This window comes from Salvelinus alpinus, chromosome 12 (assembly GCF_045679555.1).
Source record: "Salvelinus alpinus chromosome 12, SLU_Salpinus.1, whole genome shotgun sequence".
NCBI classification, from domain to species: Eukaryota; Metazoa; Chordata; class Actinopteri; order Salmoniformes; family Salmonidae; genus Salvelinus; species Salvelinus alpinus.
The window spans coordinates 33506505-33794862 of record NC_092097.1 but is presented as its reverse complement, the minus strand read 5'-3'; the positions used below and the strand labels follow the sequence as shown (position 1 = coordinate 33794862).

The following is a 288358-nucleotide window of genomic DNA, read 5'->3' as shown; positions in this document are numbered from 1 at the left end:
AACTAGCCTACCTGGTTAAATAAAGGTGAAATAAAAAAATAAAAATGGCCTGTATACTCACCAGACATGTCACCCATTAAGCATGTTTGGGATGCTCTGGATTGACGTGTACGACAGCGTGTTCCAGTTCCCACCAAAATATACAACAACTTCGCACAGCCATTGAAGAGGAGTGGGACAACATTCCACAGGCCACAATCAACCGCCTGATCAACTCTACGGGAAGCAGTTGTGTTGCGCTGCATGAGGCAAAATGATGGTCACACCAGATACTGACTGGTTTTCTGATCCACGCCCCAACCTTTTATTTTTAAGGTATCTGTGACCACCTGACTGTATTTCCAGTCATGTGAAATCTATAGATTAGGGCCTAATTCATTTATTTCAATCTACTGATTTCCTTATATGAACTGTAACTCAGTAAAACCTTTGAAATTGTTGCTTGTTGCATTTCTATCTTGTTCAGTATATACAGTGCATTCTGAAAGTATTCAGACTCCTTCCCTTTTTACACATTTTGTTATGTTACAGCATTATTCTACAATGGATTAAATAAAATGAAAAATCCTCATCAATCTACACACAATAGCCCATAATGACAGAAATCTTTGCAAATTTATTAAAAATTGAAAACAGAAATACCTTATTTACATAAGTATTCTTACCCTTTGCTATGAGACTCAAAATTGAGCTCAGGTGCCTCCTGTTTCCATTGATCATACTTGAGATGTTTCTACAATTTGACTGGAGTCCACCTGTGGTAAATTCAGTTGATTGGACATGATTTGGAAAGGCACGCACCTGTCTACATAAGGTTTACAGTGCATGTCAGAGCAAAAACCAAGCCATGAGGTCGAAAGAATTGTGCCAAAGCAAAGATCTGGGGAAGGGTACCAAAACATTTCTGCAGCATTGAAGGTCCCCAAGAACACAGTGGCCTCCATCTTTCTTAAATGGAAAAAGTTTGGAACCACCAAGATTGTTGCTAGAGCTGGCTGCCCAGCCAAACTGCGCAATCGGGGGAGAAGGATCTTGTTCAGCGAGGTGACCAAGAACCCTATGGTCACTCTGACAGAGCTCTAGAGTTCCTCTGTGGAGATGGGAGAACCTTCCAGAAGGACAACCATCTCTGCAGCACTCCACCTGTAATGGTCTGGGTGTAGCTGGTGCAGAGGAGTCAGGTGCAGGACAGCAGAGATGAGTAACACAAGTAACTTTACTCAAATATTCCAATAACATGTCGTAATACCGAGCCCACAATAACGGACTGAACATACATAAAACAATCACGCACAAAAACCATGGGGAAAACAGAGGGTTAAATAATGAACATGTAATTGGGGAATTGAAACCAGGTGTGTAAAACAAAGACAAAACAAATGGAAAATAAAAAGTGGATCGGCGATGGCTAGAAGGCCGGTGACGTCGATCGCCGAACACCGCCCGAACAAGGAGAGGGACCGACTTCGGCGGAAGTCATGACACCACCAATCAGGTCTTTATGGTAGAGTGGCCAGACGGAAGCCACTCCTCAGTAAAAGTCTCACGACAGCCCGCTTGGAGTTTGCCAAAAGGCACCTGAAACACTCTCAGATCATGAGAAACAAAATTCTCTGGTCTGATAAAACCAAGATTGAACTCTTTGGCCTGAATGCCAACCGTCACATCGGGAGGAAACCTGGCACCATCCCTACAGTGAAGCATGGTGGTGGCAACATCATGCTGTGGGGATGTTTTTCAGCGGCAGGGACTGGGAGACTAGTCACGATTGAGGGAAAGATGAATGGAGAAAAGTACAAAGATTCTTGATGAAAACCTTCTCCAGAGCACTCAGAACCTCAGACTGGAGCGACGGTTCAACTTCCAACAGGACAATATCCCTAAGCACACAGACAAGACAACTCAGAAGTGGCTTCGGGACAAGTCTCTGAATATCCTTGAGTGGTCCAGCCAGAGTCCAGACTTGAACCATATTGAACATCTCTGGAGAGACCTGAAAATAGCTGTGCAGCAACGCTCCCTATCCAACCTGACAGCTTGAGGGGATCTGCAGAGAAGAATGGGATAAACTCCCCAAATACAGGTGTGCCAAGCTTGTAGTGTCATACCCAAGAAGACTCAAGGCTGTAATTGCTGCCAAAGGTGCTTCAACGAAGTACTGAGTAAAGGGTCTGAATACTTATATGAATTTAATATTTCCATTTTTTATTTTTAATACATAATTGCAAAAATGTCTAAGTGTTTTTGCTTTGTCATTATGGGGTATTGTGTGTAGATTGATGGGGGGGGGGGGACTATTTAATCCATTTTAGAATAAGGCTGTAAAGTAACAAAATGTGGAAAATGTCAAGGGTTCTGAATACCTTCCCAATGCACTGTATATATATCCATCTATGTTTAGGATTTCTGATGGTAGGTAAACTCCTAACAGTGACAGCAATTTCCATGTTGGTGCACTAATCTTACCATGTGAAATGTCTCCTACAGTGGAAAACCCGCACTGCAAGCTTTGACAGCCAAGACTCCTGTCCCTCTCCAAGACTTCTGTCTAGTCCATGAGGGAGGAGCCAGAATGTATTCTACACTACTCTACGAAGCCTGCCCTGCAGCAAGGCCTGAAATATTGGAGTGTCCCAGACCCTGTGCCTCAAAAAAAGTAAAGTGCAGTAAGTTATTCTGGAATAACAGTCGGTTTACACTGGACATTATCTCCCCAGCACACAGACACAGAAATACAGACAAACACACACACACATTTCTCTTGTTCCCTCTTGGACAGCCACTTTGTCATGGAATGTATAGTGTGTACTGGGTCTGGTGGGATCAGTATTATTGCAACAATATTTTTGCAGTTGAGCTCAGCCTGGTGTGTTTATACATCTGAGGTTAACATCTATGTGTATCTGTCTGAGGTGTGGTCAGGGCGTTATGGCAGTCTTGTGAACATACAGTACAACATCATATTAAATAGGTAAAATGTTATAGTTGCTGCTGTTGAGTGCAGGATGTTCTTGAAGTACCCTATGACCCTCTTACAGCAAGTCCAAAACAATCAACAGGGTATTATGAAGTGAACCATTTTATACACATTTGTATTGTTACTTAAATAATTGTTGGTTTACTACAGTGGATGTTCCAGGATGATAAGTGTTTCATCCCTCTACTTTATTTTTATTTGTTTTATGTACACAACATACACCATACCTGGCCATCATATATTTTTGACGTCTTAAGTGTAGCTGCATTACGTGCTAAATACGTAGCTAGCATCATTACAAATAATGTGGTTTGGTTTGTGGCGGTACTGTTAAAATTACACTGTAGGTATGGACTTAATGTACAACAGTATATGTATATAATGCCCTTTGATACTGACATCAATAATAGCACTGTATTTAGAATCACATATTTCTTATATTATCCACATGATTATCCCCCTGAACTTACTTTTCTGTTTCAATTTCACAGTGACTACAACTTCACTGCTCACCTGTGAAATGTTTGCCAATAGTCTCCTGTTCAGGCAATGTCATGTACTTTGTTGAGGGACTTGGCTTGATCCTTGACTCATTTGCATCATCAGCCTTGTGATAAGAGTTTAAAATAAGGACTCCTGTTTTTTCCAAGCAATTTAGAGTAACTTTCCACTTTTGTATTGAACATTTGTATTTGTAACAACTGTTTCCAGGCATCCCTTGTATTTTAAAGAAATTATAATAAAGTTGTTGATTCTGGTTCTAACATTCCAAATTGAGTGCAGAGGTTTCTGTACCAAATATTAAGTTCTGCTTTTCTGATGTATCAAATACTTATGTCATGCAATAAAATGCAAATGAATTACTTAAAAATAATACAATGTGATTTTCTGGATTTTTGTTTTAGATTTTGTCTATCACAGTTGATGTGTACCTATGATAAAAACTACAGACCTTTACATGCTTTGTAAGTAGGAAAACCTGCAAAATCGGCAGTGTATTAAATACTTGTTCTCCCCACTGTATATCTCACTAGGTCAGGGTATTTAAGTCTCCATATATCCACTAATTCCAATATATCCATAACATTGATGATTTCCTTAAGTGCCTGAGGGTGATAGTTTGTAGTGTGATTTCCTTTCCGGTCCATAGAGGTATTTAAGACCGTATTAAAATCTCCCACTATAATAATACAGTCTAGTGTTGCTTGTAGAGTTGATAAATTCTTATATATATTTTCAAAGAAGCTTGGATCATCATTATTCGGACCGTATAGGTTAATAAGCCATATCTGTTTATTGTCCAATAACATATTTAAAATAATCCATCTACCTTGAGGATTTGTTTGGACAATTTGCACATTTGGATCAAAATTATTGTTAATTAAAACCATCACCCCTTTTGAATTTCCTTGCCCATATTTCGCCCCCCCCCCCAGTTCTTTTTCCACAAAACTTCATCTAAAAGTGTTGAATGGGTTTCCTGTAAACAATAGATATTATAATCCTTCTCTTTTAGCCAGGTAAATGATGATCGTCTTTTCTTATTATCTGCTAAGCCATTACAATTGTAACTGGCTATACTTATTTCACCACTTACCATAATGAGACACAACTTTCAATTATTTTTATCAAAATATATAAAATAAAATATTTAGATTCCGTCTCTCACAGTTGATAAACCTACGTCTCTAACCTATGATAAAAATTACAGACCTCTACATGCTTTGTAAGTAGGAAAACCTGCAAAATCGGCAGTGTATCAAATACTTGTTCTCCCCACTGTATGTTCCTCTTTTTCTGTAATATGGAAGAAAAATAACTTACACACTTTCATCCAAGTATGTTTTTATTCAACATCAAGGCATAGCCAGTGAAGTTAAAATGTTGTTTTAGAAAGTGCTAAACAGAAAACAAAAATATTATACAACTGTACTGTTTTTACTTCAGATTCTCCGTCCACACTCTCCTAGATCTTTATTATCATATAAATATTTAATAACAAGCAATATCTAAAGTAAATGGATGGTTTTGTCACTGAACTGTTTTTCTGTTAGTAAGACAGGAAGGACTATGACAATGATCTGATTACATTTAGGACTGTTCAAAATCATAACTGCAGATGTAGGATCTTAATTTGAGCCAGTTTGCTACAGCATAAAAATTATTCTGCAGCAACTGGACATGTGGATTATAATAAATTGACAAATTTGTAGGGGTTGATAAATGTGTTCGGGCAAATCAAGTTTAAAGTGGAAATTGGAAGCCTTTCTAACCTCAGATACACTACAAGATTGCATTTCCTGTAGTGCAGGCAAATTCCTGCAACAGCATGATCAAATGCAGACACGGCATCTGTAGTTGAACAAATCTGAATATGACAGTGAAAATGTTTTATTTTCATCTACACAGACATTTCTGGGCTTTTACTCAGTACCGATGAAATCTCAACACTAGGTGGTGCTGCTGAGCTCATACATCCAGTTTCTTCTTCATGGCCAGCTTGTAAAGGATCTGGTAGCCCTCCCAGGCGTAGATCTGCAGCTCCAGTAGATTGTACTTGGGAAAGTACACTAGCGGTGCGTCGTCGTTGGTCACCATATTACTGACATCAAATACACACTGGACACGCGAGGGTCTGGGCTCCGCACTGTTGTAGACCATGTACACCGTGCCTCAGATGAAGGCTCCCTCGGACACGGCGTGTCCCACATCTGTTCGATGTCGAGCGTGTTGTCATCCATTTTGTCCAGAGAGATGTGCCTCTCAGTCTCCTTGGTGGCATACACTTAGATGGCCCAGAGGCCCTCCTCGTCTGCCTCCAGGTCAATGACCGTCTCCAGGCTTAGGCCATATACGGGGACGTGGTCCTGGACAGGGAAGACAGTGTTGTCCGCCACAGGTCGTACTTGATCAGCCGCAGCTCCTTGCTCTCCTTCAGGTAGTACGCGTGGTTGTTGTAAACGGTGTGGCCGCTACCTCGCCAAGGGGATGGCAGCTTCATGGTCTTGGCCATAGATGTGCCCAAGGAGACGGTGAAGTCCCTGATGGAGCCAAACTCATAGAGGGTGTCCTCATCTGTGCCGTTGAAGACGTAGACCTTGCCTGAGCTGCTGCCCACGTCTTTGGACCTCCAACTCACTTAAAAATCTTCATGGATTTGATGCTGGATATCATGTCCCTGCAGTCTGGGAGAGGAGAAGAGAGGTACATGACCCTTCCTGGTCCCACTTTAAATTTAGTTGGACTAATATGTTTTTTACATGGTAGTTAACATTACACAGCGGGTTCAGTGTAATTACAATGTAGACATTGTTACAGTCCCACTGTGATATCTGTTATACCAATATCATGAGACAAACTACAACATACCATATAAAAAAAATTTTTTTAGCTTATTTTCACTCCTTTCACATGATCTGAAGTATGTTCAGATGTTCAACCTGATTGTGTCAGAAGAACCTGCCCACTTAGTCGGCAACAGCACTCATCTGATTTCATTACTGGCTAAATTAAAAAACTATTTAATTACAAGTGTGTGGCAATGTTTATTAAGATCACAGGCTATTAAATCTAATTAGTCACTGCCTACTCATTTTTGCTCTAGTGCAACTGAAACCAGATATTACAATTAAATTGGTGCATAATTTAGAGAATGATATTTGAATCAGCATCCCATCTTCACCTTCATCTATGTGCTTCATCAGCATGCTCTCATACAGGAACTCAGTAACTGTCCTCCCACTTCCTGTACTTCAACAACCAAGTGTAAATAGTTTCCTGAATACCTGCTCTAGATTTATAATTATGCCTGCCAAGAAAACCAGATGGTGTTCTATATGTTATCAACCCTAACCTTAATGTTTTACAGCAGAACAAGACGTGTTAAGCACAACATTGAATGAAAGCCACTTAAATTATTTAGTAAGGGCCTCTGAGAGTAGAATCCTGATATGAGGGTAGATTGATTTTCTAATTTAGTTACATGACAGTACAGCAGCTGAGACACTTGGCCTGCATACACGTTTATAGACATCTCATACCTGTGGCCCACTATATCTCCACTCATCATGTAGAAGAAGACTTGTTAAGGAAACAAGGCCTCGCATTACCGCTACTGCTGAGTTTACTTCATATATTTGTCCTTTCAGTAGGCCTATGCCAGGCAAATTCAAATATGGACCTCGAAGCTAGTTCCACTGCTGATTTTTATCAATTAATTCTTCCCCTCTAGGGATTTAGACCTGGGAAGCCAGGTGGGTGCAATTAATTACCAGGCTTGCTATGATCCTCTTAGTAAGTAATCATGTGTCTTTGTCCCCTCAGTATGTCTGCCACATCTCACCTGTGGCCTTGTCGCACTTGGCCTTGCTCTTCTCCTTCACCACGGTCACCTGTTGCTCCACCAGCTTGTCGTCAAGGTCCACGCAGGGCTGCGCCCCGTTCTGTGTCTCCAGGTAGTCCATCTCGAGCTCCACGCGCGTCCCCACACGGTTCAGGTCTGTCCTCAGTGTCTCCTTGTCCAGGGTCTCAATCCGGGCAACCATCTGCTGCTTGAACTCCGGCAGCTCTGTGGCATAGCAATTGGTCTGCTCGTACCACACCGAGATATGGTCCTGGTGGGAGAGGTGAGGTGAGAAGAAGACAGTTAGAGCAAGTAGTCCTGGAGGCATATGGGTGCTGTCCCTATTTCACAGGATTAATTAACACCCTGTTCTCTGGGGCCACTGCCACAGTCATCACCAATGGTATGGCTTCTAAAGAACCAATGGTATGGCTTCAGGCTCCACAGGGGGACGAGGCAGGGATGTTTCTCTCCCTTGCTGTTCATTCTGGGCCTGGAACCTTTGGCCATCCCATTAAAGGAGAACAGAGACATTAAAGATGGAATCTGCAGTTTGGGGAAACAGTGCCACTGTCTACCCCACAGCCGGTGTTTTGCTTTGTTGGCAAAGCTAGGAGGGTGTGCAGAAAAGTCAGGATTATAGTTGTATTCAAGAGCCGCTGGTGTGGCTAGGAACTAGGAAAAGACAGCTACCAACACCACAGAGAGGGAAGACCAGTGGATATAACACACTGTGTGACAGCGTTGAAGTGATATGCAGCAATGTTTTTCAATTAAAAAATATTCCAAGTCCACAGTATACTGAATTATCACCTGATATATTATTTCAGGTGGATGTATCACATGGGATTGTGTGAAACTTACTCCTCAGCCGGACATGTCCCCACTTGCGCCAGCTAATATCTAGCTTTTCGAGTGGTGCTGGTAAGATGCTTCCATAGGGTGGTCACATGTGCTAGCAAAGCATAGGTCCCGAGTTCGTGCCAGGTATAGGCCAAATCGGGGGAAATGGTATTTGCTAAGCAAGCAGTGTGACCTCCTTTGCACAGACAGCTGCAGGATGATTAAGGAGTCTCACTAAAACAACATTAATACTCATTGTGTATTTAGTTTTCAATTATTTTTCCATTTTCTCTCTGCATTGTTGGGAAGGGCCCATAAGCATTTCATTGTTAGTCTACACATGTTGTTTACGAAGCATGTGACAAATAACCTTTTATTTTATTTGATCAACCTGAATTGGCAAGTGTTTTACCCTTTTTTTTTAGAATGACTCACTGGCTGGAAATGAACCGAGAGGTTTCTCTGAGTAGTTACAGTCTCTCAATAAGCAACTTGTTTGGGAGGTATTATTCATGCAGTCAGAGCACAGAGAGGGAGAAGCCAACTATTTTCCATCTGAGAAAGCAAGAGGGAGAATGGGATGTGGGTACAAGATATTTGGCAGTGAAGCAGTGGAGTTGTGTTATTGCACATCAACACCTTGAAGTGAGCCAGCTGGTCAGTCTTTTGCAGAGAAATTGTCCAAATAACTCCATGTATAAGGCTTATACCACATTAGGGATGAATATAGGTTACTTTAGGTTGGGAGGCGCTTTTTATTTTGTTATTATTCGTTTTCTATGTTTTGTAGAGACTGAAATCCATTGAAACATATGGTTGATGACTCGTATCACACTAAAATGCAATGTTTAGGCAAGTTAAAGCAAAATATTGTTTGCACAGTTGTCACTATGTATTAGAAGTTGTCACTCTTGACTAGAAGTTGTCTCTCTTGACTAGAAGTTGTCACTCTTGATTAAAAACTAGTTGTTCACTCCTGTTAGTATTTGATTTAGTTTAATGTGTTTCGAAGTAAACTCTTAAGCATTGATGGGAACCAAATGCTTGTGCAACGCTGAGAGTGGAGGAAAACCTTTTTGCCAAATAGAAGATCCTTTCTCCCCTCATGTTTTTATTGGAACAGTAACCTTCTCTTACATAACCAACATTCAACTAGCTCAGGCTGAACCTTTTGTCATTGGTTCCCTTTCCTTTTCCTCTAACATAGTATTATATAACTATAGTATTATATACCTATAGTATTATATAATTAGTTTCACTCTGTTCTACAACTGTTCATATGATGATTTACATTTCTGACAGAGCCCATTGTCCATTGTTCATGTTCACACACTACTATCAGTCAAAATGAGAAGTGGTTGGTTAAATTAAGCTGTCATTCCACGTATGGTTTTCACAGCTTTTCACATCAAGTTCTCATCAAGTTCACATTACAGTAAGTTTTATCTATAATATGACTCATCTGATGAGACGTCTGATTTATTCATGTGCACGATCATATAGGGTCTGGCAAGTCCCATTTTGATTTCCACATGCAAGCATTTTCGCATAATGTACAGCAGAGGGTGGTACGGGCGGCCCAATACATCACTGGGGCCGACCTCCCTGCCATCCAGGACCTCTATATCAGGTGATGTCAGAGGAAGGCCTGTTCACTCTGCTACCGTCCGGAAAACGGTACCGGAGCATCGGCTCTCTCACCAACAGGCTCCGAGACAGCTTCTACCCCCAAGACTGCTAAATAGCCATAAGACTGCTAAATTGTTAATTAAATGGTTACACGAACTATCTTGCACTGACTATGCACACTCACAAGACTATATACACACTCACACTACACTGACACTCTCACACACAACCCACCCCCACGCACACACACACTTTCACACTTTCACACTCATTATTTGCTGCTGCTACTCTGTTCTTAATTTTACTCTTATTATTATCTATTCTGATGCCAGGTCCTTTGACCCTGCCTTTATGTACATATCTACCTCAAATACCTCATACCCCTGCACATTGATCTGGTACTGGTACTTCCTGTATATAGCTTCATTCTTGTGTATTTTATTTTTTATTTTGTATTATTATTTTTAACTCTGCATCGTTGGGAAGGGCTCGTAAGAAAGCATTTCCCTGTAAAGTCCACACCGGTTGTATTCGGCGCATGTGACAAATGCAATTTGATAACAGTGTTTGCTGTTTTCACACCTTTCACACAAGAGACTATGAGTAATACGAGTGGCGCAGTGGTCTAAGGCACTGCATCTCAGTGCTAGAGGCATCACTACAGATCCTGGTTTGATTCCAGGCTGTATCACAACCGGCATTGATTGGGAGTTCCATAGGGCAGCGCATAATTGGCCCAGCGTCGTCCGGGTTTGGCCGGGGTAGGCCGTCATTATAAATAAGAATTTGTTCTTAATTGACTTGCCTAGTTTATTTTAAATAAATATATATATAAAGTTGATTTTCAATGTCATGTCTCAGTTCAATTTAATGATTGAAATTACAAATCCACTCTGTGAATGTAGGTTTTCTAATATGTACAAAATCATAATTAAAGTATGCCTACATCAATCCCTTGAATACCATAAACATCCTGTCCCTGTCAAATGCTTTTATTGTTTGATCTGCAACTATAATTCAGTCCTTGGTTGTTTTTTATTATTTTCGTTCAATGCCATTGCCCAGATTGTACATGTACTTTTTCTCTTGATATGTTTTTATGTTTCTTCTTGCTTAACTTTTTGCCTGCATGTAAGGAAGTATCTTAAGTGTTTCTATTTGAAAACTGATATGCAAATAGAGTATATTGTAAAAGATTATCATGAGAAATAGTAGTAATTTGTGTCATTTTGTGCAAGAATATGCCAGATAGAAAACATACAGAGATCATGCTAGAGATCACAGAAGAAAACCTGACAGTTTGTCTGTGGTTTTTAAGAATGTGACGCAGGATAGTATGTCTAGAAGTAATGAGCTTGCCAGCCAGACACACAGAGCGCAAGCAGCTGAGACACTTCTCTCTGACCACAGAATGGAAATGTATGATAACGACAACTACTTCTACAGCGATGACAATGACACTGACCTGCTGTACAATTACAGCTACAATCCAACCAACCTTGGGGAGCACTCCAACTCCAGTCTTCCCCATTCTCACATCTACCTGCCACTGCTTTATTTCTTCATGTTTTTCACAGGCTTCCTGGGAAACCTCTTTGTGATCATGGTCATGGGCAGCAGGGGGAAGAGGGGTGGGCGTCTAGTGGATACATTTGTGGTTAATCTGGCGCTGGCGGACCTGGTGTTTGTCCTCACCCTCCCACTGTGGGCCGTCTCCTCCAGTCAGGAGGGACACTGGCCTTTTGGGAACCTCCTCTGCAAACTCAGCAGCTACATCATCTCCGTCAACCGCTTCTCCAACATCTTCTTCCTGACCTGTATGAGCGTGGACCGTTACCTGGCCGTGGTGCGCCTCATGGACTCCCGCTTCCTGCGCAGCAGCCAGTGTGTGCGTTTCACCTGCGCCGTTGTCTGGCTGCTATCCCTGGCTCTGGGTACCCCCTCCCTGGTGTACCGTAGCGTACGTACCTCCAACGGTGAACCCTTCTGTCTGGAGGACGAAGAGTCGTCCTTCTTCCAGGGTCTGAGCCTGACCACGGTTTTCCTGACTTTCGCCCTGCCAGTGTTCATCATCCTCCTCTGCTACAGCTCCCTCCTGGCCCGCCTGCGCCGACACTGTGTTGCCACGGGCAACCCCCATGCGGAAGCCCGCCGCCGCCACTCTCTCAAAATGGTCTTCACCATCATCGTGGCCTTCGTGGTGTCTTGGCTTCCCTTCAACATCTTCAAGACCCTCCTAATTGGTTTCAGGCTGTCTGGGGCCGATCTGAGCAATGAGACCCAGTCTGTCCTGAGTCAGGGCCTCACTCTCTCCTGCTGCTTGGCCTTCCTCAACAGCTGCGTGAACCCGGCCATCTACCTGCTCCTGGACCACCACTTCAGACGGCAGGCGGAAAGCCTGTTTCTGAGCTGCGTGCGGAAGCGTGGGCTGCACCAGGGCTATGCCTCGTCCACCGACTTCTCCTACAACGGCACCTCAGAGAGCTGTGGCACAACAGCCTCCAGAACTCATTTCCAATCGTTCGACCAGAAAGTCTGATAGCAGGGTTCTGCACATTTTATAGCATTTCTGTAGTCCAAAGCCCTAAAGGTTGAAGTGAATAATTTTGTATTATGATTTTAGGTGTTACTGTATGTAATTCTAAAATTCAGTGAAAGCATCCACTATAATATATTTTATGTATAATAGTTATTTCATTATCATTAATAGTTTGAATTGATGTTTGCATTCATATTACTTATTTATTTTGCTTTCTTTTTTTAACTGAACAACCATATTTTGAATATGATTAATTCACCAGTAGCCTGTTAATTATGATTGTTAACATTTGTAAATTCATAATAATATTAAATAGCAATTTGTTAACAGTAACATTAATTTGTTAGTGGTTCATTTCTGCTGTATGAAAACTATTACAATAATATTCTAAATGGTTTTCCATGTTCATATCATTAGTAAGATGACATTTTAAGCATTATAAATACAAATAATACACATTTTTGAATAAATTGGGTGTTTATATGATTGCTAATAACTACTTTTTCCCAAACTATGTCATAGTTTACTAAGTCGTTTTGCAGTTTAACAATGGCCATTCAGCTGAAAACATTCCAAATTAGGTTAATATCAACTGTAATGCTTCGATTAGATTTGTGTGTACTTTTTACAATAAAGCAACACAGAAGAATTAAAACAAAGTTGAAATGGTTTAAGCTATATTTTAGGCATATTGAAAGAAAGCATAATAAAAAAAAAAGTCATATATAACAATTCCTCATAAGTAGTTCCTATAACTTTATTGTATCGAAATGCTTATTTTTATAACATAACTTTACCATTCATAGCTTTTATAGGCATTACATGTTCACGCTACATAGTAACATATTGAGAAGTCAAAACACTTCTCAGTTTATTTCTTCAGTGACTAGGTAACTCATCAAAACAAACTTACCAATCAAAATAGATCCAAAAGCTCAACAATGTTTTCTCTACTTCCTCAAAATGATTGGACTTGCACTCAAATCAGTGGCAAACTGCTGTATTTGCAAGTTAGAGTGCTGGTTGCTGCCCAGTGGCAACAAAATAACATCCACTTTGATTGATAAAACAGATACTCTCATAAATGATACAAAATGAAACTTCATTGAGATAAGAAGAGTTCTTCGCATGGGATTTTGTTGGCTGGTTATATGACTTGAAAGTTCAAATGTTCATTCATGCCCACATGTTTTTTCAGTTGCATTTGCACTATGAATCATCCAGTTTCAAATGATCTTGAGAAACTTGGGTTAGATGCCAGTCTGTGGGAACCTAAAGCATAACTGTACTTCAGCCGAAGTTCCCTTCAGACATGTGAAAAAACTGCATTGGATCCCAGACCTGACCTTCTGTTCCACTTAATCAGAATGATGGCAGGTTGTTGAAATGGACAATTAACTTCACAGTTTAATGCTTGCTAGTCATACCAAGTCACTGAAAACTATACTGAATAAAAATATATACGCAACATGGAACAATTTCAACAATTTTACTGAGTTACAGTTCAGATAAGGAAATCAGTTAAATAAATTCGTTAGACCCTAATCTATGGAGTTCACATGACTGGGAATACAGATACTGTAACGGCAGCCTTCCTCCTCTTCGTCTGAAGAGGAGGTGTAGCAGGGGTCGGACCAAGACGCAGCGTAGTTCGTGTTCAACATGTTTAATAAAAGACGATAACGTGAACACTACACGAATACAAAATAACAAATGTGGCAAAACCGAAACAGTCCTATCTGGTGCAGAGAACACAAAGACAGAAGACAACCACCCACAAACCCCAACACAAAACAAGCTACCTAAATATGGTTCCCAATCAGAGACAATGACTAACACCTGCCTCTGATTGAGAACCATAGCAGGTCATACATAGAAACGGACAAACTAGACACACAACATAGAATGCCCACCCAGCTCACGTCCTGACCAACACTAAAACAAAGAAAACACAAAAGAACTATGGTCAGAACGTGACAGATACGCCTCTGTTGGTCACAGATACCTTAAAAAAAAAAAGGAAGGGGCGGATCAGAAAACCAGTCAGTATCTGGTGTGACCACCATTTGTCTCATGCAGCGTGACACATCTCCTTCGCATAGAGTTGATCAGGTTGTTGATTGTGGCCTGATTGTTGCCCCACTCCTCTTCAATGGCTGTGCGAAGTTTCTCTCTATTGGTGGGAACTGGAACACGCTGTCGTACACGTCGATCCAGAGCATCCCAAACATACTCAATGGGTGACATGTCTGGTGAGTATGCAGGCCATGGAAGAACTGGGACATTTTCAGCTTCCAGGATATGTGTACAGATCCTTGAGACATGGGGCAGTGCATTATCATGCTGAAACATGAAGTGATGCAGCGGATGAATGGCACGAAAATGTGCCTCAGGATCTCGTCGCGGTATCTCTGTGCATTCAAACTGTCATCGATATAATGCAGTTGTGTTTGTTGTTCGTAGCTTAAGCTTGCCCATGCCATAACCCCACCGCCACCAAGGGGCACTCTGTTCACAACGTTGACATCAGCAAACTGCTCGCCCACACAACGCCATACATGTGGTCTGTGGTTGGGAGGCCAGTTGGACGTACTGCCAAATTCTCTAAAATGACGTTGGAGGCGGGTTATGGTAGAGAAACTAACATTCAATTCTCTGGCAACAGCTCTAGTGAACATTGCTGCAGTCAGCATGACATTTGCGTGCTCCCTCAAAACTTGAGACAACTGTGGCATGGTGTTGTGTGGCAAAACTTCACATTTTAGAGTGTGTGTAATGTGTAATGATCATGCTGTTTAATCAGCCTCTTGACATGCCACACCTGTCAGGTGGATGGATTATCTTGGCAAAGGAACAGGGATATAAACAAATTTGTGCCCAGAATGAGAGAAATAAGATTTTTTTTATTTCAGCTCATGAATCATTGGACAAACACTTTACATGTTGCATTTATATTTTTGTTCAGTGTAAGTTATTGCAAAGTATCAAGTCACAGTTATTTCAAATTAGCACATACAAAATGCATGCGTCATTGGGAAGGCCCCGTAAATAAGCATTTCACTTTTAGTCAAATACAATTTGATTTGATCACTAATGAAGATGAGATGATTTTGCCTAGCAGAATCCTTATCTTTTGACCAAGAGGTCTCTCTGGCAAGGATGTGGTTCTCTTCTCAAATGGTTCCTTTAGTAAACCCATATCACTTTATAGTAGTTGTTGTTTTTTCTGCAGGGGGTCAGGCTGAGGGCCTCACCGTTGGGACTTTCCTTCTCTGTCAATCACACCACATGAAATGAGAAGCATGGCCCATTACCCTTTAATCTCACTGCCAGGCCCTGCTTTAGGTGACAGGGTGCGAGGCATCTGTCAGTTTCCATTGGTGCTCTCTGTGCTCGCAGTGATGAGAACAAACGTCCTGTCATTTTCTCATGGCATTATCTGTACCCGCTGGCACACGGTGTACACTCAGTTGCTCAATTTGAGAATGGTTGTGAAACCTGTTTGAGTTAACCTTACTGGAGATTGACGTGTGACATGTAATCATTAGGCCTAGGTGAAGTCCTTCAACAAAACCATCACAAATTGAACATCGGATGATTGATAGGTGATATATTTTTGAGAGATAGACGTGTAGCCTATACTCAATGACAGTAGAGCAGTGGATGTGTTTACTTCAATTCTGTGGGCAGAGAGAGCAAATGAAAAAAAGAGAATAGATTTAACCTAGATAAGACGTGAGCTTATGCTCTAAAGGAGTGTGCAGAAGGTGTGAAAACAACCAGAACCTCAAAACAGTCAACACCCCACACACTGAAGTGATCACATGGCACTGGCAGACTGTGGTTTGGTTTCATTTCCTTCATTGTAAAGGAACACTGAACTACAGTTAGCATATGAAGTATTTTTACTTTATAGTGGTCAACACCTAGATAGGACATTTAAACTAATTGGCTGATCGGTTGTTCCTTTTTAAAGGGTGAAAATACAGGAAAAGTGTTTATCTGCGCTGGTTTCCTAGTGGCTCATATACACTATATATACAGTATAAGAAAGCATCAGAAATTGATATTTGGCAGCCTTACCAAACAATTTTTTAAAGGGTGAAAATGCAGGAATAGTGTTTATCTGTGCTGGTTTCCTAGTGGCTCATTTATACTATATATACAGAATAAGAAACCATCAGAAATTGATATTTGGCAGCTTTACCAAACAATGTGCCTTCAGAAAGTATTCATACCCCTTGACTTATTCCACATTTTGTTGTGTGACAGCCTGAATTAAAAATGTATTAAATCAACAAAAAATTCTCAACCATCAACACACAATAACCCATAATGACAAAATGAGAAAATGGATAACAGTTCATTTTAAGGGGTTCTTATTACAGTGTAATTACATGTGTAATTACACTGTAACAAGAGTGTAGTTGATTGTAATAACTCATAGTTACACTGTAACAACATGTAACTGGTGGTAATTGCAGTCTGTAATTACAGAGGTGTAACAACGAATGCTTGTTACCACGCTTGTTACAAATGGGTAAGTGTCCACTAAATTCACCAATTTAGTGTTTTGTTTCTTCTCAGCTGCATCCGATTCAGTAATAACTATCACAAGGTTGTAATCTCGTGGACAGATGCGCTGGGTGTCCCGAAGTTACATAGGCTCTAATAACCTACCCGTGACTGCACACTTCAACATTTCCACTCAATGTTGTTGCTAGCACTGGCCACCAAAAAGTGTACCATATGGGTTAACTTGGTTGAGTTTACAAAAATAGATAAGGTGTAGGTTAATCTCACTGACTGAGGTCTACCAAACAGGTGTCATCCTCAAGTGTGAGGATAAACACAGAGTACATGTAAAATCTGCATAAGAACAATGTAATTACTAGGTGTTTCCCAGGATTTAGCTAGTTAACTAAAGAGTACCTTGAGTATCTTGAGTGGTCCTTGCTTGTAATTAATGTGTACTTTTATAGTACATTACCCATTCTGACAACCTGGCTCTAATTTTAAAGCTTCTGGAAGGACCATCCAAGTGAGAAAATATACACAGTAGTACACCACAGAGTACATGTGAAATCTGCGTAAGTACAATGTAATTACTAGGTGTTAAACAGGATTAAGCTAGTTAAAATTAAGTGTATCTTGAGGGGTACTTGTAATTAATGTGTAGTTATACAGTACATTACCCATCCTGACAACCTGGCCCTAATTACAAAGTTTCTGGAAGCACCATCCAAGGGAGAAAATAAACACACTATTACACATGTAATATCTGCATACGTACAATGTAATTACTAGATGTTACACAGGATTTACCTAATTAAAATGAAATGTATCTTGAGGGGTTTTATATATTTATATATAAAACTTATATAAACTTATATAAAACTTGTTTTATATATTTTTTTATTTTTTTATTTCACCTTTATTTAACCAGGTAGGCCAGTTGAGAACAAGTTCTCATTTACAACTGCGACCTGGCCAAGATAAAGCAAAGCAGTGCAACAAAAACAACAACACAGTTACACATAAACAAACGTACAGTCAATAACACAATAGAAAAATCTATGTACAGTTGAAGTCGGAGGTTTACATACACCTTAGCCAAATACATTTAAACTCAGTTTTTCACAATTCCTGACATTTAATCCTAGTAAAAAGTCCCTGTCTTAGGTCAGTTAGGATCACCACTTTATTTTAAGAATGTGAAATGTCAGAATAATAGTAGAGAGAATTATTTATTTCAGCTTTTATTTCTTTCATCACATTCCCAGTAGGTCAGAAGTTTACATACACTCAATTAGTATTTGGTAGCATTGCCTTTAAATTGTTTAATTTGAGTCAAACGTTTTGGGTAGCCTTCCACAAACTTCCCACAATAAGTTGGGTGAATTTTGGCCCATTCCTCCTGACAGAGCTCGTGTAACTAAGTCAGGTTTGTTGGCCTCTTTGCTTGCACATGCTTTTTCAGTTCTGCCCACACATTTTCTATAGGATTGAGGTCAGGGCTTTGTGATGGCCACTCCAATACCTTGACTTTGTTGTCCTTAAGCCATTTTGCCACAACTTTGGAAGTATGCTTGGGGTCATTGTCCATTTGGAAGACCCATTTGCGACCAAGCTTTAACTTCCTGACTGATGTCTTGAGATGTTGCTTCAGTATATCCACATCATTTTCCTACCTCATGATGCCATCTATTTTGTGAAGTGCACCAGTCCCTCCTGCAGCAAAGCCCCCCACAACATGATGCTGCCACCCCCGTGCTTTACGTTTGGGATGATGTTCTTCGGCTTGCAAGCCGCCACCTTATTCCTCCAAACATAATGATGGTCATTATGGCTGTAACGGCAGTCTAAGTCGTCCTCCTCCTCAGACGAGGAGAGGCGAGAAGGATCGGAGGACCAATGTACAGCGTGGTAAGTTTCCATAATTTAATGACATGAAAACTAGACAAAATACAAAACAACAAACGTACTAACCGTCACAGTCCCGTGTGGCACAAACACTGACACAGGAGACAACCACCCACAAAATCCCCAACACAAAACAAGCCACCTATATATGATTCTCAATCAGGGACAACGATTGACAGCTGCCTCTGATTGAGAACCAAAATTAGGCTGAACACAGAAACAGACAAACTAGACACACAACATAGAATGCCCACCCAGCTCACGTCCTGACCAACACTAAAACAAGCAAAACACATAAGCACTATGGTCAGGACGTGACAGTACCCCCCTCCTGAGGTGCGGACTCCGAACGCACCCCTAAAACTCAAGAGGAGGGTCTGGGTGGGCATCTGTCCGCGGTGACGGCTCCGGCGCAGGACGAGGACACCACTCCACCATTGTCTTTGTCCCCCTCCTTAGCGTCCTTTGAGTGGCGACCCTCGCCCCCAACCCTGGTCTAGGAACCTTCACAAAGGTCCCCCCTAGATAGAGGAGACAGCTCAGGACAGAGAGGTAGCTCAGGACAGAGAGGTAGCTCAGAACAGAGAGGTAGCTCAGGACAGAGAGGTAGCTCAGGACAGAGAGGCAGCTCTGGACAGAGAGGCAGCTCTGGACAGAGAGGCAGCTCTGGACTGAATGGTCGCTCCGGACTAGTGGCAGCTCCGGACTGAGTGGCAGCTCCGGACTGAGTGGCAGCTCATGACTGGAGGGCAGCTCATGACTGGAGGGCAGCTCATGACTGGAGGGCAGCTCATGACTGGAGGGCAGCTCATGACTGGAGGGCAGCTCCTGACTGGCTGGCGGCTCTGGCGGCTCCTGACTGGCTGGCGGCTCTGGCGGCTCCTGACTGACGGACGGCTCTAACGGCTCGGGACAGACGGGCGGCTCTGACGGCTCGGGACAGACGGGCGGCTCTGACGGCTCGAGGCAGACGGATGGCTCAGATGGAGCTGGGCAGACGGATGGCTCAGACGGCGCTGGGCAGACGGATGGCTCAGACGGCGCTGGGCAGACGGATGGCTCAGACGGCGCTGGGCAGACGGATGGCTCAGACGGCGCTGGGCAGGCAGCTCAGACGGCGCTGGGCAGACGAGCAGTGCAGGCGGCGTTGAGCAGACGAGCAGTGCAGGCGGCGTTGAGCAGACGAGCAGTGCAGGCGGCGTTGAGCAGACGAGCAGTGCAGGCGGCGTTGGACAGACGAGCAGTGCAGGCGGCGTTGGACAGACGGCCGACTCTGACCTGCTGAGGCGCACAGTAGGCCTGGTGCGTGGTGCCGGAACCGGTGGTACCGGACTGGAGACCCGCACCTCAAGGCTAGTGCGGGGAGCAGGACCAGGGCTCTGGAGACGCACTGGAAGCCTGGTGCGTGGTGTAGGCACTGGTGGTACTGGGCTGGGGCGGGAAGGTGGCGCCGGATATACCGGACCGTGAAGGAGTACACGAGCTCGTGAACACCGAGCCTGCCCAACCTTACCAGGTTGAGTGTTCCCCGTAGCCCTGCCAGTGCGGCGAGGTGGAATAGCCCGCACTGGGCTATGCTGGCGAACCGGGGACACCCTACGTAAGGCTGGTGCCATGTACACCGGCCCGAGGAGACGTACTGGAGGCCAGATGTGTTGAGCCGGCTTCATGGCACCTGGCTCGATGCCCACTCTAGCCCGGCCAGTGCGGCGAGGTGGAATAGCCCGCACTGGGCTAAGCACGCGTACTGGGGACACCGTGCGCTCCACCGCATAACACGGTGTCTGACCAGTACGACGCCCTCTCACTCCACGGTAAGCCCGGGAAGTTGGCGCAGGTCTCCTACCTGACTTCGCCACACTCCCCTTTAGCCCCCCCCCCCCCAATACATTTTTGGGTGAGCCTCTCGGGCTTCCAGCCGCTCTGCCTTGCTAGCGCCTCATAATGCCGCCTCTCCGCTTTCGCTGCCTCCAGCTCCGCTTTGGGGCGGCGACACTCCTCTGGCTCTGCCCAGGGTCCTTTACCGTCTAGGATTTCCTCCCATGTCCATTCCTCCTTGTACCGCTGCTGCTGTCGCTGCTGCCCGTTTCCACGCTGCTTGGTCCGGGTTAGGTGGGTGGTTCTGTAACGGCAGTCTAAGTCGTCCTCCTCCTCAGACGAGGAGAGGCGAGAAGGATCGGAGGACCAATGTACAGCGTGGTAAGTTTCCATAATTTAATGACATGAAAACTAGACAAGAATACAAAACAACAAACGTACTAACCGTCACAGTCCCGTGTGGCACAAACACTGACACAGGAGACAACCACCCACAAAATCCCCAACACAAAAAAAGCCACCTATATATGATTCTCAATCAGGGACAACGATTGACAGCTGCCTCTGATTGAGAACCATATTAGGCTGAACACAGAAACAGACAAACTAGACACACAACATAGAATGCCCACCCAGCTCACGTCCTGACCAACACTAAAACAAGCAAAACACATAAGCACTATGGTCAGGACGTGACAATGGCCAAACAGTTATATTTTTGTTTCATCAGACCAGAGGACATTTCTCCAAAAAGTACGATCTTTGTCCCCATGTGCAGTTACAAACCGTAGTCTGGCTTTTTTATGGCGGTTTTGAAGCAGTGGCTTCTTCCTTGCTGAGTGGCCTTTCAGGTTATGTCGATATAGGACTTGTTTTACTGTGGATATAGATACTTTTGTACCTGTTTCCTCCAGCATCTTCACAAGGTTGATTTGCACTTTTCGAACCAAAGTATTTTAATCTCTAGGAGACAGAGCGCGTCTCCTTCCTGAGCGGTATGACGGCTGCGTGGTCCCATGGTGTTTATACTTGCGTACTATTGTTTGTACAGATGAATGTGGTACCTCAGGCGTTTGGAAATTGCTCCCAAGGATGAACCAGACTTGTGGAGGTCTACAATTTTTTTTCTGAGGTCTTGGCTGATTTCTTTTGATTTTCCTATGATGTCAAGCAAAGAGGCACTGCGTTTTAAGGTAGGCCTTGAGATACATCCACAGATACAACTCCAATTGACTCAGATTATGTCAATTAGCCTATCAGAAGCTTCCAAAGCCATGACATCATTTTCTGGAATTTTCCAAACTGTTTAAAGGCACAGTCAACTTAGTGTATGTAAACTTCTGACCCACTGGAATTGTGATACAGTGAATTATAAGTGAAATAATCTGTCTGTAAACAATTATTGGAAAAATGACTTGTTTCATGCACAAAGTACATGTCCTAACCGACTTGCCAAAACTATAGTTTGTTAACAAGAAATGTATGGAGTGGTTGAAAAACGAGTTTTAATGACTCCAACCTAAGTGTATGTAAACTTCCGACTTCAACTGTACAGTGTGTGCAAATGTAGAAGAGTAGGGAGGTACGGCAATAAATAGGCCAGAGGCGAAACAATTACAATTTAGCATTAACACTGGAGTGATAGATGTGCAGATGATGATGTGCAAGTAGAGATACTGGGGTGCAAAAGAGCAAGAGGATAAATAACAATATCGGGATGAGGTAGTTGGGTGTGCTATTTACAGATTGGCTATGTACAGGTACAGTGGTCGGTAAACTGCTCTGACAGCTGATGCTTAAAGTTAGAGCAGGAGATATAAGACTCCAGCTTCAGTGATTTTTGCAATTCGTTCCAGTCATTGGCAGCAGAGAACTGGAAGGAAATGCGGCCAAAGGAAGTGTTGTCTTTGTGGATGACCAGTGAAATACACCTGCTGGAGCGCGTGCTACGGGTAGGTGTTGCTATGGTGACTAGTGAGCTGAGATTAGGCGGGGCTTTATCTAGCAAATACTTATAGATGACCTGGAGCCAGTGGGTTTGGCGACGAATATGTAGTGAGGGCCAGCCAACGAGAGCATACAGGTCACAGTGGTGGGTAGTATATGGGGCTTTGGTGACAAAACGGATGGCACTGTGATAGACTACATCCAGTTTGCTGAGTAGAGTGTTGGAGGCTATTTTGTAAATTACATCGCCGAAGTCAAGGATCGGTAGGATAGTCATTATTGTGTACCTACAAAGTATGTAATGTTACCAATCCGGACAATCTAATTGTCAGATTCTGAACGCTACATCCAAGTGAGAAAAGAAATACACTAACACAACACAGAGAACATATCTGTAATATCTGCATTAGTACAAAATCCGTGTCACTAGTTGTAACACAGAATTTGTAACTTTAAAGTTACCGTTGAGCAATTTGTATTTATACCACAGCATTGTTGAATACTCATTTCTGATTGGTTAGAAGGGCATTCTAGAATGGACATTAAAACAAGATAACGGGACAGTTGGAAAAGATATCAGGACACTTTGCAATCATGATGCAATATGAGCTTACACATGCAGACCGTACTAGCTACAAAGTTACAGAAAGCTAAACTAACAACTACACAAACTGAAATTGGGTATATTGCAAACGCAGGTCCAATGAGGGAAAAAACCTAGCTAGCTTATTTGTTTTTGCAGAGACATCTTTTTTTGGAGCATCTGATGACCTAAGTGAGTGATGAACTTGAATTTCTCCGATCCCCTCCGCTGCTAAAGCTGTCAAATCCTCCCACATGTTTCTAGGTTGACCAGCTGTTTACAGCGACTGATATTTTTGAATTCAGTTGTCATATTGACAGGTTTGCTAGCAACAGACTGTGTTTGATATCCAATGCGATCTCCTTGTAATTAACAACTCGGACGGTCACGTCTCTAGCAACCAAAATATGAGAAAGTAAGAATTTGCTTATAAAAACGAAAATATCAACGACAAAATGTGTGCTTTCATAATTTGGTGTTAGGAACTGTGGTATAGCGTTTGAAACATGAACTCCGCAAAGGGGGCCCGCTGTGTCATCCATTATTTACAAGGTAATATACAGAATGTCGGTGTTAATCCCTTACATAATTAACTACTACTCATTACTAAATCAAAACGTGAGCTTCTCCTTTAGTCAACTTTATTGCAACATGTAAAAATACCTTACATTTCTTAGAAAATTACAAGGATTTCTATTGTTTGATTAATAATTTGATTCATTAGAATAAAACAAAGATATAGACCTAGTCAATAACATAAAAATAACTATTCTAGTGATGGTTACGAGTGGTAGTCTAGATACCTAATTTAGAATGGGATTGTCTTTTTCTTTGCTTTTTAACGTTTCAAGTAACAATGGAAATGGACAAGGGCAACTCTGTCTCTGTCTGTTTCTTTGTTGTAAGATTTTCCCCATCTTCGAGTCTGAGACCTTGTGGTAGAGAAGAAGAATCTGTGGAAGAGAAGAAAAATGTAGCTATGACAATTTATATCACCCTATACTAGTTATCATCATAATGATTTATATAGTTAAGGTCTGCTAACGTAAACTCACGTAAACTCGTACATCGCCTTGGTCCGTACAATTGCCATTATTTTAGCACCCCAAAAACGTAATTCTTCCAGATCAACTGTACTGTCAATACCATTGTAAAGTACACTTTCTCAACCCTTTCCAACAGAATCATTTACATGACATAAACGTTGCCCATTTCTGCATAATTCAAGCAGGCAATGAGCCCCGTCGGGTCTTTTTAAAAATGGCGGGTGGGGAAGCGAAACTAATGCGTGATAGTGAGAAGGAGAAATGTTGTGTGGGAGGTTTGCTTTTTTTCACTCGATCTGTCCAACTTATCACCTTATCGCCTCTAAAATGTAAATAAAACACTATAAAGAGTTTATATAATGTGTCATTACATACTTATTTGAAGGTTTGTGTCGAATATGAATCGGGTTTTTAGGGCGGTGCTAAAGTGATATTAGAAGAAAACAGCGGCTTTGAGAATGATGATCGCATGCAATGATGACACAAAAAATGACTGGGTATCCCCCCCTTACCCCCGTCACTGTCCATTTCTTGTTTTTAAACGATGAGAGAAGTGCTACACCTGGTGGAGAGAGATTGTAAGACAGAAATAGTTGCTTTATGCGTGCTGTACGTTGCGACATGACACGCCACGATGTAACGGAGGGTCCGTTTTTTCAACTTTTCTCCAATACTATAGAACCATTACCATGTCGATCAACACTTGAATAGAAACCTAGTTCACACCCCCGATTTTGAAGTCAACACAGTCGCTACAGTCCCATTAGTTTTCTTTGTAGCCTCGTTTGAATGTTGCGCTTGCGCACATTTGTACGGAATGGGGTGAGATTACGTTACCATGTGTTATCCAGCGAGCAATAATAGTTCTCGCTAACACTAATAAGTTAGCTAGTGTTTAGCTACATTGTAAAGGAACTAATGTTACTCATAGTATGTTGACACAAGTGGCTAGCTAGCTAACATTAACATGGGTGTGTCTCACGTAATACCCTTGGGGTACGGATAACATCAGAAAAAGGTTCAGGAAAGATAAGACCATCGAGCCCAACTAACATTAGTTAGTTAGCGAGTAGCATAGCTATTTGCCAGCTTTAGGTAGCTAACTAGTCAAGGTTAGAAAACTTGCTAACTAGCGTGCTACCCAGTCAACATGTTCGTTTCGGGCCTATTCCGTTTGAGACTCGGGGGACTCGGCATTGACTCAGACTTGGGGCTTCATACGGGCAGAGCTCTTCCCGAGTCCAGCAGAATCACTCATGGTACTCAGGCCGAATCCACTTCAGCATATCTGTCCCCATTAACTTTTTCAGAAGTAGGGCCATAGCTAGCTAACTATTCCCCAAAAACTCAGATTGCATGGAAAGTCTATTCTGTAGATAACTGGTAGGCCTAACAAAAATGGCAGAAAAGCTCACGTTAGTTACCTAGCTACAGTTAATTAGCTAGCCAACACTAGGCTAACTAGTGAGCAAATGTTAGCTAGCTAAACTCAGCAAAAAAAGAAACGTCCCTTTTTCAGGACCCTGTCTGTCAGAGCTTCTAGGAGTACTGGGTGGAGGAGTCAAGCGCAGAGAGCAGGTTAGTTCAGGACGTGGATTTTTATTCCTGTCGACAGTAACACCGGTCATGCCCAACACAACGGGCGCATGAAAAATCCCAGTCCAAACACACAGGACTAAACTGTCCGGAAAATAGCTTCCACTTAAATACCAACACCAAATAACAGAAAACAAGCCCGCACAAAAGCCGGCGGGCCTACTGCCCTTAAATAGCCTACCCACAAAACTAAACTCAAAACAGGTGCACCCAATCAGCCCAAACTAACAGAAACAAAAAGAAGGGAATCGATGGCAGCTAGTAGGCCGGTGACGACGACCGCCGAGCGCCGCCCGAACAGGAAGAGGCACCATCTTCGGCGGGATTCGTGACAGTACCCCCCCTCTGACGCGCGGCTCCCGCAGCGCGCCGACCCCGGCCTAGAGGACGACCCGGAGGGCGAGGCGCAGGGCAATCCGGGTGGCGGCGGTGGAAATCACTCAAAAGGGAAGGATCTAAAATGTCCCTCCCCGGTACCCAGCACCTCTCCTCCGGACCGTACCCCTCCCAGTCCACGAGGTACTGCAGGCCCCTCACCCGGCGTCTCGAGTCCAGAATCGCTCGTACTGTGTACGCCGGGGACCCCTCGATGTCCAGAGGGGGCGGAGGGACCTCCGGTACCTCACCTTCTTGTAGGGGACCAGCTACCACCGGCCTGAGGAGAGACACATGAAACGAGGGGCCTTAATGCGATAGTAAGAAGGGAGTTGCAATCTATAACACACCTCGTTTATCCTCCTCAGGACTTTAAATGGCCCCACACACTGCGGCCCCAGCGTCCGGCAGGGCAGTTGGAGGGGCAGGTTTCGGGTCGAGAGCCAGACCCTGTCCCCTGGTGCGAACACAGGGGCCTCACTGCGGTGGCGGTCAGCGCTCTTCTTCTGCCGTTCACTGGCCTGTCTGAGAGAGTCCTGGACTGCCCGCCAGGTCTCTCTAGAGCGCTGTACCCACTCCTCCACCGCAGGAGCTTCGGTCTGGCTCTGATGCCACGGAGCCAGGACCGGCTGGTACCCCAGTACGCATTCAAATGGCGACATGTTAGTTGATGAGTGGCGGAGTGAGTTCTGGGCCAACTCTGCCCACGGGACGTACCTCGCCCATTCTCCAGGCCGGTCCTGGAAATACGACCTCAGAAACCTACCCACTTCCTGGTTCACTCTCTCCACCTGCCCATTACTTTCGGGGTGATACCCAGAGGTAAGGCTGACCGAGACCCCCAGACGCTCCATAAACGCCCTCCACACCCGGGACGTGAACTGGGGACCTCGATCAGAGACGATGTCCTCCGGCACCCCGTAGTGCCGGAAGACGTGGGTAAATAGAGCCTCCGCAGTCTGTAGGGCCGTAGGGAGACCAGGCAATGGGAGGAGACGACTGGACTTAGAGAACCGATCCACAACGACCAGAACGGTAGTGTTCCCCTGAGATGGGGGAAGATCAGTCAGAAAATCTACCGATAGATGAGACCATGGCCGTTGTGGAACTGGGAGGGGTTGTAACTTCCCTCTCGGCAGGTGCCTAGGAGTCTTACTCTGTGCGCATACCGAACAGGAGGAGACATAGAGCCTCACGTCCTTAGCCAAGGTGGGCCACCAGTATTTCCCCCTAAGACCCCGCACTGTCCTCTCAATCCCCGGATGACCCGAAGAAGGTAGTGTGTGAGCCCACCGAATCAAACGATCACGGACACCAAGCGGTACGTACCTAAGGCCAGTCGGACACTGGGAAGGCGCAGGTTCTACCCTCAACGCCCGCTCGATGTCCGCGTCCACCTCCCATACCACCGGGGCCACCAGACAAGAGGCTGGAAGGATGGGAGTCGGATCGATGGGCCGGTCCTCCGTGTCATATAGACGGGACAGCGCGTCGGCCCTAGTGTTGAGGGAACCTGGTCTATAAGAGATCGTAAATCTAAAGCGTGTAAAGAACATGGCCCACCTAGCCGGATTCAGTCTCTTCGCCGCTCGGATATACTCCAGATTGCGGTGGTCAGTCCAGATGAGGAAAGGGTATTTAGCCCCCTCAAGCCAGTGTCTCCACACCTTCAGGGCTTTTACCATAGCTAGTAACTCCCGGTCCCCCACATCATAGTTCCGCTCCGCCGGACCCAACTTCTTAGAAAAGAAAGCACAGGGACGGAGCTTCGGTGGCGTGCCCGAGCGCTGTGATAGCACGGCTCCAACACCAGCCTCGGACGCATCCACCTCCACTATGAACGCTAACGAAGGGTCCGGATGCGCCAACACGGGAGCCTCAGTAAACCGTGCCTTCAACTGGTTGAAGGCTCCATCTGCCTCGGCCGACCGCCGTAGACGCACCGGCCCCCCCTTCAGCAGTGAGGTAATGGGCGCCGCCACTTGACCAAAACCCCGGATAAACCTCCGGTAGTAATTGGCAAACCCTAAAAACCGCTGCACTTCCTTTACCGTGGTCGGAGTCGGCCAATTACGCACGGCGTTAACGCGGTCACACTCCATCACCACCCCCGAGGTGGAAATGCGATAACCCAGGAAGGAAACGGCTTGTTTGGAGAACACACATTTCTCAGCCTTGACGTAGAGGTCATGCTCCAGCAGTCGCCCAAGGACCCTGCGCACCAGGGAGACATGCGCGGCGCGTGTGGCAGAATAGATCAAGATGTCATCAATATATACTACCACACCCTGCCCCTGCAAGTCCCTGAGAATCTCATCTACAAAGGATTGGAAGACGGCTGGAGCATTCTTCAACCCATACGGCATGACGAGGTACTCATAGTGGCCTGATGTGGTACTAAACGCTGTTTTCCACTCGTCTCCTCCCCGAATACGCACCAGATTATACGCGCTCCTGAGGTCCAGTTTTGTGAAAAAACGCGCTCCGTGGAATGATTCCATCGCCGTAGCGATGAGAGGTAGCGGATAACTAAATCCCACTGTGATTGAATTGAGACCTCGATAATCAATGCACGGACGCAGTCCTCCCTCCTTTTTTCTCACAAAAAAGAAACTCGAGGAGACGGGTGACATGGAGGGCCGAATGAACCCTTGTCTCAGAGCTTCCGTGACATATGTCTCCATAGCCAACGTCTCCTCCTGTGACAATGGGTACATGTGACTCCTGGGAAGTGCAGCGTTCTCCTGGAGGTTTGTCACGCAATCCCACCGTCGATGAGGTGGTAATTTGGTCGCTTTTTTCTTACTAAAAGCGATAGCCAAATCGGCATATTCTGGGGGAATGCGCACAGTGGAAACCTGGTCTGGACTCTCCACCGACGTGGCACCGATGGAAACTCCCACACACCTACCTGAACACTCATCTGACCACCCCTGAAGAGCTCCCTGTCTCCAGGAAATGAGGGGATTGTGAATGGCTAGCCAGGGAACCCCCAACACCACTGGAAACCCAGGTGAATCAATAAGGTAGAAACTGATCTGCTCCCTATGATCCCCCTGCGTTACCATGTCCAGCGGAATCGTGGCCTCCCTGACCAGCCCTGACCCTAACGGTCGGCTATCTAAGGAGTGCACGGGGAAAGGTGGGTCTATCTGCACCAGCGGAATACCCAACTTACGGGCGAGTCCGCGATCCATAAAACTCCCAGCTGCGCCTGAGTCGACTAGCGCCTTATGCTGGAGAGAGGGGAAAAACGCAGGGGAAAAAAATAACCAAAAACATGTGACCAACAGCGAGCTCTGGGTGAGTCTTGTGCCTACTCACCTGGGGTGGCCGAGAAGTATTCCGCCTGCCATCTCGACTCCCAGATGGACTCCTCCAGCACCGGTCCGAAGTGTGTCCTCTCCGGCCACAGTAGGTGCAAGAGGAGCCACCTCCTCCGGTCCCCCTAGATGCAGCTCCTCCCAACTCCATCGGAGTTGGAGCGGGAGGGCTGGAAGGTGGAATTGACAGGACCCCCTCTGAACGCCCGCGGGCAGCTAGCAGGTTATCTAGTCGGATCGACATGTCTATCAGTTCATCGAGAGAGAGTGTGGTGTCCCGACAAGCTAGCTCCCGGCGGACGTCCTCCCGGAGGCTGCAACGGTAATGGTCTATCAAGGCCCTGTCATTCCACCCCGCACCAGCAGCCAAGGTCCGGAACTCTAACGCGAAATCCTGAGCTCTCCTCGTCTCCTGTCTGAGGTGGAACAGTCGCTCACCCGCCGCTCGGCCCTCCGGTGGGTGGTCGAACACCGCTCGAAAACGGCGGGTGAACTCCGGGTAGTGGTCCCGAGCCGAGTCTGGGCTGTTCCAGCCTGCGTTGGCCCAGTCCAGGGCCCTACCCGACAAACAGGAGACGAGGAGGCTTACACTCTCCTCACCCAAGGGAGTCGGACGCACGGTAGCCAGGTAGAGCTCAAGCTGGAGCAGAAATCCCTGGCATCCAGCCGCTGCTCCATCGTACTCCCTCGGGGGGGGTGAGACGCAATGTGCTGGTCCCAGCCGATGACATTGGAGGAGTGGGTTGCGTCGTCTGCAGGGGAGCTGGGGAGGGCGTCGGGAGACCACTCCTCTCCCATCGCTCCATCCTCTCCATCATCTGGTCCATCGCTGACCCGATTCGATGGAGGACAGCTGTATGATGGTGGCCGCGCTCCTCCATTGTTGGGAGAGGGGTGGTCGCTGCTTCTGCTGACTCCATTGTTGGTGCGGGCTTCTGTCAGAGCTTCTAGGAGTACTGGGTGGAGGAGTCAAGCGCAGAGAGCAGGTTAGTTCAGGACGTGGATTTTTATTCCTGTCGACAGTAACAACGGTCATGCCCAACACAACGGGCGCATGAAAAATCCCAGTCCAAACACACAGGACTAAACTGTCCGGAAAATAGCTTCCACTTAAATACCAACACCAAATAACAGAAAACAAGCCCGCACAAAAGCCGGCGGGCCTACTGCCCTTAAATAGCCTACCCACAAAACTAAACTCAAAACAGGTGCACCCAATCAGCCCAAACTAACAGAAACAAAAAGAAGGGAATCGATGGCAGCTAGTAGGCCGGTGACGACGACCGCCGAGCGCCGCCCGAACAGGAAGAGGCACCATCTTCGGCGGGATTCGTGACACTGTCTTTCAAAGATAATTCGTAAAAATCCTAATAACTTTACAGATCTTTATTGTAAAGGGTTTAAACACTGTTTCCCATACTTGTTCAATGAACCATAAACAATTAATGAACATGCACCTGTGGAACGGTCGTTAAGACACTAACAGCTTACAGACGGTAGGCAATTAAGGTCACAGTTATGAAAACGTAGGACACTAAAGAGGTTTTTCTACTGACTCTGAAAAACACCAAAAGAAAGATGCCCAGGGTCCCTGCTCATCTGTGTGAACGTGCCTTAGGCATGCTTCAAGGAGGCATGACGACTGCAGATGTGGCCAGGGCAATAAATTGCAATGTCTGTACTGTGAGACGCCTAAGACAGCGCTACAAGGAGACAGGATGGACAGCTGATAGTCTTCGCAGTGGCAGACCACGTGCAACAACAACTGCCCGAGTTACACCAGGAACGCACAATCCTTCCATCAGTGCTCAGACTGTCTGCAATAGGCTGAGAGAGGCTGGACTGAGGGCTTGTAGGCCTATTGTAAGGCAGGTCCTCACCAGAAATCACCGGCAACAACGTCACCTATGGGCACAAACCCACCGTCGCTGGACCAGACAGGACTGGCAAAAAGTTCTCTTCACTGGCGATTAGCGGTTTTGTCTCACATGGAGTGATGGTCGGATTCGCATTTATCGTCGAAGGAATGAGCGTTACACCGAGTCCTGTACTCTGGAGCGGGATCAATTTGGAGGTGGAGGGTCCATCATGGTCTGGGGTGGTGTGTCACAGCATCATCGGACTGAGCTTGTTGTCATTGCAGGCAATCTCAACGCTGTGCGTTACAGGGAAGACATCCTCCTCCCTCATGTGGTACCCTTCCTGCAGGCTAATCCTGACATGACCCTCCAGCATGACAATGCCACCAGCCATAATAGCTCGTTCTGTGCGTGATTTCCTGTGAGACAGGAACGTCAGTGTCCTGCCATGGTCAGCGAAGAGCCCGGATCTCAATCCCATTGACCACGTCTAGGCCCTGTTGGATCCCAGAAATGTCCGGAAACTTGCAGGTGCCTTGGTGGAAGAGTGGGATTACATCTAACAGCAAGAACTGGCAAATCTGGTGTAGTCCATGAGGAGGAGATGCACTGCAGTACTTAATGCAGCTGGTGGCCACACCAGATACTGATTTTGACCACCCCTCTTTGTTCAGGGACACATTATTCCATTTCTGTTAGTCACATGTCTGTGGAACTTGTTCAGTTTATGTCTCAGTTGTTGAATCTTGTTATGTTCATACAAATATTTACACATGTTAAATTTGCTGAAAATAAACGCAGTTGACAGTGAGAGGAAGTTTCTTTTTTTGCTGAGTTTAGTTAACTACCTATGCTAAATCGCCCAGCAGATTTAATTTATACAAAAAAGCATACCAAATTGCATGTACAACTTACTTTCTGTCTCCTATGTTGACGTTTTCGTCTTGTCTACAACAGCTTGTTTCTTTCGCGGAAATCTCTCATGTCTTGATTTGCATACTGACCTTCTTGATAGTTTTTTTGCGTATTGTCACATGATGTCACTGTCAACAAATTTGAGCCCGTTCAAATTAGGGCCCGATGTTGACATGCCTTAATTACTGGGATAAATAAATAATTGCACCAATTAATAGGCTTATGTTGTCACGTTCCTGACCTTATTTCCTTTATTTTGTCTTTGTTTAGTATGGTCAGGACGTGAGCTGGGTGGGCATTCTATGTTATGTGTTTCTATGTTGGGTTCTTTTCAATTAGCCTGATATGGTTCTCAATCAGGGGCAGGTGTTTTACGTTTCCTCTGATTGAGAACCATATTAAGGTAGGCTGTTCACACTGTTTGTTTGTGGGTGATTGTTCCTGTGTCAGTGTTTGTGCCACACGGGACTGTTTCGTTTGTTAGTTTGTTCCTGTTCGTGCGTTCTTCGTTGTCTGTAAGTTCTCATGTTCTGGTCTGTTTACGTCGTTTGTTATTTTGTAATTTATCAAGTGTGCTTCGTGTTCGTCTTTCTTTAAATAAATCATTATGTCTTCAAACTACGCTGCATATTGGTCCGATCCATGCTCCCCCTCAGATGAGGAGGAGAACGAATGTTACATATGTATTGGACATTGAGAGGCTTTGAAGCCACCGGTCGACCGTATTGGCACTCCCTAGTACGAGCAGTCCTCCATAGGAATGAATGGAATTCTACAGTATTTCAATTAAATGTTTCAAGGACAAAATTACATGTATTTAAGTATTTTGTTGTTGTAGTGGGGACAGTTACATTAGTGCTCTCAAAAAAAATACTTTAAGGAAAATGTTTTATATTTTTTATTTTAATGTTTAGCTCACATAATATAATTTTTAATAAACGTGTCAAAAACGAATGTAGACATTATTAATAAATGCATTTCTATAGCTTCCAAAATATTTTTTACAATTGAGGAGGTGCCAAGATGGCTGGGCGGTGGCTTCAATTCAGTGTCATCCAGGGTTTATGCACATTATTGAATGCATCCATCCAAAAGTGAGAATGTTCCTCAACAGTGAAACCCTTGCAAGGTTACATGATGGAATAAGAGTTTGTCTTATTAACAATTTAAGTGCATTTATAAACAAACAAACAATGTATACGAAATGCTTCAGTCAGGTTTTAGACCCCATCATAGCACTGAGACTGCACTTGTGAAGGTGGTAAATGACCTTTTAATGGCATCAGACCGAGGCTCTGCATCTGTCCTCGTGCTCCTAGTGCTGCCTTTGATACCATCGATCACCACATTCTTTTGGAGAGATTGGAAACCCAAATTGGTCTACACGGACCAGTTCTGGCCTGGTTTAGATCTTATCTGTCGGAAAGATATCAGTTTGTCTCTGTGAATGGTTTGTCCTCTGACAAATCAACTGTACATTTCGGTGTTCCTCAAGGTTCCGTTTTAGGACCACTATTGTTTTCACTATATATTTTACCTCTTGGGGATGTCATTCGAAAACATAATGTTAACTTTCACTGCTATGCGAATGACACACAGCTGTACATTTCAATGAAACATGGTGAAGCCACAAAATTGCCCTCGCTAGAAGCCTGTGTTTCAGACATAAGGAAGTGGATGGCTGAAAACGTTATACTTTTAAACTCGGACAAAACAGAGATGCTTGTTCTAGGTCCCAAGAAACAAAGAGATCTTCTGTTGAATCTGACAATTAATCTTGATGGTTGTAAAGTCGTCTCAAATAAAACTGTGAAGGACCTCGGCGTTACTCTGGACCCTGATCTCTCTTTTGACGAACATATCAAGACTGTTTCAAGGACAGCTTTTTTCCATCTATGTAACATTACAAAATTCAGAAATTTTCTTTCCAAAACTGATGCAGAAAAATGAATCCATACTTCTAGGTTAGACTACTGCAATGCTCTACTTTCCGGCTACCCGGATAAAACACAAAATAAACTTCAGTTAGTGCTAAATACGGCTGCTAGAATCCTGACTAGAACCCCAAAATTTGATCATATTACTACAGTGCTAGCCTCCCTACACTGGCTTCCTGTTAAGGCAAGGGCTGATTTCAAGGTTTTACTGTTAACCTACAAAGCGTTACATGGGCTTGCTCCTACCTATCTTTCCGAGTTGGTCCTGCCGTACATACCTATACGTACGCTACGGTCACAAGACGCAGGCCTCCTAATTGTCCCTAGAATTTCTAAGCAAACAGCGGGAGGCAGGGCTTTCTCCTATAGATCTCCATTTTATGGAATGGTCTGCCTACCCATGTGAGAGACGCAGACTCGGTCTCAACGTTTAAGTCTTTACTGAAGACTTATCTCTTCAGTGGGTCATATGATTGAGTGTAGTTTGGCCCAGGAGTGTGAAGGTGAACGGAAAGGCTCTGGAGCAACGAACTGCCCTTGCTGTCTCTGCCTGGCCGGTTCCCCTCTCTCCACTGGGATTCTCTACCTCTAACCCTATTACAGGGGCTGAGTCACTGGCTTACTGGTGCTCTTTCATGCCGTCCCTAGGAGGGGTGCGTCACTTGAGTGGGTTGAGTCACTGACGTGATCTTCCTGTCTGGGTTGGCGCCCCCCCCTGGGTTGTGCCGTGTCGGAGATCTTTGTGGGCTATACTCGGCCTTGTCTCAGGATGGTAAGTTGGTGGTTGAAGATATCCCGCTAGTGGTGTGGGGGCTGTGCTTTGGCAAAGTGGGTGGGGTTATATCCTTCCTGTTTGGCCCTGTCCGGGGGTATCATCGGATGGGGCCACAGTGTCTCCTGACCCCTCCTGTCTCAGCCTCCAGTATTTATGCTGCAGTAGTTTGTGTCGGGGGGCTAGGGTCAGTTTGTTATATCTGGAGTACTTCTCCTGTCTTATCCGGTGTCCTGTGTGAATTTAAGTATGCTCTCTCTAATTCTCTCTCTCTCTTTCTTTCTCTCTCTCGGAGGACCTGAGCTCTAGGACCATGCGTCAGGACTACCTGGCATGATGACTCCTTGCTGTCCCCAGTCCATCTGGCCGTGCTGCTGCTCCAGTTTCAACTGTTTTGCCTGCGGCTATGGAACCCTGACCTGTTCACCGGACGTGCTACCTGACCCAGACCTGCTGTTTTCAACTCTCTAGAGACCGCAAGGAGCGGTAGAGATACTCTTAATGATCGGCTATGAAAAGCCAACTGACATTTACTCCTGAGGTGCTGACTTGCTGCACCCTCGACAACTACTGTGATTATTATTATTTGACCATGCTGGTCATTTATGAACATTTGAACATCTTGGCCATGTTCTGTTATAATCTCCACCCGGCACAGCCAGAAGAGGACTGGCCACCCCTCATAGCCTGGTTCTTCTTTAGGTTTCTTCCTAGGTTTTGGCCTTTCTAGGTAGTTTTTCCTAGCCACCGCGCTTCTACACCTGCATTGCTTGCTGTTTGGGGTTTTAGGCTAGGTTTCTGTACAGCACTTTGAGATATCAGCTGATGTACAAAGGGCTATATAAATAAATTTGATTTGATTTGATAAACCATTATTCAACCAAATTTAATAGGCTCACATGTTGACCATAACGCACGCGTGTGCATCCATGTGCGCGGAAGTTGATTTTGTTCACCCACACCAGGCGTTATCAGGACACGCAGGTTAAAATGGAGTAACTACAATGTTGTTGATCCGTCCTCAGTTTTCTCCTATCACAGCCATTAAACTCTGTAACTGTTTTAAAGTCACCATTTGCCTCAGGGTGAAATCCCTGAGCGGTTTCTTCCTCTCCAGCAACTGATTTAGGAAGGATGCCTGTATCTTTGTAGTGACTGGGTGTGTTGATACACCATCCAAAGTGTAATTAATAACTTCACCATGCTCAAATGATATTCAATGTCATTTTTTTTATCCTTCTACCAATCGGTGCCCTTCTTTGCGAGGCATTGGAAAACCTCCCTGGTCTTTGTGGTTGAATCTGTGTTTGAAATTCACTGCTCAAATGGGGGACCTTACAGATAATTGTATGTGTGGGGTACAGAGATGTGGTAGTCATTCAAAAATCATGTTAATTAACTTCTTATGGCTGCAGGGGCAGTATTGAGTAGCTTGGATGAAAGGTGCACAGAGGTGCCCATAGTAAACTGCCTGCTCCTCAGTCCCAGTTGCTAATATATGCATATTATTATGCGTATTAGATAGAAAACACTCTGAAGTTTCTAAAACTGTTTGAATGATGTCTGTGAGTATAACAGAACTCATACGGCAGGCAAAAACCTGAGAAAAAATCCAAACAGGAAGTGGGAATTCTGAGGCTGGTCGATTTTCAACCAAGATCCTATTGAATTCACAGCGAGATATGGATGAGTTTGCACTTCCTACGGCTTCCACTAGATGTCAACAGTCTGTAGAACCTTGTCTGATGCCTCTACTGTGAAGGGAGAGGGGAATTAGTCAGGTCTGCCATGACCTGACCATGCTCTGACCATGCACGTTCACATGAGAGGGAGCTCTGTTCCATCGCTCATCTGAAGTCAATGTAATTCTCCGGTTGGAACGTTATTCAAGATTTATGTTAAAAACATTCTAAAGATTGATTCAATACATCGTTTGACATGTTTCTACTGACTGTTACGGAACTTTTGGACATTTCGTCAGCTTTTAGTGAACGCGCTTCCTGACGTTGGATTTGTTTACCAAACACGCTAACAAAAATAGCTATTTGGACATAAATGATGGACATTACCGAACAAATCAAGCATTTCTTGTGGAAGTGGGAGTCCTGGGAGTGCATTCCAACGAAGATCAGCAAAGGTAAGTGAAGATTTATAATGCTTTTTATGAGTTTTGTTGACTGCACAATTTGGCGGGTAACTGTATGGCTTGCTTTTGTGGCTGAACACTGTTTACAGATTATTGAATATTGTGTTTTGCCGTAAAGCTTTTTTGAAATCTGACACAGCGGTTGCATTAAGAACAAGTGTATCTTTAATTCTATGTAAAACATGTATCTTTCATCAAAGTTTATGATGAGTATTTATGTTATTTGACGTGGCTCTCTGCAATTTCTCCGAATATTTTGGAAGCATTTCTGAACATGGCGCCAATGTAAACTGAGGTTTTTGGATATAAATATTAACTTTATCGAACAAAACGTATATGTATTGTGTAACATGATGTCCTATGAGTGTCATCTGATGAAGATCATCAAAGGTTAGTGATTCATTTTATCTCTATTTCTGCTTTTTGTGACTCCTGTCTTTGGCTGGAAAAATTACTGTGTTTGTCTGTGATTTTGCGGTGACCTAACATAATCGTTTGTGGTGCTTTCGCTGAAAAGCCTATTTGAAATCAGACACTTTGGTGAGATTAACAACAAGATTACCTTTAAAATGGTATAAGATACATGTATGTTTGAGGAATTTTAATTATGAGATTTCTGTTGTTTGAATTTGGCGTCCTGCACTTTCACTGGCTGTTGTCATATCGATCCCGTTAACTGGATTGCAGCCATAAGAAGTTTTAAACACAGTTATTGTACACCAAGTCAATGCAATTTATTATGTTACTTTATTTTTTTAAATACTCCTTAACTTATTTAGCGTTGCCATTATAAAGGGGTTTAAAACTTCTTGTCAATAGGGGGGCGCTGTTTTCACTTTGGAAAAAATCGTGCCCAAATTAAACTGCCTCGTACTCTATTCTAGATCGTACAATATGCATATTATTATTACTATTGGATAGAAAACACACTCAAGTTTCTAAAACTGTTTGAATTATATCTGCGAGTAAAACAGAACTCATTTTGCAGCAAACTTCCATACAGGAAGTGAAAAATCTGAAAACGATGCTCTGTTCCAGGGCCTGCCTATTCAATTGCCTAATATTTATCGATATGCATGCACTTCATGGGTGTCTAGCTTGATCTGAGGTCGAACAAGAGCTTTTGGAGTGGGAGGTCAGGAATTTCCTTTGTCTACCAAGGCGCGAGGCGGAGCTCGACATTGGCTTCTGAAAAGCGTTCGGTATACACGGCGGATATCTCCGGCTCTGTTTTTATTTGATACATATTAGAAAAACATCATAAAGTAGGTTTTTTCAACCGAGTTTCATCAGTTTATTCAACGTTTATTGGGAATTTTGGAGTTTTCCGTTCTTTGCGTCGAGAGAAACTGGGAACGTCATCAACATTGGCTAGCATTGTGGCACGAATTCGACAGGAGAAAAGTACATTCTAAAACCAAACAACGATTTATCCTCGACCTAGGACTCCTTGTACAAGATTCTGATGGAAGCTCAACAAAAGTAAGAAAACATTTATGATGTTTTTTCGTATTTCTGTGGAAAATGTTGATAACTATTCTCTGCCGTTTTGGCGGGCGCTGTCTCGCAATAACGCAAGCTGTTTGTTATGGTAAAGTTCTTTTTTTAAATCTAACACGGCGGTTGCATTAAGAACCAGTGTATCTTTCATTTGCCATACAACAAGTATTTTTATGTAAAGTTTATGATGAGTTCTTTGGTCAGATTAGGTGAGTGTCCAAAATAGCTCCGGACATTCTGGTGAATCGATGCTACATATTCACAATGTATAACCACGGTTTGCAGCTCTAAATATGCACATTTTCGAACAAAACATAAGTGTATTGTATAACCTGATGTTATAAGACTGTCATCCGATGAAGTTGGTCAAGGTTAGTGATTAATTTTATATCTTTTGCTGGTTTTTGCGAATGCTATCTATGCGGTGAATAAATGCGGTTGTGTGTTTGGCTATTGTGGTAAGCTAATATAATGCTATATTGTGTTTTCGCTGTAAAACACTTAAAAAATCTGAAATATTGGCTGGATTCACAAGATGTTTATCTTTCATTTGCTGTACACCATGTATTTTTCATAAATGTTTTATGATGAGTATTTAGGTATTTCACGTTGCTCTCTGTAATTATTCTGGCTGCTTTGGTGATATTTTTGATGGTAGCTGCAATGTAAAACTATGATTTATACCTCAAATATGCACATTTTCGAACAAAACATAAATTTATTGTATAACATGTTATAAGACTGTCATCTGATGAAGTTGTTTCTTGGTTAGTGACTAATTATATCTCTATTTTGTCTGTTTTGTGATAGCTACCTATGCGGTAGAAACATGGTGAAAATATGCGGTTGAGTCTTTGGCTATTGTGGTTAGCTAATAGAAATACATATTGTGTTTTCGCTGTAAAACATTTAAAAATCGGAAATGATGGCTGGATTCACAAGATGTTTATCTTTCATTTGCTGTATTGGACTTGTGATTTCATGATATTTATATGCTATTATTTACTTGTGGCGCTATGCTAGGCTATGCTAGTCAGCTTTTACTGATGAGGATGCTCCCGGATCCGGGATGGGTGTTAAGTAGAGGTTATTACTTATTGACTCAAGACATTTCAGCTTTTCATTTTTTATTATTTGTAAACATTTCTAAAAACATAATTCCACTTTGAAATTATGGAGTATTGTGTGTAGGCCAGTGACACAAAATCTACATTTAATTCATTTTTAATTCAGGCTTTAACACAACAAAATGTGGAAAAAGTCAAGGTGTCACGGCCGTTGTAAGGAGTAGACCAAGGCGCAGAGTGGTAAGTGTACATTCTTCTTTATTATAAGAACGAACACTGAACAAACGAACAAAATAACAAAACGAACCGTGAAGCTAATATGAGTAGTGCAGACAGGCAACTAAACATAGAACAAGAACCCACGAACACCAAAAGGAAAATGTCTACCTAAATGTGATCCCCAATCAGAGACAACGATAAACAGCTGCCTCTGATTGGGAACCATATCAGGCCACCATAGACATACAAATACCTAGACCTACAAAACCCTGGACTTACAAAAAACCCTAGACAATACAAAAACTAACGTACCCACCCTAGTCACACCCTGACCTAACCAAAATATAAAGAAAACAGAGATATCTCAGGTCAGGGCGTGACACAATGGGGAATATTTTCTAAAGGCACTGTATATCCTTTACCTTACCAAATAGGATGCCCAACCATGATTATAATGATTATGATCTTTATAGGTGCAACAGACTGAGGGAACATAGGATACAAAATAAATGGAAGAGTTGTTATAGCCTGTGTGGTGATGTATCATTTTCATTACCTGCAAAAAGTATAAACAATGCACTCTTGACACCTAGCGTTTGCAGGTTAGAGTATGCATTCTGGTAAGAAAATGCATTCACTCACTAGGGCCTCTCTCCAATATGGTGTAATTGCAGACCACAATTCATGGTGTTTCCTATGAACATTTTACGTTATCATTATATGATGTGTAAATTCTATAGTTGAATTTTGAATTTAAAAAAAATTATAGTTTCTTGATGTGGTCGTTCCTTGATATCAGGACAAGCCCATTGGTGCCTGCCATTGGTCAACTCTGGTGTTATGAAACTGATGGTTTCTGGACTCAGATTATTTGTTTACATTGAAGGTTAGGATAACTGAAGTGGCAGGTTAGATTAATTCGATTGGCAGGTTATGAGAATGAGGATAAGGTTAGGAAAAGGGTTAGGGTCGAATGCTTTGCATGGTCAATCCAACATCTGAAGTGGCAGTATAGAATTTACTGAGAAGCAGCCTCCGCAGGTGTCAGGGCTTTCATAATTCTTGCGCTTAGAGGAGCAGAGCTATTGAGAAGGAAGTTGTCAAGGAAGTGAGTTTATGTTTATACAGGACGTACCGCCCACCTACCATCAACCAATCATGTCAAGCTATACGGAGCCCTCCGCATTGTTACAAAATTTGAGAGCCGCATGGTGATGCGGTACGGAGCTTGATTTGGCCTCTACATGCCTCCGGAGGTTCCACAATTGCGTAACACCTTCCAAACGAAGCTTCCGACCACATTTTCAGATCAAGCATGAATTGGCTTTCAGGCTTAGCTACAATAGTCAACAACTGTTGTCCCAACGCGAAAGAAACGGCCACGTACCAATGGCGAGCATCAATGGGTGTAACTTGATATCCGTATATCTCCGCATTGACATGATTGGTCGAGTTTGCAGACGAAACAACAGTAGTAGACCTGATCACCAACAATGACGAGACAAACTACAGGGAGGAGGTGAGGGGCCTGGAGGAGTGGTGCCAGGAAAATAACTTCTCCCTCAACGTCAACAAAATGAAGGAGCTGATCGTGGACTTCAGGAGACAGCAGAGGGAGCACGACCCCATCCACATCGATGGGGCCGCAGTGGAGAAGGTGAAAAGCTTCAAGTTCCTCTGTGTACACATCACTAATAAATTTAACTGGTCCACCTACACAGACTGTGGTGAAGAAGGTGCAACAGTGCCTTTTCAACATCAGGAGGCTGAAGAAATTTTGCTTGGACCCTAAGACCCTCAAAATTTTACAGATGCACAATTGAGAGCATCCTGTCAGAAAAACATAAATACCTTATTTACATAAGACCCTTTTCTATGAGACTTGAAAATGAGCTCAGGTGGATCCTGTTTCAATTGATCATCCTTGAGATGTTTCTACAACTTGATTGTAGTCCACCTGTGGTAAATTCAATTGATTGGACATGATTTGGAAAGGCACACACCTGTCTATATAAGGTCCCACAGTTAACAATGCATGTCAGAGCAAAAACCAAGCCATGAGGCCAAAGGAATTGTTCGTAGAGCTCAGAGAAAGGATTGTGTCGAGTCACATACCTGGGGAAGCGTACCAAAACATTTCTGCAGCATTGAAGGTCCCCAAGAACACAGTGGCCTCCATCATTCTTAAATGGAAGAAGTTTGGAACCACCAAGGCTCTTCCTAGCCCTGCCAAACTGAGAAATCTGGGGAGAACAGCCTTGGTCAGGGAGGTGACCAAGAACTCGATGGTCACTCTTACAGAGCTCCAGAGTTCCAATGTGGAGATGGCAGAACCTTCCAGAAGGACAACCATCTCTGCAGCACTCCACCCATCAGGCATTTATGGTAGAGTGGCCAGACGGAAGCCACTCCTCAGTAAAAGGCACATGACAGCCTACTTGGAGTTTGCCAAAAGGCACCTAAAGAACTCTCAGACCATGAGAAGCAATATTCTCTGGTCTTATGAAACCAAGATCTCTTTGGGCTGAATGCCAAGAGTCACGTCTGGAGGAAACCTGGCACCATCCCTACGGTGATGCTGTGGGGATGTTTTTCAGCAGCAGGGACTGGGAGACTAGTCAGGACCGAGGGAAAAATGAACAGAGTAAAGTCCAAATCAAATCAAACTGTATTTGTCACATGCACCGAATACAACAAGTGTAGACCTTACTGTGAAATGCTTACTTACAAGCCCTTAACCAACAGTGCAGTTCAAGAAGAGTTAAGAAAATATTCACCAAATAAACGAAAGTAAAAAATTATAAAAGTAACACAATAAAATAACAATAACGAGGCTATATGCAGGGGTACCGGTACCGAGTCAGTGTGCAGGGGTACAGGTTAGTTGAGGTAATTTGTACATGTAGGTAAGGGTGAAGTGACTATGCATAGCTAATAAACAGCGAGTAGCAGCAGTGTACAAAACAAATAGGGGGGTGTCAATATAAATAGTCTGGTGACCATTTGATGAATTGTTCAGCAGTCTTATTGCTTGGGGGTAGAAGCTGTTAAGGAGCCTTTTGGTTCTAGACTTGGCACTCCGGTACCGCTTGCCGTGCGGTAGCAGAGAAAACAGTCTATGACTTGGGTGACTGGAGACTCTGACAATTTTATGGGCTTTCCTCTGACACCGCCTATTATATACGTCCTATATACATCCTGCGCCTTACGGTCAGATGCTGAGCAGTTACCATACCAGTCGGTGATGCAACCGGTCAGGATGCTCTCAGTGGTGCAGCTGTAGAACTTTTTTTGAGGATCTGGGGACCCATGCCAAATCTTTTCAGTCTCCTGAGGGGGAATAGGCTTTGTCGTGCCCTCTTCACGACTGTCTTGGTGTGTTTGGACTGGTTTGGGTTTGGCCTCGCAGTCGTGGGTGAACAGGGAGTACAAGAGGGGACTAAGCACACACCCCAGTGTTGAGGATCAGCATGGCAGACGTGTTGTTGCCTACACTGACCACCTGGGGGCAGCCCATCAGGAAGTCCAAGATCCAGTTGCAGAGGGAGGTGTTTAGTCCCAGGGTCCTTAGCTTAGTGATGATCTTCGTGGGCACCATGATGTTGAACGCTGAGCTGTAGTCAATGAACAGCATTCTCATATAGGTGTTCCTTTTGTCCAGGTGGGAAAGGGCAGTGTGGAATGCGATTGAGATTGTGTCATCTGTGAATCTGTTGGGGCGGTATGCGAATTGGAGTGGGTCTAGGGTATCCGGGAGGATGCTGTTGATGTGAGCCATGACCAGCCTTTCAAAGCACTTCATGGCTACAGACGTGAGTGCTGCAGGGCGGTCATCATTTTGGCAGGTTACCCTCGCTTCCTTGGGCACAGGGACTATGGTGGTCTGCTTGAAACATGTAGGTATTACAGACTCAGTCAGGGAGTATAACAGTATATACTTCTCGTCAAACTCGTTAAAGGAAAAAGCTTCTTCCAGTTCGAGGTGAGTAATCACTGTTCTGATGTCAGCAACATTATATAGAAAATAAGTAAAAAAATAAGTTACAAACAACGCAAAAAAAATGAACAAAATAGCACAGTTGGTTAGGAGCATGTAAAACGTCAGCAATCCTCTTCGGCAACATCTTAACAACAGATCCTGCCTCCCGAATCGCGCAGTGCTAGCAGTGCATCGCAGCTGTGCCGCTAGAGATTCTGGGTTCTAGTCCAGGCTCTTTCACAGCCGGCCGCGACCGGGAGACCCATGGTGCGGCGTACAATTAGCCCAGCACCCTCCGAGTTAGGGGAGGGTTTGGCCGGCAGGGATGTCCTTGTCCCATCGCACACTAGCAACTCCTGTGTCGGACCAGGCTCAGTTCACGCGGATACGGTCTCCCGGTGTACCGTGTTTCCTCCGAAACATTGGTGCGGCTGGCTTCCAGGTTAAATGGGCATTGTGTCAAGAAGCAGTGCCGCTTGGTTGGGTTGTGTTTCGGGGACGCACGGCTCTCGACCTTCGCCTCTCCCGAGTCTGTACGGGAGATGCAGCGATGAGGCAAGACTGTAACTACCAATTGGATACCACAAAATTGGGGAGAAAAAGGGGTTAAATTATTTAAAAAATTTAATAGATCCTTCATGAAAACCTGCTCCAGAACATCAGACTGGGGCGAAGGTTCACCTTGCAACAGAGCAACGACCCCAAGCACAAAGCCAAGACAAAGCAGGAGTGGCTTCGGGACAAGTCTCTGAATATCCTTGAGTGGCCCAGCCAGAGCCTAGACTGGAAGCCGATCGAACACCTCTGGAGAGACCTGAAAATAGCTGAGTACCACAGTGACTTCGGAAAGTATTCAGACCCCTTGACTTTTTCCACATTTTGTTAGGTTACAGCCTTATTCTAAAATGTATTATATATATTTTTTCCCCCATCATCAATCTACACATACTACCCCATAATGGCAAAGGAAAAACAGGTTTTCGCAATTTTTGGTAACTTATAAAAATAAAATAAAAACTGAAATATCACATTTACATAAGTATTCAGACCCTTTACTCAGTACTTTGTTGAAGCACCTTTGGCAGCAATTACAGCCTCAAGTCTTCTTACCCCAATCCGTAAACATGGGCACTCTCATAGATATCATCCTGACCAACTTGCCTTCTAAATACACCTCTGCTGTTTTCAATCAGGATCTCAGCGATCACTGCCTCATTGCCTGTCCGTTATGGGTCCGCGGTCAAATGACCACCCCTCATCACTGTCAAACGCTCCCTAAAACACTTCTGCGGGCAGGCCTTTCTAATCGACCTGGCCCGGGTATACTGGAAGGATATTGACCTCATTCTATCAGTAGAGGATGCCTGGTTATTCTTTAAAAGTGCTTTCCTCACCATCTTATATAAGCATGCCTTTTTCAAAAAAAATTGAACTAAGAACCGATATAGCCCTTGGTTCACTCCAGACTTGACTGCCCTTGACTAGCACAAAAACACCCTGTGGAGTTCTGCACTAGCATCGAATAGCCCCCGCGATATGCAACTTTTCAGGGAAGTCAGGAACCAATATACACAGGCAGTTAGGAAAGCAAAGGCTAGCTTTTTCAAACAGAAATTTGCATCCTGCAGGACTAATTCCCAAAAGTTTTGGGACGCTGTAAAGTCCATGGAGAATAAGAGCACCTCATTCCAGCTGCCCACTGCACTGAGACTAGGAACCACTGTCACCACTGATAAATCCACAATTATTGAGAATTTCGATAAGCATTTCTCTAAGGCTGGCCATGCTTTCTACCTGGCTACCGCAACCAACAGCTCTGCACCCCCTGCAGCAACTTGTCCAAGCCCCACCACTTCTCCTTCACCCAAATCCAGACAGCTGATGTTCTGAAAGAGCTGCAAAACCTGGATCCCTACAAATCAGCTGGGCTAGACAATCTGGACCCTCTCTTCCTGAAATTATCTGCCGCAATTGTTGCAACCCCTATTACTAGTCTGTTCAACCTCTCTTTTGTATCGTCTGAGATTCCTAAAGATTGGAAAGCTGCCGCGGTCATCCCCCTCTTCAAAGGGGGAAACAGTCTAGACCCAAACTGTTAGACCTATATCCATCCTGCCCTGCCTTTCTAAAGTCTTCGAAAGCCAAGTGAACAACCAGATCACCGACCATTTCAAATCCCACCGTACCTTCTCCGCTATGCAATCTGGTTTCCAAGCTGGTCACGGGTGCACCTCAGCCACGCTCAAGGTCCTAAACAATATCATAATCGCCATCGATAAAAGACAGTACTGTGCAGCCGTCTTCATCAACCTGGCCAAGGCTTTCGACCTTGTCTATCACCGTATTCTTATCGGCAGACTCAACAGCCTTGGTTTCTCAAATGACTGCTTCGCCTGGTTCACCAACTACTTCTCAGATAGAGTTCAGTGTGTCAAATTGGAGGGCCTGTTGTCCGGACCTCTGGCAGTCTCTATGGGGGTGCCACAGGGTTCAATTCTCGGGCGACTCTTTTCGCTATATATATCAATGATGTAGCTCTTGCTGCGGGTGATTCTCTGATCCACCTCTACGCAGACGACACCATTCTGTATACATCTGGTCCTTCTTTGGACACAACTCTCCTTCCGTGGCCTCCAACTGCTCTTAAATGCTAGTAAAATGAAATGCATGCTCTTCAACCGATTGTTGCCCGCACCCACCCGCCCGACTAGCATCACTACTCTGGACGGTTCTGACTTGAATATGAATATGTGGACAACTATAAATACCAAGGTGTCTGGTTAGACTGTAAACTCTCCTTCCAGACTCACATTAAGCCTCTCCAATCCAAAATTAAATCTAGAATCGGCTTCCTAATTTCGCAACAAAGCCGTCTTCACTCATGCTGCCAAACTTACCCTCGTAAAACTGACCATCCTACCGATCCTTGACTTCGGCGATGTCATTTACAAATTAGCCTCCAACACTCTACTCAGCAAATTGGATTCAGTCTATCACAGTGAAATCCTTTTTGTCACCAAAGCCCCATATACTACCCACCACTGCGACCTGTATGCTCTCGTTGGCTGGTCCTCGCTACATATTCGTTGCCAAACCCACTGGCTCCAGGTCATCTATAAGTCCTTGCTAGGTATAGCTCCGCCTTATCTCAGCTCACTGGTCACCATAGCAATACCCACCCGTAGCACGCGCTCCAGCAGGTATATTTCACTGGTCATTCCTAAAGCCAACACCTATTTGGCCACCTTTCCTTACAGTTCTCTGCTGCCAATGACTGGAACGAATTGCAAAAATCACTGAAGTTGGAGAATTATATCTCCCTCACTAACTATAAGCGTCAGCTGTCAAAGCAGCTTACCGATCGCTGCAGCTGTACACAGCCCATCTGTAAATAGCGCATCCAACCAACTACCTACCTCATCCCCATATTTGTTTTTGTTTTTCTGCTCTTTTGCACACCAATATTTCTACTTGCACCTCCTCATATGCACATATATCACTCCAGTGTAAATTTCTAAATTGTAATTACTTCACCACTATTGGCCTATTTATTGCCTTACTTCATTTGCACACACTGGTTACAGATTTTTCTATTGTGTTATTGACTCTACGTTTGTTTATTCCATGTGTAACTCTGTGTCGTTGTTTTTGTCGCACTGCTTTGCTTTATCTTGGCCAGGTCGCAGTTGTAAATGAGAACTTGGTTAAATAAAGGTGAAATAAATCAAAAAGTATGACGCTACAAATTAAATCAAATGACATTTTATTGGTCACATACACATACGTATTTAGCAGATGTTATTGTGGGTGTTTCGAAATACTTGTGTTCCTAGCTCCAACCGTGGAGTATTATCCAACAAATCACAACAATACACAATACACGGTAAAATAAAAGTAAAATAATGGAATTAAGAAAAATATAAAATATTAGGACGAACAATGTCGGAGCGGCATTGACTAATATACAGTAGAATAGAATACAGTATATACATATGAAATTAGTAAAGCAGAATATAAACATTATTGAAGTGACCAGTGTCAAGATGCAGGATTGAGTAACCGAGTGGTAGCCGGCTAGTGATGGCTATTTAACAGTCTGATGGCCTTGAGACAGAAGCTGTTTTTCAGACTCTCTGTCCCAGCTTTGATGCACCTGTACTGACCTCGTCTTCTGGATGGTAGTGGGGTGAACAGGCAGTGGCTCGGGTGGTTGTTGTCGATGATATTTTTGGCCTTCCTGTGACATCGGGTGCTGTAGGTGTCCTGGAGGGCAGGCAGTGTGCCCCCGGTGATGCGTTGAGCAGACTGCACAACCCTCTGGAGAGCCCTGCAGTTGTGGGCGGTGATACATCCTGACAGGATGCTCTCAATTGTGCATCTGTAGAAGTTTGTAAGGGTCTTAGGGGCCAAGCCAAATTTCTTCAGCCTCCTGAGGTTGAAGAGGCGCTGTTGCGCCTTCTTCACCACACTGTCTGTGTGGATGGACCATTTCAGATTGTCAGTGATGTGTACGCCAAGGAATTTTAAGCGTTCCACCTTCTCCACTGCTGTCCCGTCAACGTGGATAGGGGCATGTACCCTCTTCTTTTTCCTGAAGTCCACAATCAGTTTTGTTGGCATTGAGGGAGAGGTTATTTTCCTGGCACCACTCCGCCAGGGCCCTCACCTCCTCCCTGTAGGCTGTCTCATCATTGTTGGTAATCAGGCCTATTATAGCGGTGTCGTCTGCAAACTTGATGATTGAGCTGGAGGCGTGTGTAGCCACGCAGTCATGGGTGAACAGGGAGTACAGGAGGGGGCTGAGCACGCCCCCTTGTGGGGCCCCTGTGTTGAGGATCAGTGAAGTGGAGGTGTTATTTCCTACCTTCACCACCTGGGGGAGGCCCGTCAGGAAGTACAGGACCCAGTTGCACAGGATGGGGTTCAGACCCAGGGCCCTGAGCTTGATGATGAGCTTGGAGGGCACTTTGGTGTTGAAGGCTGAGCTGTAGTCAATGAACAGCATTCTTACATAGGTAATCCTCTTGTCCAGCTGGGATAGGGTAGTCTGCAGTGCAATGGCAATTGCATCGTCTGTAGATCTATTGGGGCGGTAAGCCAGTTGAAGTAGGTCTAGGCTAGGGTGTCAGGTAATGTGATATGATCCTTAACTAGCCTCTCAATGCACTTCATGTTGACAGAAGTGAGTGCTACGAGGCGATAGTAATTTAGTTCAGTTACTTTTGCTTTCTTGGGTACAGCAACAATTGTGGACATCTTAAAGCAAGTGGGGACAGCAGACTGGGCAAGGGAGAGATTGAATATGTCCGTAAACATTCCAGCCAGCTGGTCAGAGCATGCTCTGAGGATGCGGCTAGGGATGCCGTCTGGACCGGCAACCTTGTGAGGGTTAATGCGCTTAAGTCTTACGCCGGCCACGGAGAACGAGAGCCCATAGTCCTTGGGAGTGGGCCGCGTCGATGGCGCTGTGTTATTCTCAAAGCGGGCAAAGAAGGTGTTTAGCTTGTCCAGGAGCAAGACGTCGGTGTCCGCAACGTGGCTGGTTTTCCCTTTGTAATCCGTGATTGTCTGTAGAACCTGCCACATACGTCTCATGTTTGAGCCGTTGAATTGCGACCCCATTTTGTCTCTGTACTGACGTTTTGCCTATTTGATTGCCTTATGGATAATAACTACACTGTTTGTATTCGACCATATTCCCAGTCACCTTGCCATGGTTAATGCTGCCATCTATCCACGGTTTCTGTTTTGGGTTGGTTTTAATAGTCACAATGGGAACAACATCCCCTATACACTTCCTGATGAACTCAGTCACCGTGTCCGTTAATACATCAATGTTATTCTCCGAGGCTACCTGGAACATATCCCAGTCCACATGATCCAAACAATCTTGAAGCATGGATTCCGATTGATCAGACCAGCGTTGAATAGACCTTAGCACGGGTACTTCCTGTTTGAATTTCTACCTATAGGAAGGGAGGAGCAAAATGGAGTCGTGATCTGATTTGCAGAAGGGAGGGCGGGCGGGGGAGGGCCTTGTAGGCATTCCGGAAGAGAGACCACTATTTTCCCAGCACGAGTACTACAGTCAATGTGTTGATAGAACTTTGTTGTGATGTCGGCTTGAGGGGGAATATACATGACTGTGACTATAGCCGAAGAGAATTCTCTTGGGAGGTAATATGGTCGACAATTGATTGTGAAGTATTCTAGGTCGGGTGAACAAAAGGACTTGAGTTTCTGTACGTTATCACAATCACTCCATGAGTGGTTAATCATGAAACATACACCACCGTCCTTCTTCTTCCTGGAGAGTTCTTTATTTCTGTTTGCGCAATGTACTGAGAACCCAGCTGGCTGTATGGACAGGAACAGTATATCCGGAGAGAGCCATGATTCCGTGAAACAAAGTATGTTACAATCCCTGAGATCCTCACCCTGAGCTTGTCTACTTTATTGTCCAGAACATTGGTGAGTAATATACTCGGAATCGGTGGGTGGTGTACGCGCCTTCTGAGTTGGACTAGAAGTCCACTCCAAATACCTCTTCTCCACCGATGGCGTCTTGGAGCAGCTTCTGGGGTAAGTTCAATTGCCCTGGTGGGGTGCGAACAAAGGATCCAATTCGGGAAAGTTTTATTTCTGGTCATAATGCTGGTGAGTTACCGCCGCTCTGATATCCAAAAGTTATTTCTGGCTGTATGTAATAACACAAAACGTTCTGGGCTAATAATGGAAGAAATAAGACACAAAAAAACGAAATATTGCAAAGTTGCTTCGGAGCTAGAAGCAGAGCTGCCATGTCTGTCAGCGCCATCTTGCCACTGTTGGTACACTGTTTAGAGTGAGCTCATTTTATCGAAATCTATAATTTGTCATGACGATAGAAAAAAGGACAGATGTGTTCTAGACAAGTATGGCCTTCTATTGGCTAATTTGGCAATCTGGAGTGCAGGTAATTTTTTTTAAAGCGTTAGTGTGTAATCCCACATCCCCAGTGATAAGAATTAAATAACTACGACGCGTTCCTAAACGATTTCCTGATCTTCACAGGCAGACCACTTAGAAGTTAAATTATGGGGGCATTTGTTTTTTTACCCACTGATTGAACATAGGCCTTCACCAAATTGACAGGAGTTTAAGGATTTTTATTTATGGGAGTGGATTATCCCTTTAAGACTCTATAACGTTGTGCCTGTAGGTGCTACAAAGCAAATTTTGTGTCATATGAAGATTTACCACTTGCTCTCTAATACACTATATACAGTGCATTGGGAAAGTATTCAGACCCCTTGACTTTTTCCAGATTGTTACGTTACAGCCTTATTCTAAAATTGATTAAATCGTTTTTCCCCCCTCATCAATCTACACACAATACCCCATAATGACAAAGCAAAAACAGGTTTTTAGATATTTTTGCATATGTATAAAATATAAAAAACAGGTCACATTTACATAAGTATTCAGCGATTATAGCCTTAATTCTTCTTGGGTACATGCTTGGATTACCTATATTTGGGAAGTTTCTCCCATTCTTCTCTGCATATCCTCTCAAGCTCTGTCAGGTTGGATTGGGAGCGTCGCTGCACAGCTATTTTCAGGTCTCTTTAGAGATGTTTGATCGGTTTCCAGCCCGGGCTCTGGCTGGGCCACTCAAGGACATTCAGAGACTTGTTCCGAAGCCACTCCTGCGTTGTCTTGGCTGTGTGCTTAGGGTCATTGTCCTGTTGGAAGGTGAACCTTCGCCCCAGTCCTGAGCAGGTTTTCATCAAGGATCTTACTTTGCTCTGTTAATCTTTCCCTCGATCCTGACTAGTCTCCCAGTCCCTGCCGCTGAAAAACATCCCCACAGCATGATGCTGGCACCTCCACCACGCTTCACCATAAGGATGGTGCTAGGTTTCCTCCAGACGTGACGCTTGCCATTCAGGCCAAAGAGTTCAGTCTTGGTTTCATTAGACCAGAGAATCTTGTTTCTCATGGTCAGAGTCCGTTAGAGGCCTTTTGGCAAACTCCAAGCGGGCTGTCGTGTGCCTTTTACTGAGGAGTGGCTTCTGTCTGGCCACTCAACTATAAAGGCCTGATTGGTGGAGTGCTGCAGAGATGGTTGTTCTTCTGCAAGGTTCTCCCATCTCCAGAGGAACCTGGATCACTGTCAGTGACCATCAGGTTCTTGGTCACCTCCCTGACCAAGGCCCTTCTCCCACAATTGCTCAGTCTGGCCGGGCGGCCAGCTTTAGGAAGAGTCTAGGTGGTTCCCAACTTCTTCCATTTTAAGAATGATGGAGGCTACTGTGTTCTTGGGGATCTTCAAATGCTGCAGAAAGTGTCACTGTCAACTGTGGACCTTATATACAGGTGTGTGACTTTCCAAATTATGTCCAATCACTTGAATTTACCACAGGTGGACTCCAATCAAGTTGTAGAAACATCAAGGATGATCAATGGAAACAGGATGCACCTGAGCTCAACTTCGAGTCGCATAGCAAAGTGTCTGAATATTAATGTAAATAACATATCTGTTTTTATTTGTAATACATTTGCAAACATTTCTAAAAACCTGTTTTCTCTTTGTTATTATGGGATATTGTGTGTAGCTTGATGAGGAAAAAAAGAATTCAATACATTTTAGAATAAGGCTGTAACGTAACATAATGGGGATAAAGTCAAGGTGTCTGAATACTTTCCGAATGCACCCTCTACACAAAAGTATGTGGACACCCCTTCAAATTAGTTGGTTCGTCTATTTCAGCCACACCTGTATAAAATGGAGTGCACAGCTATACAGTCTCCATAGACAAACATTGGCAGTAGAATGGCCTTACCGAAGAACTCTGTAACTTTCAACGTGGCACCGTCATAGGATACCATCTTTCCAACAAGTCAGTTTGTCAAATTTCTGCCCTGCTAGAGCTGCCCCGGGCAACTGTAAGTGCTGTTATTGTGAAGTGGAAATGTCTAGGCGCAACAACGGCTTAGCCATGAAGTGGTAGGCCACACAAGCGCACACGACACAACTGCCGAGTGCTGAAGCGCTTAGCGTGTAAAAATCATGTGTCCTCGGTTGCAACACTCACTACCAAGTTCCAAACTGCCTCTGGAAGCAACATCAGCACAATAACTGTTCTTTGGGAGCTTCATGAAATGGGTATCCATGGCCGAGCAGCCGCACACAAGCTAAAGACTGGAATTGGACTCTGGAGCAGTGGAAACGCGTTCTCTGGAGTGATGACTCAAGCTTCACCGTCTGGCACTTCGACAGACAAATCTGGGTTTGGCGGATGCCATGAGAACGCTACCTGCTCCAATGCATAGTGCCAACTGTAAAGTTTGGTGAAGGAGGAATAATGGTCTGGGGCTGTTTTTCATGGTTCGGGCTAGGCCCCTTAGTGCCAGTGAAGGGATATCTTAATGCCACAACATACAATGACATTCTAGACCTGTGGTCGCCAACCGGTCGATCATGATCGACAAACTCTGCTTACCCAGCGGACCGGCAAATCTGTGACTAAATCGAGTGCACCTACTGCCGCTGCCCAATCAGATAGCTCAAATCACCATGGATACAGAGCTACCATGACCCTGGCCACAGCCAAGTTTAATAGGCTACTAGCCTGCGTAAGATTTAATCACTTTTAAAACCATGACCACAGAGAGACTATCAACGAATACAGCAAAGAGATGCTGTTTTTATGAGCGAGTTTAAGTTAATATTCAGCACTGTCACTGTTTTTATTCAACACTATTACAAAACGCGCTTCTCCGTACTTCCGCTCAGGCTGCAGCTGCAATGAATGAGTTGCCAATTATCATATTGTTTTTTAAAATTATTAGTAGCTTGTTGTGTCGACTTTAAAATTAAGGAACATTTAACTTTCTCTGGTCATAGGAACAACATGAATTTGTGCATGAGGCAGATGCAGTGTGACTCGAGTTTCGCCATCAGGTGGAAGACGGTGTCCCCTCTCTCTGGTCAGTCTCACCCGAGGAAAGGAAGGAGAGAGCAGGGACCGTGAGAGGCGGTTGGGAAAAATCTTTTGAATGGTCATCCAACTCGGAATTCCAAGTCGGAAACTCGGCCATCTTACTAGAGCTCAGACTTTTCAACCTGAAGATCACTGACGTCGTGATTTGACCTCGTTGACCATCAGATGCAGTCCAGTAAAACAAAAAAAAGCGAATTATTTCAATTCATGCTCCACAGTGCCTCAAGTGCTAAACCAACTGATCTATTTTATCAAAGCTCCAGTTTTGAAATATAATATGGTCTGATTAACAATATTGACAAGGCAATCATATAGCCAATATGCTGTGATAATATATTAGGCCTACTGCCCAAACATCATTCCTACAAAACTGGTTGTGTGATGTTAATGTAAAAAAAAATATGAGCAGTAGATCTCATCTTGCTTTTTGACTGTGAAAGTGATCTTGACTCAGAAAAGGTTGGTGCCCACTGTTCTAGACGGTTCTGTGCTTCCAACATTGTGGCAACAGAAGGCCTTTTCTTGTTTCAGCATGACAATGTCCCAGTGCACAAAGCGAGGTCCGTACAGAAATGGTTTGTCAAGATTGGTGTGGAAGAACTTGACTGGCCTGCACACAGCCCTGACCTCAACACATTTGGGATGAATTGGACCACAGACTGCAAGCCAGGCCTAATGGCCTAACATCCGTGCCCGACCGCACTAATGCTCGTGGCTGAATGAAAGCAAGTCCCGCAGCAATTTTCCAACATCTAGTGGAAAGCCTTCCCAGAAGAGTGGAGGCTGTTATAGCAGACAAGGGGTGTTCACATACTTTTAGTCATGTAGTGTATCTAGCAGGCTAACATTACATTTTGAATTCCATACTGTAGCTAGATCACCTGGCATGTGCTGCACAATACTCACAAGGCTCCGGTCTCTCATTGTTGTGTGGTTGTAAACAAACATCATGTGACTGAGGACTACCGGTAAGCTTCATAATAAAAAATGTGACAGGTGAAATGAAGAAAGCGATATTCTTTATCTCCAAGTTGACTGCAGGTATTTACTTAAAAAGCAGCTATAAAGGCCTCCCGGGTGGTGCAGTGGTCTAGGGCACTGCATAGCAGCGCTAGCTGTGCCACCAGAGTCTCTGGGTTCGCACCCAGGCTCTGTCGCAGCCGGCCGCGACCGGGAGGTCCGTGGGGCGACGCACAATTGGCCTAGCGTCGTCCGGGTTAGGGAGGGTTTGTCCGGTAGGGATATCCTTGTCTCATCGCACTCCTGTGGCAGGCCGGGCGCAGTGGGGGCTAACCAAGGGGGCCGGGTGCACGGTGTTTCCTCCGACACATTGGTGCGGCTGGCTTCCGGGTTGGAGGCGCGCTGTGTTAAGAAGCAGTGCGGCTTGGTTGGGTTGTGCTTCGGAGGACGCATGGCTTTCAACCTTCGTCTCTCCCGAGCCCGTACGGGAGTTGTAGCGATGAGACAAGATAGTAATTACTAGCGATTGGATACCACGAAAATTGGGGAGAAAAGGGGGTAAAATGTATTAAAGCTATAAATATTCACTTTTTTTTTTAAATAAATAGTTAACGGTATTGACAGTATTGAAAAATCATCCTGTATCTTTTTACAAATATCCTGGTATATGGAATATATACGGTATAATGCCCAAGCCTAATTGGAACCATCTTGGGTTTGGCTGTTGGTGTGGCAGCCGGAGAGACTGTGGGTGCATCCCAAATCGGCACCGTATGCACTACATAGGGAAAAGCCAGTGTCATTTAGGAGGTAACCTGTGCCGTCCACATCAAGGATGCTCCAGTCTCTGCTTTGGCTCATCTCAAATACATTTCCGTTGCACATCTTCATTATTGGAGCCTCACAAGGCCATACAGGCACTGACCAGAAGGGTGCGAGAGTTCAGTAGCCCTGAGAGTCTCGTTTACTTAGCGTTCTCAAAACCTCTTTCAACTGGCAATTACTTTTCAGAGCATTAGTAATCTGCAAATGACTAATTACTGATGCCAGTAAAGTTGCTAAGTGTTACTTGTTGAAAAGGTCTGACTGTTGCCTGAAGTGCTTCTCATCCTGGCAGCTTACTGAGGGTAATTCTTAGTTGCTACATATAGCCTAGCAGTGCCATTATGTTATAAAGACAAGAATATTCAGGGAATATTGTTTTGCCAGCTGCTATTTTCCCTTCAACAAAATCCAATCTGTCTCTCTGAGATTTCAAGTTGGTAAGTACGTAACATCCTCCATGTGAACCCAGGCATGGTTGGTTTTGTGCCGGACTGGAGCCTGTCTGTCTCTCTGCAGCACTGATATCAATGTCTTGGGCGTCTGTAGACCTCAGCTCTGGCTGAGACAGACTTGCCCAGAAGGAAATCACAGAGCACGAGAGAAAGGAGAGGGAGAATGCAGAGACTAGTCACCCATGAGGCTTTTGTTGCCACAGTTGAGTGAGTGGCGGTGTAAAAGCAGACTGTGCTACTCCCAGCTTTGTGCCGGGCCATGGTTCATCACCACACTCAGTACACATGAGCTCCCTGTGTGAATGTGGGCAGGACTGTGGGGGAATCACCACAACAACACCCCCCCCCCCCCCCCCCCCCCCAGAGTCGCCTGTGTACACTCAGTTCCCACCCACTGTAGACCCAGGAGGACCCACTCTATTCCCTTTTTATAGTGTGCTATATTTTTAACAGAGTCAAAGGGTGCACAGTAGTGCACTATTTAGGGAATAGGGTGCCATTTGGGATGCAGATCCAGGAAGTGTAACAATAGAAATCATCAGGGCCTCAGAGAATATGGAGATTTAATCTTATACAAGGCTTAATGAGCAGGTTCTCTCCTCAATCCCATGGAAATCCTATGGATGTCAAACAAAGCTCTGTGTGGCTGTGCAACACATGATTTCCTTTCACTTCTTGGGCCAGTTGGATTTGCCTCACATGCCGTCTTTGGACTTGCATACAGTCTTTTGATTTGACAGAGTGAATTGTGGAATGTGCCAGCCTTTAAAACATTTTTTTTAATTGAAAGTATCTACAAAATATTTTCTTCTCTAGGCCTATGCACTTAGGCAAGACCACAGATACTAGCCTACTTTTAGGTTATAACTACTTTACTACCAGGCTCATTTATAAACATGGAGCAACTGGGGTTTACACTGTGTTAATAATGGAATTGACTGAACCAGATAAAGGCCCCTTTCTTAATTGCTGCTGTCTTGGTGCTTGGTGTGTTGGTGAATTGATACCCTGCTGTCTGGGAATTGTGGGGGCTTGTTCAGGGTCCCTAAGCACCAGCATTTTTTGAGAGCCTGAGTGAATATCGGGATTCTGAGCGTATGTCAGGTGATCCAGGTGCTGTGTCCACACATTCTGATTCCCACCACTATGTTTCCCTCCCTGGTGGGCACTGTGTATTGTGGCTCCTCCGCTGGTTCACACACTCACTCATAATAGGCTATGCTTCCTTATACCAAAGATATGACTGCACTTGAGCAGTGAGTTCAACTGCAATCAGAGGATTACAAATATTACAGGAAATAGCCCAGTTATTTCCTTTATTTTATTTCCTCTCACCTTGATACTGAATACTGCATTGTTGGGAAAGAGCTTGCAAGAAAGCATTTCACTGTTCTGTTTTACATCTACTGTATACAGTGTATGTGACAAACGTTGAAACTTGAAACTCATTGAAAATGACTAATGTTGTTTGGTGGTTTACCAGGTCTACATTCTCCATGGAATAGCTCTCTGTGATGTCACAGCCAAATTATGTAAATAGTCTGTTATTGGCAGCAGGTAGCCTAGCAGTTAAGAGCATTAAGCCAGTAACCGAAAGGTCGCTTGTTCGAATCCCCGAGCTGGCAAGGTGCAAAAAATCTGCTGTTCTGCCCCTTGAGCAAGGCAATTAACATCTCTGGGATATGTGGGATGCTAACATCCCACTTGGCCAAAAGCCAGAAAAAATGCAGCGCGCCAAATTCAAATATATTACTATAAAAATCAATCTTTCATGAAATCACACATGAAAGATACCAAATTAAAGCTACACATGTTGTGAATCCAGCCAACATGTCTGATTTCAAAAAGGATTTACGGCGAAAGCACACCAAACGATTATGTTAGGTCAGTACATAGCCACAGAAAAACACAGCCATTTTCCCAGCCAAAGATAGGAGTCACAAAAAGCAGAAATAGAGATAAAATGAATCACTAACCTTTGATGATCTTCATCAGATGACACTCATAGGACATCATGTTACACAATACATGTATGTTTTGTTCGACAATGTGCATATTTATATCCAAAAATCGTAGTTTACATTGGCGCCATGTTCAGAAATGCCTCCAAAATATCCGGAGAAATTACAGAGAGCCACATCTAATAACATAAATACTCATCATATACTTTGATGAAAGATACATATTTTTACATAGAATTAAAGATACACTTGTTCTTAATGCAACCGCTGTGTCAACTTTCAAAAAAGATTTACGGAAAAAGCACACCATGCAATAATCTGAGATGGCGCTCAGATATAACAACATTTCTCCGCCATGTTGGAGTCAACAGAAATACGAAATTACATCATAAATATTCCCTTACCTTTGATGATCTTCATCAGAATGCACTCCCAGGAATCCTAGTTCCACAATAAATCGTTGTTTTGTTCGATAATGTCCATTATTTATGTCCAAGTAGCTACTTTTGCTAGCATGTTTAGTAGATATGTCCAAACGCTCACGCAGATCCAGGCGAACGTCGGACGAAAACTTCAAAAAGTAATATTACAGGTCGAATAAACTTGTCAAACTAAGTAGAGAATCAATCTTCAGGATGTTGTTATCATAAATATTAAATAATGTTCCAACCGGAGAATTCCTTTGTGTCTACAGAAGTAATGGAACGCAAGGCGATATCATTTGGAATGCGCGTGACCAAGAACTGGCACTCTGCCAGACCACTGACTGAAACACCTCCCATCCGGCCCCACAACCCAGTAGAGGCTTTATTCAACGTTCTACAGACTGTTGACATCTAGTGGAAGGCGTAGGAAGTGCAAACAGATCCATATCTTACTGGGATTTGAATAGGCGATGAGTTGAAAATCGACCAGCCTCAGAATTCTCACTTCCTGTTTGGATTTCTTCTCAGGTTTTTGCCTGCCATATGAGTTCTGTTATACTCACAGACATCATTCAAACAGTTTTAGAAACTTCAGAGTGTTTTATATCCAATAGTAGTAATAATATGCATATATTAGCATCTGGGACAGAGTAGGAGGCAGTTCACTCTGGGCACGCTATTCATCCAAAGGTGAAAATGCTGCCCCCTATCACTTAACCACCAACAACAACTGCTCCCCGGGCACCAATAACGTGGATGTCAATTTAATGCATTCAGTTGTGCAACTGAATAGGTATCCCCCCTTTCCCTGTTATTTGAGGTTCTCTAAGCTGCTGTAATTTAAAACCAAATGCATAACTAATTTGAATAGGCCTCGTTCCAAGACAATTAACTGAAACGGTCAGGAGAGGGCAGTAAATGTACATTCTAACAAATCAGTGAATGTTTCTGTTTTAAAAGTAACTACTTATTAATATTTGTGTGGCTCTCATAAACAAACCTTTAGTATGCATGCCCTACTGAGCTGTTGCCAAAGCCCAAAGTTTTTGCATTGATAACATTTCTGTGAAGATATAGGGAAAAACAGACTTAAAGCTAACGAGGATTCACTCTTATTTGTTCTGTTAAAATGGTATCAACCTATGGCATGCCGAGAACGTGGGGCGTGTCGAGAACGTGGAAAATAATGTTGAGTGTGGGTGAAGAGAGTTGATCAACAAAAAAAAGAGGGCGCAGAGGATCATGTTGAGGAGCTGAGATGGAGTTAAGAGCTCAGACAAAAATGTTGCATTCCCAGAAAATGTATTGCACTTAAAATCCAATTAAGTATCGAGCACGCAACTCCCTGCTCACGGTATACTTGCCTGTGCTCGCAAATCTACAATGACATGTTAATAAAATATGATTGGCAGCCTTGACCAATCATAGCACTGCTTTATGTTACAATGCCATTGATTGGCTAGCTAAATGTAATGCGTGACCCATACATGACGTTTACATCCCCAGATATTTTTATTTTACCTTTATTTAACCAGGTAGGCCAGTTGAGAACAAGTTCTCATTTACAACTGCGACCTGGCCAAGATAAAGCAAAGCAGTGCGACACAAACAACAACACAGAGTTACACATGGAATAAACAAACGTACAGTCAATAACACAATAGAAGAAATCTATATACAGTGTGTATAAATGAAGTAAGATTAGGGAGGTAAGGCAATAAATAGGCAGTAGTGGAGAAGTAATTACAATTTAGCAATTAAACACTGGAGTGATAGATGTGCAAGTAGAGATACTGGGCTGCATAGAAGCAACAAAACTAATAACAATATGGTGATGAGGTAGTTGGGTGGGCTATTTACAGATGGGCTATGTACAGGTGCAATGATCTGTGAGCTGCCCTGACAGCTGATGCTTATAGTTAGTGAGGGAGATATGACTCTCCAGCTTCAGTGATTTTTGCAATTTGTTCCAGTCATTGGCAGCAGAGAACTGGAAGGAAAGGCGAACAAAGGAGGAATTGGCTTTGGGGATGACCAGTGAAATATACCTGCTTTATAAACATGGAGCAACTGGGGTTTACACTGTGTTAATAATGGAATTGCGTGTGCTCCGGGTGGAGCTGCTATGGTGACCAGTGAGCTGAGATAAGGCGGGGCTTTACCTAGCAAAGACTTATAGATGACCTGGAGCCAGTGGGTTTGGCGACAAATATGAAGCGAGGGCCAGCCAACAAGAGCAAACAGGTCGCAGTGGTGGGTAGTATATGGGGCTTTGGTGACAAAACGGATGGCACTGTGATAGACTGAATCCAATTTTCTGAGTAGAGTGTTGGAGGCTATTTTGTAAATGACATCGCCGAAGTCAAGGATCGGTAGGATGGTCAGTTTTACAAGGGTATGTTTGGCAGCATGAATGAAGGATGCTTTGTTGCAAATTAGGAAGCCGATTCTAGATTTAATTTTGGATTGGAGAGGCTTAATGTGAGTCTGGAAGGAGAGTTTACAGTCTAACCAGACAACTAGGTATTTATAGTTGTCCACATATTCTAAGTCAGAACTGTCCAGAGTAGTGATGCTAGTCGGTCGGGCAGGCGGGTGTGGGCAACAATCGGTTGAAGAGCATGCATTTAGTTTTACTATCATTTAAGAGCAGTTGGAGGCCACGGAAGGAGAGTTGTATGGCATTGAAGCTTGTTTGGAGGTTAGTTAACACAGTTTCCAAAGAAGGGCTAGAAGTATACAGAATGGTGTCGTCTGCATAGAGGTGGATCAGAGAATCACCAGCAGCAAGAGCGACATCATTGATGTATACAAAGAAAAGAGTCAGCCCGAGAATTGAACCCTGTGGCACCCCCATAGAGACTGCCAGAGGTCCGGACAACAGGCCCTCCGATTTGACACACTGAACTCTGAGAAGTAGTTGGTGAACCAGGCGAGGCAGTCATTTGAGAAACCAAGGTCGAAAGTCTTGGCCAGGTTGATGAATACGGCTGCACAGTATTGTCTTTTATTGACAGCGGTTATGATATCGTTTAGGACCTTGAGCGTGGCTGAGGTGCACCCATGACCAGCTTGGAAACCAGATTGCATAGCGGAGAAGGTACGGTGGGATTCGAAATGGTCGGTGATCTGGTTGTTCACTTGGCTTTCGAAGACTTTAGAAAGGCAGGGCAGGATGGATATAGGTCTAACAGTTTGGGTCTAGACTGTTTCCCCCTTTGAAGAGGGGGATTACCGCGGCAGCTTTCCAATCTTTGGGGATCTCAGACGATACGAAAGAGAGGTTTCACAGGCTAGTAATAGGGGTTGCAACAATTGCGTCGCATAATTTAGAAAGAGAGGGTCCAGCTGATTTGTAGGGGTCCAGATTTTGCAACTCTTTCAGAACATCAGCTGTCTGGATTTGGGTGAAGGAGAAATGGGGTAGGCTTGGGCAAGTTGCTGTGGGGGGTGCAGGGCTGTTGACCGGGGTAAGGGTAGCCAGGTGGAAAGCATGGCCAGCTGTAGAAAAATGCTCATTGAAATTCTCAATTATTGTGGATTTATCGATGGTGACAGTGTTTCCTAGCCTCAGAGCAGTGGGCAGCTGGGAGGAGGTGCTCTTATTCTCCATGGACTTTACAGTTTCCCAGAACTTTTTGGAGTTTGTGCTACAGGATGCAAATTTCTGTTTGAAAAAGCTAGCCTTTGCTTTCCTAACTGCCTGTGTATATTGGTTCCAAACTTCCCTGAAAAGTTGCATATCGCGGGGGCTATACGGTGCTAATGCAGTACAACACAGGATGTTTTTGTGCTGGTCAAGGACAGTCAGGAGTGAACCAAGGGCTATATCTGTTCCTGCTTTTGAATGGGGCATGCTTACATAAGAGGGTGAGGAAAGCACTTTTAAAGAATAACCAGGCGTCCTCTACTGATGGAATGAGGTCAATATCCTTCCAGAATACCCGGGCCAGGTCGATTAGAAAGGCCTGCCAGCTGAAGTGTTTTAGGGAGCGCTTGACATTGATGAGGGGTGTTCGTTTGACCGCAGACCAATTACAGACGCAGGCAATGAGGCAGTGATTGCTGAGATCCTGGTTGAAGACAGCAGATTTGTATTTAGAGGGCAGGTTGGTCAGGATGATATCTATTTCAGGATTTTTGGTGGTCTTCCTAAGCCAGGTTACAGACATGGCTAGGACATCCGGGTTGGCAGAGTTTGCTAAAGCAGTGAATAAAACAAACTTAGGGAGGAGGCTTCAAATGTTAACATGCATGAAACCAAGGCTTTTACGGTTACAGAAGTCAACAAATGAGAGCGCCTAGGGAATGGGAGTGGAGCTAGGCGCTGCAGGGCCTGGATTAACATCTACATAACCAGAGGAACAGAGGAGGAGTAGTACAAGGGTACGGCTAAAGGCCATAAGAACTGGTCGTCCAGTGCGTTCGGAACAGAGAGTAAAAAGAGCACGTTTCTGGGCGTGGAAGAATAGATTCAAGGCATAATGTACAGACAAGGGTATGGTAGGATGTGAATACAGTGGATGTGAACCTAGACATTGAGTAGGTAGCTAGCCACATTGCAACATGGAGGACTCCCCGCAAGGTGATTCTTCTTTTAGGTAAGAAAGCTAGCTAGCTAATTCAGCCTAATGCTTTTCCAACATGTTTTTGATGATCTCATTTGTGTAAAGATTTGCCAGTGGATATCTGTAATGGTAGAATCAGTTATTTCAGTTTAGCTATAAATATTATTCTGTTGTGATGTCATTCCTTCGGATTACATCTCACTCAATTATATAATGTCGCCCATAGCTACTGTCACACATTGTATTCATCCTAGCTACTGTAATATCAACTGGCTTGCTATATTAGGCAGCTCTAGATGCAAAACTAAAATGAATATATTTATATTCATCTATAACGATTATAAAAAGGCCATTAGGTAGGTAGATAGGTAGCTAGCTAGGCTGCATCTGCTGGGGAAGAGCTAGCTAGATAGCTTAGTCCCACCATCAGCTGAGTTCATCAATGTAGCTAATGATAGGTTTCTAGAAACAAAACTATATATTTGCTAGTTATATTTAAGACTTAAGCACATAACACCCAGACAGATGTAGAACTTTAAGGACCTCCTGAGCACAAGGAAAATCTGAGGTTAATTCAGTAAGGTGTAACATGTTAGATACATATATAGGTAACTGCCAAAAATAATGGAAACACTTGAGTAAATGAAGGATACAAATCATATTGAAAGCCGATGCTTCCACAAAGGTGTGGTTCCTGAGTTAATTAAGCAATTAAAATCCCATCATGCTTAGGGTGATGTATAAAAATGCTGGGCAGGCCATTATTTTGGCTACCATGGAGATGCCCTCATAGGAAGACAATGCCCCCATCCACAGGGCACAAGTGCCTGAATGGTTTGATGAGCATGAAAACGATGTAAGCCATATGCCATGACCGTCTGTCACCAGATCTCAACTGAATTTAACACTTATGGGAGATTTTTGAGCGATGCCAGAGACAACGTTTTCCACCACCAACAAAACACCAAAGGTTGGAATTTCTTGTAGAAGAATGGTGTGGTATCCCTCCAATAGAGTTCAACACTTGTAGAATCTATGCGAAGGTGCATTGAAGCATTTCTGACTCGTGAAGACCCAATGCCCTATTAAGACACTTTGTTGGTGTTACCTTTTATTTTGGCAGTTACCTGTAGATCCACAAATGTTATTCACTATCATGCAGAATTGTCATCTCATTGTAACTTAGGGAGCTTGTTCTATAATATAGACATGGGTGATTTCTGTCCCAGGTAGTTGCAAAAAATCTGGTAACTTTCTCAGAATTACCCAGTCTTCCAGAAAACCTGGTTGGAAGTTTCCCCGAATCAGCAGGAAATCTGGAATCGTCCAACCAGGATTTCTGGATAACCAGTATTTTTGGAAAGTTACTGGATTTTTGCAAATCTAGTCCCAGGGGACTGAACTGTGCACATTTTTATTCCTGCCTCGCACGAACATCTCATTCAACCAGTCATGGTCTTCAATTTAGACCACAATTAGTTCAATGAAGTGTTGGAACAAAAACCTGTACACTCCTGCCTAAAAGAAACATTGTCTGTCTTGACTACAATTGTCTAAATACAGGAACAATTTTATTTTGCTAATCCATGCAGATGTGTCATCTGATTTCCAAGGAGCCTGGTGCAGATAGATGCAACCATACTCATCCAGGTTAAGGTCTGCTACCAGCAGGAACATGGAGCACTGTGTCAGTAAGTCATGACGGCACACATCACTAACAGTTGAGACGAGCACAGGGTCAAGCTGCAGTGCAGTGCCCCTGGATGAAGAGCATGTTGTGGCGTTAATGGCCTTGCTCAAGGGCCCAACAGTAGGAGATGGTCTATAGGATGTGAGCCCAGCAGCCCTCCAGTTGCCAGATCAGTTCCCTCCTTTTTTTCTAGCACCTGGCCCAGGCTTTGAAGCAGCCACCTTTCGGTTATAGATCCAACTCCTTAGGCACTGGGCTCCCTAATGATACTATTTGAACTAATACTCCAGGCATATGAGGAGCGGAGAATACCTATGCACCATAAACCTGTCTAGTGGAGTAACTCCGTCAGAGACACTGATTAGAGGGTTAGACAGGAGACCCTATGCCAATGAGGGTTCACTGGTGAGGGCTTAGGGGTCAGAGAGTGGGCCAGTTCATTTAAAATGGCCCAGTCCCCCGGGTGGGTAGAGTTTGCCCATTTGAGACCATTCCATTGGTTCTTAAGTGAAATCTCCACCCATCTGTGGCAAGTAAGAGCGAAGTTAGACATGAAGATGCAATTTCAAACAGAGTAAGGCTGCCTTCAAATCAAAATGCCTGAAATGCATGTCTGACGCAGCGGTGTGGTGAGGAGAAACTCTTCTATATTTTTAATGGATACATCTTTGCAACTTTTCATGGACAGTGCAATACAATGCTTGGGCTTTCCAACACACTCCTCCCATTGAAAACCATTGAGTTGCTGTGTCTCTTACACATCAATTTGTCTGATTTGAAGGCCCCTTTATATTCCTCAATAATGTAATACTTGTTACATATGAACTATTGCTCCCTTTCTTTCAAGCACACTCAGTACTTCTATCCAGCTCTCTCCAGGTGCGACAGAGACAGAATATTCCAAGGGCCTCCAGAGCCTTCTGACCAACTACCTGCGATCTCTTCTGAGTACAGAGAAGTAGGCTACGCTCGTAATAGTATATTTATGCACCTTCACTATTGCTGTATGTGATATAGCGTTTAATCAATGGTCACTGGTTATTTTTACTGTACTTAAACTCATGCTCTCTCCTCCCTCAGTCTCCCAGACTTTAATTTAAAAAACTAACATGAATCTTTCCCCCTGTCCCCAGGTGAGTCTGCTGGGCCATGGAACTCTAGAGCAGCATATCAAAACATGCCACCATGTTGTCAGCAGGTCGTTCCCTGAGGAAGGATACAACGATCAAGGCTTTCAATGGCCGGATTTAGGGGATGATTAAATGCAATAAAGCTGTGTATAAATTGTATATATTGTTAGGTTACAAAATGACTCTGCCTGTTGGTCTTCACATTTTTTTAAACTACTATGGTAACTTAAACATGCGTACTATGAATCAAGACAACACTTAGAGCTTATGATTCAAGTGTCCAGGGTGAATACATTTTTATTAATGTATGAGACATCACACAGATATGTCAACTAAAACAGCGTACAAAACATTAGGAACACCTTAATATTGAGTTACACTCCTTTTGCCCTAAGAACAGCCTCAATTCATCGGGGCATGGACAACAAGGTGTCAAGCGTTCCATAGGAATGCTGGTCCATGTTGATGCCAATGCTTCCCATAGTTATGTTTTCTGGATGTCCTTTGGGTGGTGGACCATTCTTGATACACACGGGAAACTGAGCGTGAAACCAGGCAGCGTTGCAGTTCTTGACACACTGAAACCGGTGCGCCTGGCACCTACTAGCATACCACGTTCAAAGGCACTTAAATATTTTGTCTTGTCCATTCACCCTCTGAATGGCACACATCCATGTCTCAAGGCTTTAAAAAAAGTAAAATCCTTTAACCTTTCTCCTCCCCTTCATCTGCACAGATTGAAGTGGATTTAACAGGCGATATCAATAAGGGATCATAGATTTCACTTGGTCAGTCTGTTGTGCAAAGTTCCTAATGTTTTGTACACTCAGTGTATATCAAAGACCATATTGAAGAATGGGACAATAGACAAGTCAGTTTTTGCATTTGTATGAATGATTAGTTTAAAAAAAATAAAAGGTACACCTTGCAAAACACAGAAGGGTGTTCTACACTAGCTATTGAACAATAGCTAAGTCCGAAGTGGACAAGTCCAAAAATATGAAATGTAAAAGGCCTATTTTAACAGTCCTTGAGGAGCGTTCCGTGGTCCCACCATGGCAGGCAACCTCTGAGAGATCCAAGCCATTGTTCACAGCAGGCCTCCCCTGGGTTGTGTTGAATTGAGTGAAAGACAAATATTCTGTCAGCAGATTGCGCTGAGACACAGTAGGCCAAGTCCAATAAACCTCCACAATACCTCTCCAAAAATGATTAAACAAAATAACAATAAGCCACAAAGGAATTGAGGAAATTAGTAATAATATCAAAGCAAAAACTAATTTTAATGGGGAAATGGTCAAAAGGATTACTTTATCCTATCCTAGGTATTCCTTAAAGAGGTGGGGTTTCAGGTGTCTCCGGAAGGTGGTGATTGACTCCGCTGACCTGGCGTCGTGAGGGAGTTTGTTCCACCATTGGGGTGCCAGAGCAGCGAACAGTTTTGACTGGGCTGAGCGGGAACTGTACTTCCTCAGAGGTAGGGAGGCGAGCAGGCCAGAGGTGGATGAACGCAGTGCCCTTGTTTGGGTGTAGGGCCTGATCAGAGCCTGAAGGTACGGAGGTGCCGTTCCCCTCACAGCTCCGTAGGCAAGCACCATGGTCTTGTAGCGGATGCGAGCTTCAAATGGAAGCCAGTGGAGAGAGCGGAGGAGCGGGGTGACGTGAGAGAACTTGGGAAGGTTGAACACCAGACGGGCTGCGGCGTTCTGGATGAGTTGTAGGGGTTTAATGGCACAGGTAGGGAGCCCAGCCAACAGCGAGTTGCAGTAATCCAGACGGGAGATGACAAGTGCCTGGATTAGGACCTGCGCCGCTTCCTGTGTGAGGCAGGGTCGTACTCTGCGAATGTTGTAGAGCATGAACCTACAGGAACGGGTCACCGCCTTGATGTTAGTTGAGAACGACAGGGTGTTGTCCAGGATCACGCCAAGGTTCTTAGCACTCTGGGAGGAGGACACAATGGAGTTGTCAACCGTGATGGCGAGATCATGGAACGGGCAGTCCTTCCCCGGGAGGAAGAGCAGCTCCGTCTTGCCGAGGTTCAGCTTGAGGTGGTGATCCGTCATCCACACTGATATGTCTGCCAGACATGCAGAGATGCGATTCGCCACCTGGTTATCAAAGGGGGGAAAGGAGAAGATTAATTGTGTGTCGTCTGCATAGCAATGATAGGAGAGACCATGTGAGGATATGACAGAGCCAAGTGACTTGGTGTATAGCGAGAATAGGAGAGGGCTTAGAACAGAGCCCTGGGGGACACCAGTGGTGAGAGCACGTGGTGCGGAGACAGATTCTCGCCACGCCACCTGGTAGGAGCGACCTGTCAGGTAGGACGCAATCCAAGCGTGGGCCGCGCCGGAGATGCCCAACTCGGAGAGGGTGGAGAGGAGGATCTGATGGTTCACAGTATCAAAGGCAGCCGATAGGTCTAGAAGGATGAGAGCAGAGGAGAGAGAGTTAGCTTTAGCAGTGCGGAGCGCCTCCGTGACACAGAGAAGAGCAGTCTCAGTTGAATGACTAGTCTTGAAACCTGACTGATTTGGATCAAGAAGGTCATTCTGAGAGAGATAGCAGGAGAGCTGGCCAAGGACGGCACGTTCAAGAGTTTTGGAGAGAAAAGAAAGAAGGGATACTGGTCTGTAGTTGTTGACATCGGAGGGATCGAGTGTAGGTTTTTTCAGAAGGGGTGCAACTCTCGCTCTCTTGAAGACGGAAGGGACGTAGCCAGCGGTCAAGGATGAGTTGATGAGCGAGGTGAGGTAAGGGAGAAGGTCTCCGGAAATGGTCTGGAGAAGAGAGGAGGGGATAGGGTCAAGCGGGCAGGTTGTTGGGCGGCCGGCTGTCACAAGACGCGAGATTTCATCTGGAGAGAGAGGGGAGAAAGAGGTCAAAGCACAGGGTAGGGCAGTGTGAGCAGAACCAGCGGTGTCGTTTGACTTAGCAAACGAGGATCGGATGTCGTCGACCTTCTTTTCAAAATGGTTGACGAAGTCATCCGCAGAGAGGGAGGAGGGGGGAGGAGGGGGAGGAGGATTCAGGAGGGAGGAGAAGGTGGCAAAGAGCTTCCTAGGATTAGAGGCAGATGCTTGGAATTTAGAGTGGTAGAAAGTGGCTTTAGCAGCAGAGACAGAAGAGGAGAATGTAGAGAGGAGGGAGTGGAAGGATGCCAGGTCCGCAGGGAGGCGAGTTTTCCTCCATTTCCGCTCGGCTGCCCGGAGCCCTGTTCTGTGAGCTCGCAATGAGTCGTCGAGCCACTGAGCAGGAGGGGAGGACCGAGCCGGCCTGAAGGATAGGGGACATAGAGAGTCAAAGGATGCAGAAAGGGAGGAGAGGAGGGTTGAGGAGGCAGAATCAGGAGATAGGTTGGAGAAGGTTTGAGCAGAGGGAAGAGATGATAGGATGGAAGAGGAGAGAGTAGCGGGGGAGAGAGAGCGAAGGTTGGGACGGCGCGATACCATCCGAGTAGGGGCAGTGTGGGAAGTGTTGGATGAGAGCGAGAGGGAAAAGGATACAAGGTAGTGGTCGGAGACTTGGAGGGGAGTTGCAATGAGATTAGTGGAAGAACAGCATCTAGTAAAGATGAGGTCAAGCGTATTGCCTGCCTTGTGAGGGTGAGAGGGTGAGGTCAAAAGAGGAGAGGAGTGGAAAGAAGGAGGCAGAGAGGAATGAGTCAAAGGTAGACGTGGGGAGGTTAAAGTCACCCAGAACTGTGAGAGGTGAGCCATCCTCAGGAAAGGAACTTATCAGGGCGTCAAGCTCATTGATGAACTCTCCAAGGGAACCTGGAGGGCGATAAATGATAAGGATGTTAAGCTTGAAAGGGCTGGTAACTGTGACAGCATGGAATTCAAAGGAGGCGATAGACAGATGGGTCAGGGGAGAAAGAGAGAATGTCCACTTGGGAGAGATGAGGATCCCAGTGCCACCACCCCGCTGACCAGAAGCTCTCGGGGTGTGCGAGAACACGTGGGCAGACGAGGAGAGAGCAGTAGGAGTAGCAGTGTTATCAGTGGTAATCCATGTTTCCGTCAGTGCCAAGAAGTCGAGGGACTGGAGGGAAGCATAGGCTGAGATGAACTCTGCCTTGTTGGCCGCAGATCGGCAGTTCCAGAGGCTGCCGGAGACCTGGAACTCCACGTGGGTCGTGCGCGCTGGGACCACCAGGTTAGGGTGGCAGCGGCCACGCGGTGTGAAGCGTTTGTATGGTCTGTGCAGAGAGGAGAGAAGAGGGATAGACAGACACATAGTTGGCAGGCTACAGAAGAGGCTACGCTAATGCAAAGGAGATTGGAATGACAAGTGGACTACACGTCTCGAATGTTCAGAAAGTTAAGCTTACGTTGCAAAAAATCTTATTGACTAAAATGATATAGTACTGCTGGCTGGTGAAGTAGGCTAGCTAGCAGTGGCTGCGTTGTTGACTTTGTTTGAAAGTGTAGCTGGCTAGGTAACCTCGATAATTACTCTAAACTACACAATTATCTTGGATACAGAGACAGCAAAGACAACTATGTAGCTAGCTAACACTACGCTAATCAAGTCGTTCCGTTGTAATGCATATAATGCAATGTATGCGGGTAGCTTCTACATAGTCACCTCTGTGACATACCTTTCATCACCAAAGCAGTGTTGGCATGTACAGCTCATGTTGCTGAACAATCAAACCTTTTTGTTAGTGCCAATGATATAAATAGGCAATTCACACACAATATTCAGTTCATAAGCATTGACTGTAATTCCTCTGCTGTGCAACAACAGCTTTCTTCCTGGTCTGTCAGCATGGTCCTTTCTAGTGATCTTACTCCCTATCCACCTGAAATGCAATAACAACAAAAACATTAATAACAATGTGCCTACTCAGTCAGTAATTGAGCTAAACTAATGAAACACTCATGTACAGTATACAGTGTACAGTATGTAAAGATGATTCTACGGAAATTGTAGATTTTGAAGATCCACATTTTTTTTACCAAAACTTAGATAGTTAACCCATACCATTATCAATCAACATAAATGCAAGCTTAATGTATTTTAATGCAAGTGCTGCCTTTTTGTCACTGGTGTTATCTATATTTTAGATGACAATTTAGGCTTTCCTGAATCTAATTTCACAATTAAATGTTCATATATAATCAGACATAAAATGTTAATACTAATATTAAGAAATTTTTTGATTAGTAATTTTAAAGTTCTATAAAAATAAAGTTCTATTTTTCGAAATTTTTATATTTCTACCACTTGGATTTTCTTGTAAAATCTGAAATAATTGAGGTTGAGTCATCAAAATGTGATTATCATATTCTTAAAATGCATACTAATGAATGCAGCAGCAGTTGGGTAGATACAAATAAAGATTCTATGAAAATGGGAAACTCTGATGCCAGGACACCAACACCTGTGACACAATGTGAAACGAATGACATAGGATTATTCCATACAAATTTGACTTATTTAGTAATATTTATTTTTTATTACAAATAACTTTATAACGTGTTGATTTCATATGAAGAATAAAATGGAGGTTACTGGTCAAAGATTAAGACCAAAAGATGAACCCTATTGACTAAAATGTATTTCCTAACACAACATTGTCGTACAAACATAAAACATGTCTATTGGAACTATAGAAACACAACATTGAATGTAAACTAAGACTAAGTTTTCTCAAAAGCATTGATACAAACATTTTATATGTAGTAAAACATGTTCATGGAATAGGCCTATTTCCTGTACTAACTTTTCCCGTACTAATAAATTCCCATACTAGCTTCACTTTTACTTGAGATGTGTTTGTCTTTAGAAAAGTTTGTCCATATGTTTGTCTTTGCCGTGTTATTGTGTCACATCCATCTGTTATCTCCAAGTCTCCATTGCTTTCTAGCCTCTGACGGCTTCTTCTCTGGTAGCCAGTTCGCATCTGCCATTTTCACATGTTCAGGTGCTCCTCCTAGTAAATCAAATCAAATCAAATGATATTGGTCACATACACATCGTTAGCAGATGTTAATGCGAGTGTAGTGAAATGCTTGTGCTTTGAGTTCCAACAGTGCAGTAATATTTAACAAATAATCTAACAATTCACAACAACTACCTAATACACACAAATCTAACAAGTAATCTAACAAAGTACTTCCAGATACTGTGGTCAATCTGAGCTGATATTTTGTTCAGTGGCAGCGGCTTTGGCATCAGATGCACAATCTGGTAATCCGCATACCAGTTGATATCATCTCTTGGCCTTGACCAGAAGAACTAGTTGACTCCATTTCTATGCATGCACTTAACTTCTGATCTCCGCGCTTCAGTTTGTCTATAAAACATAAAGATGTAATCTTTCAAAGATGATTCAAAGATGAAATCCTACTCTATTTCTGTCATGCCTATCCTCAAAACTATGTAGCTTGATAAAACATAAGTGATTGTGCCATTTGTCAAACATTTTGTAAGCCTAAATAAGTAAATAAAAATGCTCATCAATTGACACACAATACCCGGTATTGACAAATAGAAAACAGGTTTAGAAAAAGATGTACATTTATTAAAAATAAAAATACATTATTTACATAAGTATTCAGACCCTTTGCTATGAGACTTGAAATTGAGCCCTGGTGCATCTTGTTTCCATTGATCATCCTTTAGATGTTTCTACAACTTGATTGGAGTCCACCTGTGGTAAATTCAATTGATTAGACAGGATTGGGAAAGGCACACACCTGTCCTATATAAAAGTCCCACAGTTGACAGTGTATGTCAGAGCAAAAACCAAGCCATGAGGTCAAAGGAATTGTGATTGTGTTGAGGCACAGATCTGGGGAAGGGTACCAAAAAATGTCTGCAGCATTGAAGTTCCCCAAGAACACAGTGGCCTCTGAGCAATCAGGGGAGAGAAGGGCCTTGGTCAGGGAGGTGACCAAGAATCCGATGGTCACTGACAGAGCTCCAGAGTTCCTCTGTGGAGACTGGAGAACCTTCCAGAAAGAAAACCATCTCTGCAGCACTCCACCAATCAGGTCTTTATGGTAGAGTGGCCAGACGGAAGCCAATCCTCAGTAAAAAAAAAAAGCCACATGACAGCACGCTTGGAGTTTGTCAAACGGCACCTAAAGACTCTCAGACTCTAAACAAGATTCTCTGGTCTGATGAAACCAAGATTGAACTGTTTGGCCTGAATGCCAAGCGTCACGCTTGGAGGAAACCAGGCACCGCTCAACACCTGGCTAATACCATCCCTAAGGTGAAGCATGGTGGTGGCAGCATCATGCTGTGGGGTTATTTTTCAGCGGCAGGGACTGCGAGACTAGTCAGGATCGAGGGGAAAGATGAACAGAGCTAAGTACAGAGAGATTCTTGATGAAAACCTGCTCCAGAGCTCTCAGGACCTCAGACTGTGGTGACATTTCACCTTCCAACAGGACAACAACCCTAAGCACACAGTCAAGACAACTCTGGAGTGGCTTCGGTACAAATTGATAATTTACTGATGAATGTTACATTTGGAATTTGTTAAAATTAATTATTACATAAAATGTACAGACAAAATAATGTAAAGGGCTGCCTGCTAACCTCAGTAAATAGACAGATTTGTAGTTGAACAAGTCATTGTCTATATATATAATTTTTTTGTTTTAATTGATATTTGACTTGAACTTGTGACTGGACTCGACTTTACTTGCTCTTAGAATGCACGACTTAGTCTTGACTCGAGTCTCGACCCGTTCTACTTGGGACTGGACTTGAACCTTGTGACTCAAAAAATAGTGACTTGGTCCCACCTCTGCGGACCACTCCCCTTTTGAGTGTGAGTCGTCCTTCTTCTACCTTACTTCAAATCAAGGCAGTTCGCCTTTCAATCACTTCCATTCAAGTGGGGAATACGAGAATAGTATTAGTAAGGCAGTTTTCAAGAGTCGACTTTTGAACCAGATTGATGAAAATGTAAGTGCATGCCCTTTTAATGCGCTTTAACTTTACGCAAAATGCTTTCCGAGGTGTTCAGTTGAAATTATCAGATAGTTTAACTCTTTTTATACAGTCGAAATACTTAGGTTACGTTACATGATTTAAAAAAAAACTGGGTTGATTGTCCTTCATTCTGCTGGAATTCCCTGTCCTCTATCCTTTACTAGGAGAACCTCGTTGGGATTGAAAAGAGAGCGTTTGGTGCGTAATGCCCTTTTAATGAAAACTAAAACGAATATGTTAAGTTGACTCCGTAACCATGGCTATTGGAAGTGTGTGGGAGGTCGTGTAGACATGTTAGATTAAACAGTTTCTTGAAAGTGACGGGGGACTATTGTCTCAATTGTTATACAGTCTTTATGCTTCATGCAAGCGACCTGGGGAGATGATGGACACTTGATATGCGCGGAATCAATCGTTTCCTGATTAAAGTCTACGTCAGTATTTCGTTGAAATGTTTAGGCTTTGTCTTTAGTCTTGTATACTTTATCATTTGGCTTCATAAATATTACGGAGGTTCTAGTATTTTACTCATGAATAGCCCATTCAGTCTCGGGTAATAAATGATGCCTCTGTTCCCACGCGTCATGAGTTTTATTATAACAAAGTTTCTTCCATGTTGTATATTAAGAATTCCCTAATTATAATTATCGTGGTAACGTTTCCACAAAACCTAACGTGCCTTGCATACTATAGATATGAGATTTAAATTGAATTCCATTATAATATTTTCGCACATGCCTCATGCGCTAAAAGTGTATTGCATTTGGATTCAAGCAGTTTCGGGACAATAAACGCATTGTTGTAAATAAGCCTTCAGCACACAGTTGCATCAGCCAATTAAAGCCCTGCTTTTTTCTCTCTGTCAATCATTGCCTGAACTGAGATTGCAGTCTTAATGACGTGGCAGTTTCACAAACAGCTCGACAATCACATGAAGCTCCCTAGACTGTATAGCAAGAAGTATGTGTCATACTAGTCAATACGACTGGTGCCACGTTCAAACACCTGGGAACTCGGAAATCAACGACTTCAGTGCGTTCAAAACAACTGGGCAATTCCAACTCGCGAACTCGGGCCTCTTTCTAGAGCTCTGATCTGAAGATCAATGATTTGACCTAATATTTTTCATTAGTTCCCAGTTATTTTGAACACGGCATTTGAACCCTGAAAAAAAGAGGTCAAATCATGACGTCAGTGATCTTCAGGTCGGAATGTCAGAGCTCTAGAAAGAGGACGAGTTCTCGATTTAGAATTCCAAGTTGGATGACCATGCAAAACGATTTTTCCCAGTAAAAGCTGGACTTCCCAGTTGTCTTGAACGCAGCAATAGTGGTAATGATCAAGGTAATGTCACCAGGATCATGTCATTCCACCAACTGGCCTCTATCTGAGGGAACCAAATCGGCTGACTTGGCTTCAAGGACATGGTCAACCAAGTTAACATTTGGTTGGAGAAACTCAGTGGACAGACTGAATCTGGCCTAAATGGCCACATGTACTCCTGAATCTCTACCAGTACAGCCAGTAGAGGACTGGCCACCCCTTGGAGCCTGGTTCCTTTAGGTTTCTTCCTAGGTTCCTGCCTTTTAGGGAGTTTATTCCCAGCCTCTGCATTTCTTTGCTCATTGGGGGTTTAGGCTGTCTGTCTGTGAAGTTGATTGATTGAAATTTGACTGAATTTAGAGCTATCTCTATTGACACTCAATTGTATCACTTTGAACAACCTTTTTCAGTACATAGATTACCGGTAATTACCGGTAATACCAGAGAATGTTCAATTTTCATCTTTATTTGTAGTGCAATTAATTAATTCTTTATATTTGCCACTGCAAGTTGGATAGTTTGGGATATTCGGTCACTGAACAACAATCAAGCCTCATTTCCTTGCATACAGTCCATTTGGAAAGTATTCAGACCCCTTGACTTTTTTCACATTTTGTTATGTTACAGCCTTATTCTAAAATGGATTCAATAGGTTTTTTTCTCATCAATCTACACATAATCTACCCATAAGGACAAAGCAAAAACAAGTTTTTAGGAAGGTTTTGTGAATGTATAAAAAATGCAGAATTGATATCACATTTACGTAAGTATTCAGCCCCTTTACTCAGTACTTTGTTTGAACATCTTTGGCAGCGATTACAGCCTTGCATCTTCTTGGGTGTACACGCTTGGCACACCTGTATTTGGGTAGTTTCTCCCATTCTTCTCTGCAGATCCTCTCAAGCTCTGTCATGTTGGATGGAGAGTGTCGCTGCACAGCTATTTTCAGGTCTCTCCAGTCCGGGCTCTGGCTGGGCCACTGAAGGACATTCAGAGACTTATCAAAAGCCACTCTTGCATTGTCTTGGCTGTGTGCTTAGGATCATTGTCCCGTTGGAAGGTGAACCTTTGCCCCAGTCTGAGGTCCTGAGCGCTCTGGAGCAGGTTTTCATCAAGGATCTCTCTGTACTTTGCACCGTTCATCTTTGCCTCGATCCTGACTAGTCTCCCAGTCCCTGCCACTGAAAAACATCCCCACAGCATGAGGCTGCCACCACCATGCTTCGCCGTAGTAATCGTGCCAGGTTTCCCCCCAGGCGTGACGCTTGGCATTCAGGCCAAAGAATTAAATCTTGGTTTCATCAGACCAGAGAATCTTGTTTCTCATGGTCTGCGTCCTTTAGGTGCCTTTTGGCAAACTCCAAGTGGGCTGTCGTGTTTTTTACTGAGGATTGGCTATCTGTATGGCACAGCTGTCAACATCCTGGTCCTCAAATTAAACTGGTATACTTTCCTATTTATGCTATTTTTATTCCTCCGCCAGGTTTGATCCTTTATATTGGGCAGACAGACCTTTTTTTTGTTGCAGTTTTACTTTAGTGTCTTATTGCAGGCATGATGCATGTTTTGGTATATTTTTATTCTGTACAAGCTTCCTCCTTTTCACTCTGTCATTTAGGTTAGTATTGTGGAGTAACTGCAATGTTGTTGATCTATCATCAGTTTTCTCCTATCACAGCCATTAAACTCTGTAACTGTTTTAAAGTCACCATTGGCCTCCTTCCACTCCGGCAACTGAGTTAGGAAGGATGCCTGTATCTTTGTAGTGACTGTGTATTGATACACCATCCAAAGTGTAATTCATAACTTCACCGTGCTCAAAGGGATATTCAATGTCTGCTTTTTTTATTTTGACACATCTACAAATAGGTGCCCTTTGTGAGGCATTGGAAAACCTCCCTGTTTTTTGTGGTTGAATCTGTGTTTGAAATTCACCACTTGACTGAGGGACCATACAGATAATTGTATGACTGGGGTACAGAGATGAGGCTGTCATTCAAAAATCATGTTAAACACTATTATTGCACACAGTGACCATGCAGCTTATTATGTAACTTATTAAGCACATTTTTACTCCTGAACTTATTTAGGCTTGCCATAACAAAGGGGTTGAATACTTATTGACTGAAGACATTTCAGCTTTTCATTTTTAATTAATTTGTAAAATGTCTAAAAACATAATTCCACTTTGACATTATGGGGTATTGTGTGTAGGCCAGTGACACAAAATCTCAATTTAATCAATTATAAATTTAGGCTGTAACAACAGAATGTGGAAAAAAGTCAAGGGGTATGAATACTTTCTGAAGGCACTATCAATGCTTTAAACAAAACATAATGGATAACTCATCTAATGTTTCTACAGTTGTTTAGAGGAACAAGGGACACTTGAATAAAGTCAGCCTGCATACATCAATATTCAATACAGATATTCAAAATACAGTTGATGAATTTAAACATGATTACATTAACTCAAAATAAGCTTTTGACCTTTTTCGACTGCTCTACTGAATCTATCTAATGTCCTTTCCTTGGCGCTGTTCACACAAGCCATGGAGAGCTCTAGTGAAAGGATGTCAAGGAGGTTTTGTAGCTATTGAGTAATGCTGAGCTTATGTGGAGGCTTACATCTGGTCACCAGCGTTCTTTTGCCGCAGTCAGTCCGGACAACAATACTCATTCCTGGGTACTGTAAGACTTAGTGAAGCGTCATTGTTCAACAAAACAAAACAAAAATCGAAACAAAAAAGTACTGGGGAGACGGGGAATAGCAACACCTACTATGCTTGGCACAGACCTTGCATCCTGTGACCAAAAAATCTTCTCACTGCAGAAGTTCCACATGTGCATGTAGGTTCCAATATTTCTTTGAGAACACAACAGACAATTTGGAGTAGGAGCAAGATTAAATTGGCACAGAGTCAAATAGAATCAGTTAATTAATTTGAATTGTATTACTTGATAATTCATATTTCTGGAGGACATTGAGATATTATTCCAGACTCTTTAAGTCTGTATTTTGTTGGTAGTCTTTAATTAAGATAGGCCTATAAAAGAATAAGACTAATTGTTGTTTCCTCTCCTGTGTTCAGGCATTCCTCAACCTCTCCCTAAAGTAGCCAGCTAATTAGCTGCAGGCAAAACATTCACCTGATGAAGAACAGTGTGGGTTAGTGTCCCAAATGGCCCCCTACTCCTTATATAGTGCACTACTAGAGCCCCATGGGCCCTGGTCAAAAGTAGTGCACTATATAGGCTATAGGGTGCCATTCAGGACACAACCTGTGAGTTAGATGGTCACAGTGGGAATCCACTCTGGTTTGAACCCTGGTGAGGCTGTGCTGACAGGACATAACAGGAGGGAATGGCTCAAAGTAATGGGAAGAGTGGCCCTTTTTAAGCACCATTGTTTCCTGAGAAAAGTCTGGGAATTTGGTTTTACCCCTGTGACTTTCATGGTTGAAGGGTTAAGTGGTTTGTTAGAAGTCTAATCTCTCAATGGTGGATGGATCCCATTAACTATGTCTAAAATTAGATATTCTAATTGTGCTGAAAAGCAACAATTTAGTACTATTAAATGGAATCACTCTCTGTAGTGTAATGAGACTGTATAGAAGTGTTCTATTTGCATGCTGACTTTAAAATGAATTTTCATGCAGATGGACAATAAAGTATATTGTATCGTTGAAGATGAACATAAATGTGTATTTCTGCAGGGCATTGTGAAAATGGACTTTCCCCTGCTCCCCCCCCACCTATGAATACCACCTGACCCACATACATGGAGGGCAAAGAAGAGATCAGTGACACAGACAGTGGCATCATTCTCCACTCTGGTAAGCATCAAGCTACCAAATACCTTTGAACTTGGATGACACTAACAGTTATTCACTATAATGGGATGCCTGTAGTGAGACATTAGTCAACATTCTTTCAAACTTGATATGCCATGGGTTGTGGCCTAGAAATCTATTTGTGTTCCAGTTATAACGAAGTAGTAAGCAAGCAAGCCACACTATTCAAAAGTGGTTTATAATCCTATTATTTATTATTTTGTGCTCCATTTCTAAGAGAATGCAGTGGCCACTACCAATAATTTCTTTAAACCAGTAGCTGAGCTATTGCTGGTGACTTTCTTCACCACATGTCATTTAGTCACACACTGTCTGCTTCCCACAATGGGAGATTATACATACAGACAGAATACATTTTATTGTTGGCATGTTTTCTACTGTTTATTTTCTCCTGCATGGTTGCCGTTCCGGTGCAGTTACTGTGTGACCTCTTTGTTTCCCAGTCACACCTCCGTTGGCTTTCTCTGCTGTCTGTCAGTGCCTGCAGGGATTGAGTTGATAATCTCTGAAAGTATGTGACACACAATGCAACTGGCCTGGAGTCATTAGTAGCCCTGTAAATGAACTCAGGGATGTCCCAAATGGCATTCTACTCACTATATAGTGCACTACTTTAGGGGTACCCTTAGGGCTGTGGTCAAAAGTAGTGCACTATGTAGGGAGTAGGGGGCCATTTGGGATGCAACCAGTTGTCAGTAGTCACCGGCAGTGCTGGAGAGATGCCTAACTATTCCAGTTGTCAGTAGTCACCGGCAGTGCTGGAGAGATGCCTAACTATTCCAGTTGTCAGTAGTCACTGGCAATGGCAGAGAGATGCCTAACTATTCCAGTTGTCAGTAGTCACCGGCAGTGGCAGAGAGACGCCTAACTATTCCAGTTGTCAGTAGTCACCGGCAGTGCTGGAGAGACGCCTAACTATTCCAGTTGTCAGTAGTCACCGGCAGTGCTGGAGAGATGCCTAACTATTCCAGTTGTCAGTAGTCACCGGCAGTGCTGGAGAGACGCCTAACTATTCCAGTTGTCAGTAGTCACCGGCAGTGCTGGAGAGACGCCTAACTATTCCAGTTGTCAGTAGTCACCGGCAGTGCTGGAGAGACGCCTAACTATTCCAGTTGTCAGTAGTCACCGGCAGTGCTGGAGAGACGCCTAACTATTCCAGTTGTCAGTAGTCACCGGCAGTGCTGGAGAGATGCCTAACTATTCCAGTTGTCAGTAGTCACCGGCAGTGCTGGAGAGACGCCTAACTATTCCAGTTGTCAGTAGTCACCGGCAGTGCTGGAGAGACGCCTAACTATTCCAGTTGTCAGTAGTCACCGGCAGTGCTGGAGAGACGCCTAACTATTCCAGTTGTCAGTAGTCACCGGCAGTGCTGGAGAGACGCCTAACTATTCCAGTTGTCAGTAGTCACCGGCAGTGCTGGAGAGACGCCTAACTATTCCAGTTGTCAGTAGTCACCGGCAGTGCTGGAGAGACGCCTAACTATTCCAGTTGTCAGTAGTCACCGGCAGTGCTGGAGAGACGCCTAACTATTCCAGTTGTCAGTAGTCACCGGCAGTGCTGGAGAGACGCCTAACTATTCCAGTTGTCAGTAGTCACCGGCAGTGCTGGAGAGACGCCTAACTATTCCAGTTGTCAGTAGTCACCGGCAGTGCTGGAGAGACGCCTAACTATTCCAGTTGTCAGTAGTCACCGGCAGTGCTGGAGAGACGCCTAACTATTCCAGTTGTCAGTAGTCACCGGCAGTGCTGGAGAGACGCCTAACTATTCCAGTTGTCAGTAGTCACCGGCAGTGCTGGAGAGACGCCTAACTATTCCAGTTGTCAGTAGTCACCGGCAGAGAGACGCCTAACTATTCCAGTTGTCAGTAGTCACCGGCAGAGAGACGCCTAACTATTCCAGTTGTCAGTAGTCACCGGCAGAGAGACGCCTAACTATTCCAGTTGTCAGTAGTCACCGGCAGTGCTGGAGCGACGCCTAACTATTCCAGTTGTCAGTAGTCACCGGCAGTGGCAGAGAGACGCCTAACTATTCCAGTTGTCAGTAGTCACCGGCAGTGGCAGAGAGATGCCTAACTATTCCAGTTGTCAGTAGTCACCGGCAGTGCTGGAGCGACGCCTAACTATTCCAGTTGTCAGTAGTCACCGGCAGTGCTGGAGAGATGCCTAACTATTCCAGTTGTCAGTAGTCACCGGCAGTGCTGGAGAGACGCCTAACTATTCCAGTTGTCAGTAGTCACCGGCAGTGCTGGAGAGACGCCTAACTATTCCAGTTGTCAGTAGTCACCGGCAGTGCTGGAGAGACGCCTAACTATTCCAGTTGTCAGTAGTCACCGGCAGTGCTGGAGAGACGCCTAACTATTCCAGTTGTCAGTAGTCACCGGCAGAGAGACGCCTAACTATTCCAGTTGTCAGTAGTCACCGGCAGTGGCAGAGAGACGCCTAACTATTCCAGTTGTCAGTAGTCACCGGCAGTGGCAGAGAGACGCCTAACTATTCCAGTTGTCAGTAGTCACCGGCAGTGTTGGAGAGACGCCTAACTATTCCAGTTGTCAGTAGTCCCCGGCAGTGGCGGAGAGACGCCTAACTATTCCAGTTGTCAGTAGTCACCGGCAGTGCTGGAGCGACGCCTAACTATTCCAGTTGTCAGTAGTCACCGGCAGTGGCAGAGAGACGCCTAACTATTCCAGTTGTCAGTAGTCACCGGCAGTGGCAGGGAGACACCTAACTATTCCAGTTGTCAGTAGTCACCGGCAGTGCTGGAGAGATGCCTAACTATTCCAGTTGTCAGTAGTCACCGGCAGTGCTGGAGAGATGCCTAACTATTCCAGTTGTCAGTAGTCACCGGCAGTGCTGGAGAGATGCCTAACTATTCCAGTTGTCAGTAGTCACCGGCAGTGCTGGAGAGACGCCTAACTATTCCAGTAGTAGAGCAACCACATATTGTTAATCGCCTTGGTTTCACTCACAGGTTGATCCTATCACACTTTCATGACAGTTTCAGTATAAATCAATAAAACAGGGCAATTTCATGGTAGCAGAGTGAGACTTTTAAAATGTATGTCAAACATAAACCAATGATTGCAAAATTAAACAAACCATAAAATTCTATGCACAAAGAATATTTTTAAGTTTCCACAGAAAATGTAACAAAATGTATTTACTTACAATTTTCACTGGGAATTTTAGTCATTGCATAGAGTTGTATAGTTTTAACTTTCCAATCATTGGTTTTTGTTTGACGTACATTTTAAAGTGAAAAATCTGAGTCTGTCACTCTGTTACCGTGGAATTGCCCAACAGTACAAGTACAGACACTCATTATCTCTCAAAAGAACCTTGTCTTGTCTACTGTAGGTGTCATCTTGGCTCATTATCTTCCTCGTTGCTGCTCACGAGTGGGCAGAAACAGGTCAGGATTGGAGCAACATTTTTGTTTGCATTTGTATTGGCACCTTTTCTCGATTTGGACACAGTTTATTCTCTCCAACCAGTTGGGTTATCTGTGGGATACAGCTGCAGCCATATGAAATTGACAAGCAAGCATTACCAATTGTAAACGTGCCAAAAGATTGTGTCCAGCTATCTATAGCCTTGCTGTTTTCAACCCTGAGACCTTACAGTAGCCTCTTTGTCTGTGTGTCCAAGGCCCTGATAGTCCTTTCACGATTATGAAGGACGTTATCACTCATACCCGGGCCGTCAAGCTCAAGCATCAGTCACTGGAGGACCGGCTAGAGCTCTGCCTACTGGAGCTGAAGAAACTCTGCATCCGAGAGGCTGTGAGTACCCCTGGATATAGCACATACACTCTCCACTCCATCAGGGTTCAGATCGTTTTCACCATAATATCAGTGTGGATTTCCCCATAAGTGATACTATGACTGTGATGGGGCAGCAGGTAGTGTAGTGGTTAGAGTGTTGGGCCAGTAACGAAAGGTTGCTAGATCGAATCCCCGAGCTGACAAGGTAAAGATCTGTCGTTCTGCCCCTGAACAAGGCAGTTAACTCACTGTTCCCTGGTAGGCTGTCATTGTAAATAAGAATTTGTTCTTAACTGACTTGCCTAGTTAAATAAAGGTTCAATAAAAAATGTCAACAGTTACACATTATTTAGACGGGGGGGTTCGTTTCATAGTAGAATGGATGGAGGAGTGATGTTAATCAAGATCTGACAAAGGCAGAGAGGCTCATACGTAAGCTTTATAAACGAAAGTGATACCAGCTAGAACAGTGTGTGTGTTTTTTTTTTATTCTTTCGAGATGTTAATCAATAATTGCCTGGCAATCAACCTACTTAGCAAATAAAGGCTGCCTAGTCTGAGCTGAAAAGATTATTTGGTTTGGTGCTCCTGACCAATGAGAACACAACTGTTCCCTTCCCTTTCAGTCAGGCTGATTTGTTGGGATTTTAAGTGAGAGGCAGCCAATGGACCTTAAGTGTCCCTATTATACCACACTAGATTCTCTCCCATATCTGTCTCAGAAACGAATTCAGCCCTAAGAATGTCACTGTGCCATCCGTCATCGTTACGAACTATGGGGGAGCCAGTCCCCTGTTCAGCTGCTGTTGAGGGATACATTGAGTGGGTGTACCAAATGACACCCTATTCCCTATATAGTGCACTACCTTTGACCAGAGACCTATGTAGGTAATAGGGTGCTGTTTGAGACGCCGCCCAGGTCTGATCATTCTTTTCTGTTGACAATTGGGCGTGGCTCTCCTGTTGGGACTTGTCCTGTCGAGGTGTGCTGCCTAGATGGAGACTCTGATAACTCCTCTTCCTGCTCTCAGGAACACGACAGCGACTGAGATCATGAACAACACTATTGTCTGGTGGGGATATACACCTTTTATGTAGATTAACTCAAAACAAACACAGGGGGTGTGTTATGTCTGTTCCCAAATTTAAATAAATAATATGCACTCTCGTACGTTCAGGTTGAGTGTAGGTTTAGCTAGAGGCCAGGCCAGTTTGGCTGCATTCACTGGGCAGGTGAGGCCCTGAGAATGTGTTGTGAAAGAGTAGGATTCTATGGAAAGGCAGCATTGCGTAACTGACACTTGAGAACGATCTAAAGTGTCATTTGGGAAGCAAAGATTTTTTACAATATTTCAAAATGAACTCGATGAGGGTTCATCAACCTGGTTGATTTGAAGGGAATGGGGACATATTACCTCTGAAGTAATAGTTCTCATAATTTATTTTCCAACTGAGTGGGCTCAAAATATTGGGATAGTGACCATTTGTCTTGTTTTGGCTCTGTACTCCAGAACAAGGACTATGCGGTTAAAGTGCAGACTGTCGGCTATAATTTGAGTGTATTTTCATCCATATCTGGTGAACCATTTAGAAATTACAGCACGGATTACATCAAGCTTGTTTGTTTTGGTTGTGTTTTAGATAATTTTGTGCCCAATAGAAATGAATGGTAAATAATGTATTGTCATTTTGGAGTCACATTTATTGTAAATAAGAATAGAATATGTTTTTAAACACGTCTACATTAATGTGGATGCTACCATGATTACGGATAGTCCTGAATAAATTGTGAATAATGATGAGTGAGAAAGTTACATACGCTCTAAAATCATATTCCCAAGACCTCTCACCTTTACAATAACAGGGGATGTTAGCATTTTTGGGGGGTTATGATATTTGTGCGTCTAACTTTCTCACTCATCATTATTCATGATTCATTCAGGACGATCCTTAATCATGGTAGCATCCACATGAATATAGAAGTCTTTAGAAACATTCTTATTTACAATAAAAGTGACTGCAAAATGACCCAATACATTATTTACCATTTAATTTATTTTGGGCACAAAATAATCTGAAACACAACCAAAACAAACAGCAAATGCATCCAACAAGTTTGTAGACTCACAAGCTTGACATAATTATTTTGTGCTAGGAATATGTGACCAAATTCTAAACTTTTGACTACTTTAATAAATACACGTGGATTTGTCCCAATAGTTTTGGTCCCCTAAAATGGGGGGACTAGGTACAAAAAGTGCTGTAATTTCTAAACAGTTTACCTGATATGGATGACAATACCCTCAAATTTAAAGCTGACAGTCTGCACTTTAACCTCACTGGATTTAAAATGATACAATGCCTAAGTGCTGGAATCCAGAGCCAAAACAACAAAACATGTCACTGTCCTAATACCGTTGGAGTACAACATGATTTGTTGTGTTGCATTAAAATAATATGAATCAACACATTTTACTGAAATCTGGTGCCTTCTTTCCATGTCATATAGGAGCTAACTGGTCGGCTGTCTGCAGATTACCCAGTGTTGCCTGGGGAGAAGCCACCTCAAATTCGCCAACGCATCGGAGCGGCCTTCAAACTAGACGAGCAGAGCATCCCACAGGGAACAGCGGTAAAGAGCCTGACAGGGGTTGGACATGGACACTATTGTCATTTACACTGACTCTCCCTTTAACAGTGGTTGTAAAAGCCCCACACACAGGTGTACTTAATACTGAAGGCCACTCCTGTGGTTCCCCTTAGGGAAAAATTACATTTCTCAATTCAACCCATCGCCCTACCTTCCTTGACACCAATCGTCATTAGTCAGGCTTCTGTCATTGTAAGAGCCAGGAAGAGATATTTGATGTTCAGCCACTCACTTCTGCCCAACGTCCTTTTGTTGCTTCTTGTAGGACTCAGAGCTGAACTCTGTGGAAGCTGAGTTATCTCTTCAGCTGCAGATATACAAAGCGGCCCGAAGACTGTGCCATGAGGAACACCTCAGCAAGGCGGTGAAGAGAAGCCGGTTACAGCAGTGCAAGCGTGAGGAGAAGAAAGTCAAACAACTGCAGGAGACAGCATTTCAGCTGCGCCTACAGCACGGGCGGTCTTCACCACGGCCAGGCTGCATCAGCACACGGAGAGGTGAGTGACGATCTACTGGCCGACTAATAAAACAACATTAACATCTCTCCTCTCTGATCTGAGGGGAATGTAATTCCAGTGCCATTCCCGTGGATTAATATGGTTGTTTGCTTTGCTTTTGTTTCCAGATCAGGGCACTTCTGATGATAGCTCTCTGTCTGATTCGGCACTGCTCGATGAAGGTTAGAGAGTTACTAAGCAAAAATGACTCTTGTGAAAGTTGTATAGATAATATGCTCTGACAATAGCACCAGAGTACTGTCTTAAATTCATTATTAATATTTTTCTCCAGAAGAGCTGATCAGTCAGTCATCTCAACCATCCGTGGAGGCCCCTCACCCAGGAGGACCAGCAGACCCTCCCCAGCCCCCCCCAGACCCCTCACACCTCCCTGGGCCTAGCCCCCACCAGCCAACCCATACTACTCCAACCCTGGAGGAGTTACAGTCCAGCTTCAACACTAACCTGGAATTGGAGCCCCCTCCCATCGAGCACTCCCCTTGGACTGAGTCCAGTCTGGACCAGCCTTACCAGAAGACCAAGAACAAGTCACACTCGTGTAGCAGCAAGTCAAGGTAAAGGCCAAGGGAGAACCCAGCGTGCCTCCTGTACTTTTATATTAACGCTACCCTTGAATTTATTGTACAGGAAAGCCCAAGAATAGCCATACTGGAAGCCTCACGGGTTGGTGAAACCTCTCTTATACACAAGCCATTATGTAGCCTCATGTAAGATTTCCTTGACTTTTTGAATTAATGCATTGGTAGTGCTCTAAGCTTCATAGTTGAACTCAAATACAGAGTATACCAAACATTAGGAACACCTTCCTAATATTGAGTTGCACCCCCCCCCCCATTTCTTCGGGGCAGGGACTCTACAATGTGTCGAAAGCGTTCCACAGGGATGCTGGCCCATGTTGACGTCAATGCTTCCCATAGTTGTCGAGTTGGCTGGATGTCCTTTGGATGGTGGACCCTTCTTCATACACATGGGAAACTGTTGCACGTGAAAAACCCAGCAGCGTTGCAGTTTTTGACAAACCGGTGCACCTGGCAGCTACTACCGTACCCCATTCAAAGGCGCTTAAATCTTTTGTCTTGTCCATTCACCCTCTGAATAGCGCACATACACAATCCATGTCTAAATTGTCTCGAGGCTTTAAAAATAATTCTCTAACCTGTCTCCTCCCCTTCAACTACACTGGTTGAAGTGGATTTAACAAGTGACATCAATAAGGGATCATAGCTTTCACCTGGTCAGTCTGTCATGGAAAAGTTTGTGTTCTTAATGTTTTGTATCCTCAGTGTATACAAAATATGCTTTGGCAGCACTTCTCTGCAACTTAAACTCCATTTGATATTTCAAAAATGAGTTCCTTTTGAAGTGGTTTTGCTAAAGTTTGCATTAAGGTGTTCCTTGTTATTTCGGGGAGGATATTACTCTGGACCATTCTGATTCAGTCACAACTTGTCTTTGAGTGGCAGCGCAAATAGACTGAGATAAGGGCACATGGAACAGGTTTAAGCATGGAAAGCACATGCACTTATTTGGCCCCTTCATGGCCTGTTTTCCATCTGAATGATAACATCTTCAGGGTTTAGTCATTAACCTCTCCTTCCTGTCCATGTTACCTTTCTGCAGTAGTCCAGCCGTGACCCCTGTGTTGCCTCCAGTGGAAGCCTGTTATGAAGACACTACTCTGCCCCTGCAGTTCTCCCATCTCAGACTGTGCCCAATCCAGTCAAACAGCGCCCCCTCCACCCCAGAGATGCACCTTCGCCGTCAGTTTTCTCTCAGGTCAGCACATTTTTTTATATTTACATTTTGGTATTTTAGCAGACCCTCTTATAGAGCAACTTAGTCAGTTCATTCAAATAAGGTAGGTAAGACAACCACATCACAGTCACACAGCACCACCATTGTATATTTCATCCACACTGTCCCCACACTGCTTAAATCTTGAAACTGTCTCACTTTATCTTACAAATGATTTTCATTTTGTACGGTTTTGGCCTAGTTTGTAATGCTTCTATGTGATATTTTACAGGCTTCCCAACAGTGAACTTCCGTTGAACCTGGATAACGACCGGGGTCGTACCCGTGTTCCCAGGAGGCTACTGACAGATTATGTGGTAACGTCTCCAGGCGAGTCCCCCATCCAGAGGGGAGGCTACAGAAACCCCATTTACCACTCCAGCTCTGAGACTGCGGACAGTAACTCTGAACACTCTGCCCCATCCTACACTAGCTCCCTGTGTCGTGAGATGCCCTGTGACCTGCCATGGCAGTGTCAGCCCACCTATAGGTACCAGTCCAGCCCCAACGATAATCATGGACCAATGGCCTACTCCCCAGGCCCCGGCTTCTACCAAAATTACCAGCACCAGTCCACCCCCAGCTTCCACAGGGGTTACTATGACCACGGGATGGTCTACCCTTCAGAGATGGACATGGCCAGGCTGTATCATGGCCCTCCGCCCCCCTGTCACTCCAGCCGATATGAGCACTGGTATGAGGAGGCCCCTGTGCACCCCCAGCGGGCTCTCACGTCCCTTCCCCCCCATGTCAGACTGTCCCGCGCCCCCTCGCTCAGAGAGTACCCCCACCACCCCTCCAGAGGCTTCCCCCGGCAGGTGGTAAACGAGGAGCTCAAGTCATGGCACCAGCGCAACCAGTTCAGACCTCACTCCCTCGACCGACAGACTGCGATTAGGGTGAGGAACGTACCTGGCCGCGAGTCACCGCTCTCCCACCACCACAAGTATCCTGAACAGGTAAACACCCATGACAGCACTTCACTCACTACATGATTACAATGTAGTTGCCCAATCTTAAGTTATTGCCTTTGTGGAATTACTGTCAGCACCACCCTAATAATGAATATCACTGGAGTATATATTTTTTTATTTATCCTTATTTTACCACGTAAGTTGACAGAGAACACATTCTCATTTACAGCAACAACCTGGGAAATAGTTACAGGGAAGAATGAGCCAATTAGAAGCTGGGGATGTTGGTCAGATTGGTAATTTAGCCAGGACACCAGGGTCCCATGGGCTCTTTAGTGACAACAGAGAGTCAGGACACCCGTTTAACATTCTATCCGAAAGATGGCACCCTACACAGGGCCACGTCCCCAATCATTGCCCTGGGATATTTAGACCAGAGGAAAGGGTGCCTCCTACTGGCCCTCCAACACCACTTCCAGCAGTATCTGGTCTCCTATCCAGGGACCAACCCTGCTTAGCTTCAGAAGCTTGCCAGCAGTGGGATGCAGGGTGGTATGCTGCTGGTTAAGGCAGTGCCAGCAGGCTTTAACAAGAGAAGGGAATTTCTAATCAGTTAAGATGATATTACTGAGGTGCTGTGTCCAGGCCTGTCTGCAAGTTCCATGGAATCAACAGGATTCTTTAAAATGTTTGTGCCGTATCTAAATACAGTCTTTACAAGCCAACTTACTTTGTGTTCTACAGAACTGTGTGAGTTTGGCAATCACACCTGACACACAAACAAGTATTACCTCCATGAACTAGTAAGCACACTATGACAAAAGGAGTCATTGGACAAAACGCAACTGTTCAATGATACTTGTCTCAGCACGTTTTATGACTTCCAATGGTTGTTTTGAATTGTTCAGGAACCACTGTTCACACAATATCGTTTTTTTCTGGTCCCATTGTCCAAGGGCAATATTCACGCTCACTAAATTGCACTGAGAGAGAGAAACTATGATACACTTTGTGTACATCCCAAATGGCACCCTATTCCCTACATAGTGCACTACTTTTGGCCAGAGCACTATGGGCCCGGGTAAAAAATTGTACACTATATAGCGAATAGAGAGCCATTTGGGACACACACTGTTTTCCAGTCCCGCCCCGTTTTCCAGTCCCGCCCCATGGCCTCCTTACTGCTGTTTTGTCAGCCTCACAGATAACTCGCACACTGTGCGTCATAAAACGCTGTGAATGACCCTGAGTTTCGCTTCAGGACGAAGCCTATTTCGTTACATACTTTATCAATCGAAAATTAACCTCAAAATGCCTGATAAAGAACTGCCACTTATATTAACTACAATTATTTGTCATCTTTTGAGCTGATACAGTTTAAGAAAATCTATGGAGGCAAGTGGTGAGTCAATGTGATCTTGAGACATTGAAATGGTTATAATATGAGAGGCAATTGGTATCCTGAGTTTTTTTTTCTCTCCAGGGGGCAAGGCATGGGAAAGGTCTTGCGTAAGTGTAAAACCCAGGTGCCACATTCCTGTATCGTTTTACTGTCTTTACTCTTCGGCGAGGATTTATATCGCATGGGGTTCGAAAAGCATTGGCAGCTGTAGTACAGTAGTGGATCTAATATTTCTCAGTAGCTTTTGGGTTGAATATTTCTCAGTAGTAGTGGTGACCATTCTATATTCGAGGGGAGGTTCTGATCACAGAAAGTAAATCACGCAATGTCACGCTGAGTCACAGTGTGGTTCACTGTAGAGAAAAACACCACACCCTTGTTGTGGATCAGCTGCTAAAAACATAATGGCTGAACTCAAATTAGGTTTTGATTTGGTTTGAACGTTTATGACCTTCTCATTATGGAGCTCTAAATGGTGAAGTTATACCACACCGTGCTATGTACTGTACTTCCTTTAACATCACATTTGTGTCTCCAACTTCCTTGTGTTGTGAGAACTGAGTAATATAGCAGCTGAGGGCACGGTCTCTGCTGTCACTCCTGGCCCAGAAGGGTTGCAGGGAACCACAAGCAGAAACATCTTTGTGCTTGTAGGCACGGATCTACTTTGTTGCCTTCTTTCCATACTGTGACCTTCCAATAATTTTGTTACTAGTGATATTTAAAAGTATAACTCTGTTCGTACTGACTTGGTAGACTTGACAAACCAGACATTGAAATAAATGTTTCCTGTTTTTGTTATTCTGCCTGCAGGCTCCCCAGAGACGGGTCCTCCAGAGTGCAGCGGATGGGACCCCGGTGCAGTGGTTTGTGGGTGACGAGTCAGAGCTCATCAGTCAGGTGTAGGACTAGGGAGAGGGCTCCAAGTGCCACACCCTCTCTGGAACACTGACCTCTGCCCCCAGCCCACAAAGCCCTATTTATTCATTAATTTATTACACCAATGGACCTGGTGCAGATATGAGATGATGGAGACCGGGCATAATATGAAAGAGGACCTGAGGCTTTATACCATTGACCTCAACATGTTACCTGGGCAACAACAAATGATCAACTGAAGGCAGGAAGTAACAGACCACAACGCTAAAATAGTGCCTCCCTTTTTACTGTGAAAGAGCTACTGTTTTGAACATTAATTCATAGTTAGCTTTATTTTGTACGGATCTGTTCAGTACTATGAAAAATGTTTCTAAACTGTTTTTCTAAAAGAAAATGTTTCTCTGTAGAAGTTAATAAATAAAGATTTATACTGTTAATCCTGTCAGTGTCATTCTGTTATGAATGTAATTTTCTTCAGAATTGGGAATTAAATTCCAACAGGAATGTGGACCAGTCTTTTGTTTCATAGGATCAGAATAAGTACCAGTATTATTTTTGTCATCAATCGACCATTCAGCATTGAAGATGCACTATCCTTTATCAATGTACTATTTAGCTGGCAAACATTTAGAGCAAAAAGCTAATTGAATTGCAACCGAGTTCAACTGATGCCTTTATTTCTTACCTTTTGCCACCTGGTTGTGGATGTTAATTACGCCATTGATAAACCATTTTATTATGCATATGAATACACTTTCTGTACATAGATACATGATACTTAAAAGTTGTACCATTTTACTATGGATGTCACATTGAACAATACATACCACAAAACATATGTAATTCTCTCATATTGTTCCACGTATCCTATGAATGATATTAATAGTTGTACTGATCTGTAATCAAGTTTTGGCCATTTTTTGTTTAAAGATAGTAATTTAGCTGGCTGGCTAAAACTGGCACTTTTACAGTAATGTTGATTAATGTGCACAGTCCCTGTAAAACTACACTTAATAAATTTAAGTATTTGTTTCAATAAATACATTTCGTATCTCTTCTGAAATGTATCCATGTTATTTGTAGCCAACTCATGATTTGACCTCTCATTTAGGGGTTCCCGAGTTGTGCAGCGGCTTTTGGGTTTGGCCGGGATAGGCCGTCGTTGTAAATAAGAATTTGTTCTTAAAACTGACTTGCCTAGTTAAAGGTTATATAAAAGAAGTGGCACTTTTGCGCAGTAAATCCATACTATATCCAAATCCAAAACAACCGTTTTTACAGCTGCAAGTTTTTTTTTTCACTACATCGGAAGTTACAGACGCAGCGACAGCTAATAGTTTGAGGAAGAATCACATTTACCCATTCATTCAATATGGAAAAATCTCTCAAGCTGCACTCCAATCTAGCAGAGGGAGTGACCACGTCTTCGAGCTTTCGTCAATTCAAGATAAATCACTTCCACTTGGATCTAACCGAGAACTTGAGGAACTGAAACGCTAAAGCTGAAATGCATCCAAAATTCTCAAAGCGAGCTATTGTTGGACATTCACCCCTCTTTCAATGCAAGAGGTGTTCTACTGCCGAAGCGAAGATGATTTGGTTAAAGTAGAATTTCTACCTCGCAACTTCACCACTTATGGCACCACCCTGGTTGTAAAATTCCCATCACCATGTAAAATTCAGGAGGAGTTTCGATTAGTGGTATGTTTCATTCGATGGACCAGGGGTAAGATAATGTCATTCACCCGTCCTAATTAGAACCAATCTACATATCAACCACGGCAGTAGATCTGTTATTTAGAGATGATTGGATCCTCAGAAATGATTTCTATAGAGTCCCACATGGAGGTGTCATAATACCCATAAAACCTAGCGATCAAACAGGGAAAAGGTACCAATCGTTTTTCCACCTTTCATTGTTCACATGGAATTTTAGAAAGACTTAAAATAAGGGCTGTGTTTTATGTTGGCTTACCCTGGCGTGATGTTTTGATAACCATGTAAATCTCTCTCGGACAAGGTGACATCAATATATTAGTCTCTATGTACTCGGATTCGAAAATGCTGATTAGCATCAAAGTAGACATCATGCAAGAACTACAAATCCCTGCAAGCTCCTGCACGTCCTCTCTAGCTGACACCTTTGCTAACAGGTATTGTTTCAGTTTAAAACTTGCACAAGACAGTTCACAGAATTGTCAATTCATATACATTTTGCCAATTTATTCGTTACTAAATGTATGTACACATTCAATAGTTAATCCAGAGATTATTACCTTTGCCTCGATTCGTCAGTCTCATCCAGGTCATAATGGCATTTGTACACTGAACAAAATTATAAATGCAACATAGAACAGTTTCAAAGATTTTACTAAATTACAGTTCATATAAGGAAATCAGTCAATTGAAATAAATTCATTAGGCCCTAATCTATGGATTTCACATGACTGGGAATACAGATAAGCATCTGTTGGTCACAGATACCTTAAAGAAAAAGTAGGGCCGTGGATCAGAAAACCAGTCAGTATCTGGTGTGACCACGATTTACCTCATGCAGTGTACACATCTCCTTCGCATAGAGTTGATCATGCTGTTGATTGTGGCCTGTGGAATGTTGTCCCACTCCTCTTCAATGGCTGTGTTGCTGGATATTGGCAGGAACCGGAACACGTGGTCGTACACGTCGATCCAGAGCATCCCAAACATGCTCAATGGGTGACATGTCTGGTGAGTATGCAGGCCATGGAAGAACTAGAACATTTTCAGCTGCCAGGAATTGTGTAGATACTTGCGACATGGTGCCATGCATTATCATGCTGAAACATATATGTTGGACCTCAGGAAGATTAGCTAACGTTACGGCGTTAGCTAATGGGGATCCTAATAAAAATTTACAAACATGAGATGATGGCGGCGGATGAATGGCACGACAATGGTCCTCAAGATCTCGTCATGGAATCTCTGTGCATTAAAATTGCCATCGATCAAATTATATTGTGTTCGTTGTCCGTAGCTTATGCCTGCCCATACCTTAAACCCACCACCACCATGGGGCATTCTGTTCACCCACACAACAGCATACCGCTGTCTACCATCTGCCCGGTACAGTTGAACCCGGGATTCATATGTGAAGAGCACACTTCTCCAGCTTGCCAGTGGCCATCGAAGGTGAGCATTTGCCCACTGAAGTCGGTTATGACGCCGAACTGCAGTCAGGTCAAGACTCTGGTGATGATGATGAGCACGCAAATCAGCTTCCCTGAGATGTTTCTGACAGTTTATGCAGAAATTGTTCGGTTGTGCAAACCCACTGTTTCATCAGCTGGCTGGGTGGCTGATCTCAGACTATTGCAGGTGAAGAAGCCGGATGTGGAGGTCCTGGCATGGTTACACGTGGTCTGTGGTTGTGAGGCCGGACGTACTGCCAAATTATCTAAAACAACGTTGGAGGCGGCTTATGGTTGAGAAATTAACGTTACATTCTCTGGCAACAGCTCTGGTGGACATTCCTGCAGTCAGTATGCCAATTGCACACTGCCTCAAAAGCTTGTGAAATTGTTGTGACAAAACATTTGAGTGGCCTTTTATTGTACCCTGCACAAAGTGCACCTGTGAAATGATCATGCTTTTAATCAGCTTCTTGAAATGCCACATCTGTCAAGTGGATGGATTATTTTACCAAAGGAGAAATGCTCACTAACAGGGATGTAAGCAATTTTTTGCACAAAATTTGAGAGAAATAAGCTTTTTGTGCATCTGAAATTTCTGGGATCTTTTATTTCAGCTCCTGAAACCAACACTTTATATGTTGAGGTTATATTTTAAGTATAGTTCTTTATGATAGCCACATTAGCAGCAAATTAGCATTTCATTTTGGGGGGGGTAAATAAAGGTGAATATATTGATAAATATAGAGTGATTTACACAGTTATGAAAACGTCATGCCAGGGTAAGCCTACACGAAACACAGCCCTTATTTTCAGTGTTTCTGAAATTCCCTATGGGGAAAAATGAATGGTGGAAAAACGATTGGAATCATTTCCTTGTTTGACCGCTAAGTTTTATGGGTATTATGACTCATACTGTGGAACTCTATTAGAATCTTCTTATTGCTCAGTGATTATAACCTACAATCCCTGGCATTCAACTAGGGGTACGCGGCCCTGAGGTACTGCAGGGGGTCCGCAATTATACTTATACTTGCGGATTATACTTATTATTACTATTGGATAGAAAACACTCTCATGTTTCTAAAACTGTTTGAATTATATCTGTGAGTGAAACAGAACTCATTTGGCAGCAAACTTCCATAAAGGAAGTGAAAAATCTGAAAACGAGGCTCTGTTTCAGGGCCTGCCTATTCAATTGCCTTATACAACAGGCAGTGGAAGGTGGAATGGGGTGTCTAGCTTGATCTGAGGTCGAACAAGAGCTTTTGGAGTGACAGGTCAGCCATTTTGTCAGTTTTCCAAGGCGCGTGAAGGACCTCGACATTGTCTTCTGATAAGCGTTCGGTATACACGGCGAATATCTCCGGCTCTGATTTTATTTGATACATATTAGAAAAACATCATAAAGTAGTTTTTTTCAACCGAGTTTTATCAGTTTATTCAACATTTATTGGGACTTTTGGAGTTTTCCGTTCTTTGCGCCAAGAGAGGATGGGAATGTTAGTAACCTTGGCTAGCATTGTGGCGCGAATTCGACAGAAGAAATGGACATTCTAAAACCAAACAACGATTTATTCTGGACCAAGGACTCCTTGTACAACATTCTGATGGAAGCCAGCAAAAGTAAGAAAACATTTATGATGTTATTTCGTATTTCTGTGTAAAATGTTGATAACTATTCTCCGCCGTTTTGGTGAACGCTGTCTCACAATAACGCAAGTTGTATGTTATGGTAAAGTTATTTTTTTAAATCTAACACAGCGGTTGCATTAAGAACCAGTGTATCTTTCATTTGCCATACAACAAGTATTTTTATGTAAAGTTTATGATGAGTTCTTTGGTCAGATTAGGTGAGTGTCCAAAATATCTCCGGACATTCTGGGAAAATGTTGCTACATATTCACAATGTATAACCACGATTGCAGCGCTAAATATGCACATTTTCGAACAAAACATAAGTGTATTGTATAACATGATGTTATAAGACTGTCATCTGATGAAGTTGTCCAAAGGTTAGTGATTAATTTTATATCTTTTGCTGGTTTTTGCGAAAGCTACCTTTGCGGTGAATAAATGCGTTTGTGTGTTTGGCTATTGTGGTAAGCTAATATAATTCTACATTGTGTTTTCGCTGTAAAACACTTAAAAAATCGGAAATATTGGCCTGGATTCACAAGATGTTTATCTTTCATTTGCTGTACACCATGTATTTTTCATAAATGTTTTATGATGAGTATTTATGTATTTCACGTTGCTCTCTGTAATTATTCTGGCTGCTTTGGTGCTATTTGTGATGGTAGCTGCAATGTAAAACTATGATTTATACCTCAAATATGCAAATATTTCGAACAAAACATAAATGTATTGTATAACATGTTATAAGACTGTCATCTGATGAAGTTGTTTCTTGGTTAGTGACTAATTATATCTCTATTTTGTCGGTTTTGTGAAAGCTACCTATGCGGTGGAAACATGGTGAAAATATGCGGTTGTGTGTTTGGCTATTGTGGTTAGCTAATAGAAATACATATTGTGTTTTCGCTGTAAAGCATATTAAAAATCGGAAATGATGGCTGGATTCACAAGATGTTTATCTTTCATTTGCTGTATTGGACTTGTGATTTCATGAAAATTATATTATATGATATCCCTGTCCCGTTAGGCTAGGCTATGCTAGTCAGCTTTTTTGATGAGGAGGATCCCGGATCCGGGATGGGTATCACTGAAAGGTTTTAATTAACAGACTTATTCTAAAATGGATTAAAAAACAAATAAATGAATCCTCAGCAATCTACACACAATACCCCATAATGACAAAGCGAAAACAGATCTCAATTTTTTTTGCAAATGTATATAAAAAATATAAAAAAAGATACCTTTTATATACATACGAATTCAGACCTTTTGCTATGAAACTCGAAATTAAGCTCAGGTGCATCCTGTTTCCATTGATCATCCTTGAGATGTTTCTACAACTTGATAGGAGTCCACTTGTAGTAAATTCAGTAGATTGGACATGATTTGGAAAGGCACACACCTGTCTATATAAGGTCCCACAGTTGACAGTGCATGTCAGAGCAAAAACCAAGCCATGAAGTTGAAGGAATTGTCCGTAGAGCTCCGAGAAAGGATTGTGTCGAGGCATAGATCTGTGGAAGGGTAGGTAAACATTTCTGCAGCATCGAAGGTCCCCAAAAACACAGTGGTCTCCATCAAGACTCTTCCCAGAGTTTGGAACCACCAAGGCTCTTCCTGGAGCTGGCCGCACGGCCAAACTGAGCAATCGGGGGAGAAGGGTCTTGGTCAGGGAGGTGACCAAGATACCCATGTTCACTCTGACAGAGCTCTAGAGTTCCTCTGTGGAGATGGGAGAAACTTTCAGAAGAACAATCATCTCTGCTGCACTCATCCAATCAGGCCACTCCTCAGTAAAAGGCACATGACAGCCCGCTTGGAGTTTACCAAAAGGCACCTAAAGACTCTCAGACCATGAGAAACAAGATTCTCTGATCTGATGAAACCAAGATTGAACTCTTTGGCCTGAATGCCAAGCGTCACGTCTGGAGGAAACCTGGCACCATCTCTATGGTGAAGCATGCTGTGGGGATGTTTTTCAGCGGCAGGGACTAGGAGACTAGTCAAGATTGAGGCAAAGATGAACTGAGGAAAGTACAGAGAGATCCTTCATGAAAACCTGCTCCAGAGCGCTCAGGACCTCAGACTGGGGTGACGGTTCAGCTTCCAACAGGACAACTACCCTAAGCACATAGCCAAGACAGTGCAGGAGTGCCTTCGGGACAAGTCTCTGAATGTCCTTGAGTGGCCCAGCCAGAGCCCAAACTTGAACCCTATCGAACATCTCTGGAGAGACCTGAAAATAGCTGTGCAGCAACGCTCCCCATCCAACCTGACAGAGCTTGAGAGGATCTTCAGAGAAGAATGGGAGAAATTCCCCAAATAAGGGTGTGCCAATCTTGTATCGTCATACCCAAGAAGACTTGAGGCTGTAATCACTGCCAAAGGTGCTTCAACAAAGTACTGAATAAGGATCTGAATTCTTATGTAAATGTGATATTTCAGTTTTTTATTATTTAGCACAAATTTCTCAACCTGTTTTTGCTATGTCATTATGGGGTATTGTGTGTTGATTGATGAGGGGGAAAAACGATTTAATACATTTTAGAATGTGGCTGTAACCGAACAAAATGTGGAAAAAGTAAAGGGGTCTGAAAACTTCTGAAGGCAGTGTATGTGTGTATATACAGTGGGGAGAACAAGTATTTGATACACTGCCGATTTTGCAGGTTTTCCTACTTACAAAGCATGTAGAGGTCTGTATTTTATATCATAGGTACACTTCAACTGTGAGAGACGGAATCTAAAACAAAAATCCAGAAAATCACATTGTATGATTTTTAAGTAATTTATTTGCATTTTATTGCATGACATAAGTATTTGATCACCTACCAACCAGTAAGAATTCCGGCTCTCACAGACCTGTTAGTTTTTCTTTAAGAAGCCCTCCTGTTCTCCACTCATTACCTGTATTAACTGCACCTGTTTGAACTCGTTACCTGTATAAAAGACACCTGTCCACACACTCAATCAAACAGACTCCAACCTCTCCACAATGGCCAAGACCAGAGAGCTGTATAAGGACATCAGGGATAAAATTGTAGACCTGCACAAGGCTGGGATGGGCTACAGGACAATAGGCAAGCAGCTTGGTGAGAAGGCAACAACTGTTGGCGCAATTATTAGAAAATGGAAGAAGTTCAAGATGACGGTCAATCACCCTTGGTCTGGGGCTCCATGCAAGATCTCACCTCGTGGCATCAATGATCATGAGGAAGGTGAGGGATCAGCCCAGAACTACACGGCAGGACCTGGTCAATGACCTGAAGAGAGCTGGGACCACAGTCTCAAAGAAAACCATTAGTAACACACTACGACGTCATGGATTAAAATCCTGCAGCGCACGCAAGGTCCCCCTGCTCAAGCCAGCACATGTCCAGGCCCGTCTGAAGTTTGCCAATGACCATCTGGATGATCCAGAGGAGGAATGGGAGAAGGTCATGTGGTCTGATGAGACACAAATAGAGCTTTTTGGTCTAAACTCCACTCGCCGTGTTTGGAGGAAGAAGAAGGATGAGTACAACCCCAAGAACACCATCCCAACCGTGACGCATCTTTGCATCTTTGGGGATGCTTTTCTGCAAAGGGGACAGCCCAACACCGTGCAGGACGTTTGGCATTTGCCAGAGAACACCAAGATTGGCAAATTCGCCACTGGCGCCCTGTGCCCTTCACAGATGAAAGCAGGTTCACACTGAGCACGTGACAGACGTGACAGAGTCTGGAGACGCCGTGGAGAACGTTCTGCTGCCTGCAACATCCTCCAGCATGACCGGTTTGGCGGTGGGTCAGTCATGGTGTGGGGTGGCATTTCTTTGTGGGGCCGCACAGCCCTCCATGTGCTCGCCAGAGGTAGCCTGACTGCCATTAGGTACCGAGATGAGATCCTCAGACCCCTTGTGAGACCATATGCTGACACATGCACATTTGTGGCCTGCTGGAGGTCATTTTGCAGGGCTCTGGCAGTGCTCCTCCTTGCACAAAGGCGGAGGTAGCGGTCCTGCTGCTGGGTTGTTGCCCTCCTACGGCCTCCTCCACGTCTCCTGATGTACTGGCCTGTCTCCTGGTAGCGCCTCCATGCTCTGGACACTACGCTGACAGACACAGCAAACCTTCTTGCCACAGCTCGCATTGATGTGCCATCCTGGATGAGCTGCACTACCTGAGCCACTTGTGTGGGTTGTAGACTCCGTCTCATGCTACCACTAGAGTGAAAGCACCGCCAGCATTCAAAAGTGACCAAAACATCAGCCAGGAAGCATAGGAACTGAGAAGTGGTCTGTGGTCACCACCTGCAGAACCACTCCTTTATTGGGGGTGTCTTGCTAATTGCCTATAATTTCCACCTTTTGTCTATTCCATTTGCACAACAGCATGTGAAATCTATTGTCAATCAGTGTTGCTTCCTAAGTGGACAGTTTGATTTCACAGAAGTGTGATTGACTTGGAGTTACATTGTGTTGTTTAAGTGTTCCCTTTATTTTTTTGAGCAGTGTATTTTCAATGTTATGAATATCGCTAGCAACAACAGAATAAATTAATTTTGAATTACATACATACAGTAGAAAAGAGGAGAATATATTTTTTCAACTTTATTTCTCAACTCCTAATATTGATCAAATTACACTGAGTGGAATATCTGACATTGGCTTTGAAAAATACCCACAAAAGGCTACCAGTGCAGCAAGTGCCGCTAGCTGCTTTAAGCATTCTTGACTTGGACATTCATTTTTGCCAACACATGGCTAACCTTTGTTTAAACAGCTGCTCTTAGCGAAAATGTTTTTGGAGTTACTTTTTGAAGCTAATAAGTTGTGTTAGTTTACACTTCCTCTTCCAATTATAATGTGGGAAGGTCAAAATAATAAACTATCTACCAAATTTCTTCATTGGGATGTTGATTACTTCTCCTTGCCATTATCATTCAGCTGATAAGATGTGTTTTTTTTTTTTTAAATGGCTAACGTATGATTGAGGTCCCTGGGTCGCAGGTTTGCCTGGCAGGGGGTCCCTGGGGAAGAAAAGGTTGACCACCCCTGCTATAACCCATACATTAAAAATGATTGAAAACCTTTTTCCTTTCAAATTAGATCAACTATGTTGTCTATGCATTATATATATATTTTTTTATTTAACCTTTATTTAACCAGGAAGGGCTCATTGAGATTTAAAATCTCTTTTTCAAGAGCGTCCTGGCCAAGATAGGCAGCACCAAGTCATTACAAAAATTACAGACAGACAACATGAAAAACTACAAGTAATCTAGTAAAAACCATTGAATTCACAAGAGTATAACAAAATCAAAAACAACAAATTAAAAACATTGACAGGTCAGGGAATCAGCCTCAAAATCCTTCATCAGTGATTTAAAAACACCAATCGGGTGTTCTTCCAGTTTAAAATTATTTTGTAAGGTGTTCCAAGACGATGGCGCAGAGTACATAAAAGACCTTTTACCAAATTCAGTTCGGACATTTGGAACAGTTAGCAGGATAAAGTCCAGCGAACGAAGAGAGTACCCACCACATTTCTGAACAATAAAAATGCCCAAATAAAAAGGTAGTAAACCCAAAATGGCTTTGTAAATAAAAGTATACCAGTGACTGAGCCTACGAGTGACTAGAGAAGTTCAGCCAACCCTGGTATACAAAGTGCAGTGGTGCGTAAGGGTTTTGCAGTTTAAAATAAATCTCAAAGTGCCATGGTAAAGAGTGTCAATTGATCTCAAACACTGAGCGGAAGCATTCATATATAAAATATCCCCATAGTCTAGTAAAGGCATAAATGTAGCCGATACTAGCCTCCTTCTGGCTTCAAAAGAAAAACAGGCCTTATTCCTAAAATAAAATCCCAATTTCAGCTTCAATTTTTTTGTAAGTTGTTGAATATGCAATTTAAAAGAGAGGCCATCATCAATTAGAATTCCAAGATATTTATATGAGGTTACAACCTCAATCTCCTTGCCCTGACAGGTAGTAATAGGTGAAAGGTTCAGAGGTCTATTTCTTGCATTAGAAAACACCATTAGTTTAGTTTTGTCAGTATTGAGGATAAGCTTCAATTGACACAAAGTATGTTGAACAGTATAAAAAGCAGTATGCAAGTTCTGGAAAGCTTTTGTAAGAGACGAGGCACAACAGTAAATAACAGTATCATCAGCATAAAAATGAAGTTGTGCATTTTGGACATTTTTGTCTAAATCATTTATATAAATAGTGAATAAGAGAGGACCAAGTACAGAGCCTTGGGGCACACCATTCAGGACAGACAATTTAACAGACATAAGCCCATCAAATTGAGTGCACTGAGTTCTATCAGACAGATAGTTAGCAAACCATGCAACTGCATGCTCCGAAAGACCTACACTCAACAATCTCTGCCTTTAGTATAGCATGATCAACTGTATCAAAAGCCTTAGAGAGATCAATAAAAAGTGAGACACAGTGCTGTTTTTTGTCAAGGGCTTCAGTGATATCATTTAAAACCTTCATGGCTGCTGTAATTGTGCTATGCTTCTTCCTGAAGCCCGATTGGTACATTGATCAAATAGAGTTAGTAAATAAAAACTATTTTAGCTGTTCACTTACAAGGGTTTCAAGTATTTTCACCAGGGGTGACAGCTTTGAGATTGGCCTATAATTATTTAAAAGAGTTGGATCTCCCCTTTTTAAAAGTGGTAGGACAAATGCTGATTTCCAGATCTTTGGCATTTCATTACATTCCAGGGTTAGATTGAACCAGCAGCATTACATAATTTTAGTTTCACTTCATATCTTGCAAGTATTTTTTACATATGTGCAACACTTTAGAGCTTATTCATGAATAAACAGTGGTTCTCCCTAAACCACTGCACCACCCTTATTAAACCCAGCGTACATCTGTAGATGTCATGGCTGGAGCCTGTTCAGACTGGCGAGAAGAAAGAGCCCTTGACTAAGCTCCCCTACTCGGCTGCTGTGAAGATAACGTGAGCCCCTACCATCACACTCAAGCTCTGGTCTCTCTGCTCCCCCTGACCCACTAGGTGTGCTGGCTGGAACCAGAGTAGACTGCTGAGAAAGCCAAGCCCTACATCTTCACCCAGGACCAGGCCGTGCTCAATCGCTCCTTCTTCCCCTGCTTCAACACGCTGGCCGTCAAGAGCACCTACTCAGCCTCCGTGAAGGTGAGCCCTTGGACTGGACTCTGACTGAGCCAAATGTCCAGGGGAGGATGACCACAGAAAAACATTGTGTGCTGCTGTATGTCAATCTTATTTTTCTCTTTGCAGGGTAAACAAGCTTTTTCCTTTTCTGTCTATCATCCTGTTGACTCAATTTTGTGCTGTTATTAAACCTCATACTCTGCTTGATGTGTTGTGGTCCAAGAGTACAGCACTCTGAATAATAGGTCTAATCCACCACTACTACTACTCCATGTCTATATTAGTAATGGATTATACCATCACCAGGCATGTTGTTTCTACATCTGCATTGCTTACTCATTGGGGTTTTAGGCTGGGTTTCTGTATAAGCACTTTGTGACATCTGCGGATGTAAAACGGGCTTTATAAATACATTTGATTGATAATTAATTGATCTTGGCCCAAGACTGCCCTGTCTGCCTCTCACAGGTTCCTGACGACTTCACGGCAGTTATGAGTGCCAGTAAGGGAGAACACGCCGTCGTTCCCCCTCGGGAGCATGGAGAACCCCTGCCTCACCTTCGTCACAACCTGCATCCTGGCCTGAGACTGCTCGCTTGCTGACGTCATTGTGTGTGAGATGGACAACACCGGAGAGGACCACCCACTCAACAAACTGCGTGTGAAGATCAAACCAGGTCAGACTTGGCTTACATTTACCCTTTACTGCTAAGGCCAAGTCCAATTTAATTAGTTCAACTGACTGAGATTTTGCCTTAAGCTGCAGACTCAATAGAACTGATACACTCGATCATGACTGCTTAAGTTAAGGCAACAAATGTCATCTGTATTTTCTCCCCTCCCTCAGGTGTTGACCCTGATGACACCTACAATGACATGCCCTATGAGAAGGGCTTCTGTTTCGTCTCCTACCTGGCCCACCTGGCTGGAGATCAGAGTTGTTTCGATGCCTTCCTCAAGGTTGCTGTTACTTCTCATTTGTATATATTACTGTGCTACTCATCAGTAAATACACTGAGTGTCTGCTTGGTACTTAAAAAAAAAAGGTTAATACATGAGCACCATCCCTCTCTCGACTGTCCTACTTGACAGAAATGAAGGCTTCTTGCATGTAGTAGGCTCTTTTGCAGAGAGGGTATGAGGGTAGCAGTCTGACATGTGGGTGTTTCTTCTCACAGGCCTACATTGACAAGTTCAAGTTCTGAAGTGTTATGGCAGAGGATGCCCTGGAGTTCTTCCTGGAGAATTTCCCTGACCTGGAGAAGAAAGGAGTGCACAAGATTGAGGTAAAGGGCAGTGTAGTTGACTTTAGACTGCTGTTACAAGCTCACTCTCATGCTTAAAGACACAATCTGACCTCTCACTCTCCCTGTGGTTCCTTTGCAAGGTCTGGAGTTTGATAGAGAAGCCAACCAGTCACCAGCTATCTCCCTGACTTGTCGGCTGGCCAGAGCCTGATGAAGCCTGCTGAGCAGCTGTCAGAGCTGTGGGCTGTCGAGGGCCTGGATATGGCCAGCATCATGAAGACCAACATCCAGGCTTGGAAGACTTACCAGGCCGTCTACTTCCTGGAGAAGATCATAGAGAAGTCCCCACTTCCTAGAGATAGGACATGATGGTAACAACACTTCTGCGCTGATAACCCTAGCACTATCATTGTACTGGATATACAGTACCAGTCAAAAGTTTGGGCAAACCTACTCATTCAAGGATTTTTCTTTATTTTTGCTATTTTCTACATTGTAAAATAATAGTGAAGACATCAAAACTATGAAATAACACATGGAATAAGGTAGTAACCAAAAAAGAGTTAAACAAATCAAAATATATTTTCTATTTTAGATTCTTCAAAGTAGTGTTAAAGGAATTTCATTCCTATGTTTATCAACCAATTCAATTAAAACACTCTGCCCATAGATAAGAATTTGTAAGATAATTATCAGCATTAAATGGACAGAAACCAGTCTCAAAATCAATCAATCAATAGCGTTTATTCTCGAGAGTACTGATCATAATACATTTTACATCAGGTTATATAATAAAGATGATGTCATAGGTTTTAATGTCCATCCTCCTCTCGGATACAATGGCAGTACAGTACAGTTCTCATTACTGTCTGCCACCTGTTAAACTATCTACAACCAACCCAAGGTCTTTCCCCTCCCTGGGTAGAGACATCATTCTAGCCTGTCTGAAGATAAACCCATTCTTTCTAACAAGGAACACATAACATTCAACATTATGATTATGATTATAATAAGATTCATTCTTACAGTAATATAGTAGTATTCTGTTTAGTTATAATTCTAAGTCCAATGTATACATATTTTAGTCATTAAACACAAAAATCCCGTAACAAGTAGCCACCCTTTGCATTGATTACAGCTTTGCACACTCTTGGCATTCTCTCAGCCAGCTTCATGAGGAATGCTTTTCCAACAGTCTTGAAGGAGTTCCCACATATACTGAGCACTTGTTACCTGCTTCTCCTTCACTCTGCGGTCCAACTTATCCCAAACCATCTCAATTGGGTTGAGGTTGGGTGATTGTGGACGCCAGGTCATCTGATGCAGCACTCATCACTCTCCTTCTTGGTCAAATAGGCCTTACAAAATCAATTAAAATTGTATTTGTCACATGCGCCGAATACAACAGGTGTAGACCTTACAGTGAAGTGCTTACTTACAAGCCCTTAACCAACAAAGCTTTAAGAAGATAAGAAGAAAAACGTTGTTGGTAATATGTACATGAAGGTAGAGTTAAAGTGACCATGCATAGATAATAAACGGAGAGTAGCAGCAGCATAAAAGAGGGATTTTGCTAGCCTCTTGATTAGCTCATGGCTAATGGGGTAGAAGCTCATGGCTTTGGGGTAGAATGGCTTTGGGGTAGAAGCTGTTAAGAAGCCTTTTGGACCTAGACTTGGCGCTCCGGTACCGCTTGCCGTGCGGTAGCAAAGAAAACAGTCTATGACTAGGGTGGCTGGGGTCTTAGACAATTTTTTGGGCCTTCCTCTGACACCGCCTGGTATAGAGGTCCTGGATGGCAGGAAGCTTGGCCCCAGTGACGTAATGGGCTGTAAGCACTACCCTCTGTAGTGCCTTGCGGTTCGAGGCCGAGCAGTTGCCATACCAGGCAGTGATGCTACCAGATGCTCTCGATGGTGAAGCTGTGGAACGTTTTGAGGATTTTTAGGACCCATGCCAAGTCTTTTCAGCCTCCTGAGGGGGAATAGGCTTTGTCGTGCCCTCTTCACAACTGTCTTGGACCATGATAGTTTGTTGGTGATGTGGACACTAAGGAACTTGAAGCTCTCAACCTGCTCCACTACAGCCCCGTCGATGAGAATGGGAGCATGCCCGGTCCTCCTTTTCCTGTAGTCCACAATCATCTGCTTTGTCTTGAGGTTGTTGTCCTGACACCACACGGCCAGGTCTCTGACCTCCCTATAGACTGTCTCCTCGTTGTTGGTGATCAGGTCTACTGTTGTGTCATCGGCAAACTTGATAATGGTGTTGGAGTCGTACCTGGCCATGCAGTCATGAGTGAACAGGGAGTACAGGAGGTGACTGAACACGCACCCCGTGTTGAGGATCAGCTTGGCGGATGTGTTGTTACCTACCCTTACCACCTGGGGGCGGCCTGTCAGGAAGTCCAGGATCCTGTTGTAGAGGGAGGTGTTTAGTCCCAGAGTCCTTCGCTTAGTGATGACCTTTGAGGACACTATGGTGTTGAACGCTGAGATGTAGTCAATGAATAGCATTCTCACGTAGGTGTTCCTTTTGTCCAGATGGGAAAGGCCATTGTTGAGTGCAATAGAGATTGCATCATCTGTGGATCTGTTAGGGTGGTAGGCAAATTGGAGTGGGTCTAGGGTTTCTGGGATAATGGTGTTGATGTGAGCCATGACCAGCCTTTCAAAGCACTTCATGGCTACAGATGTGAGTGCTATGGGTCGGTTGTCATTTAGGCAGGTTACCTTAGTGTTCATGGGCACAGGAACTATGGTGGTATGCTTGAAACATCTTGGTATTACAGACTCAGTCAGGGACAGGTTGAAAATGCCAGTTGGTCAGCGCATGCTCGGAGTACACGTCCTGGTAATCCGTCTGGCCCTGCGGCCTTGTGAATGTTGACCTGTTTAAAAGGTCTTACTCATGTCGGCTATGGAGAGCGTGATCACACAGTCATCCGGAATAGCTGATGCTCTAATGCATGCTTCAGTGTTACTTGCCTCGACGCGAGCATAGAAGTAATTTTGCTCATCTGGTAAGCTTGTGTCACTGGACAGCTCGCGGGTAAAACGGATTTGATGAGTTAAATGAGGTAAAATGAATTTGAGTTTCCCTGCATTAAGTCCCTGGCCACTAGGAGCGCCACCTCTGGATGAGTGTTTCCCTGTTTGCTTATGGCCGTATAAAGCTCATTGAGTGTGGTCTTAGTGCCAGCATCGGTTTGTGGTGGTATGTAGACAGCTACGAAAAATACAGATGAAAACTAATTTGGCAAATAGTGTGGTCTACAGCTTATCATGCAATACTCTACCTCAGGTGAGCAAAACCTTGAGACTTCCTTAGATTTCGTGCACCAGCTGTTGTTTACAAATATACATAGACTGCCACCCCTTGTCTTACCAGAGGCCAGTTTTCTATCCTGACGAAAAAGCTTAAAACCCGCTAGCTATATGTTATGTCGACGTTCAGCCAGGACTCTGTGAAACATAAGATATTACAGTTTTTAATGTCCTGTTGGTAAGATATACGTGATCGTAGTTTGTCTATTTTATTATTGATTGATTGTATGTTGGCTAATAGGACCGATGGTAAAGGTAGATTACCCTCTCGGCGACGGATCCTAACGAGGCACCCGGATCTTCGTCCACAATACCTCCGTCTTTTTCTCCTGCATATGATGGGGATGAGGGCCTTCTCTGGCATCTGAAGTAAATCCTTCCTGTCTGACTTGTTGAAGGAAAAAGTATTCCTCCAGTATGGGGTGAGTAATCGCTGTCCTGATATCTAGAAGCTCTTTTCGGTCATAAGACACAGTGACAGAAACATTATGTACAAAATAACTTACAAATAACGCGAGAAAACATACACAATAGCACAATTGGTTACAGGATCGTAAAACGACTGCCATCTCCTTCGGCGCCATTCTTAAAACAGCCTGGAGGTGTTGAGTCATTGTCCTGTTGGAAAAACAAATAATAGTCTCACTAAGCGCAAACCAGATGGGATGGCGTATCGCTGCAGAATGCTGTGGTAGCCATGCTGGTTAAGTGTGACTTGAATTCTAAATAAAGCACCCCCACACCATCACACCTCCTCCATGCTTCACGGTGGGAACCACACATGCGGAGATCATCCGTTCACCTACTCTGCGTCTCACAAAGACACGGCGGTTGGAACCAAAAATCTCCAATTTGGACTCATCAGACCAAAGGACAGATTTCCACCGGTCGAATGTCCATTGATTGTATTTTTTAGCCCAAGCAAGTCTCTTCTTCTTATTGGTGTCCTTTAGTAGTGATTTCTTTGCAGCAATTCGACCATGAAGGCCTGATTCACGCAGTCTCCTTTGAACAGTTGATGAACTCTGAACAGTTGATGAACTCTGAAGTATTTATTTGGGCTGCAATTTCTGAGGCTGGTAACGCTAATGAACTTATCCTCTGCAGCACAGGTAACTCTGGGTCTTCCTTTCCTGTGGCGGTCCTCATGAGAGCCAGTTTATCATAGCGCTCGATGGTTTTTGCGACTGCACTTAAAGAACGTTCAAAGTTCTTGACATTTTCCGCATTGACTGACCTTCATGTCTTTAAGTAATGATGGACTGTCATTTCTCTTTGCTTATTTGAGCTGTTCTTGCCATAATATGGACTTGGTATTTTACCAAATAGGGCTATATTCTGTATACCGCCCCTACCTTGTCACATCATAACTGATTGGATCAAACGCATTAAGAAGGAAGGAAATTCTACAAATTAACTCTTAACAAGACACACCTGTTAATTGAAATGCATTCCAGGTGACTACCTCATGAAGCTGGTTGAGAGAATGCCAAGAGTGTGCAAAGCTGTCAAGGCAAAGGGTGGCTACTTTGAAGAATCTCAAATATAAAATATATTTTGATTAGTTTAATACTTTGTTGTTGGTTACAACATGATGCCATATGTTATTTCATAGTTTTGTTGTCTTCACTATTATTATACAATGTAGAAAATAGTAAAAATAAAGAAAAACCCTTGAATGAGTTGGTGTGTCCAAACTTTTGACTGGTACTGTACATGTGATTTACCAGTATGTGATTCACCCCAATTCATCAGTGTGAGGATATCTATCTATTCTTTATTTCATTACTTTACGTTTTGTACCTTGCACCTGTAAGTCTGGATGTGCTTAAAGTACTTTTGAAATTAGTCACACCAATCATGTACCTTCACTCTGACTTTGATAAGGTAATATAGAGAAACAGTAGGAGCAGTACCCTCACATCGTGAAGTCAAACAACGCTGAGCTACGACTGCGCTGGGCCCAGATCATTGCCAAGAATCAGCACCAGCCAGGATATCAACATGTGCGCAGCTTCCTCAGCTGCCAGGTTAGAAAAACAAATGCATTTGGTCCTCAACCATCAATTACAGTATTTGTCAAGCAAGTGTTTTAGGCCAGTTTAATGTTTTATTATAGTAAATATAATGTATATATTTATGATATAATAAGATGTCAGTTTAAAGTTAGATTAGTGTCTTTAAACATCATGTAAATAGTAGTATCTTAGCAATAATATATGAATAGATTGTTTCATTGTATCTTGCTCCCAGGGGAAACAGAGGTACACTCTGCCTGTGTACCGTGCACTGTGGAATGGATCGGAGGAGACCAGGTCTCTGGCCACAGATCTTCAGTGCCACCTCACATCAGCTCCACGTCAATGTCCGCAACTACGTCAAGAAGATCATCGCCTGAGTGCCGTCATAAGAGCTGAACATGAGATCCAGAGTGTAGTCTAGCTGACCCTGGCCTTGAGATATTATAGAGAAGGAGTAGCAGTAGTGGTCTGTCCCAGTACTTTTAGATGGCCTCTGTTCCTTAAATGTACTGTACCAGGTCAGGTTGAGATGCCAACATTATCTTGTTTTTTACTGTAGCCTGGTCAGTGGTCACAGGAAAAGAGGCAATTTGACATATTTCACATGCAGCTTGAATGGTAAATTCTTTGCATTTACACAGCCCAGCATGAAAGGCTCTGCTCTGGGCATATCTTGCCTAAAGCATAGATATGCCCATGCTAATTAAGCAGTATTTGTGATTTAAAAAATCACAAGTGGATTAAGGAAAAATAAAATACTACTTTTGATGTATTGAGTATGTATAAAAACATTTTGATTGTTTTTTCATCCAAACTAAGCTGTATGTTAAACTGTTACAAACAATAAAAAAAACATTATTTTGAAATAAATCTGTAGTGGTTGGTGTTTTTCCCCCTGAAAGATTCAATGTATCTTATTGCTTTTATTCGCTGTTCACTGTATACTTTACTTTATTACACTGAACAAATATATAAACGCAACATGTAAAGTGTTGGTTTTATGAGCTGAAATAAAATATCCCAGAAATGTTTCATATGCACAAAAAGCTTATTTCTCTCAAATGTTGTGCACAAATTTGTTTACATCCCTGTCAGTGAGCATTTCTCCTTTGCCAAGATAATCCATCAACCTGACAGATGGGGCATATCAAGAAGCTGATGAAACAGCATGATCATTACAGAGGTGCACCTTGTGCTGGGGACAAAAGGCCACTCTAAAATGTGCAGTTTTGTTAAAACACAAAGCCACAGATGTCTCAAGCTTTGAGGGAGCATGCAATTGGCATGCTGACTGCAGGAATGTCCACATAATTTAATGTTCATTTATATACCATAAACTGCCTCCAACTTCGTTTTAGAGAATTTGGCAGTATGTCCATCTGGCCTCCCAACCGCAGACCACGTGTTTGGTGTCGTGTGGGCAAGCGGTTTGCTGATGTCAACGTTGTGAACAGAGTGCCCTGCCCCATGGTGGCGGTGGTGTTATTGTATGGGCAGGCATAAACTACGGACAACGAACACAATTATCCATCGCAATTTGAATGCGCAGAAACACGGTGACGCGATCCTGAGTCCCATAGTAGGGCCCATTTTTTTTAAAGTTTTCTGTATTCCCAGTCATATCCAGGGCGGCCCACCATTGGCCCAGCGTCGTCCGGGTTTGGCCAGGGCAGGCTGTCTTTGTTCTTAACTGAATGTATTTCAATTGACTGATTTCGTCATATGAACTGTAACTCGGTAAAGTCTCTGAATGTGTTGCATATTGCGTTTATATTTTTGTTCAGTATACTTTCATGGTAGAATATATAATTTGACTTGAGAAGAGAACAAATCTGGTATACTCCCTATTGTATCATAATCGTGCTGCTGTATAAATCGGTGGCATTTCCGCTTCTCTCCAACGGATGTTGTACAAATTTGGTGTAACCGCTAAATACGCCCTTCCGTCAACTCAATCTTTTTTCGGGGGTGTGCCTTCTCTGATGAGAAGCTAACTAGATAGCCAAGTAGTTCTTTGCTTCACTAATGTGACCTTGCGCTGAGGATTCGGAATCGCCATGAAGTACGCATTGGTAAGAATATCCTGTCGAAATTATTTCCAGGGTTGCTTTGGTTTCCTTTTTTGTCTGTGGTGGTAGTAGAAAAGTAGCCTGTCAGCTAACGCGGTAACTTACTTTGATAAGTTAAACAGAGAGCAGTAACAAGGCACCGCAGCTGTCACTCCCTGTCAGATAATTTATCTGCCCTGAACTGGTCATATTATGTCAAATTAAATGCACAGAATTAGAAGATTTGTCTCTGAGATTGACCTGATTAAAAGATCACTAACTAGCCTAGTGCAGTTAGCTAAGTGACTCAAGTACAGTAAGCATTTCGTTGGACAGTGTATACTATTTGTATCCTGTACATACGACGAATAAAAATTTAAACTCATGTTGTAAACTTGTGCAGGCGACTCATCTTGGCTAGCAGTCTGCCAAGCAACCAACTCTCCTGGTACATCTGACAACGTGTTAACAGCCATCTAAGCAAGCAAGTGAAGCTTATTTCACCTTAGATAATAGCAAATACCATAATTTACTGAACAAAAATAAGTGCAACAAGTAACGTGTTGGTTTCATGAGATTAAATTAAAAAAATCCTAGAAATGTTCCATGCACAAAAAGCTTATTTCTCCCAAATGTTGTGCACATTTGTTTACATCCCTTTTTAGAGAGCATTTCTCCTTTGCCAAGATAATCCACCTAACAGGTGTGGCATATCAAGAAGCTGATTAAATAGCATTATCATTACACAGATTCACATTCTGTTGGAGACGTTACAAAAAATGCCACTCTAAAATATGCAGTTTTGTCACACAACACAATGCCACAGATGTCTCAAGTTTTGAGGGAGCATGCAATTGGCATGCTGACTGCAGGACTGTCCAGCAGAGCTGTTGCCAGAGAATTTAATGTTAATTTCTGAAGCATCCAATGTTTTGGAGAATTAGGCAGTAGGTCCAAACGGCCTCATAACTGCAGACCATGTGTAACCCCGCCAGCCCAGGACCTCCACATCCGACTTCTTCACCTCCAGGATTGTCTGAGACCAGTCACCCGGACAGCTGATGAAACTGTGGGTTTGCACAACTGAATAATTTCTGCACAGACTGTCAGAAACCGTCTCCGGGAAGCTCATCTGCGTGCTTGTCGTCCTCACCAGGGTCTTGACCTTTCTGCAGGTTGGCGACCTGACTGCAGTTCGGTGTCCTAACTGACTTCAATGGGCAAATGCTCACCTTCGATGGCCACTGGCACGCTGGAGAAGTGGGTTCTAAATGGATTAATCCCAGTTTCAACTCTACCGGGCAGATGGCAGATAGCGTGTATGGGGTCATGTGGGTGAGTGATTTGCTGATGTCAACGTTGTGAAAAGAGTGCCCAATGGTGGGGTTATGGTATGGGCAGTCATAAGCTACGGGCAACGAACACTATTGCATTTTATTTATGGCAATTTGAATGCACAGAGATACCGTGACGAGATCCTGAGGCCCGTTGTCATGCCAATTATCCATCACCTCATGTTTCAGCATGATAATGCACAGCCCTGTGACGCAAGGATCTGTACACAATTCCTGGAAGCGGAAAATGTCCCACTTCTATGGCCTGTCAACCATTTGAGCATGTTTGGGATGCTCTGGATCGACGTGTACGATCATGTGTTCCAGTACCCACCAATATCCAGAAAATTCGCACAGCCATTGAAGAGGAGTGGGTTCCTTTCCACAGGCCACAATCAACAACCTGATCAGCTCTATGCGAAGGAGTAGTGTTGTGCTGCATGAGGCAAATGGTGGTCACACCAGATACTGACCTGTTTTCTGATCCACGCCCCTACCTTTTAATGTGTCTTTGACCAACAGATGCATATCTGTATTCCCAGTCATGTGAAATCCATAGATTAGGGCCCAATGAATTTATTTCAATTCACTTATCTATATGAACTAACTCAGTAAAATCTTTGACATTGTATGTTGCGTTTTATTTTTGTTCAGTGGCGCAGTAAACTTCTAATTGTCTGACATTGGTTGTATTTAAAGAACTACTCAAGTACTGTTAGTAGCCTACACAAGCTGATTACCTTTTGTACTTTATCCTTAAACAGATTTATTGTTCTGAGACAGAATGTTATGCCTGACAATGACTGCTTGAAGTAATTTCATGTATAATAGCAGGGCATTTGCAATATGAAAATTCCCCTTATGAGTTTGGTTTCTGAGTTTATCACCTTTTATTTAAAGGGCCAATCCTTAGTTGAAACAATAACAAAGCAAACACTGCCTGTGTTTTGGTAAAAAGCTGAGTGGTGGACCTGGAGAAGTGTAACCTCTTAAATTCAAAAACAGAGCTTTGGATGCAAGGACTGACCATCCACTATATCAAAATGATAGTTTCAAGCATGTTTTGAGGCTATACAGTTTGTAAACATTGTAAATGTAAACGAATATTAGTGTAAAACATGGTTATATTTTGGGTACTGAAGGGGTTTGACAGTTCAACTAAGTTCAGCAGGCATTTGTAAGTGATATTCTTCAAGAATCATTATCTATATAACATTAATTTAAGTCCAAAAATTGATGTACGAACTGCAGATTGCCCATTTAAACAGTCCAATATCTGTTTACATCTGCTTCCCTTTGTTTTATTTTTTCAACAGTAGCCATGTTATACATGGATTATGCCAAAACAATCTTCTTTCTGTTTTGTATTTAGTTCTCGACGGTAGCTGTGACTGCTGGGGTGTTATTGCTGTCCACTGTGGGCATAATTATAGCCCTCTACCTAGGCAAGAAGAAAAAGCCTCCAGTCACCTTGCTTGACCCTACCCAGAAATACCAGCTAACGCTCATCGATAAAGAGGTACATGTGTGCTATTGAAATAAATTAGACATTTTTGCTATGTGCGTCAGAGGCCTGTGCTTAATTCAATTATATACTCCATGGAAATCATTTTTGTCTAACATTTAACCGAATGTTTGTAGTAGATGGCTTTGCATTGAATTTACACACTATTTGACAAAACCAATGTATGAATAGTTCGATATGTCTTTGGCCTCTTTCCATAGGTGATCAGCCATGATACTCGCAGGTTCCGCTTTCGACTTCCCTCAGCAGAACATATCCTGGGGCTGCCTGTAGGTAAGTCTTTTGTCAAGTGATAGTGTTTGATAATTGATTATTATTTGATACAGTGCCATGCCATTAATAGAAATACACTTTCAAAATTTAGCAGACCCTCTTATCCAGAGAGACTTACAGGAGCAATTAAGGTTATGTGTCTTGCTCAAGTTTACATCTACCTGTTATTCACCTAGTCGTCTTGGGGATTCAAATCAGCGTCCTTTTGGTTACTGGCCCAACTCTCAAATAGTCCTTTAGCTCACCAGCATTATAACTACCCTCAAAACGTAATACTTGATGGCGTTGTATTGCACTGATGGAAACTAGAACGCTTAGCTTCCCAGTCCTTGAATGCCCTCTAGTGTATGAGTCATTTAGCAGAACAATCAGAGGATAAAGCCACACCAAATGACCCTATCAGTTTTCAATCAGTGTTGTCTTTGTGTTTCTAATCACCTTATTTGTTTCATCTAGGGAAGCATGTATACCTCTCTGCCCGTATTGACGGCAGCCTGGTAGTCAGACCATACACACCTGTGTCCAGCGACGACAACAAAGGATATGTTGACTTGGTTGTGAAGGTATGTTTGGTTTGTCAAAGCAGTCTTATATAATAAACTGAACACTAGTACTACCATATGTATCGAGCGTGTCGTAGTAGGAGGAGTGATGACATGCTGGACCTGTTAGTAGATCATCTTATTCTTTGGGATCTAAAAGAGAAAAACAAATCCTAAATAATCACTGCTACTGTGAGGTGCTTGATATATACGGACCCTGATCTGCAAACCATATTTAATGTAGAAAATTCCTCCCCAGATCTACTTCAGTAATGTGCACCTCAAGTTTCCTGATGGAGGCAAGATGTCCCAGTACCTGGAGAGTCTGCACCTGGGAGATGTGGTGGACTTCAGAGGACCAGGAGGACTGCTGGAGTACAGAGGGCATGGTACGACCAGTCCACTGCCTGGCACACCCTCCTGATATTTACTAATGATGTGTCCCAAATGGTAACCTATATGCACTGAGTGTACAAAACATTAAGGACACCTGCTCTTTCCATGACAGACTGACCAGGTGAAAGTTATGATCCCTTATTGATGTCACTTGTAAAGTCCACTAAAGTCTATGTAGATGAATGGGAGGAGACAGGTTAAAGAAGGATTTTTAAGCATTGCAACAATTGAGACATGGCATATGCATGTGTGCCATTCAGAGGGTGAATGGGCAAGACAAAAGATTTAACTGCCTTTGAACATGGTATGGTAGTAGGTGCCAGGCACACTGGTCGATACAGATACATATCGCAATGTTATTTTTGGATTATATAATATCGGTATTTGACTAAGTATCAATTTGTTAAACAAAAATACAAGTTAAACATATATTTTTTAAAGTGCTAATGTAAATGGCATTAGCTAGCGCTAGTTGGCTGTACCTGTGCCAAAACTCTGTGCCAAAGCACTTTTATTTCCCTCATTGATCAACTCATTTTCTCATGCTTTCTCGTCTCTTTGCAGCAGTGAGCAATATGTTTGGAACATCAAATCGCAATACATATAGAATCATGAGAATTTCAATACATATTATTAAAAAAATGTTACCCCTTTTTCTCCCCAATTCTGTGGTATCCAATTGGTAGTTAGTCCTGTCCTATCGCTGCAACTCCCGTACGAACTCAGGAGAGGCGAAGGTCGAGAGCCGTGCGTCCTCCGAAACACAACCCAGCCATGCCGCACTGCTTCTTGACACAACGCCCGCTTAACCCGGAAGCCAGCTGCACCAATGTGTCGGAGGAAACACCGTACACCTGGCGACCGGGGCAATGTGCGTTGCGCCCGGCCCGCCACAGGAGTCGCTAGTGCGTGATGGGACAGGAACATCCCTGCCGGCCAAACCCTCCCCTATCCCGGTTAACACTGGGCCAATTGTGCACGGCCGGCTGCGACAGAGCCTGGACTCGAACCAGGATCTCTAGTGGCACAGCTAGCGATGCAGTGCCTTAGACCACTGCGCCACTCGGGAGGCTGCAATACATATCTTATCGACACCTACGTTTCGTGAGGTTCCTGGCAATTCCCAGCCCTAATATTAGTGTGTTCTTTTTTACCATGGCCCATAAGGGTCTGATCTTTAGAGAATCTGGTGCCATTTGGGATGCGCACAGTCTAATGGAATGGGGGTTTTAGCTTTGTGTACACACTCTCTAATGGAATGGGGGTTTTAGCTTTGTGTACACAGTCTCTAATGGAATGGGGGTTTTAGCTTTGTGTACACAGTCTCTAATGGAATGGGGGTTTTAGCTTTGTGTACACAGTCTCTAATGGAATGGGGGTTTTAGCTTTGTGTACACAGTCTCTAATGGAATGGGGGTTTTAGCTTTGTGTACACAGTCTCTAATGGAATGGGGGTTTTAGCTTTGTGTACTTGGGTGTGGCTGGCTGAGTGATTGTGTGTACACACTTATAGTCAACCTTAAGTCTACTGAATAAGTCAACAGTAAATGTACAATATCTCTGAGCAATTTGCTGGCTTGCTGCATCACATTTTGCAACTTTCATTCCCCAAAGGTTCCAGAAAAGCACTGCCTAAAGAATGTACTTTTACTGTGTTGTCACTTAAAATGTTTACTAATGCGCACAGTATTATTTGATACAATGTTCCACAACATAGTTGTTGGGTGTGTCCATCATCCTGTCTTCCATTTGGGACAAGATAACTGTTGTTCATTTGCTCCCCAAGCACACTGGAAAAGGAAAATTATCTCTGGAATGTTTTGGCATAATTTTTGTCTCATTGCTTTCTCCCATTCCATTCAACAGGGCAGTTTGCAGTTCAGACAGACAAGAAGTCTCCTGCGGAGATAAAAGTTGCCAGTACTGTGGGTCTGATAGCTGGAGGAACAGGTGAACTTTCCCTTCGCAACTCTGCACTCTGAACCTAAACACTTAAATGTTGTCTTGTTATAGCCCATGGGTAAATGTAGAGTGAGCGCTTTTAGTTCCTGGTGCTGAACTCCCTTCCCTATTTGTAGGCATCACCCCTATGCTACAACTGGTGCGCGCTATCATGAAGGACCCCAGTGACAGGACCACCTGCAGCCTACTGTATGCCAACCAGGTGTGTGGCCGCTGCTCACACTGGCCTCTCTCCTAAAAGAGACTTTTAATATCAATAGGTTCATCTATATAAATAAAGAACAGATACTGTAAATGCTTTGTACTAGCTTCACTGTGGATATAGTTCATAGGTTTGCTTAGGTTTAGAGTTAACACTGAACTGTCTGTGTGTGGTGTGTTCATGGCAGACTGAGAAGGATATCCTGCTGAGGGATGAGCTGGAGGAGGTCCAGGCCAGACACCCAGACCGCTTCAAGCTGTGGTTTTCAGTGGACAGGGCACCCCAGGGTATGTGCCTTACGACTTTTGCTTGCATTGCTCAAGTGTTGACATCAAGATTTCAAATTGGCAACCCATCCCAAATGGAATTAATTGAAGCATAAACAAACATTACAATAATTCACTGTGGAATTCAATGATAATTCTTCTTCTGGTGTTCTCTGCATTGCGCATCACATAAAGAGTGAAAACATAATAATTATATCCCTAGAGCAGTAAAATAACACACACATACATGCATACATACAGAAAAATGAAGCAGAAGGTGTTTGAACCCAGTTAAATATGTTAAATATGGGAGACAAGCCTATACACAATATATATACACATGTACCATTTACCACATAGAAGCTAAATATTTTTGCAATTTGTGTGTTTTATGGCAGAATCATTAAGCATATTGGTACTTGTTTGCGACCCCATGAAAGACTGAATTATGATCAATTTGTGTCGCTCAGGCTGGGAGTACTGTGAGGGCTTCATCAATGTGGATATGATCCAGGAGCACCTGCCCACCCCCAGTGAGGACACCTTGGTGCTCATGTGCGGTCCACCCCCCATGATCCAGTTTGCTTGCAACCCCAACCTGGACAAGTTGGGCTACCGGCAGAGTCAGCGCTTCGCCTACTAGTCACCAGCCTAGGAACTATCCTCCCAGCCGCACCCAGCATGGGCCTTCTCAATGCAACAATGACATCAATTCAGTGCTTGGTTGGGCCGGAACTACTGCTTGAGTACCGGCATCTCTTATAGAATATTGGCTCAAAGATTTTGCGGAGTTCCAGCACCTAAATATATACAGTACTGGCACCCAAAATAAGTATGGGCACCATTTTCAGTCCGCTTAAAGCACTGCATCAATTTACTACTAAAAGCCCCATATGGTAAGTGCAGACAGGTTGAGCATTAAATGCTCACTTGGAACCAAAGTCCTACCTTTGTATTATTAGCCTCCATCTCCTGCTGATATCTACAATTGTATTTTTAGGTGAGGTTTTAAAGCTTTGATTTATTATTGATGTACTTAGCCTTGAGCAGTCCTCCTAAAAACAGGACAGAGCGAACATAATTAAAGATAAAGCCGCATACTGAACTGAATTATGCCCAGGGATGCAGTGCTGAATATAAGGAGGCTGCCCAGGCAGCTTTACTTTAACTGCATATCATTTGTTGTGTGTGCATTTAAGTGTTACAGCTGCTGTAGAGATGTGTTATACTGTATTTTGGCACATGTGGGGCTTTTTGATGTGTGTCTAGTGGGTATGGGATCTGACTCCATTTCTTATTGTATTTCTGTGAGATTGTGTGAGCATAATTATTCAAGGCTCTTTTTGTTTTATATATTATAATTTCAGAGTTTAATCTGCAATGCACTACAGTCTTTGTAAAAATGGATTGTGTTTATGAAAAGACAATAAAAATTTCTGCCACTTCAAATTGCCTCCATTCATATACGGGATCCATAATCCTGTTGTCTGTATGTATTGACTGGACCATTCCTTAGATATTATCCCTTGTTGTAAAATAGAGTATTGTGGAGGTTAACAATTTGGACATTCAGTTTGCCAGAACAACGTGGCTCTGATTGCGACAGTTGAATGCTGTCACAACAAGGAGTAATCTGTGCTTGGTGCAGACAATTTAGTCCAAATGCTGGGACAGAGTGGTAGTTGGAAAAATTGTATCTAATTCCACTGCCTACTACAGTACAGTTCCCCTTTGTTGACAGGGATTATTGAAGATTGGAATTGCTGATGAGAGTTGGTTTACAAGTAGGAGTAGCTCTATCCACAAGTAAAGAGCTGGATGAGGGTCTATTTTTAATTGAGCCTTTCTTGTGCTGCTAAAATGTGGTTTAGGCAGCTCAGTTCTGAAGACAACTTTTCACATACTGTACATACACTACTGTTAAGTTTGGGGGTTCATGCAGGCACCATTATGGAGGTAATGTGATTCCACTCAATCATTTATAGGAGAAGCACGTGCATGACCTGGGAATAAAACAGTGTACCACTTAAGTCTATGTTGATTTGATATAATGGCTACATATACAGACAGTATTTTGGTGTTACTTTAAAACATTTTACATTTGTAATTTTAACCACTAGATGGAGACGATGTTACGTTTATGAGAACCAGTTGAAACTCTTTGCTTGGCATTGACTTGTCATTTTCGTTAACCGTGCTGCGTGACTGTTCGTTCGGAGGTTCGGCTTGTTTTTGTGAGAATCGGGAAGGGATCACATTTCCTTTGACGTCTGGAGTATCAGGTAGCTACGTCCGCTGAGTGAAAATGCAAAAGTTAACCAGCTTCAACAATGAGCAATATTGTAGCATTGTATTTGCAACTGTGTCAGTGTGTTTGGTATTGGTTCGATACAGCCAGACGTGACCAGTTTTCTTCGAGTATGCGAAAGCTAACTAGCTAGCCTATAATGCTAGCTAATGGCATTAGTAATGCTAGCATCTGCGGTTATCGTACGTTACCTTGGGGCTCTAGCTAGCTATAATTTGCTGGTGTACGTCAGGAATCATGTCAGCCAAATCATATTATTGGAGTCGTTATCTTGTTATCCCAGTTCCATGTTTATTCGGATGCTATTGTATGATTGCTTTGTTCTAAGGTAGCCAACCAGCTGACAAAGTCTTTGCCAGTTTTGTTTGTTAGCTACCAGCTAACGTTACCGTTAGCTAACGTTACCGTTAGCTAACTACATTTTTCGGCCGTCTCACAAGAGCAATTTTGGTCTTCCTGCCATGTTAGCCGAGTAGCTTATTCGTCATAACTGTTGTCAAATACTCATTTAACGAGTGAATATTTTCACGACATAAGACTTTGTTGATGGTGTAAAAATGTAACGTTATGTCAAAGTAATACTGGAAGCTGCAATTTTTTACTTCAGTGCTGAATGCAAGGACCAACTGTCGGTGGGAAATATAGACCTACCAAAGTCCACATCAGGTCCAATTGTCACAGGTGAAGTTAGTTACAATTTGGAATAAGTTATTTCAGTGAAAAACTACATTAACTAATGTATTTATTTGTCACTATGATTTCTTGACTCCTCAGCACTGGGCCAACTGCGGACTTAAGTGTCAGGCTTTAGTAGTACACACAGGCAGAGGACAGGTCATCAGGCAGTCTCCCTATGTCAGGCCGAAACGGGTCTGCGAGTGATGCAGACTGTCGGATCTCAGAGGACTGCCGGGTCCCGGATGTGGAGCTGATGGAGCTGGGACCTCTGCTGGAGGAGACGGGACGGCAGACAGCGGGGAAAGGCATGATGTCAGAAGTGAGAGTGGGGGAGACAGGTTACGTCCCATATGGCACCCTATTCCCTACACAGTGCTCAAATTTTGATCAGTGCTCAAAAGTCAAAAGTAGTGCACTATATAGGGTGCCATTTGGAATGCTGCCTGACTCAACTCCTCGATTACCACGGGAATTAGGTATTTTCTAAAGCGGGCGCAGAATCTTCCAAATCAACATTTGGAAGATTCAGGTGATCAGCCAACACCAACGTGTCTAGTGAACACAGGGGTGTATTCAGAGAGGTGAAAGTTCAGAACGTTGCAGATCTCCCCATTGGCCTATTCTACATCCAAACAAACTGGTTGTTCTACAAAATTAGTTTCTATCTAAATGTTCTATAGCGTTGCACCCTCGTGAATATGCCCCAGTTGAAGACAAAACAAATCTAAGTGGTCATTGGCCAATAGAGCTAAGCTTGGGTGGGGTCGCACCTAAGTAATGGTCAGGGAAATGTAGACCAAACCAACTGGGATTCGTTCCCATGTTTTCACTTTTATCCTGCACTGCAAAGGCATATGCTCTACTTGCCTAACTAAATCACATTCTCTCTCTGCAGGGGGCCTCAGTTCTGCCTGATGAGGAGGATGAAGAGGTGGAAGAGGTCCTGACGCTGCCCCTCCAGGCTCACCACGCAATGGAGAAGATGGAGGAGTTTGTGCACAAAGTAGGCATCATTGGGCTGTTCCAGATGGCAGGATCAATAAGTTAGCCAGCTAACTTTGATAAGCAGCCAAAGTATCTCTTGATTTTCTGATTCATTTAGAAAGCTAAACTTGAATATGAGTTGTTGGTTGTCGAGTCAATTATACCATGCCCATTTCAAGTCTATGTTTCTCGAAAAGATGAAGTTATTTCAGAATTTCTGGGACAGTTAGCTGGCTAACTCATTGATCCTGCTTTCTGGAACAGCCCCCATGGCTGCTCTGTCTAACTTCATACACAGAGAGAATAAGAGTGGGGAGATGAACAGGACATTCATGGTAGCCTTAAACCCTTGTGTTTTAAGGTGTGGAAGGGTAGCTGGAGGGTTATCCCATTTCATGTCCTGCCGGAGTGGCTGAAGGACAACGACTACCTCCTGCATGGACACCGACCCCCCATGCCCTCCTTCCGCGCATGCTTTGGAAGCATCTTCAGGATCCACACAGAAACAGGCAACATCTGGACCCACCTTCTAGGTGAGTGAGTGTGTGAGATATATGAGGAGACTGAATCCTCACATGTTGAACCTCACACCATTGCCTATAAAGTTGCAGTGAAGCACAAGTCTATGATCCCCACAACTAGGGCACATTCACTAGGTCCTAAGTTCAGCATGCTGCCATTAAGCAATGTACAGTTGAAGTCGGAAGTTTACATATACCTTAGCCAAGTACATCTAAACTCAGTTTTTCACAATTCCTGACATTTAATCCTCGTAAAAATTCCCTGTCTTTGGTCAGTTAGGATCACCACTTTATTTTAAGAATGTGAAATGTCAGAAGTTTACATATACTTAATTAGTATTTGGTAGCATTGCCTTTTAAATTGTTTAATTTGGGTCAAATGTTTCGTGTAGCCTTCCACAAGCTTCCCACAATAAGTTGGGTGAATTTTGGCCCATTCCTCCAGACAGAGCTGATGTAACTGAGTCAGGTTTATTGGCCTCCTTGCTCGCACACGCTTTTTAAGTTCCGCCCACAAATGTTCTATAGGGTTGAGGTCAGGGCTTTGTGATGGCCACTCCAATACCTTGACTTTGTTGTCCTTAAGCCATTTTGCCACAACTTTGGAAGTATGCTTGGGGTCATTGTCCATTTGGAAGACCCATTTGTGACCAAGCTTTAACTTCCTGACTGTTGTCTTGAGATGTTGCTTCAATATATCCACATCATTTTCCTTTCTTCATGATACCATCTATTTTGTGAAGTGCACCAGACCCTCCTGCAGCAAAGCACCCCCACAACATGATGCTGCCACCACCGTGCTTCACGGTTGGGATGGTGTTCTTCGGCTTGCAAGCCTCCCCCTTTTTCCTCCAAACATAACGATGGTCATTATGACCAAACAGTTCTATTTTAGTTTCATCAGACCAGAGAACATTTCTCCAAAAAGTCCCCATGTGCAGTTGCAAACCGTAGTCTGGCTTTTTTATGGTGGTTTTGGAGCAGTGGTGTCTTCCTTGCTAAGCTGCCTTTCAGGTTATGTCAATATAGGACTTGTTTTACTGTGGATATAGATACTTTTGTACCTGTTTCCTCCAGCATCTTCACAAGGTCCTCTGCTGCTGTTCTGCGATTTATTTGCACTTTTTGCACCAAAGTACGTTCATCTCTAGGAGACAGAACGCGTCTCCTTCCTGAGCGGTATAACGGCTGTGTGGTCCCATGGTGTTTTTACTTGCGTACTATTGTTTGAGCAGATGAACGTGGTACCTTCAGGCATTTGGAAATTGCTCCCAAGGATGAACCAGACTTGTGGAGGTCTACAGTTTTAGGTTTTGGCTGATTTCTTTTGATTTTCCCATGATGTCAAGCAGTGGCACTGAATTTGAAGGTAGGCCTTGAAATACATCCACAGGTACACCCCCAATTGACTCAAATTAGGCAAATTTACATATCAGAAGCTTCTATTTCTGGAATTTTCCAAGCTGTTTAAAGGCACAGTCAACTTAGTGTATGTGAACTTCTGACCCACTGGAATTGTGATAGTGAAATAATCTGTCTGGAAACAATTGTTGGAAAAATGTTTAGATGTCCTAACCGACTTGCCAAAACGATAGTTTGTTAACAAGAAATTTGTGGAGTGGTTGAAAAATGAGTTTTAATAACTCCAACCTAAGTGTATGTAAACTTCTGACTTCAACTGTATGTATTGTGCAATCACTTATCTATACTACATAGCAAAGAAGTGTGCCTCTTACACAACACATTCCATTTACAATGCTCCTGATTGTGTCCCCCATTGTGTATATACAGTGTGCCCCATAGAGACCCCTTCCTATTGCTAATATTCATTTGTCATGATATGCCCCATATGATTACTGGTCCACAAATGATGGCCTCACCTCTCCAACCCCCAGGGCTGATCCTGTTTATTGGTCTGGGCACGTACACCATTCTGCGGCCCAACATGTACTTCATGGCCCCGCTGCAGGAGAAAGTGGTGTTTGGGATGTTTTTTCTGGGTGCCGTGCTCTGCCTCAGCTTTTCCTGGCTCTTTCACACCGTCTACTGCCACTCTGAGAAAGTGTCCCGCACCTTCTCCAAGTAAGGCTGCATGCCCCCCTCCCTCTTGCTCATGTAGATTTCTTTCTTGATTAGCTCTCCTGTATTTCTGAAAAGAAATGTGATGTTTCATTTCAGTTTTTTTTTTTTACTTTAAAGTGTCATTTAAATGGATGTTCCTCTTCTAACCTCAGTGTTTTGTTTTCCCTCAGACTTGACTACTCGGGTATTGCCCTGCTGATCATGGGTTCATTTGTGCCCTGGCTCTACTACTCGTTCTACTGTTCCCCACAGCCGCGCCTCATCTACCTCACCATTGTCTGTGTGCTGGGCATTGCCGCCATCATAGTGGCCCAGTGGGAACGCTTCTCCACGCCCGCGCATCGGCCCACACGAGCAGGTGCTGCAAAGTTTGACCATCTTATTGTATCCTATACTATGACTGATCCAGCTGCTCTTGCTTCCACCAACCAACCTTTCCCCTCCATGTCTCTCACAGGAGTGTTCATGGGCCTGGGACTGAGTGGCATCGTCCCCACAGTGCACTTCACTATCGAGGAGGGCTTCGTCAAGGCCACCACTGTGGGACAGATGGGCTGGTTCTACCTGATGGGCGCCATGTACATCACTGGCGCCGGACTGTACGCCGCCAGGATCCCCGAACGCTACTTCCCTGGCAAATGTGACATCTGGGTAAGTGTGTAACAGAGGCAAAAAATGTAACCCTTTTCCATATATACTGCGCTACTTTTGGCCAGGGCCCATAGGGGGACCCAAGAAAGAGTGCGGCTAATTGGGGATCATAAGAAAATACTAAATGGGTCTCTGGTCAAGTGGTGCACTATATAGGATATAGGCTGCCATTTGGGATGTAGACGCAGGCTTGTAGCTAGCTCCTGAACTAACCCCATGTCCTCATTTATATGACGATGATTATATTATTATATTATTATCGTCATTTAATGCGATGTGAGTTACGGTCACACATGTTCTGCACTGTGGTTATTCCCTATATAGTACGCCACATAGGACTCTGGTTATTCCCTATATAGTACTGAACTGTACTGTAGGAATATGTGGCCCATGTAGTAATCAAACTGCTAGAACTTGTGTTGCAAACACAATGCTCTAACCAGAGGAGCCTTTGGACATACATTCCCTATTTAGTGCACTACTTTTGACCAGAGCCATATGGGAATAGTGCACTAAGTAGAGAATAGGGTGCCATATGGTAAGCAGCCTCGGACCTCCCTCTCTCCTCAGTTCCACTCCCACCAGATCTTCCACGTCCTGGTTGTGGCGGCAGCCTTTATCCACTTCTACGGCGTCTCCAACCTGCAGGAGTTCCGCTACGGCCTGGAGGGAGGGTGCACTGACGACACCCTTCTCTGAGAGGCCCATCTGTGGCGCCCTCAGGCATTTCCTGGTCGGTCCCCGTCCCTATAAAGTGCTGCTGGAACACTCAATGGTCCTCCGTAGCTCCTTTTCTCCGCCCTCCCCCCACCTACCCACCCAACCACCCCGATTTGCTCATGTCATTTTTGGTTTTCTTGTGGTGTGTTTTTCTGCTTGTGCTACTTTTTCCCCATTAAAGTAGCTTTAGCTAGTGAACTATATAGAGGGGCATCCCAGTGATGCAGCAGCACTTTTTTTTTTTTTATCAAAAGGGAGCTTTAGGCTCCACTTTAGCTCATGAAGAACAACAGGGGATTTTCAACAGATTGATTACATGTTTCCTTCAAGGATGGGAACCTCTGAGAGGCGTTGCCCTCCAGAGCTTCCCAAATCTAGCTGTAGGAGGCTTATGTGATAGAATGGGTCCGGGTTGGGGTCAGTTCGTTCCATTTTTATTCTGTCATTATAAGGAATTAATCTAAATTAAATTCATTCATTTTTTTAAATGTAAAAGTCATAATTTAAAACAGTGGGCAATTCCAACAATTGATTAAGAGTATTTTGTTGATTTAAATTTAGTTGACATACAATCAACCCCAATCGAGGTATGGGTTATGGAACTGAAAGTCAAACAATTGAATTACTTACCTAAAAGACACTGCTTGGTACCCTTACCCCTCATGTCCCTTTTCAATGGAACAGAATCTTGTATGGCTGGTATAAACTAACCGGGAAACGCACAATGGGAAAATCTGGGAATAGGTCAACTCTTTCCCGTCTCAACTTGAGATTTGTTTAATTTTAAGGCTATATTTCAGAACTCTAAAGGTCAAATTATTGCACCTTAACAATATGTTATTACCATTAAACTTTGTCACTGCATGGGGTCCACCATGTAATGAGTAGGAAATAGGAATAATATTTTAGTATTCCTGTGCCTTAGGCCAATGGAAATAGTTTTTAAATAGATGGGCCAATATTGCAGTCAAGTGAACTTCATTAGGATCTCCAGATATAATGATGATAACAAACTTTTTAGTTTTCTTGTCCTTATACCCAATGAAATCACTATTAAACTTTTGACCTCCAATAGTTTTCTCAAACTGCTGTTTATTTAAGATTCTTTTTTTTTTTTTTAAAGCTGACTTTCTGTGGCTTTATTACAAAGACTAAACAATCTGTGTATTCTTGACTTTGTGTTGTGTTCTGTGTAGACAAGCTGATGGATAATACATTTCCCTGAAATGTAGACACATAATAAATATTTATTAATGTTAAAATGGGAAACTAACCCAAGTCATGCATTTTCTGTTCTACATAGTGATATGACACTTCATCACACTTTACTTTTCACACACATGAACATGGTTTGTCGTTGTCAAATCAAATGTTAATTGTGACATGAGCCAAATACAACAGGTGTAGTAGACCTTACAGTGAAATGCTTACATGTCCTTAACCAACAATGCAGTTTTAAGAAAAATAAGCGTTCAGTAAAAAATAGATATAACAAATAATTAAAAATAACAGTAGCGAGGCTATATACAGGGTTACCGTTACAGAGTCAATGTGTACAGGTAAGTTGACATATGTACATGTAGGTAGAGGTAAAGTGACTATGCATAGATAATAACAGAGTAGCAGCATTTAAAGGGGGGGCAATGCAAATGTCTTATGGCTTGAGGGTAGAAGCTGTCGTGAAGCCTCTTGGACCAAGAACAGTTTGACTAGCCCTGTAGTAGTCAATTCCATATTTGACCATATTTATGCCACATTTTGTCTATATCCACAGCTTTACAAATAAAATTTTATCTGGGGTGTTGCGTAGCAGTTAATCACTCATTCTATATGTTATGGCATGTAATTGTTACTTTCATGCAGGGGGCTATTCACCTGGGCTAGTTATGTAGCTAGCTGCGTGCATGGTCACAAAAAGTTGGAACATTCTCTTTACCCAATGCAAACGATGTCCCTTGGGAGTTCTAAAATTCTACCTGAAGGTACCAGAGATGGGGAGACTGGTTGTTTGCAATGACTTCCACTGATTATAAATACAGTATCTTAGAACTTGCAGAGAGGTACAGTCTATGTATGATAACTCAAAAATCTGGTTCAATTGGATGTCAATGCAGGTAGTTTAGCGGTTAAGTAACTGAAATGTCGCTGGTTCGAATCCCCGAGCCGGCAAGGTGGAAAAATCTGCTGTTCTGTCCTTGAGCAAGGCAGTAAACCTCCAACAACAACGGCCTTAGGTGTATATGTCGATTAAGGCAGCACCAGCACCTCTGATTCAGAGAGGTTAGGTTAAATGCGTTAGACATTTCGGTTGAATGCATTCAGTTGTGAAACTGACTAGTATCCCCTTTCCCTTCTAGGGTGCCCTTTCACTATGAATGATGTGTGCGGTATCAGTCACATGATGGCACCTTCTATATTGTTGACCTTACTCTGACGAATTGGTCAACTGGGTGGATATGGTTATTACTCAGATTAATCCGATTTTATCACAAGTGTATGTCTATTTTGATCTTATCCAAAGGTTTTTAAAAATTGGTTTTAAACATATGCGACTAACTATTTCCCCAAAATATAGATGAAATGACATTTGTTTAATTGTAGATAAAGAACAACCTAGCAGCAGTTATTTTAAAATCAAACCAATCAATCATCATATATGACGAAGGAACGATATAATTGAGCGATGTGGACTCTGAACGGAAGTTTCAGCGGGTGCACACTTCAGCAACGCTTGTTCGGTCATTTTTTTTAACAAAATGTTGATATGGCCGTGTGCTTTTAGTAGTTACATTACTTGTACTAGCCGCTTGGTAATAGTTTAGGTGTACTCTTTCTGAGCAGCTTATACAGCAGAGGTGAGTTGACACCTCAAAATTCACATTACATTAGCTAGCTTGGTTACATTAGTTGAAAGAAATATATAGAGCAGTGGTTTGACTATAGCTAACCATCTTAGCATTCGCTTTATAAGTGTAGTATAGTCACAAATTGCGTTCAACATGGACAACCAAGAACAGAACTCTCCCTCTGAAGGATGCGTCGACCGGTCTACGCTGGTGTCGGGGGTTGGAAAGAATATCAAGTCAGTTTTGTGCCGACGTTGTGGCTCGAAGGTCCTCTGCCCAGGGATGGCGGTGTTTGCGGAGAAGGAGGTAAGGTTCACCTCAGAAAGGTGTAACCCCTAAAGACAAATGACCCTTTAAATTACGAGTTATATGATTCACAATATACCTATTTTCCTATCCGAATGTGCTTCATCAGTTGTTTTATTTCAAGTCAGTGCACTGTCTAACCACCACCTAAACTACAGCTCCAAATTATATTTAGCAAACAATGTGCAATTTGCTATGCCATGATGTGACTAAACAATGTCAGGGAGTGGAAAATCACTTCTGTTTATCTATTCATATTAATGGCCATTGTCATGATGAATCTGGCCTTCTATTTCCTCCCCAATATCCACCAGCTGTTCCTGCCCTCAATGCGCAAGAAGACCACTATCACCCAATCAGAGGGATCCGTGGATGGGGACACACTGACTACCCACTGGTTAGTCGACGACATGTACACTTTTGAGAATGTGGGCTTCACTAAGGATGTGGGGAGAATCAAGTACCTCATTTGTGCAGACTGTGAGATTGGACCCATAGGCTGGCACTCCCTGGATGACAAAAAGAGCTTCTATGTTGCATTGGAAAGAGTCAATCATGCCTAGTGTGGCCCACTGTAAGAGCCTGGGGAAACTTAAGAGGGTGTACACATTTGGAACTAAAGGACAAGACAGACCAACATGAACGTCAGCCGTGCGCAGTAGATTACTTGTTGGATGTCGACGGACAGTGCCTATTCAATGTAGAGAAAATGACGGCAAATGTTCTGTGGTCAGAGGCAATAGGACGGTCACCCACTGCGCATGGGCAACATGCATTGGTCTGTCTTGTCCTTAATTCTTTCCGGCCTTCACTTTCCCTCTGGCTGGTGCTGGATGACTCCTTAGTTCTTCAAGGCCAAGTGTTCTTCAATTCCTTTGTTTTCTACTGATCAACAATGGTATTGATGTGGTTCTCTGAACAAATGTCTTATCAGTCTATAAAACTGTAGTTCAATCTAATACTGTAACTAACCCATATTCAGGTGTTATGCTTTGGTCTGAGGTTAACCCTACAGCCTTTGGAATTGTATTACTTGTATAGGCCTACTTGATATTACTTTCTACTTCTGAAATATTATCAGACTTTCTACTTCTGAAATATTATCAGACTATCTCTGATTCTACAAATGTGGCCCATTTGGGCTTCTACTGTTTGAATGATTAGTGTGCTTATCAGCATAGCACACCCTTCGCATTGTGAATAATGGGAGTGGTTGTATTTGTTGAGTGTGCTGTATGCATTTGTTGCTGATACACTTCAAGTGACAGTGTTCTGTCTGTTGATATACCACATTGGCTTTGACTGTTGCTCTGGCCCTCAGCTATTGCCATCTAACTCCAGAGGACCCCATTAGATCTCCACAGTCCATACTCATCATGGACATGTGATCTGAAATGCATTTCATTCCATCTGCATTTGAGTACTGGATTACCCTTGGCTTGACTGTGAGCTCTATTGTTTGTTGCTTCTTTCGCTGCATTTTGATGCTCTTTCAAACTAGAGGTCGACCGATTATGATTTTTCAACGCCGATACCGATTATTGGACCAAAAAAGCCGATACCGATTAATCGGAAATTTAAATAAAAAAATGTGTTTGTAATAATGACAATTACAACAATACTGAATGAACACTTATTTTAACTTAATATAATGCATCAATAAAATCAATTTAGCCTCAAATAAATAATGAAACATGTTCAATTTGGTTTAAATAATGCAAAAACAAAGTGTTGGAGAAGAAAGTAAAAGTGCAATATGTGCCATGTAAGAAAGCTAACGTTTAAGTTCCTTGCTCAGAACATGAGAACATATGAAAGCTGGTGGTTCCTTTTAACATGAGTCCAGGTATATATTCCCAGGTAAGAAGTTTTAGGTTGTAGTTATTATAGGAATTATAGGACTATTTCTCTCTATACCATTTGTATTTCATATACCTTTGACTATTGGATGTTCTTATATTGCCAGTGTAACAGTATAGCTTCCGTCCCTCTCCTCGCCCCTACCTGGGCTCGAACCAGGAACACATCGACAACAGCCATCCTCGAAGCATCGTTACCCATCGCTCCACAAAAGCCACAACTACTTCAAGGTCTCAGAGCGAGTTACGTCACCGATTGAAACGCTATTAGCGCGCACCCCGCTAACTACTAGCCATTTCACATCGGTTACACCAGCCTAATCTCGGGAGTTGATAGGCTTGAAGTCATAAACAGCGCAATGCTTGAAGCATTGCGAAGAGCTGCTGGCAAAATGCACAAAAGTGCTGTTTGAATGAATGCTTACGAGCCTGCTGCTGCCTACCATCGCTCAGTCAGACTGCTCTATCAAATCATAGACTTAATTATAACATAATAACACACAGAAATATGAGACTTAGGTCATTAATATGGTCGAATCTGGAAACTATCATCTCGAAAACAAAACATTTATTCTTTCAGTGAAATACGGAACCGTTCCGTATTTTATCTAACGGGTGGCATCCATAAGTCTAAATATTCCTGTTACATTGCACAACCTTCAATGTTATGTCATAATTACGTAAAATTCTGGCAAATTAGTTCGCAACGAGCCAGGCGGCCCAAACTGTTGCATATACCCTGACTGCGTGCAATGAACGCAAGAGAAGTGACACAATTTCACCTGGTTAATATTGCCTGCTAACCTGGATTTCTTTTAGCTAAATATGCAGGTTTAAAAATATATAGTTCTGTGTATTGATTTTAAGAAAGGCATTGATGTTTATGGTTACGTACAGTCGTGCAACGATTGTGCTTTTTTCGCAAATGCGCTTTTGTTAAATCATCCCCCGTTTGGCGAAGTTGGCTGTTTTTGTTAGGAAGAAATAGTCTTCACACAGTTCGCAACGAGCCAGGCGGCCCAAACTGCTGCATATACCCTGACTCTGTTGCAAGAGAAGTGACACAATTTCCCTAGTTAAAAGAAATTCATGTTAGCAGGCAATATTAACTAAATATGCAGGTTTAAAAATATATACTTGTGTATTGATTTTAAGAAAGGCATTGATGTTTATGGTTAGGTACACGTTGGAGCAACGACAGCCCTTTTTCGCGAATGCGCACTGCATTGATTATATGCAACGCAAGACACACTAGATAAACAAGTAATATCATCAACCATATGTAGTTAAGTAGTAATTATGATTGTTTTTTATAAGAAGTTTAATGCTAGCTAGCAACTTACCTTGGCTTCTTACTGCATTTGCGTAACAGGCAGGCTCCTTGTGGAGTGCAATGTAAGGCAGGTGGTTGGACTAGAGCGTTGGACTAGTTAACCGTAAGGTTGCATTATTGAATCCCCGAGCTGACAAGGTTCTGCCCCTGAACAAGGCATTTAACCCACCGTTCCTAGGCCGTCATTGAAAATAAGAATGTGTTCTTAACTGACTTGCCTAGTTAAATAAAGATGTATAAAAAAATAAAAAAAGACACCGATTTCCCGATTTTAAATTATTATTTTTTTTTAAATGTATTTATTTTTTTAATGAAAACTTGAAATCGGCCCTAATTAATCGGCCATTCCGATTAATCGGTCGACCTCTATTTCAAACGGTTATTAACTCTGTAAAATAAAATGTATCCCTGTGATTTTTGACCTGTTTGTAAATTATAGTTCTAGAATAGAGTTCACCCTCATTGACTTGACTGCATGGGAAATTGAAAGTCAATTTCAAGACCCCTTTTAGCCGATGGAATACTTTAATTGGTTCGGGACATGTATTTTATCTAACTTAAACATATTCTCTGTTGGCTATGGCTTGTCATTTTTACATATCACTTGTAAAGTCGGTGGCCCCTCTCTGTGCACCCTCCCTCACACCAGAATCCAAGGAACTACACCCAATCATCGAGCCCATCGAGTCCATTTAAAAAAAACTAGTTCCGGTCACCACGAGGCTTTAGTATGAATGCGCTCATCTGTTTCACTTCCACTAGAATGCATAACTCAGATGTAGCCTATACTTTTGTGTACTGTAGGATGAATAAATAAGAATCAATATATTTCTTGGTACATTTATTCGTTTTATTTTAAACTGTACAGGCCTAGAGGACAATTATTTTCACTTCAATATTTGTCTTCGACCAATTGTGAATAACAAACGGTAGGTTGTGTACACCATATTTTGATTACGTGGGTTTTTGTTTTGTTTACTGACCGTTTGTTTGTTATTTACAGTAATCAATTTAGTTTTTCGTTGCTAGTGCATTGAGGTATTTTTTTAGACAAGCCCCAAACCCCGAAAAAATGGCATGCCATGAATTTACCTTCCATGTGTAGTTATTTGTTTGAATAAATATGTTATGTTTTGTAGCTAGTATGCCATTGTCGTGTGTGTGTGTGTAGGGGTATCTACTTTCTGAAGCGGAAGCAGCCTAGGTGCTGTCCCCCGGCCAGATAATGCGAGTGCGACTTCAATGAGTGTGTAGTGATGTTCTTAATTGACGGAGTTAAAGGGAGCAGTTCTTCAAAGGGGACAGCTTTCATTGAACTTTAATTAAAATACTTTGAATCGTAACTCTCCACTATTTAGAACGAAGATGCAACGATGACCCAATCTCGGCCAAACGAGTTCATTGCTCCACCGGAGTGTCCTGTTTTTGAGCCCACTTGGGAGGAATTTGCCGATCCATTTGCGTATATCAACAAAATACGACCTATTGCAGAGAAAACTGGCATCTGCAAGGTCCGACCGCCGAAGGTGAGTGTCTTTAATTAGGGTATGATTTCAAACTCCGGCTGAAAACATTTTCTAACTGTTGTTGATGACATTTGTGGTCGTATAGTTATCTTTTTAGACATATTTTCAACATGGCGGCTTGAGTTGAATTGAATTGCCAGCTTCTATGCGAGCGTAGGTTGTGTGTGCCTCTGTAGGTGTGCAAGGACACGCACACGCCCAGTGATATCTGTGCAGACAGACTCGCGACAAAGTTACAAAGTATCGCTTATGTTCCATAGAACGTTCAACCCAAGTACAATGCATCTTTAGAGGCTTTTGGTCAAATTGATGGGTGACAAGGTTGGTTACCTTTTCTCTTCCCGGGAGTTGTTCATTGTAAAATGATACGGAAATAAGACATTTCACCAAGTCACTTTAATGCCTTCCAGCTTGTTATCAATTCAATTTTCGAATGTGAAATTGTAAAATATGTGTAATATATCATACCATATTGCATTTTATATTCACTTGTATTGACATACCAATGTTTTGATGCTGGATTTCCGTGTGACAGCTACGTGCACAGTGACGATCTCTTTATGGAGTGTGATTCGTTGGAAAGGAAAACCGATTAGTTGGTTAGGAAACTGCATTGTCGACTACAGTGCTGCAATTTTCATACATGGGTTTACTTGTTTCTTGAACATGGGGGAGGAAGGTTCCTGGTTCTGTATTGGTCTGCACTACTTGTGACATTTCAAGCTTTCAGCCCATTGTTTATTTGACCACATTCGGTAATGGTGAGCACCGAGCACCCTTAAATCTCAAGGGTATTAGGGACAGCTTATTGTGCTGACTGAAATGTTGTTGCCTCTTGCCTCCACAACCTAGATTATTTGATCATAACTGAGTCGGGCTGATTTTAGAGGCCTGTATGTTGTAGGCCTGCTGGGAAGACTCTTCTAGCTTGTTAATGTCCTCCATGTTGTCTTTGTGGTTGGGTGTGGACTGGATTGTGTACCAAATGGATTTTCTTTGGAGTGTATTAACATTTATATTAAAAAAGAATCAAATTTTGGTACTGATAATTTTTTATAATTCATATGTGAAAATATGTACTGCTTTTCCAATGGTAACCAAATGGTTTTCTTGAAGGGCTGGCCTCTGAGGCATTTGTTTTGATGACCAATGTACAAAGTAGCCTAGATATTAAAGACTCAATGCAGTCAAAGTTAATTTTCCTGTTTTATTTTTATTTTTTATATATACAATTCCACACTTGTGGTTGGAATAATATTGTGAAAATGATAATGCCCATTTCTGTAAGAGCTGTCTGAAAATACAGCCAAAAATTTCAGCCAATTTGGTGGGATGAAGTTTTGGCCTGCCTGGTGGTAAATTAGTTAAATCCAATACAGCCATTTTTGTTTCAATATCAAATAATTTCTGGGTAACAATTAAGTAAATTAGTGTGGTTTTCAATTAAAATGGTCAAAAATAAACAGCTTCTTAGTAAAGAGCTGTATTTCAATCAAGAATATTGCTTGGACTGTCTTAGCTGTTATTGGCAGAGAGGTTTGCAACTCTTTATTGGTCTATCAACTAATAACTGGTGATGTCACCAGGCAGGTCAAAACTCCATCCCACCAAAACAGGCTGAAATGTCAGGCGGTGTTCTCAAACAGCTCTTACACTTAAAGGGCATTATTGTTATTTTCATAGCTGTTTTTGTTTCTTTTTGACCATTTTAATTGAAAACAATCATGGTAAGCTACCTAATTGTTATCCAGAAATTATTTGAAAGTTTGCATTGGACCTTTTTTGAAGATGCACTATGCAGAAATCGCTCTGCCATTTCCTGGGTGCTAATATTCTAATAGGTTGCCTAATTTCAGTTTGAAACAAAACAAGCATAGTGTAAGGAATCATTGTACCATCTAAACCGCTGTGAAATATATTTTCCATAACCATAAATATTGTATTTTCAGATGTTTTGAAGCTTGTACAAAACTGAAAGTTAAAGACTCAAACTCAACTTAAGACCAGGAAGCATAGAAATACTGCACATAGAACAGATCTACTGCTTCTTAGACTTGCTTTCAATGAGAGACAAATCTATAACTCACTATTCTATTTGAATTTGGTCGGTCGCCCAAAAAGTTACATATACAGGGGTTGGTTGTTAAGCAACAAACGACGTATGCGCAACCATGGGGCATAACAGAAGAGGTTGGCTTAGATTGGAGACAAAATATAGCGTACATGTTGTCAACAAAAATGCATTTGCACAATGACCACTTGTTGTCAAATACATCGTTACAGGTGTTGGTTAGCTAGTTAGCACATTTTTGCCATATTAGCATTGACATGAAATCAGTCAAAAGGCTTCAAAACAACAAGCTGAATTGAGACATTTACAATTCCTGACATGGCAGTTTGTGGTTATTGCTGGCAATCTGGCCATCCAGAATCACAACAGCAGGCTGACTTTCACCCCAAGCGTGCACATCGTTTTCGTGACGTTATCAGCCAACCCATCTATTGCAGCTTTCACTTTTTCTGGGGCATACATGTATTACTGTTATTTTGTTTTGCAATAAAAATGTATCTCTACAAGAGTTGATAGCAGTTGATTAACATAGTAATTTGGGTAACACTTAGGTATAAGAATAACTATGTTGTAAAACTAATTGCACTTGGTATTAGCCTGATGTTGTTGCACACCATAGTAACTGCATTATAGACTAGTTGATTAGGCCTCATTGAGTGAGTTGAGAATTTAATTACACAACAGGAATAGGGACTATCCTTTATTCCACTGGTGTAATAAGGAAATATGCTAATTTCCTAACAATTACTCAAATACTTTGCAACAATGTACACCCAAAATAACCTTAATGTGAACTGTTTGAGAAACTACCAAGGCAACCTGTTTTTAAGCATATATTTTATTTTTATAGCAGTACAGTGTTTAGTCCTTCCACCATTTGTTTTGTATTATTTGATACATTTTGTTCCCCTCCATTTTAAACAGTTTTTCCTACCTTTCTGTAGAGTTGTGACAATGGCTTTGTTTCTTATCTGGTCTAGCTGCCCTGCGCTGGGCACAAATAAAGTGAACCGCTTTCTCAATAAACACAATTTTATCTTTCTCTCGATTGGCTATCTTGCACAGAAATTGTGTAATCTGAAATGTTGTGTTCATACAACACTGGATTAACATCAAAATATGCACTCCATGTCACTCTGGAGCTGTACCTACTGTAGGTAGTCTAATGATGGCTGAATTTGGCTAGCCGTTCAGAGGATGGAAGTTGTTTGTGCAGAATGGGAGTGGTTATGTAATGGGCCGGTCTGTTGTCCTAGCTCCACTACTCCACAAAGGGGCTGGTGGAAATACAGCCAGAGCTGTTGTTTCATAAACCATGCCCCCATCTGGGCCGTGCACTGCAGACGAAGAGTGCAGATTCAAAGGGTAATCTATGGAGAATTTTTTGATAACTGCACTTTGACAGACTTGTCCACATTCCCAGCTGGATCACTTCTCAGTCTGAGGTGTCAGTTAGGTCTTTTTCTTTAGGTAGTTGGGTTTTCGGATGGACTCTTCCACTTTTGATCAAAAAGGATTTTGTCCTATTTGTCACTTGGGATGAATTTGCAGAATTGCTGTGAGATAAAGGCTAGTGCTTGTGTAGCCTATTTAAAATTATACTTTTCTGTGTTCCTGAGTTATTATGCACATTCAAACAGGCATGCTGGCACTCTGAGATGCCATGCAAGGTCACAGACAGTGTAGTCTCCAAAGATAAGGAGGCTGTAGTGACCTTAATGTTCTATCTGCACCACAGTTTCTCCTGTTGATTCCAGTCAAACAGTCTCTCTCTCTTTCTACATTGTAGATTAAGAGTGAAGACATCAAAACTATGAAATAACACACATGGAATCATGTAGTAACCAAAAAAGTGTTAAACAAATCAAAGTATGAGTTTCTTCCAATAGCCACCCTTTGCCTTGATAGCTTTGCACACTCTTGGCATTCTCTCAACCAGCTTCATCTGGAATGCTTTTCCAACAGTGTTGAAGGAGTTCCCACATATGCAGAGCACTTGTTGGCTGCTTTTCCTTCACTCTGGCCCAACTCATGCCAAATAATCTCAATTTGGTTGAGGTCGGACAATTGTGGAGGCAAGGTCATCTGATGCAGCACTCCATCACTCCTCTTGGTAAAATAGCCCTTACACAGCCTGGAGGTGTGTTCGGTCATTGTCCTGTTGAAAAGCAAATGGTAGTCCCACTAAGCGCAAACCAGATGGGATGGCGTATCGCTGCAGAATGCTGTGGTATCCATGCTGGTTAAGTGTTCCTTGAATTCAAAATATGTCCGACAGTGTCACCAGCAAAGTACCCCCACACGATAACACCACCTCCATGTTTTACGGTGGGAAATACACGTGCCGATCATCCGTTCACCCACACTGTGTCCCACAGAGACGGAACCAAAAATCTCCAATTTGGACTCTAGGCGAAAGACCGGTGGAAATTTGTCCTATTGTCCATTGCTTGCTTTTTGGCCCAAGCAAGTTTCTTCTTCTTATTGGTGTCCTTTAGTAGTGGTTTCTTTGCAGCAATTCGACCTTGAAGGCCTGATTCATGCAGTCTCCTCTGAACAGTTGATGTGTCTGTTACTTGAGCACTGTGAAGCATTTATTTAGGCTGAAATTTCTGGGGCTGGTAACTAATGAACTTATCCTCTGTAGCAGAGGTAACTCTGGGTTTTCCTTTCCTGTGGAGTTCCTCGTGTGAGCCAGTTTCATCATAGCACTTGATGGTTTTTGCGACTGTACAGTCATGGCCAAAAGTTGAGAGTGACACAAATATTGTCTTTAGAAATTTTTCAGATGTTACTATGGAATACTGAAGTATAATTACAAGCATTTCATGAGTGTCAAAGGCTTTTATTGACAATTACATGAAGTTGATGCAAAGAGTCAATATTTGCAGTGTTGACCCTTCTTTTTCAAGACCTCTGCAATCCGCCCTGGCATGCTGCCAATTAACTTCTGGGCCACATCCTGACTGATGGCAGCCCATTCTTGCATAATCAATGCTTGGAGTTTGTCAGAATTTGTGGGGTTTTGTTTGTCCACCCGCCTCCTGAGGATTGACGAAGTTCTCAATGGGATTAAGGTCTGGGGAGTTTCCTGGCCATGGAGCCAATATATCAATGTTTTGTTCCCCGAGCCACTTGGTTATCACTTTTGCCTTATGGCAAGGTGCTCCATCATGCTGGAAAAGGCATTGTTCGTCACCAAACGGTTCCTGGATGGTTGGGAGAAGTTGCTCTCGGAGGATGTGATGGTACCATTCTTTATTCATGGCTGTGTTCTTAGGCGAAATTGTGATTGAGCCCACTCCCTTGGCTGAGAAGCAACCCCACACATGAATGGTCTCAGGATGCTTTACTGTTGGCATGACACAGGACTGATGGTAGCGCTCACCATGTCTTCTCCGGACAAGCTTTTTCCCGGATGCCCCAAACAATCGGAAAGGGGATTCATCAGAGAAAATTACTTTATCTCAGTCCTCAGCAGTCCAATCCCTGTACCTTTTGCAGAATATCAGTCTGTCCCTGATGTTTTTCCTGGAGAGAAGTGGCTTCTTTGCTACCTTGACACCAGGCCATCCTCAAAGTCTTTGCCTCACTGTGCGTGCAGATGCACTCACACCTGCCTGCTGCCATTCTTGAGCGAGCTCTGTACTGGTGGTGCCCCGAGCCCGCAGCTGAATCAACTTATGAGACGGTCCTGGAGCTTGCTGGACTTTCTTGGGCGCCCTTAAGCCTTCTTCACAACAATTGAACCACTCTCCTTGAAGTTCTTGATGAGCCAATAAATGGTTGATTTAGGTGCAATCTTACTGGCAGCAATATCCTTGCCTGTGAAGCCCTTTTTGTGCAAAGCAATGATGGCACGTGTTTCCTTGCAGGTAACCATGATTGACAGAGGAAGAACAATGATTCCAAGCACCACCTGCCTTTTGAAGCTTCCAGTCTGTTATTCGAACTCAATCAGCATAACAGAGTGATCTCTAGCCTTGTCCTCGTCAACACTCACACCTGTGTTAATGAGAGAATCACTGACATGATGTCAGCTGGTCCTTTAGTGGCAGGGCTGAAATGTAGTGGAAAAGTTTTTGGGGGATTCAGTTAATTTGCATGGCAAAGAGGGACTTTGCATTTAATTGCAATTCATCTGATCACTCTTCATAACATTCTGGACTATATGCAAATTGCCATCATACAAACTGAGGCAGCAGACTTTGTGAAAATTTAAATTTGTGTCATTCTCAACTTTTGGCCACGACTGTACTTGAAGAAACTTTCAAAGTTCTAAATTTCCCGCATTGACTGACCTACATGTAATGATGGAGTGTCATTTCGCTTAGCTTATTTTAGCTGTTCTTGCCATAATATGGACTTGATATTAACCCTATTTGGTCAATCTTCTGTATACCACCCCTACCTTGTCACAACACAACTGATTGGCTCAAAAGCATTAAGAAGGAAAGAAATTCCACAAAGTAACTTTTAAGAAGGCACACCTGTTAATTGAAATGCATTCCAGGTGACTATCTCATGAAGCTGGTTGAGAGAATGCCGGGAGTGTGCAAAGATGTCAAGGCAAAGGGTGGCTATTTGAAGATTCTCAAATAGATAAAATGATTTGTTTAACCATTTTTCTTTGTTTACTACATGATTCTGTGTTATTTCATAGTTTTGATGTCTTCACAATTTTTTTCCAATGTAGAAAATAGTTTTTAAAAAACAAAGAAAAATCCTTGAATCAGTAGGTGTTGTAAGACTTTTGACCGGTACTGTATATTTTACTCAGGTTTGATTGGCATTTAGCCAAGTGTTTATTAGGAAGAGTGTAACAGAGGATATCTCAAATATGGATTTAGACTAAAGATGAACAGCCTACATTACTTTCTGTATGGGACATGGCCTGCCATGTCACAATGTTCCTAAACGGTGCAGTATAGATGACTTACTTAAACATGTATTCAAATACAGCATAGACTGTGGCTCAACTGATAATGATTCTTCAAAATGGAGGATGAGCTATGAACAATGTGAGAGACTCCTCAGTCAGTTTGACAAGATGATGTTTACTCCTGCAGGAATGGCAGCCACCGTTTGCGTGTGACGTGGACAGACTGCACTTCACTCCCCGGATCCAGAGACTTAATGAATTGGAGGTATGTTCATTTTACTACTTAACTGGTTTATCCATACAGTACCGCTTTTTAATAATAGTATATCTAGTTACCTTTATTATGAGAGACTGGATATGTATGTAAGCACGTTTTTATTTTGAATATGTGGATTACTTTTTTTACAGTTATTTTGGTGGTTTTGGCCTTTCTTGTACATCGTCTCAATCCACATTATTATCCTACTCTTAAGTGCTAAAGAAATAAAAGAAAATGGACATATAAACACATTAGTCAGATTAAGCCTAAAGAATTAGATATGTTGACTCAGAAGGCTACATTGATACATTTGTCAGTAGAACAGTGGCTTCAACAGGCTTATAACACCCAGCAGCAGGGTGTCCCTGGCCTCTGAAATGTGCCTTGTAGAGAAAGTTGATGACCTCAAGTCAAAGGTCACTGGTACCTAGACCTTCTTTAACCCCTCCTTTTGATACAATGAGCTAGTTTAAATGTCTATGTCCTGTAAGGTTGGGCAGTATCCATATTTCCATAACTTCATACTGTGCCTGTGCTATACCGGTGCTGCATGCTATTACCGGTGCTGCACATAAGGGCCGCTATTGTTTTGTTTGTTGGTAAACCCCGCCCCCAAAAATGTTAACCTACTAAGGAATTCCCATACTGAATTCTAACGCGCGCATGCAAACATAAATTGCAAGGACAGACAACCCAGCTCATAAAGTGAAGTATCTCAAAAGGCTACTTACTCACTTTAAGCATACACAAAACAAATATTAGTCAGCAGGGATCTTAATCCAGGAGGGGATTGTGGACATTAGTAGTGAATTTCATGCAAGTGTATCTTCATCACCTCACTTAAGTTGCACTGCAGGAGTGACACATCTCACGCCTTATACACTGATTTTATAAGGCCATATTGGGTAAAATGCCATTTTCTCTTTTTTAATCAGGTCGGTAAATAAATATCAATTACGGTCCCATTCTCATTTGCTTCTAACAGTACCAAAAATTATAACAGGTCATGGTAGAATTAGTTTTAGTTACTCAGCTCTGTGGTCCTGGAATTTTAAATTTGATGTAGTTTCGTTGGTGGAGTTGAAACACTTGATGTATTTATCATAGAGTGTAAATGTCTTTAGGACAGCTGTTTTTTAGTCAAGACTTTCGTGTTTTTTAACGTAATATGTCATTTTTGTACTGTATGTGTTTATAGTTTTGTTTAATGCTGTGTTAGTCTGAAGTTGTTTTGTCTGAAACGTTGTTCCCCCTGCTGCTATTGGACCAGGTCTCTCTTGGACAAGAGATGTTATCTCAATGAGAGAAACCTGTATAAATTAAGGTTAAATAAAAAAATCTAAGCTGGCTCAATCAGCTGTTTTGGGGGATCTACCAGTAAATGTAATAATGAAAAGTAACATGTGAAATGAACAGCACCATCTGCTTTATCTATTAACCGAGTCCACAACTTGACTACAGGTATTTATTTAAAAAGTACAAATATCGAAATCTAGTAAACTAACATTCGTATCAATGGTATTTAAAATCATACCGTGGGTATATTAAAAAAATTAAAATAAATCTGCACTTAAGTAGCACAGCATGGGATGAGTTATTGTAGAAACAATGGCTTTTGTTTTTTTCTTATGTTGGTGATGTGTAAAATGTACCATGTGTTGCTGTTGAGTAGGCTCAAACCAGAGTCAAGCTCAACTTCCTGGATCAAATCGCAAAGTTCTGGGAGCTACAAGGGTGCACTCTGAAAATCCCTCATGTGGAAAGAAAGAATCTGGACCTGTACCAACTCAACAAGGTATGTAGCTACAACTTCTGGCACACCCTGGATGCAGGAAACTGGCCAGCTTTTCTTGGATATGATCCATGGGGCGTTTATGTGTTGTACACTTATATACTCATGGGAGCTCTATATGCTTCTTATTGTGCTATGTTTACACATTTTATACACTCTCACATTAAAGGTCATTGATTGGCATCCTTTCTTTCCCAGTTGGTGAAAGATGATGGGGGTTTTGACGTGGTTTGCAGAGAGAGACGCTGGTCTAAGATAGCCCTAAAGATGGGCTTTGCTCCAGGCAAGGCCATAGGCTCTCATCTGCGCTCTCACTATGAGAGGATCCTCTACCCCTACAACCTGTTCCAGACTGGAGCCAACCTTCTGGTGAGTCAGATGGGTCGCTCTCTCAGCAGATGGCGCTCTGCTCTGGGCTGTTTACTAATGTGCTCTTATTTCGAGTTGAGGACTAACATGCTGAACACACCGGTCGCGTCGCGTGCGTTACAAAATAAATGTACACATGTTATTCAATCATAGCACCCACACTGCTCGCATGTGGCAACGAGCGTCTGTGTTGCCAGGCACAAAAATAGAATATGATTCAATTTGTGACGCAGCTCACGCTGCAGGTCCTGCCTCTCCCATCTTCTCATTGGTTTTTAGGAACATATATCCACATGTGTGATTGAAAGATGAACTGAGGTCGGTTGTGGTAATGCACCTTATTATGAAAGTTAGTTGCCAATCACCATATAAAGTCCAAAGAAGAAAAAGAAGCCTGGAAGGAGGAGAACCGAAACGATTCGGTTGACTGTTTTATGTGTGGATTAGTTGTCGGAGTAGAGGACCTTGTACATTTCAGGTCAAATAAATCAATGTTTATATTCCATGACAAATTAGCCAGCAACTGCAAGGCAGCTAGCTAAATTGCCGTAAATGTATGATGCTTTTCGACCTGTCCCCAAATTAATATAATTGGTTCAGAGTTTGTTTTGATATTTCAACCTGCGTGTCGTGATCTCGTTTGGTGTAGGGGGACAAAGTCAATTTGCGCACAATGGCACATGCGGACATCCGGTTTGGGCATGGTATAGGAGGTTGTGCTGTGTCAAAGGTGTAGACATTGTCCATAGCGAAATGGCAGGTGTGTGTGTGTGTATATATATATATATATATATATATATATATATATATATATATATATATATATATATATATATTGAGAATTTATTTTCCATTAAATATCTGCTTCAAGATGGAAGCAGGGTCAACTTTATAAATGGGTCAACTGTACAAATATTTGGCAGTTATTATTTCCTGCATTAAAAGTGACTCGTCACTCTCTGCTGTCTGTATGTAGAGCATCACCCTAAATTAAGCTAATACCAGCCAATCTCATTATTAACTGTCCTACTACTGCAGAGAAGACACGTCAGAAGTGAACTGGCACTCACGTGGCCTCTTTTCCACACTACTCTGCAAGTTTGATATTTTGTCAAATTATCTATTCAGTAGGTCTTAACTGCAGTAGATCTGCTTTGTTCTTTGGTATAACGAGGAGTTGAATGAGCCTGGGTTTTGCACACAAATTGAGTTATATGCCAGATGAAGCCTGGTACTTTTAAAAAGCATGACTTGAATCCTGACAACAAACGGGCAACAAACCAACCATTTTTTTTTTGCGAGCTCTCCTCCCCATTGGGTTATTTTTGTGTATATTTCCGTGTTTATTTTATTGAAGGCCTCAGTTGTCTCTTGCAGCTTCTCTGATTGTACCTTGGGGCCCTGGTTGGGCTTTGTGGTTAGCAGCAGCTCATCCTCTCTCCGCAGTGCTGCATGCCTCTCTCAGCCTGCTGGCGTTGACCTCCCCTGATCCCCTCCCTCTCCTCCCCTTTCACCCTCCTCCCTCTCGCCCCGCCCTCCCTGTGTAGAGGCCTAGCTGTCTCTGGCCTGGCTGCTGCCCTCGCACTGTCCTCCTGATACACCAGAGACAGCAGAGCGTCAGTGTTCCCAACCCCCACCTCACCTCAGTGTTGCTGCCTGTCTTCCTCTTTGTCATGTGAGTGGTGTCAACAGAAAGACCAGAGACCATGTGTTGATCTTGCAAGACAAAAACAAGTATCAACAGTTGAAGGTTGAATTTATTATCAAGCCATGGTATTCAACAACTCAATTACAATTATTTTGTTCAAAGGCAACAATGAAAGATTAGAAATCAAATGCCCAAAGGAACTGTTAGACAACTAGGCACCTAAATAACCACATGGCCCTGTCTCTCTTTATAGATGCCTAGTTTGTTCTTGGCAAATGGAATTTGTCACAGCATAATAGTAGTAGGAGTGACAAGGAGCAAGCAAAGCACTTTTGTCATTCAACAGAATGATTGTCATTTGCCTCATTATTTTCAAACAACATGTTTGATATCTGTGAAAATGTGTTAAAGTTCTACATGCCCACTCACTTACCCCATGTCTCCCCTACAGAAGCCTACCCTGACCAATGACACCAAGGATATGGACTACATCCCCCATGACCTGCCCCAGCGCCAGTCTGTCCAGCCCCTGGAGACTTGCAGCATTGCTCGCAGAGCCAAGCGCATGAGAGCTGAGGTGAACCTCTTCCAGGGTCCCCATAAGTAAACGTTCTACCTCCGTCAGTGGCTCTGGTTCCCCATAAGTCACAATTCTAACCCACGATAGTTCCCGGGAACCTAATAAGACAGCTTTATCCGAGTCATTGTGTGACAAGTCCAGTGGCACAATTTACCAATGCAGACAAGCGGTGGTTCGCAGCTTTGCGTGTGTTTCTGGATATCGACCAAAAGAGCCTGTGTGTGTGTTTGCAGTGGTGACCTCTAGAAAAATATGTTGCTTTTCCTTCATTTCCTGTCGTAGTCCACATGGCATGAACCCCTCCCTTTTCTCCCCTCTCTCTGACAGGGAGGCTGTATGACGACTGAGACAGCGGAGGACTGTGAGAACCGGCCCAACCTGAGGAGGAGGATGGGTTCCAATGTGGCCAAGCCAGAGCCACAGCTTGGTAAACACTGTCCTTTGGCAAAGTCTAATGCAATGTGAAATAATGTAATATTTTTCATTAACAAATGAAAATGTTTCTCTGGTTTAATTTAAGTTTAGATAATTATTAGATTTTAAATCTATATAAGAACAGGGTTGTGTTGATATGAATACATACTGTATGCCCTGGCCTCCATTAACCATGTGATGCCTTTCAGTGCTAGTGAAACCTGTTGAGGTGAAACTGGAACTCACTGAGCACGAGGATTCAATAACAAGTGACAAAGAAAGCGTGTTTAGTAAAAAAAACGACCCCGCAGTGAGTAAAATACGTTCATATGCTGAGCTAATCAAGGCTAATTGTCTCTTCATTATGACTATGATAATAATCCTAATGAATAGCATTTATTCAGGTCTCTCACAAAAGTACAAATGATTGAGTTCTATACATTTTAATGGTTAGTTAACTCATCCCATCCACCCACCTGGGTGCCATTTTTGCTGATTAGTGGATAAGAAGCCTCATTGTCTTGTCTGTCTCTGTGTCTGTCTGTCTCAGGTGGATCAGTACATGTGTCTGGTGTGTGGCAGCGGGAGCGAAGAGGACCGCCTGCTGCTGTGTGATGGCTGTGATGACAGCTACCACACCTTCTGTCTGATCCCGCCCCTCCATGATGTCCCCAAAGGAGACTGGAGATGCCCCAAGTGCCTGGCTCAGGTGACAGACATGCTCCCGCTCTCCCCCAGCCCCAATTACTGTACTACACTGTCACTCTGTTACCTCCACACACCCCGTCCACTGGGGAAGCTGAATACAGAAGCAGCAGTAGACTCTTATTAAAGCTAAACAAAAGCATGCTAAACCTCTGTTTTGTGGTTATCTTATATACCAGAGCTTCTCAGTAGAATCCTACTCCTGTTGGTGTTCGGCAAGTATAACTTCATGTTGATATTTGCTACATTAGTGCTTATCTCATCCTTGTCTTCCCTACAGGAGTGTGGCAAACCCCAGGTAGCCTTTGGCTTTGAGCAGGCTGGCAGGGACTACTCCCTACGCACTTTTGGGGACATGGCTGACTCCTTCAAGTCAGACTATTTCAACATGCCGGTTCATGTAAGTTTGACAGCAGATGTACTGTCCTCATCAGTGTTATGTTCAGCAGGGACAAAACAGGAAAATATTCCTATTAGACAAGTTTTAAGATGGAACCTCGGTTTCAAAGCATTTCCCCCAGTGTCATTGTGCCTACTTAACCCCCACCTGATATAAGCTGTATTATACGTAACTCATCCTAACTCAGCCTGTGGTTGAAATGAGTTGAGGTAATGGTTTTTCTGCCTCTCTGTTTGTCAGATGGTTCCCACCGAGCTGGTGGAGAAGGAGTTCTGGCGACTGGTCAGCACCATTGAGGAGGACGTCACTGTGGAGTACGGAGCAGACATCGCCTCCAAGGAGTTTGGGAGCGGCTTCCCCATCAGGGGTGGACGATTCCAAGTCTCCCCTGAGGATGAGGTACACAAAGGCTCTCCTCTTACAAGTTAACATATGCTAGGTATTGGGATGATTCTGAAGTTGACTGTACCACAACATCATGGCAACGGTACACAATTTCAGACCAAGAGAACTGTCGTGGAAAAAAAACTCTCGCAAGTAGTTCTATAGCTCACAAACCCCATACATCTATGCTCTTAGAGACTTATATTTAAGGTGATATTGGAGTTCTACAGGAGATTAAGCCCTAGCCAATATCACCCGCAGTTGAGTCGAGCCTTAACTTGTACTTGTCTCTGACCCATAGGATTACCTGAGCAGTGGCTGGAACCTGAACAACATGCCCGTGATAGACTCCTCGGTGCTGACTCATGTTACGGCCGACATCTGTGGGATGAAGTTACCCTGGCTGTATGTGGGCATGTGCTTCTCCTCCTTCTGCTGGCACATTGAGGACCACTGGAGCTACTCCATCAACTACCTGCACTGGTACATAAAAGGCTGCCCCACAGGCCACTAGTATGGGACTGTAGTTTTACCTCACCTTGTAACTGGACCAGAAAAATCTTCTGGCCCGCGGTATATATAGGTCGAAGCAAATGGCCTCTGCTTCTGTCATTTTGAGGAATCTTGGCAAACCTAATTGCTTGCTTAGTATTGGAGTTAGTTTATTGGTTGACATGGTGTTAAACACAAGAATACACTTCAGTCTTCAAATTGATCAAATCAAATTTATTTATAAAGCCCTTCTTACATCAGCTAATATCTCGAAGTGCTGTACAGAAACCCAGCCTAAAACCCCAAACAGCAAGCAATGCAGGTGTAGAAGCACGGTGGCTAGGAGAAACTCCCTAGAAAGGCCAAAACCTTGGAAGAAACCTAGAGAGGAACCAGGCTATGAGGGGTGGCCAGTCCTCTTCTGGCTGTGCCGGGTGGAGATTATAACAGAACATGGCCAAGATGTTCAAATGTTCATAAATGACCAGCATGGTGAAATAATAATAATAATCACAGTAGTTGTCGAGGGTGCAACAAGTCAGAACCTCAGGAGTAAATGTCAGTTGGCTTTTCATAGCCGATCATTGAGAGTATCTCTACTGCTCCTGCTGTCTCTAGAGAGTTGAAAACAGCAGGTCCGGGACAGGTAGCACGTCCGGTGAACAGGTCAGGGTTCCATATCCGCAGGCAGAACAGTTGAAACTGGAGCAGCAGCACGGCCAGGTGGACTGGGGACAGCAAGGAGTCATCAGGCCAGGTAGTCCTGAGGCATGGTCCAAGGGCTCAGGTCCTCCGAGAGAGAGAGCATACTTAAATTCACACAGGACACAGGATAAGACAGGAGAAATACTCTAGATATAACAGACTGACCCTAGCCCCCTGACACAAACTACTGCAGCATAAATACTGGATGCTGAGACCGGAGGGGTCGGGAGACACTGTGGCCCCGTCCGACAATACCCCCGGTCAGGGCCAAACAGGCAGGATATAACCCCACCCACTTTGCCAAAGCACAGCCCCCACACCACTAGAGGGATATCAACCACCAACTTACCATCCTGAGACAAGGCCGAGTATAGCCCACAAAGATCTCCGCCACGGCACAACCCAAGGGGGGGGCGGTAAGGTTAGCAGTAAAACCTTAATCAGCCCTTGCCTTAACAGGAAGCCAGTGTAGGGAGGCTAGCACTGGAGTAATACGATCAAATGTTTTGGTTCTTGTCAAGATTCTAGCAGCTGTGTTTAGCACTAACTGAAGTTTATTTGGTACTTTATCCGGAAAGTAGAGCATTGCAGTAGTCTAACCTAGAAGTGACGAAGCATGGATACATTTTTATGCATCAATTTTGGACAGAAAGTTTCTGATTTTTGCAATGTTACGTAGATGGAAAAAAGCTGTCCTTGAAACGGTCTTGATATGTTTGTCAAAAGAGAGATCAAGGTCCAGAGTAACACCGAGGTCCTTCACAGATTTATTTGAGACGACTGTACAACCATCAAGATTAATTGTCAGATTCAACAGAAGATCTCTTTGTTTCTTGGGACCTAGAACAAGCATCTCTGTTTTGTCAGAGTTTAAAAGTAGAACATTTGCAGCCATCCACTTCCTTATGTCTGAAACACAGGCTTCCAGCGAAGGCAATTTTGGGGTTTCATCTAAATGTACAGCTGTGTGTCATCTGCATAGCAGTGAAAGTGAACATTATGTTTCCGAATGGCATCACCAAGAGGTAAAATGTATATTGAAAACAAGTGGTCCTAAAACGGAACCTTGAGGAACACCGAAATTTACAGTTGATTTGTCAGAGGACAAACCATCTACAGAGACAAACTGATATCTTTCCAACAGATAAGATCTAAACCAGGCCAAAACTTGTCCGTGTAGACTAATTTGGGTTTCCAATCTCTCCAAAAGATTGTGGTGATCGATGGTATCAAAGGCAGCACTATGGTCTAGGAGCACGAGGACAGATGCAGAGCCTCGGTCATACGCCATTAAAAGGTCATTTACCACCTTCACAAGTGCAGTCTCAGTGCTATGATGGGATCTAAAACCAGACTGAAGCGTTTCGTATACATTGTCTTCAGGAAGGCAGTGAGTTGCTGCGCAACAGCTTTTTCTAAAGTTTGAGGGGAATGGGAGATTCGATATAGGCCAATAGTTTATATTTTCTGGGTCAAGAAGTGACAACAACAGTCAGTGTTTATGACAAACTGGCATATGTCCTCAGGGGAGAGCCCAAGACGTGGTACGGCGCTCCGGGGTATGCTGCGGAGAAGCTGGAGGGGGTGATGAAGAAACTGGCCCCCGAGCTGTTCGAGTCTCAGCCTGACCTCCTGCACCAGCTGGTCACCATCATGAACCCCAACACACTAATGAACCACGGTGTCCCCGTAAGTACCAAACGCCCGCACACACACACACACGCCATGAGTATAGTTATAGTTTTACCATGACTTCATACCCACTCTTCTCTAGATCTATCGCACCAATCAGTGCGCTGGCGAGTTTGTCATCACTTTCCCTAGAGCCTACCACAGCGGATTTAACCAGGGCTTCAACTTTGCGGAGGCTGTCAACTTCTGCACCGTGGACTGGGTATGATGACTTGAAGTCCCTCATCAATAGCATACATAAGCTAATAATTGAATAACTGGAAGCTGTTTCTATTGAGCAGTGGTCATTACACCTGGTCCTGGAGAGCTACATGATGTACAGGTTTATCATGGTCTGGATGAACAATACATTTGGTCAGTCGGGTGTGTTAATGCTAGGCTTGAACAAGAGGCTGTATACCTTGTAGCTCTTTGAATCAAGTTAGGGTATTACTGATGTAACCAGCACTGTATACAGCTCAGCTCGATAGTGTTAAATGAATAGTACAGTTTCAACCCAAAGCCTCCATGCTCTGTCATTTCAGATGCCCATGGGCCGCATGTGTGTGGACCACTACCGACAGCTGGACAGGTACTGTGTCTTCTCCCACGACGAGATGGTCTGCAAGATGGCGTCCAAGGCAGACACCATGGACGTGGCCCTGGCCTCGGCCGTGCAGAGGGACATGACCGTCATGCTCCAGGAGGAGAACAAGCTGAGGGACAAAGTCAGCAAGATGGTGAGAGGCCTCTCATGCTGGCACACTTTCATTTGATTTTTGAATATCAATATGTTTTTTTCCTTCTGATTTGAAATGGACCAATACTGTGCCCCTGCTCAAAGACATGCCATTCAAAGCATCTAAGTTGTAGTTGGACAACATCATTAGAGAAGCAAATGGCCACAGTAAACTTTGCTCCAATAGTGTCTGTCTCTGAGTCATCCATGTTTCTCCTCCTAGTATGACACTACTGGTGTGGGTGTCTGTGTGATCTCTGTGACATTACTAATCTGTGGGTGGGTGTTTATGACACTACTCATCTGTCTGTGTCCCCAGGGCGTGCAGCAGTCCCAGCAGGTAGAGTACGACCTGCTGCCAGACGAGGAGCGCCAGTGTTCCAGGTGTAGGACCACCTGCTACCTGTCTGCCCTCACCTGTCCCTGTAACCCCGGCCAGCTGGTGTGTCTGCACCACGCCCAAGACCTCTGCTCCTGCCCCCCCAACAACCTCACACTCAAGTAGGTCTATCAACAGCTAAGTTGGTGCTAAATGCCCACATTTAAATGTTTACATTCATCCCTCATTACGTACATCCCACATTGTACAGAAACGGGCAATCAACAGAAGCTCATGTTAATATTGCCATTAGTTTTACAGATCCAATGCACAAATTATAACACTTGTTTTGCAGTTTAAGTGAAATGCCCCTTTTAAGAACATCTATCAACTTAAAGTAAGGGTCATTCAGAGTGAGCAGCATTGCAATGTCTAAAGGCCTTCTAGAACCTTCTGATGAAAAACAAACACGTGTCACCTGACCAGAAAATAAACAGTTGTGACAGCTGTTACTCAGCCAAGATTCCAGTCTTCAGAAACATAGACCTGTGTTTACCTTGTTGTGTGTCTACAGCTTCAGGTTTACCATGGCTGAGCTCTACCCCATGATGGAAGCAGTCACTCTGCGTGCCGAGTCCTACACAGGCTGGGTCTCCCATGTCACTAACATACTGGAGGCCAAACAAGACAAGAAAAGCAGTAAGTACTAACCCTATGTAGGATACCTCTTTGGGTTCAGGCGTCTATGGAATTGAAATTGGTCATAACAAAACACAAAATTGTTGCTTATTTGCATAACCCCAAGTGGACAGGATGTTCTCAAATGTGTTACGGAATGTTTTTTTTACTTCTCATCACCCAGATATGTTGCCTTTGTCTAATGAAACACATAATACCAGAATAGATTAGATTATTCTCTACCCTTTGCTAATAATACAGTTCACTTGATCATTGGACCATGATTCTTTGGATGCATTGATGACTGTGTCTAAAGCACTGTTTGTTTGTTTATGTGTTCAGGCTTGGAGGTGCTGCGGTCACTGGTGGAGGATGCAGAGGTGAAGCAGTTCCCTCAGAGTGACCTCCTACGGCAGCTCTGCGCTGTTACCCTCGATGCTGAGAAGTGTGCCGTGGTTGCCCAGCAACTGCTCAATGGGAAAAGGCAGACCAGGTGGGCTACACACACGCAATTTCTATTTTTGTATTATTTTTTTTATTTTTTTACCTTTATTTAACCAGGTAGGCCAGTTGAGAACAAGTTCTCATTTACAACTGCGACTTGGCCAAGATAAAGCAAAGCAGTGCGACACAAGTAACAACACAGTTTTACACATGGAATAAACAAAAGTACAGTCAATAACACAATAGAACAATCTATATACAGTGTGTGCAAATGGAGTAAGGAGGTAAGGCAATAAATAGGCCATAGTAGTGAAGTAATTACAATTTAGCAAATTAACACTAGAGTGATAGATGTGCAGATGATGATGTGCAAGTAGAAATACTGGTGTGTAAAAGAGCAAAAAAAAGTTAATTAAAACAATATGGGGATGAGGTAGGTAGTTGTATGGGCTGTGTACAGCTGCAGTGATCGGTAAGCTGTTCTGACAGCTGATGCTTAAAGTTAGTGAGGGAGATATAAGTCTCCAACTTCAGTGATTTTTGCAATTCGTTCCAGTCATTGGCAGGAGAGAACTGGAAGGAAAGGCGGCCAAAGATGGTGTTGGCTTTGGGAATGACCAGTGAGATATACCTGCTGGATGCTTTCTGAAGTTGAAATCCTTTACCACTTCTAATTTTTGTATTGCTAGCCACATGGTTAGCCAAATAGTTCTAACTAATGCGCAAAGGAATAATGTGCCCTAGTGAAAATAATTTCAGCTTTTGTGCTCTGTAGGTTAGCTGTGACTCTGACCTTTAGTGTGTTGTTGTCAGGTATCGTTCAGGTGGAGGGAAGTCCCAGAGCCAGAACCTGTTGACGGTGGAGGAGCTCAGGTTGTTTGTCAGGCAGCTGCACAAGCTGCCCTGCAGCATCCGCCAGGCCCCCTTACTCAAGGTACAACTATAGGGTCAGAATATATCCACCACCATCACAGTGACAATTCCTGTGTTCCTCTCTTCGCTATCACACCTGACTCCGCTCAGCACATTTTTGATTAGTTGATGATGCACTAGACTGGGAGTCTGTGGCAAAAGCCTACGTACAGCCACAGTGATCTTTTAGGACCAGGATAACACTGAACAAAAACAACAGCGATCATTGATTGACACTTTTACTTGCTTGTATTTCCCCCAGGACCTGCTTACCCGCGTGGATGACTTCCAGCAGTGCAGCGAGCGGCTCCTCTGTGACGAGGCCCCCAGCCCAGCGGAGCTGCAGAGCCTGCTGGACGTGAGCCTGAGCCTGGATGTGGAGCTGCCACAGCTAAGCCTGCTCAGGGAGAGGCTGGAGCAGGCGCGCTGGCTGGAGGTGGTTCAGGGGGCCAGCAGCCAGCCCCACAGCCTCTGTCTGGACACCATGCGGAGGCTGATAGACCAGGGGGTGGGTCTGGCCTCGCATGCTTTGGTGGAGAGAGCCATGGCGCGCCTGCAGGAGCTGCTTACAATGTCTGAGCACTGGGAGGAGCGGGCTCTCAGCCTGATGGAGATCAGGTGAGAGGAGGAGAGCGCCTTAGACAGTACTGTAGTTGAATATGCAAGTTGACCGGTTCTATCCTACATGAAAGGATGTACAGGAAAATCTCTTGGTTCAGTAGTTGTCACCTTTCATCCTAGCTGTAGTAGTGGTCTACAGCCATGTCTCAGGTCAACTCCTTTCCTAACTTGAGTAATACAAAAACTTTAATAGTAAAGCCATAGACTTATTTTCATTAGGAAATGGTTACGAGATGCACAAAACAAGATGTTTGAAATGGATAGAGATACAAAATAAATCACACTGACATAGTTAATAGTAAATATGTAGCACTGACACCTACCTTGTGAAAAGCTGCTTAGAAGTTCAGCCAGCAGAGAGTGAAAAGTGCAAGGTTTGCATTTGGAGTTGAAAGCTGCTCACTGATGGATTAACTGTATCAGTGGGTTGGGACAATGCTCTGCTCAGCTGGCTCACACAACAGTTTACACACAGGCTCTAGTCGCAGAGCTGGCTCCCATTGCTATTAGGGTAAACTGGCGGTCGCCTGTATTGAGAAATCTTGGACTATAAGGTCTTATTTGACAACTCTGAACTTTTTGAAATAGAGAAGTTATGTACAGAACACTAATTCCACTGTCCATAAGCAACATTGCGTCAGAGGTGGTTAGTCTATTGGTTCGGTTCGTTCTCTTCAGACAGGCTGAAATGTAACTCCTCATTGTGCTAAAGTGAGATTGAAAAACATCTCGCTCAAGGCCATCAGATTGTTAAACAGCCACCACTAGCACAGAGAGGTGGCTGCCTACCTACAGACTTGATATCATAGGACACTTTAATAAATTGAACACTAGTCACTTTAATAAGAATGTTTACATATCTCGCATTACGGATCTCATATGTATATACTGTATCCTTCACTATCTATTCTTACTATATATTGGATCTTAGCTGCTCTGTCACTCCTCATCCATATATTTTATATTTATATATTCTCACCCCATACCTTTTACTAGATTGTGTGTATGTGGAATTATTAGATACTGCTGCACTGTCAGAACTAGAAGCACAAGCACTTCGCTACACTTGCAATAACATCTGCTAACCATGTGTATGTGACCAATAACATTTGATTTGAAGTAACAAGTGACCACTAGAGCCATATGAACTGTGGGATGTTGTGAAAGGTGTTGACAGCACTTGACACTAAAGATAAAAGCAGTACTGAGTCTACTTGTGTTTTTAAGCCTAGCTTGTATTTTGTCCAGGCCCTGTCACTGTGTGGAAACTCTTGAGGCAGCTCTTCAGGAGGTGGCTAGTATCTCTGCTTATCTGCCCAACTGTCTGCTGCTGAAGGACACGGTGGACCAGGCTAAAGACTGGCTTCAGGAAGCAGACACCCTGCAGGTAGGAGGCTCTTAGGCTGTGTCCCAAGTGGCACCCTATTCCCTATGTAGTGCACTACTTTTGATCAGAGCCCTGGTCAAATGTAGTGCACCAGGAAGGGAATATAGCCTAACATTCTAATTTATGAACCCAATTAATTGGGACATCTCTGAATATAGACCTGTCCTATATTGGTACCTTTTTTTTTAAATAACTGCTTCTGGTATGCCACACTGAAAATAAAAATAAGTTGGGAAAGGGGGAAAAAAAGCCAGACTGCTTATAAGTGTGTGTTTGTGTATAGCTGGGAGGCCGTATCCCTGTGCTGGATACCCTGACTGACCTGGTGTCCCGGGCCAAGACCATCCCTGTCTGGCTGGACCCTCTGGCTCGACTGGAGGCCCTGGTCTCTGACGTGCAGGCCTGGAAGGAGAGCGCCGCCAAAACCTTTCTAATGAAGAATTCCCCTTACTCCCTGCTGGAGGTAAACTACCTACAACAATCTAATGCCGAAACACATAATCAGACGCCTTAGGGGTTGTTTCACTAAATAGTCAGTTTGTGCCCCAAATGGCACCCTATTCCCTTTATAGTACACCAGACTCCTATGGGCGCTGTGATGATACTGTAATCTGTGCAGGATACAACTCAAATCTCCTGACTGAATCTGTTGCCAAATATTTGTTTGAGAGGCAAGCCTAGTATTGCCGTAGATAGATTAGTTTCAAATTAAACCTGCCATACCTCTTGCTGAATGTATTTCATGGATTTGTTTTATTTCAGTGCTGATAATGTTCATTTTATCCTGAGTTTTTTGGGGATTTGGCTCATTGTCTCCTTTGTGTGTTTAGGTGCTGTGCCCCCGGTGTGAGGCTGGGATGGGGTCTCAGAAGTCAAAGTCTAAAAGGGCAAAGGATGTGACCCAGTGCAACAAGAGAAATGGAACTTGGCTGGACTGCCTGAGTGACGTGGAGAAGGCCCTCTCAGAGAGCAAGGACTCCGCCTCTGCTGTACGTGCTGCTCTTACTCAGTCTGTCTACGGACATGTTTTTATTTACCAAAAGCATACCATTGAACTTACTGATTTAACTTCCAACATATTCTAAAGACACCCACAACACCCAACTATTGCAATCAGTGAAGCCTTCACATTGATATGAGCACCCATGATATGAAGGTGCATATCATTAAATGTATGGTTTGATACAGTATTGTAATTCCATATACTATAACTGTGTAGGTTACTGTTTGGTTACATGTATGTTGAGGTAGTAAGTATTGCGTTTTGTCATGCCAACCTGTGCTGGTTCCCCTTTCTGTAGATGGTCACTCTAGCCGAGGTACGTCAGAAGGAGATGGATAGTCTGCTGGCTCTCAGGGCCTCCAATGAGTCCAAGCTCCTCCAAGCGGGCGACTGCGGGGCGTTGAGGGTGTGCGTGTGCCACAATGCCCCGTTGGGCTCCATGCTGCAGTGCGAGCTCTGCAGTGACACCTTTCACCGCATCTGTGTCTCAGGCTCCAACCAGGACCCCCGACCCAACCAAGCCTGGCTGTGTCCCCATTGCCGGCGCTCTGAAAAGCCACCTCTGGACCGGGTGCTTCCCCTGCTAGCCTCCCTGCAGCGCATCAGGGTGCGGCTGCCTGAGGGAGATGCCCTACGCTTCCTCATCGAGAGGACAGTCCGCTGGCAGCACCGCATGCAGCAGGCCTCCGCAGAGGGGGGGGTGGCTCTGATGACATCACATCAGCGCTGGGGCTCATCCAGTCCCACCTCGGCTCCATCTCAGGAAACATACAGCGCATCATTTTACACGGATCACCAGTGCATTCCTCTGCAGGGTCCGTGTCAGGCTAGCAACAACATCGAATATCCCAACCTCTCATAACAATTCACATTTTTATCAAATTTCTATCAATGTCTAACACATGTAAAATGTATTACACAGAAGAAGAAAAATGAACTATTGCTTTTAAGGGCTGTGTTGAACTGTGTTATTGGTGTGTGTTTCAGGACTGAGCCCTGAGCTGGAGGAGCTGATGGTGGAGGGCTTCCTGCTGCAGGTGACTCTGCCTGAGACCCAGCAGCTGTACATGTCCCTCAGCAGACTGGATTCCCACAACCTCACAGACAGCCCCTCTCCCCAGCACAGCACAGAGCAGGACCAACACCAGCACAACCCTCAGGGAGGGAGCCCCCCTCACAACCAGGTAACATACTAGTCTACTACTGTGAGGCACAGCTCAGATAGCAGGTCAACCACTTGATTAAAGGGTTGTTTTGATGTATTTGAGACGTTTCTGAACTTTTGTTCATCATGTTGACCTTTTTTAATTATTTTTGAATGAATTTATTTGGGTGAAAAATAATATAAGATCTGCGCTGGATCCCAGAAGATGCCACTTAAAAGCATTAATTAAAACACTTATTTCCAAAGTGGTCCACAATGGTAAAACAAACTGACATATGATTTTAAAAGACGAAGTTAGAAAACATTACATTCAAACAAAATTACATACATACAAAAACATTTACATTCATGTGTGTGACTTAAATGCGTGTTTACTGTTTTCACCAGAACGGAGTAGCCTGTCTCAAGAAGGAGGCTGTGAACGGCAAGCGGACCAAGCGGTGCATGGAGAAGGAGGGCTCCGAGCGCAAGGACAAAGCCAAGAAGCCCTGCAAGAAGAAGCCCAAGATGAACAGGGAGAGGAGCCAGGAGACCAAGGGGACCTGTTCACCCACCGCCACTCACTCTGACCTCTCCCTTTCGGACTCTGATGAAGACTTCAACCTGTGCGCTGCACCGTGGTGCAGAGAGCCAGAGGGGAAACAGGTTAGCATTAAACCCCCCTCCACTGCATTATGTTGTGGGTCATTTCAGTGTGTTTTCCCTCACATCACATTGTTTTAGCAATTGGACTATATTGAAAATAGTATGTAGTATGATTTGTATTAAAGGAAGATTCCACCCAAAACTATATTTTGGTATTTGTTTCATTAGTCCATTGTTGATATAGTCCCAAACTGTTTTACATGTAAGCAATGACGTTTTCAAGATGTATAACTTTCAAAATACAGATATACAGCCGGTATGATGTATTTTGCATCATATGATGCTGCGTTGTGCATTATATTTCCCTCTGTTTTTCTCAGGTGAATTGGGTCCAGTGTGATGGCAGCTGCCAGCAGTGGTTCCACCAGATCTGTGTAGGAGTGTCTGCAGAGCAGGCAGAGAAAGAGGACTACATCTGTATCAGCTGCACACAGCCAGACCACACCAGGGAGTGAAGACCAGTTTTGAAGAATCATCAGTTTTCGTTTAGTCACAGCTCTGGGTGTATAACCACCCAGTTATTTCCCTTCCCCATTCTCAGCTATGCTCTGGCCCCACCGCCTCCTCATTGACCTTCCTGATCTAGCTCTTCTTGGTGACAACAGTGCTCCTTCCTCCTCCTTCCCAGCCCAAACTGCTTTTCAGAGCTATTGACTCTTCCATCGCTGTTTTGTTATAGTGGCTGGCTTTATACAGCCAATCAAACTTCATCTTTCCAATCATCAACGACATGATGCAGATTGTACTGCGTGAGGTTCCAACTGTATGCGAAGCAGAATAAAGTGGAGGAAACAGGACATTTTCACTTGACTGACTTTACTTGCATGTGTAACAAGACAACGCAGGGATTTTTCAACCAGAAGAAGTCAATTGGACAACATTTTTGGAACCCAGTTTTTGTACATGCATCTGAACAACAATGTGAACCCTTTTTCTTCTCTTGTAGAGCTAATATTATTTATCTGAGCAATAACTGAATTGTTAATTTGAGTTCAGTTTGTCTGAGCTGTTTGTGCTTAGAAATGGTTCTATACTATAGAACCTATAGATCGCCCTTGTAGGCTGCAGGTTGAAAGTGATATTTGACTTGCAACATGGCTAACATAAGGAACTGTGTGAATTAACTGCCACGGGTATCATTCAACTTGTTTCCTCCTTTGGGTAAATATGATTAATGCGTTGCAGTTTGCATAAGAAATAAAATAATTTGTTCCCACAAGTATGTTGTCTGTATTTTCTCAGTGTAGAAGCTATCCTAACTCAAGTAGGCATTTAATATCTGTGAGTCCCATGGACAAGAATATTTAATTATCTGAAGAATAACGGGATTATAATGGCTGAGAATAATCCACAGGTGTACTGTGAGTGGGCTAAACATGATACATGAGATATTTGCTACTTTCAATTAAATATGTAGAATTATATCATCCAAAAACAACTCCTACTATACATGTCAACAAGCCCTACTGTTAACATTCTAATCTTCCAATAAAATATAAAAAATTGTATTATTCAGCTCGCACTGATGCTTAGCTATTTCTTTCCATATTTGTATCTAAATAAATGCATCAATTCATAAGGAAATCAGTCAAATTGAAATAAATTCATTAGGCCCTAATCCATGGATTTCACATGACTGGGAATACAGATATGCATCTGTTGGTCATAGATACCGTTTTAAATAAGGTAGGGGGGTGTGGATCAGAAAACCAGTCCATATCTGGTGTGACCACCATTTTCCTCATGCAGCTCGACATCTCCTTTGCATAGATAGAGTTGATCAGGCTGTAGAATGTTGTCCCAGTCCTCTTCAATGGCTGTGCGAAGTTGCTGGATATTGGCAGGAACTGGAACATGCTGTCAATGAAGAGCATCCCAAACATGCTCAATGGGTGACATGTCTGGTGAATATGCAGGCCATGGAAGAACTGGGAAATGTTCAGCTTCCAGAAATTGTGTGCAGATCCTTGCGACATGGGGCTGTGCATTATCCTGAAACGTGATGGCGACGGCTGAATGGCACGACAATGGGCCTCAGGATCTCATCACGGTATCTCTGTGCATTGAAATTGCCATCGACAAAATGCAGTTGTGTTCATTGTGTCTAGTTTATGCCTGCCCATACCATAACCCCACCATGGGGCACTCTGTTCATAACGTTGACATCAACAAAACGTTCGCCCACACGTGCCATACATATAAAATCAGAATTAATTTGTGAAGAGCACACCTCGCCAGTGGCCATCGAAGGTGAGCATTTGCCCACTGAAGTCGGTTACGACGCCGAACTGCAGTCAGGTCAAGTCCCTGGTGAGTACGACGAGCATGCAGAGGAGCTTCCCTGAGACAGTTTGAGCAGAAATTATTTGGTTGTGCAAACCCAGTTTCATCAGCTGTCTGGGTGGCTGGTCTCAGACGATCCTGCAGGTGAAGAAGCCGGATGTGAAGGTCCTGGGCTGGCTTGGTTACACGTGGTCTACGGTTGTGAGGCCGGTTGGACATACTGCCAAATTCTCTAAAACTACATTGTAGGTGGCTTGTGGTAGAGAAATTAACATTCAATTCCCTGGCAACAGCTCTGGTGGACATTCCTGCAGTCAGTATGCCAATTGCACGCTCCCTCAACTTGAGATATCTGTGGCATTGTGTTGTGACAACTGTGAACTTTTATTGTCCCAAACAAGGTGCCCCTGTGTAATGATCATGCTGTTTAATGAATTTCTTGATATGCCACACCTGTCCAGTGGATGGATTCTTTTGGCAAAGAAATGCTCACTAACAGAGATGTAATCAAATAAGCTTTTTGTGCATATGGAAAATGTCTGGATTATTTTGTCAGCTCATGAAACATCGGATCAACACTTTACATGTTGCGTTTATATTTGTGTTCAGTGTAATTCCAAGTCCTCATCTTTTCTTTAACCACTGATGAGTGAAGATGGGAGATTTCTTTCCCCAATGCTCTATTTTCCACCATTTTGTTTTCTTCTATCAAATCCTCACACCAGTTATCAAAACAGTTCCATATCCTTATTTTTACCCCTTGTTTACCCCACAGTCGTGCATCTTCAGTTAAAAAATGCGCACCACAATATGTCCATTGTGTTCGAGAGCAAATCAACTGGAATGAATCTATATTTGTTTGTATTTCTCGTTTGTCGTCTGTCTACACTACAGCAGGAAACACGCATTTATTCTGCCAAGCCACAAGGCGGCGCAATGGGCGCATGTAACTATGGACCTTCAGATATCTGAGTGAGATTTTTTTTACTAGCAAGTTAGCTTAGGCAAAGGCTATCTAATTGTTTAAAAAACACACTGTACTGTTTTCTAATGTATTAGCTAGGCCTGCTTTATTATAACTCGCCGTGTGCTTCACATTATAAACCCTACTCACTCTCGTCATCATGGACGAGGAATATTACGAGAGGAATATTGGGGACTGGGATGGTCCTGATGGCAATGTAAGCACAATATTTAGCTACTGTATGTAGCCAGCTAGTGAATGTACAATGTCGCTAGTAATGGCAATGTAGCTAAAAAAATATATTGTAGCTACATTGTTGCAGGCTGTTGATTCATTGTTTGACAGAGCCAAATCGTGAATTTATATGGCGATAGATTCAATGTTAAGATGTTCTTTCCTTGGCTGAAGTGATGTGGACTTTCATATAGCAGGACGACTATGTTGAAGGGGAGAATGATGGGAAAGTTCAGGAGGACTGCCTACAGAAGTTCTCCAGCAGAGATTACATCATGGAGCCTGCTGTATTCAACACCCTTAAAACGTAAACACACTATTGCGTGTGTCTGCCTAGTAACGTTAGTGTGTGAAGAATCGAACCATTTCCTGAAGAAGCTTCTGTTTCCACAGATATTTTCAGGCTGGTGGCTCCCCTGAACACGTCATCCAGCTCCTGTCGGAGAACTACTCCGCTGTGGCCCAGACTGTCAACCTGCTGGCAGAGTGGCTCATCCAGATGGGTAAACAACAATGGACTGGGCTGCAAATGGCACCCTTTTCCCTTTGCAGTGTACTACTTTTGACCAGTAGTGCACTGCATGGGGAATAGTGTGCCATTTGGGACGAAGCCCTGGACTTCACAATCACTGAAAATATGTTTTTTTTGTTCCTCTCACACTGTTTGAGACGCATAGTGGAATGTATGTTTTTTCGGACTGTGTATCGCAGGTGTAGAGCCAGCTCAGGTGCAGGAACGGGTAGAGAATCACTTGAAGAGTCTGCTGATCAAGCACTTTGACCCCCAGAAGGCTGACTCCATCTTTACCGTGGAGGGAGAGGTGAGATATCAGTCGCCAGTGAAAGACAAACCACCAATGCTTTGCTGTGATCTGAATGTGACAGATAGCTCAAAACTGGTGCACTCCTGCTTGCTTGCTGTTTTTTTCACTCATACTGTTTTACTCTCCTAGAAAAAAAACTTGATTAATCATATAAATTGTTTTAATTCTCTGTGTTCTTGCATGTAATGTGTTTCCCTCAGAGTATACAGTGTATATAAACTCAGCAAAAAAGAAACGTCCATTTTTTAGGACCCTGTCTTTCAAAGATAATTCGTAAAAATCCAAATAACTTCACGGATCTTCATTGTAAAGGGTTTAAACACTGTTTCCCATGCTTGTTCAATGAACCATAAACAATTAATGAACATGCACCTGTGGAACGGTCGTTAAGACATTAACAGCTTACAGACGGTAGGCAATTAAGGTCACAGTTATGAAAACTTAGGACACTAAAGAGGCCTTTCTACTGACTCTGAAAAACACCAAAAGAAAGATGCCCAGGGTCCCTGCTCATCTGCGTGGACGTGCCTTAGGCATGCTGCAAGGAGGCATGAGGACTGCAGATGTTGCCAGGGAAATAAATTGCGATGTCCGTACTGTGGCAGACCACGTGTAACAACACCTGCACAGGTGACAATGCCACCAGCCATACTGCTCGTTCTGTGTGCGATTTCCTGCAAGACAGGAATGTCAGTGTTCTGCCATGGCCAACGAAGAGCCCGGATCTCAATCCCATTGAGCACGTCTGGGATCTGTTGGATCGGAGGGTGAGGGCTAGGGCCAATCCCCCCAGAAATGTCTGGAAATTTGCAGGTGCCTTGGTGGAAGAGTGGGGTAACATCTCACAGCAAGAACTGGCAAATCTGGTGCAGTCCATGAGGAGGAGATACACTGCAGTACTTAATGCAGCTGGTGGCCACACCAGATACTGACTGCTACTTTTGATTTTGACCCCCCCCCCCTTTGTTCAGGGACACATTATTCAATTTCTGTTAGTCACATGTCTGTGGAACTTGTTCAGTTTATGTCTTATGTTCATACAAATATTTACACATGTTAAGTTTGCTGAAATAAACGCAGTTGACATTGAGAGGACGTTTCTTTTTTTGCTGAGTTTAGTAACCCTGTCCTCTTGTTGGGTCAGACTCCTGCCTGGCTGGAACAGATGATCGCCCACACCACCTGGAGAGACCTTTTCTACAAGCTGGCCGAGGCCCACCCTGACTGTCTGATGCTCAACTTCACTGTCAAGGTACTGATGATCACCCAGCAGTTAATAACTAATGTCGTTATGGGTCAAACAGTGTCATGTTCCTCCTCTCCTTGCTGATTTTTGTGTGTGTGTGTCTTCAGCTCATCTCAGACGCGGGCTACCAGGGGGAGATCACCAGTGTGTCCACGGCGTGCCAGCAGCTGGAGGTGTTCTCCAGGGTCCTGAGAACCTCTCTGGCCACACTGCTGGATGGAGGAGAGGACAACCTGGAGAAGAACCTGCCAGAGTTCGCTGTGAGTCTCTAATCAGGTCCCCCTGTCCATATTCATTAGGATCTATAAGGCAATACTGATTCTAGAGATCAGCACTCCTACTCTGAGACGCTTTATGATTACTGGCCCTGGTGTTCCCAATAATAAGATCTAGGCATATCTGTCATTCTCACTCAATACAAATCCTTGGTTTGATGATTTTGGAAATGTGATGTATTCAAGGTTTTGAATAATTTGAAAGTGGTACTTCAATCAGTATTTCACTAACCAATATGTAATTGCAGGACATTGGTAGCACAACACAACAGGCTACCTGTCTTTTGGCATGAGTGTCTCTGTTTGTGTGGTTGGTTTGGAGCTGAACTGTTTTCTCCTCCTTTTCTGTGTTCCACAGAAGATGGTGTGTCACGGGGAGCACACTTACCTGTTTGCCCAGGCCATGATGTCCATCATGTCTCAGGAGGAGCAGGGAGGGTCGGCCATGCGCAGGATCGGCCAGGAAGTACAGAAGTCTGCACATCAGAGGTATCTTGCCCTCTACACTATTTTGCCAGCATTGACTTACTTGACAAGCTTTTGACTCCTATAAGGAGCATAGGCTGTTCATGCATGTCCTCCATCTTGGCAGCATTAGATATGATTGAAGGAAATGCATTTAATTTATTTAAATTGATTCCTCCGTTTTGTGAAAGGATGGTTGTATTATCTGTAAAATCCAGTGTTACAATAAGCGTGAACATTGAGTGAGCAGCTTTGTTGAAAAGGCAGTCTAATGAAGTTATGCTCTCAACTGAATGGGTATAGTACTGTTGTATAGTAGCTAATTTTATTACATGCCATATGTTCCTCCAGGAATAAAGCGGTTTAAGAAAGTGAGCTAATTTGAGTGTTTTACTGTTCCTTGTGCTGTTTCATTTCAGGGGGCATGATGCCAGTCAGATCACCCTAGCATTGGGCACAGCAGCAGCCTACCCTCGAGCTTGCCAGGCCCTGGGTGCAATGCTGTCCAAAGGGGCACTCAACCCTGCTGACATCACTGTGCTCTTCAAGATGTTCAGCAGCATGGACCCACCTCCCGTAGAGCTGGTTAGTGTGGGGCATCAAGCCAAATAACCTAAAGTAGTGCACTACATAGGGAATAAGGTGCAATTTTCCAAGTTAGATGGAGGGATATTTTCACCGGTTGCCTTGCATGTTTGACGTGACAATGACCAATATGAGTTAGCAAGACAGCACAAACAGATCTGGGACCAGGCTAGCTTTACCTGGATGCTAAACTGAGATTTGCTTGTCTTTCAGCTGTTGATATTGTCTTTTGAGAGAATGGTTGAAGTATTTTCCCTTGTGTCTCTTCAGATTCGAGTGCCTGCCTTCCTGGACCTGTTTATGCAGTCGCTATTCAAGCCAGGCTCCAAGATCAACCAGGACCATAAACACAAATACATTCACATCCTGGCCTACGCTGCCAGTGTGGTCGAGACATGGAAAAAGGTACCCGAAACAAAAACGCCCCTGACATAATCCCTCATGCTACTAAGCTTATCAGATGTTCTGTCGTTGCTCATATGCAGAATTAGATTTTTTTTTTTTACCAGTATGTAAAAATGTTTTATCCAATTACATGTGTTTTTTCACCCAAATAAAAACGGCCAGATAACAGTATGGCTCTCTTTTCATCCATCCACAGAACAAGCGAGTGAACATCAACAAGGATGAGCTCAAGTCCACCTCCAAGGCCATTGAGACGGTCCATAACCTGTGTTGCAATGAGAACAAAGGAGCCACAGAACTGGTGGCTGAGCTCAGCACTCTGTACCAGTGCATCCGGTGAGCCCAGCAACCAACTAGCCAACCTAGTGAGCCCATCAATGATCTCCAATATGTAGCTAAAGTCAGAGGATTCCAATAATGTAATTGGTTACCACTGTCGGTTGAGACATCACTATGTCCATTTGAAGGTTCCCGGTTGTTGCCATGGGGGTGCTGAAATGGGTTGATTGGACGGTCTCTGAGCCCCGCTACTTCCAGCTCCAGACAGACCACACCCCTGTCCATCTAGCGCTTCTGGATGAGGTAGGAGTTGCACTTTTTCACTGGCTAAGGGAGGATGTTTTAGTTGTGGTATTATGGTTGACTCACAGTACCTATGATATATAAGTCCAAATGACTCTATATAGCACACTACCTTTACGCTATGTGCCCTGGTCAAAAGTAGTGCACTATATAGGGAATAGGGTGCCATTTGGAATGGGTAAAAGGTAGGGCACTATATAGGGAATAGGGTGTCATTTGGAACGGGTCAAAAGTAGTGCACTATATTATAACATAGGGTGCCATTTGGGACATACACACACTGTGCCTTTAACTGTCATTCTTGGAATTGTTTTGCAGTTTAAAGACCAATCAGGTGGTAGGGACAGAGATTAAGACCATCATGTTTGTTTTTATTCCCCAGATCAGCACCTGTCACCAGCTCCTGCACCCACAGGTCCTCCAGCTGCTGATCAAGCTATTTGAGACAGAACACTCCCAGCTTGACGTCATGGAGCAGGCGTGTGTTGTGCTTAGGCTTAATCTGGGACCATGCAACCACCCCATAGACTTTCAGTGGATGAGTTCTTAGCTGACTATGAGTGTTGTCCCTTTCAGATGGAGCTGAAGAAGACCCTGTTGGATCGTATGGTCCACCTGCTGAGTCGGGGCTACGTGTTGCCTGTGGTCGGATACATCCGCAAGTGCCTGGAGAAGCTCAACACGGACATCTCTCTCATTCGCTACTTCGTAACAGAAGTAAGGCCTGCTGAAACTATTTAAAGTGAAGTGAAAACGTCTAAAGACAATGTTGGTCTAATTTAGTTGCGCTTGAGAAAATGGTAGCTGAAGTGAAAATATGGATATTTGTGTTTGCCCTATCAGGTGTTGGATGTGATTGCCCCGCCATACACTTCAGACTTTGTCCAGCTGTTCCTGCCCATCCTGGAGAATGACAGCATCGCTGGAACCATTCGGACAGAGGGAGAACATGACCCTGTTGCAGAGTTCATAGGTCAATCTCTTATACCATCTTTTTCATGGCCCAAAACTGTCTACATGGCTAAATATTTCCCTTTTGCCCAGTTATAGAAGCTTAAAATATAATTATCATTCTGCTCCGTTTCAGCTCACTGCAAATCCAACTTCATCATGATGAACTGAGAATGACACTGGTTCGGTTTAACTTGACTGAGGATGTAGCGGGAAGACCAGAACCTTTTGGTTATGAGCTGAACGAGGACTGGAACATTGCCAATTCAGGCCGACGGCTGACCACTTGGGTGTTTCACCTGCAACTTTTTATTTTCAAATGTGGTGTAACATGACTTTCAGAATTAGGATGTAGTGTATTATTGCATGTCTGGGAGGTATGTGAAGAACTCGTGCAGCTCCATTCGTTTCACTGTAGTTTCCATTAGTATGAGCTAAAGTTGTCCATTTTCTGTTAATATGTATGACTGACTGCTCAAAAGGTTTGGCCTTTTTCATGGTTGCCCTTTTCAATTTGACAAGAATCTTGCATCATTTATTTTGAGGTGGTTCAGAAAATGCATCAACTATTACAACAAGTTTCTGTAACAGGCCTGGATTCAAACAAATTGAACTGTGGAAACTGTCATGAAGACAAGTGCAGTGAGATGTCAGTGCATTTGTTTGAAAACTGGCCTTGCTTTCAGAATACTGAAATCATTCAGTTAAATTTGCATACAACAAAAGACAAGTGGCATCAGAATTGATCAAAGCTTCAACATTTACAGCCACAATTAGTTCTTCCTAGCCTTTTGAGCTTAAGCTAATTGTGCATCTAATATCAGCATTTGTACATAATGACTTGTTCAGTAACATTTTGTATAAGAAAAAGATCCGAAAGCACATCAAGGCAACATTTTTTTAAATAACTTCCCTTTTCCTGATTTTACCATGTTACAATGTGGAAGTAGCCTGAGATTGTCGTAGATATACAATGCTGCCTATATGCAGAAGTTGGCATTCATGAAAACACATTTTGTAGTGGTTGAAGTCTGGTATTCCAAGCAGGCAAGTTGGTATTTTGTGCAAATGGTGGATGACACGCTTATTCAACAAAAATTAAATTGCAAAAATGGATAGGTATACATTTAGTTTTGGAATCTAAAATAATTAGGAAATTATTTCCTATTTTATTTTCATAACCATTGCAGAATAAATTCCTCCCCTTTTCTGGATGCTAGCCATACAACAAATTACCATGCACATCTAATTTAAAATGGGCCTAGTAAATATATAGTCCATGCAATCCCATAGGCAGTGCAGTTTATAAGATAGTCTTTTACATTGAAGTATGTTTGGAACTGTCAGTAGCTTACCATAAATTAAATGTTTGAGAGTAGACTAGACAACGTTTCCGATTTCACGGGAAGTCCAGCATATTTAGGTTGGGGGGTAAAGTCTATGCAAAACATTGAATTCAAACGTTCTAATGACTGACAGGTCCACAAAAATTTGCCACTTTTTTTCTCTTTCAGAAACTGTCTTTTGCAAAATATTAAGATTCTCTAAAAACATTTGATCAAATTTGTGCTTTCTTTTAGAAACTGGCCTAATTCCAATAGATATAGCAAATAAAAGGGCATTATTGTCACCATAAAAATGTGAATGAGGGCATTTTCCAGGCAGAGCTCATTCACGTGTGCAGTTTTACGACAGGTCTGAGTCCTAAAATCTCAATATTTTGATACGTATGTATTCTCAGAAATGGCTGACAGATATTTAGTGTGAAATTTACACAACGGTTGATGGAGGCCCCAGGTCTTTAGAAGAAACATTGGTTGGTCCCACTGCCTGTTGTCTACATGTAGGTCTTGGGCACGATGGGATCTCCGTACATGCAGTCTTCCTCCAGTGCCAGGTTGTACTGACTGCCACTTCCTCCCTTGTAGGCGCTGGTCACGATCCTCAGCCAGCCCTTCTCACCCTGGCAAGAGAAAACACATTTACTCAATCTGGAGTTTCAGCTAGATAAAGATGCTAGAACGCACATGAATAATAGAAAGTGAAGTTCATGTAATGGTTAGGTTAATAAACTACAGGAACGGTTAAGATTTGTAAATCTATAGTAGAGCGTGAGGTTTTAAATTCTCTGCTGCAGCTAGTGTCATGAAAGATCACTACAGACTACCAGCTCTAATATGGCATGCATAGTGTTCATTCATTCAATGAGGATGGAACAAGCTTCCCCCTAACGTCCATCTTGATTAACCCCCCCCCCCAATAAAAAAATAAAACACCCTTGACTTTCACCAACACTCACTTGTCTTTTCTTAGCACTGACTTTGTGGATAGCTACTTAATCTGTGGTTGTCTCACCTAGCTACCTTAAAACAAATGCACCAACTGTAAAAATCGCTCTAGATTAGAGCGTCTGCTAAATGACTAAAATGTACAAATGTTACCCATGGCTCTCCCCATGAGTTGCGGACGATCCAGAATTCCACACCGTTCTCATCCATGCCCCAGCCGGCAACAGATACAATGTGGTTGATGAAGGGCTCCTCAATGTACTCAGAGTACAGGCCTCCAGTGTAGGCATCCAACTTGTCAGTGGCCATGATTCCACAGCTACCAAGGACAGAAAACAAAAACTTTAGTTAAAGCGAAACTAATTACAGTCGGCATGATTTTTTTGTGTATGTTTTTGCAAGGACGTGAAAGGAAATAGAATGGACTAGCAGATTGGAAGTTTATGGGTAATACTAGTTAGCAACTTCCTTCAAACTGCACACAGAGACAAAAACGGTATCCACGAGTTCAGCTGACTCAAAGTACAGAATCAGTCAAAAGTTTGTTAACACCTAAAAGTTATTCATTCTAGGGTTCTTTATTTTTTTAAACTATTTTCTACATTGTAGAATAATAGTGAAGACATCAAAACTATGAAATGGCACCATGTAGTAACCAAAAGTGTTAAATCAAAATATATTTTATATTTTTGAAGAATCTAAGTAGCCACACTTGGCATTCTCTCAACCAGCTTCATGAGGCAGTCACCTGTAATGCATTTTAATTAACAAGTGTGCCTTGTTAAAAGTTAATTAGTGGAATTTCTTTCCTCCTTCATGCATTTGAGCCAATCAGTTGGGTTGTGACAAGTTTGGGGTGGTTTACAGAAGATAGGGCTATTTGGTAAAAGACCAAGTCCATATTATGTCAAGAACAGCTCAAATATGCAAAGAGAAAATGACAGTCCGTTACTTTAAGACATGAAGGTCAGTCAATCTGGAAAATTATGAACTTCGAAAGTTTCTTCAAGTGCAGTCGCAAAAACTATCAAACGCTATGAAGAAACTGGCTCTCATGAGGACCGCCACAGGAAAGGAAAACCCAGAGTTGCCTCTACTGCAGAGGATAAGTTCATTAGAGATTTACCAGCCTCAGAAATTACAGCCCAAATAAATGCTTCACAGCGCTCAAGACACATCAACAGTTCAGAGGAGACTGCATCAATCAGGCCTTCATGGTCGAATTGCTGCAAAGAAACCACCACTAAAAGACACCAATAAGAAGAAGACACTTGCTTGGGCCAAGAAACATGACCAAAGGACATTACTGGTGGAAATCGATCCTTTGGTCTGATGAGTCCAAATTCAAGATTTTTGGTTCCAACCGCCATGCCTTTGTAAGACGCAGAGTAGGTAACCAGCTGATCTCCGCATGTGTGGTTCCCACCGTGAAGCATGGTGGTGGTGTGATGGTGCTTTGCTGGTGACAGTGTCAGTTATTTATTTAGAATTTAAGGCACACTTAACCAGCATGGTTACCACAGCATCCTGCAGCGATACGCCATCCCATCTCGTTTGCGCTTAGTAGGACTACCATTTGTTTTTCAACAGGACAATGAACCAACACACCTCCAGGCTATGTAAGGGCTAATTGACCAAGAAGGAGAGTGATGGAGTACTGCATCAGATAACCTGGCCTCCACAATCAGCCGACCTCAACCCAATTGAGATGGTTTGGGATGAGTTGGACCGCAGAGTGAAGGAAAAGCAGCCAACAAGTGTTCAGCATGTGGGAACTCCTTCAAGACTGTTGGAAAAGCATTCTAGGTGAAGCTGGTTGAGAATGCCAAGAATGTGCAAAGCTGTCAAGGCAATGGGTGGCTACTTTGAAGAATCTAAAATATAGTTTGATTTGTTTAACACTTTTTTGGTTACTACATGACTCCATATGTGTTATTTCATAGTTTTTATAACTTCACTATTATTCTACAAGGTAGAAAATAGTAAAAATAAAAACCCTTTGTTACATATCAGATATGTGCCCATTTAATTGTGACTTGGCTTTACATCTTGTGCAAATCCATACACAGTCATTGTTAGGTGGGAGTTCATGAGAAGAGAAGCAGTCACCATGTTAACCCAGTCCAGTTCCAAATTTCACCTTTATTTAACCAGGTAGGCCAGTTGAGAACAAGTTCTCATTTACAACTGCGACCTGGCCAAGATAAAGCAAAGCAGTGCGACAAAAACAACAGACTTACAAACAAAGGTACAGTCAATAACAAAAGAAAAATCTATGTACAGTGTGTGCAAATGTAGTAAGATTAGGGAGGTAAGGCAATAAATAGGCCATAGAGGCAAAACAATTACAATTTAGCATTAACACTGGCGTGATAGATGTGCAGCTGACGTGCAAAAGAGCAAAACAAATAATATGGGGATGAGGTAGTTGGGTGTGCTATTTACAGATGGGCTGTGTACAGGTACAGTGATCGGTAAGCTGCTCTGACAGCTGATGCTTAAAGTTAGAGGGAGATACGTCTCCAGCTTCAGTGATTCTTGCAATTCGTTCCAGTCATTGGCAGCAGAGAACTGGAAGGAAAAGTGGACAGAGGTGTTGGCTTTGGGGATGACAAGTGAAATATACCTGCTGGAGCGCGTGCTACGGGTGGGAGTTGCTATGGTGACCAGTGAGCTGAGAAGGTGGGGCTTTACCTAGCATAGACTTATAGATGACCTGGAGCCAGTGGGTTTGGTAACAAATATGTAGCCAACGAGAGCATACAGGTCGCAGTGGTGGATAGTATAAGGGGCTTTGGCGACAAAAACGGATGGCACTGTGATAGACTGAATCCAATTTGCTGAGTAGAGTGTTGGAGGCTATTTTGTAAATGACATAGCCGAAGTCAAGGATCGGTAGGATAGTCAGTTTTGCAACATGAGTGAAGGAGGCATTGTTGCGAAATAGGCAGACTCTAGATTTATATAAGCAGACTAGATTTAATTTTGGATTAGAGAGGCTTAATGGGAGTCTGGAAGGAGAGTTTACAGTCTAACCAGACACCTAGGTATTTGTAGTTGTCCACATATTCTAAGTCAGAACCGTCCAGAGAAGTGATGCTGGACGGGCGGGCAGCGATCGGTTGAAGAGCGTGCATTTAGTTTTACTTGCATTTAAGAACAATTGGAGGCCACGGAAGGAGAGTTGTGGCATTGAAGCATCTGGAGGTTAGTTAACACAGTGTCCAAAGAAGGGCCAGAAGTATACAGAACGGTGTTGTCTGCGTAGAGGTGGATCAGAGCAGAGCAGCAAGAGCAACATCATTGATATATACAGAGAAGAGTCGGCCCGAGAATTGAACCCTGTGGCACCCCCATAGACTGCCAGAGGTCCGGACAACAGGCCCTCCGATTTGACACACTTGAACCAGGCGAGGCAGTCATTGTGAAACCAAGGTCGAAAGCCTTGCCCAGGTCGATGAATACGGCTGCACAGTATTGTCTTTTAACCGATGGCGGTTATGATATTGTTTAGGACATTGAGCATGGCTGAGGTGTACCCATGACCAGCTCAGAAACCAGATTGCATAGTGGAGAAGGTTCCGGTGGGATTCGAAATGGTCGGTGATCTGTTAACTTGGCTTTCGAAGACTTTAGAAAGGCAGGGCAGGATGGGATATAGGTCTATAACAGTTTAGGTCTAGAGAGTCTCCCCCTTTGAAGAGGGGGATGACCGCAGCAGCTTTCCAATCTTTGGGGATCTCAGACGATACGAAAAAGAGGTTGAACTAGTAATAGGGGTTGCAACAATTGCGGTGGATAATTTTAGAAAGAGAGGGTTCAGATTGTCTAGCCCAGCTGATTTGTAGGGGTTCAGATTTTGCAACTCTTTCAGAACATCAGCTATCTGGATTTGGGCGAAGGAGAAATGGGGTAGGCATGGGCAAGTTGCTGTGGAGGGTGCAGGGCTGTTGACCGGGGTAGGGGTAGCCAGGTGGAAAGCATGGCCAGCCGTAGAAAAATGCTTATTGAAATTATCTAGCGTAGATTTATCGGTGGTGACAGTGTTTCCTAGCCTCAGAGCAGTGGGCAGCTGGGAGGAGGTGCTCTTATTCTCCATGGAGTTTACAGTGTCCCAAAACATTTTGGAATTAGTGTTGCAGGATGCAAATTTCTGGTTGAAAAAGCTAGCCTTAGCTTTCCTAACTGAAAAGTTGCATATCGCTGGGGCTATTCGATGCTAGTGCAGTACGCCACAGAATGTTTTTGTGCTGGTCAAGGGCAGTCAAGTCTGGGGTGAACCAAAGGCTATATCTGAAGTGTTTTAGGGAGCGTTTGACAGTGATGAGGGGTGGTCATTTGACTGTAGACCCATTACGGACTCAGCCAATGAGGCAGTGATCGCTGAGATCCTGGTTGAAGACAGCAGAGGTGTATTTAGAGGACAAGTTGGTCAGGATGATATCTATGAGGGTGCCCATGGTTACGGATTTATGTGGCACCCCATTCCCTACATAGTGTAACTTTGGTTATAGAAGTGTGTGGGGGGGGGGGGGTACGATTTCTACTTGGGCAGTCCCTGACAAAAATAAAATATTGGCCCACCAAGAGTAGTCTTTTCTTTAAAGATTCTATTTTTCCATTGGCCTATATAGAGACACACCCTATATGTTTGAACTTGTCTGATGCTTTAAACACGCTGTTTAATTAAATAAATGACAAGAGGGAGCCAGAGAGCCTAACCATAAGGGTAAAAAAACCTGTTCCCGAACCCCCTTCTCCCGCTGCTGGCCTGAAGTTGCAGGTAATAGGCTACACCAGCGGTCAGCAACCTTTTCTATTTGGAGTGCCAATTTGACCATTTCTACCAATCATGATTTTCATATGCACATTTTCATTTAGAATCTTTGCATCTCAAAATCCTTGTCTATGGTTAATCTACATTCTATCTAAATGAAAAATAAACTAATCTAAAAGTAACTTTTATTGCCATTGCTAGCTATGTAATAACCTACATAAAGCAAAAACATTGCAGCCTGCAAGTAGAAAATATCCTGATAAATATTCTATAAATCACATTGGCCATGCGTAACCAATCTGCAACGATCTTGAAACATTATATCAACTGGGTGCCCCAAAACTTACACTAGCAAACATTGTATAAAATATTCTGGGCCCTCTGTTTCCTGTGCCAGTGAGCTCGGGACAAACACAGCTGGAGGCTATTTGTGCAAGGGAAAAGTATATCAGGTATTTTATGATGTTTCCACTGGATCAGAGCATTACATATTTCCCTTTAATGACTTGTGGTTATCGAAAGGGAGAAAGTTGGAAATATTGTTCAAATACTTTGAGGAACTATTGTCATTCTCAATTGATTCTAAAAACAGACTTAATTTACTTGCTGTTTGCAGTGAAGAAAAATTACTTTGAGAAGCTCCACAGCTCATTAGTGGTAGTGAGTTAAGACAATCAGAAATACAAAATCAGACATCCCCAAATGGGCACATTCACCGGTCTTACTTCTATATGTGTAATCAGGTGCTCGTCCTTACTCAACATTGACAGGAGCATTTCAAACAAAATACGATTAATAAATTGACAAAACTCGTAAATGGAATGAAATAAACAAAAACTTGTTTCTCACAAGTGTAGCATAGGTTGTGAGTTCTGCAAAACACACGAGAATGGTAAATTACTAATAATATATTGAATTGATTAACATAAATTACCATAACCAAAACAAAGTTAGCGGATTAGAAATTCTAGGAATTAAAGGTAAATGTAGGCTTCTACTGGTGATGTACGTAATGGGGAATTGATAGACAACAATGCACACAATGAAGTTATGATACAATGAATATCCACAAAGTTGCGGGAGAGCAAGCATTCTGGCGAGACACATGCCATATTCTTGGACTGAGGCATCCCCGTGGGCTCCTCAATGGATTAGTCCACCAAGACAGGCGCAAATCACACAGCTGTCTTGAGTGCCATGAATTTTTTTTAAATCTATTTGCAACTCCGGCTAAATCTCATGTTTTCAATACAGACCCTTTGTCATACAGTAGGCTATTCAATATACGGCATCCAGACTTTATGAAAGTTGCACAGTATACCCTTAATCTTGTAATAAAATCAAATCTAGTGATACATAACTTGACATTTCTGCCACTGTGCGAGGACAACCAACATTTCAATTAAATGGCAATGCATTTCTTAGCAGTTATAAATGCAAGGTTACACAGTTTCTTCTGATAACAGTCTTCAGTATCAACATTTCCAAGCAAACAAAACAAGAAGAATCTGTAGACATAGACAAAAGAACATACTCTTTGCCAGAATTCAGTCAGCCTTCACAAGATCATAACTTTTGTGTTTTACACTTCCAACAGAGGAATTATATTTCTGAGTGCATGATATTCAGTGTCACTGGCATATAGGATGTTCTATTGATGGTCTTAAAATGCAGTAATTTATGCTATACTGACTAATAAAAACTCACATTTCGCTGTTAACATCAGAATATCAGTCTTCCATCATTTGGCTGCTGGTTTCATGATTTGATTCAGGTCTACGTTAAAAAATAATATATCAAGTGAGTGAGCTAGCTAACTAACATTGGCTAGCTCTAATGGTGAGTCAACTGACAAAAACTAGCCAAGTTAATTTACCTCTTGAAAACGGGACACAGGGGACATTTCCATACACACAGCAGCTGTTGGATTCTGCTATATTACAGATAGCTAGAGTTGAACTGGTTGTGGTCTACTAGCTAGCTAGTTTGTTTCTCTTCAGACAGAATTTCAGTCGAGATGAAACATTAGCTGACGTTACATTTCAGTTACACTACTAGCTCAGAACTGGGAATAAATACTTGTTTCTATTAAGTCAAACAGAAAAATGCAATTTCAGAACGTGAAAGTTGCACCCCTGCATTTGAGACACAGCCCATGTTGACCAGTTCCTAACCTGATAGGTCCTCCAGCGTAGATCTCAGCCATCATCTTCTCCCTCCCACTGATGGCGCCGAAGTCTCCGACCTTCCACAGGGTATAGTTCTGGATGATGTTACAGACCCCGAACGTTGTGCAGGTTCCACACTGATTGAATGGCTTGCACTCTGCAAGACACAATATGGAGAACATTTTAAGCCTGAGAAATTGTAAATTAACAGAATCTTAATTTGATGTGACAGAAATTCTTGTGATCAAGTCATGGGAAAAAATGTAATGTTCAACCAAGACAAATGTATGTTCAGCTAGGAGATAGAGTTCTTGAGGCCTTACTCTGGTCCTTGGCCTGGTAGTTGTTGCAGGTCTCGTCAGGGATGCCGTGTTTGTTGGCGTACTCCCACACTCCAGAGTGATCCCCTCCATGACAGGAGCCGGCCTCACCACAGTCCACCACATTCTGGACTGACAGATAAGCAGAGGGCCAGGCTCCCTTTCGCTTGATGTTGATGCGATCTGACAAAGGAGAGCAAACCACCAACAACCAGTCCATTAATTCAGTACATGTGACAGAATCTGCTCTAAGATGTTCATGTTCACAAGTCAAACTTAGTAAGGACTACTCTAGCACTCTGAAGTCATGGTATTGTTATGATAAAAGGACTACTTGTATGAGCAAAGGAGGAACTGTACTTTGCATTCTACAACAAACATGCTTTACAGGAACAAGATTTACAGGAAACCTGAATTACAGGAAACCATAAAGCTTTAACTGAACGTCAGCACATCGAGGTTGGCATTGCCACACCGCCTCAACGCTTCCCTGCCACACCACCCAATTTGAGTCAGTCATGTGTTAAATGCCTAACAGACATGCATGTTTGAACAATTATTACAATGTTTACTCCACCTTTGTTATAAAATTGTGACTTTATGACCATCTTGAAGATGAATTACCAATGAATTACCATTAAGCAGCGAGTCGGGAGTCTGAGCCTTCTCTTGTCTCTACTCCTCCCGTTACGGGGTCTGAGACGCCGAAGCTTCCCACCATTAGCTCTGACAAATTGAAAACCCTAGTCATTGGCGACTCCATTACCCGCAGTATTAGACTTAAAACGAATCATCCAGCGATCATACACTGTTTACCAGGGGGCAGGGCTACCGACGTTAAGGCTAATCTGAAGATGGTGCTGGCTAAGGCTAAAACTGGCGAGTGTAGAGAATATAGAGATATTGTTATCCACGTCGGCACCAACGATGTTAGGATGAAACAGTCAGAGGTCACCAAGCGCAACATAGCTTCAGCGTGTAAATCAGCTAGAAAGATGTCGGCATCGAGTAATTGTCTCTGGCCCCCTCCCAGTTAGGGGGAGTGATGAGCTCTACAGCAGAGTCTCACAACTCAATCGCTGGTTGAAAACTGTTTTCTGCCCCTCCCAAAAGATAGAATTTGTAGATAATTGGCCCTCTTTCTGGGACTCACCCACAAACAGGACCAAGCCTGACCTGCTGAGGAGTGACGGACTCCATCCTAGCTGGAGGGGTGCTCTCATCTTATCTACCAACATAGACAGGGCTCTAACTCCTCTAGCTCCACAATGAAATAGGGTGCAGGCCAGGCAGCAGGCTGTTAGCCAGCCTGCCAGATCAGTGGAGTCTGCCACTAACACAGTCAGTGTAGTCAGCTCAGCTATCCCCATTGAGACCGTGTCTGTGCCTCGACCTAGGTTGGGCAAAACTAAACATGGCGGTGTTCGCCTTAGCAATCTCACTAGAATAAAGAACTCCTCCATTCCTGCCATTATTGAAAGAGATCGTGATACATCTCAAAATAGGGTTACTTAATGTTAGATTCCTCACTTCAAAAGGCAGTTATAGTCAATGAACTAATCACTGATCATAATCTTGATGCGATTGGCCTGACTGAAACATGGCTTAAGCCTGATGAATTTACTGTGTTAAATGAGGCCTCACCTCCTGGTTACACTAGTGACCATATCCCCCGTGCATCCCGCAAAGGCGGAGGTGTTGCTAACATTTACGATAGCAAATTTCAATTTACCAAAAATAAAATGACGTTTTCGTCTTTTGAGCTTCTAGTCATGAAATCTATGTAGCCTACTCAATCACTTTTTATAGCTACTATTTACAGGCCTCCTGGGCCATATACAGCGTTCCTCACTGAGTTCCCTGAATTCCTATCGGACCTTGTAGTTATAGCAGATAATATTCAAATTTTTTGTGATTTTAATATTCTCATGGAAAAGTCCACAGACCCACTCCAAAAAGCCTTTGGAGACATCATCGACTCAGTGGGTTTTGTACAACATGTCTCTGGACCTACTCACTGCCACAGTCATACTCTGGACCTAGTTTTGTCACATGGAATAAATGTTATAGATCTTGATGTTTTTCCTCATAATCCTGGACTATCGGATCACCATTTTATTACGTTTGCAATCGCAACAAATAATCTGCTCAGACCCCAACCAAGGAGCATCAAAAGTCGTGCTATAAATTCTCAGACAACACAAAGATTCCTTGACGCCCTTCCAGACTCCCTCTGCCTACCCAAGGACGTCATAGGACAAAAATCAGTTAACCACCTAACTGAGGAACTCAATTTAACCTTGCGCAATACCCTAGATGCAGTTGCACCCCTAAAAACAAAAAACATTTGTGTCACGTAGAGTAGGCCAGAAGGCTAAACTGGAAAACCTAACCTCTATCAAAATAAAAAGATGGCGGAGCCGCAAAAGTTCTTCTGTGCAAAGGTGTTTATTTACAAGGTGATTCCGGAACAAAAACAACAGTACTGCCATCAAACGTCTACCTTATGGGACAGCTTAAAAACAATGCTGCCCCATCCACAGCTCAATCCAAAATGCCTCTCTCATGAACTGAAAGAGAGGCTCCTTTTGTATGGCTAGCCCCTCCCCTCAGAACAATTAACACTAATTAATTAAGCAATTAACTATACAAACCTAAATTTTCCATGAACTAAACCTACTAAAGGATATACATTGCAACACGTTTTTTTAAACAATACCACAACATAACATTTACAACATTACATCACTACTGACTACTGATGAGCCATTTGGGACAGGCACTATAAAGTCAGCCCAATTCCCTTAGCTCGGGTCCTTTTCCAGCATACCCGGAAGCTACCGAGATGGAGAGAGAGAGGAACAGAACAAACAAACAAAGCGCTCATCCACAACATTGATAAGTATAATAAATATTGCATATCTTAAATATGAACACTGACAAGTGTGAAATGTATGTACTAAGACAGAAGTTAATTTGTGTGTCGACCCACATTGTTAACTTATCTTATAACGGAGCAGGGAGGAGTGATGAATGTGTGCGTGCGTTAAAGAACCAAATGCTGCCCGCGTCACAATTTGTCATAAGAAACTAGCTCCCTGGTATACAGAAAATACCCGAGCTCTGAAGCAAGCTTCCAGAAAATTGGAATGGAAATGGCGCCACACCAAACTGGAAGTCTTCCGACTAGCTTGGAAAGACAGTACCGTGCAGTATCGAAGAGCCTTCACTGCTGCTCGATCATCCTATTTCTCCAACTTAAAACTTCTTGTCAATAGGGGGGCGCCATTTCGACTTTGTAAAAATTTGTTCCCAAATTAAACTGCCTCGTACTCAATTCTTGCTCGTACAATATGCATATTATTATTACTATTGGATAGAAACCACTCTAGTTTCTAAAACCGTTTGAATTATATCTGAGTAAAACAGAACTCAAGTTGCAGCTAACTTCCTGTCAGGAAGTGAGAAATCTGAAATCGATGCTCTGTTCCAGGGTCAGTTTATTAAATTGCATGTAATCTATGAGTCGACATGCACTGCATACGATTTCCCCTAGATGTCAGTAAGCAGTGAGAATTGGAATGGTGTTGCTAGGCAGATCTGAGGCCATATAAAGGCTCTTGGAACCGGGGGTGCGCTCTTTTCAACGTTCGTCATGGCGCAAGACAGACCTCAGGATGGCATTCTGAAAAGCTCTCGTTATAGGCCTTAGATATATCCGGCTCTGATTTCATTCGATATAGGTGTTAAAGACATCATAATGTAGTTATTTTAAACCGAGTTATATCAGTTTATATCAGTATATTGCGATTTTCGGATATTTCTTTGTGCTGCGTTATGAAGAGTTGGGCACGTCTGGACCACATAGCTAATGTTTGCTGCTAATTCCTAAGTTGAAGACGACAATCTACAACCGAGCAACGATGATTCTGGACAAAGGACCACTTGCACAAGATTCTGATGGAAGCTCATCAAAAAGTAAGAACTATTTATGATGTTAATTCGTTGTTCTGTTGAAAAATGTAAAACTATTATTCCGCCATTAATTTCGGTGCGGTCTCGCTTTAGCGCACGCTGTATGTCGTAGTAACGTTAATTTAAAAAATCTAACACAGCGGTTGCATAAAGAACTAATGTATCTTTCATTTGCTGTCCAACCTGTATTTTTTTGCCAAGTTTATGATTAGTTATTGATTAGATTAGGTGCCTCTCCCAAGATTACTCCCGACATTTTGTTGGCAGCTTGGCTACTATTCTCATTGTATAACCACGATTTGTGCCGCTAAATATGCACATTTTCGAACAAACAATATATGTATTGTGTAATATGATGTTATAGGACTGTCATCTGATGAAGTTTTGAGAAGGTTAGTGAAAAAATGTATATCTTTTGCTGGTTTATTCGCTATCGCTAACGTGCATGAATCAATGCTGCTGTGTGGTTGGCTATTGTAGTAAGCTAATATAATGCTAAATTGTGTTTTCGCTGTAAAACACTTAAAGAATCTGAAATATTGGCTGGATTCACAAGATCTTTGTCTTTCATTTGCTGTACGCTGTGTATTTTTCATAAATGTTTTATGATGAGTATTTAGGTAATTCACGTTGCTCTCTGTAGTTATTCTAGTTGTTTTGGTGAGAGTTGTGATGGTGGCTGCAATGTAAAACTATGATTTATACCTGAAATATGCACATTTTTCGAACAAAATATATGCTATACAATAAATATGTTATCAGACTGTCATCTGATGAAGTTGTTTCTTGGTTAGTGACTATTTATATCTTTATTTGGTCGAATTTGTGATAGCTACCTATGCAGGAAAAAAATGGTGGGGAAAAAAAGTTGTCTTTTGCTATGGTGGTTAGCTAATAGAAATACATAGTGTCTTCCCTGTAAAACATTTAAAAAATCAGAAATGATGGCTGGATTCACAAGATGTGTATCTTTCATTTGGTGTCTTGGACTTGTGATTTCATGAACATTTTATTATATGATATCCCTGTGGCTTTAGGCTAGGCTATGCTAGTCAGCTTTTTTGATGGGGGGGATCCCGGATCCGGGTTTGTGACTCGTTAGAGGTTAATTGAGGAAAATAAGAATAATCCGATTTTTTACCCCCTTTTTCGTGGTATCCAATTGTTAGTAATTACTATCTTGTCTCTTCGCTACAACTCCCGTACGGGCTCGGGAGAAACGAAGGTCGAAAGCCATGCGTCCTCCGAAACACAACCCAACCAAGCCACACTGCTTCTTAACACAGCGTGCCTCCAACCCGGAAGCCAGCCACACCAATGTGTCGGAGGAAACACCGTGCACCTGGCTACCTTGGTTAGAGCGCACTGCGCCCGGCCCGCCACAGGAGTCGCTGGTGCGTGATGAGACAAGGATATCCCTACCGGCCAAACCCTCCCTAACCCGGACGACGCTAGGCCAATTGTGCGTCGCCCCACGGACCTCCCGGTTGCGGCCGGCTGCGACAGAGCCTGGGCGCGAACCCAGAGTCTCTGGTCCATCCGGGAGGCCCCCGAAATGTCTTTTTGATACTGTCGCAAAGCTAACTAAAAAGCAGCATTCCCCAAGTGAGGATGGCTTTCACTTCAGCAGTAATAGATTCATTAACTTCTTTGAGGAAAAGATCATGATCATTAGAAAGCAAATTACGGACTCCTCTTTAAATCTGCGTATTCCTCCAAAGCTCAGCTGTCCTGAGTCTGTACAACTCTGCCAGGACCTAGGATCAAGAGAGACACTCAAGTGTTTTAGTACTATATCTCTTGACACAATGATGAAAATAATCATGGCCTCCTATGTTGAACATAATAAACGGCTCTCTATCCACCGGATGGGTACCAAACTCACTAAAAGGGACAGTAATAAAGCCTCTTGAAAAAGCCAAACCTTGACCCAGAAAATATTTTAAAAACTATCAGCCTATATCAAATCTTTCATTCCTCTCAATTTTTTTTGAAAAAGCTGTTGCGCAGCAACTCACTTCCTTCCTGCCCAACCTAGGTCGAGGCACAGACACGGTCTCAATGGGGATAGCTGAGCTGACTACACTGACTGTGTTAGTGGCAGACTCCACTGATCTGGCAGGCTGGCTAACAGCCTGCTGCCTGGCCTGCACCCTATTTCATTGTGGAGCTAGAGGAGTTAGAGCCCTGTCTATGTTGGTAGATAAGATGAGAGCACCCCTCCAGCTAGGATGGAGTCCGTCACTCCTCAGCAGGTCAGGCTTGGTCCTGTTTGTGGGTGAGTCCCAGAAAGAGGGCCAATTATCTACAAATTCTATCTTTTGGGAGGGGCAGAAAACAGTAAATGCTAAATGCTTCAGTCTGGTTTTAGACCCCATCATAGCACTGAGACTGCACTTGTGAAGGTAGTAAATTACCTTTTAAATGGCGTCAGACCGAGGCTCTGCATCTGTCCTCGTGCTCCTAGACCTTAGTGCTGCCTTTGATACCATCGATCACCACATTCTTTTGGAGAGATTGGAAACCCAAATTGGTCTACACGGACAAGTTCTGGCCTGGTTTAGATCTTATCTGTCAGAAAGATATCAGTTTGTCTCTGTGAATGGTTTGTCCTCTGACAAATCAACTGTACATTTCGGTGTTCCTCAAGGTTCCGTTTTAGGACCACTATTGTTTTCACTATATACACTGCTCAAAAAAATAAAGGGAACACTTAAACAACACAATGTAACTCCAAGTCAATCACACTTCTGTGAAATCAAACTGTCCACTTAGGAAGCAACACTGATTGACAATAAATTTCACATGTTGTGGTGCAAATGGAATAGACAAAAGGTGGAAATTATAGGCAATTAGCAAGACACTCCCAATAAAGGAGTGGTTCTGCAGGTGGTGACCACAGACCACTTCTCAGTTCCTATGCTTCCTGGCTGATGTTTTGGTCACTTTTGAATGCTGGCGGTGCTTTCACTCTAGTGGTAGCATGAGACAGAGTCTACAACCCACACAAGTGGCTCAGGTAGTACAGCTCATCCATGATGGCACATCAATGCGAGCTGTGGCAAGAAGGTTTGCTGTGTCTGTCAGCGTAGTGTCCAGAGCATGGAGGCGCTACCAGGAAACAGGCCAGTACATCAGGAGACGTGGAGGCCGTAGGAGGGCAACAACCCAGCAGCAGGACCGCTACCTCCGCCTTTGTGCAAGGAGGAGCAAGAGGAGTACTGCCAGAGCCCTGCAAAATGACCTCCAGCAGGCCACAAATGTGCATGTGTCTGCTCAAACGGTCAGAAACAGACTCCATGAGGGTGGTATGAGGGCCCGACGTCCACAGGTGGGGGTTGTGCTTACAGCCCAACACCGTGCAGGACGTTTGGCATTTGCCAGAGAACACCAAGATTGGCAAATTCCCCACTGGCGCCCTGTGCTCTTCACAGATGAAAGCAGGTTCACACTGAGCACGTGACAGACGTGACAGAGTCTGGAGACGCCGTGGAGAACGTTCTGCTGCCTGCAACATCCTCCAGCATGACCGGTTTGGCGGTGGGTCAGTCATGGTGTGGGGTGGCATTTCTTTGGGGGGCCGCACAGTCCTCCTTGTGCTCGCCAGAGGTAGCCTGACTGCCATTAGGTACCGAGATGAGATCCTCAGACCCCTTGTGAGACCATATGCTGGTGCGGTTGGCCCTGGGTTCCTCCTAATGCAAGACAATGCTAGACCTCATGTGGCTGGAGTGTGTCAGCAGTTCCTGCAAGAGGAAGGCATTGATGCTATGGACTGGCCCGCCCGTTCCCCAGACCTGAATCCAATTGAGCACATCTGGGACATCATGTCTCGCTCCATCCACCAACGCCACGTTGCACCACAGACTGTCCAGGAGTTGGCGGATGCTTTAGTCCAGGTCTGGGAGGAGATCCCTCAGGAGACCATCCGCCACCTCATCAGGAGCATGCCCAGGCGTTGTAGGGAGGTCATACAGGCACGTGGAGGCCACACACACTACTGAGCCTCATTTTGACTTGTTTTAAGGACATTACATCAAAGTTGGATCTGCCTGTAGTGTGGTTTTCCACTTTAATTGTGTGTGACTCCAAATCCAGACCTCCATGGGTTGATAAATTTGATTTCCATTGATAATTTGTGTGATTTTGTTGTCAGCACATTCAACTATGTAAAGAAAAAAGTATTTAATAAGAATATTTCATTCATTCAGATCTAGGATGTGTTATTTTAGTGTTCCCTTTATTTTTTTGAGCAGTGTATTTTACCTCTTGGGGATGTCGTTCGAAAACATAATGTTAACTTTCACTGCTATGCGGATGACACACAGCTGTACATTTCAATGAAACATGGTGAAGCCCCAAAATTGCCCCCGCTAGAAGCCTGTGTTTCAGACATAAGGTAGTGGATGGCTGAAAACGTTCTACTTTTAAACTCGGACAAAACAGAGATGCTTGTTCTAGGTCCCAAGAAACAAAGAGATCTTCTGTTGAATCTGACAATTAACCTTGATGGTTGTAAAGTCGTCTCAAATAAAACTGTGAAGGACCTCGGCGTTACTCTGGACCCTGATCTCTCTTTTGACGAACATATCAAGACCGTTTCAAGGACAGCTTTCTTCCATCTACGTAACATTGCAATATTCAGAAACTTTGTCCAAAAATGATGCAGAAAAATATATCCATGCTTTTTTTTACTTCTAGGTTAGACTACTGCAATGCTCTACTTTCCGGCTACCCGGATAAAGCACTAAATAAACTTCAGTTAGTGCTAAACACGGCTGCTAGAATCCTGACTAGAACCAAAAATGTTGATCATATTACTCCAGTGCTAGTCTCCCTACACTGGCTTCCTGTTAAGGCAAGGGCTGATTTCAAGGTTTTACTGCTAACCTATAATGCATTACATGGCCTTGCTCCTACCTATCTTTCCGATTTGGTCCTGCCGTACATACCTACACGTACGCTACGGTCACAAGACACAGGCCTTCTAATTGTCCTTAGAATTAATAAGCAAACAGCTGGAGGCAGGGCTTTCTCCAATAGAGCTCCATTTTTATGGAATGGTCTGCCTACCCATGTGAGAGACGCAGACTCGGTCTCAACTTTTCAGTCTTTACTGAAGACTCATCTCTTCAGTGGGTCATATGATTGAGTGTATTCTGGCCCAGGAATGTGAAGGTGAACGGAAAGGCTCTGGAGCAACGAACCGCCCTTGCTGTCTCTGCCTGGCCGGTTCCCCTCTCTCCACTGGGATTCTCTGCCTCTAACCCTATTACAGGGGCTGAGTCACTGGCTTACTGGTGCTCTTTCATGCCGTCCCTAGGAGGGGTGCGTCACTCGAGTGAGTTGAGTCACTGACGTGATCTTCCTGTCTGGGTTGGCGCCCCCCCTTGGGTTGTGCCGTGGCGGAGATCTTTGTGGGCTATACTCGGCCTTGTCTCAGGATGGTAAGTTGGTGTTTGAAGATATCCCTCTAGTGGTGTGGGGGATGTGCTTTGGCAAAGTGGGTGGGGTTATATCCTTCATGTTTGGCCCTGTCCGGGGGTATCATCGGATGGGGCCACAGTGTCTCCTGACCCCTCCTGTCTCAGCCTCCAGTATTTATGCTGCAGTAGTTTGTGTCGGGGGGGCTAGGGTCAGTTTGTTATATCTGGAGTACTTCTCCTGTCTTATCCGGTGTCCTGTGTGAATTTAAGTATGCTCTCTCTAATTCTCTCTTTCTCTCTCTCTCTCTCTCTGAGGACCTGAGCCCTAGGACCATGCCTCAGGACTACCTGGCATGATGACTCCTTGCTGTCCCCAGTCCACCTGGCCGTGCTGCTGCTCCAGTTTCAACTGTTCTGCCTGCGGCTATGGAACCCTGACCTGTTCACCTGCTGTTTTCAACTCTCTAGAGACCGCAGGAGCGGTAGAGATACTCTTAATGATCGGCTATGAAAAGCCAACTGACATTTACTCCTGAGGTGCTGACTTGCTGCACCCTCGACAACTACTGTGATTATTATTATTTGACCATGCTGGTCATTTATGAACATTTGAACATCTTGGCCATGTTCTGTTATAATCTCCACCCGGCACAGCCAAAAGAGGACTGGCCACCCCTCATAGCCTGGTTCCTCTCTAGGTTTCTTCCTAGGTTTTGGCATTTCTAGGGAGTTTTTCCTAGCCACCGTGCTTCTACACCTGCATTGCTTGCTGTTTGGGGTTTTAGGCTGTGTTTCTGTACAGCACTTTGAGATATCAGCTGATGTAAGAAGGGCTATATAAATAAATTTGATTTGATGTGCAACACTGTACTTATAGTGAATCAGAGGTTTGAGACATCTGTGGCCAAATAATAGAATTTCACAATCTGATCTTCATCCATTTGTCCCTTTGTACGGTGCTCCCTTCTGATGCAAGAGAGTCTGTAAAACTACCAAGTAAATTGGATATGGTTTGTTCATTTCTATGAGCTGTACAGGTCAGATGACCGCGGAAAGGCGAACTTGAGGTTACGCTACCTGCCATGGCGCTGGTGCTGCCGTGTGCCCAGCAGGAGCCACAGTATTGGGGGATGTGCTGGTTGCGGGTGGTGCTGACGTAGTTGGTGCCGTTGATGTTCCTCCAGTCCCACGTCTTGGGGAGCTCATTGAGTTTCAGGAACTTGTGGGGTCTAGGCAACGTCCTGATGAAAGATATGACATCAGGGTACAAGGTTCTCGAGACAGAATTCTAATGTAGAGCAGCTAAAACAGTCTCAGCAAGCATGACGGGTAACAAAATGCAGTGTGCACTTATAAGGTCCCATACCATGACGGGACAATTCAAAACCTGACCAGGGGTGTAATCATTAGTCCAAACAGTTGCAAAATGGGTTGCAAGTAAAACAAGTTTCGATTGGACAAATTCAGGTATATCCCTCCCAGTTTCGTGCAGTTTGCTTTCATTTAAGAAACGTTTAGCAACAGGAAGAAAAAAAATATTTAAATTAATCGGTGTAATGAATACACCCCTGATCGAACTTGGCAGATCTACCTCTCCATTCGAAGGTCAAGCACTCAAAAGCATCCACAGCACAATCATACTTTCAAAACTCAGAAGCCAAATAGCTACTACTGTTGAAAGGGCCATGCATGTTTCTGGAGACATCCAATTGTCAAATTATATATTTGAAGAGGGCAGAATTTTGAGTGCCCAATAGCAAAATGGGATGAAAAGCTTTAAAAAGTCAGGTCCCAAACAATTTCTGCCCATGCTACTGGAGACCCAGTCATCTTCTTCCACTCACAGACATGTCAGAACTTTGCTACCTTGTTTCCACCCTCGGCTTTGATTGCTTCATTGATTTCAAACTTTGGATAGCCATGATATGCCTTTTCTGTAATAAACTGATTAACACTTGAGTCAAAATCACAGGGGGTAAAAATTCTGCACTTGAATATTGTTTAAAGAAGAAAGTTATCTAGTAGCCTACCAATCAGCTAATTTTCATTCTGGGACAATTCTGCAGGAACTTGGCAACATTTGAACCATTATTAAAACTTATGAAAGAATTACATGCAATAAACTCATACTCAGTTACTGACCAATGATATCAATTGAATGCAGAAGATGCAGGTAATTCACACCTGAACAAATAAAGAACACTTAAACACTAGACAGTTGAAACCACTAGAGACAAGCGCCATAGACTTAGACATCGCATCATTGTATCGGTCCCATTATGGCGTGTGTGGGCGATGGACAGCGCCATTGAGACCATCTCCATTTTGAAGTAGTCAATTTTCTTCTACTACTTCTATGAGTTGGAAAACAAAGGTTGCATACTGCCACCTGTATTATGTTTGAACCACTGAGGTATAATAAGAAATGGACTGTCTACGATGTCCGTTGTTTTCAAGGGAATCTACTCACTTTCACATACATGGAACTTCTATATCCGGTTTGCATCTGGTTTATAAGGAGCAACATCACATGCGCACTAGCACTCAGTGCGCACAGAGAACAGCCCGAGAAGCGAAGACGTCATCACTTCATCCATAAACATTGGATGAATATAAAAGGTTAATATCTTATGTTAATATCTTCAGCAGTGAGTGATAGGTCTCAGCGACAACTACTTATACAATTTAATGGATGTTTTGTGCAAAGACCAGAACCCATGCTAGACCAGAACCCTGTCCCATTGGTTAACAGGTATAAAGCCAAGGTTGGTGATCAAAATCAAATCGTATGTCACATGCACCGAAAACAACAGTGAAATGCTTACTTACAAGCACTTAAACAATGCAGATAAGAAAAATAAGTGTCTGGGTAGCCATTTGATTAGCTGTTCAGGAGTCTTATGGCTTGGGGGGTAGAAGCTTTAAGAAGCCTTTTGAACCTAGACGGTGCTCCGGTACTGCTTGCCGTGCGTTAGCAGAGAGAACAGTCTATGACTAGGGTGGCTGGAGTCTTAGACAATTTTTAGGACCTTCCTGAGACACCGCCTGGTATAGAGGTCCTGGATGGCAGGAAGCTTGTCCCCAGTGACGTACTGGGCCGTTCGCACTACCCTCTGTAGTGCCTTGCGGTCAGAGGCCGAGCAGTTTCCATACCAGGCTGTGATGCAACCAGTCTAGATACTCGATGGTGCAGCTGTAGAACCTTTTGAGGATCTCAGGCCCCATGCCAAATCTCCTGATGGGGAATAGGCTTTGTCATGCCCTCTTCACAACTGTCTTGGTGTGTTCGGACCATGATAGTTTGTTGGTGATGAGGACACCAAGGAACTTGAAGCTCTCAACCTTCTCCACTGCAGGCCCGTCGATGAGAATGGGGGCGTGCTTGGTCCTCCTATTGTAGTCCACAATCATCTCCTTTGTCTTGATCATATTGAGGGAGAGGTTGTTATCCTGGCACCACATGGCCAGGTTTCTGACCTTCTCCCTATAGGCAGTCCCATCGTTGTTGGTGATCAGGCCTACCACAGTTGTGTCTTCGGCAAACTTAATGGTCTTGGAGTCGTGCCTGGCCATGCAGTCATGAGTGCACCTGTGGGTGGCCTGTGGGTGACCTGTCAGGAAGTCCAGGATCCAGTTGCAGAGGGAGGTGTTTAGTACCAGGGTCCTTACCTTAGTGATGAGCTTTGAGAGTACTATGGTGCTGAACTCTGAGCTGTAGTCAATGAATAGCATTCTCACTTACGTGTTCCTTTTGTCCAGGTGGGAAAGGGCAGTGTTTTCACACTTTATTTAACTAGGCATTTTAGTTAAGAACAAATTCTTATTTACAATGAGCTTAGGAACATTGTGTTAATTGCCTTGTTCAGGGGCAGAACGACCGTTTTTTTTACTTTGTCAGCTCAGGAATTCGGTTCGGTCTAACCAGACTACCTGCCGCCCCACTCGGTCTCTTTTACACAACTTTTGTGAACTCGGAACGCGGTTCGCTGATTTTTTTGTGCAGTGTGAACACGCCAAGGGAACCCATCAAAAGAGCCCCCGAAACGAACGAGAGATGGTCCGAGTTCGGTTCACTTACAGCAATGCGAATACAAAGTCCCCCAGGTTCGCTTGTCATTATTCCCGCACAAGGCTGCTGCAGCAACGTTTCCCTGCCATAACTCCTCACATTGGTGCCACAAAAGAGAGAAGATGATGTACAGGTTCACGGAACAAAGTTGTGCTGTTTTTGCATATTCATTAGCGAGTGTCGAATAATGCAGAGAAAAGCCTATAGATCACATATTGCAAAGAGAGCTTCATACGCTGTTTATTCGATTGTGGGGTTTGAATAGTGTGAGGAGACAACATATTTAGTGAGTACCACAACATAGGGTACAAAAGCAATTACTTAAAGGAGCAGCAACCTACATCGGGTGTACACTTTTCAATTACGGCATTATTTAATCGAGTTATTTTCTGCTATTTCTTCTGTTACCAATCATATTCACATGTTAATACTATCTCATTACATTCATACATTTTAGACATTTAGCAGACTATTTTCCAGAGCGACTTACAATTTGTGCGTTCATCTTAAGGTCGCTCGGGGAAACAACAAGCCATCACAATCGTATCAAGTACATTTTCCCCTCAAAGTATTCATCACTAAAAGTCAGTGCAAGCGGGGAAAAAATGTGTTCCTTTATGTCTCATCTCTTAATTAAATACAAGCAATTATATCAAGGTACATCATTCCATCAAGGTCTGATGGAATGGCTTGTCCTGCACTTTGCAAAAACCCAGAGTGCATTGAGTGAATGTTGGGAAAAGATCTTGGTTCCTTTCTAAACATAGTGATGTGAATGCAAAAGATGACTCGGACCACTAAATATTTGAATTTAACTGGCAAAAGAGTTGAGTCCTTATTCAAAGGCAGGGGCAGTGTGAATACAAAGATAACGGAGTTATTTTGCTCTTTTTTTACCCCAGACTTCATTTAAAAAATGACTGGGATCTGTTATTTTAAAGAGGACTGTGTGAAAACACCCTGATACAACTGGAAAGAAAATTACTAGAACCATGTAGCAACAACTCTAGCTACTATTTTTAGCTGGAGAGCAAGTACTAGTCAGCAAACATATCAAATGAGCTGATAGAAGACAGCTAAAGTTACCTGACTCCATTGTGCTTGGTCAGCTTGGGTCGATAGCATGGCTGTTTCTCGTTAAAGTAGCGTCCAGCAAAGACACCAGACAACATAAACACAAACAACAACAGTGCTCGAGCCATGTTGGAAAAGATCAGTCATATGACTTCCTAGGAACTTGTTTTTTTTTTATAGTTTCACCCGAGGGTCAACCTGAACAGGGCGCAGGCGCAGCGCAGATAGGCGCAGCGCAGACTGTGTCAAAAGGATTATACATCCCTGTCATTGATGACCTGTTTTACAGACAGGACGATATGATTCTCACTGCAGAGTTCGACCTATGTGCATAACCACATAGCAAATGTCATCCCATGATTAGTGACTCACTACATACAGTATATCAGGAAGAGCTGAATTGATTTTGTTTTACAAACGTTGCACCTTCTAATTAATTAATAAACCAACCAACTGAACGCCCTTTAAAGCTAGAATATTTAGCTGCTACGTCAATTTGTGGACTTGATGATATATACCCATTGATAAACCCAAACATAAAAGCTTGTTTTACTCCAATGTGTGTAAAAATGTAAACAAACACTATTGATAGCCTCAAAACATAGTTAAAGCTACAATATGTTACTTTTATGAATTTAAGAGTGGTTGGAGAGGTTTACAGCCTCTGTTCTGCTATGGAGACAACGAATCACATTGTTAGGGTGGAGACAAGCATCTTGACATTATATCCTGTATCTCTGGAGTTATTACATTTCTACAGGCCCCATCCCTCAGGTTATAACCAATCCATGGCTATTGTTTGCTAAAATAACTTGAGCCATCTTTGTTGTGAGAAGTGCTGCATCTCTGCAGGATATTCCATTTCTGTCATTGTCTACCTCAACCATGGGGACATTTAGGTCATCATCTTCAATTGTGAAGCACTGCTGTTGCAATTATGACAATGCAGAATGTTCTTGGTTAAAAGTACAATGTGTTTGAGACACTGGAAACGAATTCAACACACCAAACATGAGCTCCACTACACCTCTGGTGTGGATATGAGCTTGGTTGTACCATTGTTGCTCAGGTCCTATTGCATGAACAGAGGGGGTGAACAAGAAGTTCGTCTATGTATACCCACTGTCACCACGTATGATTTCACTATGTTGTCCTCCTTCAAGCTGAGCGTACAAAGAGGAGTTTTGGAAAAATTTTGAGTCATGAGTTGTACCTTTCCAGGGTGCAACAATGTTGGAAAACTGCAAACTGGGAGTGTACACACACTCTGCACATTTGAGAACCAGTTTTTACAATTCCTGTACTCCTCAGCATACGCTGTAGTAGAGGGATACTTAATGGGAATATGACATCCATCTATACAGCCAATGACTCCAGGCCAGTTCCCATATTCATAAAACTCTACCTTGTAGTTGGCGTGGGCTGCAGGGAACTTGATGTAATTGTCTTTCAGTTCACATATAGCAGTGCAGACTGGACTAATCTGCATGCAGTCAGTTCACTTACCCCACACAAATCTCCTGTTTCACGATGAAGGTTTCAGATGCCAAAAACCTCCGTATTTGTAGGGAAGGAGGAATGGGCCTTCCCCTAAGAGTCAGATGAAAGCCTTGCCTCAAGCAAACAAATGATCTCAGCTGCATTTACTTTGTACATACAGAAACGGTCATGGAAAATGTATTTAATCTAACTCATTCAGTGGGTTGCTCCTGTCGATAACCGCCCTTCTGTCTGTCCTTGGTGGTGCTCTTTGATCATTGACAGTCCAGGTAATCCATTTCCCTCCATTGCCAATGTTAACCTGGGTGCCACTATCCATTAATCTGAAGTTGAACCTGCCACTAGCCTTCTGGAAATCAGACTTTTTCCATCTAAACTAGGGCATTTCTGAGAAATGCCATTTCAGTCAATTGAGTTTAAAAAGTGCAAATTTAATCTAAGATTAGGTTTAATCGGCCCGCAAAACCACCCATTATGTTGGGGTCTTAGGCCTAACTACATTACATTTACGTCATTTAGCAGATGCTCTTATCCAGAGCGACTTACAAATTGGTGCATTCACCTTATGATATCCAGTGGAACAACCACTTTACAATAGTGCATCTAACTCTTTTAAGGGGGGGGGGGGGGGGGGGGGTTAGAAGGATTACTTTATCCTATCCTAGGTATTCCTTAAAGAGGTGGGGTTTCAGGTGTCTCCGGAAGGTGGTGATTGACTCCGCTGACCTGGCGTCGTGAGGGAGTTTGTTCCACCATTGGGGTGCCAGAGCAGCGAACAGTTTTGGTCTGTAACCTGATTGATGTGTGCATAAATGTGAGAAGCCAGCCTATGTGACCAGGTGTTGAATGCAAATACCCAGGAGACAGCAACTTTACCTTAGCTCCAGGGATAGCTCAGTCATGAGTGCCATAGTTGGCCAAACCAAGCAGATTAGTGTTGGTTCAAAGTGGTAACCCAAATTAAATATATACAAAAATAAAACTAGAGGAAAGCATAAATTATAGGTTAACTAACAAAAAACCCACAAACACTGGCAGGCCAAGAAGCCTCTGGTCACAGAATGCCAATCATCCGGATTACTCACACCTGTCGATTCATCCAGGCAGAGAAGAGCCCTTGACCCAGTTGGTGCTGCCACCTGGGGATGGAGTATGGTGGAAGTGTATCTTGGTAATATGTTGCCTGGCTGCTAACACTGAACTACCCCCCCATATCACAAGACCCGCATCAATAGTTTATGGTTTGCTTGCTACTTATACATTTATTACAGGCAAGTTTGTCAACATTATTTTATGCAGTTATCATTTTACAAGGAATAAGATTATTCCAAAAGATCTATCTTTATTCACAAGTTATTCCCAATGTCCATAAAGACAAATTTGGCAACAGTGGATAAGCTATGTCCGCAAACCAAAATATGTGTTCGCCTAGCGAATTTACTCAAGACACACATTGAAAGAAAAAGGAAACAATCACTTAGCACACAGGATCGCTTGGATCACATCCCTCATTCAGTTACTTTAACAGTCAAGTTCAGACTGTATTTTGATTTGATTTTCAGAAATTGTAATAATGCTCTTGTAATTTATTCAAGCACAGCAAAACCTTTAAGTCTACAACATGCTATAAACATTTGCATATTCATAATTCCATCCAATTCTTTGTGGGACAAAGAATCAAAGATAGTCAATTAAATACAACACAAACAAATCTGAGAGAAATTCTAGCCACCTGCTCTTTTTCCCCCACATTTTATTCACTGCATCGTGAAGAAGTAGACTAAGAATTGACGATTGGAAATGCTTTCTAGGTGAACAGTGCATGTCAGTGTAAAGAGGGGAGGTGTGTGGGTCTGGAGTTCGTGAGGCAGAGGAGTCCAGAGGTGGCTGCTTAGAGGTTTTACACCAGTCTCCGCCTTTTGCTGTCGCGCGCCATCGGTTCCCCGGACGCAGCATTTATTCTGGCCGCCCCCAGAGGAGACACCTGGTTGAGCATGGGGTCGTCGGAAGCCTGGCCAAACAGAGCCATGAGCAGAGCCACGCCGAAGCCAGTAGCACGCTCCCCCTGCAGAGAGGAAGGAAGAGAATGATAGAACAGGTTACACCATGACTCAAATCTATTTTTGTTCCCAGCCCCCGCTCCATTAGCTCTTACACATTTGTTTTTTCACCGATCTGCAAGCACTAGATAGATAAGGTATACGGAGGATGATCCTTTTGTTCCCCATTTGTTTGAGCTGGGTTGAAGCAGGTTAGAGCACACTTTCTGAAGAGACTGTTTATTTGACTCTGTCAAGATATGGGAGTGGCTGAAATGGATTTAATAGATTATGTCTATACTTCCAAAAGATTTAATAAAAAAGGGGTTTCCGGGACACATTAAGCCTAATCCTGAACTAAAAAGCATTTTCAGTGGGGATTCGCCATTAGGTTGGCTTTTTAGTCCATGACTTGGCTTAAATTGGTGTCCAGGAAAACACCCCCACTAAACCCAAATATCCAGTCACTCACAGCATGGACGGGCGAGGCTATGTCCACATGGACCCAGACCCCAGGCCAGTCGAAGCCCAGGTGAGAGCCGATGAAGAGGCCGGCACAGGAGCTCGTAGCATTCTCCCGGTCCTTTCACACACACAGAAAAGGGATACATTTACATTTTAGTCATTTAGCAGATGCTCTTATCCAGAAAATATATAATAGGGTGAAGGAAAATGAACAACAATCATGATAGGCTGTAGAAGCATTAACTCCTTGTACGGAGCTACTTGATTGTACTCCGATCCAGGAATAGGACCTGGTAGACTGGGCATACAGCAGAGAGAAGAGTAGTAGTGCCACTCACAGCCACAGAGTTCTTCATGTCTGCCACAGCTGAGGTGAACTCACTGAAGTGCAGCTCTGGGCAGTAGACCAGTGGGTGAGCCAGGTCTCCGCTGCTGCGGCCTGCACTCACACATGCCATCTCCCACTGCTCACTGTTGGTCATCACAGCACAATGGTACTTCCCTGTGGAGATCCCCTAGGAAAGAGACAAATTAAACCATTGTTTGAAACATATACTTATGTAGTAATTTGTTATACAGGAACTATGGTAATGAACTAAAGTGAAAGGTGGTAATAAGAAGTTCAATGACGTGTGTATTGAGTACAAATTCACCTAACGCTTATGTCAGCAACAAAAAACAGCCTTGTTTTTGTGCATCAGACCTCAGTAACATTTCACTAGCGAACTACTTCACTGGGTAGCCAAAATAATACTGTGTGGTGCATGTGACTTTCAGAATGAGCTCATCAGTGCATCATGAGGGTTACCACATGATGTGGCTTTATCAGTCAGCACAAGCTGCGTTTTGAGTTAGAACAACTGTTATAAGGAAATATTTAGGCCTAATGATTTTGTTTGACACAAACACACCATCCATTTGTGTGAGACAACCTTGATACGTTGCTTTGAGGTCCTCAGAATGTGGCGAGTTTTAGCTGTAGCCCACGAAAATTTCAGTTAGGGCAAAGATCAGCTAGATTAAAAAACTTACTTGGTATAATTATGTCTGTCACAAGCCCTGTTGACCCTTGCACATGTTCATTTCAGCCTATATATGGCTCTGATCAAAGTGCAGTGACTGTTACAGCCCTGACCGGCTTTTATGAGGGTTTCAACAATCTACATGGTGGTGTGACTAACTTGTGCTACCATAACATACATATAAACTATTATTCGCCGTTAGTCAGCACCTCCACACACATTTTTCTGAGTGTGCACCAGCTCATGTTTTATTAATCTAACATTTATTACCTAACCATCACTTCTGAAAATGTTCCGACCAAATATTATAGAAATACAAATATATCGAATGCCTAGAGGCTTAAATCTATTCTAGAAGGGCAAAACTATATCCATTGCTTGAAGGACAATGACAATACGTGATTAAAGAACTGTGGGGCACCAAAGTAATGTAGGTGTGTGTTGTTGCCAAAGATGCAGTGCTGTGGCCCTAGAAGAGCCTGCCAGTCACACACCTGTGCCCCTGTCAGGGTGGCCATATCCAGGATGATGTCAGCAGAGAGGTCCTTGCTGGCATACACCACACCATCAGACAGCACCAGCCTGCCCTCGGCATCAGTGTTGTTGATCTCCACTGTCCTTCATCAGAAAGGCAGCAAAAAAACAAAAAAAGGCTATTCATACCACAAACTAAGCCAGCATCGTAATAATGGATCCTTGGTCAAAAATCAGCCAATTGTGTCTTTCCCACACAAAGCCCATCAGAAGGAAAAACCCTACTTTCCTCTATCAGGTTACCATTGTATTAGCCTGTTTTCCATTACTTTGCCTAACTGGTTTAAATTAATCAACATTTAGGAGGGTACTCACTTTCCAGAGTAGAGTGTGTGGATGTCATCTGGCCGTGTTGCAGCGGGTCCGACTGCATTCTCTGCCAGGCAGAATACGGCATGGAGATTGTCTTTGAAGCCCTGAAAAAAAGACATGCATTTCAAAAAAAGGTCTGCACACAACTTTTCAAACACTCAATACAATCCCATAGGGTGTCTCCAAACAGGACCTTATGTTGCAAAATAAGAGGTTGATTTGAAAGATTAACCAGGGGTAGTAGGTAGATCTCACCTGTTTGACAGTAGCTTTGAAAGCTCCTAAAATGGCTGCGGCCCCACCACAGTCTCTCTTCATCCCAGGCATGTTGGTCTTGATGTGAAAAAAAAAAAGCACATTCATCCTTTACAACATTGTAACTGAATACTTATTTCGCTGGCTACTGTTATATACCCATTTATTTATACAAAAGACAGAATGATCACATCATGGACCTGTTCCAAATGGCACCCCATTCCCTTTATAGTACACCACTTTAGACAAGGGCCCATAGGGCTCTGTTCAAAAGTACTGCACTATAGGGAACATGGTGCCATTTGGGATGCAACCCAACTGACAAGCCTCATGCTTGCCTTTACCTTTCCCTTGATGCTGAGGCCTCCAGTGTCATATACGATTCCCTTGCCCACCCATGCAATAGTCTGGGTGGCGCCATCTGGTTTGTGGCTCAGGACTGCCAGAGCAGGGGGGTTCACCGCTGCCTTGCCCACTCCATAGATCCCTGAGGGCCCAAACAGTCCAAAGTGATTGAGTTGATAACTCAATATTAGTTTGTGGTTATCAGGGAAAACAACCATGAGTGTATCTGCATCACATGACAACTCAAACTAAAATACAAGCTTTATTCCAATGTGGGAAAACTAATTTGACATTCCTTTTGGCCTAAATCTTTTGGGCCCCATTAATTAGCTAGTTTTACTGAGAAAGTAATATTGCACATTCAAAGACAAACAGAGAGGAGAACCAACCCCCCAAAAACTCCAAAAGGGAAGTGGAAGAAAGCGTGTGGTCATCATACATGCGAGCTGATACATATGATTAAAAAAAAATGAAAATGTAAAGAGTGCAGCCAGTTTGAAAATACCTTTTTCTAACTGGACCACACAGTTTGTGTGATGGGAAGCAAAGCACCAAACAGATTTGAGTCCCAATTAGAGTATGGGAGCAGAGTTGCTTTGGCGTACCAAATTCTTTCCAACCGTTCCGCTAAAAAACACTCTCAAACCGTTCCGCTAAACTGACACTCCAAATTCACTCCATTCCTTAAAATCACCATTTAACCAACACCCATCTATTTTTGTGACTACTTGGTTTTGAAGTATTGAAAACAAACCATATGATTTTTATATAAAGTATTTTAATAAACATGAAAAGGCGACTAAAAGCATTCACAATTTCAAATATGCGAGGTGTCGCATTAAACTGCATATAAACACTTTAAATAGGTCAAGAACCAGATGGGTAGCCTAAATTCAGCCTATTATTTCAAGGCTATAGCCTACAAATAAATAGTGAAGCATTAAGCGCTCAGCATTTAAACATTTTGTTGTATTAAGTCATTATACTCTATAAATTGTGCATATAGGCTGTGACTTAATTATAATTCACTTTTAGAAACACGAGTTTGGCCAGAGCGTGGCTTCAGGCTCATGTGATGGTGCCTGCAGAGCAGGCCAGCAGCAGAGAATACCCTCTCTGCGCTTGCAGAGCCACTGGGGATGCTAAACACCCTTCGGGCCACTCTTGCCAGGGAGGCAGTATTGCAGTGTTGTTTTTGTATTTTTCTATAGGTAGGCCTGACATTTTTTATAACCCTATCAAAACAGAAAGCTCCTTTAAAGGAGGTAATATGTCAGGCCTATTGGGCCAAAATCAATGATAGCCTATTGTATAGACATTAGAATGAAAATTAAGAGATCAGATTTTTTGTTTATAAATACTTTTCTACAATGACAGTTAGCTACCCACCTCATTCCTTTCTTTTAGCATGTGCACGTAGTAGACCATCATGCTTTCGGGATACGCGTCTTTTCAGATTCCACGATGACTAGTTGTGGACACTACAACATATTCCCTCTCTTGCCCTTGGCCCTCCTCAGCTTTGTAAGTCACCTTGATTCTGCACCGGTGTGTTTTATCAGTTCATTAAAATATTTAGCAAACTCACATAATCTGGTCCCAAAACATAGAAGCATAACACATTGCCAAGACCCTCCTGTCCTGATACACTACCTCCAAATCCTTTCTGTTTCAGTTCCTCTCCTCGAATGATAACAGGAGAAATGCCCAGTTCAGTCCCCACTGCCTTAATCTCCTGAAGACAAAAAGGCATACCCAGTCAAAAAAGTACATTTTGTTTAATTAAGTTGTTTTAAGAAGTCACTGTCGATTGTCCATTACTTGGGTGCTATTGCTTTATGGTAGCGTCCCAAATGGCACCCTAAACCCTATATAGTGCACTACGTTGAGCAAAGCCCATATGGCTAAAAAGCCGTGCCCTATGTAGGGAATAGGGTGCCATTTGGGACGCACACGATAACTACATTAGGATATCACTTGCCTCCAAGAAGTGATCAGTATTCATCTCATTGCACGGTGTGTCCACAATCCGTGCTGCCAGTCTCACTCCATCAGCAGCATTGGCAAGACACTGGCAAGAGCCAAAGCATAAATTACGTTAATTTGTGTCTTTTAGCAGATGCTCCTATCCAGAGAGAATTACAACCATGCAAACATGTACTCTAGATTTACATGTATGCATGTACAGTGCATTCGGAAAGTATTCAGACCCCTTGACTTTTTCCACTGTTAGATTACAGCCTCATTAGAAAATACCCCCCTCAATCTACACACAATACCCCATAATGACAATGCGAAAACAGGTTCAGAATCTTTTGCAAATGTATTACAAATGAAACATCACAGCTACATTAGTACTCAGACTCTTTACTCAGTACTTTCTAATTGCTGCCAAAGTTGCTTCAACAGCCTCAAGTCTTCTTGGGTATGACATTAGAAGCTTAGCACACCTATATTTGAGGAGGTGACCCCATTCTTCTCTGCAGATCCTCTCAAGCCCGGTCAGGTTTGATGGGGAGCGTTGTTGCACAGCTATTTTCAGGTCTCTCCAGAGATGTTCGATCGGGTTCAAGTCCGGGCTCTGGCTGGGCCACTCAAGGACATTCAGAGACTTATCCCAAAGCCACTCTTGCATTGTCTTGGCTGTGTGTTTAGGGTCGTTGTCCTGTTGGAAGGTGAACCTTCACCCAGTCTGAGGTCCTGAGCGCTCTGGAGAAGGTTGGCATCAAGGATCTCTCTGATGCTGCCACCACCATACTTTACCATAGAGATGGTGCCAGGTTTCCTCCAGACGTGACGCTTGGCATTCAGGCCAAAGTGTTCAATCTTGATTATCAGACCAGAGAATCTTGTTTCTCATGGTCTGAGACTCCTTTAGGTGCTTTTTGGAAAACTCCAAGCGGGCTGTCATGTGCCTTTTACTGAGGAGTGGCTTCTGTCTGGCCACTACCATAAAGGCCTGATTGGTGGAGTGCTACAGAGACGGTTGTCCTTCTGGAAGGTTCTCCCATCTCCAGAGGAACTCTGGTGCTCTGTCATAGTGATCATTGGGTTCTCGGTCACCTCCCTGACCAAGCCCTTTTCCCTCGATTGCTCAGTTTGGCCGGGTTGCCAGCTCTAGGAAGAGTTTTAGTGGTTCCAAACTTGTTCCATTTAAGAAAGTAGGCCACTGTGTTCTTGGGGACCTTCAATACTGCAGACATTTTTTGGTACCCTTCCCCAGATCTGTGCCACAACACAATCCTGTCTTGGAGTTCTACGGACAATTCCTTCGACCCCATGGCTTGTTTTTTGCTCTGACTTGCACTGTCAACTGTGGGACCTTATATAGACAGCTGTGTGCCTTTCCAAATCATGTCCAATCAATTGAATTTACCACAGGTGCACTCCAAGTTGATGATTAATGGAATGAGGATGCACCCGAGCTCAATTTCAAGGCTCATATCAAAAGGGTCTGCATACTTAAATAGGGTATCTGTTTTTTATTTTTAAGAAATTTGCAAAAATGTCTAAAGACCTGTTTTTGCTTCGTCATTATGGGGTAACGTGTGTAGACTGATGAAAAAAACATGTATTTAATCAATTTTAGAATAAGGGAAGGGGTCTGAATACTTTCCGAACACACTATACATACCACAACAGCCAAAATTAGAGGTCGACCAACTAATCGGAATGGCCGATTAATTAGGGCCGATTTCAAGTTTTCATAACAATCGGTAATCTGCATTTTTGGACGCCGATTATGACCGATTATATTGCAATCCACGAGGAGACTGAGTGGCAGGCTGACCACCTGTTACCCGAGTGCAGGCAGCAAGGCGCCATGGTAAGTTGAGCATTAACACTAGCATTAACCTTATCTTATAAAAAACAATCAATCTTCACATAATCACTAGTTGACTACACATGGTTGATGATATTAGCTTGTCCTGTATTGCATATAATCAATGCGGTGCCTGAAATTGTGTCACTTCTCTTGCATTCAGCGTAAGCAGTCAAGGTATATGCAGCAATTTGGGCCACCTGGCTCGTTGCGAATTCATTTGCCAGAATTTTACATAACATTGAAGGTTGTGCAATGTAACAGCAATATTTAGACTTAGGGTTGCCACCCATTCGATAAAATATGGAACGATTCAGTATTTCACTGAAAGAATAAACGTTTTATTTTCAAAATTATAGTTTGCGGATTTGACCATATTAATGACCTAAGGTTCGTATTTCCGTGTGTTATTATATAATAATTAAGTCTATGATTTGATAGAGCAGTCTGACTGAGCGGTGGTAGGCAGCAGCAGGCTCGTAAGCATTCATTCAAACAGCACTTTCCTGCATTTGCCAGCAGCTCTTCGCTGTGCTTCAAGCATTGCGCTGTTTATGACTTCAAGCCTATCAACTCCCGAGATTAGGCTGGCAATACTATAGTGCCTATAAGAACATCCAATAGTCAAAGGTCTATGAAATACAAATGGTATAGAGAGACATAGTCCTATAATAACTACAACCTAAAACTTCTTACCTGGGAATATTGAAGACTCATGTTAAAAGGAACCACCAGCTTTCATATGTTCTCATGTTCTGAGCAAGGAACTTAAACGTTAGCTTTTTTACATGGCACATATTGCACTTTTACTTTCTTCAAAACTGTGTTTTTGCATTGTTTAAACCAAATTGAGCATGTTTCATTATTTGAGACTAAATAGATTTTATTTATTTATTATATTAAGTTAAAATAAAAGTGTTCATTCAGTATTGTTGTAATTGTCATTTTATATATATATCCGATTAATCGGTATGGGCTTTTCTTGGTCCTCCAATAATCGGCATCGGTGTTGAAAAATCATAATCGGTCTACCTCTAGTCAAAATAACACATGGGACATTTGTTCAGAAAATGCAAGGGGTGTAACCGTTTGCTAAACCTACGTTTCGGTATGTATTGCAGTTTTGGGGTCATGGTTCGGTACAGGAGGAAAATGAAATGCCAATTAGGCTTGGGCAGTATCCAGATCGTCATAACTTTATACTGACCTTGTGCCATGCCGGGATATTCAGAAATACCGTCACTGTTTTCAAATCCCCACTGATAGCATTGCTAACCTTCGGTTTCCAGAGTAACAAGTACATTTAAAACCCCATAGAGAAAGCTAACTAAATGCTAACAAGCGCATTGCAAACATTTTGTACAGTTTCTGACCTAAACAAGTAACAAAAAAAATGCTACTCACAGTTTGCTGCAAGCACAAAACATATATTAGCCAGCGAGGCTCTTGGTCCACGAGGAGATTCTCTGTTGTTACCAAGAAAATTCTTGATTTGGGAAGACGCTAACCACTTAACTAGATGGCTAACTAGCTACTACATTTGCAAACAAAATGCAAAACTGCAGAGCATGTAGCACATTTTAGACAGTTAACAGTTATATCTAGCAGGCAAACATTACGTTCTGAATTATATACTGTAAATAGATCATCTGGCGCATGATGCACAACAGTGATTCACAAGGCTTGGGGACTACCATAAGCTTCATTAATAAGGTGACAGCTGATATGAAGAAAGCACTGTTCTTTATCTCCTAACATATTGCACAAGTTGACTGCAGGTATTTACGAATATGCATATTTATTAAAAGTTAGTTTATTTTATACCAAATACCCCAGTATATGGTATACCGCCTAATCCTAATGCCAATAGTTACTGTAGTTCATTTTTGTTTTGGCAAAATATGCTAAACTAACCCAGCAATAGGTCATGAAACAATGTGGGGCCCTATAAAATAGTTTTTTGAGCATTGTTAGTGTCAGCTATATATAGGACTCTGCATTTGTGTAAAGGTTAGGTTACTCGGTCCAACACTCAAGGGTGGTGGTGGTGGGGTCGACCGTCCTCATTATTGCAATAATTAATCGGTATTAAATACAGATGATTGTTTGAAGAAATGACCAAATCTCTCTCAGTACTGAATTTCCACAACACACACCAGAGTCAGCGTATCAAGGTACTGTTGAGCAGCTGACTTTTTGAATTATTTTACAACGTGGTGTGTTCTAGCAGGGCTGGAGCAAAAGCCTGCACCCTGAGTAGCTCTAATGGACTCTACACAAGGGTTGGCAACCCTGCAACATTACAATTACAACCAAATACTTTTTATGTCTTTATTAAATAATTCCCTCATTCAATGAACCAGGGATCAATGGCTATGGTGAGCTTAAATATTCTGTGTTCAGGGGAGAGCTAAGCTTTATTTTAATGTATTATACATGTATGTTTTCTGAATTTTTATTATGAGTATTTCTGTGGATTTCACTGGATGTTATCAAATCAATCCCGTTACCGGGATCTGAGCAGGATGGGTTCACCAAGAAGTTTTAACAGCATAGAAGTTAATTGTTAATTAGGCTATTCAAATGTATTTTACTTCGTCAGAATTACATGGCTAATATTGAATAGAAGAGCACTTAAGGAGACAATTTTACAACAGAATGCAGTATTGGTGTAATCAACTGAGCACACATATCAACTGCGTGTTTGCCATTTGCGGTTATACACGAGTGCCAATGAAAAGTTATTTTAGGACATGACAATGGCATTAATGCATGCTAAATAGTTAACCAGCCAAACTTCAACATATGATTTGAATTTTCTATCTAGTTATTCTCTCTCGGCAGGTAATGCACACACCATGACTTTTACAGAATTGTCATTGCTGACAAAACATTAGCTATAACTGGGCAAATACCTCAATAGCAATGAATACCAACAAATGTGCAAACACAGCTCAATTTGATCTCAATAAACAATCTTGCGACTGCATGAGTGAAAGACCGCTCGTGCCTGTCAATGCTGGCCTACAATAATTAAACTCCGATGCGCACTACAGAGATTGGGATGAGCAAAACATTGCATCCGGAGGACACTGATTCAATTCTGATCGGAGTAGCGTAATTGTTTCATAGTTATTTTTTAAATCTATAATCTGCTTAGCCAAAAAATGTTTTACTTGCCACAGGCAAGCGGACAAATCTTAATGTCGAGCACTGTAGTGGTTTTAACGGAATAACCTACAATGTTTTTTCAGCTCAGATTTACTCAAGAGGCATAGCCTATAGGCCAGGTGGTTTTTATATTTTTTTATGTATTCATTCAGGTTCACAGTGCGGACCGAACAGAGGTGCCCGTACCAAACGGTTCGGTAGGAATACTTGTGCATTTACTAGGGGTGTAACAGTACATCATAAAAGCACTCCATATAGATCTTGGAGTCAGTTTGGTCAGTCATTTACAAAACCAGTGTTTGGCAGCAACAACAGTGGCTGATGTAGGTCCACAATGGCTCTGGCAATGTATAGTAAATACATTGTATAGTAAATGTAATGTATAGAAGTTTGAGATACCTGCAGTATAGTGAGGTCCAGTGGTCCGTTGTCTTGGCCCACAGTGATGAACTCCACAGTGACTTCTTTCTTCTCGGTCCTGCGGGAGGAGGCAGAACGACGGGAGAATATAGGGAAAGCCCGGGCGATGGCACAGGCTGAGGCAAACACATCAGACCGCTCACACACCACCTGGACAGACAGGAACAAACATACTTTCACTGTCTGATAACAAATCTGTAATAACAGTCAACCTAAAATGATCAATAAATGCAGTGTGTCAATCACAAAGCATGCAATTTGGCATATTGCCTTAAAAGTAAAACCAAAAGACAGCATAGGCCTACTTTAACTATGCAACCACATGTAGGCCTAATCTATATATTGTTTGAGACTTCGGACTGCTGTAGGGGCCCATCTATGGCTTAACGATCACATTATCACTAAGGATCGAATAATAAATGTCTGGTGCGTAATGGCAGATAAGGTCAGCATCACCTTAAACTCCACGGGCATGTTTCCCACCACAGATTAAGCCTAGGTCCTGGACTAAAAGCTATTCTCAATGGACAACTTCCAATGAAAGTGCATTTAAATCCAGGACTAGGCTTAATGTGTTTGGGAAACCGGCCCCGTATAGCTCCGAATTAGTCTTTAATCCCAGTGCAGTGAACCGACTGACCAGAATGCAGCGGCTTGTCCCTCCAGGCAGGCAGGTACGGACCAGACGGGAAAGGAAGTGGGCAGAGGAAGGGCTGTTGTGTCTGCTAACCCGTGAGGGCAGGGCTGCCACGGCTGCATGGCTCAAGTACAGAGGGCAGCTGTCAGTAGGGTTAGGGTTCAGAGCAGTGAGAGCCGCCTGCCAGACCTGGATAAAAATATAAAAATAAAGTTTTCACTTTGTTAGCAAATTATTGTCACTGTCAGTGCTATATTATGATGATCACATAAGCGCTGGCACCGATTCTGAATGGCACTGAATACTGTAAGACTTGTGAAAGCATATGACATAAGTTGGCTGACAATGTGGTAAATTGTTGAACAATTTACCTGCAAGTTGCACATACTGTGTTGTCAAACAGTGATAAGATATTAGCAAATCAGAAGACCAAATAGTGATCAAAGGCTGCGTTTACACAGGCAGCCAAATTCTAATCCTTTTCCCCAATTAATGGCAAAAGATCTGATTGGTCAAAAGACTAATAGTGGCAAAAGATCAGAATTGGTCTGACTCCACATGCAGCTGGCTGGACCAAACATCAAGTAGTCACGAGGAGCAATAGCTAGGTTAGTCGGGCACATGCAACTTCAAACATGATCATTTAACTAGCTAATCCAGTAAAACTGACTTTCCTACAGGCTGGCTTCTTCAAGTAAAATGGGGGGAAACGTAAATTAGAATTTCTTGAAATTAATAATAAAGGCCAATTAAGTATAAAGGCCAATAAAATATTGTCAGGGATCAAGTACCGAGTCAATGTGGTTGGAGAATGGAGATGGCATGTTAAAAGCAAAGCTAGCATGACTTGATGTGATAGCTAATTTAGCTAGCAAGCATTTAGCTAACTTTATTAGCATTGTCAGATTCAATCCAAGGAACTATGCATGGCCCATTGAACTATTTCACAGAATACCAAGAGTAAAAGTAAGAATTTTTTCATATTAGAATTACAAGTTAGCTAACTTACTAACTAGAACATTTTTACTGACACTATCTAGCTTGCAGTCAGCGCCAGTTGACAAGTGAGTGCTTGCCGGGGAGCTCTAGCACGAGCAGCCCTGACTTTTTATTTCCTCACCTTTTCGCTGACAGCTGGCTGCAATTTCCCCTTGACCTGGGTCCAGTTTGTTTGCGTCAAGTTATTCAGTTGACCGACAATGAGGACCGGGCGATTTTGGGGCTCCGAATCTCCAGCAGAAGCCTTGAACTCGAGCACCACGTTCGCCATCTTTGGACAAACCGATGGATTGATGCCCTTTGCACTTTATCGCACATCCTGTTTTTCATAGAGCTGTGTCACTGCTGAGGTTGAACGGGAAGTCAGCACTAGCACGGATCTTGAATAGGATGGGATTTTTCTGTACAGTAGTTGTACATAGTGTGAGAAATATATTTTTTAAACCAGTAAGTTTTGTTCATTTTCCCCGTAAAATAAAAGTGGAAAAGACTCAATGGAAAGACTATCCTATCCTACTTATGCATAATGTTTTCTTGGTAAGCAGCTATATCTCAAACTGCCGATACGAACCAATGCAATGCACGTGTATTATTTCTTTAAACCGCTAATATCCACAATCGTAAAACAAAACAAAAAACATAAGAATAACATGAGCCATAATATACCATTGGGACGAAGGTGTCCCCCCGCCCCCAGAAAACATCCAGACATAAACAATTATGATTTATAATTGAAGTGTGTATAAATATTATCTATATATATATATAACTGAACTTTGGCAATGTTTTGGAAATGGCAAATTCTGTCCATGACTCCATCCCAAATTGTACCCTATTCCCTGGCTATTGGTCCTGGTCAAAAGTAGTACACTATTTAGTGAATAGGGTGCCATTTGGGACCTCCCCATGAATTCAGCTTCATCATCAGTAATAAAGACTTGAGTACACTTTGAATTCTATTCATAATTTAACATGAAATGGGTCACATATCTTTCCAAAAAACAGGACCATTCTTCATAAGAAACTGTAGAGTAGTGTTGATTTTGTAGCGGAATCGGCAAAGTAGTGCAAAAGCTTGCAACACATCGTTCATTCCAACACAGGCCGCCACAGACACAATTTAGGCTATTCAATACATCTTTGCCATATTAGACAAAATCCTTTGACCTTTTATAGAATTTAAATTCAAAATAAATAATTTCATAATATACAGGAGACAGTAGTTTGACAGACATGAAACCAATCAGTCTTTCGATATGTGCAAACTGTGAGAGGTATGAAAGACTAAATAAACTCAACTGATGTATCAGTTAGTGATACCGAACAATAGAAAGGGTCATAAAACAAGAGAAAGCCGTCACGTGATCTAAATATGCACCATCATGAACGACACTGCTGTTGGTCCAGAGACATTCATTTAGGATGGTGTGATTCCAAACGGAACTATTGGTATTCAATCAATCAGTATTGTAGTTCTTCAGCCACTGAGCGACACAAAAACCATTGTAATTTCTCCCTCTTTGAAAAAGGAAACATGAAAAAGCAGAAAATGAAACAAATGCTCAACAAATTAAATGTATGCACTGACCAGGGTCCGTAAAAGCAACACCACGAGACAAATGTTCCTCGTTCATAGACATTCAGTATTCATATGTGCAGTAGCTGAATTGTCAGACTTCTTCTCTTGGAATAACATACATGGAAGAGCAGAGCTTACAACTAGAGCTTACACTAAAACTGGACAGATGATGCTAACTCAGAAAAAAACACTTATTTTCTCCAAAAACAAGCAAATTATATGGCCATGACAATTAATCAGTAGTCGACCACAAGGGAATTGAAGAAGTGTTTTTTCTGTGTAGCAGTACCATGACACATGGATATGGTTATGTTCAAGAGGGTATTGGAGCAGACAGTGGGTGTGTGCAGGAATGTTCCAAAGTTAAATAGGAACTCTCCCTGGCTGTCCTCTCTTAAGAATCATGCATTCAACATCTCCATGAGTCGTACAGCGCGAGATTCTGGAAGGGTGATTCTTCAGATGTTGATTGAAAAGTTGGACAGGTAGTCAGCATCATTTGAAGTACAGATAAGACCCTCATACAAGCACACACAACAAACCAAAAGCAAAGGAATGCATCACTAGAACTTGGTCCCAAATAGAATAAGTATTAGAACGACAACTATAACAGTAAGGATTAAAATGACCAGCATCTTTCGGTTTTTCTTCTGATACTGTTCAGCCTGCAAGAAAACATTATAATTAAGTTTGCGGGCAAGATAACATCTTTCCCTTTTTCATGGACATAATCATCAATTGGGCTTCGTTTGAACCATTGTTGATATTTCAGATGTGCATTGCACAATCTACCATTGTGTCCTCACCTTTTGTAACTGTTTCAACCCCTCTTCTGTTTTGACACACGATTGCTCCACATTGAAGTCAATTCTGTCAAGTACTGTGCCCTGATATTGGATAAAGAAAGAAACAAATCAGTTGGGAAAACATACAAAACCATATCCATGGGCCATACTGACACAGTTTGTTATTGATGTTAATCATCACAAGGTATAAACATGATGGTGTTGTAATGTTTCCAAAAACTGAATAGGGTTTCCCCTCACAGACCTGTTCCACCACCATTCCAGCCAGGTCTCGGAAAATCTCATTCAGGTCAGAGATGGACTGGACTATTTGTCTGACCTCTCTCTCACGTTCCTCCACCATCACTGTGTTCTGCTCTACCAGGATCAGCTGGTCACCTGTAAACCCCTGGGAGAGATCAAAAATATGGGCTCACTGAATAGAACTTTGTCTACGTCCCAAATGCCACCCTATTCCCTTCTGTGGGGGGAAAAAATAGTTTTGTTACAGTCTTAATGCTATGAAAATACTTCAGTCAAATAGTGCAATTCACAGGTAATTTTCCCTGCGGTCCAGTAACCTCTTCATACACCACACAAAGGAGTGGTTTGTTATTGGCTCCTTATCAACCAGGCTGAATTCTTGTTCTGTTTGTTTAGGCTCTAAAGATCAGTTGAGGTCAGAAGTTTACATACACCATAGCCAAATACATTTTAACACAGATTTTCACAATTCCTGACATTTAATCTGAGTAAAAAATCCCTGTCTTAGGTCAGTTAGGATCACCACTTTATTTTAAGAATGTGAAATGTCAGAATAATAGTAGAGAGAATGATTTAGTTCAGCTTTTATTTCTTTCATCACATTCCCAGTGGGTCAGAAGTTTACATACACTCAATTAGTATTTGGTAGCATTGCCTTTAAATTGTTTAACTTGGGTCAAATGTTTCAGGTAGCCTTCCACAAGCTTCCCACAATAAGTTGGGTGAATTTTGGCATATTCCTCCTGACAGAGCTCATGCAACTGAGTCAGGTTTGTAGGCCTCCTTGCTTGCACACGCTTTTTCAGTTCTGCCCACAAATTTTCTATGGGATTGAGGTCAGGGCTTTGTGATGGCCACTCAAATACCTTGACTTTGTTGTCCTTAAGCCATTTTGCCAGAACTTTGGAAGTATGCTTGTGTTCATTGTCAATTTGGAAGACCCATTTGCGACCAAGCTTAACTCCCTGACTGATGTCTTGAGTTACTTCAATATATCCACATAATTTTCCCTCCTCATGATGCCATCTATTTTGTTAAGTGCACCAGTCCCTCCTGCAGCAAAGCACCCCCACAACATGATGCTGCCACCCCCGTGCTTCACGGTTGGGATGGTGTTCTTCGGCTTGCAAGCCTCCCCCTTTTTCCTACCAACATAACGATGGGCATTATGTCCAAACAGTTCAATTTTTGTTTCATCAGACCAGAGGACATTTCTCCAAAAAAGTACAATCTTTGTCCCCATGTGCAGTTGCAAACTGTAGTCTGGCTTTTTTATGGCGGTTTTGAGCGAACTTTCAGGTTATGTAGATATAGGACTCGTTTTACTGTGGATATAGATACTTTTGTACCCGTTTCCTCCAGCATCTTCACAAGGTCCTTTGCTGTTGTTCTGGGATTGACTTGCACTTTCCGCACCAAAGTACATTCATCTCTAGGTGACAGAGCGCCTCTCCTTCCTGAGCAGTAAGACGGCTGCGTGGTCCCATGGTGTTTATACTTGCGTACTATTGTTTGTACAGATGAACGTGGTACCTTCAGGCATTTGGAAATTGCTCCAAAGGATGAACCAGACTTGTGGAGGTCTACAATTGTTTTCTGATGTCTTGGCTGATTTCTTTTGATTTTCCCATGATGTCAAGCAAAGAGGCACTGAGTTTGAAGGTAGGCCTTGAAATACATCTACAGGTACACATCCAATTGACTCAAATGATTTCAATTAGCCTATCAGAAGCTTCTAAAGCCATGACATCATTTTCTGCAATTTTCCAAGCTGTTTAAAGGCACAGTCAACTTAGTGTATGTAAACTTCTGACCCACTGGAATTGTGATACAGTGAATTATAAGTGAAATAATCTGTGTGTAAACAATTGTTGGAAAAATTACTTGTGTCAAACACAAAGTAGACGTCCTAACCGACTTGCCAAAAATATAGTTTGTTAACAAGAAATTTGTGGAGTGGTTGAAAAACGAGTTTAAATGAAATTGAAACTTCAACTGTATGTATTAGCAACAATGCTGATCAGGGAAATGTCAAAATACACTGACAGTGTCAGTTCCAAGCTCACCCTGTCATATAGTGCTATATCTTCATCCTCCATTAGAGGACCGGAGTCAAAAAAGTGCTTTGATCTCTCCTCGCGATTCTTCATGCCTGTAACAGAAAGCATCAATATTATGACAATAAAAGAGACATATGATGAGGGTGGAGGTGAAACCTAAGACCAGAGAAATGTAGAGTGTGTGTGTGTGCGCAAGTTCGTGCCAGGAGAGAGAGAAGTGAGGGATGGAAGATAGCTGAAGAGGTGTAGGAGTAAATACAGTAAGGTGAAATACCACCGTTCAGTTTGAGTGAGTGCTCGCTTACGTTTCAGGTAACTGGACTGTGTGTGTCTGAAGTTGGTGGACAGCTCCTGCAGGCTCCCTGCCAACGAGGACACCACATTTCTCAGAAGCCTCTCCTCCTGCTCTGTGCAGTGGCCACAGCGAGACTGCAGACCTGTCACCGCACGCTGACACCGGTGGAACATCTACACACACACAGGCAAAGGAGCAAGCACTCAATATATCTTTGCCATATTATAGAAAAACATTTGACCTTTGTACAATTTAAATTCAAAATAAATAATTAATATCTACACTAGTGATGTGCAGGTTAACTCAACCCACAGTCCCGTGGTTATATCCGTAGGGCGGGCGCGTTTAGGGTCATAAAGAGTCGGGTTGAATAAAGAGAAAACATTTTTTTTTTTTTATTAAATCCGTAAATGTATAATTATAGTGCAATTTATATCTATAGGCTACATTGAGGTTTTTCTTTCATTATTTTAAGCTATCTGGCATTAGTGTGTAAACCAAAGCTTTAGGGGCTAACTTTACGCGCGCCAAATAGCCTACACGCCAACCACCAAATGCTTTTGTGAACGGGCAGAAAAAGTTAATGTCATCCACTGAGCCAAAAAGGACAATGTCAGAGAAATATGACAAAAGCTGTGAAATGGAAAGTTGAAAATAAAGAGAAAGGAGGGCCAGAAAACTAATGTTTGGGAAAGATTTGGTGAAGTGGTAAAAGAGGACGATAGCAGTGCATATGCTATGTGTAGCCTACTGTTCAAATGGATTAAATGGAAACTGAAATCTGGAAACTGACTGTAGGTCTATAACCCCCTCACAGACTTAATATTAAATCCTGCATAATTAAGAATTTCTTGCTGTAAAGTGATTCACCAAATGTACATTTTGACTTGGGAACAGGAAAGGATAAATATTATTTGTTTCAGCATCTTGAGAGAATGCGAATGAATGCGCAGTTAGGGACTGTCTGTAGAGGTAAAAAAATAAATAAAAGCTGACAGTATTTCAACCACATAAAATATGCATCCAGGCCAAACTGAAATCTTATCAGAAACATGTAGTTTTCACAGCTTTCCATTTCCTTACAACCCTTCAAACTGATGTAATTTGGAAATGTTGCACAGAAAGAGTTATTGTATTTTCTCCCCGGTCGCTAAACGTCTTTGCTCCACGAAAGAAGCAGAGTTGACAATAATAAATATTATATTCTCTTCAATTGAGTTTCTTGTATGGACTCCTCTGTCACTGACAAACCTGTGTGATCTCCTGAGTAGTGATCTCTATGGCATGCTCTTCTTCACTGCTGTCATCCAGGGTGGGACGGTTCATGTGCTTATCATGGAGGGCGGCCAGCTCCTTCATTTTCTGCCGGACCCGTGTGATTTCATACTGAATCTGAAAGCCCACGCAACCACAAGATTAACACGGATGCACAGGAGAACAGGACATGCACTGAAAGCTCCAATAAAAATGAAATTTTAAAGAAGACTGACACGGGACCTTGGAATTTGGTATAGGCTAATACTAATAGGCTGACATTTTCTGAAGTATCTACAGCTCAATAGTTTCATTATGGTGGTGAAACTAGGCATATGTAATAGCCTAAACGTAAAGGATTAGCTCACTATTTTACAACTTGATGTTAGATTGTTCCTCACCCTGAAACTCCATATTTGGTTAGATGTTACTTAAAAAGGTGATTTGGCCATGGATATTTTTTTTAACATGCTCACATGTCCCCATCACTACCATTGATTGTTGTGGCTAAAGTAAGGTGCATTTTGTTGTGGCTAAAGTAAGGTGCATTTTGTTGTGGCTAAAGTAAGGTGCAGTTTGTTGTGGCTAAAGTAAGGTGCAGTTTGTTGTGGCTAAAGTAAGGTGCAGTTTGTTGTGGCTAAAGTAAGGTGCAGTTTGTTGTGGCTAAAGTAAGGTGCAGTTTGTTGTGGCTAAAGTAAGGTGCAGTTTGTTGTGGCTATAGTAAGGTGCAGTTTGTTGTGGCTATAGTAAGGTGCAGTTTGTTGTGGCTATAGTAAGGTGCAGTTTGTTGTCGCTAAAGTAAGGTGCAGTTTGTTGTCGCTAAAGTAAGGTGCAGTTTGTTGTGGCTGTTTAAAGAAAACTGAACCATGGATTAGTTTCTCCTGACCCATAAACTACATTCAGAATGAGGGACCATCTAACATCAAGTTGTAAAATTATAAACTACACGTTTAATAAGATAGTCCTCAAAAGGAAAAGAAACTTGGTGGAGAGATCTCTGATGAAGTCTGAAATAGTGGCTTACTTAATAAAGTAAATGGAAGCTCCTCTTGTGCCCGGCTCAGCCTTATACCGTTTAAGGTACTTCACCGTATCCATTTCAGTAAGGCCAGATTCTTAAAATTCTGCCCAAATTGATGGTACATGTGACAGGTGTAAAAGCTCCTTGGCGAACTTGACTCACATGTTCTGGTCCTGTCCACGTCTGGTAGATTGGTCCACTATATTTAAGACCCTTTCTGAAGCATTGGATTAGAGTTGCAGCCTAGTGCAGAAAAGGCTATTTTTGGAGTACCAAACAACAATCCTTCCCTGACCAATAGACAGCTAGATGCCATTGCCTTGGTCTCCCGGTTGGCCCACAGACAGATTTTATTGGATTGGAAATATATCAATCCTCCCTTAGCCTCAAAGATTGGTCGAGGAGAAATGTACAATGTCTTTACATTGTTATCCTTCATTCACTGTGAATAAAAATATTATATACAGTACCAGTCAATAGTTGACACACCTACTCATTCCAGGGTTTATCTTCACTATTTTGTCCATTGTAGAATAATAATGAAGACATCAAAACTATGAAATAACACATATGGAATCATTTAGTAACCAACAACAAAAAAAAAGTTTTAAACTAATCCAAATATATGTTATACTCTTCAAAGTAACCACCCTTTGCCTTGATGACAGCTTTGCACACTCCTGGCATTCTCTCAACCAGCTTCATGAGATAGTCAGCTGGAATACATTTCAATTAACAGGTGTGCCTTGTTAATTTGTGGAATTTTTATCCTTCTTAATGCGTTTGAGCCAGATGTCTTGTGACAAGGTAGGGGTGGTATACAGAAGATAGGCCTATTTGGTAAAAGACCAAGTTCATATTATGGCAAGAACAGCTCAAATAAGCAAAGAGAAATGACAGTCCATCATTACTTTAAGACATGAAGGTCAGTCAATGCGGAAAATGTCAAGAACTTTGAAAGTTTCTTCAAGTGCAGTTGAAAAAAACCAAGCGCTATGTTGAAACTGGTACTCATGAGGACCGCCACGGGAAAGGAAGACACAGATTTAACTCTGCTGCAGAGGATAAGTTCATGAGAGTTACCACCCTCAGAAATTGCATCCCAAATAAATGCTTGAGAGTTCAAGTAACAGACACATCTCAACATCAACTGTTCAGAGGAGACTGTGTGAATCAGGCCTTCATGGTTAATTGATGCAAAGAAACCACTACTAAAGGACACCAATAAGAAGACAGTTGCTTGGGCCAAGAAACACAAGCAATGGACATTAGACTGGTGGAAATCTGCCCTTTGGTCTGATGAATCCAAATTGGAGATTTTTGGTTCAAACCGCCGTGTCTTCGTGAGACGCAGCGTAGGTGAACGGATGATTTCCGCATGTGTGGTTCCCACTGTGAAGCATGGAGGAGGTGTGATGGTGCTTTGCTTGTGACACTGTCAGTCATTTATTTAGAATTCAAGGCACACTTAACCAGCATGGCTACCACAGCATTCTGCAGCGATACGCCATCACATCTGGTTTGCACTTAGTGGGACTATCATTTGTTTTTCAACAGGACAATGACCCAACACACCTCTAGGTTGTGTAAGGGCTATATGACCAAGGAGAGTGATGGAGTGCTGCATCAGATGACCTGACCTCCACAATCACCTGAACTCAACCCAATTGAGATGGTTTGGGATGAGTTGGACCGCAGAGTGAAGGAAAAGCAGCCAACAAGTGCTCAGCATATGTGGGAACTCCTTCAAGACTGTTGGAAAAGCATTCCTCATTAAGCTGGTTGACAGAATGCCAAGAGCGTGCAAAGCTGTCATCAAGGCAAAGAGTGGCTACTTTGAAGAATTTCAAATATATTTTGATTTGTTTAACAATTTTTTGTTAAACTACATGATTCCATATGTTATTTCATAGTTTTGATGTCTACACTATTATTCTATAATGTAGAAAATAGTAAAAAATAAAGAAAAACACATAAAAGAGTAGGTGTGTCCAAACTTTTGACTGGTACTGTATACAGTGCATGTTAAGTATTCAGACCCCTTGACTTTTTCCACATTTTGTTACGTTAAAGCCTTATTCTAAAATGGATTAAATAATTTCCCCCCTCAATCTACACATAATACCCCATAACGGACAAAGCAAATTTTTGCAAATGTATTAAAAATAAAAAACTTAATTACATTCACATCAGTATTAAGATCTTTTACTCAGTACTTTGTTGAAGCCCCTTTGGCAGCAATTACAGCATCGAGTCTTCTTGGGTATGATACTACAAGCTTGGCACACCTGTATTTGGGGAGTTTCTCCCATTCTTCTCTGCAGATCATCTCAAGCTTTGTCAGGTTGGATGGGGAGCATCACTGTACAGCTATTCCTCTCCAGAGATGTTCGATCGGGATCAAGTCTGGGCTCTGGCTGGGCCACTCAAGGACATTCAGAGACTTGTCCCGAAGCCACTCCCGCGTTGTCTTGGCTGTGTGCTTAAGTTCGTTGTCCTGTTGGGAGGTGAACCGTCGCCCCAGTCTGGGTTCCTGAGCGCTCTAGAGCAGATTTTCATCAAAGATCTCTCTGTACTTTGTTTCGTTCATCTTTGCCTCGATCCTGACTAGTCTCTCAGTCCCTGCCGCTAAAAAACATCCCCACAGTATGATGCTTCACCGTAAGGATAGTGCCAGACGTGACGCTTGGCATTCAGGCCAAAGAGTTTAATCTTGGTTTTATCAGACCAGAGAATCTTGTTTCTCATGGTCAGAGTCCTTTAGGTGCCTTTTTGCAAACTTCATGCGGGCTGTCATGTGCCTTTTACTGAAGAGTGGCTTCCGCCTGGCCACTCTACCATTAAGGCCTGATTGGTGGAGTGCTGCAGAGATGGGAAAACCTTCCAGAAGGACAACCATCTCCAGAAAGGAACTCCAGAGCTCTGTCAGAGGGACCATTGGGTTCTGGGTCACCTCCCTGACCAAGGCCCTTCTCCCCCGATTGCTCTAGGAAGAGTGTTGGTGGTTCCAAACTTCTTCCATTTAAGAATGATGGAGGCCACTGTGTTCTTGGGGACCTTCAATGCTGCAGAAATGTTTTGGTACCCTTCCCCAGATCTGTGCCTCGACACCATTCTGTCTCGGAGCTCTACGGAAAATTCCTTCTACCTCATGGCTTGGTTTTTGCTCTGACATACACTGTCAGCTGTGGGACCTTACAATCAATCAATCAATCAATCAATCAATTTTATTTGATATAGCCCTTCGTACATCAGCTAATATCTCGAAGTGCTGTACAGACACCCAGCCTAAAACCCCAAACAGCTAGTAATGCAGGTGTAGAAGCACGGTGTGTGCTTTACATACAGGTGTGTGCCTTTCTAAATCATGTACAATCAATTGAATTTACCACAGGTGGACACCAATCAAGTTGTAGAAACATCTCAAGGATGATCAATTTAAACAAGATGCACCTGAACTCAATTTCGAGTCTCATAGCAAAGGCTCTGAATACTTACGTAAATAAAGTATTTATGTTTTTTATTTTTAATACATTTGCTAACATTTCTAAAAAAACGTTTTCACTTCGTCATTATGGGGTATTTTATTTACAATAAGGCTGTAATGTAACAAAATGTGTAAAAAGTGAAAGTGTCTGAATATTTTCCGAATGCACTGTATAGACAAAATAATAAAAACTTATCATACTGAAGTACTGTAGAAAGCATGTGATTGGTTCTTACCTCATCTACCCCATCTACCCACTTGGGCGGCAGTCTCTTGGTGACTCCGATGGCAGCTTCTGGGTCCAAACGTATCCCAGAGACCAGGGCCATGCGGTCATCAGCCAACTGATAGGAACATCACAGATATTACACAGCATATAATTTCCCATTTCAAGCATTGTTGTTTGCAGACTTTCCATACAAAGCATGGTTTATGTTTCCCCCAGAAAAATAGGTCCTTGTGACTCTGATAGTATAGTTTGGATACAAGGAGATTGGACAGTACCTCATCAAGCTCCTAATGTGATTGGCAGACCCCAGCGAAGTCCAATAAGGAGAGAGGGAGAGGTGAGATGAAGTGAGACAGTAACAGAAGTAACAGTAAGTGAGCCCCAGACAAAAAGCAGTGATCAGCTTCATACAGACATTTTTCATGCAATGTCACAGATACCGTTTAAAGAGGGATCATACTAATGTTCCAAAATGTCTAATTTTGACCCCAAAAATTCAATTTTATATCAATCAATTGAGGTTCTTCAAACATGTAAAATCACCCTTTAAAAAGGTAGGCCTGTCTTTGATAAATCTATGCTAGGCCTAAATACATTGGGTCAGTGAAGTGTGACATGAGTGTGTGTGCGAAGGCAAAGAAATAGGGTTAGCCTATGTCCCTGATCTCCAAATGATTAGCCTAAGCACAGAAGCATTTCATATAGGCCTAGAGAAAGGAAAGATGTAGGACAAAGATTAGCATTATAAGAGGATTTTGATATGCATGCAGATCACTCAGCATGAGCACCCAGAACACCATGCAAGAGAAATAATGCCATAAAAACGAGGAGCACCTAAGCCATTTCAGAAACTCAAAGTCTAGTAACCACTGGATTTGCTCTTTGATCCAAACAAACATTACTATGCCGCAAAACGCCAGACGACTGATTTGTCTTGTAATGAATTGGGCCTAACGCTTCCTCTACTATCCACAATCAGGTGGATGAAAATAAGTCATTTCAAAGTCTGGATTTGAGTTCTACTATGAAGCTGCTGGACACAATAACGGTCCCATAGTCAAAACACCTTAGTGCCCAAAAGTAGGAGGGTGAACGAAAGAGGGACTGAAAGGGAAAACTATAAACTCTTTAGAGTTTTGAAACTATGCAAAATAAATAGGCTAAGATATTATGGACTTACATAGACAGCATTTGTAAAAGGCCCTGCATCCTGGTCAATAATGCAAAATAGAAAATATATATCAGTGACCAACAGTGCAAACTAAGTATTCTAAATTAGCATATACAAATATCTTCGTAACAAGTAGGCCTAGGCTATATCAATGTAAAGTTTGTCAAATATCTTAAAAATAACAGTTTAACAACCCAACACCAAGCACAGGATCAATTAAATCTAAAACAGAGCAAAGCACCATCTAAAGGGTAGGTTTTAGAAAGACATGCAACTCACTAAAAAGCAAAAGGGTACACACTACAAACAAATACCTCATAAAATGTAACACGTCAATTGTTACATTTGACCATCTCTATAACAAAAGACTATTCAACTCATTCCAGCATGAACTGTTATTGCTTCTTTATCAAGTACTGAACATTGCCCTTAAAATTAACTTCATGTTCTACCTTTAGCCAAACGTTTAATTTGTTTCTTACTTTGACAAATACATTGCTTCAATTGACTTTATCATGCCAAAGGAGAATGCACGCTCTAAGATGATTGGTAATGCAAGTTGAGGCTATCAGTACTCTAAAAGCATGCCTCTGTGACATGACTCAGGCCAAGGCAAATGTGCGCATCTAGCTTGACAGCTAACTGTACCTAGTTGTTGCGTTCTAGCTTGACAGCTAAATGCAGCAAGTAGCCAACATCATATTAATGTGTGTTAGATGGCCACTAGTTAATTAGCTAACGAGGAGACTTAATCAAACTACGGCTAGTTTATTAATGTGTTAACCATCACACACACACGTCAAATTCAGACGATTAACGTTAGACTCACCGCAGCATTGCTACGTGTACTCAGAGTACGACGGGTGCCGTATGTACTCACTTGCTCAGCCAATATATGACGATTTTGGATTGCATTGTTCCGCATTAATAAGAAGGCATCGGTCAAGCGCCTAGTTGCCATGCTTAATTTACACCCTTAAGATGTGTAGCTATCAAATAACAACCCGTATCGCACAGTGACTACAACGACTAGCTAGCTACTATACAATGCAATGAACGTTAGCGAGATAGCCTGTACCGGCTAATCGAAGGGTTCTTCCCCTTTCTGTCCTCACAATAATATATCGTTTGTTTTCTATCTTTCGCTTTTATGAAGTACATAAATAAAACATAAAATATTAAGTTTGACTTCAATGAAACATGTACTGAAGATGAGGTCTGTGTTCTGGCCTCATCTACGTGGAAAACGTAAATACACAATAAGAGCTTCGTGACCAAACACTTCCCGGTTAACACTTTTAATTTGAATTGGAGACCTCTATTAAAGAGAATATATTTGTAAAACTAAATCTAATCATCATTAATCATATTTTATGTATTTTCATATTATGTACTTTTATATTAATAAAATAAATACATAAAAACGAGAAACGTTTTATTTTCCGGGTCAATCCCACAAGGTTTCAGTCCACCGATATTTTTGAAGAAGAGTTGAAATAATGTAGGTAATCAAGGATGCATGATATATAGTTCTGCATTGCATAGTATTATATTGCAATAAAAGCATTGGCATCTATAAAACTGAGGAATATATTCGGTTTTTAGCGCTACCCCCAACTGTAACTATCAGCGAACAGGAACGTACCCATTGGAATCTCTATCGCGCATGCTTCCTTGAATGCGTTAAGCTAATGGCTAAGGATAAACTACATTAACAGTCTAACCATTTTTATTTACAATGGCAGAATATGGAGAGGAAGAGGGATTCATGTTACCTGTAGACGACGGTTTATTTGCTGATACATTTTCTGATGATAGCGTGTACAAATTCATCGGTCAAGAGTTAAAGATCAGCCAGGTGTTCAGCGCCAACCTCGGCGTGGCAGCGCCAGTGTGGGACGCCGTAAGTTCACTACTAACTCCATGAGTACACACTGGCTACATTTATTCTGCACATGATGAATACAGCTTTATTGGTTATGTAGTAGTGCATTTAATACAGTAGTGTTATGCAAGGAATTTAATGAGCTGCCTGTTGTATTTACTGTTTGGTTACTGTTGGTTAAATAGGCGCTTCATCTATGCCGCTATTTCGAGGAAAACTCGCTCAACCTGAAAGGAAAGCGCATCATTGAGTTGGGCGCAGGGACTGGCATTGTTGGCATTTTGGCAGCACGTTTGGGTATGTTGGTTCATTCTTTGTCCGTCCAGTAGAGGTCGGCAATGTCGATTTTCAGTAGCATCCACTGTTATTTCAATAGCCTATTCATTATTATTTACTTTAATAGCCGTTTATAGAATTTGAATTGCCTTTCCATCACACTGTTTACCCTGTCACACGCACATTAGCCTACAAATGTACTTTTCAAAGACTTTGAAACACTACAATAAAAATGTAAAACATCACAAAGATAATCATTTATAAAGGTGTATTTACCTAATTTCCCACTGTTACAGGAGCGGATGTGACCTTGACAGACCTCCCCCTTGCTGTCCCTCAACTGCAAAGCAACGTCTCAGCCAACATGCCGTCCTCCGGCTGGCCTTCTGTTGCCCCCTCCGTCCTCCCCCTCTCCTGGGGCCAAGACCAGCACATCTTCCCCATGGACTGGGACCTGGTACTGGGTGCAGACATTGTGTACCTGTCTGAGACTTACCCCCTCCTGCTGGACACACTGGTTCACCTGTGCAAGGTCAGGGCAGTGGTGTACCTCTCATCCAAGATGCGAGAAGAGCACGGAACGCCTGGCTTCTATGGAGACACTCTGCCACAGAGGTTCCATGTCAAGCTGGAGCACCGCGACCCCACACAGAACATCAACATCTACAGCGCTACTCTGAGAGGGAAGCAGTGACAGAAATGAGACTGGATAGGACTGGGAGACTGATGAACCGGTAAATAGGTTGAGACTTGGAAGAGAACCACACAACAGTGCCTGACTCTCTGAACCCTCTGGGGTTCCTTCCTCTCCAAAAAAACTTTGTGCAGGAGCTGGATAAGAACGAATAGGCACCTGACACAAAAGAGCAAAGGCTCCTCACTCTGATTTTAGTGCTCCCAAAAGTGTTATTTTAAACAAAATATAGACCAATAGGTCATCATGTTGAATGAAAAGGTCTGTATGGTCTTGTAAGAAACAGAATAATACTTTTGTGGGCAGGAAAAACATATCAAAGATAAATTTCCTGTCTTTGGCAGGTTACTACAGTCAAATCAAGTTGTGTTTGATCTGGTTTGAGGAAGTGTTATATTGTTTAGGTTGACAGGGTTGATTACTGGGAAAATGTTGATGATACCATCCACTTGCAGAACTGGCAAAATTGACAGTTTCTGCCCCCACTCCCACTCCCTCCGCCTGGACATACTTCATCCCCTCACTCTCCTGCTCTCTGCTGATGTGCAGAGTTTCTGTTTAGAAAAGAAAAGCCTGTTTGTTCCGCTGGATAGTTTCAAAGAGAGACCGGCCGTTATACCCCCCCTTCACCTCTCTCTGTGCTATAGCTCACCCGACAAAACAACAGATCCCTATCTATATTCACAGTGGGCTCTCCACTAGTGGTCCACATGGTCCCCATATGAGAAACTGTCATTCATCGTGCGTGTAATAATCCTTTGATCAATATTATAATGATAATGCCCAAGCAAGTTGGACAAAAAGTAACCTGTGGTACAACATAAAATAAAATGTTATGCATTACTTTCCTATGCCTATAGTGCCTGTAAGAAATTATAAATTTTTCAATTATCAAATGATTGATTGAGAACCAAAACTTCTGAGAAATAAAGTTAATAAAATGTATACAACTTTCAGCAACAATCTCCTTGTCTGCTTTGTCGTTGATATAATAGATGACATGTTGTAATGCTTTTTTCCTTAGGTTTGCAATGTCATTCACTTTTAAGCACATCAACCATGTACACACAATGTGAAGTGTGCCAACCCTCAGTGTCATTTCAGCATTGTACAAGCAAACATGAAAATCAAGGATGACATCTTTGGAAAGATATATTGTATAGTGTCATCCTTAAATCCTCCACCACTGCTGTCCCTAATCTTCAAGCTGACCCCAAAACTATCAGATTTTAAATCCTCCACCACTGCTGTCCATAATCCTCAATCTGACCCCAAAACTATCAGATTTTAAATCCTCCACTGCTGTCCCTAATCCTCAATCTGACCCCAAAACTATCAGGTTTTAAATCCTCCACCACTGCTGTCCCTAATCCTCAATCTGACCCCAAAACTATCCGATTTTAAATCCCAATAAATTCAGGTTATTGCTATTCGTGATCCTTAGGACGTCTCTACTCTAAACCCCACCCTTACCTAACCTTAACCATTTTTCATTTAAACTTCAAATCGGGTAGCGACGTCCCAAGGATACCGGATAGCAAGGACCGTAAATTCATGGCAGACAGCCTTTGTTGCCCCAAACAATTAACTTCAGCCAAAAAACGCTGAAGTAAGCATTTGGGAGCAGGCAAAGTTTTTTTTTACCTGCTGTGTCACATTGGTCCGTGTGTATGTACAGACACAGTTTATATTCCCACTTCTCTCATCCTGCTATCTGTCAGCCCAGGGAATGTGACTGGGTGGGGAATGTTTGTTGCAACCAGGGTGTGCCTCTTAAAATAATTCCACTGTGATGTTTTGAATGGGAATGTTGGCTGTGGACAAGAGGAGGATGGCCTCTGGCGGTGACAGGGGAGTGAGGGTGTGTGGCACGAGGAAGGGGGGATCAATAACATTTTCTTTCTAAAACAAGTTGCCCAGTTGGTGTGGTCAGCATCAGACTATACCCTAAAAGCAAGGACCTTCCTCCAGAAACACTGACCAGAGGTATGTGTGATATGACAGTCATTGGATTATTAAATGTGCTTTCAGTTGATCTTATATCTTATATTCATACAAATTCACACTTGTTGGTTTGATCTAAAGTTTGACTTTTGTATGCAAGTCTGGACTATAAAAGTTTAGTTTTCTACTTCAACAGTGAAACTGCATCTCATTTGATGAAATAGAGAAAAAAAATCAAAATGCTAAAAGCAATTCTGTAGTTGAAAAGGCATATCTACATTAGGGATACAACAATAAAATGTATGTTTTTCCTCTACAATAATTTCAGAAGTCAGTCTCTGGTTTCAAACCTCTTGTGATGGAGTTCTGGGCTGTGAGTGAGGGGCAACCACCTATATATGACAAATTTGGGACTGTTCCCGGACGAAACTTTGCACATGTGTGAGTTCAGTTCACTTTAAGCTGTTTTAAAATGATAGTGTGTTTGTCTCTGGGAAAGCTTGCCAGGTGAGAAACGTAAACAAATAGCTATGGTCTGCTTAGTTTGTTTTCATGTCTCTTTGTTGGCAAACAGAAGCAGAGCAGAATGTTCTTAAACCGAGCAGAATAGTCATAATCCTAAGAAAAAGAAACCTAGTATCACATAAAGATCATGTAAATAAGGTTGTTTGTATTCATTCAAAAATATATTTCACTTACAAGTGAATTTACTATGCAATATTTTCTTTGTTGTCTATATGGGTTATTAGGTGTCCATGTAACATGCTACACCACTGTGTCCTGCAAAGCTAGGTATTGGGGTAATCTTAATGTTTTTTCCACACCCTATTATTTCCACAGATATCAGGACAAGCACCAGGCATTAGATTTTCAACCGTACCAGGGCAGGGAGCCCAGTTGTTGGACAGTACCAGGTTCTAGGACCGGAGGGGTCCTACAGGACTATACCAACTGGACTGATCAATATCTGTTGCCCTCTATCCCTCATTTCCCTTTTGCTCTAGACAACCAGCTCCGACAGCTCCAGGGCTTAAGGGACTATCAGGCTCAAGAGAAGAGAGAGACGGAATGGCAGGTGGGAGAGGCTCATAGAGCAGCAGCTAGTGAGAGGGAAAGGGAGTGTGTGAGAAGGATGCAGAGGGAGGGGTGGCAGAGGAAGTGGGAGCCCTGTAGTCCTGTCCGCTACAGGAGGGAGCTAGCCAAGAGAAGTCTGAGTGACAGTAACTATCGGGAGCTGGAGGCCTGGGCGGCCCGCTGCAGCCACTCACTCCCTAGGAAGAGACGCCTGGAGGCAGGGCTGAGGGTGGGGGACGAGGGGGCGCCGGAGAGTGAGAGAGTCCTGGAGAGAGAATCATGGGGCAACAGAAGTGGCGCAGAACCCATAGCAAGTGCAATGCATCTGGCGGGACTACCTCTTCAGCCAAGACAATGGGGACAGTGGGAGAGGAGGGACACACAGCAAACTATGTGCCACCGCTTGTCTGAGCCAGTCATTCCTTATACAACATACCCATCAGACACCAAGGAGAATGAGACAAGCTACCAGAAGAGGTTGTTTACTCAACCTCCAGGCTACATTCCACCTCCACCTTATAATGCCCCACATAACATTTCACCAGTAATGCAACATTCTGAGAAATATACCACTAAAGAAGCCATGGCTTCTGTGTATGCAGGGTGGGATCCGAGAGCTAACAGACACAAAAACTGCACACTGCCTACTCCGAGGAAGCAAGACTACTCTGTACTAGACTTTCATAGGGAAAGGGGAGGGGGAGATGAGTTTATGAAAGAAGAGTGGAAGCAGAGGACCTGGTCTGATCCTGGAGGGCATAGGCAGCAAGGACATGTTGTAGTTGGTCAATGGACAGGCTTTCCAGCCCATCCACAGAACATGCCAATCCGGTCTGAAAGCCTCTCACCTCTCCTGCAGTCCCCACAACAGCCTCAGATGGCCAACCTCAGTGAGAAGGCCTACCCCAGTGCCACCACAGAAAGGAAAGTCAGTCTAAAGAAAAGGAAAGGAGGGGAGACCATATATTGCTTGGTGTCTCGCATGGGTGGAGTGGCAAGGTTGCCAAGTTCTCCTGAAGAAACACTAAAACCCCTTTCTCTGCCACTCTTCACCACCTCCCCTCTAACAACTGTGTCAAACAGTGAGTTAAGCAGAGTATCTAGCGGCCTAGAGGAGTGTAGTGCCAGTAATGAATCGCATAAGCTTGCAGATAAAGTTGATTCAGGTGTGCCATCACTCCAGCATGATTCCAGTGCTTCAGCCCAGACCCCTTCCTCCATAAGAAACAGCAATCTCAAACCTAAACTGAAGGGGGCGCTAGACTGGATGGGAAGTGAGCAAGCAGAAGCCCACAGGGATGAGCTTCTCAGGGCCATTCAGAGCCCTGAGAAGGAGTGGAAAGTGACCTCCAATGCCTACCCAGTACGACGGACAGTGAAATTGCCTTGCCAGAAGGCACCCAGGTTAGTGCTTCATCCCCTGTATCCAGGAGAAAAGGGATGCAAGTACTGGCTCCTGTGTCAGTCAAGTATCCCTTATGGAGGGAGCCCAGTTACATGGGCCGAGTCAAGAGTGACAATCCCTCACCTAGCTATTTGATGGGTACCTGGGAGGAGAGCGAACCAGGTAAGAATCTGAATGATGATCGTACAGAAAATAGCCCCGATGCTTGCAATCATCTTCTTGATGTTGAAGTGAGGCGATTGGAGCTCAAGAGAGACACAGAGTCTGACGGTAGCAGTGGTCTTCTGGTCATCAATGCAACTTGTGTTGTAATCAGTGGAGTTAATTTTCCCTCCTAAAAAAGAACATTCCCAGTATTTGTGCTTACTCCTGCAACTCCTAGTGACCCCCTGTGCCTGATCTAGACCCAAGCTCCCCTATCGACCCTATCCCAATAGATCCCAATATCCCAATAACCAAGTCAAGGAGGATACTACACCTGATCAGAGCATTGATATATCAGCCCAGATCTGCCCCCTGTTAGATAGTGAAGAGCCTGTGAGTGATTTCAAACCCTCTGACACAACTGTCATTGAAAAAGACTTGCCTCAGCAGATAAAGACAAGCCAACTCTCTGAATCGCTCTTGCCCTCACCTTCGATCCCTGACAATGAGACCTGGGAGGAGCGTGCTGAGAGGATTTTGGGGATCCCTTTTCTGAACTCCAGCGTTCAGGATAAAACAGAAAAGGATGAGATGCCACAGCTGCCAAAAGATGAGAACAATGACACCCTTGAGTGCCTTCCTGAGGTTACTCTGAAGGAGCCAGTGTCAGAGGCATCGCCTGAGATTGGTGTCACTGAAGATTATTTTTCTGCTAAAGACGCTGATGTCACTTTAGATGACCAGTCTGCACCAGATATAGTTGCAGAGCCCAAGATGGAGCTGAGGGAACAAACATGTGATGTCTCTGTGGAGAACTCCAGTGACCATCTGCCTGACGTAAAGGTGAAGTCTTTACGAGAGACAGGTAGCACAAACGAGCCCCCATTCAATCCTTGCCAGGAAGCAGGTCAATTTGGTGATGATGGTTTCCCCCCACCCATCTCACATTGCCTCAACCCACCTCTAAGTAACCCTGATTCTCCCCCACACTCACCTTTAAATGCTACCTCCCCCTCTAATTCAAGACCCTCCTCTTCCTCTCATCACTTGTTGACTTTACCCTCCCAGTTCATTTCATTATCTTCCCTCCCTAAGTCTAACATAGACCCCCTGTCTCTTCCTGAAGATCCACCCTCTCCCTCAGATATAAGCTTACCCCTTCACCCTGATTACCCTCCTACTGAACACTTAGACTCCATTTCCCTGTCCCAATTCCCATCTCCCCCTCCCTCAGTCCCGCTCTTCCCCTCCAGTTCTCCCACTCCATCTCCCTCGGTCCCACTCTCCCCCTCCAGAACCCTCCTCTAGAACCTGGAGCCTAGAGATACTGGCCGAGGCCTTTACCCCTGTCCTGTCCATATCCACCACACTCACCACACATTAAGAGGAGCCGCAATACCCCAAGTCCCTCTGGGATGCAGTGAAATGCATCCGGAAGGACACAGCCCCTGACTCAGAAAATGAGGAAGAGGGACGTGAGCTGTGGGATCCAGAAAGTGCTGGGGAGGATGGTGCTGCACTATATGAAGAATTTTATTTGGGCATTGGGGATATGTTGTTCCAGAGTAGTGATAGCCTGAGACAGGGGATGATTTTCAGTTCTGGCGAAAGCTCCCTTGAAGTAGCAAAGGACTGAGAGGTGCAAAGGGATCACGAAAAGGGACACATTTTGATTAACGTCAACACAGGATGAAAAACGCAGTGAGAAAGAGCCCAGTGGGCCAGCTAAAGCTGACACGCTCTCCTGCAGCAGCACAAACAGCCACAGCTCAGGGGACACGGTCATCATGGGGGCCGAGGGAGAGTTTGACTCTTAGACAGAGACTGAGGAGGAGACAGATTGTGAAGCTGAGATCATCAGTAAGGAGGAGCCTGACACCAACATGAAGCACTGTGTTGCTGAGGGAGCGGAATGGAGCGGCACTGTTGGGATAAAGAGATATGTTGTAGTGGAGGGGGAGGGAGATGATGAGAGAGACAGGGAGGTGAGGGACACAGCTGAGCCTTGTCAAAACAAGGGGTATCTGTCTGAGACACAGGTGACAATGCTGCAAATTGAGGAAAGGCATATAGTAGAGAGTCAGAAAGCTGGGGAAGTGAGAAACTCTGAGGGGGAGGAGAGCAGAGGTTTGGACAACGTAACCACTTCTGAAAAGTTATCCGGTGGGGTCAAATCAAATCAAATTTTATTTGTCACATACACATGGTTAGCAGATGTTAATGCGAGTGTAGCGAAATGCTTGTGCTTCTAGTTCCGACAATGCAGTAATAACCAACAAGTAATCTAACCTAACAATTCCACAACTACTACCTTATACACACAAGTGTAAAGGGATAAAGAATATGTACATAAAGATATATGAATGAGTGATGGTACAGAACGTTATGGGTGACGAGGGTCAGTGTGGATGCATGATAGTAGAGGGGCTAGAGGAAAGTGATAATGGGCAACACCATAATAATGGTGAAACAGTTTACAGTACACAATGCACTGAGGTGGTGGAAAGTGTTAAGGAGATGTGGAGCAGCAATGTGGCAACAGGAAATAACCTTTTGGACAACAAAAAATCCTGTGACTCATTCTTAATGGAGAAGTTCTCTCAGGAGGATACTCTGTCAGTCAAGTCAATAGGTAGGACTGCAAGAGGTATATCATGCTATCAGAGCATGAACTTGCATAACATTTTGAATTAGCTAATTGACATTTTAAATTCCTTCAGAGCCTTATATTGAGATTGAGGAAACGTCTATGTGTCTGGGCTCTGACTATTTATAGATATACAGAATTTCAAATAGTAGAATAAGGGTATTTATTTTATTAAAGCGGCAATCAGCAGTTGAAACAATAACAAGGCGTCCCATCACAGTATTGCTAAAAAGCTGAGAGATGGTCTGGAGAAATGTAACCCTCAAAATCATATACAGAGCTAGGGATGCAAGGACTGACCAGCCATGATATCACAAATATGGTTTTAAACATGTTTTGAGGCTATACAGTGTGTTTACATTTACTTTGTTTACAAATACTGGAATAAAACAAGGTTATATTTTGGGTTCTGATGGGGTACAACAGTCGACCTATGCTCTTGAGGCATTTCTAAGTTATATTTTTCAAGAATCAATGGGGACATATAATTAACTTATAAGTCAAATCTGTAGCAAATACAGATTGCCCCCCTTTAAGAGACAAAAGGAAAATGGGGTGTCCCTCTCTCGAGTGCAGGAAATATTCAGAGGACACCTGACTACTTTTGAAAAAACTTGCTAATTTTTCAAAATAAAAGCCTGAAACTATGTCTAAAGCCTGGTCACAGCCTGAGGAAGCCATTGGAAAAGGAATCTGGTTGATACCCCTTTAAATGGAGGTTAGACGGGCCAGGAAACACAGTTAAAAAATATATATATATCACTTCCGGGTTACATTTTCTCAGGGTTTCGCTTGCAGAATAAGTATTGTTATACTCACAGACAATATTTTGACAGTTTTGGAAACTTTGGAGTGTTTTCTATCCTAATCTGTAAATTATATGCATATTCTACGATCTGGGCCAGAGAAAATGTCCGTTTACGTTGGGCACGTTATTTAAAAAATAAATAAAAATTCTGACCCCTAGCGCTAAGAAGTTTTAAAGGGCATTTTGCAAGACCTCCGAGATTTGTTGTATGGCAGGGTGTAGTTATTGCCAAAGCATCTCTCAATGGTCACAATCTATTTGCTGTGCTTGGGAATAAAGCTACTTTTCCCATGAATATTTATGATGTGAGATTATTGGCTTAGAGATGTGCATTTAGTATGATGCATTTTGACATAATTATGTTTCAATAATTGTGCCGTTTTAATAAAAAAAAATTAAAAAAAATTAACCATGATAATGTGTAATATATCATTTTCAACAAGTCAAGAATTTGTTTATTGTATTGGTCGCCATTTGAAGTATTGATACAGTATGTCCTCTTCATGATTGACATGACACAACAATAAACAACCCATTAGGCCTACTTTTAGCAAGGTATCTGAAATATTTCATAAACAATTCATTCATATATCACAGAGATTACATTTCCTTCATGTGGAAATGAGTAAAACACATTGGAATTATTCTCATAGAATTTAATGTTGGCTATTTTTTATTGTATAACTATTGAATTTTGAAAAGTATCCTATACAAATCTTCTTTTGAGCTGCCTAGGTCATGCAAATATTTTCTAACAATACATATTTTGCCAATTGGCCTGGACCCCTTTTACTGCCGGTCCGGAGACCCGTAGATCCTTCACGACTGGACTACCGAAGTAATCCGCCCGAGGGGGTTCTTCAACTGGCTACTACGTCGCGACGTCCCCTGAATGCCCATCTGCTAGCCTGCTAGCCGCGGCCCGCTGGAGCATATTGGACTGTTAGCTGAAGAGATCCATCGGCCAATTTTTTGGGCCACTATACCTATTTTGCCAATTGGACTGGATCCCTTTACTACACGGAACCCTACTAATCCATCACAACTGGACTACTGACGTAACAGCACGAGGAGGCTCCGCACGAGGAGGCTATAACAGACTTCTTCCGTCGCAACGTCCCTCTAAGGCCCTTCTGCTAGCTTGCTAGCACCAACCCGTTATGTGTCTGAATCGCTGTGTCTCCAGCCAGCCTAACTACTCACTGGACTCCTATGATCACTCGGCTAGAGGAGAGAGAGGAAGGACAGCTTTGAAAACAACAGCTGGAAAATTAGTCTGAAGCACAGTAGCATTTGGATGCATTTTAATAATGTAGACAATGTCAGAGTGTAACCGATGTGAAATGGCTATCTAGTTAGCGGTGATGCGCGCTAATAGCCTTTCAATCAGTGACGTCTCTTGCTCTGAGACCTTGAAGTAGTGGTTCCCCTTGCTCTGCAAGGGCCGTGGCTTTTGTGGAGCGATGGGTAACAATTTTTTTTTTCATTTTTTTTTTATTTAACCTTTATTTAACCAGGTAGGCAAATTGAGAAGACGTTCTCATTTACAATTGCGACCTGGCCAAGATAAAGCAAAGCAGTTCGACACATACAACAACACATAGTTACACATGGAGTAAAACAAACATATAGTCAATAATACAGTGAAAAAAAATAAGTCTATATACAATGTGAGCAAGTGAGGTGAGATAAGGGAGGTGAAGGCAAACAAATATATGTATAAATAAATAAAAATATAAAAAGGCCATGGAGGCGAAGTGAGTACAACACAGCAAGTAAAATAAAAACTAAAAAACACTGGAATGGTTGGTTTGCAGTGGAAGAAAGTGCAAAGTAGAGACAGAAATAATGGGGTGCAAAGGAGCAAAATAAATTAATAAATAAATACAGTAGGTAAAGAGGTAGTTGTTTGGGCTAAATTGTAGATGGGTTATGTACAGGTGCAGTAATCTATGAGCTGCTCTGACAGCTGGTGCTTAAAGCTAGTGAGGGAGATAGGTGTTTCCAGTTTCAGAGATTTTTGTAGTTCGTTCCAGTCATTGGCAGCAGAGAACTGGAAGGAGAGGCGTCCAAAGGAAGAATTGGTTTTGGGGGTGACTAGAGAGATATACCTGCTGGAGCGCGTGCTACAGGTAGGTGCTGCTATGGTGAACAGCGAGCTGAGATAAGGGGGGACTTTACCTAGCAGGGTCTTGTAGATGACCTGGAACCAGTGGGTTTGGCGACGAGTATGAAGCGAGGGCCAGCCAACGAGAGTGTACAGGTCGCAGTGGTGGGTAGTATATGGGGCTTTGGTGACAAAACGGATGGCACTGTGATAGACTGCATCCAATTTATTGAGTAGGGTTTTGGAGGCTATTTTGTAAATGACATCACCGAAGTCGAGGATTGGTAGGATGGTCAGTTTTACAAGGGTATGTTTGGCAGCATGAGTAAAGGATGCTTTGTTGCGGAATAGGAAGCCAATTCTAGATTTGACTTTGGATTGGAGATGTTTGATGTGAGTCTGGAAGGAGAGTTTACAGTCTAACCAGACACCTAGGTATTTGTAGTTGTCCACATATTCTAAGTCAGAGCCGTCCAAAGTAGTGATGTTGGACAGGCGGGCAGGAGCAGGCAGCGATCGGTTGAAGAGCATGCATTTGGTTTTACTTGTATTTAAGAGCAGTTGGAGGCCACGGAAGGAGAGTTGTATGGCATTGAAGCTCGCCTGGAGGGTTGTTAACACAGTGTCAAAAGAAGGGCCAGAAGTATACAGAATAGTGTCGTCTGCGTAGAGGTGGATCAGAGAATCACCAGCAGCAAGAGCGACATCATTGATGTAAACAGAGAAGAGAGTCGGTCCAAGAATTGAACCCTGTGGCACCCCCATAGAGACTGCCAGAGGCCCGGACAGCAGACCCTCCGATTTGACACACTGAACTCGATCAGAGAAGTAGTTGGTGAACCAGGCGAGGCAATCATTAGAGAAACCAAGGCTGTCGAGTCTGCCAATGAGGATGTGGTGATTGACAGAGTCAAAAGCCTTGGCCAGGTCAATGAATACGGCTGCACAGTATTGTTTCCTATCGATGGCGGTTACGATATCGTTTATGACCTTGAGCGTGGCTGAGGTGCACCCATGACCAGCTCTGAAACCAGATTGCATAGCGGAGAAGGTGTGGTGTGATTCGAAATGGTCGGTAATCTGTTTGTTGACTTGGCTTTCGAAGACCTTAGAAAGGCAGGGTAGGATAGATATAGGTCTGTAGCAGTTAGGGTCAAGGGTGTCCCCCCCTTTGAAGAGGGGGATAACCGCAGCTGCTTTCCAATCTTTGGGGATCTCAGACGACACGAAAGAGAGGTTGAAGAGGCTAGTAATAGGGGTGGCAACAATTTCAGCAGATAGTTTTAGAAAGAAAGGGTCCAGATTATCTAGCCCGGCTGATTTGTAAGGGTCCAGATTTTGCAGCTCATTAAGAACATCAGCTGACTGTATTTGGGAGAAAGAGAAATGGGGAAGGCTTGGGCGAGTAGCAGAGGGGAGGGCAGTGCTGTTGTCCGGGGTAGGGGTAGCCAGGTGGAAAGCATGGCCAGCCGTAGAAAAATGCTTATTGAAATTCTCAATTATAGTGGATTTGTCGGTGGTGACAGTGTTTCCTATCTTCAGAGCGGTTGGAAGCTGGGAGGAGGTGTTCTTATTCTCCATGGACTTTACGGTGTCCCAGAACTTTTTTGAATTTGTGTTGCAGGAAGCAAATTTCTGCTTGAAAAAGCTAGCCTTGGCTGTTCTAACTGCCTGTGTATATTGGTTTCTGGCTTCCCTGAAAAGTTGCATATCACGGGGGCTGTTCGATGCTAATGCAGAACGCCATAGGATGTTTTTCTGTTGGTTAAGGGCAGTCAGGTCAGGAGAGAACCAAGGGCTATATCTGTTCCTGGTTCTAAATTTCTTGAATGGGGCATGCTTATTCAAGATGGTGAGGAAGGCATTTTTTAAAAATGACCAGGCATCCTCTACTGACGGGATGAGATCAATATCCTTCCAGGATACCCCGGCCAGGTCGATTAGAAAGGCCTGCTCGCTGAAGTGTTTCAGGGAGCGTTTGACAGTGATGAGTGGAGGTCGTTTGACCGCTGACCCATTACGGATGCAGGCAATGAGGCAGTGATCGCTGAGATCTTGGTTGAAAACAGCAGAGGTGTATTTGGAGGGCAACAATGCTTCGTGGGTGACTGTTGTTGATGTGTGCAGAGGGTCCCTGGTTCGCGCGAGGGGACGGACTAAAGTTATACTGTTACAAGAGCACAGAGTAGAATTTGCCAAAACAAAATCTCATATAAAGCCGGTTCTACGCACAACCTACACCGGCATATGCGAACTGTGCAAACAACTGTGAAGCAAGCTGTAGCGGAGCTTCGAGAAACTAGCGAGCCTGCTAGTGATAGTGGTCGAGTCAGCACCTCCACACGTGGAGATGTATCCACTCAGTCAAGTAGGCCTACTCCGCGACCCACAGCAACGCAGTCTTCTATAGACCAGTTTATGCCAAAGTCTATGTCATTAGCAAAACAAGGCCAAATTGATATTGCATTGGCTAAAATGATTGCCACCGATTTCCAGCCATTTTCGATCATGGAGGACAGAGATTTTAGAAATTATAGCAATAGTCTAAATCCAATGTACACAATTCCAAGCAGGAAAACCCTTTCAAAATCATTTATTCCACAACTGTATGAGAGCACACAGGCTTCAGTGAGGGAAAGAGTCCAAAAAGCTACTGCAGTTTGCCTTACCACTGACTGCTGGACATCAAGGGTAACCACTTCTTACATGTCGGTTACATGTCACTTCATTGAAGATTTTTAGATGTCTAGCTGTCTTCTGGACTGCTTTGAGTTCAGCGACAGACACACCTCAGAGAACTTGGCAGAGGAACTGTTGAGAGTGGCCAGAGAATGGCAAGTATATGGAAAAGTGGTCTGTTGTGTTAGCGACAAAAGCCATGAAAATCTTAAAATGGACCCATCATCCATGTCTTGCCCACACAATCAACATGATTGTAAGAGATGCTCTGAAGGTGATGAAGTCTACTGTGGACAAAGTGAAAGCAGCTGTGGAATACTTCCACAGGAGCACAGTAGGTGCTGAAAAACTAAAGTCTACACAACGCCAGATGGGGATGCCTGAACTGAGGCCTAAACAAGACTGCACTACAAGGTGGAATTCAACATTTTATATGTTGAAGTGGTTTCTTGAGTCAAAGGATGCCATCATCTCTACCCTGGCCATTGTCAATGCACCTGTTGATGCTCTGACCCAAGAGGAATGGGAGGTGGTGGAGGAGGTGTGCAGAGTCCTGGAACCCTTTGAGCAGGTCACTGTGGAGATCAGTGGAGAGAGGTACAGTAAGCAGTTATTACTACATCATTATTTAATCCAGTATTATATATGTATATGAGCAGTAGATGAGAATGTAGTATCAGTAGACAAAACATGAACCTGAACTAATAAGTTACTGTTCTCTCTTTTCAGCTATGTGACAGCCTCAAAAATGATACTCCTTTGTAAGCGTCTGCAGCGAATCACAACCAGCCGCCAGAGAGAAGCAAATGTAACCACAGGACATGTGACAGAGTTGATGGACACCCTATGTTCATCAACGGACAGAAAGTTCCACAGAATGGAATATAATCACGTGCTATCAGAAACCGCTGCACTTGACCCCAGGTGTAAGAAGTTAGCCTTCAGTGATGCCAGAGCAATTGATGAGGCTCTTCAAAGAATAACCTCAGCAGCAGGGAGGGACAGCCCCAGCAGTCAGCTGGCTCAGGCACAAGGGCAACAGGAAGAAGAGGGATCAGGTGGAGCAGAAGCACCAGCAGTAGTGCCACAAACATCTGCTGTTTGGATGCTGTTTGACGAGAGAGCAACTGGGGATGCAGCACGAAGGAATCCCTCAGCAGATGCCATAATGGAGGTCCGATCTTATTTGGAGGAGCCCCTCCTCCAAAGATCTGCAGATCCTCTGAGCTGGTGGAAGAACAAGGCCTCTGTCTATCCACTGCTTACTAATGTCATGACAGGGAGACTCTGCATAGTGGCCACATCCTTTCCCTCTGAGAGGGTCTTCTCGAAAACGGGACAAATAATTACTGAGAGAAGAAACCGCATCAGCCCCTCGAAAGTGAGGCAGCTTGCATTTCTGAATGCAAATTTCTCAGAAAAGCAATATATGGTCAGCATTGCCGTGTGCTGCTGGTTATAACATGGCAATAAAGAAGAGAGAGAAAAGAGGGACCCGTTTAATGTTTTAAGTGTGATGCTGCAGTCTTGCACATTGTTATTTATTTTTCTTTGATATGGTGCAATATTCTATTATTATGTTGTTCAGATTGTATTCGTTTTGAATTGTTACATTTATATGCACTTTGTTTATATACATTAAAAAGTTGTACTTTAAATACAAATATTTAATAGCATTCTTTTTCATAACAAACCAATGCATTTTTAAATACATTGTGGTTAAGGTAGAGTATGATTTCATTTAATAATTTAATTAGAATTGTTTTAACACCAATCATAGTCAAACTATCGCAAACAGTTTGACTTGAAAAAATACAAAACATATATTTTTTAAAGAGCCGTTTGGGAGTCAAAATAGCCAGCTCTTTTTGGTGAGCAGAGCCGAACGAGCTGCCTCACTGAAAAGACCCGGAATGCCCATCACTAATTGGTGAGTTTCAGGCCTCGGAGAGAACATAATTGTACACTCGCAAAGTCGACTGAAAACGAGGGCTGAGGGGCTTACGTTGCAAACTTCCCTTGCTTGGCTAATCATTTGGACCACCTACCAAGATGGCGACGGGTATTCCCCCAAGGTTATAAGGCGAGGGTTAGTGGACGAGGGTGTGTCTTTTTAGTGGACGGTAGACGGAGTGTACAAATAGGTTCACTCCCGGGCCTGAAACTCCCCATAATTAAATTCGCGACGATTGTACATCCGCTAAGAAATGTCCGCCAAAACTTAAAAACAACGTCAATAGAGAAGTCAACATACAAGTGTAAGTAAAAACGAATGCAAATAAGTTAGAAATTGTGATACTAATGCACATGACGGCAAAAACACGTCTTGTAAAAAGTAAATATGTTTTTGTTGTGTTATCGTTTGGAATTTGTAGAACTAAAACATGTTCTTTTTCAGAAGTTCCAGCTAGGCAGGCTAACTTTTTAGTTAGCTAATTAATTTGCTACCTATCATACAGTAGGCGTATATTAATAATTATATATTAAATATATCGGTAGAAACGCTTTTATGCGAAAATATTGATATAATAACCATATCAAAGTAAACTTGGAGTCACGACATTTTGTGTGGTCCTCCCACCACGACTCGTCAGGAAAACATGCAGTTTGTTAGGTTACAGATGAAATGAATGATGATGAACTTCATAGGGTGGTGAAAGTGCAAGGAGATGAGCTTGTTGCTCCTTTCCAATAAATATCGATGGTCTTATTCTAGTGACATGATAATCGATGCTTGGCTGCAGTTGACAAATACAAATAATCTCATAATGTAGGCTTTACAAAAATTGCCAGCAAGGTGAAGCAATTCAGGCATTCTTGAAAGTCAGGACAATCATTGTCCTGCAAAGACACATATTTATATTAGGAAAAAAAATATTTCGCATTTAGAATTAATCGTGGAGTGGAGCTTTATAGTTAGGTTACACTGGGCACGCGATGTCACCGCGTATCTTCAAATCATTATTTATTCGAGGAAAAAAAAAATGTTTCCATAATTTGTCGCAATGAAGAAAGTTCGACAAAATAAAAAAATCCACCTCAGTCTAACGGATAAAAATGTTGTCGATCTTTAGAAATTGCAGTTTCCATTACACATGTCGCAATTACTTTTTTTTTACGACATGTCTTTTGTTGAATAAGCCTGGGTCAATGGAAACGTCCTACTGTCATGTCAGTTATCTATTCGTTATTTAACGTAATGAAATTGACATGAACACACGTTTTGTACATAAGCTATATCCAGGTAAGACGACGCTGATCCATTCATTCCGGTGCTTGTTTTACTTGAACTTTACATCTAGCTTGCTAGCCGGCTAACACCATGGCATCCAAGTTAACGCTAGCTAGCTAGGCTAATTGCTTGCCACATCATAGGTCAAAGTGAACTAACTAGCTGGTTAGTTAGTTAGCTGTCAATTATTTACTGTAAAATGTAAGTAGACAGCTATGTAAATTAAGTAACACTTATTTGTAGTATTATATTATTAATGCAGCATAAGTAAGCTAACTAAGTTACACGTTTGGGAACTAGCCAGCTAGAGTCCATGTTAACGTTAGTTACCCAATGTTCCAGCGCTAGCCGGGGAATGTAGCTAGTTTACCTGTGGTTAGCTAGCTACCTATCCAAGGTTTTGGCGATAATCTATGTTTGTTAAGATATATAACAGTTAGTATAGACGTCAGAATATTGATCAGCCAGGAAATTTGGCAGATGTAGTTACTCATCTGACTTCTTACATTGATCATAAGCAGGCTCAAAAGGAAAGTCACAATCACGTCTTTGCTCAGATTCCATTGGTTTGTCATGGTACTCCTTTGACGCTTACTTTTACTTAATTTCAGATAGCTGCCATAGAAATGTCTAGACTTTCTGCTCCCCCTTCCTATCCAGTTATTAACCACACTTGCTTGCTAGTCATTTGTTATTGACTGGGTTTCAATGTCAAAGTGAGCCCATGTTTTGACTGGGTTTCAATGCCAAAGTGAGCCCATGCCACCAAACAGCTTAAAATAAATACATCTAGTGTATGCAGTGTAGATGGAAATTAAATGGACAGTTTTTACATTGCACAAGGTTGAATAAATATCAAATACCTTTAATCACTTCACTGTTTAAACCACAACCTTTGAGATTTGATCTGAAAATGGTCAGTCGGACCTTGGTTTGACAGATATGTAGGCCTAATCATTGATTTGGACAAACTATAACATGTTTTAAACTTGCCAGACTGTTGCCACAGGCATTTTTTCAGCCCTCAGACATTTCTAGGCCAAACTGTTCTGTTTCCTGATTTCAAGCCTACTCCTTGTGTCATGTGAGGAATATAGCCTAATATATATAGCCTTGTGTTTTCTTCCTAGGCTGCTATACCTTAAAAGAGATGGGTAGATGGGTGTGTGTGCAAGGTCCTTGTTCCGTTAGGGAGGTGACATAGATATAGAGTGAGCTGTTTTTCACAGATTAGGTCTGTTGGGGAGAGGAAAGGCCCCCGGTTAGGGGGAGAGCAAACTGCCCACTCTGTTCTCTCTCTCCCACCCCAAGTTTTCAATGAGTCATATGACTTGATAGTTGCACGCTTTCACAGCCCCTCATTCTTCTGTCTCATGCTTCTGTTTCTTGGGAAGAATGAGTGATCTGGCTTCTGATTTGACAATTTTGACTGAGTGTATATACACAGGTGTTGTACAACTTATTTTATTTACATTGATAGGGGTGTTTGCCCAAGGTTGACAGGATAGCGCCTCCTGATTTATTTATTTATTTCTTGTTTGTTCATTTGTGAAGTGTTGAAGGTACACTGTGTGAATGTCAGGAGGTTTTTGTTAACTTCTCGTTGAGGGAAGTGAAATTTGGTCAGTGGCTACTGAATAATATGTATTCTAACCACAGAGACCATATTAGGGTCAATTTAAGGCTTTTGTACCAAATATTCTCACAGGGTAATATTTTTTGTATTACATTGTTATTGATTACGACACTGTTGGGGTTAGAGCTTGCTAGAAAGGCGTTTCACTGTACTTGTACATGTGACTTTAAACTTGAATGAAGTAGTCATGTGCATTTGCTGAGTCATTTTGCTGTTGCAGAACTAGTTACTCAGCAGCATCAATATCAGTTGTTTCCTGTCATGGGCTATTGATACAAGTTTCAAGAGTGCTTATTTCCCATTGTAATGAATACCTTTTTTCTAGGTTACTTTTGTTTAGTTTATCTTGTCTTGTGTAAGATCTGGTCTAATGCTACAAATTAAAGCATGCACCAGTCAGCCTCTCACCATTTTCTATAGCGGTCCTGCTCTTCTCTGTCAGAGCAGTATTTAGACCCAAGTGGAGAAATGGTGGAAAGAAATGCAACTCTAACCCAGGTATTCCCAAACTTTTTCACTCGGGGGGGCTTCCAGCATTGGAATTTTTCTATGGACACAAGCACTGTTCATGACACAAACTGTTGACACCCGTCTTGTTGGTGGAGATAATATTGCAGGTTTAAAGCTTATTTCCTGCAATTCTACACATTTCGTCATGAGGTGCAAAGGAAATGTTGCTGTTTTAAAGCATTTTGTTGTTGTTGCAATTCTATACATTTGCCCTGTCTGTGTACCCGTGTTATTTGAGTGACAAAAAAATTACAACTATATCTATGGGCTAAAAAAAAGCCAATAAAAAAACATTCGCTGACTGACATAGGCTAGTTGATCTGGACATTTCTGATAAGTTATAAATAACTCTCTAAGGTATGCAGTGACTACCATAACAAAAGGAACTAATGATGCACTACTCAATTTCAAAATTGCACCTTGTGCATTCTACTATTAAAACTTTCAAGAGTAAGTTTTGAAGCTGAGTTTGCGTCCCCCCCCCCCCCCCCGTCCCCCCCAACAGAGCCCTTGGGCTCCGACCCAAACTTTGGGAACCACTGCTCTAATATAGAGATGCTCTGTTTTTTTGACACCACACTCCAAAAAGCAAATTTTGCAGGCTCTTGTTTTGTCTAATCTTGATTATTGTCCAGTCGTGTGGTCCAGTGCGGCGAGGAAAGACCTAGTTAAGCTGCAGCTGGCCCAGAACAGAGCGGCACGTTTTGCTCTTCATTGTAATCAGAGTGCTGATATAAATACTATGCATGCCAGTCTCTCTTGGCTAAGAGTTGACTAGAGACTGACTGCATCACTTCTTCTTTTTATAAGAAACATTAATGTGTTGAAAATCCCAAATTGTTTGCATAGTCATCTTACGCACAGCTCTGACATACACACTTATCCTACCAGACATGCCACCAGGGGTCTTTTCATAGTCCCATATCCAGAACAAATTCAAGAAAACGTACAGTATTATATAGAGCCCTTACTGCATGGAACTTCCTTCCATCTCATATTGCTCAAATAAACAGCAAACCTGGTTTCAAAAAACAGATAAAGCAACACCTCTCGGCACAACGCCTCTCCCCTATTTGACCTAGATAGTTTGTGTGTATGCATTGATATGTAGGCTACGTGTGCCTTTAAAAAAAAATGTATGTAGTTCTGTTCTTGTCAAATGATGTTCTGTATTATGTTTTGTGTGGACCCCAGGAAGAGTAGCTGCTGCTTTTGCAACAGCTAATGGGGATCCTAATAAAATCCCAAACCAACTGTTTACTAACACTGATCCTTCTGTGATTCAGTGGGTGACTGGAGTGACAACCTGCAGATACCCACAATGACCAGAGTTTAATTTGTCAGTAATTAAGGCTAGAGATGGAAGCATACTTTTTTTCAAACCCGAAATAAGTGTTACTGGTCTCTGCAGTGTTGTACTATACAGTGGGGCAAAAAAGTATTTAGTCAGCCACCAATTGTGCAAGTTCTCCCACTTAAAAAGATGAGAGAGGCCTGTAATTTTCATCTTAGGTACACTTCAACTATGACAGACAAAATGAGAGAGAAAAATCCAGAAAATCACATTGTATGATTTTTAATGAATTTATTTGCAAATTATGGTGGAAAATAAGTATTTGGTCAGCTACAAACAAGCAAGATTTCTGGCTCTCACAGACCTGTAACTTCTTCTTTAAGAGGCTCCTCTGTCCTCCACTCATTACCTGTATTAATGGCACCTGTTTGAACTTGTGGACGGGTGTCTTTTTATACTGATAACAACCTCAAACAGTCACACTCCAAACTCCACTATGGCCAAGACCAAAGAGCTGTCAAAGGACACCAGAAACAAAATTGTAGACCTGCACCAGGCTGGGAAGACTGAATCTGCAATAGGTAAGCAGCTTGGTTTGAAGAAATCAACTGTGGGAGCAATTATTAGGAAATGGAAGACATACAAGACCACTGATAATCTCCCTCGATCTGGGGCTCCACGCAAGATCTCACCCCGTGGGGTCAAAATGATCACAAGAACGGTGAGCAAAAATCCCAGAACCACACGGGGGAACCTAGTGAATGACCTGCAGAGAGCTGGAACCAAAGTAACAAAGCCTACCATCAGTAACACACTACGCCGCCAGGGACTCAAATCCTGCAGTGCCAGACGTGTCCCCCTGCTTAAGCCAGTACATGTCCAGGCCCGTCTGAAATTTGCTAGAGAGCATTTGGATGATCCAGAAGAAGATTGGGAGAATGTCATATGGTCAGATGAAACCAAAATAGAACTTTTTGGTAAAAACTCAACTCGTCGTGTTTGGAGGACAAAGAATGCTGAGTTGCATCCAAAGAACACCATACCTACTGTGAAGCATGGGGGTGGAAACATCATGCTTTGGGGCTGTTTTTCTGCAAAGGGACCAGGACGACTGATCCGTGTAAAGGAAAGAATGAATGGGGTCATGTATCGTGAGATTGAGTGAAAACCTCCTTCCATCAGCAAGGGCATTGAAGATGAAACGTGGCTGGGTCTTTCAGCATGACAATGATCCCAAACACACCGCTCGGGCAACGGCTTCGTAAGAAGCATTTCAAGTAGAGGTCGACCGAGTCAATCACCACCTTTCGGAGACACCTGAAACCCCACCTCTTTAAGGAATACCTAGGATAGGATAAAGTAATCCTTCTAACCCCCCCCCTCCCCCTTAAAAGAGTTAGATGCACTATTGTAAAGTGGCTGTTCCACTGGATATCATAAGGTGAATGCACCAATTTGTAAGTCGCTCTGGATAAGAGCGTCTGCTAAATGACTTAAATGTAAATGAAAAATCATAATCGGTCAACCTCTAATTTCAAGGTCCTGGAGTGGCCTAGCCAGTCTCCAGATCTCAACCCCATAGAAAATCTTTGGAGGGAGTTGAAAGTCCGTGTTGCCCAGCAACAGCCCCAAAACATCACTGCTCTAGAGGAGATCTGCATGGAGGAATGGGCCAAAATACCAGCAACAGTGTGTAAAAACCTTGTGAAGACTTACAGAAAACATTTGACCCCTGTCATTGCTAACAAAGGGTATATAACAAAGTATTGAGAAACTTTTGTTATTGACCAAATACTTATTTTCCACCATAATTTGCAAATAAATTCATAAAAAATCCTACAATGTGATTTTCTGGAATTTTTTTCTTCTCATTTTGTCTGTCATAGTTGAAGTGTACCTATGATGAAAATTACAGGCCTCTCATCTTTTTAAGTGGGAGAACTTGCACAATTGGTGGCTGACTAAATACTTTTTTGCCCCACTGTATATATTTCTCTTAATATTTAGTTTAATTTCAGTTGCCTGTTTCCAGACAGATCTCCAGTCCCTGCATTTCCAGAGCTCACCCTCCGCCCCCCTTTAACCCCAACCCACACTGATGGAGACAGAGCGGGAAGCCGACCTCCTGGAAGGTAACGTTAACAGAAACAAGACACTCCACCACACTAACTCCCACGCCTTACTGTGGTCAGCTCAGCACACATGGTACGCTATAGGCTCTATGCCAGTATACACAATACATTGTAGAAAAAATAACTCCCAAACACACGATTTACCTCTGCACATTTTCGATCCAATACCTTTTTCAAGATAAAGTGAGATTCACCTTGTTGATTTTAGGGCATTAACTCCCAGCACTACAACGAGATAAGCTTGGCGGTAGTGTGTGTGATAACCCTCTTCTGAAGTGACACTGTGCTCTTTGGGGAAACAGCTTGGTCATGGTTTTCAATTTAGGGACTTGTGCCTTGGACTTAGAAGGGATGTGTTATTATGTTCTTGCATGACTGTTTTTGTGTGTGTGTGTGGGGGGAGGGGGTGATGATGTGGCAATAATAGAAATCAGGAGGTTGTGACCAAGCTTTCTTTCCATGGGTTGAAGGGGAATGGGTTAGTAAGTTTGTCTTTCATCCTGAGTCTGACTTGTGTAATGAAATAGGAAGTTATTGAGACATTCAGTGAGGTAGGCTACATATAGCCTATGTAAGCAACGCTCCTGTTAGAAGAAGTAGACTTGGACCCAAAGAGACCGTAGTGAGAGTGGAACCTTTCGGAGATGAAGGAAGAGAAGCCCAATGAACATTCCAACCTGAGTAAGTACAGATCATTGTATCAGACCATCAGTAGAGTGGTACACTTTTAGTGTGAGGAGGAGGATGCATTAAGGGTCTAGAATTCTAGTGTAATGACGTGATTGGTGGGCTCTTGATTCGTATGATGTGACAATTCATGTCATCACGCTGTTCATATTTAACCTGTTACGCAAATAGATATTTGGCCTTAGTATTGCTCTTTGTTTAGCCTACTTTTCAGCGGTATGATGTAGCCTATTCATGTAAAAGGTGCATTGAACGAGAAAAATTACACCTTGTATTGGGTGGCAGGTAGCCTAGCGGTTAGAGAATTGGTCTGGTAAAGGATAGGTCGCTGGTTCGAATGCCAGAGCCAACAAGGTGAAAAATCAGCCGACGTGCCCTTTGAGCAAGGCACGTAACTCTAATTTGTTCCAAGGGCGCCGTACTACTATGGCTGACCCTGTAAAACAACACATTTCACTGCACCTATCCGGTGTATGTGACAATTAAAAATATTGTAAAAAATGTTTTACATTGCATATCTTTTACTTTATAACCTGAAGTGTTTCAAAATGTGTCATAAAACAGGTTTGTTGGCCCTTCCTGGAGACTTGGCCGGGTTCAGAGAGTTGATTGACACACTCTTTACAGGGGACTTTGATGTGGCACTTCCTTGTTGAAGTTGGAAAACGCTTCTGTCATTAGTCATACATGCTTACAAGTGACTGTATAGATGGCTAGTAGAGACTGAAAGTATGGCTTTTAATCTCTTGACTGTGGCAAGGTTGCCAATGAATGTCTGCTTTAATCTGCAGCTGAATCAAATCAAATCAAATTTTATTTGTCACATGCGCCGAATACAACAGGTGTAGTAGACCTTACAGTGAATTTCTTACTTACAGGATCTAACCAATAGTGCAAAAAAGGTGTTAGGTGAACAATAGGTAAGTAAAGAAATAAAACAACAGTAAAAAGACAGGCTATATACAGTAGCGAGGCTATAAAGCCCTTAACCAACAATACTATTTTATTTTCTTAAAACTGCAAGTATTTACTAAAATACACTGAAGTAATAAAAATAAATTAAGGAGCGACAATAAAATAACAGTAGCGAGGCTATATACGGGGGTACCGGTACAGAGTCAATGTGCGGGGGCACCGGTTAGTCGATGTAATTGAGGTAATATGTACATGTAGGTAAAGTGACTGTATGGAAAATAAACAGAGTAGCAGTAGCGTAAAAGGGGGGACAATGCAAATAGTCCCGGTTGCTGTGTGATTAGCTGTTCAGGAGTCATGGCTTGGGGGTAGAAGCTGTTAAGAAGCATTTTGGACCTAGACTTGTCACTCCGGTACCGCTTGCCGTGCGGTAGAAGATAGAACAGTCTATGACTAGGGTGGCTGGAGTCTTTGGCAATTGTTTGGGCCTTCCTCTGACACGCCTGGTATAGAGGTCCTGGATGGCAGGAAGCTTGGCCCCAGTGATATACTGGGCTGTACGCACTACACCCTGGTGCCTTGCGGTCGGAGGCCGAGCACTTGCCATACCAGGCGGTGATGCAACCAGTCAGGATGCTCTTGATGGTGTAGAACTTTTTGAGGATTTGAGGACCCATGCCAAATCTTTTTAGTCTCCTGAGGAGGAATAGGCTTTGTGTTTGGACCATGATAGTTTGTTGGTGATCTGGACACCAAGGAACTTGAAGCTCTCAACCTGCTCCACTACAGCCCCGTCAATGAGAATGGGGGCATGCTCGGCCCTCCCTTTTCCTGTAGTCCACAATCATCTCCTTTGTCTTGATCGCGTTGAGGGATAGGTTGTTATTCTGGCACCACATTGCCAGGTCTCTGACCTCCTCCCTATAGGCTGTCTCATCGTTGTCGGTGATCAGGCCTACCACAGTTGTGTCGTCAGCAAACTTAATGATGGTGTTGGAGTCGTGCCTGGCCATGCAGTCGTGGGTGAACAGGGAGTACAGGAGGGGACTGAGCACGCACCCCTGAGGGGACCCCGTGTTGAGAATTAGCGTGGCAGATGTGTTACCTACCCTTACCACCTGGGGGCAGCCCGTCAGGAAGTCCAGGATCCAGTTGCAGAGGGAGGTGTTTAGTCCCAGGGTCCTTAGCTTCGTGATGAGCTTTGAGGGTACTACGGTGTTGAACGCTGAGCTTTAGTCACTGAATAGCATTCTCACAAAGGTGTTCCTTTTGTCCAGGTGGGAAAGGGCAGTGTGGAGTGCAATAGAGATTGCATCATCTGTGGATCTGTTTGTGCGGTTTGCAAATTGGAGTGGGTCTAGTGTTTCTGGGATAATGGTGTTGATGTGAGCCATGACCAGCCTTTCAAAACACTTCATGGCTACAGACGTGAGTGCTACGGGCCGGTAGTCATTTAGGCAGGTTACCTTGGTGTTCTTGGGCACATGGACTGGTGGTCTGCTTGAAATATGTTGGTATTTCAGACGCGGTCAGGGAGAGGTTGAAAATGTCAGTGAAGACACTTGCCAGTTGGTCAGCGCATGCTCGGAGCACACGTCCTGGTAATCTGTCTGGCCCTGCGGCCTTGTGAATGTTGACATGTTTAAAGGTATTACTCACATCGGCTACGGAGAGCGTGATCACACGGTCATCAAGGAACAGCTGATTGTCTCATGCATGCTTCAGTGTTGCTTGCCTCGAATCAGATGGTGTGGAACAAATGGCTTGGTAATGGGAAGAGTGTGGGTAGAATAGAATCTCTCTTCATATTGCTCAGGGTCATGTGATCACAGTAGTTTTCATGTTACTCACTCACTCTCTCTCACACAGAGGAACCTCCTCAGGAGAATGGGGTCATCCAGAGCACCCAGGGCCTGTACAGCTCCACCTCCACTCCGGCCTCAGACGACGAGCCCTTCTCCACATACTTTGAGGAGAAGGTGCCCATTCCAGAGGATGTCACCCAGGTGCTGAGGCCATATGCCCTATGACCACACACAGATTATTAACACAGCCTAGAAACTCACAGGGATTATTAACACAGAGCCTATGATCTCAGGGTCTATGACATCACATTAAGTATTAACTCACAGAGCCTATGGTATCACAGGGGTTATGACGTCAAGGTCTATGACCTCACACAGATTAACCCAGAGCCTATGGCATCACATGTGCAATTATGACCTTATAAAATACAGTACCAGTCAAATGTTTGGACACACCTACTCATTCAAGGGTTTTTCTTTTCTTTTTACTATTTTCTACATTAAGAATAATAGTGAAGACATCAGAACTATGAAATAACACATGGAATCATGTAGTAACCAAAACAGTGTTAATCAAAATATATTTTATAATTTAGATTATTCGAAGTAGCCACCCTTTGCCTTGATGACAGCTTTGCACACTCTTGGCATTCTCTCAACCAGCTTCATGAGGAAGGCTTTTCCAAAAGTCTTGAAGGAGTTCCCACATATGCTGAGCACTTGTTCGCTGCTTTTCCTTCATTCTGCGGTCCAACTTATCCCAAACCATCAATCAAATCCAAATATATCATTTGTGGATCTGTTTGTGCGGTATGCAAATTGGAGCGGGTCTAGGGTTTCTGGGATAATGGTGTTGATGTGAGCCATGACCAGTTTTTCAAAGCATTTCATGGCAACAGACGTGAGTGCTACAGGTCGGTAGTCATTTAGGCAGGTTGCCTTTGTGTTCTTGGGCACAGGGACTATGGTGGTCTGCTTGAAACATGTTGGTATTAGACTCGGACAGGGAGAGGTTGAAAATGTCAGTGAAGACACTTGCCAGTTGGTCAGCGCATGCTCGGAGTACACGTCCTGGGAATCCGTCTGGCCCTACGGACTTGTGAATGTTGACCTGTTTAATGGTCTTACTCACGTCGGCTACAGAGAGCGTTATCACAGTCGTCCGGAACAGCTGGTGCTCTCATGCATGCCTCAGTGTTGCTTGCCTCGAAGCGAGCATAGAAGTGATTTAGCTCGTCTGGTAGACTCGTGTCACTGGTCAGCTCTCGGCTGTGCTTCCCTTTGTAGTCTGTAATAGTTTGCAGGCCCTGCCACATCCGACGAGCGTCGGAGCCGGTGTAGTACGATTCAATCTTAGCCCTGTATTGACGCTTTGCCTGTTTGATGGTTCGTCGGAGGGCATAACGGGATTTCTTATAATCTTCCGGGTTAGAGTCCCTCTCCCTGAAATAGGCAGCTCTACCCTTTAAGCTCGAATGTTGCCTGTAGTCCATGGCTTCTGGTTGGGGTATGTACATACCTCACTGTGGGGACGGCGTCCTCGATGCACTTATTGATCAAGCAAGTGACTGATGTGGTGTACTCCTTAATGCCATTGGAAAAATCCCTGAACATATTCCAGTCTGTGCTAGCAAAAGTCCTGTCGTTTAACATCTGCTTCATCTGACCACTTTTTTTATAGACCGAGTTACTGGTGCTTCCTGCTTTAATTTTTGCTTGTAAGCAGGAATCGGGAGGATAGAATTATGGTCAGATTTGCCAAATGGAGGGCGAGGGAGAGCTTTGTACGCGTCTCTGTGTAGAGTAAAGGTGGTCTTGAATTTCTTTTCCCTCTGGTTGCACATTTAATATGCTGAAGAAATTAGGTAAAACTGATTTAAGTTTCCCTGCATGAAAGTCACCGGCCACTTTGAGTGCCACCTCTGCATGAGCATTTTCCAGTTTGCTTATGGCTATATACAGCTCATTGAGTGCGGTTTCAGTGCCAGCATCGGTCTGTGGTGGTAAGAAAAACACAGGTGTCTTACCAGAGGCTGCTGTTCTGTCCTGCCGATAGTGTATAACCTGCCAGCTGTATGTTCTTAATGTCGTCGTTCAGCTACGACTCTGTGAAACATAAGATATTACCGTTTTTAATGTCCCGTTGGTAAGATAAACATGCTTTCAGTTTGTCACATTTATTTTCCAATTGGGTTGAGGTCGGGTGATTGTGGGGGTCAGGTCATCTGATACAGCTCTCCATCACTCTGCTTTTTGGTCAAATAGCCCTTACACAGCCTGAAGGTGTGTTCTGGGTCATTGTCCTATTGAAAAGCAGATGATAGTCCCACCAAGCGCAAACCAGATGGGATGGCATATTGCTGCAGAAAGCTATGGTAGCCATGCTGGTTAAGTGTGCCTTGAATTCTAAATAAATCAACGACAGTGTCACGAGCAAAGCACCATCACACCTCCACCTCCATGCTTCACTGTGGGAACCACACATGCGGCGATTATCCGTTCACCTACTGAACCAAAAATCTCAAATTTAGACTCCTTTGACCAAATAACAGATTTCCACCGGTCTATTGTCCATTGCTTGTGTTTCTTGGCCCAAGCAAGTCTCTTCTTATTATTGGTGTCCTTTAGTAGTGTTTTCTTTGCCTCAATTTGACCACGAAGGCCAGAGGAGACTGCGTGAATCGGAACAGTTGATGTTGAGATGTCTGTTACTTGAACTCTGTGAAGCATTTATTTGGGCTGCCATCTGAGTTGCAGTTAACTCTAATGAACTTATCCTCTGCAGCAGAGGTAACTCTGGGTGTTCCTTTCCTGTGTCGGTCCTCACGAGCCAGTTTCATCATAGCGCTTGATGTTTTTTGCGACTGCACTTGGAGAAACTTTCAAAGTTCTTGAAATGTCCCGGCTTGACTGACCTTCATGTCTTAAAGTAATGATGGACTGTCGTTTCTCTTTGCTTGTTTGAGCTGTTCTTGCCATAATATGGACTTGGGATTTTACCAAATAGGGCTATCTTCTGTATACCCCCCTACCTTGTCACAACACAACTGATTGGCTGAAACGCATTAAGAAGGAATGAAATTCCACAAATTATCTTTTAACAAGGCACACCTGTTATTTGAAATGCATTGCAGGTGATTACCTCATGAAGCTGGTTGAGAGAATGCCAAGTTTGCACAGCTGTCATCGTGGCAAAGGGTGGCTATATAATATATTTTGTTTCGTTTAACACTTTTTTAGCTTACTACATGATTCCATAGTTTTGATGTCTTCACTATTATTATACAATGTAAAAAATTAAGAAACCCTTGATTGAGTAGTGTGTCAACTTCCGACTGGTACTGTATATTACTTCACAGTTATTGAGTCATAGAGCCTATGGCATAACAGGGATTATCATGACATCACAGGGCATATCTTCTAAGTGCGTATGACCTCAAAGAGCATATTACCCTAAGCTTATGACCTGAATAAAGTGATACACAAAGGTACTATTAATATAGAATAATTTAGAAATTATAACTTCAATGACCGGTAATACTTCATGCTAAGATTTATTTTCAGGCGTTGATTGTAATATTTGAGATCCTCTCTTTTCAGATGTTCAGTTTCCGTAAACTCTGGGCCTTTACGGGACCTGGTTTCTTGATGAGCATCGCCTATCTTGACCCAGGGAACATCGAGTCTGACCTGCAGTCTGGCGCTAAAGCTGGCTTTAAGGTGAACACAAACCTTCATTCAAGGGACAGGGGTACCAAGTCAAATCATATGTTATTTGTCATGTGCTTCGTAACCAACAGGTGTAGACTAACAGTGAAATGCTTACTTACGGGCCCTTCCTAACAATTCAGAGAAAGAAAAATAGAGAAATAATAGATAAGTAATAGGTAATATACAATGAGTAACAATAACTTGGCTATATACATGGGGTACAAATACCGAGTTGATGTGCTGGCGTACGAGGTAATTGTGGTAGATATGTACAGTGCATTCAAAGTATTCAGACCCCTTCCCTTTTTCACATTTTGATGCGTTAGTCTTATTCAAAAATTGATTTAAAACTAATTTTATCTCATTAATCTACACACAATACCACCTAATGACAAAGCGAAAAAAGGTTTTTAGAAATACCTTATTTACATAAGTATTCAGACTCTTTGCTATGCGACTGGAAATTTAGCTCTGCTGCATCCTGTTTTCCATTGATCATCCTTGAGTCCACCTGTGATACATTCAATTGATTGGACCTGATTTGGAAAGGCACACACCTGTGTGTGTATATAAGGTCCCACAGTTGACAGTGCGTGTCAGAGCAAAAACCAAGCCACGAGGTCGAATCTGGAGGAAACCTGGCACCATCCCTACGGTGAAGCATGGCGGTGGCATCATGCTGTGGGGATGTTTTTCAGCGGCAGGGACTGGGAGACTAGTCAGGATCGAAGCAAAGATGAACGGAGCAAAGTACAGAGAGATCCTTGATGAAAACCTGCTCAGCACCTCAGACTGGGGCAAAGGTTCACCTTCCAACCGGACAACTATCTTAAGCATGTAGTGGTATTTATTAGAGAGGGGTAAAGAAAGATTTTGTTCGGGCGCCAGGCAGGTATTAACCATGCCGAAAGGAAAAGAGTAGAATAGAGAGAGTACCACTACCAGACCCACACACATCAGCAGAAGAGACTGCCTAGAGTGTAGCCTGTTTACCAGATAGCCAGTGGAGAGAAAAGAGAATACACACCCTATAAAACCCACATCACAGCACAGGGGTAACCCCACCAAGAATACCTCATACAATAATAATAATAATAATAATGGCAGAGCAATTGAACATCAACTTCATACCAGAAAGAACCCAGTCATCAACAGAGGATTTGCAATAATCTGTATTCTCTTCCAGTGGAGGAGTGCAGAGGGTATGAATGTGGGGGGTGTTCATCGACACAGCAAAGGCCTTAAAAATGTCCACAATCTTCTTGGCCACATGTCCATAGTACACCCCACCTCAATACAGTTCAAATAACAATACACAACTTTAAAGCAACCTCCCTTTTAACTAAAATGTCCACCCAAATACTTCTGTCAGGGCAATAATAGTCCAGCTCCAATGAACTTCAATGGGAAGTGCATTAGAAAAATAGAGTCTGTTGCAGGGTAAAGCACTGGAACGATAGAGGGAAGAGAAAGAGAGAAAGGGAACAAGAGAGGTCTTCAGGCGTGCCGGTGTACTGTCCGATGGTTTGTTGGTTTGTAGCTTAAAGCTTCGCAACAATGTTGCTACTAATCCATGCGATCCATAACCGTCGCGGTCCCAAACGAAAACAACCACGACGTAGAGCCATCACACCGATGATTGAGTTAAATACTTTATAACTACATACGCTGAAAACAAACAAAACTTCTGCAGCATAGCACACACAATCAAACTGTCGCGCCACCCAAGAGCAGCTCCTCATAGAGCTGAACGAGACATCTTTATCTCCTCCTTCCTTACTGCTCATGCGCTCTTAAAGTGGCAGCACACGGTGAAGGCTCCGTGCAGGATTTCGCCACAAGCACACAGCCAAGACAACGCAGGAGTGGCTTCCGGGACAAGTCTCTGAATGTCCTTGAGTTGCCCGTACTTGAACCCGATTTGAACACTGACTTGAACCTTGAAAATAGCTGTGCAGCGATGCTCCCCATCCAACCTGACAGAGCTTTTGCAGAGAATGGGAGAAACGCCACAAATTCAGGTGTGCAAAGCTTGTAGAGTCAAAACCAAGAAGACTTGAGGCTGTAATTGCTGCCAAAGGTGCTTCAACAAAGTACTAAGTAAAAGGTCTGAATACTTACAATACCAGTCAAAAGTTTGGACAAACCTACTCAAGAGTTTATTTCTTTATTTTTACTATTTTCTAAATTATTATTCTACAGTGAAGACACCTAACCTGTGAAATAACACATTGAATAATCTAAAATATATTTAGATTTGATTAACAATTTTTTGATTACTACATTATTCCAAGAAGTCACCCTTTGTCTTTGACAGCTTTGCACACTTGGCATTCTCCCAACCAGCATCACCTGGAATGCTTTTCCAATAGTCTTGAATGAGTTCCCACATTCTGCGCACTTGTTGGCTGCTTTTCCTTCACTCTCCTCCTTGGTCAAATAGCCCTTACACAGCCTGGAGGTGTGTTGAGTAATTGTCCTGTTGGAAAAACAAATGATAGTCCCACTAAGCTCAAACCAAATGGGATGGTGTATTACTGCAGAATGACTGTGGTAGCCATGCTGGTTAAGTGTGCCTTTTGAATTCTAAATAAATCAGACACTGTCACCAGCAAGGCGCCATCACACTACCGCCATGCTTCACGGTGGGAACCACACATGCGGAGATCATCCATTCACCTACTCTGCGTCTCACAAAGACACGGCGGTTGGAACCAAAAATCTCCAATTTGGTCTCCAGACCAAAGGACAGATTTCCACTGGTCTAATGTCCATTGCTTGTGTTTCTTGGCCCAAGCAAGTTTCTTCTTATTATTGGTGTCCTTTAGTGGTGTTTTCTTTGCAGCAATTTGACCATGAAGGCCTGATTTCACGCAGTCTCCTCTGAACAGTTGATGTTGAGATGTGTCTGTTACTTGAACTCTGAAGCATTTATTTGGGATGCAATTTCTGAGGCTGGTAACGCTAATATCCTCTGCAGCAGAGGTAACTCTGCGTCTTCCTTTCCTGTGTCGTTCCTCATGAGAGCCAGTTTCATCATAGCGCTTCATCATAGCGCTGGCAGGTGACTTCACTGACATTTTCTACATGTCCCTGACTGAGTCTGTAATACCAACATGTTTCAAGCAGACCACCATAGTCCCTGTGCCCAAGAACACGAAGGCAACCTGCCTAAATGACTACCGACCTGTAGCACTCACAACTGTTGCCATGAAGTGCTTTGAAAGGTTGGTAATGGCTCACATCAACACCATTATCCCAGAAACCCTAGACCCATTCCTGTTTGCATACCGCCCAAACAGATCCACAGATGATGCAATCTCTATTGCACTCCACACTGCCCTTTCCCACCTGGACAAAAGGAACACTTATGTGAGAATGCTATTCAGTGACTAAAGCTCAGCGTTCAACACCATAGTACCCTCAAAGCTCATCACTAAGCGAAGGACCCTTGGACTAAACACCTCCCTCTGCAACTGGATCCTGGACTTCCTGACGGGCTGCCCCCAGGTGGTAAGGGTAGGTAACACATCTGCCACGCTAATTCTCAACACGGGGTCCCCTCAGGGGTGCGTGCTCAGTCCCCTCCTGTACTCCCTGTTCACCCACGACTGCATGGCCAGGCACGACTCCAACACCATTAAGTTTGCTGACGACACAACAGTGGTAAGCCTGATCACCGACAATGACGAGACAGCCTATAGGGAGGAGGTCAGAGACCTGGCCGGGTGGTGCCAGAATAACAACCTATCCCTCAACGTAACCAAGACTAAGGAGATGATTGTGGACTACAGGAAAAGGAGGACCGAGCACGTCCCCATTCACGGGGCTGTAGTGGAGCAGGTTGAGAGCTTCAAGGTCCTTGGTGTCCACATCACCAACACACTATCATGGTCCAAACACACCAAGACAGTTGTGAAGAGGGCACGACAGCCTATTCCCCCTCAGGAAACTAAAATGATTTGGCATGGGTCCTGAGATCCTCAAAAGGTTTTACAGCTGCAACATCGAGAGCATCCTGACTGGTTGCATCACTGCCTGGTACGGCAATTGCTCGGCCTCTGACCGCAAGGCACTACAGAGGTTAGTGCGTACGGCCCAGTACATCACTGGGGCTAAGCTGCCTGCCATCCAGGACCTCTACACCAGGCGGTGTCAGGTGAAGACCCTAAAAATTGTCAGACCCCAGCCACCCCAGTCATAGACTGTTCTCTCTACTAACGCATGGCAAGCGGTACCGGAGTGCCAAGTCTAGGACAAAAAGGCTTCTCAACAGTTTTTACCCCTAAGCCGTAAGACTCCTGAACAGGTACTCAAATGGCTACCCGGACTATTTGCGTTGTGTGTTTGCATCTGTTTTATCTCTTTACTTACCTATTGTTCACCTATTACCTTTTTTGCACTATTGGTTAGAGCCTGTAAGTAAGCATTTCACTGTAAGGTCTACACCTGTTGTATTCGGCGCACGTGACAGACTTTGACTTTATTTGAATTAATCGGCCATGCCGATTTAATCGGTTGACCTCTAATGCAGATAACCAAATAGCAACTCAGACTATCTATTTAACTAACTATTTTGCCATGGTGCTGTCTGCCTAGGAAGAGAGCTCCTGTACCGTTTGTAAATATTTAATACTTTTTTTGTTAAATTTTTAAATACACTTTTTTTTCTCTGTATTCATCACATGGTGGTGTTCAATTTCAAAGTTACAGGACTTTAATGTTTATTCTGTGTTTGCCTTCGGTAGCTGGATGGCTAATGTTTGCGTTTTAAATAATGCAGCAGTAGCTTTTTTGTTTCACCTGCCGGTTGGAAGGTGGAGACTATGGTGTCAGAGGCGGAGGGACTGTTCCTGACCACTGCTGATGTGTGGTTGATTTTTCTGGTGCTTTACTGCAGTAGAAGCATCACTCAGTTGGGTGTTACACTGTCGGCAATGGAGGATCAGCTACCTATGGAGGAGTGACTACTATGAAGGAACTGGGAACTTCAGACAAAGGGATGGACCCTGATGAAGAGCTTCTGGCTTGACTGACAGACTGACTTTCTCCCTGGCTGTACTGTAGCATTGATGCTCCCTCTCAAGCCATAGAGTTTTCCAAACTGCCTCAACTCCATTCGTTTTCCATCTTTCATTTGTTGATTAATGTTAACATAAGTTTCTAAACATATATATATATATATATTTTTTTTTAAATCCTTGATGATTTGCAATGTATCCACATGTGTGATGTATTGTGATTTTATTGTCAAATATATAATATTATGGCTTGGGGGTGGTAGAAGCTGTTCAGGGTCCTGTTGGGTCCTGTTGGTTCCAGACTTGGTGCATCGGTCAAGCTTGCTGTGCGGTACCAGAGAGAACAGTCGGTCTTGGGTGGCTGGAGTCTTTGACAGTTTTTAGGGCCTTCCTCACACCACCTGGTATAGAGGTCCTGGATGGCAGGGAGCTCGGCCCCAGTGATGTACTGGGGCATACGCACTACCCTCTGTAGTGCCTTGCGGTTGGATGCCAACTAAGCGGTGATGTAGCCAGTCAAGATGCTTTCAATGGTGTGACTGTAGAGATTTCTGAACCATGGTCAAATTCGAAGACAAATAATTTACTCAAAGACAAAGTTCTATCTCCGGTTGGACAGTTATGTTTTATTCTATAATCAGCATTCCCTATTACATCTGGTCTTTTTGCTCTTGATTATGTTTAATTTACTCCCATGCTTCATCACCATTATTTTGTCCCCCCCTCTCGCTCTCTTTCTCTCTCAGCTCCTGTGGGTGTTGTTGGGGGCCACCATCATCGGCCTCCTCCTGCAGAGACTGGCTGCACGCCTGGGGGTCGTCACAGGGATGCACCTCGCAGAGGTCTGCAACCGCCAGTACCCCACTGTGAGTAACCCTCCTTCGCCCTACACCATATAGAAGGGTTTGGTTTAAATTAATTGAATGTGATTGCTATGTGTTATATTCAGTCTTGCTCTCCACACCTCCATCCCGTCCAAGGTTCCTCGTATTATCCTGTGGCTGATGGTGGAGCTGGCCATCATCGGCTCAGACATGCAGGAGGTCATCGGCTGTGCCATTGCCTTCAACCTCCTCTCTATGGGCAGGTAGCTACAGTACCACCCGCCAGCGCCCAACCAAGCCACACTTTACTACACAAAGAGTGCGTCCCAAATGACACCCTATTCCCTATTTAGTGCCCCCTGTTCAAAAGTAGTACACTATATAGGGTGACATTTGGGATACTGACAAAGGCATACAACGGGTGCTCTAGCGGTCAATGTATTGGGGTCAAACTAACATTGTTGTTTGCTATCTACCAGGATTCCACTTTGGGGAGGTGTCCTCATCACCATCATTGACACCTTTGTGTTCCTTTTTCTAGATAAATATGGTGAGTTTCTTTGACACATTAAGATGTCTGTGATTTAAGTCCTTGGGCACAGGTGTGTGTATGTATTTCTGTCTGGGCGTGTTTCAAAATGATTTCCGACTTTTGTTTTTTAGGCTTGAGGAAACTTGAAGCCTTCTTTGGGTTTCTCATCACCATCATGGCTATAAGCTTTGGGTATGAGGTAAGAACAAGCTTTTCCCTGTGTTCATCTTTAAAAAATAAAAAATCCCCTTCTGTAAACCTGCCAGCTGGTTTTTATAGTATATAGCGCAGCTTTGATAGAATTTGTTAGGTTTTCTTTTCTGCATTTGTGTGTATCTGACTGCCATCTCGTGTGTATGTGCCTGTAGTATGTGATGGTGCGTCCGGACCAGGGGGAGCTGCTGAAGGGGATGTTTCTGCCGTACTGTGAGAACTGTGATTCTGCCCAGATGGAGCAGGCTGTGGGCATCGTAGGAGCAGTCATCATGCCCCACAACATCTACCTGCACTCTGCCCTCGTCAAGGTAGGTCTCTTGCATCATGACATAGTGAAAGTCTTACACTCCTCTATGACATAGGAGTCAAAGACCTGCTTTATGACGTACTACAGAGTCAAAGATCTTCACTATGACATAGTAGAGGGTCATCATGGACCTTTACTATGACATATAAAATATTGGTAACGATTTGAAACAATCATTTATACATTTTTGGGCCAAACAACCAGAAAGTACAATGTCACAGGAATTGTGATTTATATTTTAATGATATTTTATTGTCTAGTCTCGGCAAATAGATCGTGGGAACAAGAAGGAGGTGAAGGAGGCCAACAAATACTACTTCATCGAGTCAACTATTGCTCTCTTCATCTCCTTCCTCATCAACGTCTTTGTTGTAGCAGTGTTTGCCGAGGCCTTCTACGACAAAACCAACATTGAGGTGGTGGGTATAATGACTAACCAGACCCAGCATGTCTCCTTGTCTCGTACTGTAACAATCCTTTACAGATGGTTTATACATTAATATAGCATCAGTATGGCACCTCTAAACCAGTGACCACCCTTGTTTGTGATGTGCTGCTGTTCTTCTGTGTGTCACAGAATGCAAAATGCAATGCATCAGGCAGTCCTCACACAGACCTCTTCCCTCTGGACAACAGCACGCTACAGGTGGACATCTTCAAAGGGGTACATCTTTTAAGGATTAACAACAATCTATATAACCTGTGATATGAAATCACTTTGATACTGTATATACCTGCTATCTCAGTCAATCATTTTGCCATGAAATTAACATTTGTTCGGTGTTGATAATATGAATAACCATGGGGGGAATTTCTACATTCTCCCACTCACTCTATACAGGGGGTGGTGCTGGGTTGTTTCTTTGGCCCTGCGGCCCTCTACATCTGGGCCATCGGGATCCTGGCTGCCGGACAGAGCTCCACCATGACAGGCACTTACTCTGGCCAGTTTGTCATGGAGGTGAGAATGTGTACAAGTACCCAACTACTGTGTTTGTTTGTGTATGTGAGAGTGCACATTGTATTGTTAACCTTTAAGTCAATCCTTGTGTATGCGTGTGTTGGTGTTTTGTCAGTAGGGATGTGTGTTTGTTGACTATTTTCTCTCTCTTCCCCTGCGTCAGGGTTTCCTGAACCTGCGTTGGTCCCGTTTTGCCCGGGTGCTTCTCACCCGCTCCATCGCCATCTTCCCCACCCTGCTGGTGGCCATCTTTCAGGACGTGCAGCACCTAACGGGCATGAACGACTTCCTCAACGTATTGCAGAGCATGCAGGTCAGAGAAGACATGACCAGAGCCCTATCAAAAGTAGTGCACAAAATGGGGAATAGGTTGCCATTTGGGATGCCGAACGGGTCTGGGAACATGCAGAGAGAGAGAAGAGACAGGGCTTGCTGTTTGGGGTTTTAGGCTGGGTTTCTGTATAGCACTTTGACATCGGCGGATGTAAAAAGGGCTTTATAAATACATTTGATTGATTAGGGAGGAGAGGAGAAGGGTGCTGGATGGAGAGAGTGAAAACTTGGGCTAGGGACTGCAGGTTAGAGAGGGGTAGCAGCTACTCTGGGCTGGCTTGGGAGTCTTTGGGGGTTTTATACTGATGCATGTATTAAAAGCTATTGAAGGGGACTGAATGTCGTCAGTTCTTACTGTCTCTCTTTGTTCCACAGCTGCCATTTGCTCTGATCCCCATCCTGACCTTTACCAGTCTGACATCCATCATGGATGACTTTGCTAATGGACTGTGAGTCACCATAACCCTCAACCCATATAACGCTGAAGATTGCTTCTGTATTTGCACTGATAGACCAACAAATTAATAAATGTGATGACGGGGGATGCATCTCAAATGGATCCTTATTCCCTACATAGTGCCATACCTAGTGCACTCTGTAGGGAATAGGGTGCCATTTGGGACGTAAGATTTGTTTCTGTGTTTTCACTGATCGAACAACTAATTAATAAATGTGATGACAGTGACACTTTATCATTGATGCCTAACCATCTCGTCTGTGACTGTGCTCCTGAGGGTGTGGAAGATTGGCGGAGGGGTGGTCATCCTGGTGGTCTGTGCCATAAACATGTACTTTGTGGTGGTCTACGTGACCAGCCTGAACAGTGTGGCGCTCTACGTGCTGGTGGCCTTGCTCTGCATAGCCTACCTAAGCTTTGTGTGCTACCTGGTGAGTTACTGTAGTAGTCATTATAACAGCATGGACTGGGTTAGATAAGCATACAACACTGTAGATCAATTCCCAAATAAAGAGGCTACCTTTCGATGCGGAATACTAGATACTGAATGCAGGGATATGGTTTGGAAAGAAGGATTGTAAACTATTATAGGGAGTACAGTGACCCTCTTCTGACCTCCTCCCCACTCTGTGTGTCTACAGACGTGGCATTGTCTGATAGCCCTCGGGGTCTCCTGTCTGGACGTGTCCTGTCTGGGCAGCAGGGTAAGCAACAACCGCCACGCTGTGTTCATTGAGGAACAGCCAGCGTATGACACCTAAAACGGAACAGGAGTGTTTTAAAGGACAAGACAGACCAAGACGAACGTTGGCTGTGCACAGCAGATCACCTGCTAGGTGTCGGCAAACGTTGGAGATGTAGAATCGTTGGGAAATGAACAGAAAATGACGCACTCGCTGCACATAAAATGTTCTTGTTGGTCTGTCATGTCCTTCAGGCTTTGAGAGAGAGACTTACAGCTTTTTATAGAGAGATTTTAAGACATTTCCTGATATCTCTAATCATGAGATCAACACTTCAGAGAACATTTTCCCCCCACTGTTCTAATGGTTTTATCGTGTTCAGTTCTGTTGAGCTACTGGTATGTGGGGTTTATTATTTAAAACCCAATTACAACAAATGACCTCTTTCCTTTTCAGACAACCTCCTTGTCCCTTTTTAGAGTCCTCATGGTTCAGCTATAGTTTATATCCTGTCGCCTGTATTTTCATGCTCAAGCAGAGCTGGTGTGACATTCTTATGCTTTTCAATTAGAAAATTAAGTTTGAATTCTATTTCTCTCAAATTATTGCAGTCCTATTCCAGGTTAAGATGCGACAAGTTATGATCTGGCAAAATGGCAATTCTTAACCTGCTGACATAATAAGCTGAAGTCTACATTATTTGGCAGCTGCTATCGGTCTGTTTGGTAATTTACTTTTTTCCGTTATTGTACCTCTATGTGAAGACACCATTTATGATTATTTGGTCAAATGTAGAACTTGAGTATATCTCTCCTTGCTCTATTATTGAATTAATTTTTGATTTTTGTTCATTATAATTACAGTTCTCACCTTTCAGAAAAAGAAACCACGGGAAGAGAACACTTTTAGTTTGGGTTGAGCATAATTTCAAAAACTACCTTTTTAGTCAGTATTTTAAACACACCTCACTCTACATTCAAACTGATTTTTTCAGAGTGCATGTGTTTTGAGTTCAAAACGGTTAATATTATAATCTGTTCGTATATTGGGGTTGTTCCCCACTAGAAGTGAGGATTTGGGACAGAGGAATGGACAAGTATGTACAATTTGATGTGACTAGAAAGGACAACAAACTTTTAAAGTGTAATATACTTGTTAAGGCGAGTAATTAAAGAATTCTCGCATATCTTTTAATTGAGAGTTTTGCCAATTGTCTAACACTGTGGTAGACTTTTTGTAATGTGGTACTAATAACATGCACCTTGCTACCTTTACTAAATTACGTATGTTATAACATACGACTTGAGGTTAGTTTTATCTTGAATGTTAGTTGTAATGTTTTTGATAAACATCAGATTGGAATTACAGGACTGTTTAAAGCATTAATGAGTAATTTCCTATAATGCCTCAATGCTTTTTCATAAGATTCTATGATTGTTTTCATTCCAACAAAACCTTGGATAGATAACAAAAACCTAGAATTCCAAGTGAGGTCGAAGTCAAACGCTGAAATTCTATTTTAACAAGTTGATTGCCCTTAAAGGGATACTTCGGGATTTTGGCAATGAGACCCTTTATCTACTTCCCCAGTCGGATGACTTGTGGATACCATTTTTATGTCTTTGCATGCAGTTTGACGGAAGTTGCTAACTAGCATTAGCACAATGACTAAGTCTTGTCATTGGGCTAATGCCAATCAGCATTGGCTCGCAAAACTAACTTCCTTCATAATGGACACCGAGACATAAAAATGGTATCCACAAGTTCATCTGACTGGGACATTGCTTTAAAGAAAAATTGCATCCCAAAAATATATTTTGGTATTTGGTTCATTAGTCCACTGTTGACAGTCCCAAAATGTTTTGCTTGTCAGCAATATATTGTTTTAAGATTGAACATACAAATACAGAACTGGTTTCTTGCTGATGTTTAATGCAACAGACCAATCTGTAAACCTAATGCATGCAGTTCTTGCATGGTCAAGCTCAATCTATTTGACTAAGAATAATATTCAGCAGCTATAAAAGGTTTTAAGGATTTTACGATGTTTTTACCAAGGTTTTAAGAGATGAAACTCAAATGTAACTATCTGTAGTGTCATACCAGTGCCTCTCTCTGTGTAATACAGGCAGACAGACATGTTGAGCAGACTCTTAGCAGTGCATTGTTTCAACTAGAGGTGTGTTTGAACCCAACTGAACCAAGTGAAGCATACTGTAGATATAAGCTATACGACAGTGTCTGTCTCACTACTGAATAAAGCAACACCATGTATCCAAAATAAAAATCAAAACAAACAAGGATATTTCTAGATGTCTCGTGTCTTGGTGTTCGATAAAGGATTTACGTTTCTTAAACTTTTTTTTCCCTCTTTAATAATAAATAGTTAGGTGTTTACGTTTGTCCTATTGCACAAGTGCGTATTATACGCATGTGTGGATTGAAAAGTGTTTTTTTGCATATCCCACTCCCCGAGACACCCTCGGAGAGTGGTATCAGATCCAGGGATCAGCAATTGACAGCGACCCTGGAGCAGTTAGGATTAAGTGCCTTGCTCAAGGGCACAGACATGTTTTTTTCCCACCTAGTCGTTGCGGTGTTTCGGACCAGCGACCTTTGGGTTACTGGTCTACCGCTCTTAAACCGTGAAATGCTTACTTACAAGCCCTTCACCAACAGTGCAGTTCAACAAGAGTTAAGAAAATATTTATCAAATAAACTAAAGTAAAAAATAATAAAGTATCACAATAACGAGGCTATATACAGTGGGTACCGAGTCAGTGTACAGGCTAGTTGAGGTCAATGCATTCTTTGAGTACACATCCTGGTAATCCGTCTGGCCCTGCGGCTTTGTGAATGTTGACCTGTTTAAAGGTCTTGCTCACATCGGCTACCGAAAGCATTATCACAGTCATCCAGAACAGCTGGTGCTCTCGTGCATGCTTCAGTGTTGCTGTCCTCGAAGTTAGCATAAAGGCATTTAGCTCCCCGGGCAGATCGCATCCGACTTTCCCTTTGTAGTCCGTAATAGTTTAAGCCCTGCCACATCCGACGAGCGTCAGAGCCGGTGTAGTAGTATTCAATCTTAATCCTGTATTGACACTTTGCCAGTTTGACGGTTCGTCGGAGGGCATAGCGGGATTTCTTTTAAGCGTCCGGATTAGTGCTCCTTGAAAGCGGCAGCTCTAGCCTTTAGCTCGATGCGGATGTTGCCTGTAATCCATGGCTCCTGGTTGGGATATGTACGTACGGTCACTGTGTGGACGATGTCATCGATGCACTTATTGATGAAGCCGATGACTGAGGTGGTATACTCCTCAATGGCATTGGATGAATCCTGGAACATATTCCAGTCTGTGCTAGACAAACAGTCTTGTAAGCGTAGCATCCACGTCATCTGACCACTTTCGTATTGAGTGAGTCACTGGCACTTCCTGCTTTAGTTTTTCCTTGTAAGCTGGAATCAGGAGGATAGAATTATGGTCAGATTTGCCAAATGGAGGGTGGGGAAGAGCTTTTTATGCATCTCTACGTGTGGAGTAAAGGTGGTCTAGAGTTTGTTTGTTTTTTTAGCATTTTTTTTCTTTTTCTGGTTGCACGTGACATGCTGGTAAAACTGATTTAAGTTTGCCTGCATTAAAGTACCTGGCCACTAGGAGTGCAGCTTCTGGATGAGCATTTTCTTGTTTGCTTATGGCCTTATAGAGTTGGTTGAGTGCGGTCTTAGTGGAAGCATCGGTCTGTGGTGGTAAATAGACGGCTACGAATAATATAGATGAGTACTCTCTTGGTAGATAGTGTGGTCTACAGCTTATCATAAGCTACTCTACCTCAAGCGAGCAATACCTCGAGACTTCTTTAATATAAGACATTGCGCACCAGCTGTTTTTGACATGGCTTCTCTGTTCTGCCTGTGCATGGAAAATCCCGCCAGCTCTATTTTTTTATTTAACCAGGTAAGCCAGTTGAGAACAAGTTCTCATTTACAATTGCGACTTGGCCAAGATAAAGCAAAGCAGTGCGACACAAACAACAGAGTTACACATGGAATAAACAAACGTACAGTCAATAACACAATAGAAAAGTCTATATACAGGGTGTGCAAATGAAGTAAGATTAGAGAGGTAAGGCAATAAATAGGCCATAGTGGAGAATAATTACAATTTCGCAAATAAACACTGGAGTGATAGATGTGCAGAAGATGAATGTGCAAGTAGAGATACTGGGGTGCAAAGGAGAAGGAAAAAATATATATAAATAACAATATGGGGATGAGGTAGTTGGATGGGCTATTTACAGATGGGCTATGTACAGGTGCAATGATCTGTACGCTGCTCTGATAGCTGATGCTTAAAGTTAGTGAGGGAGATAAGACTCCAGCGATTTTTGCAATTCATTCCAGTCATTGGCCGCAGACAACTGGAAGGAAAGGGGGAATTGGCTTTGGGGGTGACCAGTGAAATATACCTGCTGGAGTGCGTGCTACGGGTGGGTGCTGCTATGGTGACCAGTGAGCTGAGATAAGGCGGGGCTTTACCTAGCAAAGACTTATAGATGCCCTGGAGCCAGTGGGTTTGGCGATGAATATGAAGCGAGGGCCAACAAGAGCAAACATGTCGCAGTGGTGGGTAGTATATGGGGCTTTGGTGACGAAACGGAAGGCACTGTCATGGATTGCATCCAATTTGCTGAGTAGAGTGTTGGAGGCTATTTTGTAAATGACATCGCCGAAGTCAAGGATCGGTAGGATAGTCAGTTTTATGTGGGTATGTTTGGCAGCATGAGTGAAGGATGCTTTGTTGCGAAATAGGAAGCCGATTTCTAGATTTAATTATGGATTGGAGATGCTTAATGTGAGTCTGGAAGGAGAGTTTATAGTCTAACCAGACACCAAGGTATTTGTAGTTGTCCACACATTCTAAGTCAGAACCGTACAGAGTAGTGATGCTGGACGGGCGGGCAGGTGCGAGCAGCGATTGGTTGAAAAGCATGCATTTAGTTTTACTTGCATTTAAGAGCAGTTGGAGGCCACGGAAGGAGAGTTGTATGGCATTGAAGCTCGTCTGGAGGTTAGTTAACACAGTGTCCAAAGAAGGGCCAGAAGTATACAGAATGGTGTCGTCTGCGTAGAGGTGGATCAGAGAATCACCATCCGCAAAGCGACATCATTGATTCATACAGATGATGTCTATTGATGTATATACATCAATAGAGGTGCGGCTCCACCATAATTTGCAAATAAATTCATAAAAAATTCTACAATGTGATTATCTGGATTTTTTTTTCTCATTTTGTCTGTCATAGTTGAAGTGTACCTATGATGAAAATTACAGGCCTCTCATCTTTTTAAGTGGGAGAACTTGCACAATTGGTGGCTGACTAAATACTTTTTTGCCCCACTGTGTGTATGTATGTACAGTGGGGAGAACAAGTATTTGATACACTGCCGATTTTGCAGGTTTTCCTACTTACAAAGCATGTAGAGGTCTGTAATTCTTATCATAGGTACACTTCAACTGTGAGAGACGGAATCTAAAACAAAAATCCAGAAAATCACATTGTATGATTTTTAAGTAATTCATTTGCATTTTATTGCATGACATAAGTATTTGATCACCTACCAACCAGTAAGAATTCCGGCTCTCACAGACCTGTTAGTTTTTCTTTAAGAAGCCCTCCTGTTCTCCACTCATTACCTGTATTAACTGCACCTGTTTGAACTCGTTACCTGTATAAAAGACACCTGTCCACACACTCAATCAAACAGACTCCAACCTCTCCACAATGGCCAAGACCAGAGAGCTGTGTAAGGACATCAGGGATAAAATTGTAGACCTGCACAAGGCTGGGATGGGCTACAGGACAATAGGCAAGCAGCTTGGTGAGAAGGCAACAACTGTTGGCGCAATTATTAGAAAATGGAAGAAGTTCAAGATGCCGGTCAATCACCCTCGGTCTGGGGCTCCATGCAAGATCTCACCTCGTGGGGCATCAATGATCATGAGGAAGGTGAGGGATCAGCCCAGAACTACACGGCAGGACCTGGTCAATGACCTGAAGAGAGCTGGGACCACGGTCTCAAAGAAAACCATTAGTAACACACTACGCCATCATGGATTAAAATCCTGCAGCGCACGCAAGGTCCCCCTGCTCAAGCCAGCGCATGTCCAGGCCCGTCTGAAGTTTGCCAATGACCATCTGGATGATCCAGAGGAGGAATGGGAGAAGGTCATGTGGTCTGATGAGACAAAAATAGAGCTTTTTGGTCTAAACTCCACTCGCCGTGTTTGGAGGAAGAAGAAGGATGAGTACAACCCCAAGAATACCATCCCAACCGTGAAGCATGGAGGTGGAAACATCATTCTTTGGGGATGCTTTTCTGCAAAGGGGACAGGACGACTGCACCGTATTGAGGGGAGGATGGATGGGGCCATGTATCGCGAGATCTTGGCCAACAACCTCCTTCCCTCAGTAAGAGCATTGAAGATGGGTCGTGGCTGGGTCTTCCAGCATGACAACGACCCGAAACACACAGCCAGGGCAACTAAGGAGTGGCTCCGTAAGAAGCATCTCAAGGTCCTGGAGTGGCCTAGCCAGTCTCCAGACCTGAACCCAATAGAAAATCTTTGGAGGGAGCTGAAAGTCCGTATTGCCCAGCGACAGCCCCGAAACCTGAAGGATCTGGAGAAGGTCTGGAGGGAGGAGTGGGCCAAAATCCCTGCTGCAGTGTGTGCAAACCTGGTCAAGAACTACAGGAAACGTATGATCTCTGTAATTGCAAACAAAGGTTTCTGTACCAAATATTAAGTTCTGCTTTTCTGATGTATCAAATACTTATGTCATGCAATAAAATGCAAATGAATTACTTAAAAATCATACAATGTGATTTTCTGGATTTTTGTTTTAGATTCCGTCTCTCACAGTTGAAGTGTACCTATGATAAAAATGACAGACCTCTACATGCGTTGTAAGTAGTAAAACCTGCAAAATCGGCAGTGTATCAAATACTTGTTCTCCCCACTGTATGTGTGTATATATATATATATATATATATATATATATATATAATGTGTGTGTGTATATACACTGCTCAAAAAAATAAAGGGAACACTTAAACAACACAATGTAACTCCAAGTCAATCACACTTCTGTGAAATCAAACTGTCCACTTAGGAAGCAACACTGATTGACAATAAATTTCACATGCTGTTGTGCAAATGGAATAGACAACAGGTGGAAATTATAGGCAATTAGCAAGACACCCCCAATAAAGGAGTGGTTCTGCAGGTGGTGACCACAGACCACTTCTCAGTTCCTATGCTTCCTGGCTGATGTTTTGGTCACTTTTGAATGCTGGCGGTGCTTTCACTCTAGTGGTAGCATGAGACGGAGTCTACAACCCACACAAGTGGCTCAGGTAGTGCAGCTCATCCAGGATGGCACATCAATGCGAGCTGTGGCAAGAAGGTTTGCTGTGTCTGTCAGCGTAGTGTCCAGAGCATGGAGGCGCTACCAGGAGACAGGCCAGTACATCAGGAGACGTGGAGGAGGCCGTAGGAGGGCAACAACCCAGCAGCAGGACCGCTACCTCCGCCTTTGTGCAAGGAGGAGCACTGCCAGAGCCCTGCAAAATGACCTCCAGCAGGCCACAAATGTGCATGTGTCTGCTCAAACGGTCAGAAACAGACTCCATGAGGGTGGTATGAGGGCCCGACGTCCACAGGTGGGGGTTGTGCTTACAGCCCAACACCGTGCAGGACGTTTGGCGTTTGCCAGAGAACACCAAGATTGGCAAATTCGCCACTGGCGCCCTGTGCTCTTCACAGATGAAAGCAGGTTCACACTGAGCACATGTGACAGACGTGACAGAGTCTGGAGACGCCGTGAAGAACGTTCTGCTGCCTGCAACATCCTCCAGCATGACCGGTTTGGCGGTGGGTCAGTCATGGTGTGGGGTGGCATTTCTTTGGGGGGCCGCACAGCCCTCCATGTGCTCGCCAGAGGTAGCCTGACTGCCATTAGGTACCGAGATGAGATCCTCAGACCCCTTGTGAGACCATATGCTGGTGCGGTTGGCCCTGGGTTCCTCCTAATGCAAGACAATGCTAGACCTCATGTGGCTGGAGTGTGTCAGCAGTTCCTGCAAGAGGAAGGCATTGATGCTATGGACTGGCCCGCCCGTTCCCCAGACCTGAATCCAATTGAGCACATCTGGGACATCATGTCTCGCTCCATCCACCAACGCCACGTTGCACCACAGACTGTCCAGGAGTTGGCGGATGCTTTAGTCCAGGTCTGGGAGGAGATCCCTCAGGAGACCATCCGCCACCTCATCAGGAGCATGCCCAGGCGTTGTAGGGAGGTCATATAGGCACGTGGAGGCCACACACACTACTGAGCCTCATTTTGACTTGTTTTAAGGACATTACATCAAAGTTGGATCAGCTTGTAGTGTGGTTTTCCACTTTAATTTTGAGTGTGACTCCAAATCCAGACCTCCATGGGTTGATAAATTTGATTTACATTGATCATTTTTGTGTGATTTTGTTGTCAGCACATTCAACTATGTAAAGAAAAAAGTATTTAATAAGAATAGTTCATTCATTCAGATCTAGGATGTGTTATTTTAGTGTTACCTTTATTTTTTTGAGCAGTGTATATATGTATATATATATATACACACATACATACATGTATGTGTGTATACTTTTTTTCTTTTGAATATACCTTTATTATTCCCCGCAACCCTACCACTGCTCCCCCAATTAGAGCAAACTAATAAACAATAACACTTAGGCTTCTACTTCCAGCTTATACATACTATACACGTTTTACAGACGTATATTTTACAATAGTTATATTTTGTTTTTTGTCCTGGCCTTCCTCTATTTCTGATGTCCATCCAGTTTGATTTCTATTTGCCATATATTTGTAACTGCTATTTCACAAAAGTTCTGAACCTATAAACATTTTACAGACCCCGTATGTTTTACATTTTATCTTGTTATTAGTCCCACCCTTCAGCTCCATTCAACCACTTCCATCTATCTCTTAACACCATCCATATTGGATTTTTATTTGCCATGTGTTTTTCAACTGTGCTGTGACGCTTCACAAAAGTACTGAACCTTTCTATTCTCATAGTTTCTACAGATTGTAAATTAAAGAAAAAAATTGGCAAAAATAATAATTATATTATTTCTTGATTGACTATGACTTTTCAAATCACCCAGTATTGCTATCTGCAGCGTTAGTTGTAGGCAAATGTTGCAATTTTTCAGTCATTACGGGACCTGTGACCAAAAACTAGCTACATATGCACAGTACCAAAATAAATGATCTAATGACTCTGCCTCCTCGCAGCAAAATCTGCAGCGCTGGGAAGATTGTATCTCCCATATATATAACATTCTATTGGTTGCATGAATCTTGTATAATTTAAATAGAAAAATCTAAGTTTTGAATCCGGTGTCATTTTGCGTGTCATTTCATAAACCATGTGCCATGGAATCGGTACATTAAATCTCTTCTCAACTATTTTGCAATTTATTTGGCACAGCTGTACATTTTTTGGTCCTTATTAAGTGAATTTGGTATATATTTTTATTTATCACAATTTTCTTTAACCAATTTTGGTCTTTAATGCATGGCAAGTTTCTTTCTTTTTCCCCTTCCACTTGCCTCTTCCATTTGTGGTAATGGTGCAATTAGTTGGTTGTAATTTTGGGTAGAGCAGACATTTCAATATGTCTGTGTTAGCTGCATGTGTGACAACTCCACCAGTCCTATTTATGATATAATTTACAAAGATTATATATATTTTTTTTTATGTGTCTGAAAAGTTTTTAATATTTTTTTATCAATTAGTATATTTGAGTTTAACCACTATTTGTTGTATTATTTGTTCTGTTTTTTCAGGTGGATTAAACTGATATTGCAACCAACTTTCTATGGCTTGTTTACAAAAAAACGATATTTTGTTTTCAAATAACCAAAAGTGAGCGATTTGTTGTCTGAATAAAGGGAAAAGGGCTATTCTTGAACATGGGGTGAGAGATTCTTACTAATTTAATACAGAACCATTTCAGATTTAAGTCTAACTTTTGTATGACTGACACCTTTAGTAAGAGGTCTAGTGCTTTAATATTTAATCATTTCTGCCCTCCGAATTCATATTCATTATATAAATAGGCCCATTTAATTTTGTCTGGCTTGCCATTACAAATAAAATCAAATTTTTTACTCATGTAATTTAAAAAGCAGGTCGCTAGGTGTAGGCAAAACCACGAGCAAATAGGTCAACTGTGATATGACTAAAGAGTTAATCAAGGTTATTTTTCCACAAATAGACAGATGTTTTATTTTCCATGGTAGAAAAAATTATCTATTTTTGCTAACTTTCTATTAAAATGTATTGGCGTGAGATCATTTCTTTCTTTCAGGATATGTATACAGAGTATGTCCACATCCCTGTCAGACCATTTTATTGGTAAACTACACAGTAATGTAAAAGTTGCATTTTTTTGTGATCCAATACATAATATAGTACACTTATCATAATTTGGTTTTAATGCAGAGAGGTTAGAAAAAGTATCTAGATCCTCTATGAGGCTGTGGAGGGATTCTAATTGTGGATTTAAAAGAAAACATGAATCAGCATACAATGACACCTTTTGCTTTTAAGCTATGGATTTCTAATCCCTTAATATTATTGTTGGATCTAATTTTAACAGCTAACATTTTGATGGCAATAATGAATAGATATGCCGATAGTGGACAACCTTGTTTTACTCTTGACAGTTTAAAACTTTCTGAGATGTAGCCATTATTTACTATTTTACACCTAGGGTTACTATACATAACCTTAACCCATTTTATAAGAGATTATCCAAAATTGTAATATTCCAGGCATTTATATATAAACTCAAGTCGTACTTTATCAAAATCCTTTTCAAAGTCAGCTATGAAAGCAGGCCTGGTTTCCCAGATATTTCATAGTGTTCTATTGTTTCCAGTACTTGTCTTATATTATCTCCAATGTATCATCCATGTAAAAAACCTGTCTGATTAGGATAAATAATATCTGACAAAACCTTTTTAATTCTATGCGCTAAGCATTTAGCTCTAATTTTTGCGTCACAATACTGAAGTGAAAGAGGCCTCCCATTTTGTAAATGGACTGGATCTTTATAAATACCACTTGAATCCTGTTTCAGTAATAATTAAATCAGACCACCTTGTTGAGTGTCCGATAATCTACCATTTACAGTGGAAGTTGGAAGTTTACATACACTTAGGTTGGAGTCGTTTAAAACTCGTTTTTCAACCACTCCACAAATGTATTGTTAACAAACTATAGTTTTGGCAAGTTGGTTAGGACATCTACTTTGTGCATGACACAAGTCATTTTTCCAACAATTGTTTACAGACAGATTATTTCACTTATAATTCACTGTATCACGATTCCAGGGGGTCAGAAGTTTACATACACTAAGTTGACTGTGCCTTTAAACAGCTTAGAAAATTCCAGAAAATGATTCCATGGCTTTAGAAGATTCTGATAGGCTAATTGACATCATTTGAGTCAATTGGAGGTGTATCTGTGGATGTATTTCAAGGCCTACCTTCAAACTCAGTGCCTCATTGCTTGACATCATGGGAAAATCAAAAGAAATCAGCCAATTACCAATTACTTGTGTCATGCACAAAGTAGATGTCCTAAACGACTTGCCAAAACTATCGTTAGTTAACAATACATTTGTGTAGTGGTTGAAAAACAAGTTCTAATGACTCCAACCGAAGTGTATGTATGTATATATATGCACCAATTATGTGATGGCCTGATCACATTCTGTCCCCTATCAACACTTTTTAAACTTTTGGCGCCAGAGAGAACAACATAAGAAAGCGATCAAGAGGACTAGCTTGATTAAGCCTCCACCATGTATATCTCACTAGGTCAAGGTATTTAAGCCTCCATATATCCACGACATTCATGATTTCCTTAAGTGCCTGAGGGTGATAGTTTGTAGTGTTTTTTTCTTTACGGTCCATAGAGATATTTAAAACCGTATTATAATCTCCTACCATAATAATAGTCTTGTGTTGCTTGTAGGGTTGATATATATAAGAATGTATTTTCAAAGAAGCATGGATCATCATTATATGGACCATATCTGTTTATGGTCCAATAACATATTTAAAATCATCCATCTACCTTGAGGATCTGTTTGGACAATTTGGATCAAATTTACTGTTAATTAATATCATCACCCCTTTTGAATTTCTTTGCCCATGGGAGAAATATATTTTGCCTCCCCCAAAACTTCATCAAAACTGTTGAATGAGTTTCCTGAAACAATAGATAATATATTGCTTCTCTTTTAACCAGGTAAATACTGATCGTCTTTTCTTATTTGCTAAGCCATTACAATTATAACTGGCTATACTTATTTCACCAATTACCATAATGAGACACAAGTTTCAACTCTATTTATCATAATATATGTTTGTAAACGTACCATTAAAAAGTAACATGATGATTGTCTATATAGCTGTACCATGATATTTGCATTGCTACTAAGTAAACCTACAATTGGTACCCACTATTCCACCCGCTAAAACCCCTCATCCCGCGTTGTGTTGTCATCCTAATGACCGGCAAACCCCCCCCCCCCCCCCCGGATCCCATGGCGACCGGGACCCATCCTTCAAAAAGAGCACACAGTGCCACCCACAGAACAGAAGCAGATGAACCGCCAAAAGCATTTCCATTGCCCTCACCTCGCTTTGTATTATATATAGCTATTAAACAGGATTTTAAAATATTTATCTTTTTTATCTTAATTTCCATAATTAGCAATTCATATTTGTCGTAATGTATGCATATTATTCACAGGATTGTTATCTCTTACCAGTATTGCAATTACAAAAGTTACATTTTGGCAAGCAATTATTATTTTAGCAAACAATTATTGTGATTCATCCTATATTGTCCCAAACATCTTTTACTCCCTCGCAACAGTTGTGGGATACACACACACAGACAAACACTCTTACACACTTAACCCCTTTCCACCACAAACAACCATAGACTCAGATGCTCAACAGTTGCACCATCCCAGAGCCCAACTCAAGAAAGGTCTTGATTTACGAATGCATATACAGTTGCAACTGTATGAGAAGGCCTGCAAAAATGGGCAAAATTGGGAGATTTGATTAACCATTGTCACGTCCTAGGTGATGGAGATCAGATATACCCCCTTCCCCTGAAACACCGACATGTGGTCCCCCGTTGTGACCATATTCCCAAGCATCTCCGTGCAGTCCGACCTTTGATTTTGTGCCACCAGGGCCACAATAATATGCCCCCTCTCTGAATGTCCGAGTGTGACCCCCTCCCCATGGGTTACTGCAGCTAGTGTTGCCAGTACTGCCAGGGTGGGGGCAATCCGCACCGGAACTCTTTGTTATTGGTCTATTAATACATTTACCACATGGTTATGTCATCATGGAAAGCTGAAACTCCCACTCATGCAAACCTACTTAGAAGGTCCTGTATTGATGAAACAGTGTACAAAACATTAGGAACACCTGCTCTTTCCATGACATCGACTATCCAGGTGAAAGCTAGGATCCCTTATTGATGTGACCTGTTATATCCACTTCAGTCAGTGTAGATGAAGGGGACGAGACCGGTTAAAGAAGGATTTTTAATCTTGAGACAATTGAGACTTGGATTGTATGTGCCATTCAGAGGGTGAATGGGAAACACAAAAGATAAAACGTGCCTTTGAACAGGGTATGGTAGTAGGTGCCAGGCGCACTGGTTTGAGTGTGTCAAGAACTGCAATGCTGCTGGGTTTTTCACACTCAACAGTTTCTCGTGTGTATCAAGAATGGTCCACCACCCAAAAGACATCATGCCAGCTTGAAGCATTGGAGTCAACATGGGCCAGCATCCCTGCGGAATGCTTTCGACACCTTGTAGAGTCCATGCCCTGATTAATTGAGGCTGTTCTGAGGGATAAAGGGGGTGCAACTTTATATTAGGAAGGTGTTCCTAATGTTTTGTACACTTTATCAATTGATTCTTGAATAATTATTTCTTAGAAATGCCTCATGAGCCTAGTTCAACGCGTATACCCCATCAGAACCAAAAATATAAGCTTGTTTTACACCAATGTCTGTATTTGGGTTAAGTTTGATGCACGTTTCTGTTTACCTACAGTGCATTCGGAAAGTATTCAGACCCCTGCCCTTTTTCAACATTTTGTTACGTTAAAGCCTTATTCTAAAATGTATTAAATAAATATTTTTCCTCATCAATCTACACACAATAGTGGTCTGTAGCAACCACTACATAATAAAAGTCCTGATGTCCCATACTCCCGCATCTACGCATTGCACTGGACTGACCACATTTTATGCTCTTGAACTTGTACTGTGATTTCACAATAATGAATACATACCACCAGGCCCAATGAGCAAAAGTGTTGTGTTGGTAAGCACATACTATGTTTTTGGTTGGTGTCAGTGATACATTTATTTTCATTTCAAAATTTGAGACTATAGATACCAATCACAATCCCAGTCACAATCACTTGATGAAAAGTGCTTTGCTGCTTACAGTTCGTAGCCTATGCATAGTCAAAACACAACTGCTTAAGCATGCCAGTAATGATTATTGAGTTGATGAACGGGACGTCCCACCAATCAAGTGCTTATGACTTTGAGTAATAAGATAATCAAACTCAGATTACATGAGATGAACCATCTCTCACCCTCCTCTCTTCTCAACAGATGAGTCTGAGGCTGACGGGCCACATAGACGTTTACCTGCTGAATGACATGGACAGCAACACGATGGTGGAGAGATAAGGAGGACACGTTGGAGGGGTGGATATTAGCAATGGTAAAGTCAGTAGCTAGACAGGGGTGACCTAACATGGTGGAAGCATGGGACCACAGGCTCAGCCAGTACAGTGCTCCTCCTCCTTTGCCTTAGTGCCAACGAGACCTTTGTAAGTGCCCTTCGTCATCATCTATCCCTTACAAGAAGCCTTGAACCCCTCACTTGACATTCCACTAGGCAGGTAGCCTAACTATGATTGGCATTATCTTAAAGTTAGTATCAATGAGTTGTTGGTTTTTATCATGTTGAGCATGCTTTTAAAATTCTGCAAGTGCGCCGGCCTTTTCTCAGGTCAGCATTTCCATATGACTTTGAAACGCTGTTATATTTTTAGATGGGAAATACACAGTATGTATTACACAATTTGTTACCAAAAAGGCAATTTCCTCCAATTAATATGTATGTACAGTACCAGTCAAAAGTTTGGACACACCTACTCATTCCAGAGTTTCTTTATTTTTACTATTTTCTATATTGTAGAATAATAGTGAAGACATCAAAACTATGAAATAACACATATGGAATCATGCAGTAACCAAAAAAGTGTTAAACAAATCTAAATATATGTTAGATTTGAGATTATTCAAAGTAGCCACCCTTTGCACGCTCTTGGCATTCTCTCAACCAGTTTCATGAGGTAGTCACCTGGAATGCATTTCAATTAACAGGTGTGCCTTGTTAAAAGTTAATTAGTGAAATTTCTTTCCTTCTTAATGCGTTTGAGCCAATCAGTTGTGTTGTGACAAGGTAGGGGTGGTATACAGAAGATAGCCCTATTTGGTAAAAGACCAAGTCCATATTATGGCAAGAACAGCTCAAATATGCAAAGAAAAAAAACAGTCCATCATTACTTTAAGACATGAAGGTCCGTCAATCTGGAAAATGTCAAGAACTTTGAAAGTTTCTTCAAGTGCAGTCGCAAAAAACCATCAAGCGCTATGATGAAACTGGCTCTCATGAGGACCGTCACAAAAAAGGAAGACGCAAAGTTACCTCTGCTGCAGAGGATAAGTTCATTAGAATTACCAGCCTCAGAAATTGCAGCCAAAATAAATGCTTCACAGTGTTCAAGTAACAGACACATCTCAACATCAACTGTTCAGAGGAGACTGCGTGAATCAGGCCTTCATGGTCGAATTGCTGCAAAGAAACCACTACAAAAGGACACCAATAATAAGAAGAAACTTGCTTGGGCCAAGAAACACGTGCAATGGCCATTAGACCTGTGGAAATCTGTCCTTTGGTCTGATGAGTCCAAATTTGCGATTATTTCTTATTTTTTTCAACCGCCATGTCTTTGAGACACAGATTAGGTGAACGGATTATCTCTGCATGTGTGGTTCCCACCGTGAAGCATGGATGAGGAGGTGTGATGGTGTGGGGGCGCTTTGCTGGTGACACTATCAGTGATTTATTTAGAATTCAAGGCACACTTAACCAGCGATACGCCATCCTATCTGGTTTGCGCTTAGTGGGATTATCAATTATTTTTCAACAGGACAATGACCCAACACACCTCCAGGCTGTGTACAGGCTATTTGACCAAGAAGGAGAGTGATGGAGTGCTGCATCAGGTGACCTGGCCTCCACAATCACCCGACCTCAACCCAATTGAGATGGTTTGGGATGAGTTGGACCGCAGAGTGAAGGAAAAGCAGCCAACAAGTGCTCAGCATATGTGGGAACTCCTTCAAGACTGTTGAAAAAGCATTCCAGGTGAAGCTGGTTGAGAGAATGCCAAGAATGTGCAAAGCTGTCAAGGCAAAGGGTGGCTACTTTGAAGAAACTCAAATATAACATTTTGATTTAACACTTTTTTGTTTACTACATGATTCCATGTGTTATTTCATATTTTTGATGTCTAAACTATTATTCTACAATGAAGAAAATAGTAAAAATTTAATAAAATAGTAAAAATAAAAACCCATCAATGAGTAGGTGTCAACCTTTGACTGGTACTATATGTTGTAGATTTTTTTTATTTATGAGAACAAATAACTTCACTTTGGTAAGAATTGAGAAGATATAGAATACTTAAAGGGCCAAGTTGCTACATAAATTGTGTTGCATATAAATGAATATACACTGAGTGTACAAAACATTAGGAACACCTGCTCTTTCCATGACATAGAAGGACCAGGTGAATCCAGGGGAAAGCTATAATCCCTTATTAATGTCACTTGTTAAATCCACTTCAAATCAGTCTAGATGAAGAGGAGGAGACAGGTTAAAGAAGGATTTTTGACATTGAGGGTGAATGGGCAAGACCGGTTTAAGTGTGTCGAGAACTGCAACGCTGCTGGGTTTCACGCTCAACAGTTTCCCATGTGTATCAAGAATGGTCCACCACCCAAAGGACATCCAGCCAACTTGACACAACTGTGGGAAGCATTGGAGTCAACATGGGCCAGCATCCATGTGGAATGCATTCGATACCTTATGGAGTCCATGCCCCAACGAATTGATGCTGTTCTGAAGGAAAAGTGGGGTGCAACTCAATATTAGGAAGGTGTTCCTAATGTTTCGTGCACTCAGTGTATATCTATTGATTCTTGAGGAATATTGTTTCTTAGAAATGCCTCATGAGTTTAATTCAACTGGTATACCCCATCAGAACCAAAAATATAAGCTTGTTTTACTGCAATGTCTGGAAACATTGTAAATGTGAACAAACTCTGAATATCCTCGACACGTGCTTAAAGCTATCATTTTGATATCTTGGAAGGTCAGGGCTTGCTTTAATAGCTCGGTCTATGAATTTGCGTGGTTACATTTCTCCAGGCCCATACCTCAGCTTTTTACAAAACACAGGTGGGGTGACGGCTTTGTTATTGTTTAGAAAGTCTTTTTTTTAATTTAACTTCCTAACCTAATTGGTCAGGCACTTGGAATATATTGGCCACCATCTTTATTTATTTTCAAAAGATATGCATGCATATGCACCCACTGCCCTGCTTAAACTGGGACAGGGGTGCTCAAAATAATTATACATTTTAACAAATGCAATTTCACACCCAAGGCACAAATAGATATATTGGGAGTACTCATTGAAAATCTGTTGTATAATTTGACCCTTTTACTAATATCCTGCTATTTTGGTCAAAGCACCTCAGTAAAACTGTTGCTTTGGCTTTACAGTGAAAGGTATCAAAGCCCACGTCATGCCCAAATTATCCCATTACCTGAGGATCATTTAAGGGAAAGGACGATGTGATACTAACCTTTCTGTGAAAGCCATTGTTTTTGTTTGTACAGAACTCTACCCATTGAAGTGTAAGTTGTCTCCAAAGCCCATAACAAATGAAAGATGTAGACCTTTTCTGCTGCTTGGCGCTGTCTGAAGTCAGTGTCACTGCTAAATACAGTTCCTGATGACAATATGAATCAACCATGACACAATAGTGATCAATGTTGTTTCCATCTACTGACATTGAGTGTAGATCATAAATATAAGGTCTCTGCATGTGCATGGCCACCACTTTAGTCAAGTTATTACTCTGGATTGTTTTAATGTCATTCTAACAGGAATCATCCACTGTAAGGTATATAGTTAAACTGATTTTATGTACTGTAGAAAGCCAGGTCAGTACTCGTAATTTGTCAAGTAGATAGACTAGTGTATTTTTGTAGATATTTTTAAGGAAAACCAAAGTAACAGTTTGGATGTTACAAGTTTTGTTGATACCATACATTTTGTATGAATAAAAGTACAAATTATGCTCAAAAAAAATATTTTTCAAAGTACAAACTCGTGAACAGTGAGGCTGGACAGAGTGAGCCCCTGAGCTCTATAAGGTTTTTTGCCAATACTTCTCGTTAGACTAGTTAGTGTGTGGATAGTTAATTGAAAGTACAACCTACTTCTGTACCTGTTCATGTAGAATAAAAATTAAAAAAAACTCACTCACATGTCAAAGTAAATAAGCTATATACACACACACAATTAACTCTTCATGGCTAGGTTCAGTGTATGGATTAACTATAGTAGTCTATGGGTTTAGTTACCTAACAGGTGATATTTTACTAGTGGTTTACAGCAGCTGTCTAGCAGAGAGAATGATAAACAGAACACACAATGGATGTGCTGGCCAATTTCCTGACATGTATATACTTTTTCAAAGTGATTGCCAGATTGAAATGCTACTAAACAAAAAAAAAGACAACCTCATCCAAAATATACAGAAAAATATAAACGCAACATGTAAAGTGTTGGTCCCAAGTTTGATGAGCAAAAATAAAAGATCCCAGAAATGTTCCATAAGCAAAAGCGTTCTCTCATTGTGGGCACAAATTTGTTTACATCCCTGTTAGTGAGCATTTCTCGCTTGCCAAGATAATCCAGCCACCTGACAGGTGTGGCATATCAAGAAGCTGATTAAACAGCATGATCATTACACAGGTGCACCTCGTGCTGGGGACAAAAAGCCACTAAAATGTGCAGTTTTGGCACAATACAATGCCACAGATGTCTCAAGTTGAGGGCACATGCAATAAATGCCCTTCTGTGGGAAAAAACTCATTCTGATTGGCTGGGCCTGGCTCCCCAGTGAGTGGGCCTATGCCCTCCCAGGCCCACTCATGGCTGCACCCCTGCACAGTCATGTGAAATCTATAGATGTGGGCCTCATGAATTTATTTCAATTGACTGATTTCCTTATATGAACTGTAACTCAGTAAAATCTTTGAAATTGTTGCATTCATATGTTTGTTCAGTATAAATGACTTGCCATCAATGGAATGTTACTTTGACAGATATGATCCATTCTAGGACTTCTATTTCAAAAAGTACAATGCAGGAATGGCAGGCTTGATGCGTTCTCTGGTCAAGCCAGTTGCTGATTGGCTGGTAGGCTCACTTGCTGTCTTTACCCAGGTCCTTGTGGGCACTGTATTCTTTGTACATGGAGTAGATCACCCCTACAAATAGACAAACAAAGTCATGTTCGTGGTCTATTATATGTTAGTGTGTAAGGACAACACAGTCAGTCTTGTGTGGTACATGTTTCCCCTGTAAATTGAGAGAGATATTAGCCGTTGGGCCTGTGTATCTGTTATACAGCAAAGGGGTACAGGGGTACTATAGTCCTGGTTGTGTGTGTCACTGCATTTTCTTGTTTTGGCTCAATTAAACGCTAACTGTAATACTAACTGTAATACTTGTGTCCTCAGTATTGTTTTGACGGTTCCTACTTTGAGGTGAGGTCTATGACCTGACTGTTGACATTACCCCAGTCAGGTCATAGACCTCACCTCAAAGTAGGAACCGTCAAAACAATACTGAGGACACAAGTATTACAGTTAGCGTTTAATTGAGCCAAAACAAGAAAATGCAGTGACATATTGGATTAGGATTTACCTAATAGGATTTACCTAATGTCATTGCGCCTACTATAAAGCCTTGAGCTCCAACACGCATGTGGATGAGGTGGACTGACATCTTTGTGTTCCCCCGTGACTTCAGCCTCCACACACCAAAGGCTACCACTGCAGCACATCCTGCCATGCCTGTAAAACACACACATGGGAAATGTAATGATGACTGGGGTGGTGTAGGCCTACCCAGTGCTCGACTTGGACTGAAATATGTGCCGGTACTTATTTTGGGTACCGTTTACATTTAGGTGCAGGAGCTCCACAATAATTTTTAACTGTTATTCTAGGAGGTGCAGGACCTCAAGCTGTAGAAAATTTGAGGTGCCAGTACTCAGTTCCGGTGAGCTCCTGCCCAAGTCAAACACTGGGCATAGTGGAGTTGACAACCGGATGCATTCGGTTTTCAGGGACACAGCTAATTCAACCTAGCTTCCGTTTCCACGTAAAACCTGATGTGGAAACTCCACTACTGAGTTTGTTTTATGCCTGCTACGTTAGGTTACTGGGTGTATGATATCTAACCATAGAATCAGGGTTGGAAGAGTGGATTGCAATTTATTCCATGACTGACTGGGATTCACTCAAACATGCACTATGGAAAACCTCCACTACAATGAAACCCAACATAATTCCTGCCCTTGAAAATATTTTTTTAATTCTACAGCTTCACTTACCTATTGGGACAAACGGCGACTCCTTTGCTTTCCTCATAAATTTTGATTCATTCTCATCATCAAATGATGAAAAATTGTTGTTGGAGGACATGGTAACTAGGAGGAAAGAGGGGCAGACATGAGAGAACTGGCTTGATGGATCAATAACAGTCCAATTTATATTAATCTGTCATACGGACTTGCTAAAGTAATGTATATAGTTTTTCCTTCAAGTCCATTAAAATTGCAATAATTTAATCATAATTTATATTCCATATACATTGCTTATAACACAACATGTCCTTACACAACATACTAGCTACGTGACACATAGCAGGAAACCGCCTTGAATTTATCTGTTCCAGTTTACTAATCAACTACAGTACAGACTCACTACTAGACCGATGGGTCCCCAGTTCGAGCTTCTGCCCGGTGACTCGCATGTTAAACTAACAGATGATGTTTGACAATCATTAGTCACCGCTTTGTTTTCATAACAAGTTATTTGTCGTCGTGACCTTAGATTGTCACCTAAAGTTAATAGCTACTAGCTAACATCCCTTCAAAGGACAGAATCAGGGTTTATCTGGCAATAAAGGATGGTTCAGCATTCACAACATAATCTCTCAATATTGACATTACACAGCCCTTCGAGTGAGAGCTTTAACGTTAGTAGGTTAATAACTCACATTCGTCCTCTGTCGAACGATCCGGTTAAATGCTGAAGACCCTCTCTTCGGCTACCTGTTGCTGTCTATTCCAACCTTCGAAGTGAAGTCAATTTATCGCATCCGTAATACGCAATATTCCTATGTTCTTCTTCGGTGAGGTTTAAAGGTAATTGGCATCCAATAAATGTTGCATTACCGCCCCCTAACCAGACTGGAGTATAACTCCCTTATACTTCGCTTGAAAAAGTAAACGAATAAAACAAATACCCTACCATCTAACACTACACTCACACACAATTTTTCTTTAAATAATAAAATATATACACAATACTCCAGGATTTAAATCTATTTAGTCCTACTTCAGGCCAACAGCTTGAAAGGATGGGACACAACCACTTAACTCTGACCTTAAGTCTCGCACACCCAAGTACCTTTCTGCAGCTACCACCACAACCTCTATTTTCTGCTATTTACATTCCATCCCTGCAGTACAGTTGATAACCATTGCTATAAATGCCAAAAATCCAATCTTACTAAAACATATATATTATACATATATCTTACTGAAACCCCCCCTATCTTAGGCCTCATCCCACCCCCTATCTGAGATACCTACTGCAGCCCTCATCTTCCACATACAACACCCGTTCTGCCAGTCACATTCCTCAAAGCACATACATCACTGGGTCGCTCCTCTTTTCAGTTCGCTGCAGCTAGCGACTGGAACGAGCTGCAAAAAGCACTCAAACTGGACAGTTTTATCTCCATCTCTTCATTCAAAGACTCAATCATGGACACTCTTACTGACAGTTGTGGCTGCTTTGCCTGATGTATTGTTGCCTCTACCTTCTTGCCTGTTGTGCTGTTGTCTTTGCCCAATAATGTTTGTACCGTCATTGTAAATGAGAATTTGTTCTTAACTGACTTGCCTAGCTTAATAAAGGTTAAATAAAAAATATAAATAACTTGTTGTTTTATCCCTCTGTACTGGTACAGATCTACTACTCACACCACTGCTCTCAGGATCCCTCCCCCTTGACACATCTTCCTCTATTTTCTTCACTGCCTCAGCTTATGATATCTTCTGCACTACTCTAACCCTGGAAACCTCAACCTGCCTCTCTCGCACGGCAATATTCCTTTCGTGTTAGAACAGCTGCAGTAATGTTAGTGTAGTGTAATATACTATAAAAAAAAGGACAAAATTATCCAATATTTAATTTTCTTCTATTTTTTATGTAGGTAACATTAGGTACCTGTGATTTTTTGAAGATTTTATTTGTTTATTTCAAATGAATAAAAGGTGCTGATTGATCTCAGTCAGCAAATATGCCTGAGTCATCAAGGAATGGTAGTAGCCGTATGCCAGAGTCATGGGTACCTGGAGTGTCTTTGGAAGTGGGCGTGTCAACCAAAGTGGGCGGGTCAACTGAAGAGGCCGTATTTCAAGTGAACCAGCTAATTGGGCAGATTTGTTGTCACTCAAGACCGTTTCGCGTGGCTGCTTGTCAAACTTTCAGTGAGTCTTTGTCATGGTCTTGGTAGAAAATGGGTCAAGGGGGAGGGATCCTGAGAGGAGTGGTGTGAGTAGTAGATCTGTACCAGTACAGAGGGATAGGCCAACAAGTGATACTGTATACAGTACCAGTCAAAAGTTTATTTGTTATTTATTTGTTATTTGTTTATTTATTTGTTTATCTGTTATTTTACCAGGTAAGTTGACTGAGAACACGTTCTCATTTACAGCAACGACCTGGGGAATAGTTACAGGGGAGAGGAGGGGGATGAATGAGCCAATTGTAAACTGGGGATTATTAGGTGACTGTGATGGTTTGAGGGCCAGATTGGGAATTTAGCCAGGACACCGGGGTTAACACCCCTACTCTTACGATAAGTGCCATGGGATCTTTAATGACCTCAGAGAGTCAGGACACCCGTTTGACGTCCCATCCGAAAGATGGCACCCTACTAAAGGACACCAATAAGAAGAAGATACTTACTTGGGCCAAGAAACACGAGCAATGACCATTAGACCTGTGGAAATCTGTCCTTTGGTCTGATGAGTCCAAATTGAGATTTTTGGTTAAAACGGACGTGTTTTTGTGAAACGCAGAGTAGGTGAATGGATGATCTCCACATGTGTAGTTCCCACCGTGAAGCATGGAGGAGGAGGTGTGATGGTGTGGGGGTGCTTTGCTTGTGACACTGTCAGTGATCTATTTAGAATTCAAGGCACACTTAACCAGCATGGCTACCACAGCATTCTGCAGCGATACGCCATCCAATCTGGTTTGCGCTTAGTGGGACTATCATTTGTTTTTCAACAGGACAATGACCCAACACACCTCCAGGATGTGTAAGGGCTATTTGACCAAGAAGGATAGTGATGGAGTGCTGAATCAGATGACCCAGCTTCCACAATCACCCGACCTCAACCCAATTGAGATGGTTTGCGGTGAGTGGGACCGCAGAGTGAAGGAAAAGCAGCCGACAAGTGCTCAGCATATGTGGGAACTCATTCAAGACTGTTGTGAAATCATTCCAGGTGAAGCTGGTTGAGAGAATGCCAAAACTGTGCAAAGCTGTAATCAAGGCAAAGGGTAGCTACTTGAAGAATCTCAAATATAATCTCAAATCACTTGGAAATGGCCAAGTGATGGAAAATCTGATAGGCATGAAAGATCTGGTGTGCCTGAATGATGGCCAAGGGACCAGGATTGATGTAACCACAGGGAAAGAGTCTGCCTTGGACCTCTCTCTGGTATCTAGTGCGATGGCAGGAATCTGTGAGTGGGAAATATTGGAGGAGGCGACAGTAGGGAGTGATCATTACCCCATAGTATGCACAGTAGGACGGAAGGAGGAGGTGTCAGTGGATGGAGTAGGCAGGTGGGTGTTTGGAAGGGCAATGTGGGATCAGTTTCAGGAGCTGAGTGAGCAGGTGATGGCTCGGGTGGATATGAGAGGGGATGTTGATAGTATGAATAACTGGGTGGGAACAGTATTAATGGGGGCAGCTACTGAGGCTATACCTAAGAGTTCAGCGAGGAGGAGGAAGCAGTCCCATGGTGGACGGAGGAGTGTGGGGAAATGGTGAGGAGTAGGAACAGGGCATTTAGAGTACTGAAAAGGATGCCTAACTTCCAGTACGTCTGATTCAGTATAAGCAGGCCCAGGCCCTGGTCAGGAGGGCCGACTCTTTTCTCTGTATATATCAATGATGTCGCTCTTGCTGCTGGTGATTCTCTGATCCACCTCTATGCAGAGGACACCATTCTGTATACATCTGGCACTTCCTTGGACACTGTGCTAACAAACCTCCAAACGAGCTTCAATGCCATACAACACTCCTTCCGTGGCCTCCAACTGCTTTTAAATGCAGGTAAAACTAGGTGCATGCTCTTCAACCGATTGCTGCCTGCACCCTCCCGCCCAACTAGCATCACTACTCTGGGCGGTTCTGACTTAGAATATGTGGACAACTACAAATACCTAGGTCTGGTTAGACTGTAAACTCTCCTTCCAAACTCACATTAAGCATCTCCAATCCAAAATGAAATCTAGAATCGGCTTCCTATTTCGCAACAAAGCATCCTTCACTCATGCTGCCAAACATACCCACATAAAACTGACTATCCTACCGATCCTTGACTTCGGCGATGTCATTTACAAAATAGCCTCCAACACTCTACTCAGCAAATTGGATGCAGTCTATCACAGTGCCATCCATTTTGTTACTTAAGCCCCATATAGTACCCACCACTGCGACCTGTACACTCTCGTTGGCTGGCCCTCAGTACATATTCGTCGCCAAACCCACTGGCTCCAGGTCATCTATAAGTCTATGCTAGGTAATGCCCCACCTTATCTCAGCTCACTGGTCACCATAGCAACACCCACCCGTAGCATGCGCTCCAGCAGGTATATTTCACTGGTCATCCCCATAGCCAACACTTCCTTTGGTCGCCTTTCCTTCCAGTTCTCTGCTGCCAATGACTGGAACGAATTGCAAAAATCACTGAAGCTGGAGTCATATCTCCCTCTAACTTTAAGCATCAGCTGTCAGAGCAGCTTACCGATAACTGTACTTGTACATAGCCAATCTGTAAATAGCACACCCAACTACCTCACCCCCATATTATTACTTACCCTCTTGCACCCCAGTATCCCTACTTGCACATCATCATCTGCACATCCATCACTCCAGTGTTAATGCTAAATTGTAATTATTTATGGCCTATTTGTGGCCTATTTATTGCCTACCTCCCTACTCTTCTACATTTGCACACACTGTACATAGATTTTTCTATTGTGTTATTGACTGTACGTTTGTTTATGTGTAACGCTGTGTTGTTTGATTTTGTCACACTGCTTTGCTTCATCTTGGCCAGGTCGCAGTTGTAAATGAGAACTTGTTCTCAACTGGCCTACCTGGTTAAATAAAGGTTAAATTTAAAAAAAGAGAACTATCCGTTAGGCAAAAAGGTAATGTTGGCGTTGGTTCTGTGACACCACTGGAACGGCGACACCTGTGGGAGAAGTGTGGGGGATGAGTGGGGTCAGAAGGGAGTGGAATTATCCAGTGTTGACGAGTGGGAAGGATGTGGCAGTAACAGATGAGGAGAAGGCAGAGATGATGGCCAAAGCGTTTGTCCAAGTGCATAGCTCTGCAAATTTGGCAGAGGGGCAGAAGCGGAGAGGACGAGAGAGGAACATTCTGGTGTGCTGGATAGGAGGGAGGATGTAAATGATGCGTTGAATGCACCATTTACCATGGCAGAGGTGAAAAGGGCAATAGGTAGGCTGGGTTAACTTCACCTGGGAAAGATTAGGTGTGCTATGTTATGTTGGCCCATCTTAGTGATGAGGCACTGGATAAGGTATTGGTGTTCTACAACACAGTATGGGAGGAGGGGAAACTACCAGGCAGTTGGAACGAGGCAGTAGTGGTACCAATCCGGAAGCCAGGGAAGGACCCAACGAGGCCAACGGCTTTAACATTACATGTATGTAAGATTATGGAATGTATTATTACAGAGAGGCTAACTTACTTGTTGGAGATCAGAGGGCTCGTATCGCCACATACGGGTGGGTTCAGGAAGGCTCATTCACTTTGAGCTGTGTCTTTGATGTATGTATACTAGGTTTTTATTGCTGTCTAACATTAACGTGGATATAATCAACCAAGCTAACATTAGCTAGTATGTGGACACCCCTTCAAATTAGTGGATTCTGCTATTTCAGCCACACCTGTTGCTGACAGGTGTATAAAATCGAGCATGCAGCCATGCAATCTCCATAGACAAACATTAGCAGTAAAATGGCCTTACTAAAGAGCTCATTGACTTTCAACGTGGCACCGTCATAGGATTCCACCTTTCCAACAAGGCAGTTCCTCACATTTCTGCCCTGCTAGAGCTGCTCCGGGCAACTGTAAATGCTGTTATTGTGGGGTGGAAATGTCTAGGAGCAACAAACGTCTCAGCCGCGAAGTGGTATGCCACACAAGCTCACAGAATGGGACCGCTGAAGCGCGTATCGAGTAAAAATTGTTTGTCCTCGGTTGCAACACTCACTACTGAGTTACTAACTGCCTCTGGAAGCAATGTCAGCAGAATAACTGTTCATCCTAAGATTGGCTGGAGTGGTGTAAAGCTCGCCGCCATTGGACTCTGGAGCAGTGGAAACGCATTCTCTGGAGTGATGAATCACGCTTCATCATCTGGCAGTCCGACGGATAAATCTGGGTTTGGCCAGGAGAATGCTACCTGCCCCAATGCATGTTGCCAACTATACAGTTTAGAGGAGGAGGAATAATGGTCTGGGGCTGTTTTTCATGGTTCGGGCTAGGCCCCTTAGTTCCAGTGAAGGGAAATCTTAAAACTACTGCATACAATGACATTCCAGATGATTCTGTGCTTCCAACTTTGTGGCAACAGTTTGGAGAAGGCCCTTTCCAGTTTCAGCATGAAAATGCCGGTTCACAAAGCGAGGTTCATACAGAAATGGTTTTTCGAGATTGGTGTGGAAGAACTTGGCTGGCCTGCACAGAGCCCTGACCTCAACCCCATCAAACATCTTTGGGATGAATTGGAACGCCGACTGCGAGCCAGGCCTAATCACCCAACATCAGTGCCTGACCTCACTAATGCTCTTGCGCTCTTGGAAGCAAGTCCCCACAGCAATGTTACAACATGTAATGGAAAGCCTTCCCCAAATGTTTATTTTTTATTTCACCAGGCAAGTCATTTAAGAACAAATTCTTATTTACAATGACGGCCTACCCCGGCCAAACCCTCCCCTAACCTGGACGACGCTGGGCCAATTGTGTGCTGCCTTATGTGACTCCCGATCACGGCCAGTTGTGATACACCCCGGGATCGAACCATGGTCTGTAGTGACGCCTCTAGCACTGAGATGCAGTGCCTTAGACCGCTGTGCCACTCAGGAGGCCTCCCAGAAGAGTGGATGCTGTTTATAGAAGCAAAGGGGGGACCAACTCCAGATTAATGGCCATGATTTTGGAATGAGATGTTCGATGAGCAGGTGTCCATATACTTTTGGTCATGTAGTGTATAAACATGACAGCATTATGTACAAAAATACATTTAGAACCATAGATCTGGACATAGATACATTTCATCAGGTGTAAAGCTTAATGTTTGTCAAGATGAATAGGCAATGCATCAGAATAATATGTAGGCCTATCATTCAGGACAAAATATTGTTTTTCCAAAGGTAATTCAAGATATACTTTATTGTCCCCAAGGGGAAATTGTTCTTTGACACACATAGCTGCTGAATACAGTAACAATACAAACATGAAAGTACATTCAATCACAAACATTGCATGTGCCCCTATCATACTTAGCCCACCAAATGACAGATGATTTAGGAAAGGAAAGGGGGATACCTAGTCAGTTGTACAACTGAATACATTCAACTGAAATGTGTCTTCCGCATTTAACCCAACCCCTCTGAATCAGAGACTGCCAAAATCGACATCCACGTCTTCGGCACCTGGGGAACAGTGGGTTAACTTAACTGCCTTGCTCAGGGCAGAACAACAGATTTTTACCTTGTCAGCTTGGGGATTTGATCCAGCAACCTTTCGGTTACTGGCTCTAACCACTAGGCTACCTGGTCTCCATGACCACAACCTCATTTAATTA

At 42.9% G+C, this 288358-nt stretch overlaps 14 protein-coding genes and 2 pseudogenes across 32 annotated transcripts in view; 11 read left to right on the top strand and 5 right to left on the bottom strand.

The window, feature by feature from the left end:
* The window catches only part of LOC139535281 (synaptotagmin-6-like), a 99185-nt gene extending 95359 nt beyond the window's left edge, over positions 1-3826 (top strand). Inside the window, exon 8 of the mRNA XM_071334598.1 lies at positions 2488-3826. Coding sequence (XP_071190699.1) covers positions 2488-2559 — 72 coding nt within the window. The 3' untranslated portion in view covers positions 2560-3826. The remainder of the gene's footprint in view (positions 1-2487) is intronic.
* Positions 3827-4881: 1055 nt separating this feature from the next.
* LOC139535280 (olfactomedin-like protein 3A) lies at positions 4882-7714 on the bottom strand (annotated as a pseudogene).
* A 3447-nt stretch (positions 7715-11161) lies between these two features.
* On the top strand, positions 11162-12823 carry LOC139535239 (probable G-protein coupled receptor 25). The gene has a single exon (XM_071334573.1). It carries the CDS (start codon positions 11203-11205, stop codon positions 12328-12330), a length of 1128 nt encoding a protein of 375 aa, XP_071190674.1. The 5' UTR covers positions 11162-11202; the 3' UTR covers positions 12331-12823.
* Positions 12824-73628: 60805 nt separating this feature from the next.
* Positions 73629-91325, top strand: LOC139535943 (innate immunity activator protein-like). Of its 2 annotated transcripts, none has more exons than XM_071335928.1 (10): positions 73629-73767; positions 78834-78953; positions 82616-82749; positions 85241-85363; positions 85647-85878; positions 86007-86060; positions 86174-86453; positions 87520-87675; positions 87926-88652; positions 90823-91325. In XM_071335928.1, exons 2-10 carry the CDS (start codon positions 78899-78901, stop codon positions 90913-90915), a joined length of 1854 nt encoding a protein of 617 aa, XP_071192029.1. In that variant the 5' UTR covers positions 73629-73767; positions 78834-78898; the 3' UTR covers positions 90916-91325. The 2 variants fall into 2 exon arrangements, with proteins under 2 accessions (XP_071192029.1, XP_071192028.1); XM_071335927.1 differs by having other exon boundaries at positions 86171-86453.
* A 686-nt stretch (positions 91326-92011) lies between these two features.
* Positions 92012-110565, top strand: LOC139535279 (aminopeptidase B-like; annotated as a pseudogene).
* Positions 110566-110891: 326 nt separating this feature from the next.
* Positions 110892-119428, top strand: LOC139535942 (NADH-cytochrome b5 reductase 3-like). Of its 4 annotated transcripts, XM_071335922.1 has the most exons (11): positions 111055-111503; positions 112475-112548; positions 112636-112814; positions 114186-114332; positions 114539-114611; positions 115068-115174; positions 115413-115542; positions 117416-117499; positions 117628-117713; positions 117901-118000; positions 118450-119428. In XM_071335922.1, exons 3-11 carry the CDS (start codon positions 112704-112706, stop codon positions 118620-118622), a joined length of 1011 nt encoding a protein of 336 aa, XP_071192023.1. In that variant the 5' UTR covers positions 111055-111503; positions 112475-112548; positions 112636-112703; the 3' UTR covers positions 118623-119428. The 4 variants fall into 4 exon arrangements, with proteins under 4 accessions (XP_071192025.1, XP_071192023.1, XP_071192027.1 ...); XM_071335923.1 differs by lacking the exon at positions 111055-111503 and having other exon boundaries at positions 112467-112548; XM_071335924.1 differs by lacking the exons at positions 111055-111503; positions 112475-112548; positions 112636-112814 and adding an exon at positions 110892-111010.
* Positions 119429-120131: 703 nt separating this feature from the next.
* On the top strand, positions 120132-127722 carry LOC139535940 (adiponectin receptor protein 1-like). Of its 4 annotated transcripts, XM_071335920.1 has the most exons (9): positions 120132-120261; positions 120895-120968; positions 121062-121284; positions 121861-121968; positions 122311-122482; positions 124366-124552; positions 124723-124910; positions 125010-125203; positions 125774-127722. In XM_071335920.1, the coding sequence occupies exons 3-9, from the start codon at positions 121141-121143 to the stop codon at positions 125900-125902; spliced, it is 1122 nt and encodes a 373-aa protein (XP_071192021.1). In that variant the 5' UTR covers positions 120132-120261; positions 120895-120968; positions 121062-121140; the 3' UTR covers positions 125903-127722. The 4 variants fall into 4 exon arrangements, with proteins under 4 accessions (XP_071192021.1, XP_071192019.1, XP_071192022.1 ...); XM_071335918.1 differs by having other exon boundaries at positions 124723-125203; positions 125774-127192; XM_071335921.1 differs by lacking the exon at positions 120895-120968 and having other exon boundaries at positions 120150-120261.
* Positions 127723-128611: 889 nt separating this feature from the next.
* On the top strand, positions 128612-132543 carry LOC139535939 (guanine nucleotide exchange factor MSS4-like). Its single transcript, XM_071335917.1, has 2 exons — positions 128612-129075; positions 129390-132543. Exons 1-2 carry the CDS (start codon positions 128923-128925, stop codon positions 129636-129638), a joined length of 402 nt encoding a protein of 133 aa, XP_071192018.1. The 5' UTR covers positions 128612-128922; the 3' UTR covers positions 129639-132543.
* On the top strand, positions 129679-159297 carry LOC139535935 (lysine-specific demethylase 5B-like). 2 transcript variants are annotated; one of them, XM_071335912.1, is made up of 27 exons: positions 129679-133196; positions 133626-133793; positions 140934-141011; positions 142678-142800; positions 142996-143166; positions 145266-145391; positions 145722-145821; positions 146018-146118; positions 146359-146517; positions 146794-146913; positions 147154-147312; positions 147599-147780; positions 150021-150183; positions 150269-150388; positions 150711-150905; positions 151224-151405; positions 151798-151922; positions 152244-152394; positions 153159-153279; positions 153520-153875; positions 155127-155265; positions 155549-155728; positions 156096-156254; positions 156567-157083; positions 157256-157452; positions 157821-158078; positions 158399-159297. In XM_071335912.1, the coding sequence occupies exons 2-27, from the start codon at positions 133641-133643 to the stop codon at positions 158531-158533; spliced, it is 4470 nt and encodes a 1489-aa protein (XP_071192013.1). In that variant the 5' UTR covers positions 129679-133196; positions 133626-133640; the 3' UTR covers positions 158534-159297. The 2 variants fall into 2 exon arrangements, with proteins under 2 accessions (XP_071192013.1, XP_071192012.1); XM_071335911.1 differs by lacking the exon at positions 129679-133196 and having other exon boundaries at positions 133478-133793.
* Positions 159298-161308: 2011 nt separating this feature from the next.
* On the top strand, positions 161309-169180 carry LOC139535937 (negative elongation factor D). Of its 3 annotated transcripts, none has more exons than XM_071335914.1 (15): positions 161309-161542; positions 161757-161866; positions 161953-162062; positions 162271-162380; positions 163528-163635; positions 163737-163889; positions 164263-164393; positions 164789-164954; positions 165225-165359; positions 165556-165695; positions 165827-165941; positions 166324-166419; positions 166518-166658; positions 166785-166914; positions 167029-169180. In XM_071335914.1, the coding sequence occupies exons 1-15, from the start codon at positions 161486-161488 to the stop codon at positions 167061-167063; spliced, it is 1737 nt and encodes a 578-aa protein (XP_071192015.1). In that variant the 5' UTR covers positions 161309-161485; the 3' UTR covers positions 167064-169180. The 3 variants fall into 3 exon arrangements, with proteins under 3 accessions (XP_071192015.1, XP_071192014.1, XP_071192016.1); XM_071335913.1 differs by having other exon boundaries at positions 161754-161866; XM_071335915.1 differs by having other exon boundaries at positions 161310-161542; positions 161734-161866.
* LOC139535938 (cathepsin Z-like) lies at positions 167393-191159 on the bottom strand. The gene is made up of 6 exons (XM_071335916.1): positions 191002-191159; positions 186924-187087; positions 176449-176628; positions 176132-176282; positions 169334-169499; positions 167393-168855 (listed from the first exon to the last, which is right to left on the bottom strand). Exons 1-6 carry the CDS (start codon positions 191115-191117, stop codon positions 168730-168732), a joined length of 903 nt encoding a protein of 300 aa, XP_071192017.1. The 5' UTR covers positions 191118-191159; the 3' UTR covers positions 167393-168729.
* Positions 191160-193724: 2565 nt separating this feature from the next.
* Positions 193725-206821, bottom strand: npepl1 (aminopeptidase like 1). Its single transcript, XM_071335905.1, has 12 exons — positions 206633-206821; positions 205516-205701; positions 204855-205025; positions 199443-199532; positions 199115-199196; positions 197461-197603; positions 197117-197194; positions 196865-196965; positions 196510-196633; positions 195332-195508; positions 195001-195111; positions 193725-194554 (listed from the first exon to the last, which is right to left on the bottom strand). Exons 1-12 carry the CDS (start codon positions 206780-206782, stop codon positions 194390-194392), a joined length of 1578 nt encoding a protein of 525 aa, XP_071192006.1. The 5' UTR covers positions 206783-206821; the 3' UTR covers positions 193725-194389.
* An 809-nt stretch (positions 206822-207630) lies between these two features.
* LOC139535933 (syntaxin-16-like) lies at positions 207631-219906 on the bottom strand. 5 transcript variants are annotated; one of them, XM_071335910.1, is made up of 9 exons: positions 219537-219906; positions 218666-218695; positions 217493-217600; positions 212746-212886; positions 211505-211667; positions 211206-211291; positions 209141-209284; positions 208897-208977; positions 207631-208755 (listed from the first exon to the last, which is right to left on the bottom strand). In XM_071335910.1, exons 1-9 carry the CDS (start codon positions 219615-219617, stop codon positions 208654-208656), a joined length of 936 nt encoding a protein of 311 aa, XP_071192011.1. In that variant the 5' UTR covers positions 219618-219906; the 3' UTR covers positions 207631-208653. The 5 variants fall into 5 exon arrangements, with proteins under 5 accessions (XP_071192011.1, XP_071192009.1, XP_071192007.1 ...); XM_071335908.1 differs by having other exon boundaries at positions 219486-219886; XM_071335906.1 differs by lacking the exon at positions 218666-218695 and adding an exon at positions 217761-217772 and having other exon boundaries at positions 219486-219765.
* Positions 219907-220090: 184 nt separating this feature from the next.
* LOC139535931 (EEF1A lysine methyltransferase 3-like) lies at positions 220091-222467 on the top strand. Of its 2 annotated transcripts, XM_071335904.1 has the most exons (4): positions 220091-220157; positions 220402-220559; positions 220727-220838; positions 221114-222467. In XM_071335904.1, the coding sequence occupies exons 2-4, from the start codon at positions 220425-220427 to the stop codon at positions 221509-221511; spliced, it is 645 nt and encodes a 214-aa protein (XP_071192005.1). In that variant the 5' UTR covers positions 220091-220157; positions 220402-220424; the 3' UTR covers positions 221512-222467. The 2 variants fall into 2 exon arrangements, with proteins under 2 accessions (XP_071192005.1, XP_071192004.1); XM_071335903.1 differs by having other exon boundaries at positions 220105-220559.
* A 13970-nt stretch (positions 222468-236437) lies between these two features.
* Positions 236438-274587, top strand: LOC139535929 (natural resistance-associated macrophage protein 2-like). Of its 4 annotated transcripts, XM_071335899.1 has the most exons (17): positions 237425-237563; positions 243024-243123; positions 246595-246731; positions 250131-250250; positions 256009-256128; positions 256243-256349; positions 256566-256636; positions 256750-256817; positions 256987-257142; positions 257402-257560; positions 257719-257805; positions 257983-258102; positions 258266-258415; positions 258811-258884; positions 259170-259323; positions 259534-259596; positions 274378-274587. In XM_071335899.1, the coding sequence occupies exons 2-17, from the start codon at positions 243090-243092 to the stop codon at positions 274453-274455; spliced, it is 1698 nt and encodes a 565-aa protein (XP_071192000.1). In that variant the 5' UTR covers positions 237425-237563; positions 243024-243089; the 3' UTR covers positions 274456-274587. The 4 variants fall into 4 exon arrangements, with proteins under 4 accessions (XP_071192002.1, XP_071192000.1, XP_071192001.1 ...); XM_071335901.1 differs by lacking the exons at positions 237425-237563; positions 274378-274587 and adding an exon at positions 236438-236577 and having other exon boundaries at positions 259534-261880; XM_071335900.1 differs by lacking the exon at positions 274378-274587 and having other exon boundaries at positions 259534-261880.
* A 3521-nt stretch (positions 274588-278108) lies between these two features.
* LOC139535930 (HIG1 domain family member 1A, mitochondrial-like) lies at positions 278109-281336 on the bottom strand. The gene is made up of 4 exons (XM_071335902.1): positions 281205-281336; positions 280537-280632; positions 279860-279994; positions 278109-279406 (listed from the first exon to the last, which is right to left on the bottom strand). The coding sequence occupies exons 2-4, from the start codon at positions 280625-280627 to the stop codon at positions 279342-279344; spliced, it is 291 nt and encodes a 96-aa protein (XP_071192003.1). The 5' UTR covers positions 280628-280632; positions 281205-281336; the 3' UTR covers positions 278109-279341.
* Positions 281337-288358: the final 7022 nt, after the last annotated feature.

Coding starts and splice junctions, on each gene's coding strand:
- LOC139535929 (XM_071335898.1), top strand. CDS start 243,768: ATGAAGGAAGAGAAGCCCAATGAACATTCCAACCTGA. Junction 258,103..258,265: donor CTGGCCAGTTTGTCATGGAG/GTGAGAATGTGT, acceptor CCCCTGCGTCAG/GGTTTCCTGAACCTGCGTTG. Junction 259,597..274,377: donor TGTCCTGTCTGGGCAGCAGG/GTAAGCAACAAC, acceptor TCTTCTCAACAG/ATGAGTCTGAGGCTGACGGG.
- LOC139535943 (XM_071335927.1), top strand. CDS start 78,899: ATGGAGGGCAAAGAAGAGATCAGTGACACAGACAGTGGCATCATTCTC. Junction 86,061..86,170: donor TTCGGCACTGCTCGATGAAG/GTTAGAGAGTTA, acceptor ATTTTTCTCCAG/AAGAGCTGATCAGTCAGTCA. Junction 87,676..87,925: donor CGCCGTCAGTTTTCTCTCAG/GTCAGCACATTT, acceptor GATATTTTACAG/GCTTCCCAACAGTGAACTTC.
- LOC139535239 (XM_071334573.1), top strand. CDS start 11,203: ATGGAAATGTATGATAACGACAACTACTTCTACAGCGATGACAATGAC.
- LOC139535942 (XM_071335922.1), top strand. CDS start 112,704: ATGCTCACCTTCGATGGCCACTGGCACGCTGGAGAAGTGGGTTCTAAA. Junction 117,500..117,627: donor TCTGATAGCTGGAGGAACAG/GTGAACTTTCCC, acceptor CCCTATTTGTAG/GCATCACCCCTATGCTACAA. Junction 118,001..118,449: donor AGTGGACAGGGCACCCCAGG/GTATGTGCCTTA, acceptor TGTGTCGCTCAG/GCTGGGAGTACTGTGAGGGC.
- LOC139535937 (XM_071335913.1), top strand. CDS start 161,486: ATGGACGAGGAATATTACGAGAGGAATATTGGGGACTGGGATGGTCCT. Junction 161,543..161,753: donor GGGATGGTCCTGATGGCAAT/GTAAGCACAATA, acceptor ACTTTCATATAG/CAGGACGACTATGTTGAAGG. Junction 164,955..165,224: donor ACCCACCTCCCGTAGAGCTG/GTTAGTGTGGGG, acceptor GTGTCTCTTCAG/ATTCGAGTGCCTGCCTTCCT.
- npepl1 (XM_071335905.1), bottom strand. CDS start 206,782: ATGGCGAACGTGGTGCTCGAGTTCAAGGCTTCTGCTGGAGATTCGGAG. Junction 197,604..199,114: donor GAAACAGAAAGGATTTGGAG/GTAGTGTATCAG, acceptor TTGGGCCCTCAG/GGATCTATGGAGTGGGCAAG. Junction 195,112..195,331: donor ACATGAAGAACTCTGTGGCT/GTGAGTGGCACT, acceptor TGTGTGTGAAAG/GACCGGGAGAATGCTACGAG.
- LOC139535933 (XM_071335908.1), bottom strand. CDS start 219,617: ATGGCAACTAGGCGCTTGACCGATGCCTTCTTATTAATGCGGAACAAT. Junction 211,668..212,745: donor CTACTCAGGAGATCACACAG/GTTTGTCAGTGA, acceptor GTGTGTGTGTAG/ATGTTCCACCGGTGTCAGCG. Junction 209,285..211,205: donor ATATAGCACTATATGACAGG/GTGAGCTTGGAA, acceptor GATCTCTCCCAG/GGGTTTACAGGTGACCAGCT.
- LOC139535935 (XM_071335912.1), top strand. CDS start 133,641: ATGACCCAATCTCGGCCAAACGAGTTCATTGCTCCACCGGAGTGTCCT. Junction 153,280..153,519: donor GCCAGGCCCCCTTACTCAAG/GTACAACTATAG, acceptor TATTTCCCCCAG/GACCTGCTTACCCGCGTGGA. Junction 157,453..157,820: donor GGAGCCCCCCTCACAACCAG/GTAACATACTAG, acceptor TGTTTTCACCAG/AACGGAGTAGCCTGTCTCAA.
- LOC139535939 (XM_071335917.1), top strand. CDS start 128,923: ATGGACAACCAAGAACAGAACTCTCCCTCTGAAGGATGCGTCGACCGG. Junction 129,076..129,389: donor CGGTGTTTGCGGAGAAGGAG/GTAAGGTTCACC, acceptor AATATCCACCAG/CTGTTCCTGCCCTCAATGCG.
- LOC139535931 (XM_071335903.1), top strand. CDS start 220,395: ATGGCAGAATATGGAGAGGAAGAGGGATTCATGTTACCTGTAGACGAC. Junction 220,560..220,726: donor CAGCGCCAGTGTGGGACGCC/GTAAGTTCACTA, acceptor TTGGTTAAATAG/GCGCTTCATCTATGCCGCTA. Junction 220,839..221,113: donor CATTTTGGCAGCACGTTTGG/GTATGTTGGTTC, acceptor CCACTGTTACAG/GAGCGGATGTGACCTTGACA.
- LOC139535938 (XM_071335916.1), bottom strand. CDS start 191,117: ATGGCTCGAGCACTGTTGTTGTTTGTGTTTATGTTGTCTGGTGTCTTT. Junction 187,088..191,001: donor ACCAAGCACAATGGAGTCAG/GTAACTTTAGCT, acceptor ATCTTTCATCAG/GACGTTGCCTAGACCCCACA. Junction 168,856..169,333: donor ACTCATGGGGAGAGCCATGG/GTAACATTTGTA, acceptor TTCTCTTGCCAG/GGTGAGAAGGGCTGGCTGAG.
- LOC139535930 (XM_071335902.1), bottom strand. CDS start 280,627: ATGTCCTCCAACAACAATTTTTCATCATTTGATGATGAGAATGAATCA. Junction 279,995..280,536: donor GTCGCCGTTTGTCCCAATAG/GTAAGTGAAGCT, acceptor TGTGTTTTACAG/GCATGGCAGGATGTGCTGCA. Junction 279,407..279,859: donor AGTAGGCGCAATGACATTAG/GTAAATCCTATT, acceptor GTCTATTTGTAG/GGGTGATCTACTCCATGTAC.
- LOC139535940 (XM_071335918.1), top strand. CDS start 121,141: ATGTCAGGCCGAAACGGGTCTGCGAGTGATGCAGACTGTCGGATCTCA. Junction 121,285..121,860: donor GGAAAGGCATGATGTCAGAA/GTGAGAGTGGGG, acceptor CTCTCTCTGCAG/GGGGCCTCAGTTCTGCCTGA. Junction 122,483..124,365: donor CATCTGGACCCACCTTCTAG/GTGAGTGAGTGT, acceptor TCCAACCCCCAG/GGCTGATCCTGTTTATTGGT.